Below are 288,358 nucleotides of genomic sequence, written 5' to 3' on the forward strand. Positions count from 1 at the left end.
CACCTCCTGGGATGCCAGCTCAGGCTGGCAGGTGGATGCCTCTAGCCCCCTTAGAAGGGAGTCACCGACCAACACCACCTTTTTTTTTTAATCTCTGTGGATGGTGGGCTGGGAGCAGGGGTTTTACCCTGTGAAGGAGCTATTTCCTCCTCCACTGGTGGTGCTGCTGCAGTCCTCTTCTGTAAGGGATCGGGTCATAGGCAGTCTAGCCTAGCAGTCACAGCTGGGCTGGGATCTATTCATCAAGGATGGTAGTCAGTGAGCAGGGGTTGGAGGAATTGTGAGAGCCGGGTTCAATAAGCGAGAGTCAGAATCATGCTAGGATCGGAGACTGGAGTCAGAAGACAAAGTCAGATCTGGAGTCACAGCAGGCCAGAGGTCTGTGTGGGTTAAATAGTGCGCTTAGCCAATCAGAGGACTGCAGGGTACTGACACTCTAGGATCTTTGGGTGGTACTTCTTGTGATGCCAAATCTACACAGTGCTCCCTGAAGGTGGCTCTGCATTCCTCCTAGTGGCACTGTGGGACCATCAACCCTCCCAGGCACTACAGACGAGGGTTCTAGTGATGGATCCTTATGTTTTCAGCTGGATTGCTTCTTCAACCTTGGAGGTCTCAATAAGCATATTTTCGATGAATTCTTCAGGGGCATGGTTGCTGTCAGCCTAGCCACCTCCTCCTGTAGTTCTCTCACCTCCTTCCTGAGAGATTCTACCAGTAGGCACCTTTCATACTGGATGGTCTCCCCAGCCTGGCTTCCTATGAAGGGAAAATGCAGACCAGTCTCCTCAAAGCCACATCAGGACCAGGGTAGAAGTATCCATGGTTTGGTTCTCTGTCTGGACACAGGTGGAGGAGCCAGGAGTAGTGTTGGCATTGGCAGTGCAGCATTTCTGAACCATGGCAATTTTATTCTTGCTCCGTCTCAAACTTCCTTCCTCGCTGATCAGACTGCAGCTGTACTGACTAAGTATTAGCCTTAACAACATACATTGAGGAGGGATTCCAATGAAAACTCAATACGGGATGACCTCCTTCTGAAAGACAACAAAATTCTCCCATGCAATGCAACAGTAAAATTCTTCCAAGACGTTATGACCAGTCATAATAACATATGGAGATATACCTATCTCATAGAACTGGAAGGGACCCTGAAAGGTCATCAAGTCCAGCCCCCAGCCTTCGCTAGCAGGACCAAGTACTGATTTTGCCACAGATCCCTAAGTGGCCTCCTCAAGCACTGAACTCACAACCCTGGGTTTAGTAGACCAATGCTCAAACCACTGAGCTTAAACCATTTTCCTTGATGACCACCTTAGAAGGCCACTCAATGATGGGCACAGGGATTAATCCTTACGCTGATCCTATTTAATATTTACACAAATTACCTTTCCCGAACATTATTATGAAAATTTGTCTATGCTGATGACGTTGCTCTGACTACACAGACACAGGATTTACCTACCATAGAACAAATACTAACCAAGGACCTTAACACCATGGAAGAATATTTCTTATATTGGCAGCTAAAACCAAGAACCACCAAGACTGTTGGGTCAGCATTCCAAACAAACAATCCAATGGCTATGGCAGAACTGCAGATAAGACATGATTCCACCCCAAAATATCTTGGTGTGACATTATATCGAAGCCTAACATACCACCAGCACCTGAAATATATCCATGATAAAGTAAAGATGCATGTCAATCTCACCCAGAATCTGGCAGGAATGACCTGAGGAGCCAATGCAAAAATTCTACAGACCTCTTCACTGGCCTTTGTCTGCTCTGCCGCAGAATACTGCTCATCCATCTGGACACACATAGCTCCCACAGATCACTTGTCAACTCTCCACTTTACACTGCCACATGGATAATTATGGGCAGAGTAAAATCAATGTCACAACTGCGGCTTCCTCTACTGGTGCACATCCACCCCTCCAAATCTGTCGTGACATGAGAATACTTCAGAAATCCCATTATATGAGGGAACAAGGATCTTCTAATACAAGAAGACCTAAATAACTTACTGAGATTCTGACTCAGATCGAGAAAACCTTTCTGGTTTGCAGTGGAAGAGCTCAAAGATTCAGGATTCTTCTTGACAATGGGAGCAAGGTGAAAGGTTGCCAATGTCCCAAACAAACACCTCATCAAGGATCCAACTGAAGAACCCAGTGGTTTTTCACTCCGCTGGAAAATATGGTCACTTTGAATCACATCTGCACATCACATGGCAGATGCACTTACTTTCTCCATAAATTCGGACTGAAACTCAATCCTCTTTGTGATCAATGTCCCAAAATAATCATATCCGTGGTATCTCTGCCTGCACTCTGCATCACCTGAAGCAATTAATTGGATTGCCAACCGACATTTGGATATCTAACATGGCAGTTTCTAAGTCACATGAAAAAAAGAATAATCAAGACTGCATTTTTTTTCTAAAAGATATATGCTAATTCAAACAAATTAACTCAGGGAAGTCCTATGGCCTGTGTTATGCAGGAGGGCAGGCCAGATGATCTAGCTTTATAATCTACAAATCCATGAACAATGAATGAAAAGCCTTGCTAGTGCTTCCGATTTCCCTTCAAAAATTTGTAAGATTTAGAGCACTCCTAGCAGCTGTTTTGGCTGAGAAGGGATTTGAACCTGATTCACTGACATCCCAGCTGAGTTAGGCTTTAAAAAAATACAAAGGCAAGCAACACCTTCAAATGGTGGGAGAGGCATGTCTTTAAAGAGCAGGGCTTTAGTCAGACTTTATTAAGCCAGTAAGAGCCCACAACATAATGAAATTCATATGCACATAGTTATGTTTTATAAACTTTCTGGCCCCATCTACAGCATTGCTGACATTCTCAAAACCAGATCAGCAGCTGCCTAAATCTGCGGGTGCCCAGCAGCTGTTTCAGCTAGAGAAAAGGAGTAAGAAACATGTGCTTTTACCTTGCAAACTCAGGCCTGTTTCCCGCCCCCCTTCTGCCATCTGTTGGCCATATGCATTCCTATGGCGTTCCACCAAGACATGCATCTTGTTTGAAGGAGGGCACTGATTTCTGTGCAGTTTAATGAGTCACAATCACCTCTGCTCCCGTTTTACAAAAGATATTTGAACATGTATTCTTCATTTTTTTTTTAAAAAGTCATTATTTCTTTCTGCCAAGCGAACTGGTTTCAAAACCTGTTTTGTAAACATTGTCAGTGACAATTTTTGTTTTAATCACGGCAGGCCCATGAAATCCCATCTTACTTTGAGTTGTCTGGGAACTTTCTTGTAACGACTAATGTTACGGTTTTGCAGCAGAGTTGGGTGTTAAACTGATTTCTTAAAACAAGTTTAACAAACTAGAAAATGTAGACTCAATCCAATGTGTCGTGCAGTTGGCATTTCAGTTTCATTGTGGCTGCCATCTGCCACTCTGTAGCAACTGCATTTTGATTTCTGCAGTATAAAACAAATTCTCAACGGCTGACCATATGGTTTTAATATAACAGATTGGGTAACCTTGCCTGCTGTGCCTTCAGCAGAAGCAGAAATCCATGTGCTGAAGTTAATGATTACTAAAAATACCTGCCATATAAAAGAGACACATTATATCCTTCACTGCACTCTGCTATATGAGTGTTCCTTAGCCCTCCATAGATTTCTTTAGTGTCATGGCAGAAGGTTATATTAAAACATGTTATCAGCCATGTATGTCACTGTTGAACGTACAAGTACAGTTGTATAAAAATACATAAAAGTGATGAGTATTACTGCAGAGGAAACAAGAAATCTGGCAGCCCCGGCATACTAGAAGCCAGGATTTAACACAAATATTATGGACAGCCACCCACACCCAGAACTTAGCTATTTAATGCCCGTATAAGGCATCACTGCTGTAGGATTTACTTGGTGTATCTGTTCAAATTGCCACTCACCTAGTGGAAAAAGCCTGATGATCACCTGGAATCAGCAACAATTACTGGCAATGAGCATCTGACAGCAGGGTAAGCTAGAATCCCAGCACCATTCTTGTGTTGCAGCACCATTATACCTGAGTTCACCTTACACTTGATGGCCTTATTTACTGTCTCAGTCAGGTTCTAAAGTTGCAGCAGTTCAGATTAGGGTGTTAAAATTCATGAGAACTGCCCCAGCACCCAAGGCAGAGAAAGAGAGGGAGGGAGATATTGTACTGCACTCCAGGATACTCCTGTGAAGGGGCAGAGCAGTGAAGGAGAGGAGATAGTGTAACTACTATTCAAGCTCAGAGATAGAGTACTGATGTCAAGATAAAAGCTTATTTTGTTTCTGTAAATTTTATTGCCGTGGATTAGTAAGGCATCTGAGTTTTCTTTACAGTGTGATTCCACTTGGAAAAGTTACCATGTAAAAACATCTTCTGACTCATCAGGTCTGTTCCCTGGGTGTAGCCGATTATAAACTGTGGTGCTGAGTTTGGAATAAAAACATATAGATTTGAATAGGAGAGAGATTAGCTGTTTACTTTAGTGGCTGAAGTGTTACTGTTTTTTACTCCAGTTAGCACGGCACAGCCAACACAGCGAGAGTGAACTTGATTCAGCAGAATTGTTTATTAAGATCAGTTACACCTGCACAAATCCAGGGATGGCAGTTGAGTTGTGCTATGTTGTGATATTCAAAAACACTGAACACAATTTTCAAAAGTGACTAAGGACTAGAGCCACAAAGGTACTTAGGTGCTGCTGACATTTCGTAGAACCAGATCAGCTGCTGCCTAACTCTGAGGGTGCCTAAGTTTCCATTGGTGGGCCTGTGTAAAACCACCTAAGTCCTGCTGTCACTCCATAGCTAGTGAGCTGCTCATGGGCTTTGCTCAAGCCAGAGCCCCAAAGCATTCCCCTGCCTATCTCTCAGCAGAGCCTGATCCCACATGTATGTTCAGAACATGCTTTGGGGATTGGGCCCTGCACAAAGGAATGAGATTTTAAAAAGGGATGTCCCTGGAATACCCACTATCCCAGTGGTTAGGGTATGTAGCTGGCATGTCAGTAAGTCAGGTTCAAATTCCTTCTCAGAGAGCTTTAGAGCAGGGATTTGAATGAAGGGCTACCGTATCCAGGGCCGGCTCCAGCATTTCTACCGCCCCAAGCACAAAAAAAAAAAAAAAAAAAAAATCCGTGATCGCGATCGGCAGTGGCAATTGGAAAAAAAAAAGCCGCAATCGGCTCCTCTCCCTTGGCTGCCCCAAGCACCTGCTTGTTATGCTGGTGCCTGGAGCCGGCCCTGACCATATCCCAGGAGGGTGTGCTAAACACCAAGTGACTAGGAATGCGTGTCTCAATCTCTCTTCCTGGAGCTATTCCACTTTGTGTTAATAATGAATGGACAAGGGACGTGAACCTGTCTCCGACATTGCAGGGGAGTGCTTCAACCACCAAACTATCGTCTCGCCCTCTCTATTGTGTAATGAATATTTTATGAGTTATATAAAGTGGAACTTCAATGGGAGAGATAGAGGGTCCCAGCCCAGAATAGCCTGGTGGGTAGGATGCTGCCCATAGATGTAAGAGATCTAGGATGAAGTCCCTACTCTAAATGACACAGAGCAGGAATTTGAATCTGGGTCTCCCATGTTCCAGGACAGCATCCTTAAAAATGGGTTATTGGCTCTAACAGGGTGGGTTTCTTTTTTGTGAAAAAGGTCCAGGTTTCATCTACTAGCCCATGGACTGACCTGGCTTAGGTGCCTAACTCCAGGGGGAGGGTTCAAGGCTGAGAGTTCAAAGCAGAGATAGGAGCCTCCCTTTGGTGGCCAGAAATTGTGCGGGAAAACAGGGAATTCTGTGAAATTCTGCATTGCGCAGAATTCCCCCAGGAGTAATTATATGAAATACATATTGCTATAAGAAAAATGATTAAATTAGGCTCTGCTTATACATCATTCTATTTCAAAAATAGATTGATGAGGCAATTAACATCCTTCCTGACTATGCATATTTGTTATATACGAAGCATAAGATAATGTGGTAGGGCAGAATAAGGTCCTGCACTCTAACTTTTAGCCTACATTGTAATCCATGACATCACTGCCTTTCAGTATGGTTTGTGCCACCTAGAGCATTAATATTAATAGTTAACAGGGATTTTCAAAGAGGCCTAAGGAAGACAGAGACCTTTGGCTGCTACCCCATGTCACACTTGTCCATGGCTGATGATGTGTTCTTAGGGTGACCAGATGAGGGAAAGAAAATATCAGGACACATGGGGTGCGGGGGTGCAAAAAATAAATAATAATAATAAAAAAAGCTGAGTCAGTCACACCTGCTGGCGGAGCAGATCAGGACGGTCCCGATTTTATCGAGACCTCTGGTCACCCTATGTGTTCTTGTTTTTATTTTGCTTATTTTGCTGTGTAGAAAGCACCCTCTGCTGGTTGACCCAGGTTGGCTGGTTCTCCTTCCTCTCATTGGCCCATGTCGCTGGTGCTGGTATGTCCTCTTTGGGCAGTCCCTGTACACCAGAGGTGAATGAAACTGCCCCATACTCCCGCCACCCCCCACAAAAAATTTTACTGTTCCAGTCAGAAGAATTTACATCCTGCCCAGTGTGACTGACTAAATGGAAGATATGAATGGCAAGATTAGCCTATGTAACGATGCACACTATTTTGCAGTGGCAAAGAATTGGTAACACAGTTTATCCCGGAGGAGTACTCAAACATTATTGGGACACAAGATTTGCTAACTAGCTAGGATACCCTTTTAATTGAAATAGGTAATGAAGTTCAAAATGCTAATGAAGTTTTAAATCAAATGTTTGATGGAAAAGCTGAAATGTTGGTATTTCCTAAGTGTAGAGGAGTAAGGGAAATTGAAGTTTCTAGTCTGAGAAAAATGGAAGATAAGTAGGAGACTGTTATGGGAAAGTAAGCGTTAACAAGGCCATGACCAAAGCTTATGCTACCATTATGTTTTGAGCCAGGTTTTTAATGACTGTTTCTGAGAATTGTAAATGTTTAGTAAAATGCTATCTATATTGAGAATATGGGAAAGCTATTGGTGCAGATATGAATTTAAAGTGTGTATTGTAAAGAGCCCATAAGGAGGTAGAAATATTATTGCAAAGGGCTGTTTAATGTTGATTAGTATTATAATAGAATATAAAAGGTGTAGATTTGTTAGGTTATGGAAAGAGCTCCAACTAACATCAAAACAGGACTGTTTGGGTCCAGGATCTGTCAGTGGACTGATCACCTATTGCTACATCATTTCATCTGAGAGTCTGAGTACAATAGTAGCATATGTGTAAGTAGTAATTGGATGCCTGTTTTGCTTAACTTTTTTTTTTTTTTTAAAGTATGGATGTATTATTGAAAGTATAGCCTATTGGGGCCTCTAAATTTTCTGTAATCGACCTAAAGGCTTGAACCTGAAAAGAAAGTTGGGTTTTACTGCGTCCTTGAGAACTGTAATATTAATTGAGAACATTTCAACATAAAATACAAGTAGTGATGGGATTTTAGTAGTACACCTGATCAGTACCCCTCGCTATCAATTGTTGGGGGAGAGGGTGCGGGGAGTGGAGGAAAAGGTGCGCGGTGGCTCGTAGAAACCTCCTGTGGAAGGCTGCTTTGCCCAGTTGAAGTCTATCAACCTATGCAGGGATACACAAGATTGATGCACCACAAAACTGTTCACTGGGTCATGAAGCTGCCATTGCCTTTGTGGAATGGGCTTTAATCTTGAATGGAGTTTTGCCCTTGTCTTGACATGCCCCCCCCCCAAAATCTCCTCCTCCCCCCAAATATATCTGGCTATGCAGGCCCTGGAAGCTTTCTGTTTCTTAACCCTGTGGTGTATTAGGATTAACAAAGCAGAGGTTTTGCTGAGAGCTTGTCCTCTAAATACAGATCTTAAGTGCAGTCTAGATAGCTTTCAGAGGGGTTGGATTTGGCCAAAAAAGGAGAAAAATCTCTTGGGATGAGTGGAAGAAAGAAATTTATCTTAGGTCTGAATGAAGAGTCTAAGTATTACCACCCTTTCATTATGGAAAAAAAGTGCAAGGCCAGAGTTCCTGCCCCGATACCTTTCATACACAAGTTACAGACACTGGGAAGCTGACCTTAATTGTCAGGAAATGTAGTTGTAGCCGTATCTATCCCAGGCTATTAGAGAGAAGATGAGGGAGGGAATTTTTTGTTTTTATTGGACCAACTTCTATTAATGAGAAAAGTTTTTGAGCCACACAAAGACCTGAAAAAGAGCTTTATATGACTCAAAAGCTTGTCTCTATCTCTCACCAACAGAAGTCGGTCTAATAAAAGGAAATATAGTGACACTTGAGAAAGAGGTTTGAAAAGGGAACCCAACAGCAGATTTAAAACTAGGAAAGGTCACATGTAGCTACTTTGCAAATAAGGAGTCTGATTAGGCTGGAGAATTTTTTGTTTTAATGGACAGGGGCAACTAGCTTGACCCTCTGCTACCAGAACTGAAGATAGAGCTGACGGGTGAGATCTGAGTGAAATGCACTGCAATTCCAAACACAAGCCCGTTCATAAGAATCTTAAGAGCAATTCAACTAAGGCCATGCCCACTGTGTATCCTCCTGACGTTAACCATGAATCCAATGAGCATTGGAGGAAAGCTTGCTGAACTTCAGCAGGATTGAGAACGTCTCTGGTACATCCTAGTGATTTTTTATTAATTAACATGCCCTCTCAATAACCAGGCACTCAGGTTTAGAGATCCTGGGTTGTGATAGAAAATTCCCTTTGATTGAAGATCCAGAGTGGATAGTAATAGTGGAGAGGCCAGATCTCCCACTCCATGAGGTCTGAAAACCAGGGATGGCCAGGGCAGTGCCATCAGAAACACTACAGCCTATTGTCTCTCTACGTGTTAGGTGGTGCATGCTGTCATGGGAAAAGGAGGGAATGTCTGCAGCAGAGCCCTTAGCCATACCTAGGAGAAAGCATCCAGTCCCCAGGCCCACCATTTTCTGCTCCTGACGTAGAAGTTGTTCCTCTTGGAATTGGAGCTAGAGAAGATCACACGTTGGTTTCCCAAAAGTCTGGGTTATGCCCTTAAGCTCCCTCTGCTGAAGACACCATTGTTAAAGTGGCTTTGTAGCAAAGCATGCTGCCGTGAATCAGCTTAGTGATTTTAAAGCCAGGACAGCCCTGTACTTCCATTTCTTTGGCACCAAAAACAGTATGGAGTGTAAGTCCAGATACCAATCCTTATCTAGGACAGGCTCCATCACCCCAAGATTTGCCAGACCATAGTCTTCCTCTTGGACAGGCTGATTTAGGGAAGGGGAGATCTTTTTCATTTTTGTGGCATAACCATTTCGGGGGGGAGGGAGAAGGGGGTCTTAATCATTTGTCCACATTGGTGGGAAAATAGGTGTGACTAAAAATGGGGGGCAGCATGCACTCCACCTCCCCCCAAAATAGGCTAGTACTCATTGATTTCACTTGGGAGCATTCCTGGAGACTGAATCACCTCTAGGATTAATGGTCCCAGCTTTCCCCAATCTAGGGAAGGAGAGAAGATAGATTCTCTGAGCATACATATTTGAAGCTCCAATACCCCACAATGGCTGCCTACAGAGGAAAAACAGTTTACAATCTCTTGACTAAGTTATCATTAAGAGGGGAAAACATTTTTTTGTCCTGTGCTTCAGATGCAGCTTTTTCTATTGGTTCCCCAACCCCCTCAAGTATAGGTTTACTACCAAAAACCTGTCTTCCAGAAGTATCTGCTTCCATAGCCATAGATGCCTTCTTGAGCATCGAATGAGGCATCTGAAACTAAAGCAGATGTTATGGAAATTCTTTGTTTGATCCCAACCCCAGACCTTCTTGGGAATGTGAGAGAGCAGGGACTCAGTAAAAGCAAATACTGCTCTAGTGGGGGCGGGGAGGGAGTGGCCACTGCAGAGGCTCTAATCACTTCATAGTCTCTGCAGAGAGCTCATTCTACCCATCTGTCAGTGAAAACTTGTGTAGGATTTTTTATTTTATTTTAAAGCGCAAACAGGTTTACCAAGCTGCTTTTGCACCCTTAAACAAGATAGCCAGGATGGGAACGTAAGGGTCAGTTTTACAGCTCACTGGAAAATATTGAAAATATTTTTGGGTGTTCTCTATCTTAGACCTCCTCCTGATCTGTGTCCCCTTTTTGGCTGACTGCTGTGGGAAGATACCCAAGAATAACAACAGCCATACTCAAGAGTAAAGGCAAAAAGCTGTGTAGGGAAGAATCATTCCTGATGATCCTCTAGGATTTCTTTGCTCTCTGTCTGTGACCCTTACACTGCTTAGAGAGGACTACCAGGAGAAGGGGCAAGGCCTTTGGAGTAATAAGAGTCTGGATAGGAAAGAACTTATGCTGTTCCACGATGGACTCCAAGATGGCTGCTGAGAAAGGACAGGAACCTGTTCTAAAATGGCTGCCTGTGGTACACAAGCTCCCTACTCAAAAATGGGCACCAAGCCCCCACTACAAAGCAAAGAGGGGGACAGAGGCAGGAAACTGATTTCACTGTGCTGCCAGTTTTCAAGAGGCCTACAGGATTGAGTGGGTGTCCTGACCACTGCATGTCCATTGGCAGGGAGAGAGAGGGGTCCAGGCAATTTGCTTAGCTCCCCCATCATGATGCTTTGGAAGGTGACTGGGGCCCCGGAGTTTTACCATGTTGACTGGAGCTGCTGAGGTGGGATACTTGCTGATAAGGGCCCAGTCTACATTATTGGCAGCAAAGTGGGCCTGTTTCCTGGGCACTTTCTTCAGTGCCTTGTCTTACTGGGCCCCTCACTTTCCTATGAGGGGACTGCACTGTCCTATGTCAGGGACGTATGCTGTTTACTTTCTAACTGCAGTAGCCCTCTGAGATTGGAGGATCAAAAGGAATGCTTTTCCCCTTAGAACACTATGCCAAGGGGGGGGGGGGGGGGGTGAGCAGAACAGAGATGCCCTTTTCTTTTTATGCTTTTTTCCAACATTACCAGGGCTAATTTGAAGGGAAAGCATGGTCAAAGTCCCCACAACTGCCTGGAGATCCATGAGGTAAATCTGAACAGCCCTTAAACAAAAACAAAAAGTAATGCTACACTAACAAAGTGGACAGCTAAGGGGAAATAAAAGAACCAGGAGGGAAAATAGATTGACAATCTACAAACACTCCACCTGCTTACCCTTTGGAGCCAGAGAAAATTCTGGAGGGGATTTTCTGTGGAAGGACTTATCTAGAGTTAGCCCAGCCAATCAAGAAAGCTGACTGCCTCCTTTAGGAGAGATTGAAGAACCCAGCACTACTGAATTTATAGAGCCATCCCCCACAGTGAGAATGCACCATATCCACACAAGTTATTTTTATACTTGAAAACTCTAAAAATGTGGTTTCTAGAATTTGCAAGAACATTAACAGTTAAACTACAGCTAAAAGATGCAAAATGAGTGACATGATTCTTAAAGATTAACTGTCCCAAACTCAAATTTTGAAATTCTAAAAGTTAGGATTCCCTCTGCTCCCAAAATGATTGCGAACATTTCCTTTTTCTCCTCAGGCCATTGGTGCTAGCCATAAGCAGCAATGTCTGCAGCTACACTTACTGAAGTATAAGGAGAGCGAGGAACAGAAAAGACAGTACTGGATGTCAATTCCTTAGCAGGGAGTGACACATCTTCATGTCAGATGACAGCATCTAAGACTAACACTTACATTATGCTGCTCTCAAATGTTTCCATATTTGAAAGGTTAATATACAAGTGTGAGAATGAAGAGAAAAAAGTAGGCAAGTATGGGAATGGAAAACAGTCAATTGCAAAATGGGAATGGGGGAAGGAGCTGGAGGAGAGGTGCAAGAGAATAAGTAGTCAGACAAGTAGACTACCCAGCCTTCAACATGCCTGGATCAGTTGTCTTGAGGCTTCCTCTGTAGATTGCTCCTCCGAGGAGCTTGCTAGAACTCAGGCCCTTCCATAACTAAATGGGTCTCTTCACCACTCCCTGCTATAAGAGATGCCAGCACAGGTTGACATTAGAGCTGAATACTATAGTAGAAAGCAGACTAGACCTTTGCCAGTTTGACAGGTCTGATCCTGACACAGATGGGACTACCGAACAAGACAAAGATAGTCACCCAGCAATTGCAGTGAGCAACTGGAGGCTGGCCTGATTTTCCCCTATGCCTGGTCTCCCTCTCAAAGCCAAACAGAAATGGGGACAGGATGAAGACATGGGTGTTAGGCATATGAGTACACAAAGATGACGGAGCATCAGGAAATATGGGCTGCAATAAGATGTAGTGCAATATCAGTTAAATTTTAACCCCACCCCCAACAATTAGACTGGCATTCAGACAAACCAAGATGAAGTGACTAGGTTCTCTATTGTTGATTGTGATCATGTAGTTCTTTTGTGAAAATCAGTGTGGTTTAATATTTGTGACTTGTTTTGTAGCAGTCTTAAAGTGAAAATATTTTCAAAAATATTGCCTAGCACTGCACTTCTAAATCAAGACAACTATTTTATGTCAGTGGCTCCCAAACCTTTCACGAAGGCAACCCTCATCAACTGTGTTGTGTTTTTGGGGACCCACCATTATACACACCCAATCTATAGAGATATAACTTTAAACTGCAATACTATATTAACTCAGCCCCCCATTTGCCCCCCCTCCTTCCTAACCAAACCCCAAAACTACCTGCTGGGCTCCCCCTAAGCCTCCCTGCTCTTTTTCTCCTAGCCCTGCCTGCCCCTTTCTCTCTCTACAGCCAGTCTGCAATTGCTAGTAGGCTGTTGACTGCACTCGCTGGCTCTGGCCACTTCTGGTGTACTCCTGCCACTGCCTGAATCCTGCTCCCCTGACCCAGTGGAAGTGAGAGTTTGGGGGCTGCGCTTCCAAGGCACATGTGGGGCAGGCTCAAGGCATAACATGAGCATCACTCTCCTATCCCAACACCCATTTTAAAAAATCCTAAATCATGGCAACACATCTGGAACCTTCCCCTGACCAACTGGTGAGTTGGGACCCACCCGACGGGAAACAAGATACTACTCCAACAGCACAGGCAGTAAAAAGATTCAGTACCATCTACAAGCTCTGTGTTTAAATATTTCAAATCTTATTTGAGGGATCAACAGTGGAGGTGATAATTCAGTCTAACAAAGCAGTTTGTTCCGAATTAGCTTTGGTAATAATTAGAACAATTTAATTCAACAGATCAGTAAAAAACAGCGCTATATTTTATTTCTTGTAAAAATCTTTATACACATGCAGACTAAAACCAGTGTAAGAAAGTATTCACCATTGTTTAGACAAATAACTATACTTAAATATAAGCGTCTGCAATTGGCCTGTATAAAAATAAGGTACCTTTTTTAAACAGAAATATGTTCTCCAGTTCTGATATTGATAAACAATACACAACTCTAATACGTACAATTTAACCTGATCATTATTTTCAATCGTTTGATACTGCTAAGGTATTTTATGTGCAAAAATTTAACATAGTTCTTCCAAAGAAAAATGTCCTACATGTTTTAGAAAATTAGACGTTGGACTTTAAATAAATCAATTCCTAATCAGTTTCTTCTCTCACAGTCCATACACTGTATTATATACAGGTTTAACTAAAATCAGGTACAGGCCCAAAACTTAACGTCTGTGTCTGCTATGTCCTGAACGACTGCTGCTATGGTGCTTGCCTTTATGAGATCTCTCAAAAGAGCGGGATCTTTCACGCCTGTCCCTGTGATGTCCCCGTTCATGCCTGTGTTTCTTGGCAGCCTCGGCATGATCCCTGGATTTACTCTGAGAACGCGAGCGAGATTTTTTCCTTTTGTGACCATGTCTATTTGCACTCTTCAACTCATCCCTGCTGTGCTTGGCTTTTAGGTGTGGAGATCCATGATTATGATGTCTGTGAGGACTGCCACTGTGACTGCGGGACCTGCTTCTTGACCTTGAGCTGTATGTTCCTGATAGACTCCTCCTATTATTGTAACTTACAAAAAAAGTTAAAATTAGGAAGTTTACATCTTTGTATGCTGTGAAAATAAAACTTATACAACTGCCTCAATTTTAAACAGAAGGTTTGAAAAAAGTCTAGAATGCAATAAGCATCATCAAGTACAGGGCACAAGGATCCTATTGTTAGACAAAGTACTTTAACAAGTGTGTTCCAAACTTTTGAAAGCTGAGCTTCCCCCCTCATCAAGAGCAAAGCAACTCCACCCTACCTTCAACCCACTCAGTGATATTGAAAGCTCAACATAAGCAACCACTCAAGCGTAGATTGTAGTTCTTTCTATGCTTACTCTTTTTTACATGCTGTGGGCAGTGAAGTGTTAATAGTGACATATCAAATAAGTTTGATCATAGATTTGAGATCGTTCACATCCCTGAGTTATCATTTAAGGCTCTTTACAAACTCCAGCAGACACTGCATTGGTTAAAAACACTGATACAGGGTTTTCTTTGCAACAATAGCTAAAGACTTGTACATGTGTTCAACTCCTAGCAGTTCAAATGATAAATAGGTATCCACAGAACAAGATCTGGTCTCCAAAGCTATACATTTAAATGGCTAAAACATTTCCACAGATGTTCCTTAATATGGATCTTATATACACTTCAGATATTTGGGGAGAAGGTTACAACATGCATTGAAAATTTCAAAATTTGGTTGCATAAGAGATTCAATTTCTTACAGCACTTTCAGACGTATAACTACTCCTACCGTTTTAAGGGAAGTGCTTAAGAAAATTCTCATATTTAAAATGGAAAACTTAGGTGCAAGTGATGATTTTCAAACAAAAACCGTAAGAGGACCTTACTCTCTGCCATAGTTGAGTTTTAGTATTATAGTTGATTTATCTTAAGAACGTATGGATATTCTTATACCACTGATTTTCATCCACTACCATGTGCATTTGAATATCTACTGGATACCAGTACAACTGTGTGATACTATAATAGTTTACTAACAGCAAATCCCTCAACTATTGTAAGACCATCTACTATATGGAATGCCATTTTGAATTATTCTCTTAAAACAAGTCAGTCATTTAGCAATCAAAAAGTACTATTTTACTTACTGTCTCCTAGGAGTATGAGATCTAGACCGTGACTTTGTTCTTGACCTTGATCTACTAGCACTTCTGCTGCTTCTACTTCTCTTGCTTTCTTTTCTCATGCTTAAATTAAAAAGAAAATTTACACTTAAAAGCAAATTTATTTTCACAAAACTAGATGGCAAAGACTCATTTGAAAGTGCCTGACTTAAGTTTGACTGGCTTAAAAAGCCAGATTTTTCCTACCCATTGTAAGGACTCTCTGAAGCTAGTTGCCTTTCTTCTGGTTCTTTTTTAATAGTTTTGGCATTCACAGATACTGGCGTTTTCTCCTCAGTTTTCATTTCTCTTGGGGAAGCTAAGAACGAGAGCAAATAATTCAAGGTTAAGATGTTATACACTAGTGGTAGAATTTGCCATGAAGGAACAGGATTTTTTGGTACATTTTATGCAAGTGTTAACTTTATATAAGCGCTAACTTAAAAACTTTTAATGCTGACTGCTGCTTTCCTCTTTCCATTTAGTAGCTGCTCCTGTAAGTGAAAATACTACATTAAAGACACCAGTAAAATCTTTTATTTAAGTAGCCTGTAAATCATACGATGGCAAGTACACTGTCTAATGCGTTTTTTCTTTAAAGATGTATTTATCCTTTCGTCCAACGTACATGTAATAGGCACAAATTATGAAACAAGATGAAGTATGTCTCTCCATCAAGAGTAATACCCTGCTCTAAGCCGCTCCCCTCACACATACTTTGTAGAACCCTGGAAAAACAGATAGCCCTTGCACCTTGTCCTGAAGTCAGAATTAGGCTGTTGGAACAAAATTCTGAGAACAGAAGCCAGTTCTAGTTGGCCTCATTGAGAGCTGCAGACAAGGTGTTCTTGCTTAGTTAAGATATGAAACTATCTTACTACAGTAAAAGCTTTGTTGTCTGGCATGGGTTTAGTCAAAAATTCTGGTTAACAAAGAGTTATACTTACCAATGGAGGGAGGGAGTCTGGGTGCGGGAGGGGGCTCAGGGCTGGGACATGGGAAGGAATGTGGGGCACAGGCTCTGGGAGGGAGTTTGGGTGTGGGAGGGGCTCAGGGCTGGGGAGGGGACACAGGAAGGATTGCAGGGTGCTGAATCCAGGCAGCACTCACCTTGGGTGGCCGCCCACAAGTGGCAATATGTCCCTGCTGCTCCTAGGTGGAGGTGCGGTCAGGTGGCTCTGCATGCTGCCGCTGCCTGCAGGTGTTCCCCTCCACCTCCCAGCTCCATTGGCCATGATTCATGGCCAATGGGAGCTGCAGAGCTAGCGCTCAGGGAGGGGGCAGTGCACAGAACCCCATGGCCATTCCTCCACCTAAGAGCAGCCAGCACACGTTACTGCTTCCGGGGAGCCCCACAGAGCCAGGCAGGGAGCCTGCCAGTCCTGCGCCAACCATACTTTTAATTTGTATTGGGAGATCTCAGAAATGTCAGTTTCTAGAACTTTCTGGTTGGTAAAGTGCTGGATAACACAGATTTTACTGTACTAGCTTGAGCACGTAAGCTCATGGAACCACGCAATCAGGTCATCTAACCACGAGCAAAACATTTAGGGTTTCATTTCAAAACCAATGCCATGAATTGTAACACGTACTGGATGTTATTTGAGAGGAATGTTTTATCTTATGCCTCGACTAACCAACGGCAGAATTACCATTACAAATTGAGTTGCTGGCTTGTTCTGAACGCCCTCAAATCCCATTTTCACTCAGCTTTGAAGGAGCTAGCCATACATAAAATTATCCCCTCACCCTCCCTTTAGGAGTCCATAAGGGACTTTTACATGCACTACTTCAAAGAACTTTCAAAGTTCAACCAAATTGCAAGTTCTCAAGGAATAGCTGTTACTTTGAAAGATACAAAACAAAGATTTAGTTTCTATACATTTGCTCTAGTCTTCAGATAATGTACTGTAATAATTTATTGTGTTTTCATACATTGCCTAGTATAATCATGCCCAATCTAGCTGTGGCCTTTAAGTGTTACTGGAATTTAAGTATTAACAAAAAGTCGAGACAATTGAAAGATGTATTGGCAAAAAGTCGAGACTTGTATGTTCTAAACTGACAGGATCCTTTTAAAGTTCTTTACAGCATAATTTTAATTATTGGCTGGTCTGTTAAATGTATAACTAAAGCTATGTTCTATGCACTGTCGCTATTCTATATTACTGCCAAGACAGCACTGCTACTGGAGCTTCCATTTCTAGATTTCTGAATTGTTCACATTCACAGCTTTGAATTGCAGTGGTCCTACTGTACCTTGATGAATAAACACATATTGAAAGGTGTTTTAAAACAATTTTTAGAAATACCTAGCACAAGGAAAATAATGAGCAGGCACATCTGTTAAAAGAGGAACTGAGTTGTGTCAAGTGACTAGATTTCAAGTTAACAGTGTCACTTTAAATAGTCTATTGCATTTCAGAAACACTGGCATATGAAAATCCCACTTACTCACACAAGCCATACTTACAAGCTTTCAATATTTATTATGTACTTCCACAGTAAAGATACTGTGATGCATATGCTGAATGTGTACCATTAAGTGGCATTAACCAAGTAGTATGACATAATGAGCATCTAATCGATACTGCAATTTTCCTTCAATATCACATTATTGCAGATTGCCAATAATGGGTCCCAATGAAAATCCAGTAACCAAAAGTAATTAAAATGTTATCCTCTAGCTTTAACCATATGAAAAGTTTTACATAACTTCACAACTCTCAATGGAGAATGAGAAATTTGACATCTCATTCCTTCTACTGCATCAAGGTATAGAATCAGAAGAGATTCGTTATATATAGACATCTTCCTACAGGACTGTTCCTTGCATTGTAACTTACATGGTTTGGAAGCAGGAGAAAAGCCACCCAGTGTTGAGAGAGCTGGAGTACCATCTGGGTTTAATCCTTTTGCTTTAAGTTTAGCTTCCTGTAATGCCATTTTTCTCTTTTCTACTTCTTTATCCAGCAACTCATAATTAGGCTGTTTAAGAAAGGAATAGGCACTGTCAAGATTTTAGGACCAAGATTACTCTAATCAATATATCACACCTATTATTGTATCTGACACCCATGCATTAAGCAACATATCTAACCTGGGTTATATGCGATTCACTTTCTCATGCTCTTCCCCAAGGAGGGAATGGTGAATACAGGGGAGCTTTTTTCTGGTAGATTTTTAATAGTACGTGTTTACATAGGTGTTCCAACTCCAACATATACACCCTAATTGGCAATGCTAACTTTATCTTCATTTAAGTTAGTCTATTCTAAAAACAAGCTACCTTTTTCCTAGTATAAAGCTTCAGAGTGGTTATACATATCTCCTGAATTTCATCTTCTGTGGTGCCAAAGAGTAGAAACCAATGAGGACGGGTAGGCAGTGGAATCTAAAAGACAGAATTAAGCCTTAATATCTAAAGATCAAAGAAATCTGACCTTTAGTATCATTACAGAGGTTTTCCGGGAACAAAAACAGTTACTAATAATGAATATGCCAATCCCAAGCAATTAAACACAAACACACTTACCTGAAGAGCTCTAGCAGCAAGATAAATACAAGCACATGCTATTGTCTCTGGTTGAAAACGAACGAACACATTAGTTCGAAGACTGTCATTCATGTAATTCCTAAAAAAAAAGTTAATTACAAGTTTGTCTCATGTTCACTTATCACTTTCAGTTTAAAGAAACAAAACTGGAGACTCAATCTACTTTATTATTTTTTCTTTAACTTACATATACTTATTGCCTTTTTTTAGACTGTCGTACTACCACCACTGTAGTTTTAAAGGGTTTAACATTTTGAATTTGTTGCTTCACTTTTGTAACATCAAAATATGCACCATTGTCACTGCTCTGAAGTCCCAATGCAAGAACTACTTCTCACTTAGAAACAGAACTCTCTGAATGTCACCAAATGAGGGATTTTTGCAAATTTTATGGTTAAAATTCATTTTTTCCCCAAATACTTTAGGATATTCTATGAAGTGTCCATCAAACTAAACTTTACAAATCTATAAAGTCTAACGAATAGTTTGTCCAGTTAGATGATCAGCCAAGCATGTTTTTCTGTAGGTGTTTACTGTCACTTAAGCAATGAAAGCCCTTTACCCAAGAGGTAAATCCTTTTTTGTCTGAAACTCAAGTGTTTAAGAACCGATATACTTTTATATCCACTACCATTATGAGGTAGCTAAACATATGACCAATAAAGTCTGTTAAATGTTCCACATAATGCACCAGCTCTGCTTCAACTTTATTTATTCTATTTTGGAAGCAGATAACCATCTTAGTTGCTTGCCCTGTGTCAACCATTTAACCTGGTGTTGGATAAAGTTAAAAATAACTGCATCTTTCAATAATCATTGGGACTGGTTACTAAAATTGCATAGTTAACTTCACACTTACTAAATTATAGCACTTTTCTTCTACCAAGCTAGTACTGCCAAGTATTGTTATGCCAATAATGACTTTTGAACTTCAGGGACAGCTCTAAAAATTTGTAACATGTGAATTACAGAACTTAACAGCACAACCAATCACCAGTGATTTATATAAAATGGTGCCCAACGTTCAGTTTCTAAATACTATGATAAGAAAGTATGAGCATGCTGTATTCACTTTAAGTAACTTCATAATCCAAGCTTAATTAAGTCAACTGAATCCATATTGGTTGAAAGTAGTCAATCCAAAATGTGTCCATGGGTCCTTTGGATACACTAAAGTAAGTAGGTAGGCAACAAATATACATTTAGAAACATGTTGAACAGTTACTTCTAGAAGCAAATATACAAATCCTTTTGACACCCGGACAGAACTAGAAGATGCTGCCAGATGGATATGGACCACTTCAGTGAATCTCGGATGAGAGCTTGCACTGGATTGACTGGAGAGAAGGGCAGCCAATCAGGCCATCCCCAGGTGAGCTGTGGTGCAGAGGGCAGAGTTCTATGACTTACCATCATGGACTACCCTTTAATTAAAGAGTAGAAAAAAGAACAAAGTTAAATTGAGTTCTCCATTAAAGTAAGTTAATCAAACCATGAAAATAGTAAGCAGAAACAAGCATTAAATGTATTGTGAAATGTGTATATTTTAATCTAGAACTTACAGCTCAATGCTTTGCATATGGGACATCAAGCTTGTTATTTCTGCTACTATTTTCCTGGCTAGGAAAAATGGAAAAGAATGAACTTACCAGGCTGTCTGAACGAGGGTTTGATTACGTTCACATTCTAAGACTTGTAAATACATAACAATGATCTGCGGGATAAGAGAAAAAACTCAACTTTAACACACAAAGAAAAGCGATAGATGCATGTTTTTAACACAAGAAACAATTGCCTTATATTTTTACGTGGTGGTGTTCTACTTCAATCCCACAGCAAAGGCTGTAAACCCATACACATCTAGTTCTTCTTGTCCATTGACACATATCCCCAATTTTACAACCTTTACGTGACTGTCACCTCTGCCATAGTGTAGGCAAGTGACTTCTACCAAGGCAACCACAAGCTACTAATCGGCCAAATGTTTCCGCTGTGTGGACAATTAACTCCAGTTACCTATAGAGGGATGTGGGAGAGAGACCCCGGGTCACTTCCAAACCTGCATTTCTTCTATTACAGCTCACAGAGATGCTGTCAAGGCAGCTCAATACTTGAAAGCATGTATTTCATTTGACCACTCACCTTATGTGGATGCTTGACATGAACACAAAATCCCAACTCCTTCAGTACCCTCCTTTCTGCTTTGATTACTTGATTTTTGGTGTTTATGTAGTTCTGATCAAGTATCAAGGGGCTTGGAGTCCTATAGTTTGTAAGAAATAAAATCAAAACTGTTTTGCACATCCAGAATAGTTGCATCTCTGTTTTCCCTTCCAACCAACTAATGGCAACAGAAACCTGTTTTAAACTCCTGCAAGCAAGTTTAAGCATTAATCTTGTGCTGTCCAAGTTTAAGCTAGTTTAGTTTCAACCTGTAATTCCTGTAGCGTAGCTCTGATTATAGCTAAACTAAGACTGCCATCTTGCTAACATTAGTCCTGTTACTGACTATGCAAGCTGCCTTCCAGTCTCAAAACTAAAATAATGTGATTTACAATGTATAATGCAAATTTCAGATACCTACAATGCCAACATTTGAAAGTGAGCAATGAAGATAATCTGAATACACTAACCATTACCTCTAGCAAAAGGCTTGTTTAACTATTTAAGTGCTGTATCAGCTATTACTAAGTTTAATTTAAGCAAGTTAATGTTTTATTGTACTGGAATTGCCTATGCATAGGACAAAAGGGAAGAGTCCATATCAAAGTTTGAAAGAAAGCAAGTGTACCAAGATCAGATTTAAAAAGAGTAAACAGAATTTCCAAGGGAGCTTCAAAAGAGACCACCAGTGACCTCTGAGCAAAGAGGACTCCGAAAATTACACACTGCGGTGCATCCTTTTACACAAAGCAGGACACCAAGAAAAGGAACAACCCCCTGGAATACTGAGCTATTAGAAAAAACTAATGGCTGCAGTTCAGTACATCAAACGTTTGCAAGGTAAGAACTCTCAAACAGAAAGATACACAAACCTGTATGTTATGCAATTTCCAATGTCTCCACCCACAGTCCTGCAATATATTGTATTCAGGTAATTAAAGAGGTAAAGTCTCCAAAAACAACCCACAACGGCACTAATTACTGCACAGTATAGCAATCAAGCAACATATCCTATTTTGTTTATTCCTCCCTTTTTCTAGGCTTTTGCTTCCTAACTCATTTTTGTCTACATTTTTTCTTTATACTGTTGATTTAGCTTACAAGGTCTTAGAGCAGGGACCTGTCTTATATGCCTGTAAAGTACACAGCATATTTTGGGTGTTATACAAGTCAAAGGATAACAGTTTATCCCCTCAGTAACTAATTATACTTCAAAAAAGTGAATCAAATTGCATTATTTAATTTATCTCCAGCATTCCCAGCAAAACTTTTCTACATTATGATTTGACTGTAAAGATGCAATATCCATCAGTACAGAAAGACTGCAGATGCAACTCAGCATAATAAATATAACATGTGGTACTTATAACACCTCTTTCAGAGACCACCACAGTCTGCAACTCACTTCTTCCAGCTGGACCACTGAGGGAAGTAATTAGTGGTCTAGTTCCCCCTGCTGGCAGAATGGGGTCCAATATATTGCAAGATGAACTTTGGAATGCCTTTGATGTTTGGATTAACTGTATGACCTGGGAGCACTCTAAATTACTAATTTAATGACAGCTCAAAATTTGTCATTAAACTACATTTTACTGATGTACATAACTACAAGAATCTCAAAGAATGTCTATTCAAAAACTTATATCCCTCAAACTGAGTCAACTTTGCTAATAAGACATTACATTGTTTAAAGGGGTAGTCTATTTTTTGTCTTGGTCAAGTTATAGTTAAGGTCCATATATATTAACAAAATAGTAAATTAATAATAAATAAATAGATTTCGGGATCCATTCAAAAGCCTGGATTTGGCCCGCAGTCCACCTATTGACCACCCCTGCTGCACTAAAGCATAGTCACCCACGTTTTAAGCAAGAATAACTAGTTTACGAATCATTGTTCAACTGAGGAAAAAAAGTCAACAAATGTTTGTTTTTTTAAAGTGAAGCTGAATCAGTAGTATCTCAATTCTGTACAGTTGTCACATGTTTAAGATCATCATCATGTACCTAAGGTAAAATGCAGCAAGTTACCAAGTCTGGAAACAAACTCATTCGAATCTTCTATAGGGAAAGAAATACCTGGGGACGGGTGATTATCCCATCAATCTTATTAAAATCTGTGACAATGACTTGTCTAATAAGTACAGACTATATACAGCTTATTTCACTTCACATACTGCAAAGATTACAACCCACTTATCAAAATATCTCCTCTTACTTTTAGGAGGGGATCATTGCTAAAGGAGGAATTTTTGAACAACTATTAGGTCAGCAGGGATTCAATACTTTTAGTGTCTCATGATGAGTTTTAAGATATGCTGAGACTTATCTTAAATGCTTAGGGTGGGATTTTAGATATATTGCTTAGATTAGAATACTAAAGGTAGGCTTATTCTGAAGCCTAGCTAAAGCATTTCAGAGACAGTATTAACTTGGATATTATATTTTATTTATAAGTCTAACAACCAAAATATTAGCAAAACCATTATGTTTCAAGGCAAAAAACTTGATAGTTTAGCTGTATCTATTCAACTCCTCTTCTTGTTAGTAGTATGCTACTTTGTGATAAGTGACAGAGAAACATCTCACTGAACACTTAAGTCCACAAGTCAGGACCCAGTCTGACCATTTTTATAGGCCTACTATAGACGTTTGTGACAGCAGTTCATATACAATGGTTATTTCCTACCTTCCATTAATATAGGCTTTTGCAAAGACGAATTCTCAAACTACATAAGAAACTCCAACATATTATGAAGACCTACAATGCTATCCAGACCTATAACCACCAGAAAGATTAGAAAATAGAATTATAAAGTACTCCATATTTGTAGTCTGATTTTCAGAGGGGCTGAGTACTTACAGCACCTACTTGAGCAGTAGGACCTCAGCACCAAAATGATAGGGAAGGGACGATAATCAAGCCATTAAAGGATGTCTGTTTTACTCAGTTACCCAGACATGCACCATGTTCATCAGGGACATCAGTTTTATGGTACTACAATCCTAACAAAGAGTCCAGAGAAAGAACTTACGTTCATAGCATCTAGATAGCATTAAAAGAAATTGAAAACGCATGATGTGCAATTTTGGATTTATCTACTTTATCACAAATATGATTCTGCATAAAAGGCAGTCAATTGTGCCCTACTGGTGACAGAAATTAAGTCTTAATTTTTTAAGCTAACAAAGAATAATTACACATGCGTCTGACGAAGTGGGTATTCACCCACGAAAGCTTTTGCTCCAATACATCTGTTAGTCTTAAAGGTGCCACAGGACTCTGTTGCTTTTTAAAGAATTAGGAATTTACACCTTTCTTAAGATGGCATGTTAGTTCTAGAACTTCTTAATTTGCACCTATCTCCTAGTAAGAGTAAAGAAAAAGTTGCCACTGCCTTCTTCCTGCAAATGTCCTCTGTCATAAGGATTTTCATTTTGCACGACACTCTGAATAGCCATTTTGCTGCTGGCCTGAAGGGGGGGGCGGGGGGGGAGAGGAGGGAAGATCAAGCGCTGCAAGGACTATTGAGATGTCTACTCTACCTACGCATCAGAAGTGCACCCCAAAGCAGCTTTCAGATTCTCTTCCTGAACACTGCACCCAACAATCTACCTTGCAATATCATCATTACAGTTAAAGTGACAAGTTTCACTAGAAAGGAAATATGTATGCAGAACATAGCCAAACTAACATTAAAGGTTAGTCACAAAATAATCTAAAACTATGACTAGTGAATCAGACCATAAAACGAGGATGGTTTGTAATACTAATAATTAAATGAACTGCCAAAAGTGCAGTCTTTTCTATCTTTTACCAATCCTAATTGGAATCACCACCTTTGATTCTGATACTAGAACATTTTTTCTGTTTCCATTAGAAAGCAGAAGAATAAGAGAAACAGAAGATGAAAGAAAAACCCTAACATTTGTAAACATTAAAAATACCTCACACCACAGATGTGATCCACTCAGATCGCTCATTGCCACTGAGAGAGCCTGAAATTTGTCACATTATTTAATGTGACAAAAGATGAAATAAGAGTTCTATTTTGTGTGATATTCTAACTGAAACACTGCAGGCGTCAAGATTTGCATATATTACAAGCCAACGTCATGAAGTTATTTCACTGATGATGTAAAAGTAAGAGTGGATTCCTAAAAGCTTCCCTTAAATCAGTTCATAAGACTATAAAACTGATGTCAGAGGAGGAGTGGGTGTTTATATATAATACAGTTAGCAAAAACCAAGGGCTATAACCCACATCAACTGCAACTTATGTTTCACATGCTAAACATGGCTCAACATATGCAGTCAAGTATGTTTTCAGATATTCCAAAAGAACAAGTTCTTAGTGTGCGGTTATGAAAAACAGGCTTTCAATTTAATACCACAGATACTTATTCATGCACACAAATTTTATGTATAATACTCCGTGGCATATTGTCACAGTGAGAATACAACAGAAGCATTTATTTGTCAAAAAAATATCTTTAGCCCTGTGCCTACTACCTAGAAGTGAGCTACTTAGTTGACCAAAAGCTTTGTATGAGCTTCCGACTTGAGAATTCAGGCATCTGAGCCCCAATCATGCGAACACATGCACAGGTGAGGTAGTTAAAGTTTTTTGTTTTTTTAAGCACAAGACTGTGCATATTCTAGGTCAGGGCCTTTTTTGTATTTTTGAACAACAAAGTTTATATATCAAATCTCAACCGTAAGAGGCAAAAGTTAGAACTAGGAACCAGTAAGTGTCTAAGGAAGGATATAAAGAAGGAGTATTTAATGCTTCAACAGAAATCAGAGTTTTAGTACTTTGCAGATTAACAGAAATTAAACTAAGGCAATATGAAAACTAAGTGTAAAATAACTAGACTGTTTCAATTCTTCTTGTGTCACGATGTCAGTGAAAATTCTAAATAGAGCCTAAGTGTTATCTTCAAATAAAAAAATATTAAATATACTAAAAACCTGGACAGCAAAGAAAAAAGCTTATAACAAGATACAGGAGTTTTCCAAATGGTTCACCAGCGGCCAACCTGTTAGTCCCCCGATTCCAGTGACCTATTCTCAGAGCACTGGCTTCTCCTTGGGGATTTTCGATACTTCACTCACTGTTGCCATGACGACAGCTTCATCTCTATGTACCACTCCACATCACCCAGGCTTTGGTAAATGTAGCTGGTCGCTGTATAGTCGGTTGCAAGGGAAAAAAGAGCTGAAGTTAATAACGTGTACAGTTTACGTATTAGTAAGCTTGTAAAAAGTACAGAAAAAATGTTTATATCCAGCTTGTTTTAGAAAAGCAAGCCTGAGTGTCACACTTCAACATTAAGATTAATTTCATGCAGATTCATTTCTCTGAATCTTAAGGCAATGATACCCATTTCGCTATAAGTGAATTAACAAATGGGTCAAGAAGTGATCTCTGTCTCTTTGGGCATGATGCATTGTAGACACCACTTAACATGCGTAAATGATATTCTGAATTGGAACAGGCTATCTGGAAAAAAACAAGTTTCTCTGATCCTTCCAACACCATATAAAAGTTAACTCATTCTTATTCTCATAGCACAAAAAAGCATTTTTATATCACCAATTAACCTTTAGTCTCTGGCTCAAAGGTGAGACATTAAGTGAACCAGTTTTAGTAATCAAGTAAGAAGATTCCTTTGTCGTAATTATGGTAAATGGTAATCTTCAAGAGATCCCATGGAATCCAAACTGTAAATTTACAGAATTCTCCCAGTGCCAACAAGTGCAAGAAACCATTAGCTCCTCGTTTTAAAAACTAGGTTCCATTCAAATCAGACACAGATAGTCAATTTTTCTATTACTAAAACTGACTTTAAAGAGGTGAGCAAGTGGCAATAAAAGAAAGTTTAACATAAACTGGCTAGATTGTGCATTGTAAGTACTGAATATGTAAAATAAATTCACCATAAATACAAAGTTCCCTAAACTTTTTCTATTCTGTTTCTTCAAAAAGTCAAGCTGTAGAATATATTTTTTTAAATTTCCCTTTCCGTCTGGCAAGACAGAATACAAAAAAATAGTTTTATTTTTAACTAGTAGAAAAGAAAGTCCTTCAGAGCTTTAATTTACTGTATTCTGTATCTTTCAACGTAGTCAATACAACTAGATAGGTTTACTAGAGACAACACAGGTGAGGTAATACGACTGAAATGGCTTCATGAATATCTGCAAAAAGTCTGAGTTACTGTTTAAAAGCCAGGTTTAAATATTGCCTTCTTGGGAAATATTTATTGAGCATTCCTCCCTTTCAAACACATTCCCTGCACCTTCTTTAATCTAATAATGTAACCTTGCTTTACACTTAAAAAAACAAAAATTAAGCACTCAACTGAAAACGGCTCTACAAACTAAAAGCGGAATCACCACAGAACCACACACAGATCAGATAAATGAATACAAGTTTCAATTTTACTGATTTGAAAGTTCTCACTGTACCATTAAAGTACCACTCATGTTCTGTAATCACAGGTGCACTCAGTTTCCAAGATTCAATCCTACATTCCTTGCTGATGATGTGTCATTAAAGCTCCATACACTGTAGATCAAATCATACTTTCCACTGTCACTTTATTATACTGCTTTCTCACCACAAGTGCTGTTATGCTTATATACTTCAGTCTATTTTACGGTCTACAGCAGCCAAGTATAGAGAATATTCTAACAAGATATGTCACTAAGATACTACAGAATTATTTAATTTTCACAAAGCACTTTTAGCAAAGTAGACCTACCCTAAAGATTAAAAAAAAAAAATACAAAACAATCCGCCAGCTAACCAAACTTATACCTAAGACTTCCTTTCAGAAACTCAAAGACCCCCCCAATTCAATTAGGGACAGACTTTACATTGGAACCAATACTCAGACCTGCAGCTATATGAATCATGCTTTCAAAGCAAAATATTTCTGCCTTTTCCAAATCATCGAAGTCACACTGATGGAGACCAGCTGCAAAAACGTTAATGTGTATGTAATAGCCAATTCTCAATTTTAGAGTGTTGGACTTAGCCTGGAAGATCAAACTGGTTTGATAAATCTGGCATATATTACGGTGATAGTGAGTGGATATACTGAAAATAGAGCTAATCTTACCTTTTTGCTCTTAACTGGCGCAAATGATGAAAGACATTTATCACATCTCTTATACGACGAGGTGCTTCTTCAATTTTGGAAGCGAGATTGATGCAGGCCATAGCAACAATCTGAAAAGAAGCCCATTTCCGTGAGACGGAGATTTGTAGGTCCCAATGGACACGTTACACAATCAGATGGCGAAACCACCCCCTAAAGGCTGGAAAACGCAGCTTTACCGACACTACTTCCCTAAGGAAGTGCCGGGAGGGCCCAGTGCAGAGCTAGTGCCCCCCATGCAGATCGGACCAAGGAGCCCCACGAAGCTGGGACTGGGCGAAAGCCTCAAGTAGCCCGCGCCCCACCCCGGGAGAAGCGGGTACGCCGGCCGGCCGCGCCGGGACTCACCTCGAAGTTGTGCTTGACGAAGGACTTGGAGTAGAAGAAGCGGTGGAACAACACCTGCCCCGTCGCCATCGCCACCTGCGAACACAAGCCCCCGGCCAGGGGGAGATGAGCCAGCTCAGTCGGCGGGAGCGGAGCCGGCTCAGCCATCTCCCCCGGAGAGCCGGCGCCGGCACTAGGCCGCCGCCATTTTGTGTCAAGCACCCGGCTGGCCCCCTCCCCCTCTCCGACCTCCACACACACACGCGCCCTCCCTGCAGCGCCTCCTCGCCACAATGGCGGCGCCACCCCTCGCCCTGCGGCCCAAGCCGCGCGGTGACCTTCCGAGGCCAAGGCCTCCTCACCCCCCGAGCCGCGGCCTAAGGCCAAGGGGGCGCGCAGGGCCCCTCCCGCCGCCCAGCCCCGGGGGAGCGGGAGCTCTAGGCCCAACGTTTACCTGCGGCAGGCGGAGGAGGATCCCGGCCGCCTGGATGAGCTCGCAGCCCAAGATGCGCAGGTCGGTCTCGCTGTGCAGGTCCAGGCCGTCCTGCATGGAAGGGGTGGGCGAGAGCCGCTCCTCGGGGATGAGCGAGTGGTCGATGGTGAGCGACACCTCCGAGTACAGCCGGTCCCCAATGAGGATGCCCGGGGCCGCTGGGGCCGGAGGAGGCGCGGCGGGAGCGGCAGCCGGAGAAGTGTGGGTCGCAGCAGAGGCCATGGTCGCTGAGCACAGAACCTACCGCACCCGAAGCCGGCCACGCAGAGAATAACCCGGCCTGCCCGGCTTCTAGTGACGCAGTACACCGCGGCGCCTCCGCGCGCTGCGCACTGGGAAAAAAAGAGTCCCGCCGCGCGTACAGCCTCAGCGCCGTGGTGACGCGCTCAGGAACGTAGTAGGGCTTTAATGCCCGCGGTGGGCGGGGCTATGGCACGGGGACATTTCGCTGCTGGCCTGGGAGAAGCGGGTTAAGAATGAGAACGCGGGGCGCATAACTAGAGCACAACGCTGGGAGCCCGGACGCCTGGGTTCCATACCCAGCTCTGCCACAGACCCAGTGCCTCAGTCTCCTCATTCTGAAAAATGGCTGTAATCACACACCCCTTTGTGAAGGGCTTTAGGGCCATCCCACGGAAGGTGCTTATACATAATAATACATTAAACGCGGTACCTTGTAACGTGGGATAAGCAGCAACCCGTGCATACCTGCTCAGTCATTGAGGGGCATAGGCAGAGTTGGGATGCTGTAGGAATGATGCTATGCACTTACTGGTAAAGTTTGGAGGAGGTTTCCAGTCCCAGCACCCTGGGTAAAAATAACGCATTAGGAATCGAGAAGGCCAGGACCAGACTCACACTTAATATGTGCCGTAATTTCCTACAGAATGCTGCTGCATAACTTGTGTGATCTCTGTTCCAAGCCTATTTATTTTTAATGGTTCTAGAAAAATCTTATTTGGCGAAACTGTTATTTTGAAATAATGGCCCTTCATTTACAGTCAGGAGGCCCCAAATTTTAAGATGAGACCAACCCTTGTCCAATGATAGGGCCATCATTATAGGCACAGTCCATGTATTAAAGTTGAGATTCTGTCAATATTTTAATTACTGCCTTTTTGTAGGGAGGGAGTAGGGGGGAAATAGAATTAGCTCATGTACAAATGAAAACAATCCCTTCTAACATCCACTGTTTGAAAAATATGTATAGCTATTTTTATTAATAAAAATACCAACTTAACCAAATTTGCTAAACACTGTATAAGTACTGAGCTCTGAACCATAGATCCAGAATTTAGTAAGATGCTCACCCTAGGGCTTGTGGATTTTTATGTCCTCAGTCCTCTTCTCATCTTTGTGGGGAAACTTCTCCTCTGTCTCTTCCCAGTAGTCCAGATCCTCAAAATAGGCATCACGAAATCCCCATAAATCATAAACACTTAGAAGAGTTCTGAGGAGTGGCCAGGGTGAACAACAGTACAGGTGATATTTATCCTGTTCCTCGGTGTCTAATACAGCGTTGATCTCAGAACTGGAGAAGAAATTATGGTCCTATTGGCAGTCTTCATTGGGTTATTTAAGCCTTATCTTATTCACTAATAATCAACCAACCAACAAATACTTAACTATAATCCACAGCAGTGTTTTATTGCAGACTTTCCTAGTCCAAATTCATTCCTTTTGTGTTATCATCATTTCTATATTTATTTTAACCTCTCTAATCTAGATTTATTGGACAAAACTCATCCTAGTGAAGTCTGTGGAGTTACAGCAGGGATGAATTCGACCTCACTGCACTACCATTTCCCTATTTTTCATTTTTGTGTAGGGGCTTTTGAGGGGCAGCTCATGTATTTGACAGCTCTTGCATCCTAGAAGAGGGGACTGAACCTCACTGAGTGTTGTGCCTGACAGAGGTGGCAGCAGTGTTAGCAGCTACCCACTCCTCTTGAATAGGTAATTAAACAACCTCCTCAAAAATGCTAACAGTCCTCTTGCCATCTGTGAGGCCCCACTGGCTGAAGTATTTTGTCATGCCTCTTTTTCCCATCAGCCTTCCCAACCTAGGGGCTGGGCTCCAGGAGCCCAATATAAACTCTGACAGCTGGATTCCAACTGCCAAACTCCACTTGAACCTGCTGCTTCCAACATTCCATGCTCCTGGTTGGGGCTTACCTCTGCCAGTCAAGTATAGTCATGAAGCAGGACTCCCACAAACCCCCCTTCACAGCCTACTCTTCTTTCAAGCTTCACTTGTCTAATGCAGTGGTATAACGAGTCACAATTTTGGTACTGCTGTCAGCTTGTGGGGCAGGATAGCTGTTGTTACTGTGCAATGAGACTGGGGCAGACCTGCCTCATGGGGAAGGAAAGTACTAAAATCCAGGTACAAACCAGCCTGATAACCTATGGGAACATTCACATCACATCCACATATAGTCTGGCCTGATCACTTTTAAGATGGGAAAGGAACACCCAGACCTTCCTGATTACTCTCTTGGGTTAGTAGGGAACACGTACACACACATAAAGACCTGCCAGCTCACTCTGCTAGAAAGGAAGGAAACTCACAACCATACACAGTTCTGCCTGTTCACTCTCATGATGGGGGAGAGGAAACTATCATGCCCACAGCTACATACAGGCCTGCCATAGCAGAGAGTGAGCTCATAATAATAACTTGAATTTATTACAGCAATTTTCATCCTAAAGTGATTTATAAACTATCATTTGTAAATTATTTGAAGTTGGGGGTTTTGGTGTAAATTCTTTGTTTTTAATAGCACAAGCTTGGAAAACTCAACACTTTCATGGAGAAGTATAAGATACATTTTATCCACAGAGACCCGATTGACTCTCATATAAACATTCATTTAATTCTGGTGAATAGGACTAGCTAAATACATATTTAAACATTTAAAACATTGTTATTCAACTAATTAAGTACGCATTTGTGGCATGGACTAGAACAGGGGTTGGCAACGTTTGGCACATGGCTCGCCAGGGTAAGCACCCTGGCGGGCCGGGCCAGTTTATTTAGCTGCTGATGTGGCAGGTTCGGCCGATCGCGGCCCCCACTGGCCGCGGTTCGCCGTGACGGGCCAATGGGGGCAGCAGGAAGCCACAGCCAGCACATTGCTCGCCCGCGCCGCTTCCCGCCACCCCCATTGGCCCAGGACGGAGAACCGCGGCCAGTGGGGGCTGCGATCGGCCGAACCTGCCGTGTCAGCAGGTAAATAAACTGGCCCGGCCCACCAGGGTGCTTACCCTGGCAAGCCGCGTGCCAAACGTTGTCGACCCCTGGACTAGAATATTCTTACAGGAAATAGTCTCCTGCTGCAACATACATGTAGCACTAAAGCAAAGAAATTTATTTTTAAAGCAAGAAAACATCAGTAATATAAAACTGTCATGTTATGACTTTATTTCTTTTGTACAAGGTGACTGATTTAGGTGTAAACCGTTTATTGATAGATGTTGGTCCAGTAGAGTGACAGTTGCTCAGTACACGAACATTCATCTGCTATATTCTAGCTGGCTTAGAAACCTATCAGGTGCTTCAGCCAATAAGATGCCAGCTTACTCATATACCCTTTAAAAACTACTGTATTGGTATGATTAAACTGGTCTTTGGCTAAATCTGATAAGGTCAGCTATCCAGTAATGTGACTGATCATCACAGATTCCATTTAGTATACTTAAGTGATTGACTGCAGCAATTTAAATGCAGAGGTCATTAGAACATCTTCAAGTTGATAAATGTACATCCATATTTTTCTCTGGTGAAAGCTCTTAATCATTCTAGTGGCTTATGGTAAAGGTCCCTCAGAGAGGGAAAACTTTTGGGATGTAACAACACAGAGGACATGCAGACTGTGGTCCTGGATAAACAGGGATGATAGAGCTTTGTTTGTACCTTAAGTGACACCTGAGAGCATAGGAAGGATTTGGATTCAGATGATAAAGGACTCTTTAAAAAAAAACAACACAAAACAAAACAAAAATAACCCTCCACACAACACTTGGTTTAATTACAGTACAAGATAATTTTACAGCTGAACTGTAGTTCTTTTCATCCCTCAACCAACCAACAATAGCCTTTAATGAAAATATTGACCATATTTACATTGGTCCACATATTGTAACTACAGTATAATTATTTATTTGTGCTGATCCTATTCTGTGTACCAACTTGGTTTTGTTTTAAAATTTGAGGCCTTCTGGATTTAAGTGTAGTTTCATCATTTTAAAAGAGTAACAATTCAACCAAAAATAAACTTCCAAGAATTATTAAAAAATAAGTAGTCTTGAAAAAGAGATCACATGCCACCAGTGAATATTCTGCTCCCCCCTTATAAGCATTGAGTAGTGCCTTCCTCTGCAAGTAGCCACATTGAAATAAATAAAAAGAACGAGGAGTACTTGTGACACCTTAGAGACTAACATATTTATTTGGGCATAAACTTTCATGGGCTAAAACCCACTTCATTGGATGCATGCAGTGAAAAATATAGTAGGAATATATATATACATACATATACACACACACACACACACACAGAGAACATGAAAAAATGGGTGTTGCCATACCAACTATAACAAGACTAATCAATTAAGGTGGGTATTATTAGCAGGAGAAAAAAAACTTTTGTAGTGATAATCAGGATGGCCCATTTCCAACAGTTGACAAGAAGGTGTGAGTAACAGTAGGGGAAAAATGAGCATGGGGAAATAGTTTTTACTTTATGTAATGACCCATCCATTCCCAGTCTTCATTCAAGCCTAATTTAATGGTTTCCAGTTTGCAAATTAATTCCAATTCTGCAGTTTCTTGTTGGAGTCTGTTTTTGAAGATTTTTTTGTTGGAGAATTGCGACTTTTAGATCTGTAATTGAGTGACCAGGGAGGTTGAAGTGTTCTCCAACTGGTTTTTGAATGTTATAATTCTTAATGTCTGATTTGTGTCCAATTATTCTTTTCTGTAGAGACTGTCCAGTTTGGCCAATGTACATGGCAGAGAGGGGCATTGCTGGCACATGATGGCATATATCACATTGGTAGATGTGCAGGTGAACGAGCCTCTGATGGTGTGGCTGATGTGATTAGGTCCTATGATGGTGTCCCTTGAATAGATATCTGGACAGAGTTGGCAACGGGCTTTGTTGCAAGGATAGGTTCCTGTGTTAGTGTTTTTGTTGTGTGGTTGCTGGTGAGTATTTGCTTCAGGTTGGGGGGCTGGCTGTAAGCGAGTACTGGCCTGTCTCCCAAGATCTGTGAGAGTGAGGGATCGTCCTTCAGGATAGGTTGTAGATCTCTGATGATGCGCTGGTGAGGTTTTAGTTGGGGGATGAAGGTGACGGCTAATGGTGTTCTGTTACTTTCTTTGTTAGGCCTGTCCTGTAGTAGGTGACTTCTGGGTATTCTTTTGGCTCTGTCAATTTGTTTCTTCACTTCAGCAGGTGGGTATTGTAGTTTTAAGAACGCTTGACAGAGATCTTGTAGGTGTTTGTCTCTGTCTGAGGGATTGGAGCAAATGCAGTTGTATCTTAGAGCTTGGCTGTAGATAATGGACGTGTGATGTGGTCTGGATGAAAGCTGGAGGCATGTAGGTAAGTATAGCAGTCAGTAGGTTTCCGGTATAGGGTGATGTTAATGTGACCATTGCTTATTAGCACTGTAGTGTCCAGGAAGTGGACTGGTCCAGGCTAAGGTTGATGGTGGGATGGAAATCGTTGAAATCATGGTGGAATTCCTCAAGGACTTCTTTTCCATGGGTCCAGATGATGAAGATGTCATCAATGTAGTGCAAGTAGAGTAGGGGAGTTAGGGGATGAGAGCTGAGGAAGTCTTGTTCTAAGTCAGCCATAAAAATGTTGGCATACTGTGGGGCCATGCGGGTACCCATAGCAGTCCTTCTGACTTGAAGGTATACATTATCCCCAAATGTGAAATAGTTGTGGGTGAGGATAAAGTCACAAAGTTCAGCCACCAGGTTTGCCGTGACATTATCGGAACTGCTCAAACAGTGAGGTACTACTCAGCATGGGAGAGGGTAACTGAATCTGGACCCACCTGTGCAAATAGTAGGAGACAGAACACAATTCTCTGTTTTTAACTGATATGAGAGGGAAACTATGAAGGAAAATGCAAAGGAAGGTAAATTCTTAAATTTGACCTACTTTTTTAACTTATCTATTTTGGGAAGGCTTTATCATTTTTTAAATGGCCAGAAAGCCAAGGAAAGAAGAGTTTTCTTAGATTTGTAATGTTATTTGGTGGTACCTGAACTCTTTTTTTAGGGCAGGATTTGTGATGACTTCCAGCTTGCTAGAAGGAAGCAATCCTAGGGCCATTTACATTCATTCCAAGAGCCAGATGGGATAAACCTGAGCTTTGCAATGTAAATCTTTTTAGGTATGACTATTGATCTCCCAAAGACTGCTGAGAGGGTTGTATTACTGTTTGATAAATCGCTTCAGAAGAGAGATTTTTTGAGACGAGTACTCATTACAGTGTGTCGAAAGTCATGTAGTTACATTTCTGTGTATTGGGCTGACTACTACAGCAGAACTTCAGTGGGGCAGAATTGGCATCCCGTAACGTGAGCAGAGGCTGGTGACAGCTTGTTCTCCTTTCCCTGGAAGCAATTTATTCAGTTTCCTCCACCACTCATTTACATTTATGGTGTTTATTGCTGAGATAAAGACTGCAAATGGAATACACACCATTCTATTCATGTATCAGAGGGGTAGCCATGTTAGTCTGAATCTGTAAAAAGCAACAGAGGGTCCTGTGGCACCTTTGAGACTAACAGAAGTACTGGGAGCATAAGCTTTCGTGGGTAAGAACCTCACTTCTTCAGATGCAAGTAATGGAAATATCTCCACACTGATATATATCTGCCTCTGGAGATTTCCATTACTTGCATCTGAAGAAGTGAGGTTCTTACCCACGAAAGCTTATGCTCCCAGTACTTCTGTTAGTCTCAAAGGTGCCACAGGACCCTCTGTTGCTTTTTACATTCTATTCATGACATATTTTCATTACCTTTCCTTCATCTCATGGGGCCCACCAAAGGGCATGGAACATACATTTATGAGCATGCAGGGACATGAACAAAATTATCCCATGTGCTCACACTGACATGCATGTAATGTAAAGCATGCTCGTGAGCATGCACTGATGTATTAAAACCATCCCCCCATGCACTTGTGCGGACACACGTGGTGGAAAGAATGCTCACAAGCACGTGCTGACACAGATATCAGCCTTCCAAGAGCTTGCACTGACACGTATGAGGGAACTACATGCACTGACACACGTGCTAGAAAACATGCTTACAAGCATGACGTGTGAATGAAATCATCCCCCATGCGCTCACACTGACACCTGTGCGATGAGATGCACTCACGAGCACACACTCACTGACACTTGTGAATGAAATCTTCTCCCATGTGCTTGCACTGACACGCACGCTCACGAGCGAGCACGCACAGGCCCGTGTGAACAGACGTACATCCACCCGTGACCCTGCCAACAGCCGCTGCCAGCGGCACTGGGCTGGCGCACGCGCACACTAACAGCTCCCCATGCGCCGGCGGAGGGCGGGGTCCGGCTCCGAGCGCCCGCTCCCGGCAGGCAAGCGAGCGGAAAGCCGCTAAGCCCCACCCTGCCTTCCCGTCACGCAGTGACGCAGACCTCGCAGCCCTTTCACATTTAACCTGGCCGTGCGGGAAATTCCCCTCCGACGAGTCACTTATCGGAATGATACCGTATCACTCAACCTATATGCCTCCGCTTCTCGCGCAACCGAGCCGGTACTAGCTTCCTCCTCCCTGTCTTGGCAGCCGCGGCAGCCGTTTGCGAAGGCGATAGCAGATCCCGCCCCTTGGGACGGATTTGAGTTCTGATTGGCTTACTCCATTTGATTGGCATTAGGCCTATTGCTCTGTGGCCCTTGGTAGGTTCCCTGCCCAGGCCGCACCGGCTAGGGTTCCCTGCTATGGCCTGGCCCTGGGTGTCAAACCGCCCCTCGCACCAGTCTGTCTGCACTGAGGGCAGCAGTCCCAGGGGCTGTGGCGGGCCACCCCAGGAGAGCACACCGGCTGTGTAGCCGGGCCTGCGGTCCCCTCATCCCCTAACCAGCAGCAGGGGCAGGGGGTGAAGGGGTGACCGTGTTGGACCCAGACATCCCCCCCACCCTCCATGCAGGGTCTCCCATTACCACAGTGCATTGGGGGGCGGGGGGGATTCCAGCAGCAGAGATCTCTCCCCTCAATGCAGGGCAAAGACTGGCCTGAGTGTGCAGAGCTTGCCTGGGGCATGGGGTCAGCAAAAATGCAGAGGATGGCTTGTGAGCAGATCTTGTCTGAACCTGGGTGGGGACCCACCACCAGAGTGAGGAATAAATGATGATAGGAGGCTGCCACCAAAGACTTCTTCCTCTCACTACCCAGAAGCAGGCAGAGGAGATTGGACTGGTGTAGGAGGTGCAGAGCTTGTCTGGATCATACAGGCCTTCACGAATATGGGGAGGTCCACATCTCTGGTCCGTTGCCTGAGGAGGAGAAGGCGGTGGTGAACAGGGCCGGATTAACCTTTTGTGGACCTGGTGCCAAACATTTATGGGCCTCCATGTAGTCATTATGGGCCCCTCCCAATGTGAGCCCAGCACGATGGTGCTGTTGGCACCATTATAAACCCAGTACTGATTGTGACTATGTCTACACTACCAACGGATCCACACTCCGGTGATCGATGCCCCAGGGGTCGATGTAGTGGGTCTAGTGAAGACCCGCCAAATCGACTGCAGTTCACTCTCCGGTAGATCCCAGTACTCCCCCCTGAACGAGAAGAGTAAGATAAGTCAAAGGAAGACACTGTCCCATTGATCCAGCATGGTGTAGACACCGCTGTAAGTCAACCTAAGCTACGTTGACTCCAGCTACATTATTCACATAGCTGAAATTGTGTAACTTAGGTTGACTTACCATGGAAGCATAGACATAGCCTATATCCTGGTAAGTCACATGTGGACATTGGGCGATGCCTAAAAAACTAAGCCTCTCCTTATGCTCTCAGTAAAAGGTCAGTCAGTCGCTGTTTCATTCTATTTTGCCTTAACAAACAGATCTGATCCAGCTTCCTTCAGACACTTTGCTTTGACCTTTCTCTGTAGCAAAAGGAAACAGTATGTTTCCAGGCTCCTCAGCGATGTTGATATCGGGCCCATCACAAGAAAACATTAGAAGTTCCAGCCTGACTCTGAAGGCAGAATGATGTGATAGGTCTATCTGTAGCTTTGATATGGACTGAGGCTCCATGTTACAGCAGCAGGTGCTCTGATACACCAGAATCACTTTCTGTTCTTGGGAACTATTATCTCATGTACCTCCTGCTATTCTGCAGCTGCAGAATCTGGAAATAGTGCGAGGAGAGATAATGAACACATTTACCAGCTGTTTCCCTTGCATACAAATAAGCAACTTCTACAGAAATACTTTATCTGCTGTGAGCAGCAAGCAAAGCTTTCAGTACTTAATCCATTTGTGAAGTAGTATTAATAGACCTAGCTGATCAGTACTGAAAGGGTAAGTGGTAAGTTCAGCAGTCACAGGACTGGCTATATCTCAAGCCATGTGTACATATAAAAGTTGCATTAGTTTAAATAGGCAAGGAATAGATGTAAGCTAAATTGATACAAGGTACTCTGGTCTTAAACTGATTGAAGAATGTTCATACAAGAGGGATTTACTGATGTAACTAAATTAGCATAGAGTAAATGCTCAAATGTGGTGGCTGCTGCTCCTGGCTTATTTTGTGTAGACATGGCCTCAGCCTTGCAAAATTTTACTTATCTACTAGCTCAGGAATAGTTTATTTTATATTACATTTCATTAAAGATAAACAGAATTGTTGATAGTACCAGCTATTTTCTTATGTAAGACAGGGTGACAGACATACAAGATAAGAATACAGCAGAGTGGAAGCAGTATACGTCAGGAGTCAAAGTACATGTTGATTCGGGGAGTAAATCATCGTTAAGTTTTTCATTGCAAGAATTATAATGATGGTGGGAAACTAGATTTTGTGCCTGGGCTGGCAAATTTTCATGAAGATTTTGCAAGTCTGGTCTATTTTAGAAATGCTGGGGGGGGAAAAATGGAGATTTATTTTATTAATTGCTTGTTTCATTCTCTGAAGGTGAAAGAGTCAGTCTGGAGGAAAGGAAAGGCATTCTTTACTTTTCATTACAAATACTCAAGAAATTCACCTACATGCATCTGCCAACATTTGAGGGGAAAACCTGGCCCTACTAGAATCAATGGCAAAATTCCCATTGCCTTCACTAGGGCCAGGATTTCACCTTTTGTACTGATCAATAGGGTTATCTGGGAATAATAAATGCTACAACTACTTGGTAATGTGCTATATAAATAATAATGTTAACTATTTGCTGAGGGCATCAGCTAGTTAGGAACACACTTTAATCCTAGTTGAAATATCCATCAGGAACAAAATGAGAAAATTTTGTGCTAATAATTGGGGCTGTTGATCCTAGCTAGGATGCAGTGTTGTAACTAGAGACAGTTGGCGCACATACGCTATACTTAGTGGCAACATGAAATAAACGTGATATTGTAACCATCATTATTATCCACAAATTAATAAAGTATAAACACAATCACCATCATTGAAAAACAGTTGTGTATGCACACGAAAGTTGTGTCTATTTTCTGAAAAACACTGTACTCCTGAACTTTGCTTTGTAAATGATTGCATGCCATCTAGTGGGATGATCTGGATTTGCACAGTAATCCTAACAAATGTAATTGATTAGTGATTGACATGTAACAAAAAAAAAAATCAAGATTCTGAGAACAAATTAGAGTGAGGAAAGTGACAGCTGTGGGTGCCTTGGTTTGCATATGTGGCCGAGTGATAAACTCTAGACATGCAGGAGATGTTGTCAATACACTCTCCTACACTATCATTTCCTTATACAAAACCTGTGTCTATTGCCATTTTATTATTCTATTTTTAATTATTAGTATGTAACAATTGTTTTGAAATGTTATTTTCAAGACTACAAATGAAAGGCATGTTATGTTGCTTTTCATCCAGCAGAAGGCAGCATTTTACTATAAAAATTATCAAGATATTTTTACCACTAACCGGTTTTTAAAAAGAAAAACATACAAAAAAAATCATTTAGGATACTTATGCATAATTTGTTACTCTCTATAGTAATATTGTTAGATAAATGCTCATGATATAGATAAATCCTTACAACTTAATCAACACATGTGAGGTATGGATGATGATTTAAGCCAGTCCACATCAACTAATTTCAGAAAAATTGATAACTAGCCAGAAAAACTTTAAATATAGGATTCTACATTTTCCTTGCATATAATTAGGTGCAAAATTTCAGTATACTGTAAAAATGGAAAAATTTAGTGTTCATTTACATTCTGTGACCTTCTTGGAGACCTCTTTCTTTGGGGGTCCTGACCCACATGTTGAGGAATCCTACTCTAAGGCGGCATCCCAAGATGACGACACTGCAATGCAAATATCAACACATCACTAGGTTACAAGCAAGAGGACATGAATACATCATAACTAAAATTATACGACTTGTCCCCATGAAATCAGAAATCATGAACAACTCAATTACATGCAGGTTCAAGCATCCAAGAGTAGCTGGCTGAGTTGTAAGTGAAGCTTTGTGACCCATGACACTTTACTGAAAGTGAGCAAACATATGTGCAGTCTAGATACTTAAACATTTTTCAAAACTGTTTCAGGATTTTGCTTTGGTTTTATAGTGAAAACTATGACAACTGTTGATATGGGTCAGACAAACTTTTCTAAGCCCATATGCAAAGAGCATAACAAAACTCACTAGCTTTGTTCTGAATTTTGCCTTCACCATATTGGGTTTTAGTGGCAAACTCAAACGATGTTAAGCCACATGAAAAGAAACAAAACAAAACCTTTGCTGAAATCCATCTGAACCCAAAACAGCATGGTTTGGGCAGTTCTAGTTTCAGTGTGACATCCCAACATTGAGACTGCTGATATTTGATTTTGGAGACTGCAGACTACTTCAGAGAAGTTCCAATTCTGTCACTGCCAAATAGTTTTGTCACTGAGCCGAACCAGTCTATTTGCAGGGCCTCTGCTACTGTCACACAACTCATAGTGCACACAGAAAACTACTAATCTAGTCTTAAAGAATTGCTAGAAGTGTGACTGACACATTCTCACTCACCAGACCTGTTCCCTTAGTAGATATGGCTCTGAATACACAAGCTTCAGTAACAAAAATAGTGGTTTTTTTAAAACTATATTTCATCCCTATTAGCATAGCAAAAGCTACATAGCTCTGAGAGAAGAAGGTGGAGTCAATTCTGGCTCATGCATTTTCCACAGAATTATTAACTAAGTTCCAGATGCAGAATCTTTACTACCAGTGCTGACGTATGAACCAGTAAGAACCCAGTTTGATGCTCAGATCTCAAGTGAGATGGCAGCACTGGCAGCTAGAACAACATCATTTTGCTTGAAAACCCCAAGCAGAATTGCCAAGGAGTCTTTGAGCAATGACAAACAGGGAACTGCAGAATGCCATTTGTACAGAGTCACTTTTCAGAGCATAACCACATTTCAAAGTGGGTTTGTAGACCTGCCAACTAAATAAAAGGAGAGATCTCTCAGATGGTTCATTTACTGGTGAAAGGCCATTAAATAGCTGTGTTTAAACAATCCGTTCAAGCACTAACATTTTGTAACAACCTGATGAAATTCCATTGATGGACAACAGTAGTTCTGGCTAGAACCAGTCAGGATTTTTTAATTGAAATGTTTTTTTTGTTGGAAAACACTAAATCACAACAAAAATCTCAGGAATCTATCTGTTTTGATAAAATTATCAGGAAGTTCTCTCAGGTCCAGGATGGAATTTCGGATCACAGCAAGAGCAAGCCCAGGCAATAGTTAGGGCACTTGTGGGAAACCTTGGTTCAAGTCCCTGCTCAGCCTAGTTTGTAGACTACTGGGTATTCTTGAGCGGGGTGCTCAATCTCTCCTACTGGAGCTTTGTGAACAAACAAACATTCATTGGAACCAGGACTTGTATCTGAGTCTCCCACATTCCAGCTAAATACCCTACCCACTACAGAGCCAATTTCCCTTTCTTTGGCCCAATAAATATTTATACGAAGTGGAACAGCTCCAACAGGAGAGATTGAGAGACAGACACTCACTCTTGACGCTGGCTTTTCTGGGTTTGCGTTTTCTCTCAGCTTTTTTGTGAAAAATCATCAAACGGTCTCATCCAATGCAGCATGTGGAAAATGTCTGAAATCTCAAATTTTCACAGGGTGGGAAGACAACTTCCCATGCAACTCTAGACCTGATGTCTTGGGAGCCTCTGCCAAGCCTGGCAGTTAATCCTAATATCAAAACAGTATCCAGTGAAGACCTTTCCTAAATTTAACACACATTTGGGACACAATGGGAAGTTTGGTGTGTTACATTCTCTGCAGGAGGCATCTTGTTACAATGAGAACCTCATGTGCATAGTAAATTTCAATTTCTATTGACTAAGCTTCCTCTGCTGATTTACAGCAAGTACCATCAATCCACCCACTTGGGCCCAAATGAGACTTTGCACAATATCAGTCTCTTATGCAGAACAATGGGAAAGTTCATTACAAATGAAAAGTGAGCTAAAAGAAGGAAGGAAATGGCAGCTGATGCATCTTGCTTCATCTTTCCCAGACAGGCGAGGGAAAAGACTTTCCAATGACTTGGCACTTGTACCCTGTGACAAGCAGAAATTTTATCAGATGTTGCTTGCTAAGATATGGTGCACCTGATCCCATGAACACTACTCACAATAGTTGCCCCAGTGGCGTCACATGAATTATTTGTTTGAGTAATAATTATGATTATTCATGTGAGTAAAAGATGCAGGATTGGGCTCATCACTGTTTGTGATCTGTGAATATTTGGATGACTGCAGGGTGTTTATGAAAATGGACATCAGATTTTTAATGAATTCACTCTCTGGTTACTCCCTATTCAGCAATGGCCATTAATTATTTTCCTGTTATGAAGTTTCAGCCATTCTTTTGGGGAGCAGAAACAATACCAAATCATTCAAAGGCAAGGTGAACAGTTTTCAAACAACTCATGGTCTAAAGGTGCTTTATGCTGTACCTTTTTATAATTTGCTCATTAACTCATCTTAATGGTGGCCAAAGAGGCGTCACGCCAGTATAAGAATGAACCTCTAGTGCCATAGAGCTGACACAGGGCTCCTATGTCATATCGGCTCACTGTTTGCACATAGCAGGAGAAAAGGATTTCTTAGGCCTATGCCTCAGTGTCATGCGTGCTTGTGACGTGGTCTTTAATTCAAACAATAATCTGGACATGATTAATAAATTTAAGCTACATGGCAATGGATTATGTTAATAAAACCTAAAGGACTCAACTGACCATACTCAGACAACACTGATGACGAAAGAAGTGAGGCTGAGTTTACAGGCTACAGATAATTATCTGTTAAAGAAGTCCTAAAATAGTTTCAGTGTAGGATTTTCATAATCACTCAGCTTTGGCCTAACTGCTCTCATTGAGGTCAATGTGAGTTTTATCATTTACTTCAATGGGTATGTCTACATGGCAAGCAGAAACCACAGCAATGAGTCTCAGAGTGCAAGTCTACAGGGCTTGAGCTATGGCGCTAATAATAGCTGTGTAGATATTCAGGATCAGGCTCTGAAGCCCAGGGAGTAGGAACGCTATATCACAAGCCCTATGAGTCAGAGTCTGTAGACCCAGCCTCCAAGACTCACTCCTGTAGGTTTCTGCTTGCCATGTAGACGTACCCAGTGTGAGCAGAGTTAACGTGGCACTTCAGACAGTCTTACCCTGAAAGTTTAAAAGTGTGAAGGAAGAGACTGTCTGCGTGGTGGCTGGAGAGTGTCACTAGAAGCAAGTCCCTACCCTTCTTTTGTGTGGAAGACATTAGCAAAACAGGCAAGAGACAAAAAGCAACCTTCTGGAGCCTGCCCAGTTTCTGCAAATCCACACGCTCACTGGAGGCATAACCAGTGCAGCATGCCATGTCATTGAGTGTAAGTTACAGGGCACTGGAGATGTGATGGTTCAGTGGCACAAGGATTTGGTATATCCAAATGAAAATTGACTACATTTTTATCACATGCACTGCTATGACTTCCAAGTGCTGTAATACAAAACATACAAGCAATACAGTGCAACTCAGAATAGGTGGTACAAAACTGACTGCCAAGGCTGTAAGATGCAATATAGTCCATTAAATTGCCAGAGACAAAACCAAGAGGTAAACAAAGGCTTAATCAAATTAATAAGCCTCATTCTCTAACGGATGCCAAACAAAGGCTCTGCTGGACTGTGCCAAGGGGAGGGAAATCCACAGGCAGAGCACTCTGCTGAGAGAACGCAGGCCATTTCTCCTGGCTAGTTCAATGCCAGGAACTGATCCCATCCCAGCAAAGTTTAACTGTCATGATGTGGTGACATAAGGTGGAAAGGAGTCTTCTTAAGTAGCCATGTCCTAGGCCTTACAGTCAGCGATATGGATTAAACTTGGCAGGCTCTGAGCTCTGCAGCCATGGAAGCTGGAAATTGGAATCCAGCACAACTCCCCTGAAGTCCTCTTTATCTCACTGAAAGAAGACTGGGCTCAGTGAATTAAAGTTTTGTATGAGGCTCTGATCAAGCGTGAAACAAATCTGGGCGACATATGGAGAAAATACACTAATGAAACTGATACCCTTGGAATTCTGCCTGAGAATGTATCAGACACAGTCTCATATGCATGGTGTGTTTAAAAGTTGCCTTTGATTCTTTATAGTTTAAGTTTGTCTCCATTTTAAAGCAATATCTCCAGGGTGTTAGGAGACAGTATACTTCTGCTGTCTATTTAACATAAAACCCAGAGCTGATCATTGTTACTAGAGACTTGCTGGAAGTTTTTGAAAGAAGAGGTGTATTAACCTTGGGATCTTGGCGAAACGTCCCCTCAAATAGTTGCCCTCAGCCTACCTGAATTTCCGCTTCAGTCTCAGCTGGATATGGTATTCTTCTTCACTTAATGTTTGAAATTATTGTGCGCTGTTGAACAGCAGATGTGGTCCATGCTAGAGACAGTTGTATTCCTTTGGTAGGTGTAGTGAACTTTATGATAGGTAAAAGACAATCTCACAAGTGTGTTGTGAATCTCAATTAATTAATGAGTTCTTCAGATGAAAAGCAATGTGAAAGTGCAGGGAATACAATTATAAATTCTACAGTATTTCAACAGTTCACTCCATATATAGCTTTTGATTAAATAGTATAGATCTTCCTAAAGTGTAGTATAGGATGTAATTGATGATCTAAAGCAATGATCTAAGGGCCATCTGAAAACATCTTCCAGTGAAATCATACCAGTTTGTCTGATTATAATAAGGATCATAAGCAAGTTATTAGGATCAATTTTGGTTACACTGGAAAGCATTCATAATTAGCCAAATCAAAAAGCATAGGTTGGTGGTAGGCACTACCATAGTACAAATAAATAAAATAGTAATTCAATTGAACTTGCATTTCTTGGGTTCATTCTCCCACTGACAAGTGTATTACCAATTAAAGTTCTTATAATTTAGAAAAGGAAATAAAATCAAAGAAGTTGGTTCTTACCTGGATTCACAAGGAGTTTACATGCATAATTCCCATTAGTGTGAATGGGGATTTTTTCCTATCATTGGGACAACAGCTGTCCTTGTGTTTACATCCTTTTAGTGGCTTATAACTTCTAGCTGAGAGGTGTTGAGCACCTAAAATTCTCACTGATGTCAGTGGGAGCTGCAGGTGCTCAGCATCTCCCAGGTAATGATTATGGAGCTACAGGCAGTCCTGGGGTAAGCAGGCACAATTGTGATGGACTTCAATTAGGGGTGTATCTGTCTAGGTCAGGAATTAATTTAGGTCTGGATCCACAAAGGTACGTTGGTGCCTAAATCTTGGTTTTATGTGGCACTGTGGTCCACAGCACTCACTCTTAGCTGCTGCCTCACCATGTAGGCACAAACTCACTTGGAACCTAAACTTTTTCAGTAAAGTTCCTTACACACCTACATTTCTGCCCCTGGGCATGCGCACTGCTGCCTCATTGTCGGCACCCAGACATCTATCTCCTGTCTAAGCCCCAGAGCAGTCCATGAACCAGGGAAAAGTAGGTGAGTTCCTTAACCACTGGGCTACAGAGTGATTCTCTCTTTCTCTGGCCTAACTTCAGTGGGATAGATTGAGGGTGAGCCCATCAGAATATCCCATTGCTCAGTGCTTAGAGCACTCTCCTAGGAGGTAGGAGATTCTTGTTCAAATCCCTTCTCACCAGGAATACTTAAACCAGTGGTCTTCCAGCTCCTGGGGGAGTGCTTTAATCAGTGAGCTAAAGGGTATAAGGGATGTCCTTCTCCCCCTGGCTACTTTGTGTGGAGTTATGTGGTCTCTGACCATACCTACCAGATTGGGCCCTGCCTATAAGTCAGGTAGAGAAGCATTTATCATCCCCTGGTTTGCAAATCAATAGCAGCAATAGGTGCCTCCCTGCAGTCTGGGCTTAGGTGCCTATTTTAGGACACACCCCTTTCTCCCACATCTGTCATGGGCTGTTTTACGTGGCTCCACGCCCAGTGTGCTAGGTTTTGTAAATTACATCCTAAGGTGCCTGTCTCTCTCCAGACATTGCAGAGGGGTCCTCCCTACCTTGTTCAGGCTTTGTGGTCACAGTGTTGTTCCTGTGATTTTCTAGGTGCCTAAAAGTTAGACAGCGTGACAGTGATTTTTTGTTTGTTTGTTTCATTTTGAAATAAAGGTAGAAACGGCTATTATTTGAGAATAAGTAGCAACCAATGTTATCATTGGATGTTAAAGGTCATCCATAACTGCTTTAACTTCCTGACAAATATCCTGAAAATGTGCAGAAATTGTACATCCCAGCTGATTAAGATTCAAGAGAAGCCGTACACATCAGTGTGCTGAACTTAGCTCATAGACCGTTTGTGTATATATATATATATGTATATATATATATATATATATATATATACACACATACACACACACACACACACACTTCAGTGTAAAGAGAGGTTAATTAAATGGCAGGATAACATTTGAATGTTAAAAATATTAGCAGATATTTACATTAGAGTATTCGCACTGAGGTGTTTACAGTAACAACATAGATTAACTATATTTACTTCTATCAAAGTCTTTTGATGTCCCTGGTGTAGCAATGTGGGACTCACCCCCACAGCACCTCCTGCTGGTCATCTCAGGAATTGTTCTCCAGCCTCCAGAGCACCCTCTGCAGGCCAGTGTCCCGCTGCCACTTGCCCCACCATGTCCCTCCCAGACCCCCGATGACCCTTTCTCTGGGTGCTGCCCCCAGGCAGTACCCCCACAGTTTCTGTGGGTCTCCCCACTCAGGGGAACCCCTATCCCCACCTCACCTCAGTTATAGGCTACTGCCAGTCACCAACTAGCCCCCGCTCCCTGGGGCAGACTGCAGTATAAGCCACTCATCACAGGCAAGGGGGGTTTGGATCTGTTGCCTCAGCCTACCCATGGGCTGCCCTCTGCAATCCCAATACCTGTTGGGCTTATACTGGGCTACAGCCTGGGGCTTTCCAGGCTGGAGCCTCCCCAGCTCCTCTACCTTTCCCCAGCACTGCTCCACTCAGGTACTCTGCTCAGGTCCCTGCAGCAGGTCCATCACACTCTACAGCTAGAGAGAGACTGATGAGCTCCTGGCTTTTATAAGGCCAGCTGATTCTGGTTGGGGCATGGCCACAGCTGAGGCTGCCTCCCAATCAGACCAGCCTAAGGCTCCCAGCCCTCTCCAAGGGCCAGCTTTTAACCCCTTTCAGGCCAGGAGCAGGTGACCACCCCATTACACCTGGGTTCTGAGAAGCCCAACATTAATAACATAAATTAAGAAAGTTCCAAGTTATCTTAATGAATGAGTTGTATGAATCAAGCCTGATTTGGCTTCTTTCTTCAGGTAATCCGACAATGGAGATCTATGCCATAGCTGAGTCGACTAAATGTTTCTGTAATTTGACATCTAATACAGTAATGTCCATTGTCTCTGCAGTTGTAATTTAAACATTCCTTAATTGATGCACTGAATGTTTTTTATCAAAGGAATCTGAAAATATATTTATTTCCTTTGTTCCACCTGCATTTTTAATTTCAAAATCAGTTTTACTATCATGATTGTTCTGAAACCTGAACAGCTGGGATGGGAAGACCATAGAAATTTGATGGATCTAATTCCCATATAGTCTTAATCCACTCCTGGCTACTAAAGGTTGCTGTTCAATATTAATTAGTGGAATGGGAGTCCCTTCCTAGCCCCCTGCCTAGAGATCACAGTGATGAATCCAATTACTGTGGTGTTCTTAGGGTGACGAGATGTCCTGATTTTATAGGGACAGTCCCGATTTTTGGGTCTTTTTCTTATATAGGCTCCTATTACCCCCCACCCCCGTCCCGATTTTTCACACTTGCTGTCTGGTCACCCTAGGTGTTCTCAGGTAGCTTTGTAAGCAAGATTCAAACAAGGACAAGATCAGGGTGACATCCTGGTCCTATTAAAGTCAATAGGAGTTTTACCATTGACCTGAATGGGGCCAGGATTTCATCCCAGGAGTTTTAGTCATCCATATCAAGATGTCAACAGTAGGAAGGTTGAGTTACTGCAATCCTGAGTTTAGTAGGCCGTGGGGAAGATTGGGAAATCTATGAGTGAAAAATAATGCTCTGTTTATTCCATTTAGGCACAAGCTACATGTTGTGCTCAAATGTAAAATCTTTGCATTTATGGTCTATTTTATTTTCTGTTTCTCAAATGTTTTCAGGAGGTCTGTTGTTTGGAGAGGTTGGGAAGGGAATCTGAGAGTGAAATTCCTTTGGGTAACTTCCCAGAACTATGTTCCGTTCCCATAAACAATCCCTGTGAAAGGATTTCACTGGGCAATCAATGGTTTCTGATTCTAGGAAATACTGTCGAGTGAGACTACTGAGAACTCAAAACTTGGATATCTTGCAACATACTCCTACCTATGCATGGTTGCAAACCTTGCGGGAAGAACAGAAACCTCATTTGAAATACTGCTTAATGGATTTTTAAAATGGAACCTAATCAGAGCTGGATGAATACTAAGAACAATGTATAACAAGTAGGGCAGTCGATTAATCGCAGCTAACTCATGTAGTTAAGTCAAAAAATTAATCATGATTAAAAAAATTAATAGTGACTAATCACAGTTTTAATCACATTGTTAAACAATAGAATACCAATTAAAATTTATTAAGTATTTTGGATGTTTTTCTACATTTTCATATATATTGTATTCTGTGTTGTAATTGAAATCAAAGCATATATTATTTTTTATTACAAATATTTGCACTGTAAAAATGATAAACAAAATAAATAGTATTTTTCAATTCACCTTATACAAATACTGTAGTGCAATCTTTGTCATGAAAATGCAATTTACATATGTAGATTTTTTTTGTTACATAACTGCACTCAAAACCAAAACAATGTGAAACTTCAGAGCCTACAAGTCCACTCAGTCCTACTTCTTGTTCAGCCAATTGCTAAGATGAACAAGTTGATTTACATTTACAGGAGATAATGCTACTCTCTTCTTGTTTACAATGTCACCTGAAAGTGAGAACAGGTGTTTTGATGGCAGTGTTGTAGCCGGCGTCTCAAGATATTTACGTGCCAGATGCGCTAAAGATTCATATGTCCCTTCATGCTTCAGCCACCATTCCAGAGGACATGCTTCCATGCTGATGACGTTTGGTAAAAAAATAATGCGTTAATTAAATTTGTGACTGAACTCCTTGGCGGAGAATTGTATGTCCCTTCATCTTTTTTACCTGCATTCTGCCATATAGTTCATGTTATAGCAGTCTCGGATGATGACTCAGCACATGTTGTTTGTTTTAAGAAAACTTTCACTGCAGATTTCACGGAAGGTACCAGTGTGAGATTTCTAAATATAGCTACAGCACTCGACTCCAGATTTAAGAATCTGAAGTGCCTTCCAAAATCTGAGAGGATGAGGTGTGGAGCATGCTTTCAGAAGTCTTAAAAGAGCAACACTCCAGTGCGGAAACTACAGAACTCAAGCCACCAAAAAAGAAAATCAACCTTCTGGTGGTGGCATCTGACTCAGATGATGAAAATGAACATATGTCGGTCTGCACTGCTTTGGATTGTTATAGAGGAGAACCCGTCATCAGCATGGACACATGTCCTCTGGAATGGTGGTTGAAGCATGAAGAGACATATGAATCTTTAGCGCATCTGGAACGTAAAAATCTTGACACGCTGGCTACAAGAGTGCCATGAAAACACCTATTCTCACTTTCAGGTGACATTGTAAACAAGAAGCTGGCAGCATTATCTCCTGCAAAAGTAAACAAACTTGTTTGTCTGAGCGATTGGCTGAACAAGAAGTGGGACTGAGTGGACTTGCAGACTCTAAAATGTTATATTGTTTTATTTTTGAAAGGAGTTTTTTTGTACATAATTCTATATTTGTAAGTTCAACTTCATGATAAAGAGATTACACTACTGTACTTGTATTATGTGAATTGAAAAATACTGTTTCTTTTGTTTTACAGTGAAAATATTTCTAATAAAAATAAATATAAGTGAGCACTGTACACTTTGTATTGTGTTGTAATTGAAATCAATATATTTGAAAATGTAAGAAGCATCGAAAAACATTTAAATAAATGGTATTCTATTATTGTTTAACAGTGCAATTAATTGAGATTAATTTTTTTTAATTGCTTGATTGCCCTAGTCACCAGTATTCATTTGAATTTTTAAGCAAATTCACTTTCAATGAGTGGAAACAGCAAATTTCAGTAAGAATATTTGTGGAAGGCAAACTGCAATTTTGCAACCTGATTCTAAACCTTATGCTCATCCAATCAGGGAACAGAAATATTTGTACATGTTCAGTCCAAACTAACAAGCATCGTGTAGATTTCAAATACTCACAATGAACAATTTGCAAACAATTTACTTTACAAGAAAGAATAGCAGAAATTTTTCAGTGAATGATTTTAAATAATGAATACATTCAAGACAAACATGATCTGCTCGGGAACAATTCATAGACAGAAAAAGAGGAGAAGTTTGTAAAGTAAATTATTCATGACAAATTATTTGTCCATTTGCGGTCCTAGTCAAATATAATTAACTTGTATATTAACTGTGTTTACCCCTCCCAGTATTCCAGAAAGCAATACTGAACACAGACTAAGCAGAGGTTGCAGTTACATTGCCTTGTCTACACTAGGCTTTGCTCTCCTCCTCCTCCTCCCCCCACCCAGTGTTGCTACCAGCAGTACAGCTCCATTGGTGATAGCAACAAGGGAAACTGTGGTGTTGGCACGGCATTTTAGCCTCTGTGTCATTTAGATGTGCCCTGAGCAACTGTCGATAACTCAGTGGTTAAAATACCAGTGGCTGGTCCATGCTAGTGTTATCACCATAGCTATCATCAGTGAACCTGTACTGGTGTTAGCCACAGTGGGACATTGGGGTAAAAACGTTTGGATATATACAACTCTACTGTAAAGAGCCTGAACCGCCAACCCAGACCAATTTTGGGGAAGCTCAAATCCCAATCTAGACTTTGCAGTTCAGCCCTGTTTCTAACTTCAGGGTTTTATATATTGTTTATAAAGAGTCGTATATACTTCTCTGGAGGCAGGAGCCTTTTTCACAGCAGCTTTATGCAGACCAGGACATATAGAGACCTTGTGAGGTGACATTAAAGAACAATAGGAGGCAGAGAGGAAAACTACAGGTCTTGTCTGTGTCCAACAGCCTGGAGAAGGAATCACCTTTATATTCATTACAAGTTAGATCCGTCTCTTCTCAACCATAATGGACTCTACCTAGGGCACTGTACAATAGGTTTCAATGTGACCAACAAATAAGTGAGTCTACTTATCTAGGTATTTATAAATCCTCAACCCTACTACAAGTTCAGGGGTGTGTGTGAATGTGCATGTATTGATTTTCAAACCCACTCATTGCTAGTAATTAGGGCTGTCGATTAATCGCAGTTAACTCATGCGATTAACTCAAAAAAATTAAACCCGATTTAAAAAATTGATTGCAGTTTTAATCACACTGTTAAACAATAATAGAATACCAATTGAAATTTATTAAATATTTTTGGATGCTTTTCTACATTTTCAAATACATTGATTTCAATTACAACACAGAATACGAAGTGCACAGTGCTCACTTTATATTATTTTTTATTACAAATATTTGCACTGTAAAAATGATAAACAAAAGAAATGGTATTTTTCAATTCACCTCATACAAGTACCGTAGAGCGCTCTTTTTATCGTGAAAGTGCAACTTACAAATGTAGAATTTTTTGTTACATAACTGCACTCAAAAACAAAACAAACGTAAAACTTTAGAGCCTACAAGTCCACTCAGTCCTACTTCTTGTTCAGCCAATTGCTAAGATGAACAAGTTGATTTACATTTACAGGAGATAATGCTACCCTCTTCTTGTTTACAATGTCACCTGAAAGTGAGAACAGGTGTTTTGATGGCAGTGTTGTAGCCGGCGTCTCAAGATATTTACGTGCCAGATGCGCTAAAGATTCATATGTCCCTTCATGCTTCAGCCACCATTCCAGAGGACATGCTTCCATGCTGATGACGTTTGGTAAAAAAATAATGCGTTAATTAAATTTGTGACTGAACTCCTTGGCGGAGAATTGTATGTCCCTTCATCTTTTTTACCTGCATTCTGCCATATAGTTCATGTTATAGCAGTCTCGGATGATGACTCAGCACATGTTGTTTGTTTTAAGAAAACTTTCACTGCAGATTTCACGGAAGGTACCAGTGTGAGATTTCTAGATATAGCTACAGCACTCGACCTGAGATTTAAGAATCTGAAGTGCCTTCCAAAATCTGAGAGGATGAGGTGTGGAGCATGCTTTCAGAAGTCTTAAAAGAGCAACACTCCAATGCGGAAACCACAGAACTCAAGCCACCAAAAAAGAAAATCAACCTTCTGCTGGTGGCATCTAACTCAAATGATGAAAATGAACGTGCGACGGTCCACACTGCTTTGGATTGTTATTGAGCAGAACCTGTCATCAGCATGGACACATATCCTCTGGAATGGTCAAAGCATGAAGGGACATATGAATCTTTAGTGCATCTGGCATATAAATACCTTGTGATGCCAGCTACAACCGTGCCATGCAAACGCCTTTCTCACTATCTCACTTCTGTAAACAAGAAGCCGGCAGCATTATCTCTTGCAAAAGTAAACAAACTTGTTTGTCTGAGATTGGCTGAACAAGAAATAGGACTGAGTGGAGTCCTGGAGGCTCTAAAGTTTTACACTGTTTCACTTCAGAGTGCAATTATTTTTTATACATAATTCTACAATTGTAAATTCAACTTTCATGATAAAGAGATTACACTGCAGTACTTGTATTAGTTGTATTGAAATACTATTTCTTTTGTTTGTTTTTTACAGTATAAATATTTGTAATAAAAAATAAATATAAAGTGAGCACTGTACACTTTGCATTCTGTGTTGTAATTGGATCAATATATTTGAAAATTGTAGAAAACCTCAAAAATATTTTTAAAAATGGTATTCTGTTATTAACAGCACAATTAATCCTGCGTGATTAATCGCGATTAATTTTGATTAATTTTTTTAATCGCTTGACAGCTCTACTAGCAACTCCTGGCTACATATAAATCTGAGTTGTTTACTCTTTACTTTGGAACATTCATGAGAGGGAGTTAAAATATATATAATGTCAGGCTGCTAGTGTGCTGAGACAACTGCCTATCTCATTGACCAATATTGTCTCATTGTTCTGTGTACTTCCCCGTCTGTCTCCATCCATCTGCCATCTCTTGTGTTATACTTAGATCAGTGGTCTCCAAACTTTTTCTGTCATTACCCCCTTACCCGTAATGGAATCTGTCCATGACCCCGCAGGAGCCATGGTTGGGAGCTGGGCTGGGAGTCAGGATGGGGCTGCAGTTGGAGGCGGGGCTACGGGTAGGAGCGGGACCACAGCCGGAAGCAGAGCCGGGGCTGGAAGCCAGAAGCTGGGGGCCAAAGCTGGGGCTGGAGCTGCAGCTGGGGCTGGAGGGCACTTCCTCCCCATGCCCCTGAGCACTGGTCTGGGCCCTGCCATGCACCCTTTCCACCCCCCACCCCAAATGTTCCTCTGTGCCTCCTGAAGGGGGCATGCCCGGCCCCACAGTTTGGGGACCACTGACTTAGATAATATACTCCTTGGAGCAGGGACTGTGTTTTTTGTTCTGTGTCTATACAGAGCCTAGTACAATGGAGTACTGATCCATGACTAAGGCTTGGAGACACTACAGTAAAATACTACTACTAATAAAATCATCAGATCCATAGTTTCTTAGACACTTTAGTTCATCTCAGACACTCTGTTTTTAAGCAAGAGGCAGTGATTTCACAGTGCTATCGTGGAAAGCAATGCTGGTCTGCTTCAAGGTATATTTTGTATATGTGTATGGGATAAGATACTGTCTTTTTGGCCAAGTTTTTCCACTGCTGTGGATCCACTATATCAGATATTCATTGAATCTCTAAACAACTGCAAATATTTGATGTAATGGGTACCATGACCAACTATAGGTCAGAATGTTTACTACAAGCAGCACACATGGCTTTATCTGCTCAGATAGTCTGATTTGTATTGATTCTGCTCCTGCACCAGCTCCTACTCTTCTTCTTCAAGAACCATTCCTGATATTTATCTTCTAGTAATTCTTGGAGGAAGGCGAGCACTCTATTCATTCCATACAGTGGTCGTTTGCCAATGTTAGTTTACACATTAAGAGGTTCAAGCCATCTTGGTTATGCCAAGATCATCATATTGTTCCACTTTGTCCTTACAGGAAGCCAAATAGATCAGAAATGACTTTTACCATCACTTGTTGTTAATATGATATTATGGTTCACAGCATCATAGATCCTGAGATCTTTGTGTGACATAGCAGAACAAACATGTGAGATGCCAGCTATACAATGAAAAGGCTGATTATTTTCCTTGTAAGGAATATTTCAAATATACTTTGTGCCTGTAGTAGGTTGGAGGCCATCCCTCCCCGTCTGGCTCAGAGGAAGGCCACTCTGCCTCACTGCATCACTGTGGGGTCAGCCCAGTCACAAGGTGGGAATTAGCGAAGCAAAGGGCACGATCTATGGGGCTCTGGCCCTCAAGCAGGGCAGAGCAACAAAAATGGTCTGTTCGGCCTATGGTAGGGAGGCTACCACCACCGGGGTGTGGTTGGCAGGAAGGGGAGTAGGAGGACCCAAGCCCACCCTACTCCACCAGGTCCCAGCCCAGAGCCGTGACAGTGTTGGGGGGTCCTGCCACGGGGTCAGTGGGAATCCTACTGAAACATGCCAACTTGAGCACTGACAGCAAAACCAGACTCTAGTCTGGTTTCCCTGGGCTACTTCCTACCATAGTCTGGGGAGGGAGCTCCGTCGTGCAGGGGTCCTCAGTTGGGGTATTCAACTGCCAGCAGTCTCAGCAGCTTCTCTCCAGACTTGGTCTCTTCTGGAGTCGGGGCGCTACCCAATTCAGTAGCAGGGCCGGAGTTCTGCAGCAAGTGAAAAGCATCTGTCTCCTTCCCTGGCTCTGGCCCAACTGAGCTGGAGACCCCACCTCTTATACTTACTTATACTTACTGTCCCTACTGTCTTCTCTCAAATGCTGGTGCAAGGGGTGGGCCCAGCCTGGCTCTGCCCACCCAGACCCAAAATGTGTCCCCTACCCCTCTGACTTGGAGGGAGGCTACTCCGCCTCAGTACAGTGCCATAGTTTTCTCTCTGCCTGTCAGTAAGATCGAGAAACTGGGAGGATTGGCAATCTGGGACGTAAAACCAGTTGTTAGCTAGTTGGACCCAATGCCCCACTCCTTTACTCCTATCCGTATAGCAGTGTGGGTTTAGGGCAAGAGCAATACTTGGTTTTGGTATCCCATAAAGTCTCAGCTGCAGGCCCCAGACAACAGTCCATATACTTCTCATCCCTGGTTTTTCAGGAGAAAAGCTCATTCAAACAAATAACTTGGGTTATAAAATACTTCAGCAAAAGTTAAATTGTGTGATGTTACACTCCCCAGAGAAAATGACATCTTTTGTATTGGGAGTTGTGCAAGACAGAAGACGAATTGTTTCCTGGAAGAGAGGAACATAGGTTCTGTAGACTCCAACCTCAGAAAGCAATGGGGCCATTTGAATCTGTTTTCTAGCACTGCTGCCACATACACATTTACATGCCAAAGTAACATGATGAGCCCAATCTTCCACCCCCTGAAGTCAATGGGAGTTTTGCCATTGTCTTCTTTGGGAGCAGGGATGGGCCCACTAAAGGAAAACAAATTAAACCAGAAAATATACTACAATATCTGACACCAATTAACTGTTTTAAGGACACCAGTGAACCCAGTTTAGCATGTATTAACCTGGGCATAAACATTACTTAAAATATTGAAATTGAAAATCAAAACCCTTATAAAACATTTTATATACCTGTTCAAGTAAGACATTTGCAGCAGTGAGGGGTTTGTTTTTTTGACATTTTTGTGTTCCCGTCATAACTTGATGATTTCTGTGTGTCCCCTTCTAGAAGGACAAATAGGACAAGATGCCAGCTGAATTTCCCTTTTATTTTATTCCAAGGTTTAATCTAATACAGGATAACTAAAGTTTGGCTTCTTATTTTATGTAATTATTTTTGGCACAGAAACAGGCGTCTCTACCTACATATTGTTTCAACCTACATATTGTTTCAATCTCATTGACGTTGAAGGGACGGATTTAAATGATTGATAGCTTTAGAAAAAAGTGGATTGCAAAACCACTGTAGAGTAGGTGCAGCAAAGACATAATTGCCATGTTGTACAATTTCACACAAAGTTTGCTGAAACCACCTGACAATAAAAACGGATTTTCCATCCTGGTTTGCACATTCACATGGTTTATTTAATATAAATAAATAAATCAGAAACACCAAATTAGGGATGAAGCAGACATGGATGGCAGATTGAAAAAATAGCATCAAAATGATACTTTATAAAGCTCTGAAAAAGCAAGAAAAATAGACTGTTTTCAGAAGTAGTTTCTGTAAAAATAGATTTTTTTTTTAAATGTGCAGCCCTGCCAAATTTCAATTGGGTTCCTTGGATGAATGAATGTAGTGTTCAATGTAAAACACAATTCAGAAACTAAAGCCCTAATTCTGCATTCACATATACATGTGCTTAACTTTACACACGTGGACTTGGAATCACATGGACTTAAAAGTCACTTGGCCTTAATGGAACTTTTCAGGTGAGTAAAGTTAAGCATACACTTGCAAGATTGGTATTTTAGTATGGTGGCACATAAATTCTTTAAAGATTTAGGCCTGTGACATTGAGTGACTAACTCACCTTGTCCCTTTCTTCTTCTCAGACAATTTAGGTTTTCCAGGTTGTCTTTGTTTTCCACCTGGAGGTTCTTTCTGAAGTTAACAGGATCTTCTCAGTCCAGTGACCCTGGTACATGTTCAGAGCTGATATAAGTTGTACTGTAAGTTCCATGTAAGTAAATGGGTGTAAGTTACGTGATAGGCAGGAAAAGTACAACCAACAGGACAACATGAAAGGTATAAGAAGATAAAGTCAGATGGCTTTATTTATCTCAACCCTTCTTACATTTTCCTCTTGGTTATTTTTTCCTGCTACTGTCGTTTTGCTTCTTCCAACATATAAATTGCATCAATTTACACACTGGGGCCAGATTCATCCCACCATTCCCCCCTGCACCATGACCAAATTCAGCCATAGCAATGGATAGAGTGTGGGGGAATTGAGTATAGCTTGTGTATACTGTATATTGAATTATAAATGGAAAAAGGCAATTGGCCTGTTCTTCAGCTCGTGTACATGGGCATAGCTACGTAGACTTCAAATTATTTGTATTCTAGTTGTGCCTAAAATGTGCTAGATGCTGAGATTAATGTAGCTATACACATGTACATCAGATGAGGACATGGCCCAATGTGTGTAACATACCCCTTATATGAAAATTGTATACATTTTATTGTATCCTTTTCCACCCTTGGTGTGTTGCTTGACTTCTTAGATTATGAGTATTCAGATCATAGACTGTGTCATCCTCTATGTATGGAACAGCGCCTAGCATCAGGGGTATAAATTCAGAAAAATTCAGAGTCGGGCAGGGGAAAGTTGTGTCAGCCTATAGAACATTGTATGTATTATAGTATATCCTGCATGATGTTGGGCAGAGGGAGGGCAACAAGTGGAAGACATAAAGGAGCATATAGACTATGGAAGTCATGGGGGGGAGGTGCATACCAAGATCTTGGAGGGACAATTGTCCCCCTTGTCCTAGCAAATGATGTCCCTGCTTAGCACATTGCAGGCATTACTGAAATACAATTAATAAATACTTAATAGTGAATCATAACATTCAAAAACCAGAAGGAGAACACTTCAATCTCTCTGGTCACTCAATAACGGACCTAAAAGTGGAAATTCTTCGACAAAAAAACTTCAAAAACAGACTCCAACGGGAAGCTGCAGAACTGAAATTAATTTGCAAACTGGATACCATCAGATTAGGCCTGAATAAAGACTGGGAGTGGTTGGGTCATTACAAACCTAAATTTAATTTCCCCAATCCTAATTTCTCTCTACTGTTACTCACACCTCTTGTCAACTGTCTGTAACGGGCCACTCTCTTACCACTTCAAAAGTTATTTTCCTCCCTTGGTATCCTGCTGTTAATTGATCTATCTCGTTAGACTGACCTCACACTTGGTAAAGCAACCCCCATCCTTTCATGTATTTATACCTGCTCCTGTATTTTTCACTTCATGCATCTGATGAAGTGGGTTCTAGCCCATGAAAGCTTATGCCCAAATATATTTGTTAGTCTCTAAGGTGCCACAAGGATTCCTCATTGTTTTTGCTGATATAGACTAACACGGCTACCACTCTGAAACAAATGGGTGTGTAACCTTTCTGCCAGAGTTGGCAGCAACAAGGGCCGGTTTCAGTATCTAGGGGTTCCTTTTCAACAATACAACACAAAACCGGCTCGAGCCCCCACCCAATGACCTGGGACAATTGCACACCACCCCCAAGGCATCTCTAAGAGGCAATACTTCCCCTTTCGCAAGCACAGAGTCTGAGTGTAGCAAAAACTTTTAATAAAAGGAGGGAAGTAATTTAGCATTAATTTGGGAAAATACCGCAACTGGGGTTCATAAACATAAACCATGAGCAAAAGGCCCACCCCCAAGTAAGTTGGGCAGTGTCCTTTTCCCCTCAGGTTCTTAAGTCCAGCAATCCAAAAGTCTCTTTAACATGCCTGTCCCTTCTCTGCACCCCACTCACAGTTGCTGTCCTTGGCCAGTGCAGCCCCAGAGTTCAGAAGTTCATCCACAGAGTTCACCTCCCACCCTGGGTGGAAGTGGGGGGTAAGGAGGCACCTCACATGCTCCACTGCTTGGGCACTCGCTCATTGCCCCAACAGCCAATAGCCACGCCTCTCTGTGGGGCTTTGCTCTATCCCTCTCTGGCAGCCGCCCTGCTGGCCACTTGCCACACCTCTCCACCAGCCGCCATTCTTGCCATTTGCTGCGCCTCTCCACCAGCCTCCCTGCTGGCAGGGCCGGCTCTAGGCACCAGCAAAACAAGCTGGTGCTTGGGGCGGCACATTTTTAGGGGCGGCATGGCTGGCACCAGAATGCCGCCCCTAAAAATGTGCCCCGGCCGCCCTAGCTCACCTCCACTGCTCCTGCCACGGCACGCGAAACAGCTGATTCGCATGCCGCTGCTCACCCTCCCGCCCAGGCTCTCAAACCTGGGAGGGAGGGGGAGATCCTGAGCCGCCGTTTCGCGCGCCGCTGCTCCCCCTCCCTCCCAGGCTTGGGAGCCTGGGAGGGAGGGGGAGAAGCGGCGCCCGCACCGCGGCCACTCGGCATCTCCCCCCCCCCCCCCAGGCTTTCAAACCTGGGAGTGGGGGGAGACTCCGAGTGGCCGCAGCGCAGGCGCCGCTTCTCCCCCTCCCTCCCAAGTTTGAGAGCCTGGGGGGAGGAGGCAGGGCTGGGGATTTGGGGAAGGGGCGGAGTTGAGGCAGGGCCGAGGGTGGGGTAATTAAAGAAGGCCGGGGTGGCCAAAATTGTTTTTGCTTTGGGCGGCAAAAATCCTAGAGCCGGCCCTGCCTGCTGGCCACTCACCGTGCCTCTCCACCAGCTGCCCTGACAGCCACTCGCTGTGACTCTCCGCCAACTGCCCTGCTGGCCACGCCTCTCCACCAGCCTCCTGGCTGCCACTCACCAAGATGTCTTCAGAGCCCCCTACTTAACTGCTGGCGATGTGAGTGGCAGAGATACAAATGTCAGGACTGCCCGGAAATGGAATGTGGGTTAGCCAAATTTTGTGGCTGGGCAAATGGTTGTGGGAAGAAGCTGGGGCGAGGACAAAAAGCAGCCTCCAGGGCAGGGGGAGAAGGGGCCAAACCAGCCCCCACTCATGGTGGTCACTTAAGGGGGGAGGTGTGTGGCAGGGTGCTGCTAGGCACACCCCTAGAGCAGCTCCTGCCACCCCAGCCCCCAATCAGGGAGAATGGATTGGAGCTGGGTAAATAGCCAGTGCTTGCCCGGGAAATGCCCCCACCTGACAGCCTCATTAGCAGGAGCTAAAAGGATGGGAGAGTGGGGGAGGGGCAGGCTCAGAGGGAGGAAGGCACCTACTAGTCTGTTGCTGGTCAGGTTTGTGTGAGGTCAAGCCATGTAAATAGCGGGAAACTGGTGGTGGGAAATGGATACAAAATAAAGAACATGGATGTTGCACCAGCTTGGAGTGTCCCTGAGTCTTTAAGGAGCAGGGCCAAAGGGCCAAATCCTACGGGGCATGGCGTGCACCCCATTACAGACCCTAAAAGTTCCTTTCTGCCCACTGGCAAGGGGCACACCCAACACACTGTTGCCAGGATATTTAGCCAAATAGTGTCTTGTAAAGTTTCATATAAAAACTGGTGACACACTGGTCATGAATATCATTGCTTGATGTACGTATAGTTAGCATATAAAGAGTTGTGTGTGCTGGAAATGTGTTCTTGCAACATGTTTTGGAGGTAGCTGATAAACAAGCCTGCCCTAGACAAAGGAATATGGATTTACCTGTCTGCGTGGATCAAGCTAACAGGTGGATGAGAAAACAGCATGGCTTGATTTCGATCAAAGGACAATAAAAGGACATTTGCATCTAAGGTAAACAAAGTGATCAAACCAATAAAAAAAAACAAATTGACCAGCTGATGAAGCAGAGGTTTTGCATCTGCACCTTGACGGGCAAACAGCAGGAGAGAGGAACTTTGCCTAGGCTTGCTTTTCAAATAATACATTTCAAAGGTTTTCTGGACTATAAAGGGAAGAAAAGGGACTCCTTTATTATCCATCACTTAAGGGACAAAAGGGGCTAGCGCTCTTGGAATCTGTGAAAGGTGGATTCCCCACTCATGTGGGTTGAGGATGCTGAAAACTGACTCCCCCCTCAGATGAGCCACCAGGCTGGTGTGTATTCTGACTCTTTGGAGACAGCAGACTTGATAGTTTCTGTGAGTGTCCTGTGATAGGAGCTGGATACTGCAGAGGAACACACTTCCAGAAGGTTTGGGAACTGGGATTCACTGAATGTAACCTGAAAGTGAAGGTTAAGACTGGCAGAGTTTCGAGGACTTCGATGATAAGGCTGACTGACTGGTGCGTGAGGGAGCTAACACAAAATTCAAGCTCCAGTAAAGCTCTCCCTTGCTGACACAGAGGGCTAACAAATTGGCTTTTGGTTCTGGCCTCCATGAGAAAGCGTCACACACACCCAACAATAAAAAGAAATACAGAGTGTTGGTAAATTTACAAATCAAAACACCACCAGTTAACACTTATATAGCACATTATAAATTCAAGTGTTGTACAAACATTTACTAATAGGTGATAATATCAAAGGAAATACTCATCAATGAAGAGCTACGTCTATTGCTCCTGTTATGGTCACTAGGCCTGCCTGAGCCAAAGTTCTTCCATGTTTAAACTCTGTCCTTCCATGTTTAACTCTAATCGACCTCAAAAACCAAGGACAGGAATTGGAATGTGTAAACAGCCAGTTAGCAATTACGACCTTGCTCATATCAGGTACCAAACGATAATGATGAGGTTTGCATGTTTCTAGCTGGGGAAGGAGTAATAAACTAAGGGTAAACAGAACCAAATAACTGTTTAGAGGAGTGTTACTAACAAGCTAGATTTATAGCCCTAGAATGATTTAATTGCTTAAATGTATAAACATGCCTTCGGTAGAGAGGGGAGGGGGAGTAGAGGGGGGGTGGTAGAAAGGGGGAGAGAGGGGTGGCTTAGTTGTAAAATGTATAAGAGGAGAGAAACTGTTTTTGCTGGTGTGCTTGATTTGAGACTTGCCTGTCTCCTTGCATCACTTTGAGATCTCAAATAAACTTTGATTGTTTCTCCACCCCGGTATGTTTATTGACGCGAAGCACACAAGGCAACGAACCCCACTGTTGCTGTCCTTGGGCCCCTGTGCCGGCAATACTCCCACTAAATGTTTGTGCACAAAAGAGAACTTGCGCATGCAAATAGGCAGCTGTCTGCACAATTACCTGTGTTGCATATGCAAATTGTAATTTGCATATTTGTATATGTAATATAGGCAGATTTTGCAAGGCAGTTTTAGAGGTTGCTTTGCAAATCTGGCCCAGAAACCCAGGTAAATAAATGCTGTGGCAATAACATTTAGGAAACAGATACGAAGAAAAATCTAATCAAAGTCCACATTAAGAAAAATAAAATCCTCTATGTGGCTAAAATCCCTGATGAATCTCTCATTTCCTTTGCTGAGATACAGACGGCCTTCTTATCCTCAAACACATTGCAACAAGATGATGGGAAGAAAAAAATAATCATCCTGGCCTCCATAGAGAGGTTTAAGGATAAAGCAGTTGGTGTTCCAGGTTCATACTTTTATCCTCACTCCAACAACTATCAAATCACATTTCTTCCAAGATGTCAGTGGACTTAAATCCAGACAGAATAAAATGTTAAGATCTAGCTAGTTCAGAGTTGCTGATTGCCTACAACTCCAACGGAAATCAAGAGAGCTGTGAGTACTTGGTATTGCTGAAAATCAGCCTCTAGGTTCAGATCTCTATGCTAATTTCAACTTTATCACCCATTGCAAGAAAAGTCAGTAATGCAAGTATTAGACTCAATGGTGACAGCTGAAAATAGGTTTATGAAACTCACATGTAATGGTGTGTTCAGTGCTAGTTTACAGCTGCAGGTAAAGAACATAGTATCTGACTCAGAACAGGTTATGTAAAGCCTATGTCACGGAACCTCCACTATTGGTCTTTAACATGGTTGTCGAACTGGGCTTTCTAGGGATGCCAAGCTCCATGGTACACTGAAGAAGGAATTATAGTAATCCATCTCCAACACCTTCATAACTACTGGAAAGAAAATATTTCAGCTTATCCTATCTCCATGCCTTTGGGGACTATCATGAACCCAGGCCATCCTGGGTGCAACTCCATTGGCTTCAGTGACAATGCGCCAGACATAAGTTAGGCCCAATATATTTTAATCTAAATTTATTTTCCAGGTCATTGGTTTGATCCTTCAGTGCCTTACAGTTCTTCATATTCTCAATTGACACAGCACTGTGTTCATAGACTGTTTTCACCTTATCTTCAATTTTTCTCTTAGCATATTGATCTCTGACATTGAAATCACTTAAGTCCTACTTTATCATAATGGCTTGAATTGCACCCTTAGCATTTACCCATTTCGCCTCAGGCCATGCCTATGATTTGAAACCTAAACAAACTGACCAAACATTGACCTATTAGAAGCCATATAAAATAGAGGATCTGTTGCAAAGCTGAATGTACTTCTGGCTTTGTAATACCTTTGCATTTGCAAGAAACATTTGAAAATATACTATGGACCCTTTCTCTCATCAAACCAAAGACACAAATCTTTTAAAAGAATAATGATTAAAGCAGTTCAAAATGTTTCATTTGAAACTTTTTTCCCCATGAAAATGGCATTTTTGGAAATGACTGGACTTTGAAATCTCTGCAAATGTTACTGCCTGAAAGAGATTTTCTTTTGCTGCTTTTAGCAGAGGGTAAAATGAGATACCACCACCACCATCACGATATAATCACATATATACACTTCAGCCTGTATCAAGTCACCTTAAAAGGATAGGCAAAAATAGCTTGGAATGCTGGATTTTATTACATAAACCACTTTACTTTGCAGGGGTTAACATTCTAGATTAGCTGCTTACGTAACAAAGTGAGAAAAATGTAAATATACACATACTGAAAAATAGTGCTACAGGGCAGCTTTTGTGTACCAGTGTCTGTCAGATTAGTTTCTCAATATCATTTGCTACCGATATCATCTAACAATAAAATATGCTGCAAAATATAGAATTTGCTATGTAAATTCCATGTATATTCAAAAGGAGCCTCTTTCACCACATCAGCTGTAAACTAAAGTCACCGTTGGAAAGATATTCACTTTATAGCAATTAGATGAGTTGCTTTGAGCTACTTTGTTGCCAATGGTAACTGTCTACGGGCCTGATCTTGCAGCCATTACTCACTTGAGCGTTCCCTGCAGTAGCCAAAACCACTGAATCCACAGGGACTACTCCCACAAATAAGGTTTGTTTCTTATCACTTTGTTTGGTTCTGTGATAAACAGGATGAAGTATCTTTGCATTTCAAAGGCAGATGCAAAAGCTCAGTGTTAGACAGGCTGACGGTTTTACAGATACGTGGTTGCCTCTCTGCTTTCCCTTTCTTTAGCTTGTGCTACGGCTACATTGATGCACTGAAGCCACTCTTCAGCATTCTTCTCGTCTTTGGCCTTGAAAACATAGGTCTTATTGTTGGTGAAGATTTCAAAGGCCCGAGGAAGGCTGCGGTCCCTGCGCTTCTTGGCCACAACTTTTACACTCTGTACCTTACTGAGTTCAATGGGGCAGTCGTCTGGATCATCTTTCTGAAACACAGAGGTGGGGGAGGGAGCACAACGGTCAGTTCAGAGGGAAAACTTTTGTTGATCCTACAAAGTAGCTTTAGACTGTGCAACCCTTACTCACTTTGGGGAGCACTGAGGCTGGGATTTGCAAAGGACCCTAAAGGAGTTCAGTACCTAACTCCCATTGAATTTCAACAGGATTTGGGTGCCACATTCCCTTAGATAATCCTGCCTCAGTCACATAACTAATCCAATTAGGGCTACTTGTGCAAGGATTGCACAGTAACCCATGAGCTTTCCTCCCTTAGCATTGGCATATGTTACTCCCACTCTTTTGCAAAGGATTGACATCCGCCCCCAATATAGGATTGTGATTATGCCCCTTTCCAATCCCCACCCCCCAATGTTAATGGTTGTGAAAGGTGCCTGAAGGACACACAGGGAGACTGAAGTGCTCCATGAATTCATAACCCAGACAGCAACAGTGCCCACTTCCCTACACTGCCCTGTGGATGTGCCTCGTTCTGCCCTGGAGGGACCAGGAGGAGCAAAGGCTCTATGAATATTCAGTTGCTGAGCTCTCTATCCAGCCATTCGCTCTGCGGAGACTGCCAATGGTTCTTTATACATTCAGTGCACTTTGCAAACATTAATTGGTTCATCTCTCAATCATATAACTGTGAGGTTGTGTGTTGTAAATATTTTGGCAAAATGTTGGAAATAAATATCCCTAATAAGTTTATTAAGGTTGACTGTTTCCACACACTGGGAGGGGGGCAGATTTATGTGAATATGTTTTGGATTGTACAGCGCACAAAGCCCTGAATATGTTCGTTGTATACATATGAATAGGTCAATGAAATAGTAGCACCATTTTATAAGTGGGGAAAATAAGGTAGGGAGAGGTAAGTTCTCCTAACTGATGGAAAACCTGCAGGAGGCATGGAGATTCCTAGCTAGCATCCTCTCAGGGATGAGGGATTTATGAGCTCAGGGAATAGGCAGGGATTGTGGCCTTCTAACAAGGAATCAGTCCCCAACTCAAGAGATGTTGTGGTATCAGCATGGAGTGCCTGTTCCTCATCCACCCAAGCATGGCTCGCTCGGGAGCTGTGTTGCCACTGCCTGAACTTCATCCCTTCTTCTAGCCAGGTAGAGGCTGATGCACAGGGGTTAATGTTGTGATGAGCACCATTAATTCTCACTGAATGGCCAGGGGGCAGTGGCAGGCAGAATAGCTGTACCCTCAATGTAGACCCTTAAAATCAGACCAGAGGGAATCCATGGAATTTACTCAGGCACCACATTGGGACCAAAGGCTGTGGAGATGAATCATCCATTTTTCCATGGTGTCCCAGGCGATGCAAACCAGTGATAGACCTGAAACAAAACCCTGGATCTAAACACAAATGAACCTTGTGGGAGTTCAAATCCAAACTTGGATGTTCGAGCCCATATCTACCCAAACTAGCATTTGTTCTTATTATAAGCTACACATTAACACTAGATGTGACCTCAGGCTGCTAAGGAGAGTTGGCGTTTAGTACCTCAGGCAGATTTGTGTGTATGGGACCCACTGTAGTTTTCATGGACGTGGAGAGCAATGCATCTGTCCTCGGATTCTGACTTTCCTTTGCCTCCCTTTCACCCACTGGCCATATAATTGCTTGCACAGAGCAAATATTGTTAGCATGGTTAATTTTAAAGGGGAAAGGGTAGTGACAGACCTACAGGAATATCCAGGCACAGCCAGCTGGCTATTTCACAATACGTCTTCTGTGTCTGGTTTATGTTTTCAAATCTGCAGTGAGGTAAAGGGAGAACATCCACATAATACTACTCCTTGTTTAACAATTCAGGAGAAAGGGGGATGGGGTAGGATTTTAGTACTAAACCAGATACAACTACCTTCCAGTTCCAATAACTAGAATAAACACCACATACAGCTGACGTGGATATGTAAAACTGACTTAACTAGCTATCACCTATGACTGCACTGTTTAATAGTATATACTCTATTGTAAACTGATGCATAGATCACCTTGATGATCTGATCTGGGAAGGCCCATTTACTCCCTGGACATACAGGTGCAGAGGGCATGCAGGACTGGAACCCTCACTGTGTGGGGTGGTGAAAAGCCCAGCAAAAATCTTTATTTTCTCCTATTTTAAAACTTTGATTTGGAATGATTTTGTATTCAAATCTAAAAGATTTCTAAAATAAAAAAAGACAGAATAAAGTAGGGTATTGGTAGCATGTCAAATCATGTAGTTAGGCCAGTCCTCACAACCGCAGCTGTGTCTATCAGCTCATTAGCTACTTCACCAGTGCTGATGTTCATTTCTGTTTTAAAAATCTCAGGCCCAGCACTACAGTTTGATGGGTGCTATGTAGCATGCATTCTCCATGAGCAGACCATCTATGCAAACATGCATTACTAAAACTGCACCCATATCTCCAAGCAGTGGGAACTAAACCGGTGTTTTCCACAAAATGCATAGTGCTAAGTAACAAGATAAAGCTGTTCCCATCTGTTCGTTGTTCCCATTGTGGGAATAACATACAAGACAGTGTCATACGCTGCCAGATCTAGCTTTGGGACATGAGATCTCCTACCTCTTAGGGTGGACACCAATAGCACAGCCAGACTGCCCCCTCCCCAACCCTTTGGTTCATGATGCATTTCACTGAGGTTGCACCAGCTGGATTTGAGAGTCTTAACTCAGACTCTCAAAGGGGAAAGCAGTGGATGACGTGTTATTCCTTGACTTTAGCAAAGCTTTTGATACAATCTCCCACAGTATTCTTGCCAGCAAGTTAAAGAAGTAGGCGCTGGATGAATGCACTATAAGGTGGATAGAAAGCTGGCTAGATCATCGGGCTCAACAGGTAGTGATCAATGGCTCCATGTCCAGTTGGCAGCTGGTATCTAGCAGACTGCCCCAAGGGTCGGTCCTGGGGCCAGTCTTGTTCAATATCTTCATTAATGATCTGGAGGATGGCGTGGACTGCACCCTCAGCAAGTTTGCAGATGACACTAAACTGGGAGGAGTGGTAGATATGCTGGAGGGTAGGGATAGGATACAGAGGGACCTAGACAAATTAGAGGATTGGGCCAAAAGAAATCTGATGAGGTTCAACAAGGACAAGTGCAGAATCCTGCACTTAGGACGGAAGAATCCCAGGCACTGCTTAAGACTAGGGACCGAGTGGCTAGGCAGCAGTTCTGCAGAAAAGGACCTAGAGGATACATTGGATGAGAAGCTGAATATGAGTCAACAGTGTGCCCTTGGTGCCAAGAAGGCTAACGGCATTTTGGGCTGTATAAGTAGGAGCATTGCCAGCAGATCGAGGGACATGATCATTCCCCTCTACTCGGCATTGGTGAGGCCTCATCTGTTTTGGGCCCCATACTATAAGAAGGAAATGGAAAAATTGAAGAGAGTCCGGCGGAGGGCAACAAAAATGATTAGGGGGCTGGAGCACATGACTTATGAGGAGAGGCTGAGGGAACTGGGATTGTTTAGTCTCCAGAAGAGAAGAATGAGGGGGGATTTGATAGCTGCTTTCAACTACCTGAAAGGGGGTTCAAAAGAGGATGGATCTAGACTGTTCTCAGTGGTAGCAGATGACAGAACATGGAGTAATGGTCTCAAGTTGCGTTGGGGGAGGTTTAGGTTGGATATTAGGAAAACCTTTTTCACTAGGAGGGTGGTGAAGCACTGGAATGGGTTACCCAGGGAGTGGTGGAATCTCCTTCCTTAGAGGTTTTTAAGGTCAGGCTTAACAAAGCCCTGGCTGGAATGATTTAGTTGGGGATTGGTCCTGCTTTGAGCAGGGGGTTGGAATAGATGACCTCCTGAGGTCCCTTCCAACACTGATATTCTATGATTCAGACATCAGTTACGTGACGCACTCTCATGAAATTTATATATTCGATTCCTTGTAACCTCTGTCTCCCGCTCCAGCCCCACTTTCAAGTGCATGCAGTCAAATACTTTGACATTCCAAAATATCCAACTTCCCAAATATGGCCAACACTCATGCTAGTCAGCCAATTATTCTATTTGCCCATCACTGTTATAGACACCCTTGCAATCAGGGGACAACTATAAAAATCTGCAATACCCATTCTCTCTCTACAGATAGCCCTTCCAGAACTGAGTTGAGCCACACTGGTGAGGCTGTGCAGGGAAGCTTTCAATGCCATTTCTCATGCTATACCCATGCTGAGGTTAAAGACAGGCCTCGAGTCTCTAGGGATATCAGTCCAGTACCTTTGGCTAGCTCTAATTTCAGCAACCATATAAAAGTAACAGGATATAACATAAATACTTGAAAAATATGCTTGCCTGAATAACAGCTACTGTACCTTAAACCTGCCTAGTACTGTGCATCACCATTACAAACAGTTAAAACAGCTCAAAATTCTTGATTTTACCAGTTAAAAAGAAGTAAATTAATCTGTATGAAATATACAGCTGAGAAGAAACTGCCATTCAACAACCTGATCTGCCACCTTCCTCTGCCTGCCAAACAATATACATTTCTTGCATTAACAAAAGAGAGCAGCAGTAAAACAATCTTAGGGGGTTGATTTTCATCCGATAATCACATCCCATGGGAATTAGAGGCATTCTGATGTGCCTGTTGCTTTATTAGTGTAGGACATCTAATTAACTTCCATTACATCAAATAATTTTTTATAGGCCAATCAACTTGTGAGGAAGTTGACAATTATTCTGGCAAATTTAAAAAAGTAAACATCAAGCAATAGTAAAATAGACTGGTCATAAAAGTACAGATTAATTTTTCTTTAAAACCCAACCAGCACATTAGGAAATCACTAGAAGTGCAGGGAGATGTTCTTTTATGAATTAGCCCCTTTCTGATGGACTGCATTTGCCCAAGAAAGGCACAAGTGCATCACAGACACAACTTTGTACTGCCTCCATGAAAGGAAGGGGCTCAAGCAGCCATTTTAGAGTTTAGAGCGCTTGATTTTGTTTATAGATGGTAATAAAAGCTCTTTAGAAGCAAAATTAAGCTTTAGGGTCAAAATTTCAGCCAGGTTCTGATAAGAGGCTTCCGTTATCTTGGAACCTCTCTGGAAACAAAAAAGACCATTTTGCAAAGTATTTGGTAATGCCAATTGCTAAGGGATGAAGAAAGTAATTTTCCACTCAGAGTGTCTAATAAATCAGAAGCACTGACATTAATTTTGCAGTATTAGATACACTGGGCCAAATTTGTCTCTCACTTCTTCTGGTATAAATCCACTGAAATTTCAGAATAGATACTCTGTATTTATACACTGGGACAAGTGAGAATTTAGCCCTTTATTGGGAGAAACAGAGAACTCTTGCATTAGTATCCCACTTTCAGCAATACTTTGTATTTCCTTTCTGGTGATGATTAGAATGCTATGATGTCAGTATGGATTATTCAGTTAAACAAGAGAAGTAGCTCAAGATTTTTTTTTTTTTTTTAAAGACAATAGTGATTTTGTTTTGAATACCCAGCTTGAAATATCTTGGAGGGCCCTGATTTTCAGAAAGCGCTGAGCACCTGTCCTCTGAAAATCAAACCCCTTTAAAGTCTGTCAAGTTTGGCACCCAAAATCACTGATCACTTTTGAGAATCTAAGATGGAATTAATACTTTCCTTGCGGTTGTACTCCAGGCTTTTTGCAAACGGTTGCTTTTTTACCTGTGCAGAATTCAGTTTCACTGTTGCTTATCCATACATTTACTTGAACAACAAAATTAAGAATTGCTAACCAGGACTGAAAGGCATTTAGGCATTTTTATTTTTCAACTCAGTGCAATTTCTTAGTGGATTAGTGACAGAATAGCCTGGTACTAAATTAAACCTTCACTTTGGAGGCTCTCTTAGTCATAGGTCACCAACTAAGGGAATCTGAAAAGATTTTAAGAGCTGGTGGGCACAATCTACCTGTGTTACAGGTAGCCAATGGAAGTTGTATCTTTTTATCTGAGAGCAGAACTGGACCCTAAGTATGCAGGGTGGGAGTTTCAAAAGTGCTCAGCCTTTGCCTAACTGTTGCCACTGACTTCAAAAAGAAGAGCATCAGGCAAAAGCCGAGGGCCTTTGAAAATCCCACCCTTTGTCTCCACAGGAAGAGGCATAAACCCTCCTACAGCATACACAAGCTTAGCCAACAAACTATTGGCCGAAATTAGCTATGTAGTGTGAGGGGAATATGGAATAATCATAGTCTTGAAAAGCCCAAGGGAGAGGGTAATGCTGGGGAGGGAAATGAGCAAACCAAAGTGATGTTCTAACTTACAGATTTTCCTTTGCGAAACAGAAGCTGATTGCCAGCGAGAGTGAAATAGCGAGTTTTCCATCTTTTGATAAACTTCCATCTAACTTGCTTTTCTTTCAGCTTGCCTTCAATCAGAGGTTGTCCATCTTGATTTACAACTAGTGAGGAAAAATATAATGAGGACGTTATTCATTTCCTCTCTCTTATCTCAGAAGGAAGCACAATTTTTCCTCCAAACCAAAAATCAGTTTTGCAATGTTGCTGTATAAACCACAAGACCACATTTCCCTTCTGCCTCAAAATATTCAGCCATGATTGAAGAAAGGTGTTGTAGTCCCCTACTCATGAAGGATCCATTTTGTATAGTAGGTCTCATAGAGTGGACGATCTATACAGTTCCCTCTCCCCTTCATTTTTTCTTCTCCTAACTCTTACTACTGCATAGTCATCCCCCCTACTTCCTATTTCTACCCAACTTATTATCCAACCTCACAATATATTCATAATCTTGTACAACGAAGCATACGTTTAACAGAATAACCAACAAATAATCCACCAAGACGCACCCAGAATGTCAAAAGCAAACTCATAACCCTGTATGATTGATCTTTGCCCTCTTCTCCCCCAAATGACACCTATGCTCTGTTTTCTCCTATTCAACGCTGTCATCGTATCACCAACAGTATTTAACTCCCCTACAAATTACATCTTCACATAACATGTATTTAAAAGATCAGTTTAAAAATGCTTGGAGTCTGAAGTGAGAAATGCTACCTGCACTGGCCCAATCACGCCTTATGAAAAGTCCCATGGAATCTGATAGAGGATAACAACTTTCTAGGTTTATATTCCCGCTATAGAATTCTATAGGATGAATTGAAAACCCACACAAAGGATAACATTCACTATTAAATTCAAATCATTTTTATTTTTTAGAGTCATTTCCACAGAGCCAATTAAAGGCCAGGACTAGGATTTTCAAAGGGACCTAAGGGAGTTAGCTTTGTAGTAGACTATGATTATTCCATATTCCCCTCTCACTACATAACTCCCCATTGGAAGTTAGCTCCTATCTTCCTTAGGTCCCTTAGAAAATCCCAATCCAAAAATAAGATATTAGGCACAATCCTGGTGAAAGGGTGGTACATGAGCTACACCTGGCAGGAGTGACTCAGACACACCCGAATCACAGTTACTTCCCTGCTGTCTTCTTGCTTTGCGGGGAAGAGTTTGGGGAAAGAGTTGTTTGCTACTCACTTCCTCTACTGCTTATGTAGTTCAAGTCACAGCCTAGCTCTACATTTTTAAGAGAACCCTATTGGTTTAATCATCATTAACTTCTTTAGGTCCTTCCATAAGGGAGGCCGCAAAGTTATTTAATATTAACATAAAATGCTGTGAAAAATAATCCTCACACTTCGGACAAACCAAGAATTACCTAGGTCCTGCTCCTACTTATGTGCAGCCAAATCTCACAGCACCAATGTTGGTAATGTGATATTTTTTATCACTTACATCTGCCTAAAATAATACAATTATTCCAATGCCTGGAACACAACTGCTGGAGCAATGCAACACAAGACAGACCCGGGACATCCAATGTTGACCTTTCTCCCTCAATAACCGTTTGGCACTTAACTACTTCCAACCCCACTGCTAAGTGTGGACTTATGATTTCATGACCAAGGATTTAGAGTTTCAGAAAGGTGGTTTGTATAGATTTTTTAAAAAAACCAGACACATTCTCACCTCTCAAATGGAACTCATTAAGGGGAAGTAAATAAAGCTGGATATTAAGGTAGAGCGTGTGAAGTCTTTTTAATAGATGCATAGATTTTAAGGCCAGAGAGGAGCAGTATAATCACCTGCCCAAGCTTATTTTTATATTCTATATAAATATAGCATTATATGAGTAAAGTGCCATAATGCTTCCAGGAATGATAGACAGAATGTATATTCAATAAAAAGAGGGGTGCCGTTGGCTGCTCCATCTTCAGCTCAGCTGTTTTCCAGACCAGTGCATCCTCTATATTGAACATGGTGTGCACAAAAGGCTACTTGTTATGGTTGTCAATCCAGATTACTTTTAAGGGAAACAACCAAAGAAAGAAAAAGAACATACTGTATATACTCGTTCATAAGCCAAACATTTTTGGTAAAAAAGTGATGCATCGAAGAGCGGGGCTTGGCTTATAAACGGGTCTACACCAAAATTTGATGATTTTAAATTCTATGGAATCATTGAATATCTAATCCATTGTCATTTTGTTTACCTGGAGCGTCTGAACGCATGGAGCCCCTCGGCTCCCTGTAGCCACGGTTCGCTGTTCCCAGCCAATGGGAGCTGTGGGAAGTGGCGCGCCACTTCCCGCAGCTTCTATTGGCTGGGAACGGCAAACCACAGACACTGGGAGCTGAGGGGCTCCATGCCTGCAGATGCTCCAAGTAAACAAAACGTCCCGACCTGCCAGCAGCTTACCTTGATGGGCCGGGAGCAAAAGTTTTCCAACCCCTGAAATATAGGGTCAGCTTATGAAAGTGTCATACAGTTTTTGCTATTTTTACCTAACCATCTTGGGGGGTTGGCTTATAAACGAACGGGCTAATGAACGAGTATATATGGTATATAAAGTTTCTAGTGAGGGAAATATATGTTTCCTCTCCATCACAATGGTTTCATTATCTATTTTTTAAAAATCACTTTGATGATTTAAAGCGCGGCATAGGTGTTAAAGATTATTATTTGCTTCAAAATGCCTCAGATTCTCATTTATAAATGTGCTTATATTTATAAGGCCATGTATATCCTTCACCCTCTGCCCACAATGTCCATAGAGGTTATATGTCCATTGACTGTAACAGGCTGAATATCAGTGGGAGATGTGCAGGATTTGACATGGCTTTCAGACAGTAGACACACAAAGAGGAACGTTCTAACACAAAAACCAAATGAATGAATGAACAATCCACCCCGACTTAAAAAACAGCTAGCCCGGGTTTTATAATGAGTTACTGCTTGCCATTCTAAAGCACACCTAGCTACATTATGACTCTAGGCACAGCCCTGAGCGAAGGGTGGTGTTTCAACAGCATCATCTCAGGAACAGCCCCAGTAGGGCCTGTGCATCACAGGCACACCTCAGAGTCACAGTTCCTTCCCTGATGCCACCCTTGCTCAGGGTAGAGGAGGGGGAAACGGCAATAATTTGCTGCTGTCTTATACCAGTGGCAAATTATGACTGCCGCTCTGCCACACTGGTTTCGCTGACCACTGGCCAGTGTTTATGGAGAAAAAGATAATGTTCAACCCATTCCTCACCCCTTCCTGCCCACCTACTCCAGGATGTGGGGGGCGAAGGGGGAAAGAGTCAGTGGGTGTAGGGTCCCTTTTTACTTGTGTGTATAAGGACCCATTGTCTAGGTAGCCCATGTTGGTGTGTCAGGGGAGTTCTTACTCCCCTACGCTCCCTTGCATGGATGCATAGTCAGAGTCACCATCTAGCCCACGGAAAATAGACATGGCAACTCTGAGGACATCCTTTGGAGTTTCTGAGAAGGCATAACTCTATATCTATACAACTCTATTTACTACTCACTGTCTGGTTCCTGAAAGACAAATAAAACGTTAAAAATGTTATTCTTTAGAATTAGCCCAAGAATGGATATTTTTCTCCAGCACTGCTAATGTTGTCTGAGGGGGTTCCCTCCCCTTGCACTCCAGCTGCTGTGCGGTGGGGTTTTCTTGTTGTATTATTGTAATTGCTTTATGAAAGGCTCTAAAGGAAGTGAATAGCAAACAACTATTTCCCCAAACTCTTCCTCCACAAAGCAAGATACAGCTGTGCTTTTAAGCTGTACATAGATATGGATTATATGCACACTCTATATAGTGTGTGAATGTATGAATAAAAACCTTCTACCTTCTTTTTAAACCTTGTACATTCTCAGTTTAAACTGACAAGATAAATGTTAGGCTTCCTTTCATCAGTGAAAAAAAAAAGATCCATTCCAGATTATCCTATTTAGTAAATAATGAGGCAAAGTATTTTAGGACACAAATAACAAAAATCTGGGTGCCAAATTTCTACTCACGCATGAAGAGCTAACTGTATGTCTCTGTGGTTAAAACTGTTTCTTTCTCATTGCTCACCCCAATGCTCCACATTCCTCAACTATACTTTGCATCTCTTTGTGTCAGGTCATGTTATGTTGAATTCTTTCATGTCATATTTGATGTGTTGTGAGACACGACCTGACACAAGACAAAGTGAAACAAAAAGCCTTTCCTCCCCGCTGCATAACCTTGTCATTGCAAATATATGTAAATGTTTATGCAGAAAAACTTTGTTTGCCTCTGCACTCAGGTCATCTGAAGTTCTCTAGATTAATGGTGTCACATTTTTTATTTTACACCTTTGTAATAGCCCTTAACTTTATTACAGATGCACACACGCACTCACTTTTGTACTACAGATCTCTTGAGAGATAATGAAAAAGTGAGCTATTACTCCTAATTTTTCATAGAACTAAATGCATTTTAGCAGCTGAGAGAAATAAATGCAGCCCAACCGTGACTTACATGAACTCAGCTGTCATTTGCTTGGGTACAGCTATAAAACTGCAGTACTTTCAGGAGATTGGCTTTTACCAGTGTGGGTAATTGTGGAAAGAATCTGCAGTTTGTGCGTGGAATCCAATACAAGGTGGGATGGGATCAAGGAGATGCATAATATTATCAAGAGTTGATGTGATTAAAGCCAGGGGTGGCGAGATCTTTACAATATGTAGGCATAGTGGGTTGTTGCAAATGGGCAGCTCTGAACGGTTTTTCCTATATATCTTCCCTGCTTTTCATCTCACTGATGCTAGCTGCTTTCAGCCTTCCCTCCGCTTTCATGTTCACTTTCCATCCACATGCAGTTCAGTTTTACTGGCCTGAACATTCACGAAAGCAATGTCAGATCTGCAGATGTAAATACTGGTGGAAACTGAATTTTAAATGCACAGGTCTGAGTTTTTGCTGTAAGAGAACATGCACACTCCTTCACCAAACATATTTGTAAAGACTGGTGTGGACACTGGCCACACATTTGATCCAGGCTCCAAATGTTTGTTTTTTACCCTGAGGATCACTAAATCCATATTCACCCTTACAAACTTGCTAAGTTTGATGAGTTAATTAGATATTAATTAACTCAAGGTAAAAACTTCTAGGGAAATGAAGGAACATCCATGCGACTCATCTGACCAATCACAACTAGCCACCCCTTAAATAGTGAGGCAAGAACTGCCCATGTTCACATTTTTCAAACTCTGTATACAAATATTGTCAAAGACTGCGGAGTAAATACATCGGCGTAAATCATGATCCACTCCTGGATGTTCCCGGAGCAGGGAAAGGTTGTATTTGTCACATAAATCATCCATTGCAAATGATTTGTTCACCTGGAACCCTTCAAATTCTGATGGCACTCTCTCTTTCTTCAGAGCCAGACAGTATGGGCATTTCAGCCTGAGTCTGTGGCTCAGATGAGAACTAGTTCATTGAAGCTGGATCTGGTGATACTGGTTGGGTGGGGGAAAACAACCAGAGGACACAGCAAAGACTACGGGCCTGACTCTGTAGTCCATGAAGTCTGCTTTATGCCCATGTCCCCTTGATGTGCCTGGCGGAAGATTTGTGTGACACGCGGGAATCTTCCCATGGCTTAGGGCAATGGTGCCTGCTCCTTCCCAACCCTTCCTCCTGGCTCCCAGCATAGGAGACGTGGCCAGAGGAAAGGGCCATGCACTCTCAGTTTCTCCTTGATACCCAGATAACAGCAATAGACATGAGTGCTTTTTCATCTTTGCTTGGCAAGGAGGTTATGACTTTTCTTCTTGAACCCACCATCATTATCTATATCCTGGTCATCCAGAATGGATTAATACAAGGCTACCCTTGGAAATGTCATCCAGTCCAGAACGTGACTGTCTACTACCTTACCAGTGGTTCCAGCTAGGCACATGCTGCACCCATGCTCCATTGACTGCACTGGGTTCCACCTGGTGTCTGGGTGACATTCAAAGTGCTAGTTTTGAGCTATAAATCTCTTTATGGCTTGAGCCCTACATATTTTAGAGCCCTGAATATCATCTCTCTCTTTATACTACAAACCAGCAGTTGAGATTAGCTGGGATGTTCAAGATGACAATCCTTAGATTTATTCCTCTTTAGGGGCTGACAGGAAAGATGGTTTTGTGGTAAAGGCACTGGATTGGAACCAGGAGAGCGAAGTTCAATCTTCCCTCGACCACAGACATCCTGTGTCTTCGGGAAAGTTACTTAATCTGTCAGTGCCTTATCTGTTATTTTCCCCAATTTTTGTCTGTTTTGTCTATTTTGGCTGTCTATGTTCAGTACCAAGCACAATGGGTCCCCGATCTTAGCTGAGGTCTCCCAGAACTACTATCCCTTGAATTTACTTCCCCTGGGATTCAAGAGGACATTAGTTTACCATTAGGCTATGTTGCAAAACCTGTCTATTCTTTCAGGCTTTTCCAGAGGAGACAGGTTGGGGTTGAGGAGGTACTGAGAGGAGATGGGGAGTTTTTAATTACTGTTAGTAGACATCAGTTCTTCTGGTTAATATGTTTTTGTGGTTTATCGGTTTTTGTACAACTAGGTGAACTTTTCTAAATTGCAGGGTCACCTTGCCCCATCTCGTTTCTGGCTAGCTGCTGCCTCAGTTTCCCCTCAGTTCCAGGGGCTGATAGCCTGCCCGCACATTCCACCACAGGTAGGCTGCTGGCCTGTGCCTCTCGAACCCAGGAAGGACTCAGTGCCGTGCTCAGAGTCTGCATCGGGCCCAGTTTTATTCTCCAAATGTAAAATCTAGCAAAACATCAAACACAAAAACAGCTCCTCTACCCACCTTGGGCTACAGCTCCCAGAGGCTTTTCCCCTTTGCCTCTCTGTCCCTCCCAATTCAGGGTTCACTGCAGGAGCCAGTCTCCCTCCTTCCAACTGAGCTTTCTCAGCTCTTTATAGAAAACACTTAATCCCTTCCCAGCTGATAAAAGTACAGGGCCGGCAGGCCTGCAAGCTCCCTGGCCCTTGAAAAGGTAGGGTAGCCAGCAACATGATAAAATAAAGGAATATGTCATTGCCATTGATGTCTCATCATAGGCATTTTGTTGTAGACAACTTTTGACCCCATATTTACATGTGTAGTTAACCTTCTAGATTGTGATTATATCATTTTGAGACACACAAACTGCTGTGTTATGTTTTGCTGGAGGATAGTGTGTCCCCATTAGAACGTGAAGTTTGGTGTCTAGAAAAGAATAATATCCATGGCATGCTTAATAATGGGGGAAGAGAGGATACCTGACAAGACAAGATGTCAGAAATGCTATGATGAAGTGTCCACATTGAAAAACACATGGCACAATGATATGGATCAGAAACTTAACTGCAGCATCAAGTAGCCAAGTTTAGTGGATGAGTATTAAATAAAAAGGGAAGAAAGGAAAACAAATTGTTTCTATAGTTATATAGTTAATAGAGTGTCATACAGCTACACAATGATTTACAGAGCACAATGAGCACAGTATAAATACCTAGCCACATTGATAGATTTTCAGAGGCTCTTACAAACCTGCCCACTCCTGATCCCATTCAGCTCAATGGTAGTTCTGATATTGATTTCAGTGGTAGCAGGGACAGGTCCTAACTCAAACTCAGGGTATGTCTACAGGAGAGCCGCTATTGTGCCACAGCTACAGTTTTACATCTGTGCCACTGTAGTGTTGACGCTTCCTGCATTGACAGAAGGGGTTTTCTTGTCAATGCAGTTAATCCACCTCTCTGAGAGGCAATAGCTAAGTCGACAGAAGAATTCTTCCATTGACCTAGCCATGTCTACACTGCAAGTTAGGTTGACCTAACTATGGTACTCTGGGTGCAAAGTTTTTCACAGCCCTGAGCAACATAGTTAGGTCAATCTAATTTTTAAGTGTAGACCAGTACTAAGAGGACACAAAGGGCAATAAATTCAGGCACAAGATGATGATGTTGGTGAGATCAACAGTAGATAGACAGGTTTCAAAGCAGCAGCCGTGTTAGTCTGTATCCGCAAAAAGAACAGGAGTACTTGTGGCTAACAAGTACTTAGAGACTAACAAATTTATTTACGCTGAAATAAATTTGTTATTCTCTAAGGTGCCACAAGTACTCCTTGTCTTTTTAGTAGGTAGACAGTTGATATGCAGTTTCAGACCAAAGTGGATATTTATGGGTAAATTATAAAGTCTCTCAATAGCAGGTTTACACTGGAAATGAAGATACATCTTCAAGAATGTGGTAGTTGGAACCAATCCTACAATCACAGTCCTCATATGCATCTAGAGACAAATCCATTGGCTACACAAATGCCAGTTTCAGCAGACACCATAATGAAGTAGATGCCAGTATGTCTGAGGCCCTGATTAAAAGAGGGGAATTCATAAAGGATAACAATGAAGCATTATTCCAAATATTTTTAAAGTCCTTTCTCTTATTTTCTTAGCAATTAAGTTTCCTAAATATCTATAGGACATAAGGACCTTTCTCATAACCCGCTTGTTGCTACAGTTTGTTCACTTAATGAACTAAATCTCCTTTTTATGATGTCACAGTCACTTTAGAGCCAAATCCTGAAGTCCTAATTTTGTTTTTACTCAGTGTTTACTCCAGCAGAATGCCCAATGAATGTCTAAATCTCCTTTTGTTTACACTGGTGCAAATCAGGACTGACTGTTGAAGTCCATGGAATGACACCAATGGTGCAAGGGAGCTCAGATTGAGTACATACTCTACAGTGTAAAAACTTCAGGACTTGACCCATCAGTAGCAGAATTTATTTAGTTGATCCAAGAGAAGGTTAATAAGCAACTTGATCACATTCTACGCACACCTATGTGAGGAAGTGATTTCTGATAGTAGATGACTTACTCTGGCAGAAGAAAGCATAACAAGATCCAGTGGTTGGAAGCTGAAGCTAGACAAATTCAGACTAGAAATAAGGCACAATGAGGGTAATTGACCATTGGAACAACTTGGTTAGACATGTGGTGGATTATCCATCACTTGAACCCTTTAAATCAGGACTGGTTTCTTTATAAAATATGCTATAGCTCAAACAGAAGTCAAGGGCTTGATGCAGAAATTATGGGGTGAGGGTGTATCGCCTGTGTTATGCAGGAGATTGGACCAGATGATCATTATTCTTCTGGCCCTTTTGGCCCTAAAATCTATATTTATGGTAATATCTAGGGCAGGGGTCGGCAACCTTTCAGTAGTGGTGTGCCGAGTCTTCATTTATTCACTCTAATTTAAGGTTTTGCGTGCCAGTAACATTTTAATGTTTTTAGAAGGTCTCTTTCTATAGGTCTATAATATATAACTAAACTATTGTTGTATGTAAAGTAAATAAGGTTTTTAAAATGTTTAAGAAGCTTCATTTAAAATTAAATTAAAATGCAGAGCCCCCCGGACTGGTGGCCAGGATCCGGGCAGTGTGAGTGCCAGTGAAAATCAGCTCGCGTGCCGTGTTTGGCACGCGTGCCATAGGTTGCCTACCCCTGATCTAGGGTGACCAGATGTCCCATTTTTATAGGGACAATCCTGTTTTTTTGGAACTTTTTCTTATATAGGCACCTATTACCCTACCCCCCCGTCCCGTTTTTTCACAGTTGCTATCTGGTCACCCTAGTAATATCATGATGTGAACGGTTTAATATATGTGACCTTTTGTTCTAAAACCTAGTGTTTACACACAATGGATTCAAGATACTTAAATATTTAAACATTTACTGAAAAAAATTTCACAGCCTCTGACTCTGGAAAGCCCACAACAATGCTGAAAATGTTTCCCAAACCCAGATGGAAAATTATTTTGCCTAGAACATCAGTTGCCTCCAAAGGACCTGAATATTATAGAGAACTTTTCCAAGTCAATTTAAGCCTGACTGCTATTCCTGAATGTACCTCCACCAGAATTCCTTCCCTTCCCCCATCCAGTAATTGCATTAAACATCTTTTGCGTTACAGAACTGCAGTTCATTGCGCTTTCAGTAGTTTTGGGGACTGAGTGAAAATAATGAATATCAAGATTAATATATAGAGAATATATATAGCAATCAAATGAGATAAAAACAAAATAATAAAACTCAAATTTTGTAACAGTAAAATATGAAGATGCTTACAAAATTCTACCCCATCATGACCAATAATAAACTCCACTAAACTTAAAAGAGTGCTCTGGAATGTGTTGGTGGTAAGTGGAAGAAGATAACTGCAGCTAACCCATGGGAATATGTATTCACATTCTATCATTGCTCATGCTTTTGTTGAAAACCTGGAAAAGACACATTTCTGAATGCCACTTTCTATAGCTTTCAGACAAGCATTATAGCTTGGCTATTTCAATGTTTAGATAATCTTCACTGCTAGCTAAAGATAAATGCATTCAAGAGAGTTAATAGGCTGAGTGAATTGCTTTTTTGAGAGAAATTGATAAAATGCCCCAGTTTTACCCGAATCATTGCCCATGGGCACTGTGTCTCTTTTGAAGCCCACAGGGATTACTACAATTTCTTTGTAAGCTTCCAGAATCTGGAATGTACTTCAATTCCCTCCTAGGCTATCAAGTGGTTTTTACTGAATGTTTTTTTGTGCAAGATCTTGAGAAGCCAACTGTTAATACAGAGGGTTATGTTGAAACTGGGCTGTTAAGAGCCAGCTTTTTGTAAGAACAGGCATATACTGTATTTACTCACACTTTAATGACTCATAATTGGGGCTGTACAAACACATTTCAAAGAATTTAACTTTGTTTTTTCAGTTATGAGACCAACTGGACACTGAACATTGAAACAAACACAGATTTTTGCTGTGAATTTCAGGACTGTGGGAATCCTCCTCCCCCTGGCAGAGGGGGAAATTGTAGGGACAGTTTATGATTATTTAATAGCACCCATGCAAAAGCTTGGTTGCCTAATGAAAGCTTTCCAGTGAAAAGAATGCATGTGAAATATACAAACTTACTCAGATATTCACCACTTGGGGCCATCCTCCATGTTGCCTAAGAACTGTTGTGCCTCTCCTCATAATCTTACTATCAAAGATTATAAGGCTTCTAAAAACCACGTTGGCTGCCTCTGAAGAGTGTCACTGATCTGGTGGCCTAAGACAGGATCCAGGCGTAAAGGCATAATCCTTTTTAAATCTTGAGGATAAGCAGCATCTTGCAAAATGGTATCCAATGTAGAACATAGAAAAATTGTAGCAAAACCCAATATTAATACTAAAAAAGGTATGTAAGTTACAATAAACTTGCCATTGAACTCAGAGAAGGCCAGTTCCAGACTAATATAATTACTTTTGGGAAGAAGGTAGGGTTGTGAATATTAGGAGACCATCCTACGGGGCCTCATCCAAAACAACAAGAAGTCCAGGGAAGACTCCCTTAACTTCCACAGACCTTGGACCAGGCCCACGGAAGCTCCAATAGCTCTTTGACTGTGTTTTTTTGGACAATGGCGTGGCATGGTATGAAAGCCTCAGTGACATAGATGACCATGTTATGCACATGGGACAAGTCACAGGTTGGGCAGCACATCCCAAATGAGTGCCCTTTACACCACACCACATCATTTCTTCTGTATAGGCTGCATATTTTACAGAAAATATATTTTAAAAACTTTAAAGAGGGTGAGGTTTTTTTTTTAAAATTGTTACTTCTTTATATCCTTCCTTGTAAAACCAAGCTCCTCTAGCACCATGAATTCAATGGTACAGGTCTCAGAGGCAGAGCAAAATTATAGTTACTACATTTTATAAGCCTCTAGAATTCTTAACGTAGCTTTTCCATAAAACATATCTCCATTTAAATTTCAATATCTTGTGATCTACCAGAGCTATAAACCAAGGGCTAAATTCTCAAGCCTTCCTGGAGCCGGGGTGGTGGGTGGTGGTGAGAAGGTATTCAAGTCAGTTATCGCTCCTGGATCTAGGGCTGGCTGGCCTGCATGGAAGTGAGCAGCCGAGGATGGCTCTAACTCATACAAGCGGCATAAGGTTCCTACGGAACCACAAACAAGTGGACCATAGACATAGCAGAGCTACCACATTGCCTCATCTGTTCTGCCATATCCCCTTCCTGACCACCTCATACGCCTAAGCCAGGCAGAGGTGGGTGTGGCATGGGGTATGCGGTGGTCGGGAAGGGGATATGGCAGAACAGATGAGGCAATGTGGCAGCAATGGAGCAAAACAAGGGGGTAAATCTAGACTTAATGATGCTGTTGACATTTAATCATAGTCTGTAAATCAAGGAAAGGAAAGGTTACGACGACTGGAAAAATACACAATGCTACTTCTCTCTGCCAGTACAACACAGTGTGATCTCAGAGCCCATGGAAATCAATGAGAGTCTTTCCATTGCTTGTATGTGCTTTGATCAAGTCTTTAGTGAAGGTAGATGCTGCTGAAATAAAGCCTGATAAGACCTGAGATGTGAAATGCCCTCTGGGAAATGCAGCCCTAAAGTATTTGGTATTTGAATGCATTTACAACTGGTTCCAATGGAGATGGCCAATAGAGTTGTTGGGTTTCTCAACGAGATCTTCAAAAAATAGAGGGGATAGTTGGAGAGGATATCAGAGGGTCAACTGGAGTCTCACAAGCAGAAAGGAGACATGGGAGGGATTGAGAGCTGGAAGACTTTTATATAGTCTTGAAAAGGTAGGGGAAGGAACCTCTGAAAGTTCAGGTAAAGAATCAAGCATTTGGAGGCTAATCAAAAGTGGGTGATCTTCCAAACCTTTGGATGTTCACATACTGCTACCTACAGAGCCAGAACCAGAACACAGCAAACAACAATGGAAAATATGACACTAAACAATTAATTAAAGCACAGATCAGCATGTAAAAGAGCTGCAACATATTTGCCTCTATGTGGAATAGAAAGATTAGAACCTCCATGGTAACATTCCATGTGAAGGGCCAGTTAGGCAGGCAGAACTGTTTGGTCTCAATGCATGGATGAGACAATGGTTTTCGGAGGAGGGATTTAGGTTTATTAAGAACTGGGGAACCTTTTGGGAAAGGAGGTGGCTATACAGGAAGGATGGGCTCCACCTAAACCAAAATGGAACCAGATTGCTGGCACATAAAATTAAAAAGGTTGTAGAGAGTTTTTAAACTAAGGGCTTGGGGTAAGCTGACAGATGTGGAGGAGCACACTGTTTGACAGAGACATGCCATGGCGGGGGCGGGGGGGGGGAATTTATTAAAGGAGATACTCTACATCCTACTAAAAAGGAGAGGATAGAAGTTGATAAAATATAGATAAGACCTGAAGAGAAACAGTCATACAAAAAAAGTCCCATCTATTACATCACATTAAGGCAGACAACTAAACATTGACAAATTTTATAAGTGCTTGTATACAAATGCAAGAAGTTTAAATACTAAGATGGGTGAACTTGAGTGCCTGGTATTAAATGACGATATTGATATAATAGGTATCACAGAAACTTGGTGGAATGATAATAATCAATGGCACATGGTAACACCAGGGTCCAAAATATAGAGGAATGACAGAGAAAGTTGTGCTGGTGGGAGAGTGGGAATATATGTGAAAGAAAGCATAAAGTCAAATATTGTATGAATCAAACCGTACCATAGAATTGCTAATGTAACACTGATTTTTTTTAAAAGGCTCCAGAGGCAATCCTGGCAATTACAGGTTCATAAGCCTAACTTCAGTACCAGACAAATTGGTTGAAATTATAGTAAAGAACAGAATTATCAGACACATAGATGAACATAATATGTTGGAGAAGAGTCAACATGGCTTTTATGAAGGGAAATCATGCCTCACCAATCTGTTAGAATTTTAAGAGGGTCAGCAAACACGTGGACAAGGGTGATGCACTTGACATAATGTATTTGGACTTTCAGAATGGCATTGACACAGTCCCTCACCAAAGGCTCTCAAACAAAGTAGGCAGTAATGGGATAAGAGGGAAGGTCCTCGCATAGATATGTAACTGGTTAAAAGACAGGAAACAAAGGGTAGGAATAAACAAACAGTTTTCAGAATGGAGAGAGGTAAATAGCAGTGTCCCCCAGGGATCTATAATGCAACTGGTGCTGTTCAGCATATTCATAAATGGAAAAGGGGGGAAACAGGTGGCAAAGTTTGCACACTATACTAAATTATTCAAGATAGTTAAGTCCAGAGCAGATTGTGAAGAGTTACAAAGGGATTTCACAGAACTGGGTGACTCGACAACAAAATAGATGAAATTCAGTTGATAAATGCAAAGCAATGCACACTGGAAAACATAATCCCAACTATACATACAAAACGATGAGGTCTAAATTAGCTGTTATCACTCAGGAAAGCTGTTATCACTTGGAGTCACTGTGGAGAGTTCTCTGAAAACATCTGCTCAATTTGCAGCAGCAGTCAAAAAAACGTAACAGAATGTTAGAAACCATTAGGAAAGTGATAGATAATAAAACAGAAAATATCATAATGCCACTACATAAACCCATGATATGCCAACATCTTAAATACTGCATGCAGTTTTGGTTGCCTCATCTCAAAAAAGATATATTAGAACTGGAAAAAAGTACAGAGAAGGGCAACAAAAAGGATCAGGGGTATAGAATGGCTCTCTCATGAGGAGGGACTAAGAAGACTGGCACTGTTCACCTTAGAGAAGAGATGACTAAAGGGGGAGATGATAGAGGTCAATAAAATCATGACTGGTGTGGAGAAAGTAACAAGGAAACGTTATTTACCCTTTCACATAACACACGAACCAGGGGTCACCCAATGAATTTAATAGCAATGCACAGTCAACCAGTGGAACCCATCAGGGGATGCTGTGAAGTCCAAAAGTGTATCTGGGTTAAAAAAAGAATTAGATAAATCCATGAAGGATAGATCCGTCAATGGCCATTAGCCAAGATGGTCAGGGACGCAACTCCATGCTCTGGATGTCCCTAAATCTTGGACTGCCAAAAGCTGGGACTGGACAACAGAGAATGGATCACTCAATAGTAGCCCTGTTAATTTCCTCTGAAGCATTTGGCACAGGCCACTGTTGAAAGACAGGATACTGGGCTACATGGACCATTGGTCTGATTCAGTATGGCCATTCTTATATTATAAGAAACAAGGGAAATTAAAGCAGGAACAAAAGTAAAGTCCTAGTCTTATGTTAGTACCGCCACTCTGAATCTGGGGATTCAGTCTCTGCCCCCTCTATCCTGTGCAGGTCCCAGGCCTGCCCTCTCCTCTGAGTCCCAGTCTTCCTGGGCTGGGCAGTCAAAGATTGTTTGCATATGTCTCTTGCTGCCTCCCACCTCTACCCCCTGCAGGTATCTTCTGTATGGCAACCTTCCCTGATCTTTCTGCCAGCAAAGTGCTCCCTCAAGGCAGCTTTCCTGCATCTGATACTGTAGTGCTTCTCCACTGTGGTGTTCGGCCTCTCTGACAGTCACCCTACTCTGTCTGTTTGCAGCTTTTTATTGCAGCCACCACTAACAAACCATTTAGCCACAGCTGAGAGAGTGAGTGCGCTCTTCATTAACTCTTGGGTGCCGTTGCCTTGTGGGATCTATACACCCCAGCAGAGATGCAGGCTGAGAGGGAGACCATCAGATAGAAACCTCCCATAGATCCTTTATAATCAGTAATTTGGCACGATCTAATTAAGGTTTTCCTGCTCTAGGGAACTTCTTTTCTACACAAGTAGAAACGGAGTCCTGATATTTGCCTGACAAGCGAAGAGTTAAATTTGTCCAAGGTACCCACAGTTCACATCTTTAGCTGGGAGAGAAAGATAGGGGTAATGATCCAGATAGTGTTTTTCAGAGGGATGGCTGACTAGCGTCTTAACAGAAAAAATGGCCGGATCCAATGGAGTCCTGTGATATCAATTATAGTGTCTTTGACCCTGGACTAGGAATGAAGGCTGGAAGTTAACAGGAGTTAAGAGAGGCATCTTAAAGGACAGGAGGTAGGGAGAGAAAGGAAGGGAATGAGTGGAAGAAAAAGAAAGTTAATGGAGGAAGAAGGAGTGAGGGAGGGAGAGAGTGAACAGACAAATGTGGGTGGCAAAAATGCGAGAGTGGAAAAGGAAATGGCAAAAAAAATGCAGACATTTGGGCCAAAATTTCCAGAAGTGGCCACTGATTTTAGCCAACTCGAAACACCCTAGACATAATTTGCAGAAATGCTGAGCATCTGTAACACCAACAGGCCTTAAGAGGAGGTGAGAGTGCTCAGCACCTCTGAAAAGTCATGCCCCAGGTGTCTACATTAGGTACCCCAAAACAGTGGGCACATTTTAAAGTTTGGAGGGACAAGGAGGTATGTGTGTAATGGCAGGAAAATGATATTCTTCCCTGTAGCCTCATCTCAAAGGCCAGTGTCCCTCCCTGTCTCTCATTGCGGGTGGCTGCATCCCACCCTGTGGAGCTGGGAGGTTATGCTGTTAATTCCAGTTTCCCAATCACTGTTTTTCTCTTTTCATAAAGTAAGAAAGTCTATAATAAGCAGTGTGAGGGCATGTTCCCTCAGGACATTTCAGTACTTTCACAGGCCCCCATCTATCCTGAGAAAAATCAGTTGTTCATTTGAATGTGGTTAATAAGGAAATGGAGTTGCTCTCTCAGGACTGGAAGTCTCCAAAGCAATCTCTCTCTCCACATGGCAAGAAGAGCTGCAATTTATAAGGCAAAGTGAACATTTGAGAATGAGGATTACACTGCTAGGCAGTATGGAATAGCTGCTCCTCCTTGAGAGTATAGAAGGGTTTGAGGAAAGGGTTTGGGTTTCCATGGTTGCCAGATGAGATGAGTGTATAGAATACGGAATGTCTTGAATCTTTTCTCAATCATTCCTTTAATTCCTAATCTCTTTCCCATCAACTCCAGTGTCCAGCTCCTGAATGTCCTTAGACTTCTCACTTATACCAGTGTAAATCTGAAGTAACTCCACTGATCTCAGTGGAGTTACACCAAGGGAAAACCAGTGCAAATGGGAACAATATCAGGCCTTGGCTTTATCAGCTTTTGAGAATACAAGGAAGAAGCCGCTAAATATATCAGGACACATCAAAATCAGGTATTCTCCACACACAAAGCAGCTGTAGGACAGGTAAATTTTCTGCATAATTTTATCATTAAAATATTTTAAAACCTTCTTAGAAAGAAATTTCTCTTTTGTAAAAAGTCAATTGCCTGGCTTGCCCCACTGGGCCAAACTAGAGAGTAGAGGTATGAAAGGAAGAAGAGGTAATGCTAAAAGCACTGACACGCTCCATCCAAAGAAGCATGTTTATTCTGAATGTGTGACAATCTATTTTTGTATTTTACAAAAGAAACAAGGAACTGAGATGCAAAGAGATGTGTTAATGCAATAAATCTCAGGACTTTTAATTCCCAACAGTCAGGGAATGCTTCCTACAGCAACCACAGCTTGGACACATGCATTCGTATGGGAGAATGCATGGTCTAGTGGTTGAGACATAAACCAGATGACAAAAAAATCTGAGTTCTGTTCCCCGTTCTGTGACTTGGAACAAGTCACTTCATCTCTCTGGGGCTTGGCTTCTCTTCTACCCACCCCCCTTCTGTAAAAAAGAGAAGAATACCTACCTTGGAAGGGTGTTGCAAGACTTAAATATCTAATGTCCATCAGTACTGTGAAATCCTGATATGAAAGATACCATAGAAGTGCAAATGATTGTCTTGATTATTGTTATAAACCATATTAAAGTTAATACCATCTATATACAGAATATTCATAAAAAAAACTACATATGTACTAGGGGGCTGTGCTATAACTGTTGTGGGTATCATTATTTTAAAATCCTTGAGTGTTGTGTATTTAAAGTCTCAAGATACATAGAATTTGAATTTCATGCATGTTGTGCATGTAAAGTTTTATTTAAATCATAATGTTGTATTAGCTGATTTGTATGTAATGTTGTATTAAGCATTTGGGGGTTAATAGTTTAGAACTGCTCCATTTCCAGGACTGAGATTCCAGCAATCTAGAAAATAATACTTTTGAGTTCTATAGCTAATGCCTTTGCATGTTGTATTTATGGCAGCAGGAAATGAGCAAAGAAAAACTTGAACACAGTGAGGATTCTAATGTCAAACATTTTGATTCACTATGTTCAAACCTACATCTGGTAGTGTTTGAATTTTTACCAGTCTATTTCCTCTGCCTGAGAATTATCTACTTTTAAACAACAACAAAAAGAGAAACCTAATATGCCAACCTATTTGCTTCAAAAGTTCTAAAGAAACACTTCATATCCTTACTTTCAGGCATTTCTTCCTAAAGACTCTCAGAGCCAGGCACAATGTAACATTTATGCACTCAAGATGTTAGTGATCTGTTCAAGTACTCTGAATTCAGACTCTTAAGTGCCTCTTATTGTTGCTAAAATATGGTCCTTATTTTGTCACACTCTCAATTTATTAATCTGAGTCAGGGTTACCATATTTGAACATTGAAAAAAGAGGACACTCTAGGGCCCACTGGCCCTGTCCCAACTCCGCCCCTTCCCCACCCCCATTCCAACCCCTTCCCCAAAGTCCCTGCCCCAACTCCGCCCCCTCCCTGCCCCATTGGACCCCTTCCCCAAATCCCCGCCCCAGCCCCGCTTCCTCCCCTTAGCACGCCACATTCCCCTTCCTTCCCCCTCCCTCCCAGCCACCTGAAACAACAGCCTCCTCCCCAGGCTCCAACTTTCCCGGCTCCCGCCGTTCTCCAGCCCGTGCGCCCCCAGCCGGGCGCTTCCCCTGCACAGCAGCAACTGGAGCAGGGGAGGGCGGGAAGTTGCTTCAGGCTCTGGGCCTGCTCCCGAGCTCCGGGGGGTCTCCACCCCGCTCCCAGTTGGACCCAGTGAGGCTGCAGCAGCTCAGGCCGGGCGGCTGTGGGAGGCGCTGCAGTGCGGGCCCTTCCCGGGGGGGTGGAGCTCGGGCTCCCGGGAGCTGCCGCTGCGCGCTGAGAAACTTTCCCCTGCACTGGGACCCTCCCCCTGGGAAGCGGCTCCGCTGGGACAGGAGGGAGAGGCAGCTCCGGCTGCACGGACCGCTGGCGGGGCGGCTCCTTGCACGGCCAGGGTGGAGGGGGGGGACTGAGGCTCTGCCAGAGCCGCGGGGGATGCTCGGAGCAGTAAGGGGATGGAGCAGGCTCTGTCACTTTGTGGTGATGGCACATACGCAGTTAGGTCAGCACTAGGATCTATGTGAGGCTCAAACTTGCTCAGTGAGGTGAGAAAGTTTGGATATTTTACCTGCTACAATTGAAGAAGTCTCTACTGAGCATGTGTGAACTGTGATTTTTCAAAGGCTTATAACTTGGCCAAATTTGGGCAGATGTTCACAATGATTGCAAAATGGTGTTAGAATGGGAAATGTCAGGCGACCTTAGTAACAGGCAGTGCTACCAGCTCTACTTATAATGATACCAAATATAGTAGGCAATTTGACACACCTATATTTTTTACCTGTACAAACATTTTCATCACTGAATTGTTAAACAGCCTGTTCCCAGAAAAAGTGTGCCAGGAATTTGATCACATTAAAACTAATAATTCTGAGTCAAATTTAAGCCACTTCTTCCAGGGATGTGTACTCATACAAAGAGACATCAATTAAAGGGCAACTGTTGCATCCCTTCTAGGCTCCCTAAACACCCGCAGCAAGGACATTCTCAGCTGGAACCTGTGGCCTGGGCCAGCATGGACTTTTACATTCATATTCCCGTATCTGGCCGCTCCATGTCTGCAGATTACTCCTGCTGCACAAGGTGACTGTAGGACAGGTCAGTATACATGTCCACATTCACTCTGGGTTTACAACCCCACTTCCAACACACAGCTAATAAAGTTCGAATTTAATCCTGTGTCTCTTCAGAAATATTGGAAAGAGAGATAAGGGAAGGGAAGAACTTTGCTGATGAGCTCCAATTAAAGGGAGAACTTGTCTGCCCTCTTCTTCAGAGTTTACTGCAGTATTTCCCTTCTAACAGCCTCCCTCTCATAGGCCATGTCTACACAGGGACATACAGAAAAGTTAAGGTGAATAATCAAAAGTGTGAAGTCAATGCACATAAATTAAATTATGTTATGCCCACTCCCCATAATTTCATTCAGGAGTAGGTGGTCTTTAGGTAACTGCAACTTCATCATCCAAGGATCTGACTGAACTTTCCTGAGTGTCCCTGTATAGAAAAGCCCAACAATGCCATGGCTAGATCTTCTCCTCTGTTGTTACTGCTACATAAGGTGTAGGAATCATGTTACTTTTGGAGACTTGAAGTCTACACTGCATTATCCAGCCAGGTAACGTAGTCTGCCAGAAACGGAACCCTACTACTTTTTGCATGGAATGAAGATCCCTTACCTGTTGCCTTTTCAGGATTATTGCACATGAAACACTGCCATGTTCCTGCTTCCTCACTGTATCCAAATAAATCAAAGAACCTCACTTCTTCCAGATGCATCTGAACATGGTCCAGATCCTAGGACAGTAATAAAAAATTCACAGTATGAATGATCCAATTGCCCCATAATTTATTACTTGTAAAATGAAATCATAAGGGTCAGTGCTTCCACCTGATAAAAACTAGAGCTGTGAGTTTATAAATAGCACCTGGTGAGCATTGAGCTTTGAACGGTTAAGATCTAGTAGAGTCCCTTCTTTCTTATGTTTTGTGGCAGCAAACACCCCGTCTGGGTGGATCTATTAAAAACAGGGTGTTTCTTTTCTCTCAACAAAAGCAGCTCAAGTTGCAACTCTTCAGAAGGTAGGATTTGGGGAGGTTTTGATACTCCTCCGTTCTTGCCAGCTGTGCTCTGGCCACTACCGCCTGCCATAGCTTCCCTCCAGCAGCAACTTCTTTACTACTTTCAGCCTCTCTCCAGTGCTTTTTTTTTTTTTCTTTTTTTTTTTTGGTGACCCACTAGGCTCCAATGATCTCTAGTGACACTACATCGCTGGGAATTTCCTCACTTTTAAATGGATATGAGGCCACAACAGAGGGTTAATCACTGAATGGTGGGTTGGGGCCCACTCTTCTTTAAAAGACAGATGAGAGGGTCTTTTTTGCCAGAACTCAAACCGCTGGTGAGCAGCACTGATATTATGAGGTTTAGTTCCAAAACTGTAGTAACAGGTTAAATGAAGCTCATACAAACTGTTTTCCTAACAAACCTTAAAAGGAGCCACTATCCCAGCTGTGGATTGCTGGACCACAGCAGCTTTCTAGACTTGCCTTATCTCCTGGCCATGTCTCTAGAGCCAAAGGGAAAAGAGGAGCCAGCTTAGGGTGATGTCCTGATTTTATAGGGACAGTCCCAATATTTGGGGCTTTTTCTTATATTGGCTCCTATTAACCCCCACCCCCATCTCGATTTTTCACACTTGCTGTCTGGTCACCCTAAGCCAGCTACATCAGCTCTATGTCATTCAGGGACTCCTCCAGTTGGGGGAATCCCCAGTTGGCTGAAGTCCCTGGCTCTAAACGTTCTTTGTGCTGGCAGACAGAGGAAAGGGGTTGTATTGCGGGGGGAAATTTGGCCCCTTGTTTTCACAACTAGGGACTCTCCTGTACTTCTAATATGGAGATAGAAATGTTTGAATATTCTCTCCCTCCATTAAAGACCTCATCTCAACCAACTGCTGAGTTTGAAACAGACACATGCACAAATACCAGCACAGGGACATCTGCCAAAACACACAGGGAGAGATGGCAGTCAAAGAAGCACATCAGAAAAATCTGCTAATTATAAACATTTAATTTCCATCAGCGGAAACAGGACAAAGAAAGATTTTTCTCTGTCCAAAAGGAGCTGGAACATAAATGTGTTTCCCAGCACACCAAGAACTGAAAAGCTGCATCTTAAAAAGTTTTTAAATCATTTTGTCTAATGGAGGAAATATCTATATAAGGCCTATAGAAGCAAGAGGGTCTTCCTGTCTTCTACTGATTTCTGGCCTGGCCTAACATGCCAGCTCCCACTGGACTACATGAGGGATACATTCCTCCTCCCCCAGTTTGGAACCCTTTTGGCTCTGAAATAGTTTCTTTGATATGGGGACTGTACTCAAGCATACCTGAGGTTTGGCGTAACCAGGCTGTCCATGTCTAAGGTGCTTTCTTTCCTGGTGCTTGAGCACTGATTCACTGAAAATGGCCAGTAAAACTTGACTACTTTGCTCACTGACTGCCCTTCCCATACCAGTGGGACTAACTCTCCTTCTACAGGGGAACCCTCTCCATTCACGGGATTCAGCAGGCTGCTTTGCTCTGAAATTGGAGAGCTTTCTCTACACTGACCATACTTATTCAGCTGACTTGTCAATGGCAGGATAGCTGGTAACTACTTAGGCAGGAGTAGCTACTTACCTCAGGTTTTTCAGAGGGAGGCTCAGGTACCATGACCTGAGGCAACAGAGCATAAGCAGGATGGTGTCAGAGAACCAAACAGAATAGGACGTGCCCAGCTAGCTTCTGGAAGTTTCCTTGGCCTTTGGTCCCTTGTATCAGTGAAGGAATAGCTTCCAAGAAGGGGACCTGAGCAAAGTACTGGGCAGTGAAGTGCCCTGGGATGTGTGGTTCTCTCTGCCCTGGTGTGGTGTGTATTCCCTGCCATAGTCTATCACTGGAAAGCTGGGCACAAGAGTGGTGATGCTGCCTCCAGTGTGTCCCCAGGATCTTCCATGAATGACACATTGTGAAGAGATGAGTTGATAATGTCAGGGTTGAAAGGAAAAACATCTAGAGAGCAGGTGCCTTCTCTATGCTTTTAAAAGCACCTCTTGGGTGGCTAGAGTACATTGGCTATGGTGCCAGGGGATGGGGAAAAGGCTCAAGAAAAGTCTGTGTGGCAATCCGCAGTTGCTTGAAATACACCATCTTGTGAGGTGGGAGGTAGTCAAACTTTTGGGGCAAGAGATTTCCCTGTCCCTCACCTGCATCATCTGGAAGGTGTAAGGCGACTACTCAGTTGTGAAAATGGGGCATTATTTCTTGATGGATAAAGTGATTTATCAAGTGCAGAAATCGAATAAATGGAAATGACAATTGCTTAAAAATTTTATTTATTTTCTTGCAAAACTACTCAGCAAATAAATCTGAAGGAATCGTGTAAGGTTCATAAAATAGCTGCTCCATCACTCTTCTGACAAATGATGGCATGAGTCAACACAATGGATTTTGCAATGAGTATAAAACTGGTTCTGTTTTTTATAATGTAGCCTATGTTCTCCGATAAAGAACTGTGAAGCAACTGACCGGAAATCTATGAGGATATACATCTGGAAATACTTTATTTCTGGCAAATTTTAAACTGCGTTGTATAAATATTTTTTGTGGCATGAACATACAGTATGTTGCTACATAAGATTCTTTGTGTGATGCTAGGTATTTATGATAGTGAGTTGACTGCACATATTGGCCCAAAATCTGCAGTCAATCACCATGATGCAAATCTGAAGCAATTCTACTGGAGTCAATATTCTGCTTTCAAGTATACCAGCTAGAAGAGGAATAATATTCCTAGCTACTAATATTTTTTCACATGTTTTATTTTTTCACATAATATTTTAATTATTCACATGTTTTTAATTTTTCAGTGACATTGTAAACAGGAAACTTACTGAGCATAAGTGTACATTTAAGACTGAGAAACAAATAGTTGTGAAATCTGAGCATCTCCTTCATTCCTAATGTCTTGATGTTGTATACTCTACATGCACAACAATTTAGGCATTGTCAAAAGTTAATCTGGTTATTTTAAAATGTTAATTTCAACAACTGTAAATCTCACAAAACAAAAGTAATTCAAACATAATAACAAAACAGAAAATAAAGAAATGAATACATTGGTATCACAGTGACATTTATTTATTTCATTTTATTTAGATTTAATAAAAAAGACCCCTACCTAGGCTTCAGGCTCCCTAAGACTTCATTAATATCACAATAAAATGCCAGTAACATTAACCATTTCAACAGGAATTTAAAGGCTTTTACTCCTAGAATGCCCTAAATTCACTTTTCAAGACAAAGTTTTAGTTCATCCATATCTGTGACTGACGCATCTCTATGTGCCACATTGTGTCTAGGTGGTGAACTGAGTGCATTGGAAGCATGGCATCTGGCTCTGCTTTCACTTACATCACTTTACCCCAGAGAACCTTCACTGGCTTCAGAGGAGTTATTGGTTTGCCCATTCAAAACACTGATCTAGAGACAGTGTTTTAAAGCGCTGAAAGCAGCAGCAGCCACATGATACAGAGTGTTCTCTGAATTGCTTCCAGCAAGTTGCTCCAAGATGATGCTTTCCTGGTTTTAGTGGGCGAATGGTGTTATTAACTTGCCGCCAAACCAAACAAGTGAGCAAGCCAGCTGGGCACCCCTGAAGAGCCCAGGGAAGAGAGTAGGCCAACTGGCTGTTCTTGAAGATGCAGATTGTGAAATAAAAGGCAAATGGATCTCTCATCCACCTCTAGAACACAATGCAAGATATTTGCCCTTCCTATGAATTGGTGGGTATTGTTATTTGTAGAGACTTGCTCACATTTCTGCAGGTGATATCATCTGTGATTATTATTTGTGCAACAGCCTAACATCATGCAAAGATCTTAGAGCACTTCACAAACATCAAGCCTTAATACCCTTTTTGCAGGTGGGGAAACTGAGGCACAGAGTGTTTCAGTCACTTGCCCCACATCACATAAATAAACCACTCTCAGAGCCAAGATTAGAAAAAACCCAGATCTTGTGGCTCCCCACCCTATACTTTATCCAACAGACAACACTACTGCTAAGGAATTATTTTTCCAAACAATATTTATTTTAGTGTGTTAAGAAAGGAGCATGTTATCAAAAACCTAAAATTGTTCACTGCACCCAGTTAACTGATCACAAAGGATTAGTGTGCCAATAAAGAGAAGAACTGGATCTCTCTTTGGCATTCTTGTATCACAATGAAAGAGTGCAATGCATGCACGTATACACAGCAAAACAGATACTTAGAGCATTAGTGTCTGTTGACTGCATTCCCAACTGATCCTACTATAAAGCAAACAGTTATTAAACACAGCTACTCTCCTAATCTCTCTTTCATAGCTAGACATATATTCTGAACGATTCTGCAGAGATTGCCATGTCTCAAGACTTCAGAAGTAATGGCAACTTACTGAGGAACAGGGTGAATAAGGTCTTATTTCACCTACCTACTGATTACTTGCAAAAATATTTCAAAATGCTACTGGAATTTGTTAGAGGACAGTGCAGCCTGCTTTCTCCCAGGAAGAGAGTGGTTTCTTTAACCATTTTCAGAAACCCAGAATTTCTGAATTTCCTAAGCTGATGTAGAACATGTGTCTGTTTGTGACGGAATGTACAGTATGGTGCTGGAATTGCCATGTTTGATTATATTTCGATAGACCCATAAACAGAAAAGAAAAAAAGGTAAGGAAACTTTTCCCCCTGAAATTTTTGATGAAATAAAACTGCAAGGGTGTCTGTATGTGTGGTGGGGGGGAAGCAGGATATTTTGTTTTTAAATTTACTTTTCCATGTTAGAAAGACACTTAAAAGAAATGCTATCTGCAGAAATTGGATGGGCCAGCTCCCCAACTATTATAAACCACCAGACCGCCATTCATTTACACCAGCTGAAAATCTGGCCTAATATGCTGATCTGTTACCAGAATATTCACAGGTAGTGCTAGAAAGCTTACATGACTAAGCATTTCATCCTGTCCCTTGGTAAACCCAAGTGCCTAAGAGTTTAGTTAGTTAAGAATTCTAACCCACAATTGCTTTTAAGAAAGTTATGGAATCCTTCTGCACAAGGTGCTTGAGCGTTCTCAGCTTCCACTATAGTCACGGAGGGTTGAGAGTATGTCGTGTCTTGGACCTATACACAGTATAAGGCAAATTTTCCAACTGAAGCAAACTTTTCTGAAAAAGCAAAAGCTTTCAGGAGAATATATATATGTGTGTGTGTGTGTGTGTGTGTGTGTGTGTGTGTGTGTGTGTGTGTGTGTGTGTGTGTGTGTGTAGTCACACATTTGCACTTCTTATAGCCACTCCTGGTCATGTTTGAGAGACATTGAAAAAACTGCATTGGGCCGACAGCATTACACCGGACTCTAGCTAGTCTTCTTGGTCTCTGAATTTCACAAGAAATAAAAAGAAATCTACTAAACAATAGGTCCAGATCCTGCTTTCAGAAAGGTCAGTGGGAATTTGCCAATGAAATCAATGAGTTTTTTGATAGGAGCAATAGCAGGCCCTATATTAGTAAGCAAACCAAAAACAAAGAAAGTGAAACCAGCCAAATGCTGCACAGCATTTTTAAAATCTCAAGAAAGTCTTTAATGTGTTGCATCTACTTGATTGCTATCCAGCATCCTGATAACAGTGTGTAATTCTACAACTTGTTGAGTTTCCAAAGTTCCACTTTCTAGTTGGTTGGGATCAGTGTTTTAATTTTAGTTTCTTGATGTACTGTCCCATTAATTTGGGAATACAGTTAACCAAGAAAGTACTCTTACAAGAAAGGAATGATGAAATAACCCCCAAAGGACTAAGAGTAACAGAATTATGCAACAAATACTCTGGAGACTAACAGTTTGCTGGATGTGATTGTTAGCGTCCTGGTGTGGCTCATTGGCCCACTGGCCCTATTTAAGCCAGCAGCAGGAACAGGAAGCTGTCTAAACAACTGGGCTCTGGCTCCAGCTCAGGCTCCTGGATTTCCTGGTATCCCACCCCAGCTTGACACTTGGCATTTGCCTTGCTGTTCCAGTCCTCCTATGTGTTTTCTGCTTCTTACCCCCTGGTATCCTGACCTGGCCTCACTCTGGTTCCTGACTCATGGTTCTGATCTCCAGTTTGTCTCTTGGTTCTGATCTCCAGATATCCTGTCTCGTGACTGTGAACGCTGGCTTTGACTACTAGGTCGGCTGCCATTAATCTTGGTGTGACACTCTCTGAGCATCGTGGGCTCATGGTATATAAGTGTGGACAGGAATTTGGGAGAGGGAACAATATGGAGCTAGTGGCCAGTCCCCATATAGAAAGGAGATGCACCAGCCATGGGGGCTACTGCAGCTGGCCATGAAGTGGTTCTACTGTAAACACTGCTAGACTCTATGAATCTGCCCAGTGCACAGCCCAGTTCTTCAGATTGCATGCTGAGGTTCAATTTGTTCCTATATATGCAATCATAAGTACCTTCGCATCACTTCAGTTGATAGATCTCCTAGTTCATAGTACTGTGCAGGTTACTCCATTCTCAGCAAATGAGCTATTACAAGCTTTATTCTAAGTTAAACAAAGAACAGCTTTATGATTTTGGAAGAAACAGCTTGGATCTAGTTTTATCTAATTTTGAATTTAAAAAATCTGTATGTGCATGTGTATGATATGCACGTACTTGTATATGTTGCATCTGGATAGGTCATGCAACACGATCACCTTATGTTTCAGAAGATGTTTCCATTAATAACTCCTATTTTCAACTGTCATCACTTTAGTAAAATAATACTTTCAGGCAGACATTTTCCATTCTTAGTCTCAGCCTGAGAAAGAATATTTTAAAACCACATCTGACAATTTAGTTCATCCAATTTTAGCTGAGATGTAAAAAAAAAAAAAAAATTGTACATGTTGAAGAATATTTCTGCACTTAGCTCAAATACGTCTTTGTTTTATAATCCTCTACTGGTCTTTTCCATGAAGTCTGATTAATAGCTTTGAAACAGTTTTCTCTACAATTTCTGAAACAGTAAATAGCTTTTAAACTTGACAGATGGTAAGAATGGAGTGTGTAAAAATCATCATTTTCATAGCATCCAAGGCATTGTGCAGAATTGTGTGAATTTCCACAGGGCAGCTAAACAGTCCATCATGGCAGCTATTCTGACTCTAGCCTTTAAAATTAGGTATGTAAATAGGAAAAAATACCTACATGTACCATCACCTGTTTTCATTCACTTCACTAGCAACTCCCATGAAGCATATGTGAGGGCTTAGGTAAACCTGGAGACATTTCAAAGTACAATAAAAAATGACACATTTATGGATCCACTACAGAGCTCAGAAATAAAATTCCTGCTGAGCACTGGTCAACGCCCTTACAAGCTGGGTGTGGTTTATGTAAGAGAGAGAGAGGACCCTACATCATGAATAAGCCATAGACTGCCATTTGAATAAACTGGCTGAAGAGGACTTGGAAAGGTAATGAGTGAAAATACCTAGAAGAAACCAGAGCTATACAGCACTGAAGGCAAAAGAAATTTAGTGACAAAAATTATTCAGTGCATAAAGAAGCTTCCTTTCGACACACACACACAAATATACACAGAGCAAAAGAGGGTGGAAACAGGTTGTAATTTACCAATGATGAAAGCAGTAGTTCTCAAACATTTTCCTAATTCAGATCACCTCTTAATAGAGAGATGGAAAGTGAATGGGACTTCTGTTCCTAAGGCACTCTTGAAAATCCCACCTGTGTCCACAAACCACTTCCCATCCTGTTCTCAGTGTCATGGGCCACCTCCTCTCCCAAGAGCAAATGCTTAGCATCTTTTTGGCAACACAGCAATTGCTCACATGGAAAAGTAATATAAAAAAAAATGGTATCCTTTTAGTTTATTTTAATGTGATTCAGTAGTTAGAAATAAGAAGCAGAGGCCACCTGGACTTGATCCTGCTTTGACTTAAGTCAGCCTCAAAATTTCTATTGACTTCTTTGAAAGCAGGATTGGGCCCCATGTTTAATTGCTAAGATATTTATGATTTGTTGATATATGTGCACACACATGTGCATGTGTGTAAGAGGTTTGCTTTCCAGTAGTTAACCACAGTATGGAGCCATCACATCTATTGCAAAGATCCATGTAGACCAGTTCTAAAGGTTGGTATAAAATCACTTCCCCATCCCGCCACCCCAAGGAATAAATGTTTACCTTCTGGTGTGGAAATGTAGATTGAATCATCGCAGTTTCAAAACCATGTGTTCCCTTCAGCTGTGTCTTCTCCCACAGGGTTTTAAGGACTTGCACAGAGTTACTTTGTATGGACAAGGGTTCTGGAAACAAGTTCTGGAGAAAATATTTGAAAAGAAAATTTCAATCTGAGTCTTCAAAAATCATATTGCTGTTATTTCAGAATGATACAACTACACAAAGTAATTGCTGTCCTTGTTGCATCTTATATCAAGAGCAGAATGTCTGACACTGACATTTAAAAAAAAATTCAGTGCAGTTAAGATTGATTCGTATCAATGCAAAGTATATAAATCTCTGAAACTAAATAATTCCTGTATACTCCATTAGTTCTTCTGAGACTATTTCTATGCACAACACCTGATTTCACAGGCACTTGATTCATTACATTTTACATATAAGCTAGTACTACTATATACCTACAACATACCACTACTACCCTGTGTGCGCACACACATAACACTAGTATATAGTAGTGCTGGTAGTGGAGAGAGCACTGGACTCAGAAGACCTGGGTTCTATTGCTGCCTCTACTACTAACCTATAGGTGACCATGGGCAAGTCACTTCACCTCCCTGTGCCTCAGTAAAGTCGTGTTAATGATGCTGACCAACTCTGTAAAGTGCTATGAGATCTAATGTTGAAAAGTGGTATATATGAACTAGCTATTAGTAGCAGTACCAGCACTCTTATATACTAGTATTATCTCTCTTTTGGTAAAAGACTGGGGATGCGTACATTGAAAGCCCAGTACAGAGAGAAAATTAATTTCTCATCTCAGTCTCCTTTCTCAGCAAGACCTAGTCTTACCCCTCCAGATTCCCCATCCCAATCTCACAGCCCGATCCCCGAATTGACGCTCTTACTCCACCAGCGGAGGTGGGAGTAAGCGCCGTCGATGAGAAGCCGCAGAGGTTGATTTTGCCGCCGTCCCTACAGCGGGGTAAGTCGGCTGCGATACGTCGAATTCAGCTATGCTATTTGCATAGCTGAATTTGCGTATCTTAAATCGACACCCCCCCCCCCCCCCCCCGTAGTGAAGATGTAGCCTTAGACATGGCTAAACCATTTTAGCTTACATTTTCCAAAACAATTTCTGCTTAAGGGACACCTTTGCATGGAAAATTTGAACCCAAACAGTTAGTATTTGGCAAAGTTACAAGCAACTGAAAACAGGGTCTTATAATACAAAGTATCGGACAACCTTAAAAATAGGGGGCACTACCAACACTGCCTATTATACAGTTTCACGCCTGAAGAGACCAATTAAGCCAGAGGTGATGTGGCTGTAGAGTTGACCTATATCATCTGATGCAAAATTTGCTGTAGGAAAAAACTTAATAAATAAATCAAACTTGAAAAATTGAACTAGATTTGTTCCTCTTCAGCTGGACATTACGATCTTGCATTTTCAGAAAATGTCAGTACTTCTTAAATACCAGGCTTTCTTCCCCCAAGACCATCATTATTCTACCTTCATTTCTGTTCTTAATTGGAAAAACAGTCTCCTCTCACATCTACAAAACAGATCTGAAGTCAAATATTCTGCTCCCTCTATGAGCATAAAATCCACCCAGTTTGAAATAACAAACATAATAATAATAATAATTTGCAGTTCCACAACTTTCAACCAAGGATTTCAAAGCATATTAAAATTATTAACCTAGACTTTCACAATTAGAGGGAGAGCAGAAGACAGAAGTCAAGATCTGTTATGGATATGAGAGCAAAACTATTCCTTTGCACTCGACAAAAAGAGTATAATAAATGGCAAAACATAGCATTTATTCACAAAAATAAGGTAACTCATGGAATTCCTTGGATCTGGGTCAAAAAGGACTTTTTATAGTTAATAATTAACTAAATTAGGTAAATTAGCTAACACATTATAAATATATTTTCTGCCAAATTCATGCCTTGTGCAATTCCACTGCCTTCAATGGAGTTACACCAGGGATGAATTTAGCAAGATATTTAATTTAAAAATGGTTATACACACAGTATGTAAAAGCATTTAGAGTTTCAAACAAATGAAAAAGTGTAAATTACGATACATCAAACTCCATGTTACTGTGCAATAGGTTTGAACAGAGAATACAACATAATAAGAATCATCATTTTTTCACAGAAGGGCATATAAACTGCTATGTGTACAATGTATTTGCAAGGACACAAAACCAAATGTTACTGACTTGATCCTGCACGTCTGAAGCCAATGGGAGTATTGCTGTGGACTCACTGGCACCAGAATCAGGCTCTAGATGTTCAGCAGTAATTTTTACTACAACTACTTCAAAAGCAATAAAAGAATAAAGCTTCAAGGACCCCAATATTAACCAGTAATTCAGAACAGAAACAAAGCCATAGACATAAAAGATGGTAAAAAAAAAAACCGAACAAATTCCTAGGGAAATAAGGACTAGATCATGGTGTTACCACAAGCCTCCAGGAAGGGGCAATGTGGAATTTCACTGCCCCAGGAGCACACCAGGGACAGAATGAGACTCTGAGGTGTTTACACAAGAGCTGGAAAGTGTAATTTCCATCACAAGGAGACATACTTGTACTAGTTCTAATTGCACTAGAATGCTAAAAATAGACTGTAGCCCTGGTAGTGCAAGCGGCAGAAGGGGCTAGCCACCCTGAGTATGATCTCATCTGAGATGATGGGTTTGTGCTCAGGGCGGCTAGCCCCTCCTCCTGTTCGTGCTGCCACAGCTACACTCCTTTTTAGCACATTAGCTCAATCACAGGTATGTCTCACTGAAATTACACCTCCAACTCCAGTGCAAAGTCACCATTCAGTCCCTGCTGCCCCCTTGCTCCAAGAGGGAAATATTCTGGTCCTAGCAGAGTTTACATCCCCTTCTAGCCCGGCTCAGCTCTGCCAGCCAGTGCCTTGGAGAGGCAGAGCCAAGACCCCACTTATTGTTGCAATCCTGCCTGTCTACTACCTGTATACCTGCATGGGAGTGTGAGCAGCTTTCCCTGCAGCAGCTGCTCTCACATACGCACACAGACCGGATGGAGATGGCCCATGCAGGGGAATGCTTTATGCCCCTTTCCCCCCAGAATGGGTGTGAAAGGTGACTCATGATGAGCTCTATACGTTCAGGGATCTATTCTCTTCTGGTTTCAGAGTAGCAGCCGTGTTAGTCTGTATCCGCAAAAAGAACAGGAGTACTTGTGGCACCTTAGAGACTAACAAATTTATTAGAGCATAAGCTTTCGTGGACTACAGCCCACTTCTTCGGATGTATATAGAGTGGAACATATATTGAGGAGATATATACACACACATACACATATATATACACACACGTGTATATATATATATCTCCTCAATATATGTTCCACTCTATATGCATCCGAAGAAGTGGGCAGTAGCCCCCAAAAGCTTATGCTCTAATAAATTTGTTAGTCTCTAAGGTGCCACAAGTACTCCTATTCTCTTCTGGATACATAAGGGGTTACACGTGGGACTTCCTGTGCATAGATGGAAGAATGTAGTCTTGTGAGTTTCTAGCATAGTATAGATGGAGTATATTCCAGAAGTTAACAAAAAATACTTGCACAGTACACAACAGCCCATAGAACAGGGGTGGGAAAACTACAGCTGGGGCGCAGGGTCATGGGCCTCACCACGTGGCTCCCAGAAGCTACGGCATGGCCATGCTCTGGCTCCTACATGCTCCAATGGGAGCTGCAGGGCGGTGCCTGCAGACAGGGCAGCGTGCAGAGCCGTGTGCAGAGCCGCCTGGCCGTGCCTCTGCATAGGAGCCAGAGAAGGGACATGCCACTGCTTCCGGGAGCTGTTTGAGGTAAGTGCTGCTCAGATCCTGCATCCCCTGAGCCTCTCCTCATGCCCCAAGCCCAGCCCTGATCCCCCTCCCTCTCTCCAAGCCCCTCGATCCCAACCCAGAGCACCTTCCTGCACCCCAAACCTCTCATCCCCAGCCCCACCCCAGAGCCCGCACCCCCAGCCGGAACCTGCACCCCTTCCCTCACCCCTTCCCCATCCCTGATCCCCTTCCTGCCCTCCAAATTCCTCAGTCTCAGCCCATAGCACCCTCCTACACCCCAAACTCCTCATCCCCTGCCCCACCCCAGAGCCCACACTCCCTCCCACACCCCAACTCCAATTTTGTTAACATTCATGGCCCTCCATACAATTTCTATTCCTCGATGTGGCCCTCAGGCCAAAAAGTTTGCCCACCCCGCCATAGAAGATTAATCATCAAAAATGTGGAGAGAATAAACAGATAAGGAACAGCATCAGTATATGAGCTGCTATGACTGAGATGAGCCAAAATTTAAGGGTGTCAGCTTGGCAACAGCATTTTTAATTTAACCAATGCAATTACCCAAGACAGGAAAGTGAAAAACACATTAAAGCCAAAGTGTAACTGGAGAGGTCATGGTCCAGGAGTTCTAAATGAGGTGAGGCTCCAAAGGGGGATGAGGAGGTATTTAAAAAAAAAAAAGAAAAAAAAAAAAAGGAGAGAGAAAGAGAGATGAGGAACAGAATGCAGTCAGAAGGGGTAGAGGAACAGGGATGGGAAATCTGTTGAGATGGGAAATATTGCAACGCTTATTGTCCTAGCTCAATAAAAGACTGAAAGGGTCAGGCCAAAGTGCAATGTAATCTTGGTGAAAGGGTTAAAGCAAGAAGTTTTAAAAAAGAAAAATTATGAGGAAAATGTTAAGCAAGAGGAAATAAAGGTGGAATCAAAGATGAAATCATCACTACAATTGATTCAAAATATACAACAGAGAGAAAGAGAGGACTGAAGTCATTTTGTTAATATCCAGCAAGATGGTGTGTTTTTGGCATCAGACTGTATATGTTAATAAAGAAATAGACTGTTTACTCTCCTAGTATGTGCTCTTCCTTCTCTGCTCATTCTCATGTATTTCAATACATCTTTTCTGATCTTTTTCATCAGCTATTTTCCTTGCTCTCATTTTTCTATCTTGCACCATTGTATTCAAGTTATTTCTCCCTGAGGTCACTCTTTCACTTTTTCTTTTTCCTTAAAAGACTTTTCAAATTCAGTCTCTTTCTTCAACTTCTTGTTTACCCCCCCTTTATTTTTTAACTTGTTTGGTCTTCTCTTTCCTATTTCTCTCTGTCCCCCTTCCTCTTCTCCCCTTTTACCTTCCCTCTTTCCCTTGAATTCTCTCTCTGCCCCTCAAATGGTAGTGTCTCTCCCTTTTCCTTCCCTACTTTCAAGAAAGAACCAGACCCTTAAAAGCCAGCAGATCACATTTCTTCTTTTCTCCTCCTGGGCTCTACATAGTCCAGCTGGGGCAGACAACAGTTTGCCCCTTGCTCAGTGGCTTAGTTGCTCCCAGATCTTTGCAGGGTGAGCACTTAAGCCCCAATCCAGCCAAGCTCCTAGGCATGTGCTTGACTTTAAACATGCTTAGCCCTGAACCTTCTCCCATAGGCTCAGAATATAAACAAACATCTCCACGACAAGCTCAGAACCCATCCCAAGGTTCAGAATTCTTCCCCCTCCTACCCAACAACCATCATCACCTGGCTCAGACCCTCCCCTCCCCACATCCCCACCAAATCAGAACACCCACCCATCCACACCCTCCCCCCAGCATCCTCTAGGTGTGGAAAAGCAGGAACAGAGGCAGCAGAGGGCATGTGATTGTGATTTGAAATAGCCTCACATAACAAACCCTCTATCCCCACTCTGTAGCTTCCACCCTGCTATTTGAACCCATGTGCTGAAGGAAGCATGTGCAAACAGTCATGTACTCTGCTGTGCAAAACCTAAGAAACCCGTGTTCCCTGCTCTGTGTCTCTCCCTCAGCCACCTGTGGTCTATGTCCTGCAGGGTGGTAATTCCTCAGTGGCACCCAGCTCTACCCCTTTAGGGGCTGAAGCAGCTCCAAATCCTAGTGGCAGTGGGTGGTATTGTACTTTGCCATACCCTGCTAAACTATACAGCTGTGACATTAGGCCCTCGTGACCTGCTGGCTGCCACAGCACAGATCACTTCTCAGTGCTGAATTTAGACTGGAGCTGGCAGGGAGGGCTCAGCTCACTGGTGGTACAGTAATCTGCTCGCTGGTATGACTACTTGAAATGAAAGAGTTAAATCAAAATGTTCTTACTTCTCATTTGCATTTTTCTGATCTTTTGGGTACTTATTTCTAGGACATCATACAACATGTAGGAGTATCTTGATCTGTTAAATCAACCAATTTACAGTACCATATGGGTTTGAATATTCCTGTGGTAAACATTTAGCCAAGATCAAGGGTAGCATTAGTTTAATATCTGATCTATCCTCTATGTCACTATGCCTTGCACTTGAGGAGAGATTTGACCCAATGATCTAATAGTAATTAGAGGTGGAAAAGACCTAACATCGCAATAACATTGGGCATGCTGCATCTTTAACTACTATATATAGTTTATGAGAAGCTGATTTTTTTTTTGATTACGAATACAAGAAAAACATCATGATTCATCTTGAACTGGGAATGCAGATTTGTTTTTCTTTTATAACTTTATATTATTCAAAATCTCTCATCTAGATATAGATCATTCCAGATAAGCATGAGATATATTCATTCCAGATAAGCATGATCAATTAATGGTCTTTATGTGGAAATATATTTAATATAATCATCAAAAGAATCATCTTAATCAATAGGTGAACAACACTGATCAAATCCTGATGATCTTACTTGCCCTCTGGGAGTTTTGATTAAGGGGTGCTGATCATCTCCAAGGCTTATTGAAGTCTATAGACTTGACTCTACTTCCACATAACTCAGCTGAAGTTTGCCTATTAATTTCCACGGAAGCAGAATCGGGTCTTGACTTTAATGGGAGTTTTGCCTGAATAAGGATGACATGTTTTGGTCCAATGTTGTTTGTTCTTCAGATTTCTTAATTTCATATGGACATCTTAAATTTGTTATATTTAACAGAAAGCACATACTCTGTCATACAACATTATGCCAGTCTACTGCAAAGCACTGGATAGTGGAGAGCTTATAAGTAACTCTGTCCACTTCTGAGAAATCAGAAGGGGGAATTCAAAGGACATACACACGTACACTAACAGTGATGGAGATGATAAACATATCTAAATGGGTTACCATTAAAACATTGTTTTTTCATGTACAGTTTATTGAGGTGCCACTACTTATATGTATTGCACACACCTGCTGAAAGAGAAACATGATATGGATCCATAGCTGAGGCTGTCGGCTGATGAGAGTAAAACTGGATTTACTGTATAGGCAGTAATGACCCTTCAGGGGGCAGCTGAAGAACAGCTTTGCTACACAACTTCTAACAGTATCTAGAAACAAATATACACAATATTAACATCAACTACTTAAAAGAGATTTATCTACCTGATATTACTTTACACTTAAACATGCAATGCTTCTGGCTATAGGAAACCATTATTTTCATATTTGAAATATACCAATTAGGTCTTCACATTTTAAATTATATTTTTCACTTTCTCACATTTCAATGGTTTTTATCCAGATAAGAGTAGATATTCATTTAGTCAGTATCATTAGTTGTCTCTAAAACTCAAAATGGGTGAAATTCAGCACTGCTCAGAGGGCCAGCACACAGGCAATGTACCAGTTAAATTGAATATAAGCCACAATAAGTGGTGCATAGGCCCTATACCGATCCTGTGCACAGGACTATATTTCACCCACTGCACATATATAACTCCACTGTTTTGCACCTTATATAGCCATTTATCGCTGACTCCACAGGGCAGAGTTGGGCCTTTAGTGTGTATCACTTCCTTTTTGTTAAATAATGCGCTGAAACTTGTATTTTACACTCACAGGCTTGCTTATTAAAACAGATGAATACATTAAAACTGTTCACAACTCATTCTTATTTAAAAGAGTTGGTTGAAAGAGCATCCCATGTTAGGTAGCAACCAAGTGAGACTTCACTTCTGGTCCAAGTTTATGCAGCTCTCACCCAGGCCTTACTCAGGCAAAAACTGATTTCAATAGGGGTTATGCCCAAAATAATGAATTCAGGACTTTCCCTTTCAAAAAGGAAAGCTGCACCATTAGTCATTGGCTAGAGCAGTGTTACTCAACTCACTCGGTCACTGAATAGATTGACTGAAAGCCACAAAAGAATTAAAAATATTTACAATACCAATATGCATGCCACATGTTTATTATACAGCAGTACTTAATACAGTCATCCTAAAAGTTACAATAAGAGCAGTATTATTCAGGGTTCACTGAGCAATTTGGCATTCGGAGTCTGTCATCAGTTTAAAAGGACTTCAGGCTCTATAAATGTCACTTCTCATCAAGTGTATATAAAATAATCTTCATAATAACACATTGCTCTTAAATATCACCTTCCAACTCAGGATCTCAAAGCACTTTGCAAATATTCACTAATTAAGAGTCACAGCACCCAAGTGAGATAGGGAATTATTGTACCATCATTTTACAGCGTGACTTGCTGTCAGACAGTGGCAGAGGCAGTCCTTTGCTCTAACCTCTAGACATCACTGACATTAGTGCAAATACAAATATTTTCATAGAAAAAAGAATGGAAAGTTTTAGTTTTGGGGGTGGTTTAGCATTTAAAGGTTGATAAATTAAATGACATGGAAAAGTTTGCAGAAACATCTATACATTCATAGGTGTAAAAACATCAAACCAACACTTGGAATGGAGATTAGATCTCCTCACTGGAACAGACAGACTCTCTCCAAAGGTCACAGCTTGATTGACTGGTTGAAAGATTATGTACAATCAAAATAGAGAGGGTGTTTTTATTTTTCACGGACTCTCATCGCTCACTCATGTTTTTCTATTGAAACCAGTATTGGCCTTGTATATTTTTCTCAACCACATTCATATTAGTTATCTATAAACAAACCATGGTGGTGACATGCAACTTGAAAACACCCTCAGTGTGACGTTCTTAATACAGAAGGCTGTATGCACTGCATAATATATTATAGCGTGATTCTGATCATATTTATGCTAGGTTTAACTGGAATGGCAGCACCCTTTAGATGTGTGTTTCCATTTTTGCAAAATGTTGACTTGGAGGCCTTGTTGAAGGTTGAATTATCTGTCCTGGCTGTGCTAAGCTCAATGCAAAAATGCAGGCCACAGCTGTGACTTTCCACCATCTTTGCACTTCACCCATTGATAGAATGGCTGGTGGGAACAGCCAGGCCCCCAGTGTAAACAAGAACAACTCTGATGGTGCTTTAACTTATGCCCAGTTGCGTATCACCCTGAGAGGCCATTTCAGCAGCTGGGAATAGCCAGATCAAACATGCTCATTCTACATCCTGATCCTCCCCATCTATAATCTCTTATGCCTCTGCTCTGGAGATGGCAAAGGGGAGATGACTCTACACCACCTGGAGATTTCCACTATGTTGGTGGAATTCCCAGAGGCCAGACCTAAAAGCCTTATGGTCCCTTCACACTGGAGTATCACAAAGGAGCCATAATGTAATGGGGAATCTGGCCCTGAGATTTCTTATTCAGTCAGTGGACCCATCCAGCAATCATTCTGTGCATGCAATGCCCATTGATGCTGATGAATAATTGAGTAAAGGTTGGCAAAATGAGGGATGATTTTGCACAATTTAAATCCCATCTGTATGAACCCTCTCTCCAAGATTAAGCACTATTCAAACAAAGACATTTTTAATAAGGTAGGTCTTAGAGAGTCTAATTCTCCATGGTGCTTCACCTTGGTTAGTTATGTCTGTGCCGACTGAGTGTAAAGTACAATCAAATCGGACTTCTCCACTCATTTACAATGATGGTAGAATTTGATATGCACCTTGCACAAGTGTAGATGACTTTACAGGGTGCAAGGCAGTGGAGAATCAGGCCTAGAGCATCAGTTTTCCTCCATGAGAAAGATAGCCGACATCCACTCTGTCTTCATTAGGTGTGTGTGTGTGTGTGTGTGTGTGTGTGTGTGTGTGTGTGTGCGTGTGTGTGTGTGAGAGAGAGAGAGAGAGAGAGAGAGAGAGAGACTGCTGTGCTACTTTCCTAACAGCTGCTATCCATAGGGTGGAATAGCAGACAGTCCTCCTTGCTGGTTGATGGAGCCACTGGCTCCATATATATGCAAACATGCCATTCCTGACATGCTATTCCTGACATGCTCAAGTGACCTTCTTGTGCCAGTTTAAGCAGGGCCAGTTCAGAAACCTTTTTGGGGGGTGAACAGGGGTGTGCAGATACCCCTGTATAACTGCTCACCCAGTGGGCTTCATGTGCAGCCCCTCTGAAATCATAGTCCTTTGCACCCAGGGGCATATCGTCCTTAGTGACTGACTAGGAAAAGACACAACTTTTCTAAACTCCCCAAGCTTCACTGCAACAGAAGGAAGAGCATACCGCCTTTCTATAGCTTTGTCCATTGGCGCATTTTACTGCCAGAACTATGCATTTAGGTCTTGACTTCTTTGTTTCGGTCTTCACCGAGAAGTCTGAAGGAATGCCTAAAATAGTGAATGCTAATAGGAAGGGGGGTAGGTTTAGCAGATAAAATAAAAAAAGAACAAGTTAAAAATCACTTAGAAAAGTTAGATGCCTGCAAGTCACCAGGGCCTGATGAAATGCATCCTACAATACTCAAGGAGCTAATAGAGGAGGTATCTGAGCCTCTAGCTATTATCTTTGGAAAATCACAGGAGATGGGAGAGATTCCAGAAGACTGGAAAAGGGCAAATATAGTGCCTATCTATAAAAAGGGAAATAAAAACAACCCAGGAAACTACAGACCAGTTAGTTTAACTTCTGTGCCAGGGAAGCTAATGGAGCAAGTAATTAAGGAAATCATCTGCAAACACTTGGAAGGTGATAGGGAACAGCCAGCATGGATTTGTAAAGAACAAATCATGTCAAACCAATCTGATAGCTTTCTTCGATAGGATAACGAGTCTTGTGGATAAGGGAGAAGCTGTGGATGTGGTATACCTAGACTTTAGTAAGCATTTGATACGGTCTTGCATGATATTCTTATTGATAAACTAGGCAAATACAATTTAGATGGGGCTACTATAAGGTGGGTGCATAACTGGCTGGATAACCATGCTCAGAGAGTTGTTATTAATGGTTCCCAATCCTGCTGGAAAGGCATAACAAGTGGGGTTCTGCAGGGGTCTGTTTTGGGACTGGCTCTGTTCAATATCTTCATTAACGACTTAAATATTGGCATAGAAAGTATGCTTATTAAGTTTGCGGATGATACCAAACTGGGAGGGATTGCAACTGCTTTGGAGGACAGGGTCATAATTCAAAATGATCTGGACAAATTGGAGAAATGATCTGAGGTAAACAGGATGAAGTTTAACAAAGACAAATGCAAAGTGCTCCACTTAGGAAGAAAAAAAAATCAGTTTCACACATACAGAATGGGAAGAGACTGTCTAGGAAGGAGTACGGCAGAAAGGGATCTAGGGGTTATAGTGGACCACAAGCTAAATATGAGTCAACAGTGTGATGTTGTTGCAAAAAAAGCAAACATGATTCTGGGATGTATTAATAGGTACGTTGTGAGCAAGACACGAGAAGTCATTCTTCCGCTGTACTCTGTTAGGCCTCAACTGGAGTATTGTGTCCACTTCTGGGCACCACATTTCAAGAAAGATGTGGAGAAATTGGAGAAGGTCCAGAGAAGAGCAACAAGAATGATTAAAGGTCTTGAGAACATGACCTATGAAGGAAGGCTGAAAGAATTGGGTTTGTTTAGTTTGGAAAAGAGAAGACTGAGAGTGGACATGATAGCAGTTTTCAGGTATCTAAAAGGGTGTCACAAGGAGGAGGGAGAAAACTTGTTCACCTTAGCCTCTAAGGATAGAGCAAGAAGCAATGGGCTTAAACTGCAGCAAGGGAGGTTTAGGTTGGACATTAGGAAAAAGTTCCTAGCTGTCAGGGTGGTTAAACACTGGAATAAATTGCCTAGGGAGGTTGTGGAATCTCCATCTCTGGAGATATTTAAGAGTAGGTTCGATAAATGTCTATCAGGGATGGTCTAGACAGTATTTGGTCCTGCCATGAGGGCAGGGGACTGGACTCGATGACCTCTCAAGGTCCCTTCCAGTCCTAGACTCTATGAATCTATGAAAGCGTGTAAGCATATGCATAATCCCGTTTAAGTCACTGGGACCACTCGCATGTGTGTAGTTATGCATGTTTAAGCACATGCTTTGGTAGATTAGAGCTTTAACCTATTTCCAATGGTGTTATTAGTATTATAGGTTTTAGATTCTGTATTAAAATGTAACTATTCACACTAATATGAGAGTCAGTGGAGAGAACTTGTGGCATATCACACTCAGTAGTACAGCATAATTCATTAATATTGTTTAGTACATTACCATTTTTGGCACAAAATATTCCTGAAAATTGCCAAGCTACCCATAGAAGGCATTTTTTCAAATACCCAGCTACTTCTATACTGATTCTTACCTGCTACATTTTCATATTTAAGAAGCTTATTGAAACAACACATTTTTAGGAGCTGTAATATTACCCCACACAAAGATTTTCCTTCTCATCTACTATCAGCAGTACTGCTTCAAATACATGTCATTAATTGCCATTTCCTATTGTAACACCTCATCATATAGCTGCATATTTTTAATATAATGCTGCATTTCTATAATCTCTTACCTGGTGCTCCCAAACATACATTACTTAAACCTCACAGTGTCCCTGTGAGGTCGATAACTGTTACTGTGCCCTTTTCACAAGTGGATGAAAGTTAAGGGATTTGTCCATACTCAGGCCTAGTCTACACTGGGATGGGGAAGGGAGAGGATTGATCTAAGTTACGCAACTTCAGCTACGTGAATAACGTAGCTCCCCCGTTGACTCTGCCTGCACCTCTCATGGCGCTGGAGTACAGGAGTGGACAGGAGAGCGCTCGGGGGTCAATTTATCATGTCTAGACTAGATGAGATAAATCGACCACCGCTGGATCGATCGCTGCCCACTGATCCGGTGTGTAGTATAGACATACCCTTAATAGCCTGGGACAGAACCTGTGTGCGTTCATACTCCTGCTCTAACCAATAGACGGCCCATTCCATCTCATAATGAGAGTTACTTTTTACCTTTATATTATAGATACATAGTTTATAAGTATTTGTGTGACATTCATGTTAGACAATTTATTACCAAAATACACTTTTGCTTGTAAAGCACCTGCACACAATGAATACAGATGAACAAATTTGGGTTAAAATTTCCAGATCCAGAGACTCAGACTTTCTCACTATCCAGATGTCTAATGTCCCACATAATTCATAAGGTTTCATCATCTCAGGATCTGGAGTTTGCCTTGCTGCAACTTCAGCTCTGTCCTCTATCAGTTTTAGACCTATGTAGCTATCAAATTGCTTATGACTTCCATATTTGGCTATACCTCTGAAAAAGATTAGTTGTTAAGGAATTCTGTGACTTCCCAACTGAGCTGTACATATACTAAATTGGACACTTACCCCAGTCCTATCACTGTGATGCTTTGAAAAGCACCATGAATCAAAGGTATCTAGGGTATAATTCCTACTGACGTCAGTGGCATTTACTACAGAGATATGTTTGACCCAACAGACCAAAATCTGCTCTCACTCACAGCTCTTCAATTTAAGTTTAGTCACGATCATCCAGATCAAGTCAGTGTATTTGCATCTGTGTACACGTAGCAACTGAGAGCAGGCTTTGGTTACTTAATAGGATATTTTACTCTAAATGTACTTATTAGGTTAGGCAGGAGGTGATGCTTACAAAATAATGTAAAAGGGTCTAAAATAAATCAATTGTAGATATGCATAACACAGTGACAAAGTTTTGCATTCCCATGTTAATAAGATACAAACACACCTGAGCAAAAAGCTTCTTTTATCACCAGTACAAAGTAGGTGAACTGAAGCATGGGGAGAAATGTGCTTGAGAATGATATTGTTCTGTATTCATTTACAGTAAGTACATCCAAGGATATCATGTCCACAAAACAGAGGAATCAGTGATTCTGCTGTGAGGGGCAGTGGGAGCAGGAAACAGGGATATTTCATATCCCAGGCTCATGGTAAAACTGGTCTTCATGGCAGAGTGGCATAGTCCAATATGTAGGCGGTAAGAGAGTGAGTCAGGGGAGGGATGGATGTCTATCACTAGGAGGTTCCTACAAACACACGTGCAGTGAGTGTGCAGAAGGCTCAGCCTTTATTCCAATGCCTGGACTGGAAAAGAATCTGTGGAGAAGATGAAGGGCTACCCCTGCCCTGCCCATGGAGGGGAGGTGAACACTGCTTGCTCAGTTCTTAGGTTGTTCCCCACATGAAGACTCCAAACAATTCACTCTGGCTTTGCACTGATGAAGATGACAAGTTTGTCCCTAAACTGCATATTATCAGTGAGATACAACAATACACATGTGATCCTTGTCAACAACAGGTAATAGTTTTGAAGCAATTCGCCCAACATTTAACAAATCAGAGTCACGCCAAATGCCAGGATTAACTTTCTTTTGATGTTATTTAAAGCAATGAAGTGCTAATACAGCAAAGATGTCTCTGCATCTCTTTAAAATAATTGGCCAAAAATGCGTAATGGAAAAAGGAAGGGGAAAAGTAACAAATTTCCTTGATGATATCATTATATCTTATATTTTAAAACCCCTGAAACTGATTTATACTAGAACTAGTTTAACACTATAAAACTAATTGTCACTTCTAAAAATAGAAAGGAAATTTTTAGCAATTTGAACCAACCTCCAGCTCTCTTAATAACCTGCCCCAGCTGACCTAAATCCAAGTTTATGGAAACATCAACTCAACCTTTAGATTAGTGACTCTACAGACACCTCTATACTAAATTGATTCTTAAAAGCTGTTACTGTGAAAAAACCCAGACGATTCACAGCAGAGACTGACTTATCATATGGCTATTTTAAGAACACTGGCTCAAGGAGTTGGAGGATAGATAAGTTAATATATACTTGAGACAAGATTGTTTAAGATTCCATGTATTTGTTGTTAGTCCAAAAGACACTGCATTGGAAGGGAGGGGAAAGGTCAGGGACAAGACAACATGACATGGGTACGTCCTCACTGCAGAATTAGTTTGGTGATCAGCACTTGGTTGTGAGTGCCCAGGTTGGTCTAACATGGCTATGAGCCACCACCCTGCAAAGTCACTCCACTGCAGTTACGGTGCTGCTGTGCTCACTGATGTAAGGACATCTGGGGTGATGTCTGGGGGACTTCTGGTGTTCTTAGTGCTACAGTAAGATGAGTAAGATGTGATTCTTTCCCAATGAATTGAGAACTTGTCTGCCTTTGGGACAGGAATTGTGGGAAGGCTTTAGAGGACAGCACTCAAGGGATTTAGCCTGCATCCACACTGCAAAGTGAGTGGGTTACCAGCCCAAGAGTAAGCAGCACTCTGGTGTTAACCTATATCCCAGTCTGGACACGTAGTTCTAGTGTAAGCAGCACCACACTTAGGTGAGAGGTTGTGTGTGTGGATGGAAGCTGGGTTAGGGGCAACACCCAAATAAAAGCCTGAGTGAACCCTGCAGTGAGGACAATCCCATAGTTTTGATTCATTTTACAAGAAGCTTATACATATAAAATTTTACTGGTGAGTATTTTATGTATTAGACTGAACAGCTGAATGGCTGTCAGTTATGTCACATTCATATTAATAATCCCCCCTCAAATTAAAGAGTATGGGACCCTTTTCTCTGGGTAGAGGCATGCTCATATATGTAAAGGATTTTGGTTCAAACAGCTAGACCAAGAGATGTAGGAATAATGGATTTAACACTATTTGAAACACATATACAGAGGCAATAGAAATATAAATAATTGATGAACCAAAACGACAACAATAAAGGATATCGAAGGGAAAAATTAAAGACCTAACCCAACTCCCACTGAAGCAAATGGGGAAACTCTCCATTGACTTCAACGGGGATCAGTCTGTAAATATATGTCATAACTCAGTGCAACAGCAAAGCTACATTAAGCCAGGCCCACTAACCGCAGTCAAAACATATTTCTCACCACATCTGTCTGAAGATCTCAAACTGTTAGCAAAGCAATAACCACCATTTTGTTTTTGCAAGACACAGGAGCAGAGATATTACAGTTTTTAACATAATTAATCATTCAGTGACTGGGCTAGGGAAAAAAAGCAAAAGAAGTTAGCAATGTAAGGTCATTAGAGTCACTGCTTGATATTTACCTCAGTTTAACTGGTCATTGGATTAGAGATAATACTAGACACTGATCTTGCAAACACCTATGTACATGCATAACTTTATGTGAATAGTCCCACTAGTTTAACTTTACTCTGATGAGTAAATTTCATTTATGTACACATGTGTTTGCAGGATCAAGTCTTTAGAAGGAAACAGAAGCAGCCATAAGCAGTGAAATTTTTCAAAACTTCAGTTTTAAACCATTTTCCCCTTCACTGCTTTCCTTTACCTATCTCATTTCTTTTGTTCTGAAGATGGAAACAATAGAATACATTTTTAGAAAAGAATAAGGGAAAAGGGAATTTTTAAATGTCATCCTCAAGAGAGGCCCTTTGTTCTTCATCTTGATTTTGAGCACTAGCAGTTTTTCAGTTTGGCAGATTATTGTGTGTTGTCACAACTGAGGCAGAGATATTTCACCTCCAGTATACTCACTTGAAATGTTCCTGGAGAAGATATGGTTATATGGACATCCAGAAGGGCAAACTCAGCTTTTAGTGTAGTAAACTTGATTCTCTGAATATGAATGGCAAAAGCCACATCTGGAAACATATGGATCTGTATAGCTTTATAATGCTTTTTCCTCCTCCCCCCCCCTCCTTCCCCACGCCCCATTATACTGAAAATCTAAGTCAATTGCATACCAAGTAGAAACAGGCAGTGAAAAGGCATCTTTGTTGCAGGGTCCCGTCTTCAAAGCTGAAGAATGTTTATCTGATTTCTATTTATAATGATGAGCCAGCTCAAAAGAGCATCTACCGAAAGCCAGTGGGGAACAGCAGGACTTATTGCTGCTGGAGATAGAGAGAGGACCCCGAGGCCTAGGGTTGGTTTGCATCCCAGACTGGGAGAGTCTGCTGTTTTGCTGTTGTTGCTGCTTACATTAGCTTGTTTGGACTCCCTTTGAGGAACATCTTTGCTGACTGTGTTTTCTTTCTCCTGATTACAGTCCGATTCCCTTCCTGTCCCTCTCCTAAAGGAAGCAAGAGCTCTCACAGTTCCATAGCCTCATCACACTCCCATCTTCTCTGCAACAGAAACCCTCCCCTTCTTCCAAAGGGCTGCTGGATCCACCTTCCTTCCTTTAAGCCCCAGGCCCTCTCCACTCTGGACTTGGTGCCAGTTCCTCCCTAACTCCTGCCTTACCTTTCAGTGAAACCTGCCTTACCCCATCTGGTCCATGAGCCAAGGGAGGGGTCAAGAACTAGTAGCAGGAGCAAGCAGGTTATCCCAGCCATGCTGGCTGGGGGAGAAGTATAGTTCCAGTCAGTGGGGAGGCTGGTTGCATCAGTACTTGCTCCTCCTAAGAGTCCAGATCTAACTCACCTCCCAGCAGCCAAAATTCCTGTTTCCTTCGCAGCACAGTGCCCAAGACCCCTCACAGGGAATTAGCCCATTGCCAGGCAAGATCCACCTAGAGATTAGTTCATTTCCTATGTTTAAATTAATGGTTCCAATTACTGTACTAGAATGAACATGCACTTGATTTGCTAGTTTTCACTATGATCACACATCTGTGCAGGCTGCAGGCAGGAGTGTGTTAGTGCTCCTATTACAATCCTTGCAGAGCTGGGATTCCACTGAAACCTGATGACCACAATCAATGCCCACAACAAAGCCATTCTGTATATTAACACTTCAGTTTTCACAGTGCATACATTTTTAGATTTTGGATGAGTCTGGGACTTAATACTAGTCCCAAATAATATGATGCCAACTAATACATTTTGGCATAGGCAAAAATGTCTAGAAACATTGGCCTGTGTCTCTGTAACTTTGTGGTCATAGTGAATTAGCAGAGGCCCATGTGTTCTAAATCAATGTTTGGCTTATGGCATGTTTAAATTTATCAAAAGAGTGCAGAGGCAAACACTGCAGGGGAGCTGTGATCTTTTCCATCTAGTCTGTCATATGGTACTAATTATCTCTCAATTCAGCATAAAACATAACAACCCCCAGATTTAGGTTCAGAGCACTGCAAACTAGATCCCCCCCCCACCTTAAGGAATTTCTGTCATAAATCCTATACAATTTTTGCTGTTTATATTTTATCCTGTAGAACTACCAAGAATCAGAAGTGACTTACAACTGGCACAGCATATGCAGAATGTTATAATATTTTCATAGAATGGCATTACATTTCCAATCTGATTTTGATGTTAATTCAATACCAAGCTTGCCTTTGAATGATACATTAGAAATCCTTAAGCTCTGTCCCTGGAAAAAAAAGTTTAATCTCTGGTCAGAGATGTGCAGATTCTAAAATATCCTCCATATATAGGCACTCTCAAATGTTTTCTTTCTGATGGGTCACCTGCCACACAAATTACCTGTAAGGATTTGGGATGTGGGTACTATAATGGTAGTATTATATCAATTATCTGAAAGGAAACATTGTCCTTCCTTCACCAATTGTAAACAGACAACTGCAATTGTTGTATGGGTATAGCGAGGAGTTGTTAGGCACAGCAGAGAGAGCATGAGAAAAAAAGAGAAAAAGATGTCTTGGAATGTGAAGCATCTGGTACTGGCCAGTTTCACAGACAGGGTATGCACTAGATGGATTGCTAGTCGGATCTGCTAGGGCAATTCCTATGACACAAATGTGTACAATAAGGGTGATGGTAATGGCATAAATAAGGGGACTAATATCACAGATGCAATCATCCTAAGTGGTAATTGAGAAGACTAAAAAGTAAGCCCAGTCGATGGCTGTGAGTCTTGCACAGGGACTGGAGGAATCAGTCAATGCTAAATTTTCTAAAAAGAAATAAAGGTAGTTTCAGCTCTAAGCTAATTTGCTGTAGTCCTCATTGAGTTTACTCTGAAAGTTCATGACACTGAATAGAATGATAATACTTCCCGCTGGCATAGCACCTTTAACCTAGGGATCTCAGAGTGCTTTACTACACTCATTATTACCCCTATTTTTCCAGACGAGTAAACAGAGACACAGAGTGGTAAAGTGGTTAAGTGACCTTTCAAAGGGCACACAGTAGGGTCAATGAACAGTCTGTGAACAGTACCCAGGAGTTAATGTTGAGTCTCCTGTTCTTAATCACTCAATTTACAGAGAAACTGAGGTGGCTGGAAATTCTAGCTAACATAAACTTAAACTTAATAAAAGGACTGGGGAGTACTCAGGAAATTATAGACCAGGGAATCTGGCCTTTGAGATAAGCAAGATCCTTGAACACTGATAATATATAAGATCACAAAGCATATGGAGAAGTATGAGCTGCTGAAAACTACTTTGCTTTGTTTAATAAAGGGTAAAATCATGTGATAAATACGGTGAAAATTTTCAAGGAAAAATTCAGAGGGTTAAATAAGGGTGAAGTGATGGACATAATATACAGGAATGTCTAAAAGGCATATAAGGTATGGAAAAGAAGCAAACATGGGTAAACTGGTTCAAAACAACTGAACCAAATATTCAACCCCAAATGGAAGCAAACCCAAATCAATTAATTTTGTAGGTTTCAGATGACTTCCTTCTGGCACTATACCAAAATGTAGAGCTTAGCTCCAAATATTCACTCATGCCAACACATTAACTTTGTTCTATTTTGACCTTAAGCACTTGCAACCATACCCTGAACTTGACCATGGTCTCAGGCCCGCTCCACAATCAAGCCAGCCATCCAGCTTCATTTCCAATCAAAGTTCCCCTGAATCAATTGCTCTTCAGGCTGATGTAGTTAAGGCACATCCATTTCATAGCCAACAATACACAAGTTTACTGAGGTGGCCTGCCTCATGTCCAGCCACCTTTGATTGCCCTAACCTGATGGATCAGGTACCCATTCTGCAGCTATGTGAATTGGAGGTGGCCTTTCAATGTGAGATCAAGCAAGATGCAAACCCATGACCTTCTGGAATGTAGTCAAGCACCTTAACCACTAGCCACCACACCTCCGATCTCTAGGGTGTAATAATTAGATCACTGATTCAGTTCAAAATCTGAACCTTCTTTGGGCCTAAACACCCCAGAATGCACTGCACCCTACAAAATGTGAGAACACAGCTGAGGAAAATGGTGATTGTTTTTGTTTGTTTGTTCAATATATAGGGGCAGCTCCTCAGCTAGTGTAAACTAACAATATATACCATCTGAGGATCTGAGCCCACAGTTTTCAACCTGAGTGTCCCTTTAAGATTGTAAAGTTCAATGTACAAATCAATATTACAGGGATTCTGAAATACCATATAAAGAAATATTACAATCCATAGAGATTGAGTAATACTACTGGCTGAGTGTATAAATCAATAAGGAGTCTGCAAAACACATGTTGTAAAGCACGAATACTGCTATGCAAAGATTATGAAATACACATGGAGTGTGCAAACCAATAGTAAAGAAACTTGGTCAAAACACAGTGTAACAGATCAGAGAAATACATATGTATGTATGTATGGTAGGTCAATCTATTTATTTATTCATGTCAGGATACAAAGAGAATGAATGAATGATCAGCCACTATCCATTATTCACATCCTTGCTAGGAAGAGTAACATAAAGTTAGAAACATGGGCCCGATTCTCTTCACACTAGTTTTAGACTGGTATAATGCCACTAACTTCAATGGAGTTATTCCCATTTGACTGGCTTGAATAGAGTTAGACCCACTGTCAAACTCACCAGAAGAAAGATGGTGGGGAGGGGTGTTGATTGGCATTTTCAAGGTGCTGAAAGGGGTGAGGAAGGTAGACGTTTCTACAAACCCTTTAAACTGCTAAATACTAGGAGATAAATTCTGCATTTGGATCCCTGTATGCAATTCCCACTGAAGTCAAGGTTGTCCCATGCCTATAACCAGGACAAGAATTTAGCCTTAGGACTCAGGGACACAGATTTTTTTTAAAAAATTAAGGAAAATGACAGACAAAATGAAAATTGTTGCAAAGCTTTTTCACACAGATGACAAACTTTACCTACAGCACCAGCAGAGGCAACTAGATTATATACAACAAATATGTGAGGTAGTGATGGCCAGCCAGGCCCTCACTTCTAGAATTCAAAACTACAGCTTAGATAAGGGAGTTTGCTAAGTGGTGATCTTCACCACTGCTTCTCTAAGACCTTCCCAAGAAGTTCCTTCTGGACCTACAGGAAGCTCTGCCCTCTACCAGGGAACTGATTTATTAGGGTTGGGCAGAAATCATGTTCAGCTTGTGTTTAATGTATTAAGGGATATGCAGGAATAAAGCAGTGTTGGAACAAATCCGTATGGGTTATGGGCACCTGCTGTCACTGCTTATGATACTTTTGAATGATGTGTTTCCAGCTTAAGTGAAAATTCAAGTGATCAGGTTTTGGAAGTACCAGACTGAGATTTTGTAAAGGAAGGGAGTACACACTGTATGTTCAAGAAAGTACTATACGGGATATATTTTGCCCTAAGAAGTTTACACATATTTTATGTTGTGGTCAACAAAAACATAATTTAAATTCTGTATAACTGCAGTACTGTAGGGCCAGATGTTTCCACCCTCACAAACATCAAATAGTACCTTACTCCAGAAACAGCCACACTGAAATCAATGGGACTTTTCACAGTATATGGTATTATTTACAGATTTTAAGACCAGAAGGGACCATTAAATCATCTGACCTCCTGTCTGACATAGACCATAGAATTTCATCCAGTTACTCTGTTGAACCCAATAACTTGTGTTTGGCTAAAGCTTATCTTCCATAAAGGCATCCTCTCTTGATTTGAGGACATCAAGGAATGGAGAATCCACCACCGCCCTTAGTAGTTTGTTTCAATAGTTAGTTACCTTCATTGTTAAAAATGTATGCCTTATTTCTAATTCACCTTGAGTAAGGGTGACAGAATCCAGCCCATAATCTACTGGGTGCTACTTACATCCAATACTGTTCTTTGTTAATTTGTGTGTATAATATACATTAACAGTTATATTTAAAAAGCCCAGGAAAGGACATGACCCAAATCAAGTGTTATTGTTTGGGAACTTGTTGTACTCTCCATTATTGATAAATTGTACTGATTTGTTGCAACATCCTCTTATCCTCCTCGTTGTTTCTTTCCTATTTTGCATATTTAACACACACACCCCCAAAAATTCAACAAATTCCTGCTTAACTGACACAAAATCAACCAAAGATATGTTTTTTAAAAAATCTGAATAATGCACAAATATCTTTATAGAGAATAAAACATGTATAAATTTGAATGATCTCCTGTTATGACATGCGGAAATAACATAGGTCAAATAATTGCCAGATTTTGGACTGAGCAGTTTATGGAATATCTGAAATATTAACAAGTTGTCCCCTGTGTAATGAGCATGAGTGAGTTTCTGTGAATGTATTTAGAATGAGTCACATAAGTCATCTATCTTACTCAACAAATATGTCCTTACTCATCACGTTTCTTCAAGAACTTTAGTTGATGATTTCCCAGGAAATTACAATAGTCTGAATGAATTGTGAAATAATGACTTGCTTAAAACATCACTATAATAGGGCTTTTAATTAGTATGTCACTAAGAGGAAACTGAACAAAATGTTTAAAAATATTCACTATATTAAAAGAAGATATAGACTCACATTTAATTCTTTAGGCAAACTCCCAAGCCAGATTGTTCACTCTCAAACTCCCATTGTCATTTACTGAAACAGTAAGACATACGAATAACTTTGACAATGAGAAGTGTTTCAAACAGCAAAGCTGGACTTTGGAGTATTTTTCCTCAAATTTCTGCAAAAAAACAAACTTGGCAAAAAGTGTCGCTTGCTGGTCAATACTGCTTTTCAACTCCTTGGCCACAAAATAAAGACAGACAGCTGGAAAGGCATTTGATGCACAAATGTCAACGATTGAGACCTGCTTTATGTCTTACTATGGAATGAGATTTTAAGTGATCGGAAATGAAAGCTTTCGTATCAGATTTATTGATTGAACTGAATCATTCAGCTATTTTCTACAATTATTTAGCCTGACTATTAACGCCTTACTCCCACTGGTGATCAATACACCTATTGAAGTAAGTGGGACTACTCACACGAGTAATTGCTCAGCAATGGGAGTAAGATGTTCACAATTAGAGCTGGGCGACATTTGTAAACTCATGCCAAAAAAAACCACCACACACACCAACCATCAATATTTTTTTAGGGCACTGAAACTATTCAGTGAATGTGAACTTAATTCAGCTAATAGTTTTGGCAAACAAAGAAAAACTGAATTTTTTTTGGAAGTCTTGAAAGATTTTCAAAATGAGTCCTGTTGATGTTTTGTTTAGATACAGTTGTTTCTACATGAAATTTCAATTCAAATTGACATTTGAAACATTTCATTCAGCCTGAATAAGAGGTTGGGTTTTATCCAGCATGAAAAAGCAAAGAAAAGAAATCAGTTTGGGTCTGAAATGAATTGTTTGTTAGGGTTTCCCCCCACCCAGCCCCCTCCGGTTTGGCCACTGAACCGAAAAAAAAAAAATCAATTGTTCACTCAGCTCTGTTCACAATCTGGCCTTTAAGAATTTTAATTTGAAAAGGAGTAATGCACTGAGATCAATCCTGCAAGGTAGTGAGCACCTCCACAGGGTGCTCACAGGATCAGGCCCCATTTCATTATTGGCTATCAAGTGCTTGAAAACAATTATCTGTAGACCTGGCTTGACATGAATAATTGGACATAAGGAAGGCCTCACTTCTTAGAAGACAGGCTTAGGGAGGTAAATGATGAGCAGGCTAAAAACACAATGTCCGTGCTAACTAAGATAGGCAAATGGGTCAGTAAGCTGAGTGACAGAATGTCTGAACTAGCTAAGATAAGGGGAGGGAACATCCAGGGAACCATTTACAAAGAACAAGTTAATAATGGACAAGTCCAGAATCCAAAGATAAGCTAAAGAGTAAGTCATGCATGGAAAGTGCGTGGACAGAACATGCAGTACAGGGATTGGTCCCTACAAAGTAACCAAGTCAATCCCAAAACGTGTGATGCAATGTATAGTAAATGCAATGATCTGTGTAAACATATATAAAGGAAGAGTATTGCAGTGTAACTTTGGTTGTGAGATGTATCCTACATTCACCTCTGCGTTTGAGTCATAAGAACGGCCATACTGAGTTACACCAAAGGTTCATCTAGCCCAGTATGATGTCTTCCAACAGTGGCCAATGCCAGGTGCTTCAGAAGTAATGAACAGAACAGGACAGGTAATCAAGTGATCCATCCTCTGTCGCCCATTCCCAGCTAGGGACACCATCCCTGCCCATCCTGACTAATAGTCATTGATGGACCTATCTTCCATGAATTTATCTAGTTCTCTGGTCCACTCACTGTTGCTTTGCTGTATGCCAAATAAAAATACCCAAATGATAAAATGTGGAGTTGAACTGAGTGTTTGGGAAGCCAAGTAGAAAGAGGTCTCAGGGGGGTAGGGAAGGCTCCCAACACTATCCACTGACTCTGCATGATGAAACTGAGAATCATTATAGAGTTCTGATGCAATGGTAAATAAGGGCCCAATTCAAATCCCACTGGGAATCTTTCGACTGACTTCTAGTGGGCTTTGAATCAGAGCGTAGCAGAACACAACACCTTTATTTGAGATTCTGGATCTGATTCTTTTCTGACCTACCCTGATGTAACTCTATTAGCTACACTGATTTATCCTGATGTAAGAAGAGAATCAAACACTGACCCTGAGTCCAATCCAGCATTCTTTGCATGATATTGCATAAACTTCAAAGGGAGTTTTGGGTGTGCAAGGACTGCCAGCATGGGGCCTCTGAAGGATGCACAATATTGCTGAAGGAAAGAACAAAACCTATGAAAGAGGGTTCAAAATGCTGTAGTTTATAACAACGTCATTGTGTAAAAACGTGTTTCATCCAACATAAGAGCTCATGCTTAGAGAATCTTACTTAAGAGTTTGCATGAGTATTGAAGGGTTTTGTTCTTGTTTTAAACTGTTGCTTTAAGTTTCCCATAATTTGAAAGGTTCAGAGCTCTTACCTTCAATAATACACTGATCTGGGCTAGGAATTTTCTTCCCAATCTCCATGACATATGCTTTCACTTTACTAAGATTTTCCTTTAAGTGCAAGTAAAGCTTATCCTGATATTCCACAAGATTTTTTATTGTCTCTGTACTTCCTTCATGGCAGTTTTCTTTAACAGATCCTGGCAAATTTTCTGATTCTGTACATTTGATACTTGGGTGTGAAACTGAAGAATTTTCCAGCTGTGATTCTTCAGTATCTGGACTAAGAGGCAATTTGTCATTTTCTTGGCTAAGATAAATTTCTGTGAAAGAGATGCCAGCTGCTATATCTCCATTGTCCATGTCTTGTCCATTGTCTGAATTCATCCCCTTTGTACGGATTGCATGTAAAGCTAGACTTTTGGACCTGCAATGTAAATAAAGAGAAAGACAAATGGTTTGTGATAGAGATAAGATGGACTACACCATGCTGAAGAATCAGATAACAAGATTTCTGGCCAAATTCTGCTCTCAATTACATATATGCAGCTGCTTTGGTGCAACTCAGAGCAGAATTTGGGCCTAAATATCCTGTTGGTTGGCAAATACAAATAGCTTTTAATAAACCTGTATTTCACAAACAGGTACTCAGAACCCAAATCAAACCGCAACTGTAGTAATAAAAGAAGTCAGACAACAATATCTATATCTCACAACATATTGTGACAAAGTTCCTCCTCTATCTTGGTGGGTCCTGTGCTTATTGGTGGATTTTCTTGCCTCAGAGATTCACTATGTGGGTTGGGGAACAGCCCAGAGACCTTCCCCTCTGGAAGAACCCACAGTCCAGGTCAATTGGGAGGTTTGGGGGGGAACCCAGGCCCGCCCTCTACTCCAGGTTCCAGCCCAGGGCCCTGTGGACTGCAGCTGTCTATAGTGCCTCCTGTAACAGCTGCATGACTTCTCCCAGGGCTACTTCCCCAAGGCCTCCTCCAAACATCTTCCTTATTCTCACCACAGGACCTTCCTCCTGGTGTCTGATAACGCTTGTGCTCCTCAGTCCTCCAGCAGCGCACCCTTTCACTCTCAGCTCCTTGCACCTCTTGCTCCCAGCTCCTCACACTCACACCACAAACTGAAGTGAGCTCCTTTTAAAACGCAGGTGCCCTGATTAGCCTGCCTTAATTGATTCTAGCAGCTTCTTCTTAATTGGCTCCAGGTGTCCTAATTAGCCTACCTGCCTTAACTGGTTCTAGCAGGTTCCTGATTACTCTAGTGCAGCCCCTGCTCTGGTCACCCAGGGAACAGAAAACTACTCATCCAGTGACCAGTATATTTGCCCTCTACCAGACTCCTGTACCCCACTGGTCTGGGTCTGTCACATAATGCATACTAGAGAATGCACCAGTATATCTATTACTCATCACTATAACATCTCAGTATCCAGTCTGTCAATCACATTTTAAAATAATACCATCCAGCAGTGGTTCAAGCAAATCCAGAGTTCTCTCCAAAGTCCTTCAGCTGGGCCACCTTCGCCACAAGCCCCAACATTCAGGAATTGGTTCTCCACTCTCTTGTGTAGTCATTTGCACCAGAGTAAATGAGGTATAAAATGCTACTACTGGTGTGAGTGAAGAATTCTGATTTGGCAGCATTTTACACTCACTTTGAACAGTTGTATATGAGTGCAAAGGTGGAAGGCAATGGAGAATCAAGCCCTCAATGAGCATCCTTCCCCACCACTCCTTTCACAATATGGGAAACTTTAATCCTCAAAGGGGAGCTGGGGAACAGGAAATGAGTACACAACTGGTGAATGTGTCTCTGGAAAGAATTAGGAGAAAAGTGGACATAGGTTCCCTGTTAAAGAGGAGGAGGGTGGAAGCTATGACAGCCCCAGCAGAGGAGATGTCCAAATTCCCAAAAGGCTCAAGTTATCGCCCACCGAACTCTAAGTCAGTATGAAACGGGTCATGCTCCACCCATGCAACATTGCAGCATGAGCAGTAAACATCCCACTAGAATTGGTGAGGCCTGCATGTCCTAGGTGTACATCCTAGTTGCAAGTTTCTTTGGGCTGGCCCTGGTCGCAACACACAACGGGTCTAGGCAGAATCAAATTTAACTTGACACAAAATATCAATCTAGAGTAATTGAGGGCATAATCTGACCCAAAATATTGATACAAATATATTACCTAAACTAACGTTAGAATTGCTATTATTAGTATCCAGGTGAGGTCTTTGAATCTTCATTTCTAGATCAGTAGTTCTCAACCTTTCCAGACTACTGTACCCCTTTCAAGAGGTGGATTTGTCTTGTGTACCCCAAATTTCACCTCACTTGCTTAAAAATCAGACATAAAAATACAAAAGTGTCACAGCACACTACTACTGAAAAATTGCTTTGCCCAAGATGACACTGAAAAATTACTGACTTTCTAATTTTTACCATATAATTATAAAATAAATTGCAACCCCCCAGATTGAGAAACACTGATATAGTATATATAGAGCAGTATAAACAAGTCATTGTCTGTATGAAATTTTAGTTTGTACTGACTTTGCTAGTGTTTTTCATGTAGCCTTTTGTAAAACTAGACAAATATCTAGATGAGTTGATGTACTCCCTGGAATACCTCTGCATACCCTCAGGGATATGCATCCTCCTGGTGGAGAACCACTGTTCTAGAGTGTTCTGTAAACAAACATGTTCCTCTTCCTTCTCTATGGTCATGTTAGGACAGGTTAAATACATAATTTAGAAATATCTTATCCAGCTCTGAGATGCCCTGACAAGCGATCTGGTTAGAATTAGACTCATGGTGCCCACAGGTATACTATAATTGAACTATTCCCTTAATGTTTGGATAAAGATTTATTGCAAGACTGATATGCATGAAAGTCAGTCATGCATTTTACAGAATCATACCTGTTAAATCTCATATCCTTCCTTTCTTCTTTAGAAACCTGGCCTAAACTATATCTACGCACAGAGCCAGGAGTACTGTTGTCAATATTTATTTTTTCTTCAAAAGCCTGTATTTTAACTTGAAGCTTTTCATCCTCTTCATTTTCATTCATAACTGATTTTAAATCATCCAACTGTACAGGAGATTCTGTTTCAGCATCATTTTCTGTCCTGAAGAAGAAAACATCAGGGGTTTAACACGGTCATGCTTTGCCCAAGATGACACTGACAGTGTCTCTCTTACTTTGAACCACATACTGTATCTGGTAAAATAATTGTGTGTCAGTAGTGAATTTCTTAGAACTTGATTAATCATTTTTGGAAACAGCTTTCAGCTCAATATCTATGTCAAAAGGATTAGAAACATTAAATATCTATGACAACACTGGATTAGAAATAGCATGCAATATATCTGCAAAGGTAAAAACCACACTTCCTCTTGATATGGCCTCAACCACATTCCCACCAGCAAACCTCTCAGGGAAATGTTTTTCAGTTGAATTTAGGCCAATCCTACAAAGCTACTAAACAACCATTTATTACAGCATACTTATAAACCAACAGCAGAGCTCACAGTGGAGCCTGTGAATATTTGTGGTTTTACAAAATTGCACATGCACTTTCTCCTGAATAATTGTACTCTGAGTAAGAAGAACATATTTCAAAACTCAGCACATGGGAAGAAACTGGTTTAGAGAAAGTTTTAAGTAATCTGACTCACGTTCAGCAAAAGAAATCCCAGAATACTTAAAATGGGTTTATTTAGAAGTCTGTGCAGCTCGAGTTTCTATTTAATAGAACAAAATGGTTAAAATGTACATCGTCATTAAAATTTTCAAGCACAGAGTTGAATAAACTCTGTGCAATAATCAATTTGGATTTAAAGCACCAGTTAGCATGAAGTTATCACTCTTAAAAACATAGGACCTAATTCTGCCCTCAAACATACCTGTGAACCTCATTGATTTCACAGCACTGATAAAAATGATTGTCCTAATGATGACGCTGTCATATCATTAGTGATGAATTCAGTCTGCAGTTGATTTCAGTGGAGTTACATGGGGGTAACTAACAGTAGAATAATTTGCACCTGCCAAACTACCCTGACATGGAGGGAGCCCATTGAAAGCAGGTAATGAGATCCAATCCTAAATGAATCCACTTTCTAACCCCCTACCAATGGGGGTCACAGAGGAGCTGCAGCTGTTATTCCAGCTCATAGGCTAGTGTAGCAGCAGTGGACAGGTGACATTGCAGCTCTGCAGCCCTTCCAGCAGCTCATAGACTCATAGACTTTAAGGTCAGAAGGGACCATTATGATCATCTGGTCTGACCTCCTGCATGCTGCAGGCCACAAAACCGTCCCTACCCTTTCCTTGACTCTGCTAATGAAGTCCCCAAATCCTGTGTTTTAGTGACTTCAATTGGCAGAGAACCCTCCTGCTAGAGATCCCTGCCCCATGCTGCGGAGGAAGGCGAAAAACCTCCAGGGCCTCAGCCAATCTACCCTGGAGGAAAATTCCTTCCCGACCCCAAATATGGCGATCAGTAGAACCCCGAGCATGTAGGCAAGAGTCTCCAGCCTGACCCTTGTTAGCCATTATACTATTTACCTGCCTTTGCTGTGGGGAAGCAGGGGCGGCCCTAGACTAGCTGCCAGCAACTGGCGCCCTAGGCGAAGCATGCAATCAGCGCCCCCACCCCCAAACCCCAAGGGCAGATCTAGCCTGAGGTTTTTGGTAAACTGGGAAACATTTTGCTTCTTTTTTCCTTTTAATGTTTTTTAAGCATTTTTTTTAAACAGAGGCTTAATTATGCGGTTTGTCAGTCTGTCCAACCAATGTTTCTGAGATCAGATAAAACAGAGACATGAAATTTTCAGAATAGATTTGTACATGACAGCTAGATGATATTTCAGTCCAATTTCAAATAAAAATGCATTAAAAATGTTAATTATAATTTTTATTATTACAAATCCAAAATCATCCATTACGCTATCCTGCTTTAACTGCCATTACCACCACATCCAATATAGAAAGAAATAAGAGAACTCTTCAGTGAACTTTAACCTGTATTTACAAAACACTCTGTGCTCTTAAAACATGACTTTTCTTCCTTTAAGTTTTGAAAATTCAGTCACTAGTTCTTTTAGATCTAGTTTTCCAGCTATTTCATGCTCTATGGACATTCTGGCAAGTCCAACAAGTCTCTCTTGCACCATTGTTGAATGCCGATATGTTTTTATCAATTTTAACTTTGAGAAGCAGCGTTCCCCACTAGCTACGGAAACTGGTAAAGTTAAAAGAATGCGTAGAGCTATAAAAATGTTTGGAAAACTATCTGAGAGTTTATTTTCACTAACAAACTTCAGTACTTCTTCAGGAGTGGAATGTTTCTTAAGTCGTCTTGAAAAAGCCTGAAGCTCACTACACAAATCTGTAGCATCAATGTCTTTTGAATTTTCATGAGTCAATGCCGACTCCAGTTTTAAACAAAATTCTCTTATCTGTTTTGTTGTTTTCTTTTGCAAGCTGTGGATATCATATAGAAAGCCAATACTGACTCTAGCTGCTGAATCTGTTGAAATCTTTTGTCAGCCGAGTGACTAGCAGTATCAAGGACTGTGAAGTAGAAATTCACTTTGAACCTTCGTTTTGGTTTCTGAAAGCGTGTGTCTCGTCCTTCATACGAAAACTGCTGTTTCTTTTGCCAAATGTGAACTGCCTCTGGTTCAAATTCTGTCGGAAAGTCTATTTCTTCAGCAAGCTCAAGAGAATCTACCAGTATTCTTTCAAACCCTTCATCACTTCTGAATTCCTCCAGAATATTTTTAGTTTGCTGCAGTTTTTGAATAGCAGAATGTATGTTCAAATTCTTTTCCTGAAGCTGCTTACTAGTGAGGTTAATCTCGAAAAGGATATTATTATACCACAAAATGAGTGAAGTCACAAATTTGAATTTGGAAAGGCCATTTGCAAGAGCTTCTGCATCTGAATGTGCCATATTGCCAGATGATCCAGTAAAGGTAGTATCATCAGAAATTTCAATTAGGGCATCATAAATGTTTCCAAGTTCATAGTAAAGAGGCTTCAAAACATCAGTGTGACTCTCCCATCTTGTCTAAGTGGTTTCACAGTTAGAGAATTCATACGGCGAGTCAGAATCTCCCAACGGCGTGTTGAGCCTGAGAAAAACACGTAAACACGTTGCACCAGGTCAAAGAAACTGCTTGCCTCCAAACAGCATCTAGCAGCATCATTGACAACCAAATTCAGAGAATGCACACTGCAAGGAACGAAAAAGGCCCTAGGATTGATTTCCAACATTCTCCTTTGCCCACCATTGTCTTTACCCTTCATATTACTCCAATTATCATAGCCTTGGCCATGTACGTTTTCAATAGATAATGACATTGTTTCAAGCTCTTGTATAATAGTTTCAGTCATAAATGCTCCAGTCATCTCCTTCAGTGGTACGAAACCCAAAAAATGTTCCTTTAAGAGCACTTCAACATTCTCTTCATATGCAGACTTTTCCATATCCACAAAATGAATGATCATCGTCATTTGTTCAACATGACTCACATCTGGTGTACAGTCCAGTATTATTGAAAAGTATTTTGCAGAATGGGCAGCTTCTACAATTTTCTTTTTAATGGCATTTGCTAGGATTTGAATCAGTTCATTCTGCATATTTTTTCCTAAGTAATGAACCTGGGTTTCATGATCAGTTATTTTACGTAGATGCTCCTTCATGACTGGATCAAACAAAGTGAAGTATTCAACAAATTTTAAAGAGATTCCATTACCCGGAGTATATAATTTTTCATTTTAAGAGAAGATATTTCAGGAAGGATCCCTGCTGTTTTGCTTGGTCCTTTTCCTTCTCAGCCTTTTGTTTATGATACTCAGCTCCTGAGGGTTTTCTTTTTCCTCTTTCTGCCATGGGACATTTGAATATTGTTATGTACTAACTGTGCTCCCGACTGCAAGCATTATAGCGTTATGGATGGCTGACACACCCACCACATGGTTGGCGATTTAAACCACATTGCAGCCATCCCAACGCATCTTTTCACTGCTTAAAGGCTCAATGATTAGTAACATACACTCACTTACCTATTAAAACAGTTAGTTACAGCATTTACATGGAAACAAAATGACCTTTTTCGATGTTATAACCTGACACCAGTTGTTTAGAAATAATCCCCTTCCTCACGGTTACCCGCTTGGAGTGTGACATCATCACTTTTGTAGTCTATTAAGCGTTAACACTGTTACTTTTCTTTTATGGACCTTATTTATTACATGTGAACCAGTTATAACAAAGAAAAGTTCATAATTATACAGCCCCGATAATAACGCTAAGGTTTAATAACGCTTAAAGATACTCACATTTTGGATTTATAATGCTGAAAGATGTTATTCTTTATTCTTTGGCACCAAGAAACACAATTTTCCACAATATTCGCTCGATTCTTAACCATCTACCTGCGACATGTGTTAAAATGACTGACATGTATCAACGCGTGATATCGCCACTCTACATGAATTTCCGGCTATGCAGCCTTGATGTATATTTGAGTTAGGCGTCACTAGCATTGCAGCTCTTGCCGCTGGTGGATGTGTTTCATTGTGGCTGAGTTATTGCTTATCAAAATGGCAGAGTGGGTCATCTTGACCCTATGTCGCAAATTGGAAAGAAAATTCGCTAAAATATTATTTATTTTTGCTGTAAATAAAAGAGCTGACATATTAATAAATTCTCAGAAATGTAGAGAAATGAATTATAATTCATATTGACATCTTCATTATTTTATTTGTATTTTTTTTTTCATCTTTTCCATTTTTTTTCATTGATTTTTTTCCTCGAATTTGGTGCATATGGAATTAGGTGCATCCCTTCAGCCACTGTAGTTTGAACATTTTGAGCTTTGTTTTTATGCAGCAGTGAGGGAACTGAATTTATTATTATTAATCATGTTTACTACAGCAGTGTCTAAGGGCCAACCAAGAATGGGGGCCCATTGTACAAACCCAGAGTAGTAGATGGTCCTTGCCCTGAAGAGGTTACAATCTGAATAGACCAGACAGACATAGGGTGGGGGAAGGGGTAGACCACACGAGCAAAGTGAACTGCGTGATGTCAGCAAGTGGTATGTTAGTTCCATTGTTCTGTGTGTGTGTGTGTGTGTGTGTGTTCATTCTTAGGTGGGGATAAGCTGAAAAAGGAAGAAAAGGGAGGTGAAGGGATCAGGGCAGGGAAGAAGAGGGTAAAACAGACAGGTGTGCAATGAAGCAGAGGTCAAAAGACAGTGAGGGAAGGAGGTGGGTTGGAGCAAACAGCCCATCAGCACAGGATGAAGAATGTTCAGTCAACACTATAGGAAGTTCTCTGAATGCCCAGTGCTCCTTTCCTTGACCACTCCTGTTCCTACCAGCTGGAGTCTGTGGCTGGCTCATCTCTGCAGTTTTTCTCCCCAAAGCCTGATGGTCGGGGGGAAGGGGAGGTCATAGCAGTCCTAGAGAGAGAGTGTATGAGGGGGAGTGTCTCCCCTGAACAGTTCTGGGTGCAGGAGGTGAATTTTACCCTTAATGAACAGAGTGGTACAGCTAAACCATTACTATGTCTTCCCTCTTCAAAGATATGGATATCACTACTATTCTGATGCATCCGATGAAGTGGGTATTTACTCACGAAAGCTTATGCTCCAATATGTCTGTTAGTCTATAAGGTGCCACAGGACTCTTTGTCGCTTACTACTATTCTGGAATACTATTAGGTGTATCATGTGAACAGTCGGTATGTGCCCTTGCTGTTATTTTGTTATAACCAAGTTTCCTGCCTTCTCTTTTGGTGCGAGGCTGCCAACAGGGCCACAAAATTATCAAGACAACAAAATCATGGGAGCAGTATGCACCGTAATTCAGAGGGATGAGTTACCACATTTTACAGGGTCAAAACACACCTATGCCATACTTTAGCCTCTTATGTGTAATATTTATAGATTTCTTAATAACAATCAGAACCCTCCCACAGGGTTAAAGAGGGGAGTGTCAGTATTTTTAACTCTATTCACACATTTAAACATTATATCGTAATTTGAATTTTTTTGATGACCTCTTTTTTCTTTTTTTATAAATGAGTGTCTAAGTGGATAAATTATTAAATGCAAAACAGCTAGGTTTATGGAATGTCACAGATGGGAGTTAAAATGCAGTGTTGCCAAATATAGCAGAATCTTGCTAATTCACATTCATGACTGGAAGGCCTATTGAGAATTTCCAAATATTGCAAATTATTGCTTATGAAAACAAACATATTTAACAGAATTAACCAAGGAAACTGCATCACAAAATGTAATTTTTCATTTGTTTCGATATAGGCAGTTTAGTTTTTTTATGTAGGCAATAGCTCCTGATATAGTAATAAATGTTCTGGAGACCATTTTGTAAAAGTAATGAAGTCTTAGCAATAAGGAACCTCACTAGAGATTTGGCTATCAAATCTTTGCAGAGATGTAGGAGAAGACTTAATCTCACCTACTGTTATCTCTCTAATATATGTATCAATGGTATGCCCATTACCATGTCAACTATGTGCTAATAAAATTATATATAGCAAACCCCCTGTACATTGGGATTTTGGAGTGGGGTATTTGATGGAGCGATCAGGTTTGTGGATTAGAGGAATGTGAGCTAACAAGGCTCTACAGAATTCTGAAATAAGAGCAGACTCTGAGTAAACTACATTTGGTTTGTTTTCACCCCTCCCCACTTGGGACATAATCCATAGCCCACTGAACTCAATGGGAGTCTTTCCATTGGCTTGAATAGACATTGGATCATGCTCTCAAAGGAAATGTTACCATAGTGTTTCTTTCAGGGAAACATTTGGTTCTATTTGTCAGATGTAAACCAACAGTGACTTTGTTAAAAACATGGTTCATTATAACTCAGAAGTCCACATATCAATAGCTTGGCTCAAACTCAACTAGCCTGCCAATACCAGGCTCCTGGGACTTTCAGGATAGCTGGTACTAGTCTTAATGGACAAAACAAAATACTCATCTCTTGGAATATCCTTGGGGGGGCAGGCTTCATTATCTCTCTTCTGTAAGCCCAGGCTCACTGCAGTAACAATGTGACCTTTTGACATGAAGCCATTCTTAACAAGCAGGAAAGATGTAACCAACATGAAATACTTCACTGAGCCTACATACTGTGCATGGCTGGAAGACAGGCGGGCTGTTCTTCTGGCTCCTCCAGTCAAACAACAATAACATTAACAATTGTGTAAAATCTTAGCAAAATTATTGAATACATTACTGACACTGCTGGAGTTGGCCCCACTTACCCCAGAGCTGAATTTGGCCCAGACTGTTTTCAGAAGAAAAGAGATGTAGAAATATCCAAGGAAGTATATAGAACATGTTTGCAGGAAGATTTTGGTGGCACCATATTCTTTATTACTGAATTACTTTTCAACTCTCTATGGTGAGGTATCAAAATATTATACAGGTCACCAGATGATCATAAGGATAATATATTTTTATTTCTATACACCCTCCTCAACCAGGTGCTGAGAATGTAATGCAGCACAATCCAAATACCTTTCAAAAAACACACAAAGGGTGGGATTTGCAAAAGCACGCCATGCTGGCCTACCTCTGCTCCCACTGCAGTTACATGGGAGGATCAGGTTCTACTACCAAGGCTCACCAAGCAAAGGCATAATCACCTCCTGCACTAAGATGCAATAGTAGAATCTCTAAAAGACAGGTCGTATGTAAGCATAGGTAAGTATCAGAGCAATGCTCAAGGATATTGAATAGAGTCAGGGTCTACAGCCTTAAAAGCTTCAAAAATACAGTGTCACCTTACTATCACTCCACCTTAGAGGTAGCTAATGTAAAGACATTCTGTAACTGGGCAGGCATAATCTGTTAATGATTTCTCAAATAATTCTGAACAAGCTATGAGCAATGGAGATGCCCTGCTGTAAGTGCTGCTGCATGTCTTGCTAAGGGAGAATTATTAGAATCAAACTTTATTGTCACTAGAACATGAGCTTTATCCAGTTAAACTTTGTGAACCATATTGTTTCCAAAGCTGATCGCAATGTCACCCTACAGTCCCATATCATCCTATGAATTTCTTAAATACGGCTACAATCCTTTACACCATAACAAACGTTGCTTTAAAGATGGATAAATGGAGGAGAAAATGAAAGGCATATGAATTGTAAATGACACCATATGCCAGACTTTGCTTCTCCTATAAAAAGAAGAAATAATTTCATCCAGCCACTATATAAAAATAAACAACAAAGAGCAGTCTGGCTTGCATGCTTACTTTGTTGTTCCCAGGAATGGTGGTTGGGAAGCTTCACTAGATCCTGTATTTTTTTTTAATTGACCACGACAGACTTCTAAGTTGGATCAGCAGACATTAACATTCTACATTCACTTTTAAAAGTTATCTCTGGGGTGAATGACTTGCCTCTTTGTGATAGTAGGTGGCAATGCTAATAGACCATCACATGATTTTAATGATACTCTCCATCAAATGTATGTAAAATTCCCCATGTCAAATGATTCCAAGCCCACAATTACTTAAAAGAAATCAGTTTTTCCCTATGGAAACATACAATTCCAAAAGGAATGGGTTATTGTTCATGCACACAGATGAAAAATCTATTTTTCTTTCACAGCACAAATACTCTGAATTGCTACTCTTGTTTAAGAAAAACTTTCTGCAATTAAGTAGTTACAGTAGCTCAGGAGCTACTGGGTATATTTCCATGTTCAGGGCCTGATTCTGATCTCACTTACACTAGTACAAATCAATGGTAAATCCAGTGAAGTCAATGGAGTTATACTGTGTACAGTACTTTAACTCCGTTCCTAATTTTTGGTCTACGTTTCGTCTTGCCCCTCATCTATCTGATGTTGTCCTTGGCTAAGCCTCTGAAATATAAAACCAGGGAATAACATAAGATTTTTAAAGTTCTGCATTTGATTAAGATCTTTGTTTTATTCTATGATCTCTTACAGCTATGTTTTTAAAGGGGTGTCAACTCAGCCTCTAATTTGACACCTACAATTGTGTAAGGCATAGCACAAAGAACTGCAGGTGCATATGGCAACGTTTACGGCCTGATCCACAGCCCAGTGAAGTCAAGGGGACTTCAATGGAAAGTGGACCAATCCCCGAGACAGCTAATTGTGATTGAGTGTGCATGCAGTGAAGGAGCTAGTTGTTTACATACTTTCAGAAATAGAAGTTCTTTTATTCTAAAATGAGGCCCTCGCTGAGCATTTACACAGTGCAGCCTGATTGTTTATTAGCCTTTTATTTCTTTATTATCCTATTCCTTTATTGTTATTTATTCTCTACATTGTGGACTGAAGGCCAAATTCTGCCCTAAATTGAAAAGGATTAAATCCTGAGCAACTCCACTGCAGCCCTATGGTAACTTCGTGATTTGCCCTGGATTTGCATTGGTGTAACATAGTATTTGTCCCTGAGTCCAAATGGACACTTTTGAAATGTTAAAACTTTGTTTTTTCAATTGTTTATATGCTCTGGTGAGGGTCAAACACACATACACAAGCAAATATTAGAAAAGCAATATATGTCTCTCTCACTCTCTCTCGCGTGCTCTCCCCAGGGGTTTCTTCCCCTCAGCAAAGTGAGTTCTTTCCATTTAGAATTTTGTGGGAAAAGATTGAAAAATATTTCATTGAAATTTTAATGAAAAATGTCTCCTGCTTTTCAACCAGTTGTACCAGACATGGGAGTAGAGTAGAGTAGAGTAGAGTAGGGATATCATAACATTTCAGTGGGTGGAATACCTTTGAGCCTTCCTGGTATTACTAACATATCAAGTGAACAAGCATGGTCTATATCAATAATTATTAAACTCTGCTATCAGACCGTTTGTGAAGCCTCCCCTCCTTCTACTGCTTCATCATAATACAAATGACAACTGGCATTATCATTCCCCTTTAGTTACTCTTGGACTAGTTTCCAACACGTGCATGTTATCTCACATGGATTTATTTTCTATTCCCAGTTATATTCTCCGGTGACTTTAATAAACTCTTTACAAGAGCGAGCACCAAGACTTTTAAAGGTGTTTAGGAGTTGCTAAACTCAGCACTGCAATGCCTGAGGATCCTAAAACTCATTTTCAAAAGCAATGTAGGCACTTAGGAGCCTATATCCCATCAATGTCAATGAGATTTAGACTCTTAAGTGCCTAAATCACTTTTGAAAATGAGTTTTAGGATCCTCAATCAGTTAGGCATTGCAACACTGAGCACAGCAGCAATCCCTAAATACCTTTACAAATCTGGGCCTCAGATCTATTTTTTGACCAAGCACTTTCTCACCAGGTGAGTTGTATAAATTTCTCACAGCTTTCCTTAAAAATGATTCAGTTCCACGGGGTTCCTCTCTTGTTTACTATTTAACTCTCTCCAGAATGTCAATTAATTGTTTCTTGAATGACCCCAACATTTTGGCGTCCACTCATTATCATGCCTCCAAGGCCATTCCTCACATTTATGAGCTTGATGACATCTGTGTTGAATTTTATCATAGAAGTAGTTTCCCTTTGTGTCCTCTTGACCTGTCACATACCACATAATGGTATTTATACCGCTCTTAGTAAAATAGCAACTAGTGTATCTTCGCTGTAAACTACACTAAATATCATTTGAATTCGCTGTGGGACAAATACTGGAACACTCAAAAATACTTTGTTACGAGGTGCATTAGAAAGAGGTTGGTGGTGCTGGTGGTGGAGGGTTAGAAAAACTTATTTAGACATTTGAAAATACTTTCTCCCTATTTATTTTGTCCATTTGGCAAATACTAACTTGCGGGGAAAGGGGCAATTTCAGTAACTGTTCCTGTAGGCTTTTCTGGTTAACTTTTGGACTAAACTCAGTTGATAAAACATACTACCTCACTTTTAACCTGAACTTCTGGTTAAATGAAGCTTGGTTACATTCCCTGGCAGGGCCAGATTAAGGCATAGGCACTTAAGATTTGCGCCTAGAGCCCCAGCTCCTGGAGTCATGTGATTACAGACACTCAGCTTTCTTTTTTTTTTTAAATGTAGTCTTCACGATTACTAAGGACAACTTGAAAATGTAACGCAAGTGTCACAAATACAGTGATGTCTGCCTCAGTCTAAAACAATTGCTCTAAGAGGTGTGAGCTGCCCCATGCATCTGAATGGGATATTTACTCTAAGACCCACTTCTCTGGGGTACCCTGACAACACCACGCAAGCAGAGGGCTCTGTGGGGCAGGAAGTCAAGGGGCCCCAAAACCCAAGCAGATATAGCTAAACTGCTGGGGTAAATACTAAAGGAACCCCTTGTTGCCACCACCATCTCTTTAGGGAAACGAATGAACTTCTGTTGCCACACCTGGTGTGTGTGTGGGGGGGGGATGAGGGCCCCCACACCATTCTCTCAGTCTGTTTGGAGAGAAGAGAGCTCCCCTGCCACCACCTCTTTGAATGAGGGCAGGGCTAAGACACAGAGCTCTGTGCCATGTCTGTGCCTCTGGCCCCAGGTTACCTGGGATTGCACTGTCCCTCTTCACAGTGTTCCGGGTTCCCCAACCCCCATGGATCAATAAGAAGCTATAAGCAACTTCTCCAAAGCTAACCAGCAGGCTTCACAGGCCCTGCTCCAGGTTCTCCAAAGTCAGTTGGCTTCAAAGTCAGTTGGCTTCAGTTGGCTTCTGAGCCAGAACCAGAGCATAGTGAAAATAAGGCCAACTGGCTTCGGAGACTGGCTGGAGGGATTTAAAGGGTCTGTGCCACATTCACCCTGCCCTGTCCCTGGAGGATTCCAGCCAGCAGGTCATGAAGAAACAGAGCACTAACAGTTATTCATTACTGTGTTCTAGGTTTGGGGACCCAAAGAACAGACTTAGGATCTAGGGGTGAAATCCTGGCTCCATTGAAGTCATTGGCAAAACCCTCATTGATTTCAGTGGAGGCAGGATTTCACCTCTAGATGTCAGGAGTGAGATCCCTTAAAATCAGAAGAGGTGATGAGCAGGTTTTGAGGATTGCACAAGAAGTTGAGGGGACCCAGAGCACAGACTTCAGAACCTGCTGGGGCAGCTCCCCGCCATGTTCTGGAGGCTTGAGACCTCCCAGTAGTCTGCCCCCTAGTGCTTTTTGTAGTTTTATTGTAGCTATGTTTGTCCCATTTAAACCCAAGAAGACAAAAAAATCCAGTTCTTTAACTTTGGGAGGGAACCTGACCGGAAGATTGGTTAGTAATGCTTTTGGAAGCATATGGTAAGAATTTTACCTTAAACCAAGCTTAGTTTGTAAAGTTTTAGAGTAGCAAGCATTTTATCTTTATTTTTCTTATAACCATTTCTGATTTTAATGCCTTAATACTTGTACTCACTTAAAACCTATTTCTTTGTAGTTAAATAAACCTTTTTTTGTTCCTTAATCAAAATTAATCCAGTGTTGTGAACTGCGTGAGTAACTCCATTTAAGATGGCAAGTTGTTGTAAATTATTCCCTTACAGGGACAATGGACCTTTGTTATCTGAATTGTCCAGGAGAGGGTTGGACAGCGTAATACAGAATACACATTTCTGGAGGGAAAATCTGTGTCTGGGAGTGTGTTGGGGTTATCCTGCATGTGGTAACCGAGGTTGGTAGAAGCCAGAGTGTGACTGGAGCATGCTGGCAGGCTACAGCTATACATAGACACTCACAGTGTAATGGAAGGCTGTTTGTGAGCAGCCCCGGTGGGAGCTACAGCAGCAAGGCATTGTAAGGCACCCAAGGTTCAGGGCAGGGGTGACACAGCCCCTCTCTGGTGTGGATTGCACCCAAAAGGTCATAGGGAGCTAATATCTTTTACTGGACCAACTTCTGTTGGTGAAAGAGATACACTTTTGAGCTAGATTGTGACTAGCCCTGCGAGGGCCTCATTTTGTCAACCAGTTGCGTGATAAGATGGGAGATGTTATGAGAGAACTTTATGTCTGTATAGAAGTGAAGAGTTAATAGCTGAGGTGCCAATAGAAGGCATTCGTGAATATGTAGCATAGTTTCTGTGTTTTGTACGACAGATCAAACTTGTTGGTGTCACTGCAAATATCTTCCTTTGTGGCGCTCTTTACATCAGCTCTTCATATGGTGCAGGGGTTGATCCCATCCCGTGCTCTCTGAAGCAAGGCTGTGAGGCAAGGGCTAACAGCAATAGAGATGTATTTATTAATCGGGTGATCTTGTTAGCTACTCTCCCTATGGCTACGTCCTCATTACAGGGGGCGGGGGTGTCGATTTAAGATACGCAAATTCAGCTACGCGAATAGCGTAGCTGAATTTGACGTATCGGAGCCAACTTACCCCGCTGTGAGGACGGCGGCAAATCGATCTCCGCGGCTCCCCCGTCAATGGCTCTTACTCCTACCTCTGCTGGTGGAGTAGAAGCGTCGATTCGGGGATCGATTGTCACGTCCCGACGAGACGCGATAATTCGATCCCCGAGAGATCGATTTCTACCCGCCAATTCAGGCAGGTAGTGTAGACCTGCCCTAAGAAAGGGTGAGGAGGAATGAGGGAAGGGTTATGGAGTAGTCCCACCCCCGCACCAGTGACTAGGGAAGCTAAGATGGCACACATCAGCCTCCCTGACTGATTTCAGCCGAGCTCTGGGAATGGAGTTACTGCTATTGCCTAGAAAAAACTAGCAGTAGTTGTTTCTGATTTGATTTCTCTGTGATGGAAAGGTGAGGGATGTAGGTCATGTTTTGTGCTTTAAATCCTTCCTTTCATCAAAGTATATGAAATGGGGAGCACGGCTCTCAGTCTGTGAGCAACAACCGAACAGAAGATGTTTAGCTGGTTTATTGTTTTTTGTTTTAAAAGCTGGACATATCTATGTAAAACAATCCAACAACTGTGCAGAGCTAGTCACTGGGCCATTTAAAAAAAATGCTGGATGCATCAAATTATGTAAAATATACTCTTAGTGAAAGCAAAAGAACATAAGAATGGCCACACTGGGTCAGCCCAATGGTCCATTTAGCCCAGTATCCTGTCTTCTGACAGTGGCAAATACCAGGTGCTTGAGAAGGAATGAACACAACAGGGCAACAATTGAGTGATGCATCTCGTATTGTCCACTTCCAGCTTCTGGCAGTCAGTGGTTAGGAACAACCAGAGCATGGGGTTGCATCCCTGAACCATCTTAGCGAATAGCCATTGATGGACCTATCCTCCATGAACTTATCTAATTCTTTTTTGAACCCTGCTATAGTTTTAGCCTTCACAAACATCCCTGGCCATGAGTTCCACAGATTGACTGTGTGTTGTGGGAAGAACTACTTCATTTGTTTGTTTTAAACCTGCTGCCTGTTAATTTCATTGAGTGAGCCCTGGGTCTTGTGTTATGTGAAGGAGTAAATAACACTTCCTTATTCACTTTCTCCATGCCAGTCATGATTTTATAGTCTTCTATCATATCCTGAGATGTTTCCTGAGATGACCATATTAGTATGAGATACTATGATCCGTGGCACTATATTCGGAGTGCAAACTTCAGTAGACAAGTCCAAGGTAGTTACACACCAAAAATCCAGCTACAGGTAATGTTAACTTAGTTCTCAGGAAGAAGACTTTAAAACTTTTGCATTATCAAATTACAGCACCCAATGAGTGTAACTCCATTGTCTAGGTCCTTCTCAACCTTCTACCTTAGTCTCTTCTCTCAGACTTGGATACCATACCATTTCCACATAGCTCCTGAAATCTAGAACAACCCTTCTCTTCTCTGATTCCAAGCAACCTCTTGCTATTCTATTCAGATTATTATACTGAGCCCAGCATGTTGTTATCCAGCAGTGCACTAAGTAATATGATTAGCTACAAATCTCCTACAAATCACACCTAAAACACACTTTCACCTTTCCAACATTGATCTCTGCTTTGGTGCTGTCCATCCCTATTTCTGCATTTAATCTTGTAAGCTGCGTATTGTATTTGCCTGAGTTATATTGTAAACTTCTATGGGTAGGGATATTGTCTATTATATTACATGTTTGTCAAACATTCTGTACACCTATAAGGCTCTTCAAATGAAATAATCCAGTGGCCAGTTCATGTGTGTTGATACAAACCTTATGCCTTTCTCTTATGTTTGATGTTCCTACATGAGGAGCTATTCACATACTTAGAAGCACAGTGACAAATTCAAGTCTGAGGTAATTCCACTGAAGTCAGGTCCATATTGTTTATTTTATTGCAAGCAAAGGCTTTTCAAGATTTCAAATGAAAATCACTGGGATTATTTTCGCTCCACATTAGAAAATCTGAGCAATGCCTTCCGTCAACTGAGCTAATACAAGAGTTATCTGGAGGAAGATATGGTGAAGCCTCCTCTTGAGATATGAAAAGTTAAAATAAATACTTGAAAATCTGTGTATTAAGTTACTTCTTAAGGAACAAATGTCTTAGGCTAGGTCTACACTACCCGCCTGAATTGGCGGGTAGAAATCGATCTCTCAGGGATCGAATTATCGCGTCTTGTCGGGACGCGACAATCGATCCCCGAATCGATGCTCTTACTCCACCAGCAGAGGTGGGAGTAAGCGCCATCGACGGGGAGCCACGGAGGTCGATTTTGCCGCCGTCCTCACAGCGGGGTAAGTCGGCTCCGATAAGTCAAATTCAGCTACGCTATTCACGTAGCTGAATTTGCGTATCTTAAATCGACCCCCCCCATTCCGTAGTGAAGACCTGCCCTTAGAAAACAGGAGTGCCCCAAACACTGAGCAACATATAAGTGTATGAGCAGAATCAATATTTGGTATTGCTGCAATGGTCCTAAAAAGAATTTTTGTTACCTCCTCCCTTAAATGCCACCACATTTCCCTTATCACTGCCAGCTATAACTCCTCCCAAAGTGGTAGGAGTGTGAAATTCTTTGTAGTAATTCCTCTGCCATTAGAGATAATGCCCTTGGCCAGGATTTTCAAAAATGGACTTCTAAAGTTAGACTCCTAAATCCACATGGCACCTTAATAAGTGACCTGATTTTAAAAAGTCCTAAGCAGACAGTACAACCACAGATTTCACTGGGAGCTGCAGGGTGCTCAGCACTTTTGAAAATAAGATAACTTATTTTGGTGCCTATATACGGAGTTAGAAGTCTATCTTTGGACTCCTGTTTTGAAAATCTTGACACTTGTCTTTAGGATTCCCTTAACCCTTCCAGATGCCTCCTTGACTCTCCTCTCTGATGTTTCCCAGCTCTCTCTGAGATTACCTCTGTACTTTCTGATGTTCCTCACTACTGCTGTATGGTTGCATGGTTCTTCGTGTTTGATTAGGGAATCACAAAGTAAAGTGGGGAAAGCCCTACTAAATCTACTCCAGACCTTTGCCAACTCCAGATTGTTCATATTCTTCAGTGTTTTGCTCAACCCAATATAAATGACTCAAATGACTAGGCGACCAGCACTTCCCTAGTGAAATTATTCCACCCTTTAAAAGGCCTTGATGTCTCCTACTCTGTAATTTGTTATTTAGTCCTTTAACCATTTAACTGCTTTTCAGCCCTTCTGACGGTGGCAATCCTCCTCTCACCATATTTGGTGTATTTTGGATGCTGCAAAATAGAATAGATACTGGTACCATCCCTCCTTCCTAGAGTCATAGGTTTTAAGGTTAGAAGGGACGGTTCTGATCATCTAGTCGGACCTCCTGCATAACACAGGCTATAGAATTTTGCCAAGTGCTTTCTGCATTAAGCCCTGTTTGAACTAGAGCAGGCCTTCTAGAATGGCATCCAATTTTGATATCAAATTGATTGAAAGTCAGTTTAGAGATGGCAGCCTACAGTGACGGTAGAAGACATCTGATATACTGATTTTACTGAAGTTCCCTGCAAGTACTTGTATGTTAGCTCATTATTTAGCATAATTGTATACTCCTGTCACTCATCACACCATGACAAACGTCTCCACTTATCCAGATATAAGATTAATACAGAAACTGGTTTTACCTGCTTCCTAATGTGGTGTCGTTTTCCAGTTGTCGGATAAGAAGCTTGGCTATGGCAGTGAAACTGTTACTCATACGGTAGATATCTCTGCTCTGGTTGCCCAGAATATTTGAGAAGGTGTCGGTGATGTTCTTAATCTCCAGCAGAAGAATATGGTGAAACGAGTGCTCCATGTTGGCCAGCTGATTTACCAAATAGATCAGACACATCCTGGCTCTCTCCTATCCATTAAGAGAAGATAAATTATTTTAAAATGAATGCCTTTAATATTTGTTTAAAACTAAAGCCGACTGTATGTATGCTACTGAGAAAAGCACAAAGGCAACGTGCAGTGGTTGTTTCCTGGATTACTGAGAAAAGAACAATTGCATCAATTGGTGACATTATTTTTACGTACAGTTCATTTTATTCTATATTATCTATGCTGGCGTGACACCAATATACCTGACCTACAATTTACAGCTGTAGAGAGACTTGAAGGACAAATTCCTGAAGGCATTGACTTCAGAGTGGCAGCCTGGCCCAGAGGGTAGGGCACCGGAATAGGAATCAGGAGACGTGGGCTCTATTGCTGACTTTGCCACTGGTCTGCTGTGTGAACTTGGGAAGATCTGTTTATGTTTCTCTCCTGTGTTTCCCCTCCCATCTGTTGTTCGTTATGCTGTAACATCTTCAGGGCAGGAATTATTTCTTATGATGGGCCTGGTTCTCATTTACACTAAAGCCCCTCTGGCAGCATAAAGGATTGATACCTACTTTAAGGCCCCTTTACACTACCAGAGCACTGTAAAGGGCTTTAGAGGATCAGGGCCAAAACAGACATTCACTTAGAAAATCTTCCCATAAATAACTTTATAAATAAATAAATGAATGAATGAATGAAGATATCTCCTAGAACTGGAAGGGACCTTGAAAGGTCATTGAGTCCAGCTCCCTGCTTTCACTAGCAGGACCAAGTACTGATTTTTGCCCCAGATCCCTAAGTGTCCCCCCCCAAGGATTGAGCTAACAACCCTGGGATTAGCAGGCCAATGCACAAACCACTAAGCTATCCCTCCCCCCCTTAAGGAAATGCACAATTTAGGTGAAAAAGCCCTATGTGCTGGTAGTTCATTTGCATAACTGTAGAACAACATTTAAAATGTTTGTATAAATGCAACCAGCAGCTGAAGAGCATAAAGAGCATTATCATTTTAGTTATGCATTTCCTTAAAGTTTTTCCATGTGAATGTCTGTTTTTTTAAAGGATTATTAAAGTATCTCCCATCTAATTTTACTGGGCTCAGAGCTGATCGGGGCTATTGCATTTGTACACTTTAGCGGTGTCTAAACTAACCAGTCTCACCCTTTATGTGTACCGTCAATGAGCAGACACTCTTCTATCAAACACAGCTATCATCTTGCGCCTGCTCTTGCTTCCAAGGAGCCAGTGTGAGTTTGGGCATTCAATTCAGTGGGAGCAGGATCATGATCCACATACATTAATACTATAGACACTGTCGCAGATCCTAATATAATTCCTCGGGTAATGAAGATATTATAGTTTTCTCTTGAAGATACGCTGGGATTTCCTCCTTGCAATTGGTAATATCTCCAAGTGTAATAAAAACTACATATATAAATGTTGTTCTTCTAGAAATATATTTTAGGATCTCCTATATATAGTGTGTATATATATAGTATATATATATAGTATATAGTATATATATAGTATATATATATAGTATCTGAAAGTGTGTGTGTGTATCTATTTATATCAGACTCTGAAGTATATCTCCATGAGATGTTCCAAGGTTTCTCTGTTTTGTTAGGCTAGCTCCATTGACTGTAATACATTCAAACTCCACATTCATCAAAACATTAGAGGAACAAGTATTGAGAAAAGTGCACAGGAACCACAAATTGCAGCAGTACTAGCCAGATCCAATGAAACAGACTCCAGGCAAGAAACTCAGTTGGTGTAAGTGGGTGTAGTTCCATTGAAACCACAGTCCTTTATAAGTTGTGATAAAACCAGGAAGAAATTTTGCTTTCAGGATCTATAGTAAATAAAAATAAAAACATTGTCGCAGAATCCAAAACTTCTTTCTTTGGTTCCCAAAAATTAGCAGAACAATACTCCAAGTGTACTTCAGTGTAATGACATTCTCATGTCTGTTCTTCTTGGGCTATTTAAAAAGGGAAGAAAATAATAATTTCCAATACAGTTAGGACATGAAAATACTGCAGAGACTTCAGCAAAACCATTGTCTAAATATAACCAGAAAAATATTTATAAAAGAAAAACTAGTGGGCTCATTTCAAATGGAGCAGTATCTCATATACTGAACAGTGACTACACATAGGATGAGTTGTTTCTTCTCTTCAACATATATTAAAAGATAACCATAGGTGAATCTATTTGTTGGAAAGCTATGGTCTGACTCAGTGCCTTTTTCTCTTTTCTTTATGGGTCTGAGAGATCTTAACTTTTTGGTATATATTCACTTATTTATTTAGAAGACATTCCTCCCTTCAGGAGATAAACAAGGGCTCAATTAACGTCTAACACACATTTTTTGTTTCCTAAAGAATATTTGCAGCAGACATAACTGGAATGGAAGTTTCCACCATTTTCTTGATATTGTGATCCAGCTGGAATGACTCCAGCAATGCTAAAATGCTGCTGTTTGCCCAGAAAGGGGTAGAACAATAAACTGTAGCTAGTAATATAATATGTAATTATTATACAAAGCAAAATTACAGGGAAAAAACTCAGCATGAAAGCAGCCATTATCTCTGCCACAATTTAGATTAAAAACTCCTCATAAAATGTATTTAGATGTAAATAACCATTGTTATTTTAAGCTTGATTATTTCATATATTTATGTGCTTTACCAAAAGCATCTCTTGCATTTTATGGTATTACATTACCTGTTATGGGGAAAGATTTAAAATAAAAAAATCAAGATCAGCAACATTTTAAAAATATTCGCTGTGTGGAATCAAGCAGGATCAGGAAACTAGAAAAGAAACCCAGAGTAACTCCAGATTTACATTGGTGAGCTGAAAACAGTATTGGCTCAAAACACTCAGCACTTGTAGGATTCCTAAAAATGTCCAATTGACTATCCAGCCCAAACTGGAGATGCCAATTAAGGGTCAAATTCTGCCTTCAGATTCATACATGAGGCTCCCACTAAAGTCAGTGGAATCTGTGTGTGTGAAAGGAGGGCAGACTTACATCTAAGGGATGTATTAGGCTTTTCTAGCAAGATCTCATCTCTTTAGGGGTTCTATCTAAACTATCTGGGTACCGAATACATTTTAGTACAGCACAAGAAGTTGCTTCCAGAAGTTAGAAGGCATTACATTACTTTCTATCTACCTTTACAGTCTATACCCAAAAAGGGCCAAATCGTGAAATCCTTGCCCACTCATTCAAATAAACCTCCCAAAGGAAGGAACTAGGAGTAAATAAATAACGACTTCAGGATTTGGATCAGGACAATTAATAGTAAAAATAACCTTAAGCAAGCTGCCTTAAACTCCCAATAAACGGTAAACAAATAGCAAAATGCTGACAATACCTTTGTTATTCCAATTTATCACCTATTTTCTTCATGTGGTATTTCTGGGGTTGACCCTCCTCTAAATTTAACTGGCCTATGCAAATGGCATATCTGTAACAAAGCTCCATTTCAAGCTATTTTATATAAAAAAGGTGAAAAATCACAAAAGAGACATATTTAGAATGACTCTCAAGACACACAATATTTGCACCACCAAGATGAGCTGCAAGATAAGAAGGGGTCATCAGTACATGTACGTGGGTATCATAGAATCAGAGAATATCAGGGTTGGAAGAGACCTCAGGAGGTCATCTAGTCCAACCCCCTGCTCAAAGCAGGACCTAATCCCAACTAAATCATCCCAGCCAGAGCTTTGTCAAGCCTGACCTTAAAAACCTCTAAGGAAGGAGATTCCACCACCTCCTTAAGTAACCCATTCCAGTGCTTCACCACCCTCCTAGTGAAAAAGTTTTTCCTAATATCCAATCTAAACCTCCCACACTGCAACTTGAGACCATTACTCCTTGTTCTGTCATCTGCTACCACTGAGAACAGTCTAGATCCATCCTCTTTGGAACCCCCTTTCAGGTAGTTGAAAGCAGCTATCAAATCGCCCCTCATTCTTCTCTTCTGCAGACTAAACAATCCCAGTACCCTCAGCCTCTCCTCAGAACTCATGTGCTCCAGCCCCCTAATCATTTTTGTTGCCCTCCGCTGTACTCTTTCCAATTTTTCCACATTCTTCTTGTAGTGTGGGGCCCAAAACTGGACACAGTACTCCAGGTGAGGCCTCACCAATGTCGAATAGAGGGGAACTCCGCTGTACTCTTTCCAATTTTTCCACATCCTTCTTATAGTCCTGATCACTTTCCTCTCCTCTAAGTGCATCAGAAATGATTCCTTGAGGACCTGCTCCATGATTTTTCCAGGGACTTAGGTGAGGCTGACTGCCTGTAGTTCCCCGGATCCTCCTTCTTCCCTTTTTTAAAGATGGGCACTATATTAGCCTTTTTCCAGTCATCCAGGACCTCCCCCAATTGACTTGAGTTTTCAAAGATAATGGCCAATGGATCTGCAGTCACATCCACTAACTCCTTTAGCACCCTCAGATGCAGAGCATCCAGCTCCATGGACTTGTGCTTGTCCAGCTTTTCAAAATAGTCCTGAACCACTTCTTTCTCCACAGAGGGCTGGTCACTTCCTCCCCATGCTGTGCTGCCCAGTGCAGTAGTCTGGGAGCTGACCTTGTTTGTGAAAGCAGAGGCAAAAAAAGCATTGAGTACATTAGCTCTTTCCACATCCTCTGTCACTAGGTTGCCTCCCTCATTCAGTAAGGGGCCCACACTTTCCTTGACTTTTTTCTTGTTGCTAACATACCTGAAGAAACCCTTCTTGTTACTCCTAACATCTCTTCCTAGCTGCAACTCCAAGTGTGATTTGGCCTTCCTGATTTCACTCCTGCATGCCTGAGCAATATTTTTATACTCCTCCCTAGTCATTTGTCCAATCTTCCACTTTTTGTAAGCTTCTTTTTTGTGTTTAAGATCAGCAAGGAGTTCACTGTTAAGCCAAGCTGGTCGCCTGCCATATATACTATTCTTTCTACACATCAGGATGGTTTGTTTCTGCAACCTCAATAAGGATTCTTTAAAATACAGCCAGCTCTCCTGGACTCCTTTCCCCCTCATGTTATTCTCCCAAGGGATCCTGCCCATCAGTTCCCTGAGGCAGTCAAAGTCTGCTTTTCTGAAATCCAGGGTCTGTATTTTGCTGCTCTCTTTTCTTCCTTGTGTCAGGATCCTGAACTCGACCATCTCATGGTCATTGCCTCCCAGGTTCCCATCCACTTTTGCTTCCCCTACTAATTCTTCCCTGTTTGTGAGCAGCAGGTCAAGAAGATCTCTGCCCCTAGTTGGTTTCTCAGCACATACACCAGGAAATTGTCCCCTACACATTCCAAAAACTTCCTGGATTGTCTGTGCACTGCTGTATTGCTCTCCCGGCAGATATCGGGGAAATTGAAGTTTCCCATGAGAACCAGGGCCTGTGATCTAGTAACTTCTGTTAGTTGCTGGAAGAAAGCCTCATCCACCTCATCCCCCTGGTCTGGTGGTGTATAGCAGACTCCCACCACGACAACACCCTTGTTGCTCACATTTCAAAACTTAATCCAGAGACTCTCAGGGTAGTACTCAAGGGAGTAGTTGTTCTATTGCTTATACATCTCTGCTGCAAACCCCATCAAAGTAAATTAGGCTATTTCCTTTGGTCAGTTGCTGCAATGTTTATGGCTATATAGCTATGCTTGCATGAGATTATTACTTTTATTATTTTTCCTGGGTGCACTAATTATTCATTTTCTAAATACTTGACATCTGTTCAGCTTTTATGATGCCAGCTGTGTGTCTGCTTATTTTATCTTTAGTTGATTTGCTGCACTGTCGTAAATAACATCCGAAGGTTATAAGTGAGTGAAATTTTTGAAGGATTCAAAGAAATGAATTTTTTTTTCAGAAGTCTACCTACAGCTGAAAAACGGGCAGCTTCGGGGGCTCTGCAGACACCAAAACAGCACCACCGCCTTTGCCTGCTCAATATGGGGCGGGGGCAGAACCTCTGAAGAGAGCTAATGCGCTATTTTAACAAAACCTTGGGAAGAAAACTGGAGCATGAGCTGAGGACCACCGTGTTATTATGGGAGACCAAAAAAAGTTCCCCTATGAACAGCACAAAATACCTCCCCAAAGCTTTCTAAACCTGCTTAACCCCCTAAGAGGGACCTTGTATACAGACCCCACCCCACCCTACATGGCAACATATTACACTGTTACTAAAATACCACTCTGGCCCACTTTTTTTCCTTTTTAAAAATCAGGGCTAAATGTCACATTTTAGGTTGCATGCACTAATTATACCAGGCAGAATGATACTACTGGGATGCTGTGACTAACAGAGCCCAGAACCAAAACTTTCAGGAACAACATTAGTAATTGTATATTTTACCCCCACGCCCAGAATTCAGGAACACTCAAACTTCCAATAACAACATGCAATGCACCGTTTGGGCAAAAACCAAGGGGTCGATTCTGTGCAGTACAGAACGCACAGGTCAGGAGGGGAAGGGTGAAGGTAGCTTTAAGTCACCCTTGCAGCCTCCTAAGTCTAAGCTACTCCCACCGCTGCAGGCCCCAGACATAATTTAGACAGACTTGAAGGCCTAAGTTAGAGTAACCTCCTGAGGCTGTGCCGCATCTCGATAGTGTTCATCTCCACCACCCCCCTGCTGCCCCCAACCCCATCCTGGACGTGCTGCTTCCAAGCCGGACACACCAGTGGTTGTAGGGGAGTCCTTGAAGGACAGCCTGTAGCTATCCTCCTTACTTCCTACACCAAGGAATTGTTCCCTGACCAGAAGCAGGGTGTGTAGGACCCCGTATGCCACTCTGGCCCTTCTTCCCAGCAAAAAGTAGCCAGAGCAGGAATGAGAGTCTGACTCTAAGCATGGACAATATCAGACCAAAGAACTGAAGCTGGCTGTTTCAGAAGGTTATAAGTGTGTGTAACCAGGCGGCAGATACTGGCAAATTGTTTGCGAGCCTTAACAATGCTCCATCTGGCCTGAGAACAATATGAAATACATGAGTGTCTCCTGAACCCATTGAACGATGTGGTTCAGAGAAGTGTCAGTAAGTAAAGCTAAATAAGTGGGGCACACAGACAGGTCCAAAGCACATTCCTCTTCCTGTCTGTACTGTTCCTAACCCAGTTAGTCATTTGGATCAGGGTTGACAACTTCCATTACCCAGGACAGCGGTTCTCAAACTTTACCAACCCAAGGACCCCCATTCTGATTTAATTTTTTCCCCAGACCCCCAAGGTCCACGCTCAGCCCCAGGCCCCACCCCCACTCCACCTCTTCCCCCAAGGCTCCACTCCCGCCCCACCTCTGCCCCGCTCCACCCCTACCCTGCCTCTTCCCTCCCACAGCTGTTCCCCAGTGTGCAGGAGGCACTGAGAGGGAAGGAGAGGAGTTGATCAGCGGGGTCCAGTTTGAGAAACGCTGACCCAGGACATTTTTAGAAAGCAAAAAAAGGGGAGAGGAGTTGCTTGACCATTTTGGAAAGTTCACCTTTGCTTGTTGCTTCTATAAATGTTTTTCAATATCTAGTGAAAGGTCTGCCAGATGTCACTGGAACAGGACAAACAAGTCAAATTTATGTTATCCCTTCAAATATTCAGTGTTCATCGCTACATAGCCAGACTGTAACTAAACACTACACTAAGTCAGCATGTTACAGCTAGTTAGAAAACAAGACATATGACACAGGAAATAACTTCACTTACTAAACACTTACAGAAGATAAGTTCAGAGGAAATACACCACAGGTATATGGCCCAGGTTGAGACAGAAGAGAGTTTGGTAGCTACGCCTCTACATATAACGTCAGATGAAATATATAGGAAAAATACTTAGCAAATTGTTTCTTTGTAAACTGATTTATTACTGTTTAATATTTCAGTCTCTGAATGAGATGCAAAATCCATCTAGACCATTACTCCCGTATACTTGGTATTGGTATAAATCAACTGAAGTGCCAATGTACTGATTAAGAGGCTGTAGCAGAATGCAGCAGAAAAGTGGTTAAAGCAATACACATCAATTGGGATCTGTGACTCTCTCAAATGGGAAAAAGATGGTCTAATGGTCTAAATATAGAACCTGACTCAAATGCCTCAGTTCTAATTACAGCTCTGCCACTATCAGGTTTAATTAGTTAGAAATTGTAAAGCTTTTGTGTGATGTGAGCTGCTAAGCATTGTTCGTAGAAATGACCAGATGCTGCACGGGATTGGTCAATAGCAATTGCTGGGGAAGGTTAATTTTACTAGGTTCCCTAACCATCCTGAAAGGCAGCAACAAGCTAATTTTGGCTCACTCTGCCCTGCTAGCCTGGGTTTTTGACACTAATGGCAGATAAACTTGCTGAGCTGAAACAGAGGTCTGATTTAATTCTCATAAGATGTATTTAATTAGATCTAAATGGCCCAAGCTCTAGTAGAAATAGTAAACATGATTTCTTCTTGTGCTCTTTCCACCACTGTGAGCAGACAGCAGCTATTGCCTGTCTGTTGTGGCATTATATACGGCATATCAAGAGCCAAAAGACGGAATTTGCCTTATTGCAACAAGTGAAATCAAACAAAAAAAAATGGCTTTTGCTTGTATATTTCACTCAGTTTATTATTAAACAAAAGTGACATCCTTAGACTAGAAATGCTCATGGGGATGGTATATACACCACTTGCTGCCCCTCCCCTCCCCACCAGTGCATTCTAAAAAAGTCATCAATTGATTTTCAAGTACAGCTAGTTATACTGACACTTAAGCAAGGTACAAACAATTACTTGGAGCCTAGACTTTTGGGGCCCCTGCAGTCTGCACTGATTTATCAGCCCTTGCATGCTTAATCTCCCCATCAACCAACTGGACTGTAGAGGAAGAATCACACTTCCAACCCCTGAACTCATCCCCTGAACCAGAATCCAAATGGTCACATCCCAATTTCCTCCTTCCTCTGCATCAGACTCTCACTTTAAATAAAAGCAACTACCTAACCTAAGTTTATGGGAATGACAATTCCCCATCCATCAAAACAGTTGCATGAAGGAGCATTTTCCCATAAATGTCACTACATTCCTGATGTGTTCTTATCTCATCAATTTATCCTTTGCAACACTAGTGATGGACACAACATAGCTAGATATAACTCGAGTCTGTCTGAAGTACACCAGGGCAGGCAATGTACAGTATAAGAGAGTCTTTGTGGGTTAGGCCAGCTGAACTGCGCCTTCATCTTGATGGCTGATCATTTATCAGAGCTTGCGGTCTTCCCTTCTAGTTCCCCCTATGGCTCCTTCCTCATCAAATATATTTATTACTTCTATGTGCTGATGTCTGTCAGTGAGCTGTGTGACAAGCTGCAGAACACAGAGGCACAGTGATGCCTCATGATACAAAATAAATATTTTGGGATGAAGGAAGATGGGTGCTAGGAGAAAGAGTATTTACTCCAGAGATTCTCTGTAGATCAATATCACTATTTAGGACGCTGGATATCATCTGTAGCTAAGCAAATGAAGATAATCATAACAATAATCAAATGTCATGTTTCCAGGCATAACCTAAGTACCTGTGTGGGGTCAGGAAGTTTGTTTGTGTTTGTGTTTGATTTGTTTGTTTGTTTGGGGAGTGGGGGAGCACATGGTTTCAGTACTTTAAGATATCTTTTTTCACCTTCCTTGGACATATTCACTATTAGTCTCTACTGGTTGCAGGGTAGAGGACAAGATGAACCAAAGGCCTGGAAGTTAGGACCCTAAATACTTTTGTGGATGTGGCCCAAGGTCTGATCCGGGAAGGCAAATCTAATGGTAAATTCCTAATTTAAGAATTTAGGAAGCACCTGTATGCAGGACATTTATATTCCGTCTACTACTGGCAAGTGGCTGAATAGTCTAACTGCATCTTTTATTTAGATCAGGTAGTCACTGAAGAACATGCTGGAAGCAGCAGTCACATTAGGAAACTCACTTGGTGCTCAAGTGTGACACAATAGCAAAAGTTCCGTTTGTGCAATCTGTTTCCATATGTTCCTTTTCCTGACTCATCTGCATTTATGCACCCAATATAGTCCGCATTAAGTTTCAGTTCCTGAGACAGAATTCTCTATAGTGGAGTTACTTTAGTGTCTTTCCATATATTTGACCTCAGGGAATCAATTCTATCACAGAAATTATTCAGAAATATGAGTTTCTGTTAATATAATTTATATATTTTACTTTTTTGACTCTGCAATTCACTTGCAGGCAAAACTTATGGGAGGAGCTGCAGGACTGGGCCTAAGCCCAAGATGAATCACTGAAATAAACAATGATCTTTTAGCTGAAGAAAGAAAACTAAATGTTGAGTTACATTTTTAGAAAAATGAATGCTGTTGTCTCAGGAGCAAAATACCATTATGCTGATACTTTAATAGACAATTTGAAAATAAACTTCAATAAAGGATTTTAAAACATTTAAGTTGTTCCTTGATATTCCAAAGTTATTCTACTTCTAATCTAGACAGGGAGGGTCAGTTCTGGTAGCTCTTACTCAGACAAAGTCCAGTTGACTTCAATGGGAGTTCTGCCTGAGTGATCTCTGCGCAGGATGTGAGAGGAGACTGTAGGATTTATCCCTTACTGGAATAAACTAATCAGGTTATTGTAACATAGGTACACTTTTATGTTTCTGAAAATGTTTACATTTACTATATTCCACGTATGTTCTATCTATAATCAAATTCTGTCACAAATCTAAAAATCTGAATCATTTATCATAAGCTGTTTGAATTCAGCACAACTTTAATTTTGATTTTACGGGCTATTGATTTGAAACAGAAGGAAAATGTCTATTAGTAATTGTGAATGACACATAAAGCATATTCACAGGAATGAATATAAAACCTCATTAGAATTTATGACATGCCATGTTTCTATCTAATGGGCTCAGTGTCCTCAGAACACACCATGTCTCTGACTAGAGAGTACTTTGTGGGTTTCCAGTGTTAATCTCAGCAAGGGTTATATTTCTTAGTACTTGCAGATATCAACAAAGTAGAAGAGCTTGTGCAGCATACGGAGTTGACAGTCACTCCACTATAAATCTAAAGATGGACTATGACACAGATATTACAGAGTGATTGAACATACTACAGTGCTCTCCTTGACAAAACCCTATATAGTTAGTGATTTAGGGCATTTAAAACAGAAGACAGAGTGTGTGAGAGTGATGTTACCCTCTATTGGTTGAACCACCAAGAAGATACAGGATCTACTACTACTGTTAATTAGATACCTATCATTTAGGAGTGGAAGGACAGGGGTTCAGCCTCCATCCTCAAAGAGAGTATGTGTGAAAGAGGTTTATGTACTATAGTTATGTCTGTAGTATATGGATTAGTTAAACATGCAGTAATTTATTCACTATTTGCTAATTGTGGTCTCCATTTAGAAAGACATCAAGATTTCACATTAGTGAGTAAAACACTAAAATGGGTAGTCTTACTGGTGCAAGTTATTAGCATGATATGCAAATTTATTATTCAGCCATGCACCTCCCAGTAGCATCGTGAGCCTAGATCCTTTTGCAGCATGCTGCAAGATTACTCAAAGGAGTGGGGCCCTGTAAAAAAAATTCAACCATGCTCACTCAGACAGGCTGCCAGGAGAGAGGTGATACGTACTGAATTAGAGTGGCCACCGCATTAAAAAGTCAACTCTTACCCTCCACCCCTACCCCGGCGGTATTAGAGATACTGACACTTTTGTCTGTACTTAAAAAAGCAAATGAGCTGGCAACAATAGCTAATGAATGACATTTGATGGCAGCCACTGTACCTTGTGCTATCACATGATGGTCACAAAGGAACTCCTTTAGATCTGCAAGCATACCATATAATACAATCCTCCCATCCAAACTTTTGTGAACTTTCCTATTATACAGAGTTAAAAGACAATATACAGAGTTGGAGTTTCCAGAATGTGTTCCCACTAATTGACTTTTTATATGTAATAATCCCATTGGTCCAGATTCTGATCCCAGTTACACCAGTGTAAATCTAGAGTAACTCCATAATGTCCATGTAGTCATTCCAGATTTACACTGGTGTTCCTGAGATGAGACTGTGGTCCATCGTCCTCAGGGAAGTTTCAGTTTAAGGATGTGTGCAAAGAATATCCAATTAACTATGGACCCAAAGCCAAATATTTGGATTATGTTATCCAAATAAGTTCATATTTCACTGCCTTATTAAAACAACATTGGGGACTGTTTATTTGTTTCTTAAATTTAACAACATACAAAGGCTGCAGATTTCCTCCTCCCCCCAAATGCTCTGCCTTTAATTTAAAAAGTAGATATTGTAGTCTCACATGGCTTTGTTATCTAAATGATGATCTTTTCGTGTTGTTATATACAAGTTTTAAAGAATGACTTAAGACGAGAACCCATAAACAGAAAAGGAGACATACTGCATCTGATGCATGATCCTAATTCTTCTTTAGATCTTTATCTTTCCCTACCTCCGTCCAGTAATCTTTTGTGGAAAATTGCCCACTTCCACACGAATTCATGTCTCCCTTCTTCAGGACCCAGTACTGCATCTATATTCCTTCAGATGGCACCCAGATTGAGCTCTTTTGCTATCGGCTTGCCTATCCACCCTAATGTTATACTTGTGACATACTGTCTTATATGTACTTGGCCGTAATATTGTGAGTGTGTACAAATTGGGAGCTTGGTTGCAAGTCCAGAAGGTACTGAATGGGGCCTCTCATCTTTTGCTTAGGGCCCAGCAAACAAAGGGAGGAAAACATGTTTTTAAAAAATTAGTCATTTACCTCATCAACGTGCCCAACAGCTCCATAGATCTTTGCGGTTTGTCCAATCAGGCTTGGAAAACTCTCACCAATCTCTTTCAGCATTGGAAGAAAACTTGTCATGGCTACCGGTTCATAGCCTGATATTTCTATCAGTATATTTAGGATAATGTCATTATGGTTAGGGTCTCGTAAGTGACCAATTAGGAAAGGGATACATTCTTTTAGCACCTATAAAATAAAAAGGAAAAATGAATCAGAAATATATTGGTAATGGAGCCAAGACAAGTACTGCATATGGCAGTGATAAAAGAGCAATTAGATTTTGATTTTGAACTATGCCAATCCATTTTTGTAATATTAAAGATTTTCCACTGGTGACAATCTTCGCATAGAGCTGCCACTGAGGTCAAGGGGAGTTCAGTTCCACACATGGAACAAGTGTGGACTTTGCCTTAAGTTCTACATGCATAAATGCAACATTTCATAATTAAGGAAATGCTTAACTGTTGAAAACCAAAACTTTCTCCTTTTGATTTGTACTTGACTAATGCTATGTTTTATTGATTAAAACAATTTGTGAATGAATCTCCCCAATGATGCAGTAAATTAAGGATTAGTAGAAATTCTTGCTTTCCCAAGAGACTGACTAAAACCCCAGGACTAGTGGCTGAAACAAAGACAGGAATAAGGGGCAAGATCCTCATCTGGCGTGAAATGATGTAGCTCCATTGACCTCAGTGTAGCTACAGCAATGTACAGCAGCTGAGGATCTGGTCCTTAAAACTGAATGATCCAGTAAGCAGTACACAATATGGTCAGCTACAGCAGCGTCAATACTCCGGTATGTGCATGTTACTGAGAGACTATTAAGTGTTTATCTATATATCCAAGTCAGAGTGACTGTTGTCATATAGTTTATGTGATCACACGCTACTATTGTAATACATGTATGTGATGAGAAGTAAATGTTGAATGTGACTGTGTCACTGTTCCATGAACTCTGGAGAGTTACTGCTCATAATAAGGAAAAACCAATACTCTGTCAGCATAATGAAGATGTGCTGACAGTATAAACTGTTAGTAATAATAAATAATACTTAGCACTTATGTAATGTGGCATAGCTTCAAAGCACTGTAGAAACATGCAGTAATTTAAAGATGGCCCTGGTCAAGCATAAAGATTTGTATGGATCCGGATTGGGTAATAAGGGCATGATCCTAAGTCCACTGAATTTACTGGGAGTCTTTCCACCGTCTTCAATGAACATTGGATCAGGTTTTTAAAGCATATTTGTATATTCCTTGGTTTAGGCATTCTCTTTTCACAATGGCTCATCCCATTTTTACTAGGAAGTGCATGACTCAAAAAGCAATATAGCACATAGCAATGACAGTATGAATCATGTGAGGAAAGTATTTTGACCCACAAGCAATGGTAAAATGGGGCCCATCTGACTGAAAAGTATCATGTTCTCAAAGGGAGTTACATTTCCTCTGTAACTGTATATTTATTATATGGTTTCCTTGGCTACTGTGGGGGGCGGTATTAAACTACTGTTGATTTTTAAGAAGATTTATTAAATGTGTGCTCTGTAAAGTAGCCAGCATTGTACCCACTTCTAATGTTCTGTGCCTTATAAGTGTCATGCTTGTGTAAGTAGGTGTATCATTTTCAAAGCACAACATCTTTCGCTCTAGTTACACTCTTGCTCACTCATATTCTGGCACCAGTTCATTTTAACTTGACTTCAAAGATTGTTTAAGCCTTTTTAGTACATCCTTATCTTCAAAAAGGAAATGTAATGATGAGAAACAATACATAACTGGCAAAGGAATAACCAAAAGTGGTAGGAAATTTTAAGCTAAAATGAGCTGAGTCAGGGTGGATAGTCTCCCATTTTAGATCCTTCATCCCTGGCCAGATAACAGTGCCAGCTTTAAATACCCCCAATAAATCTCATCTGACAGCCTCAGGCAGCCTGTACAGATTAGCTGAGTACATTAAACTTCCATGTATTAAATTACAGTAATTAAAGAACATTTGCGAAAATCTGGCTCTTCGAAGGTGTTTTGCAAGTATGTAGTGTATATAGCAGCACACCTTATGTAAAATAGTTACATTACATTCCCTAACTCAGTAAAAATGTCAGCACTCTGAACATTTTCCTGACGATCTGACCATCTCTTTAGCAGAGCTGAGCAAATAATTGGCAAGAAGTAATTTATTTGACAAATTCAGTGTCCTTTTCTTCTTGCAGAATATCCATGGGAAGATAGTAATTTCCTTGCATTTTTTCAACCAGCATCTTGTAAATTTACTACATGTATTGATCATAAATATTCAAAATTTGAGCTGTGTTGCTTAGTTGTAATTGGTTGAATAAGCTGCCTGGTGGGGTTCCTTGCCTGTCTGACTGAGTGAACAAACACGTCCAGCGCACAAATTTATCCATTTGAATGTAAAGTTCAATTTTCACAAATATTCACCCAGATCACTAATGTGTGCTTTCCAGCTGCATTTTTGTAGGTAAACCCTCTACTGCTCAAATGTTTGCAGAGAGCAAACACAAAAGAGAGTGTGGCTGAAGCAAATTCATTCACCAAATCCAACAAGTAGTTGGACAAAATGTTTGCAGTATTGTTTGCGCTTTAGTCCTGTCTAATAGATTTTCAGTGAGGGAGTCACAAACAGGTCTAGCAGGCTCAGGATCACCTTCTCTTTCTTTATGGCTACATGTAGGGAGTCCCGAAACCTTTTCTATTGTAACATGGGAGCCTTCTGGAATGTGAAAGATTGAGAACCACTGACCTGGTATGTGCAGTACATGGGACACGTTACTGTACTGTCAGGATGTTCTGAACAACATAAACTCTCCAAAGAGAATAACCTTATTCCACTGGCAATGTCTGGTATTATACATTTACCTCAGGTTGCTTTCTCCTTGCCACTATCTGAAATAGCCTTAGAAGGTGCTGTTGTTCTGCCTGCTCCAGCTGAGACATCAGTGTCACCAGCTCCATCAGATGGTTGTTAATTGGCTGTGGCTGCTTTTCATACACAGACGGCAACACGCGCAGCAACATGGAATTTCCTATTAACAGAGTGAAAATAGAGTAATCCCAAGAAATGTGTTTCAAAGCTTTATCTGCCATCTTGGCATTTCTGATACCAACATCCCTATAGCTAGATACCTCCATACAGGTGCAGCATGTTAACAGCTTTGAATTTCTGAGAATCATGGGGAATATAGAAAAACAAAAAGCCCACAGATGTACAACATGTATATTAGACCAAGAAACCAGAGAACAAATTACTGAAGGAGGAATTTCACTAAGTGAAGCAATATGGGGAAAATAGAAAACATTTCCTATTAATCATTATTTACAACCTTGAGTACAAGCCCATGTAAATGAAGGCTAGCTCATGAGATTTCAGATTTGAGTGATGTTTAACTGAGACTTAAAAGACAGAGTAAGTGTAGTTTTAAATGAATCTGAAAAGGACAACAGAATGCACAGTAACTATTTTTTCTTGTTTGCTGAGAATAAAAGGCTAAAATGAAACAACCAACATATGGAAACAGTATTTGGTTATTTAAAGAAGTAAACGAGCATGAAGGTGAATTTGAACAGAAGTGGCTAGGGTGCCATTTCCAAGAGTCAAAGGGAAGAGATGAGAGAGTCAATCAGAGAGAGACATGCAAAATACTCTGACACATTTCCTAGTGTTTGAAGATGTGCCTGCACAATTTAATTTGAAACCAAGTCTCATATAGAAATGTATAACATAACAAGTTATACATGCCTGTCTTGGAATGTTTAAGTTACATTTGCACAACATATGGAAAACATCTGCCTATCACTATGTAGTATGGATCCACTCTCTAAATCCTTTAAAGTACTTAAAGTCTCTGTGGATTTGGTTTCCAATAGGAACTGGCATATTGGCCTCCTGCTTTTTCTCCCATTTTAATTTGTGCTTTGTAGCTATGGAAGATAAACAGGCCACTCACTGGATAGTAGAAATGGTTCATATGTGTTAGCTGAAAAGCCAGCAGTTAATACATTTTTACAACATCAAACTCATGGAAGACACAGTAAAAGCATAATCAAAAACTGACTATGAACTAAAAAATTAAAACGCAACTTTGAACAGCCTAAGGGTTATTTTTCATTGTGCCAGCTTGTAACCACCCGCAGAGGCCATTACACCTACAGGAAAATGCAGCATTTCCAGCCATACCCCATCTGGCCCCCTACTCTGGAGAGAAGGTAGCATACAGCTAGTTACATCAGTCAGGAATTCTTGGTTCCCCATATAGGTCAGTTTTAAGAGAGCAGAACAAAGGGGACTTGGCAGGGTCTAGGATATTATCCTATAATTATTCATTTGTGGTTACTGAAGATTTCTCAACCATGATCAGAAGCTATGTGCTTTATATCCATCATATACACTAGGAAAGTGTAAATCCCAGCTTGGTATTTTCCCCTCTTCCACTCTTGTGCAGCTAGAGGGCCACCCAACTTTCACTTTCTGCACCAGAGTTTGTTTCATGTGGGCCATGCTGTAAATATAATGTTTGTTAAGCAATTTGGAACTCTTCAGGATGAAAGGTTATAAGGGACAGTCATAAAGGAAAAGTATTTGCTAATGAATTATCCCAAAGGAATTAGTAGACAGTGGGACTAGTTCAGTTTTGGGTCATATTCTATCCACATTCTTTGTGCAAAACTCCCACAGATATTACTGCATGAGATTTTAAAAGCACCTAATTCATTTCGGAGCACAAATCCCATTGTAAATTAATGGGAGTTGTGCTCCTAAAACAACTAGGTGTTTTGAAAATTCCACCCAGCTGGACTTGCACTGTAGATTAAGGGCCACATATGGCATCTTTATTCTGTAACAGTCACACAGCTCAATACCAGACAATAAGAGCTACATTGAAAGGTGATGTATAACATTGAGGAAATTGACTGGTATAGCTACAGCGGAATAGCTGGTATAACTAGGCTGTTTCCCTGTGTAGACAAGCCCTTACATGTTGGTAAGTGGGGCTAGCAGAGTTTCAATTTACATAATGATGGGCCAGAAGACGACAAATTATGTTGACTTAAACTTCCCTAGATTTACCCTTGAGTTTGAATATGAACCTACATTTTTAATGATTAGTGTAAAGGAGTGTGCCAGCCCTGTACACACTTTTGTGGCTAGGGTTGGCACTGCAGGTTACTTTCTCCCAGGTGAGCATCAAACATTCCCTGTAAAGGGAGCTGGGCAGTGAGAACCAAAAGTGACACACTAATCAAAAATAAGTGTGTTTCCTTTAATCAAGTCTCCTGGAAGGTGCGCATGTTTAATAGCAGTTCAAGTGGCCCTTAACTCTCAACTCCTGGTTTGCAAGCTCCTCAAGCAATGTCTCTGAGTCTGTTCAGGTTAGTCTTCTGGAGCCTGGGAGAGCAATCACCACCCTTGGCAAGCTGGATGACTTATGCTCCTGTTTAAACAGGTCATTACTAAAATTCATAGATTCATAGATTCTAGGACTGGAAGGGACCTCGCGAGGTCATCGAGTCCAGTCCCCTGCCCTCATGGCAGGACCAAATACTGTTTAGACCATCCCTGATAGACATTTATCTAACCTACTCTTAGGTGCTATATGAAACTTTTGGTAGCTAGGTTTCAGAGTAGCAGCCATGTTAGTCTGTATCCGCAAAAAGAACAGGAGTACTTGTGGCACCTTAGAGACTAACAACTCCCACCTTTTCATGTTCTCTGTATGTGTATATATATCTCCTCACTGTATGTTCCATTCTATGCAAAAGGAATTTGTAAATAGGTCATCTACAGAAATCCTTCCGTTCAAAAGGGATGTAAAATAGCACAAGATAGTAAAATGATTATCCTGCTTTTATCCATCAAATTCACAGTGAATTAGTTCCCCTTGTTCTCTTCAGTCAATGCTACCACTTCATGTTACAAAAGTCTGGTCTCACAGGAAAAGTCACAGTTGCAAGAGCAGCTTTCCCCATTCTTTCCCCTCCTCTAGTTAATCCACCCACACTGTAAACTTTTAAGGTTCAAGATTGTGCAACGTGCATGCCTCCCCCCTACTCCCATCCAAAAAAAATAAAAGTCAGAAGCACTCTTATTACAGCGGTGGCACTAGCGTTACTCATTCATTCAAGATCAGGAACTCCCAGAGTATTTATTAAGGGCTTTCTGTGTCAGACGCCGATAGTCTTGTCTCTGCTCAATTCTGAGAGACCTTTAACTTCAGAGGACTCAGAGACTTTTAGGAAACAGCTGGAGTATGCTGTCTCAAGAAATGCTTTCTTTGACAATTCTACTTTGTGCTTTCTGGTCTTCCTCCTCTGCTCTGAACAATGAGGACTATGATCTCATGTACCTGAATTTCGAGAATGAAATAGAAAGTATAGTTCCTGCTACTGAAGAAAGTAAGTGGATTTAAACTATTTTTGTGTTATTAAACACAAGATAGCAGTTTCTATAAAAACCAAAGAGAAGCTATTTAAATCACGCTCTTTGTTACTTAGTTCTTGTAACAGTTATTGCAAACATACCATTTTTCAGACAAAATGAAAGTGCTTTGTAAAAGCAGATTATTTAACATAGCCAAACGATGCAAATACTTTAGCATGTCCCTGCAAAATCTCTCTATACTCCTTATTTTCCAGTTCTCCCTTATAAAAGAAATGTTGGGAATGTTGCTGTGATTCTTAGAACAGCTAAATTACACATTGCCTTATTTTCTGTTTTAATTCAGAGGGAAAGCACTGGCGGTTTAGAGAGCATAGGCAATAAATGAAGAGAGATTTTATTAAATAACTCCTTTGTTTGAAAAAAATGAGTGAAGAGAAATAATAACATCTGTGTCTTGTACTTCAGCTATTTCATGTGACTGTCAGCGAGAGCACACGGAATGGGACAAACTCTTCATCATGCTTGAGAACTCGCAGATGAAAGAGAACATGTTGCTTCAGTCTATTGATGAAATCCTTAAGGTGGAACTGCAGACTCTACGAGCAGAAATGATCGAGTTTGTGGCTAACTTTGCTGGCACGTGCACCACTACCATTGAGAAAGTCACCTCCCGAGTCTTGTCACAGGTGGACCAAACACTGATGAGGAAGAGAGATCACGTTCAGGAGTCCAAGACGCTTCATGAATCTGAGCAAAGAAAGATTCTTGAAGAGCTTCTGCAGCTGACCCTCAATGTGTCTAACAGACTCACCCAGCTGGAGAGTGTTTGGCAGAGGGCAGCTAAAGTGGAGACAGGTTTTCAGCAGCAAGATAAATCGAGTTACATGGGCAGAGGGGACAATTTCACTTTGAAATCTCTGTGGGAAGAACTACAGCAAACAAGAGCTGAACTGAAAGGATCACAAAAGTGGGCAGCTCAGCACTTACTGCCAGCTGGTAAGTCTATGCCAGGTAGCATTTGTCAGAATTCTCTCTTTTAATACCCTGTCCAGAACAGCAATATTCAATACATCAGCTAAACATTCTTTTGTCAGGGCATGACAATAAAGGGACAGTTGGAAGTAAGATGTGTGTGCAGTGGGGAAACCCACCAAGCTCTCCGTAAAAATAGTTGGCCAGCTTTTCAAATTTGGGGACCAAAGAAGAATCTAGTCAAAGTTATTATTAGAGTAAGTCATCTCCAACTGTGATGCTGAGGCTAGGAGAGGCTTCCAGACTAAGGGTTGTGACCAACGAGCAGTGGACCCATTTTAAATAGACTAACGTATGAAATCTTGATGTTTTCTTGCCCTTCACCTTCCCAGCTCCAGATTTCCAGCTTAGTTCATAGAAAGCTTTCATTTGCTCCATATACTGCCAATCTTTACTTTTTCTAATCCAACTGCTGCATCCTTCTCACCAATTCTAGCTGTGAACTGGAGCAATTGTAGACCTGAGAGAACACGGACAATGTCAATGGGCAACATCTAATCAAATATCATGCTTCTGGGCAAACACTGATCACCTTTGGTGGGTCAGGAAGGAACAGCTTTCCCCATGTATCTTGTATATAGGGTTTTTTCCTTCTTTTGAAGTATGATATAGTGATGGCAGCTAAGGTCTGGATACCATGCTAGATGGATCATATGGACTGATCTAGTATTTCAAATCCTGTGTTCCAGGCTTTCTATACACCATTGTATGGCACCTGACTGAAATAATTAGAGAAATTTAGGGATGGAAGAATAAATGCCTATATATTAATAACTAAAGAGGTGTGTGAAAAATTACTACCAACATACCACATCTCTTTCAAATATAAAGCTCAAACTACTGAATATCTATAATTCCACCTGCAATAAATATTACCAATATAATGATTTTATGGGCCAAATTTTCCAACAAGGACAAAAGGAGCCTGGTACAAAAATGCATGCACATTGGAATCACAAAACCCCATATTCGTGTGTGCATGTGGGAAGTGTGGTGTGCAGTTACACAGTTTATGCTAATGAATATACAGTGATGCTGCAATGTGAGTTCTTACAAAAGTAAGTACCTTTTGTAGGCACACCTCTTACAGCTTTGAAAATGTTGCCATAAATGCAAAGAGTAATTCACACCTGAACCTATTAAAATAATATTAAGACATTTTATAACCTTGAACAAAATGTATCCTATGATGGTAGACCATGAATTCAGCTTTAATTTAGAATAGCTTTGTAACCAGAAGCAGGAAAAAATAGTATACAGTATCATACTAACACATGTGGGAGGAGGGGAGAGTGACAGAGGCAAGGATTACACTGAAAGAATGCAACCAGCAATATTCCTTTTGCTTGCACAAAAATGTTGTCTTTTTCAGATTCAACAAGATGGTTACATCATTATTCAAGTCTCTCCCACAATATGCCAAACTCATACTATGAAACAAAAGTGAAACCTCTCAGTCAGTTTTCATTTTTGCATATTTGTACCAACCAGAGAGCAATATGTATTCTGACTAGCATTTAACAATCACATTCCAAGCTCAGTTCCACTGGTGTAAATCCAGAATAACTCCAGTGACTTCATTGGAATTACTCCTGAATTACATCTGTATAATTGAGGCAGACTCTGCTCTATATGTTTTTACAGAAAATATCCTAATATGATATAAAATAGAAATAATTATATATATATACTCCATAAGTCTCTCTGGAGATCTTTTCCAAGAGAGTTTTCAGCAACTGGTTTTGATTTCTCACATCTTGAATTACTGCCAGACCTACTCTTAAGGGATTTTCTAAACACACTTTTGTTGTTCTTCCATGAAGCTGGTTTTAATTTTGTTTAGCCCTCGATAATAAAGCCAGAAAGTCTGCTAATTAAAAAGCAGTTTCAAGATAGTGTTCCTAACATTTTTAAGTAGTGTCTATCCACAGTTGCCTCCCCACCATATGCCCCCCGAAAAAAAGCCAATGAAAAAAAAATTATTGTGCTGAAAGTTCAAAGAAACCAGCATATGAAATAATGCAGCAGTCTAATCCTGGCAGGCAGAAAGAGTCCTTCATTCATTAAAGCAAAGATTTTAAGACATATTTGAGATATTTTAGCTTCTGTAGCTTCTTTAAACAGGAAATGAGTCAGCTTAATTGTAGAGGGGGGCCTCTTTTACCCTAAGTCAACTGGAATATTAATGTATCATATATTAACTAGACAGCAGTATTGAGAATGTCAAATATGTTTTTATTATCATTAGTTACTTTTCTTTCTTGAATGGATTTCTGTTACTGGCCATCACTAATCTAATTTTTGTTATCAACATACTGATTATCACTGATTGGAGATGGGAGAAGAGCTTCTTAAGAAATTGATCTTTTCAGTTCATTTTATATTAATTGGTTTTGGGGACCCAATTTAGTGCAGTTGAAAGTTTATGACTAAAAGAATTAAAGCAAAGTTCAGAGCAGGCGGGCAGTTTTGGAAGTTTCTCTACATGGCTCTTCCTTATGGTCCCTACACATGCCTGCCTTTCAACACCCATTGCTCCAGTCCACTCCAGCAGGGAACACCACATGTGACAAATTGCGTGAAAATATTATGGTGTGGATAGAAACTCACAAGGGACTAGGATGAGCACACTGAGCTCATTGTCACTTGGGAACTAATCAGGATTTGACTCTAGTCTGAGTAGGTGAAATGTTCCTGTAATGTACTGTATGCCAGATTCTGTTCACAATTACAGCAGAGTACGTCTAGAATAACTCCTCTGGTGTCAGTGGAGTTGCTCTGGATTTACACTGATATAACTGTGTTCAGAATCTGCACAGTGGGCCTCTTTTTTCCCACTCCTTTCAGTATGCACTTTTATGCAAAAATATTAAGTAATAAGCTATACTATTTTTTCACTTATAATTGTGTTTATCTGAGTCATAATTTCTTCATAGTATATCATATTCAGAACATGGGAAAATTTTCAAAAGCATCTAAGTGATATAGGAGTGCAGGTCCAATTTTCAGAAGTGACTTAGGCACTTATAAGCCTAGGTCTCTTGATATCAATGGGGCATAGGCTAGTATGTCACTTAGGCACTTTCCAAAATTGTAGCCATTATCTAATATGGTAATTAGGATGACCAGATGTCCCAATTTTATAGGGACAGTCCCGATTTTTGGAGCTTTTTCTTACATAGGCACCTATTACCCCCCACCCTCTGTCCCGATTTTTCACACTTGCTGTCTGGTCACCCTAATGGTAATAGACTGTATTGCTCTTTATAATACATATAGTATGTGATCATGACTATCCAATGCCTGGGTTTCACAAACTATGGAAGAAATTTCCAGCCATTCTAACTTTAAGTTTCAGAGTAACAGCCGTGTTAGTCTGTATCCGCAAAAAGAAGAACAGGAGTATATGCATCCGAAGAAGTGGGCTGTAGTCCACGAAAGCTTATGCTCTAATAAATTTGTTAGTCTCTAAGGTGCCACAAGTACTCCTGTTCTTCTAACTTTAAGATGAATCTGGAGAGGCCACTGAGTTCCTCCCATGCCAACAGCATGCTGTATTCCTAAGGAGAAAAGAACACTGAGGCACTGGAATAAACTGCCTAAGGAGGTTGTGGAATCATTGGAGATTTTTAAGAGCAGGTTAGACAAACACCTGTCAGGAATCGTCTAGATAATACTTAGTCCTGCCATGAGTGCAGGGGTCTGGACTAGAGGACCTCTCCATGTCCCTTCCAGTCCTATGATTCTAAGGAGAAAAGAATACTGAGACTAAAAAAGAAGGACACACACGAAACAAAACGTGTCATAAACAAAGCATGTCATGGTGCAGGCATGCTGTAAATTTTTTATAGCTACTTCTTTGGGAAGACCTGTCTAATCCAAGCAATGTGATTATTTCAACCCCATGGCAATAAAATGTTCAATGCATTCATTCTATCATGTATTCCTACGACATACTGTATGGTGTGGGGATTTTCAAAGGAGCCTGACTCCCTTTGGAAATCCCAGCCTAAAGAGGTAAGTTTATGTCAAGGATCCAAACTGTGAATGTACAAATACTTCACCTTTTACAAAAATTAGCTGGGGTAGAATAATATTTCTAATTCTGTTTTTTCCCCCCAGGGTGTGAAACTGCAATTTTATTCCCAATGCGTTCCAAAAAGATCTTTGGGAGTGTTCACCCAACTGCTGACATGACGCTCCAATCCTTTACTGCCTGCATTTGGGTCAAAGTGACTGAGGTGCTGGACAAAACTATCGTATTCTCCTACGGAACAAAGAGAAATCCATATGAAATTCAATTCTATCTCAGCCATGAGTCTGCAGTACTTGCTGTAGGTAGTGACCAGAACAAGTTAATTGCCCCAAACACAATTTCTCCTGGACATTGGGCTCACTTTTGTGGCACTTGGAGCTCAGACAACGGGACCATATCATTGTGGGCAAATGGGGAGCTTGTTGCTACCACCTCAGAAATAGCAGAGGCTCATATAATTCCAGATGGAGGAATTTTGCAGCTAGGCCAAGAAAAGAATGGTTGCTGTGTTGGAGGTGGTTTTGATGAAACTTTAGCCTTTTCGGGAAAACTGACTGGCTTTAATATCTGGGATAGAGTTCTCAGCAATGAAGAGATAACAGCGCGGCCTAGAGCAGAAGATTCATGTAATATCAGGGGCAATGTTGTTGGGTGGGGAGTTACAGAGATTCTGCCACATGGAGGAGCTCAATATGTTTCCTAAATACTGAGAAACTAGATCCTGAACCAAAGAATGAATTTTCATTAACAACAATATACCAATAGGTACAAACACACAGAGCCCTACAGCCCTGAGTGTCGATATTGTAGAGATTGGATTTGATCTCTGTCTGCTGTCTGGACCAAACACTGAAAAAACATGTCAGAGAATGGTATTGGAAAAGCTGTTCTTAAATATAGATAAACTGCTGTCATTCCAGCTGTGTTTTCAGATTCATAGCCAGTGAGAGCTACTTGTAGACACTTGAGAGCAGACTTTGGCTCTTACATTCATTGCTAAACTAAACATATGCAAACAAATGGCTGGAACTGCTTTTATAGAACTAATATAAGACGGTTGCATTTTCTGGGGTTCCCCATTTGTTGCTTTCATATTGCTAATGCCACTCTTACAGATGAGCCATCTGAGACTTATAAAGTAATGTTTGTTGTTTATTACTCTTTGTTACTGGTATGTATACTATCATAAAATAGTGCGTTGTTCGAAATATTATTTATGCTATGGATTGACCTAGCGTATGCCTAGACATAGTATTCCCCATAATAATCTAGTGTTACCTTTTGAGAAGATGCATCTGTATTATATTGTAAATGAATTTTGTAATAATTTTATTGAAAATATTTTTGTAAAGTTATCTTGTAAATAAAATACTTTATCAAACTGACACTGCCTACAATTTGTCACAAGGATGAACGCTGACAGTAATACAACAGTATTCTGTTTTTTTCATCAACAGATTTGTTTTTATTCACTATGTAAAAGAGCGTACAAATATCAGCATCTCACACAAAGGGCCTGATCCTGAGAGGCCTGAGAGGTGATGAGTACTCAGGGTCTCAATGCTAAACATTTGCCCAGGCTAGGTATCCCTTCCCTGAAGGTAACCAAGGGGATGGAGTCATGTTGGGGCATTTGCTCTTCCCAGGAGACCGAGGTGTCCTTAAAGGGGCAGATCCCCACTAAATCTGTGTCCAGATGTATACCTTCCCTTGGAGAAGGGGGGTGTCCAGTCTGGAGAAATCCCTAAAATAAATGAGCACCATATTCCCAATGCTGCCATTGTTAACACCCAACATTCACACTGAAGTCAAGGCGCCTATTCCTGAAGTTTCAGAGTAGCAGCCATGTTTGTCTGTATCCGCAAAAAGAACAGGAGTACTTGTGGCACGTTAGAGACTAACACATTTATTTGAGCATAAGTTAGTCTCTAAGGTGCCACAAGTACTCCTGTTCTTATTCCTGAAGTGTTTACACAAGGTCAAAATTCAGTTAGAAATCCAAAGAAACTGACTCCACTGATCCGAAGTAACTGACTCCACTGAAGCCAACAGAAGTTTTGCATTAGTGAGGATTGACTAATAGCTTCATAAGGACCTCAGGATTAGATCCAATGGGAACAGCAGGTGCTTGGCACATCCCAGGATCAAACCATAATTTATTACTCAATTTACTTATTACTGTGGGAAACAAGGCAATTTGGGTTCACAGGGAAACTTGTCTTTGTTTGTGATCCACCTGGGTTTTCTCCCCAAGTTTTGCTTTGAGAACCACATGTGAATGTACCCAAAACTCAAAGCAAAACTCAGTGTGAACAATGAAATTGCACCCAGTTTTTTGATGAAACAACAGGAAAGAGTAGGAGTTTCTCAAGGCTTTAAGGTAAATACAAACTGACCCAGGTCTATATGAAACTGGCTAGGTTTGTTCAAAAAATCACAAACTGAGAGTGTTACAAGTTTGTACCTGAACCCAGGAAACGTACATGAGAGTGACCATACTGGGCCAGACCAATGGTCCATAGACTCTGTAGAGGGGTTTGGCTGGGACTCGTCCCTCTCTGAGGCGGCGGGGAACCACACCACCTCGCTACTTCCTTTCAGTTGTGACGGGGAATTTGCCTGGCCATGGGAGTCTCTCGCCGCAGCAGTAGTAGAGGCAAAACATAACAGTTATTCACACCCAGTCAGCGGGCAGTAGTGTGTCACAGGCTCAGGCCCTCAGGCAGGGGCTGAGCAAACAGTTATATTTAGCAGGCCCAGGCCCTGGGTCAGGGTGGGGCAGCAAAGAGTCAATGGCTCAGGCCGGGGCTGAGCAAACAGGTAAACAGCAAGTCCAAACAGCAAGGGCCTGGGAGAGGGGGAGACTGCCACCCACAAGTTGGGTGGCAGGGGGGACCCAGGCCCACCCACTCCACTGCGTCCCAGGCCAGGGCCCTAGCAGCAGCAGAAGACCCGCTGCTGTGTCAGTGGGGATCCTGGCCGCAACACACTGACATAGGTTCTGGCAGCGCTGCAGCCAGACTAGGGTCAGCTGCCCCCAGGCTACTTCCTACTCCCCCTCTAGAGGTACCTGGGTCCAGATGGTGTCCTCCAAGGGGTCAAACATGATGGGCTCCTCAGGGTAACTGGCGAGAGGTAGGCTTGGCAGCTCCTCTGTGTAACTTGCGAGGGACAGGCTTGACCGCTCCTCCGGGCTCTGGTCGGCGTCAGGCATCGGCTGGTCCGGCCAGTCTTCGGGTCAGCTGCCGATTGCCAGGGTCTCCCAACCAGGAGGTAGGTCACAGGCATCTGGCCTCTCCGGTGACTGTTCTTCTAGTGAGCTCTGGGGTTGGGCCTTTATACTTCCTGTCCTGCGCCTTGATCTCTGGGGGGCAGGCGCAGGATTCACTGGCTCCGCCCACTTTGGTGTCCGGAGAGGCTCGTCCCTCTCCGGCATGATGGGGAAACACACTGCCTCGCTACAGACCCATATCCTGTCTTTCAACAGTGGCCAATGCCAGATGCTTCAAAGGGAATGAATAGAATGGGGCAATCATCAGGTGATCCATGCAGTCGTCCAGTCCCAATATCTGGCAATCTGAGGCTAGGGACACCGAGAGCATGGGGTTGCATCACTGACCATCTTGGCTAATAGCTATTCCTGGACCTATGAACTTGTCTAATTCTTTTTGTAATCCAGTTATAGTTTTGACTGTGCATTGTGTGATGAAGTACTTTCTTTTGCTTGTTTTAAACTTGCTGCCTATTAACTTCATTGGGTGACCCCTGGTTCTTATGTTATGTGAAGGGGTAGATAACACTTCCTTATTCACTTTCTCCACACCATTTATGATTTTATAGACATCTATCAAATTCCCCCTTGGTCGTCTCTTTTCCAACCTGAATCGTCCTAGTCATTTTAATCTCTTCTCAGATGGAAGCTGTTCCATACCTTTAAATCATTTTTATTGCCCTTCTCTTGTACCTTTTCCATTTCTAATATATCTTTTTAGATTTAGGTCGACCTGAACATGCACACAATATTCAAGGTGTATGCAATCCACAGATTTATATAGTGGCATTATGATATCTACTGTCTTATTATCTATCCCTTTCCTAATTGTTCCTAACATTCTGTTAGCTTTTTTGACTGATGCTATACATTGAGCAAATGTTTTCAGAGAACTCTCCACAGTGACTCCAAGATTTCTTTCTGGAGTGATAGCAGGTAATTTAGACCCCATCGTTTTGTATGTATAGTTGGGATTATGTCTTCCAATATGCATTACTTCGTATTTATCAACATTGAATTTCATCTGCCACTTTCTCACCCAGTTTTGTGACATCCCTTTGTTACTCTTCGCAGTCAACTTTGGACTTAACTATCTTGAGTAATTGAGTATAGTCTGCAAACTTTACCACCTCACTGTTTACCCCTTTTTCCAGATCATTTATGTATATGTTGAACAGCACCAGTCGCATTACAGATCCCTGGGGGACACAGCTATTTACCTCTCCATTTTGGAAATGGACTATTTATTCCTACCCCTTTTTCCCTGTCTTTTAACCAGTTACGGATCCATGAGAGGACCTTCCTTCTTATCCCATGACTGCTTACTTTGCTTAAGAGATTTTGGTGAGGGATCTTGTCACAGGCTTTCTGAAAGTCCAAGTACAGTACATCCACCGGATCACCCTTGTCCACACATTTGCTGATTCTCTCAAAGAATTCTAACAGATTGGTGAGGCATGATTTCCCTTTACAAAAGCCATGTTGACTCTTCCCCAGCATATTTTGTTCATCTATGTGTGCCTGATGATTCTCTTATTCACTATTGTTTCAGCCAATTTGTCTGGTACTGAAGTTAGGCTTTGCAGCCTGTAATTCCCAGGATTGCCTCAGGAGCCTTTTTTAAAAATGGGCATCACATTAGCTATCCTCCAGTCATCTGGTACAGAAGATTATTTAAGTGATAGGTTACATACCACAGTAAGTAGTTCTGCAATTTCATATTTAAGTTCCTTCAGAACTCTTATGTGAACACCATCTGGTCCTGGTGACTTATTACTGTTTAATTTATCAGTTTATTCCAAAAGCTCCTCTTTTGATACCTCAGTCTGGTACAATTCCTCAGTTTTGTCACCTAAAAACTAGAATGGTTCAGGTATGCCACTTGAATGGCACTTGATTTGCCAGAGTTTATGCTCCTTTTTATTTTCCTCAGTAGGATTTGATTTCCAAGTTTTAAAGGATGCCTTTTGGCCTCTAACCGCCTCTTTTACTCTGTTTAGCCACAGAGGCATTTTTAGTCCTCTCTCTATTCTTTTTAATTTGAGATATATATTTAATTTTATTTGAGCCTCTATTATGGTGTTTTCAAAAAATTCCATGTAGTCACTCTCGTGACTGTTTCTTTTAATTTCCATTAACTAGCTTCCTCATTTTTGTGTCATTCTCCTTTCTGAAGTTAAATGCTACTGTGGTAAGCTTCTTTGGTATTTGGTATTTCCCTTCTCCTCTGCCTCCAAGCATGTTAAATTCAATTATATTATGGTCACTATGACCTCCTGGTAAATTGCATTCCGTTTCAGATTTCTTAAGAAAAGGCTTGTATAGCTCTATTTATTACTGTGACCGTGAAATGTCGTATGTGAGGGATACTGTACTCCCAAACTTGCATTCTAAGGCCATAGTGGGGTGCCAATACCAGGTGCCCCAGAGGGAATGAAAAGAACAGGTAATCATCAAGTGATCCATCCCCTGTCGCCCATTCCCAGCTTCTGGCAAACAGGCTAGGGACATCATCCCTGTCCATCTTGGCTAATAGCCATTGATGGACCTATCCTCCATGAACTTATCTGGTTCTTTTTTGAACCCTGTTATAGTCTTGGACTTCACAACATCTTCTGGCAAGGAGTTCCACAGGTTGACTGTGCGTTGTGTGAAAAAATACTTCCTTTTGTTTGTTTTAAACCTGCTGCTTATTAATTTCATTTAGTGACCCATAGTTCTTGTGTTATGAGAAGGAGTAAATAACACTTCCTTATTTACTTTCTCCACCCAGTCATGATTTTATAGACCTCTATCATATATCCCCTTAGTTGTCTCTTTTCCGGGCTGAAAAGTCCCAGTTCCGTACCCCTAATCATTTTTGTTGCTCTTTTCTGAACCTTTTCCAATTCCAAATATATCTTTTTTGAGATGGGGCAACCACATCTGCATGCAATATTCAAGATGTGGGCATACCATGGATTTATATAGAGGCAACATGATATTTTCTGTCCTATTATCTATCCCTTTCTTAATTATTCCCAGCATTCTGTTCCCTTTTTTAACTGCTGCTGCACATTGAGTGGATGTTTTCAGAGAACTATCCACAATGACTCCAAGATAGCTTTCTTGAGTAGTAACAGCCAATTTAGACCCTATCATTTTATATGTATAATTGGGATTATGTTTTCCATTGTGCATTATTTTGCATTTATCAATATTGAATTTCATCTGCCATTTTGTTTCCCAGTCAACCAGTTTTGAGAGATCCGTTTGTAGCGCTTCGCAGTCTGCCTGGGACTTAACAATCTTGAGTAGTTTTGTATCATCTGCAAATTTTGCCACCTCACTGTTTACCCCTTTTTCCAGATCATTTATGAATATACAGACCCCTGGAAGACACCTCTCTCCATTCTGAAAACTGATAATTTATTCCTATCCTTTGTTTCCTATCTTTTAACCAGTTACTAATCCATGAGAGGACCTTCCCTCTTATCCCATGACAGTTTACTTTATTTAAGAGCCTTTGGTGAGGGACCTTGTCAAAGGCTTTCTGAAAATCTAAATACACTATATCCACTGGATCCCCCTTGTTCACGTGCTTGTTGACCCCCTCAAAGAATTCTAGTAGATTGGTGAGGCATGATTTCCCTTTACAAAAACCATGTTGACTCTTCCCCGACAAATTATGTTCATCTATGTGTCTGACAATTTTGTTCTTTACTATCGTTTCAACCAGTTTGCCTGGTACCGAAGTCAGGCTTACCGCCTGTAATTGCCGGGATCACCTCTGGAGCCCTTTCTAAAAAATGGCATCACATTAGCTATCCTCCAGTCATTTGGTACCGAAGCTGATTTAAATAGTAGGTTACAGACTACAGTTAGTAGTTCAGCAATTTCACATTTAAGTTCCTTCAGAACTCTTGGGTGAATACCATCTGGTCCTGGTGACTCATTACTCTTTAGTTTATCAATTTGTTCCAAAACCTCCTGTAATGACACCTCAATCTGGGACAGTTCCTCAGATCTGTCACCTAAAAAGAATGGCTCAGGTTTGGGAAATCTCCCTCACATTATCAGCCGTGAAGACCGATGCAAAGAATTCATTTAGTTTCTCTGCAACGGCTTTATCGTCCTCGAGTGCTCCTTTAGCATTTTGATTGTCCAGTGGCCCAATTGGTTGTTTAGCAGGCTTCCTGCTTCTGATGCACTTTAAAAAAATTTTGCTATTACTTTTTGAGTCTTTGGCTAACTGTTCTTCAAATTTTTTTTGGCCTTCATAATTATATTTTTACACTTCATTAGCCAGATTTTATGTTCCTTTCTATTTTCCTCATTAGGATTTAACTTCCACTTTTTAAGAGGATGCCTTTTTACATCTCACTGCTTCTTTTACTTTGTTGTTTAGCCACAGTGGCGCTTTTTTGGTTCTCTTACTATATTTTTTAATTTGGGGTATACATTTAAGTTGAGCCTCTATTATGGTATCTTCAAAAAGTTTCCATGCAGCTTGCAGGGATTTCACTTTTGGCACTGTACCTTTTAATTTCTGTTTAACTAACCTCCTCATTTTTGTGTAGTTCCCCTTTGTGAAATTAAATGTTACAGTGTTGGGCTGCTGTGGTGTTTCCCCCACCATAGGGATATTAAATTTAATTATATTATGGTCACAATTACCAAGCGGTCCAACTATATTCACCTCTTGGACCAGATCCTCTGCTCCACTTAGGACTAAATCAAGAATTGCCTCTCCTCTTGTGGGTTCCAGGATTAGTTGCTCGAAGAAGCAGTCATTTAAGGTTTCAAGAAATTTTATCTCTGCATCCCATCTTGAGGTGACATGTACGCAGTCTATATGGGAATAGTTGAAATCCCCCATTACTATAGAGTTTTTTATTTTAATAGCCTCTCTGATCTCTCTGAGCATTTCATAGTCACTATCACCATCCTGGTCAGGTAGTTGGTAATATATCACTACTGCTATATTCTTATGATTAGAGCATGGAATTACTATCCATAGAGATTCTATGGTACAGTTTGGTTCATTTAAGATTTTTATTTCATTTGATTCTATGCTTTCTTTCACATATAGTGCCACTCCCACACCAGCAAGACTTATTCTGTCCTTCCGATATATTTTGTAACCCTGGTATTACTGTGTTCCATTGATTATCCTCATTCCAGCAAGTTTCTGTGATGCCTATTATATCAATATCCCATCTTATTATTTAGACTTCTAGCAATGGTATATAAGCACTTTAAAAACATGTCACTTTTTAGCTGTCTGCCATTACATGATGTAATTGAATGGGACTTCTTTTTCATTTGACTGTTTCTCATCAGACCCTACCTGTATTTTATCATCTTCCATCCTCTCCTCCTTTAGAGAATCTCCATTAATTGATCCTCCCCTAAGGGATGTCTCTGTCCAAACCACGTGCTCCTCCGCACCTGTCAGCTTTCCCCCAGCCCTTAGTTTAAAAACTGCTTTACAACCTTTTCAATATTAAGTGCCAGCAATTTGGTCCCATTTTGGTTTAGGTGAAGCCCATCCTTCCTATATAGGCTCCCCCTTTCCAATGATTCTTAACCCTTGATAGTGTGACTAAGCATATAATTATTATTCACATACAGTTCAAAATCCTTTTTGAATCCAACTAAGCTCATTGTTGCAATAATATTTTGTGGCAATGTTTTTCACAAGTGGATTAGGCACAACCACTGAAGCCCATGAGCCCCATGAGAGGGGAATGAAAGTAGACGTTGGATACAGCGGGAGAGAAGCAGACTCATGACTCAGAGACGGGAGAGAGCTAAGAAACGCTTCTGACAGTGGCAGAGAAGCAGGTGAAGGACACAGAGCAGAAGTGGAGGGTGATGGAAGAGCGATGCTAGGTGATTAGCTGGATTTGTCAAGGAAGCTTCTATATTAAATGTTGGTATCAATGAAAAGTAAGATTAGAATTATGGTGAACCTTGGAGAAAGCCTCCTTCAAAGCAATTACTATTTGTCACTGGAGTCATGCACACCTTCTTTGCCCTGAACTGATTCCGTCTATTTCTCATACTCTTTAGATCACATGATGAAAAAAGGCTCTGGTATCTATTTCTGCATATTACTGCGATACTAATTCCTGAACACTATACAACTGCCAGATCCTTTCTCTTAGCAGTAACACAAAAGCAATAAGATGGATTTCAGACAAGGTAATTTTCCCTTTATCTTGAAGTTTTGTGCCTTCTAGTACACTCAGACATACACTGTGGTATCTAGTGCAGGGGTTCTCAACCTTTTTCTTTTGGAAGCCCACCCAACATGCTATAAAAACTCAGCTGCAGGGGGAGCACTGGGCTTCAGCTCGGGGGGAGAGAGGGGTTCTGCCCCATAGGGTGGGGCTCAGATGCCCCATTGGATGGGGAGCTCAAAAGGTTTTGCCCTGCAGGGCAGGGAACTCAGTGTTTCTGCCCCTTGGAGCAATGGGACGGCTTGGTGCTTTAGCCCTGTGGGGCTGGAGGTTTCAGCCCTGCAGGGAGGCTTCTGCCGGGGCTTGGGGCTCTACCCCACAGAGCGCTGGTGCTTGGGACTCCGAGCTTTGGGCACCAGGGCTCGGGGCTCCAAGCAGCCCGGCTTGGTGGACCCCCTGAAATGGCTCTCGGACCCCAAGTGGGCCGTGAACCCCTAGCTGAGAACTTCTGATCTAGTGAACAGGTTCTGCCCACATGGCTTATTCTATCTACAATCTAATTGCTTTGAGATCAACTTCTACCACCACATCAATGTATCTGCATTTAAAATGTTCAGTCAGTTGCACTACACACATTGATTAAATAAAATTCACAAATAATCTTTGCTGTGGAGCAAACTATGAGATTCCCGGGTCAAATGTCATCCCAAATAATCTGCTCTGGACCAGAGAATGCACCTCCACATTGAAGAGAACTCCTGACCTTCCAGTAAGCTGTGCAAAGCCAACAACTCTGTCAAATCCCATCTATATATACTTTGTTCCATTAAATACAGACAAATATACATTAATATAGTAGAACAATTAAAAATAATTTGCAAAAAAAATCTCTTCCTCAATGCCCTGTTCCTAAGTCCGACATGCCATGGTTCTGGAGTAGTCTTTCACCTGCTACCACACCAGATTTAATCTTGGAAATGCTCCATTGCTGAAGATAAATACTGTATACTCATTTTCCGAGCTTAGCTTCCCCCCACTTTCAGCTGGAAACTCATCTGCCTCCCAGCTGCTGCTCTCTTCCTCTCCCTCCCCTGAGTAAAATGGAACCTTCCTCACTGCCCCAACCGCCTCCTTTTGAGAGCCAGAAATCCCTCTGCCAAGCCTGAAGTAGAATGCTTCACAGTCCTGCATACACGGTGCAGCCCCATCTCATACACCATGCAATCTGTGCACTGAATGAGGCAGACTCCTGTAGAAAATATAGTATGTGATCACGTAACCGAAGGCTGTATTGTAATTCATCCCACAAGAGGCAGAGTTAAGGTTCTGTGGGTAACTGTTGTTTCCTAGCTTTGGGTGCTTCCCTTTGTAACTTTAACATTCTTTAATGTCTTCTTCGTATGGAACATGTAATATGATGCCGGCTAGTAAACACCAATATCTCATACAGCAAATACTCTATGGATGTTGAAAACTCTGGGTGTGGCAGATCCAGTGTGATTCTGCCATGTGCATGTGGGAGTATGGGATTTAGGGAGACTGTAGCACACTGATGAGCTGTGTCCTGTCAGGGCTTCATTCGCACTAGCATCCAAGAAGGTCTTGGGGCCGGGAGGGACAAGGTCAGGGCCCGTGGATCTGCAACAACATGGATCAACTGACCAACCTGCCCCATAAGAAGCACCAGTAATGGAGCTCCGCGGCTGCAGTAGTGACTGTGAGGCAGCTTTGCTGCTATTCCACGGAAGTGGGGAGGGTTCTGTCTCTCCAGTCCCCCCTCAAGGAACTCCTCCGCACACAGTCTATTTATCAGTGTTGAGTGAAGGTTGTGCACATTCATGTGTTGGAAATGGAGTTAATCTGTTAGAGTCATCTCTAAACATAATACTCTAGTTAAACATTCTTCCTAAATAGCTTTTCATGGCTAATAAGATATAAATAAATCATACAGCCCAACAGTTTCCCCACTGTCCATAAATCCATTAGCTCCCAAACTCTCCCAGGCATTGAGCCAAATTCTGTTCTCAGTTTCACAAGTGCAACTGCATTGATAGCTCTGGATTTGCCCCAGTCTACCTGAGAACAGAATAAGACCCTTTGTCTCCATTTATCTTTTCACATCCATACTTATTAGCCTTCTCCCCCCCACTCAATAAACTGTCTTAGTTTTAAATCATGGTTCTTAGCAGTATTTTGAAACCAAGACCTTCCCTGATTGAAATACTATTGATGAAAACACAAATAACTAAGAAAAGAGTGCTAAACACAAGAATTCAGAGTTCCCTTTTTTAATTTGGAATTTTAATCTCTGAAGTCCATAGCAACATCTACTGGTGGAATAATATAAATGCTAAACTAGAGCAGGTGTCAGCATATCTGTGATTATATCTTAAGGACCAAGTCTTGTTCCACTTTGGTTCTTACTATTAATAGCACTGTTTTCCCAAATGTTAGCATACAAGCTAAAATCCTAATATATGCTAATGACACTAGTCTTGGCTTTACTGATCCAGACAGACATTTCTTTTGTCAGTAATATTCTTCAGTCTGGATTTTATTTCCTCAGCAATGTTACATGTTTTAAATATATTCATCTCAAACTGGCCCATAAACAGAATAGCCATGCTTTCCTCCAGCAGCATGTTTAATTTTGGTAGTAACTTTAAAATTCATCGTGCTGATTTTTCCCTGGATCATGTTACAAGCACCTTGGAATCCTGCACTGGCAACACTTGCTAATGCGTGTGATAATCATGCCTGCTATGGCTTCTCAGAAATGCAACACATTACAAGAAATAGCCATTGACACAACAGTAAATTAATTTCTTTTACCACATTTTGTCCTATTGTGAAATAATGTCTATTAAAGTCTTACTCAAACCACAGCTATAATGCCACAATGGGTGAAGCTTTTACCGGACTGTTATGGGGAAGATGGCGGGGTTTGCCTCTTTGTAATATGAAATAGAGGGTTCACCCCACTAAACCCTTGGGTCTCCAGGATTTGTTAGAGGCCAGGACCATCCATATTGACTCTGGGGTCTCCTGCTCACCCACTTCAGCTCCCTGGCAGCCTGGTACGAATCCAATGGAGTAGTCCTGCTGACCTGAACTCCTTCACCAACCACTTCTCTAAAGAGAGGGGATTGGGAAACTTCCACTGCACAGATGGATTCCACAGAAGAGTTAAGACTCTGAAGCCATTTTAATTTGTAAGTGGATTCCATACCAGGCTAGAAAGGAAAAGCAATAAATATAGTGCACCTGTCTGCCCAACCTACCAGCTCCCACCCTTCCTAGGGTCCTGAGACAGAGGAGAGGGCACCCCCACTTCCACATGGAAAAGGGAAGACCTGTGCACAAAGACCCTTTCTGCTCACAGATTTCTGTGGGATGATTTGGCCCACTGTTGTTTCATGAACATCACTGTAAAATGGTTGAAAGGCAGTACTGGTTACCACCAGGGCCGGCTCCAGGCACCAGCTTCTCAAGCACGTGCTTGGGGCTGCCGCTCCAGAGAGGGGCGGCACGTCCAGGTATTCGGCAGCAATTCAGCGGACGGTCCCTCACTCAGCCTGGGAGTGAAGGACCTCCGGCCGAATTGCCGCCGCAGATCGCGATTGCGGATTTTTGTTTGTTTGTTTGTTTTGGCTGCTTGGGGCAGCCAAAGCCTGGAGCCGGCCCTGGTTACCACCTGCAGGCAGGAAAGAGCAAACTCTCACCACAGTTTATAAGTATCTTAATGATTTGGTATCAAACTGTTTAAGGAATAAATTAGAATCCATTTTAGCTCTCTCTCCATATAATACCATAAAATAAATGGATCCCAAAGATTTTTAAGTATACAGAATGTACATGCTTGGGTTAAGACCTATCATCTTTAGAACAACATCACCACAGTAATCCAACCAGCTATTATAACTCACTGGCAGCATCCTTATCTGGAAAATAAGGCCCTATTGTAAACAGAATGATTTCAGATAAATCACATTACCCTTTAAAAATATGTAATAATATTTTGCTTCTTTACCATAATAATTTAAACCCACAGAGTAAAATTTCAAAAATTTAGCCACAGAATTCTTACTAAAGACAATAGCGTATATGGGAATAAAACTCCATTGCAATACTTTAAAAATTTACCTCAGACTCTTTCACAGAACAGGTCTGATCTTGCTCCAGGGCCGCCTAGAGGATTCAGGGGGCCTGGGGTCTTCGGTGGCGGGGGGCCACTGCCGCCGAATTGCCACCGAAGACCCGGCACTTCAGCAGCAGGTCCCGGAGCGGAAGGACCCCCCGCCGCCAAATTGTTGCCAAAGACCCGGAGCGGAAGAAGCTCTGGGGGCCCAGGCCCCGCAAGAGTTTTCCGGGGCCCCCGGAGCGAGTGAAGGACCCTGCTCCAGGGGCCCCGAAAAACTCTCGTGGGGGCCCCTGCGGGGCCCAGGGCCTGGGGCAAATTGCCCCACTTGCCCCCCCTGCCCCCTCCCCCCCGGGCGGCCCTGTCTTGCTCCCACAGAAGTCAGTGGAATTTTGCCATTGGCATAAGTAAGAAGGATAAAGGCCTGATATGCACAATATTGTCTCATATTACTATTTATTATTTGCAGTCCATTTACATGTGAATGGCCTAGGCACTGTCTATACACATACATAGGATGACATAATCCCTGCCCCAAAGATCTTACAGTCTACCATAAAGCTTCCTAGTCAATAAGGCTTATCAAATACTGTAAGCCTTTATATACGTTACGTGAAATCTTTCTCTTTATACAATCTAATATTAGGGCCTGATCCTGATAAATCCATGTTTGGGGGTTTTGCAGGATTGGGCCCGAAGTCTCATAGCAGAATGAGCAAAATATTTGTACCTTGAAGGACACTTTTCACAATTGCGTCTGTGTGATCAGCCAGCAGATCTGCTTTGGTAATTGCAGCTAGGGATAGGTAACTTGACATGTTTCTGCACAGTTCCTTGTTACCCCTCTGGAGAAATTTCACTGCCACTGGGACAGCTAAAGCCATTATTGGAGGTCGATTGTAATTCTGTGAAAAAAGGAGGGGACACTGAAAAATAAGCAGCTGAAAAAATGATTAAAATCAAGTTTAATGCTGACAAAATTTGAAAACCAGAAATCAGGTGATCAAGAAAACAACTGTATAAAACACATAGCGAAAGGTTACACTAACGTCAGGCTTTAAAGAGGGAAAACAGTAAGACAGGAAATGTCAAACTACTGCAGCTTTAGATGCTAACGTACCTATTTCCTACTTCAACAATCAGGGCCGGCTCCAGGCACCAGCTTAACAAGCAGGTGCTTGGGGCAGCCAAGGGAGAGGGGCAGCATGTGCGGCAATTTGGGGAGCGAAGGACCTGCCGCCGAACTGCTGCCACCGATCATGGCTTTTTTTTTTCTCCCCAATTGCTGCCGCCGGTCGTGATTGCGATCGTTTGTTTTTTTTTTTTTTGCTTGGAGCGGCAGAAATGCTGGAGCCAGCCCTGTCAACAACTGGAGTAACAAACATACTATGTAACTGATAATAAGAATGATACTAGAATGTTGACAGCTGTAACATACAGTATTTTATCCATTCTGGAATGAGTAACTCCATCCTGCAGCAGAAGAAATGAATGGAGGGTAGAGTACAATATGCTGTTGACAGGTGAATTATTCACTGTACCAAAAGTGATATTGTCACTGGCATATCACCTCAATTCTTTCATTGTACACTGTAGCCTTGCCTATACTGGGAATTAGCCCCAATTTCATCAGTCACTAGCCAGTAATCAGTGCAGCTGTACTCATGCAAACAAGGAAAGCTGCAATTTGTGGGGATGCAGATTACCCTGATTTCAAGCAGGGATAAGTCTTCAACAGTGCAAATCGTGACTTTTCTTACCTGTACGAGGGGTTTGCTCTGGTGCAACTGCACTAAGTTCTGGACACCAACTGCTAAATTCAAGGCTAATCCTCCATGCAGACAAGGATGGCATGAAGTGACAAATCCTAAATTCCTCAAAATATAAGCATCCAATGCTATAATGTCCAGTTGGGAAACAATGTACATATTTGTAATCTGGGTCCAGTTCTGCTATCATTTATGCTGATATAAACCCAGAGTCACTTCACTGAGTCAAGTAGAGCTGATTTACACTGGAATGATTGAGCTAGCAGTCTGGATCTCTTGTTTTGGAAGCACTCAGAGGAGAATACTGCTTTAGAGAGGCCTCAGATTGTATTAAAAAAACCACAAATGAACTAAAGAACATTATTGACATTGCAGTGCATTCATCAATAAGAATATCATGGTTAATATTCTCACTAGTCAAAGAATAACAGAATTAGAGCGAAGACCTATTAGGTCCCTCTCCTCCAACCCTCTGCCAATGCAGGATTGTTACTTACAGTACATTATATTGTCTTGTTTTTTCCCCCCAAGCAATGGTGCTTCCAACTGTTCCTTTAGGTGCATGCTTGTCAACCTGGCAAGCCGGAAATGTGGGCTGCAAAATGCGGCAAAGCCCCAAAATCAGGGATATACAAAAATTATTCCTGCAGGAGACCCAAAATGCTGTGGGATTTATTCCTTTTGTGTAAATGACTCTTTCTGCAACCCCAGTTTCATGAGTCTTTATTTTTGAGGTAAGTAATTTTCAACAATAAAAGTAAAAGGGTACAAATTTGTGGGAGGGGGGGCATAGATAACTTTGGGTTTGGAATGACATCCCTTGAAATGAAGGACATTTGATAGGTATGCTTGAGAGATTGTTCCACAGATTTAATTTAATCAGTTTACCATCTGGAATTATTTTCTGATAATTTGACTGTTTTCCTTTTATAATTCCATACAATTTCTTTGTACCCTCCCCCGGTCCCTTCACAAATAACTCCTATCCATGATGTTAAAAACCATCTACAAATATTTCAAGTGTGCTATTTCTCCCTTAAGGCCAAACTCTGTCTTCCAAAAAGTGCACACAACTTCAAATGAAGTCACTGGGGGTTGCATGTGTACCTAGAACTTGATCCTAACAAGAGATATAGCAATCTTTAAATGTTTGGAAACACCAAGGACAGCCTATGGTAAATGTTTAGCCAACCTATACACAACTACTGTCAAATTATGTTTTCCATTAGAGTACACATACATAAACTCTCACTGAGGTCAATCGGACTTGTGTCCAAGTAGCTGAGGACTTAATTGAGTCATACTTTCCTTTACTCTTCCCTTGATTATTCCTTCATCCTCTAATTTTTGTGGCTTTCTCTAAACTCCCTTCACATTTGAACATCTTTCTGACACTGTAGTACATGACTGTCTTTTAAATTATTATTAATTATGTGTTGTTAGTTTTGCTAGCATCTACGAACCACAAGTGATCAGGGCCCCACCGTGCTAAACTCTTATACAAGCACATTAGCAAAACAAAAAGAAATACACTCCAAAGAAATTTGAATACGATTCAGTCTGGAGCAGCTTTGAATGAAAAAGTATACATGTGAACAGAAAAAAAAATATTGTGGTTCCATGTACATAATTCCATTTGGCCCATTTCTGCTTCCAGTGAAGTCAATTGGACCTTTGCTGATAGCACCAATGGGAACAGGATTGGGCCCAATGAATCGTATTCCCTAGTTTGTTAAGTCTTCTTTGTGTTGCTCAAGTGCTGCAAAACAGCCCCAACCTGGCTTAACTGGCCACATGGGGATTCCCTATGTTAGGGGAGTCTTCAGGCAGTATGGTGTGTCATAGCAATTCCTACACTGCCCCTTTCTTGTAAGAATTGTGGCCAAGGGGAAACGACTGTGGTCAGGGTATTCTATGTTGTTCCAGCATCCCCAGGTTCTGGGACAACCCTTTGGAGCCATCAGCATCTGGCCAAAACAGTGTGTATATTGAGAAAGGTCCTTAAAACTAATGGAGTTTTTACATAGCAACATGTTTAAATCCACATAATTCCTTATTACTTATGACCGGGACAGGCTTTTGTCAAATTCTGCCTTCAAGTTATATACCCATCACCACCCCCACAACACCATTCACTTCAGGCTCTTTGGTTGACATGTAGCTCTTTTATGAAAACAGAACAGAAGGGGAAGCTCTCTATAATAAGGATGATAAAATACTTAGCTGCCGAGAAAATGTATTAATTCAAATGGAAGCACAGAGTAAGGTTTCAGCTGCCCCTAATAAATATCTGTACATGACTGTTCACTTATGAAAATATGCAGGTGACAATGAAAAACAGATTTCAATAATATAATGTAACAAAGTTTGCAAACCTTGGGGACCTAACTGCTGCTAATATCAACAGAACACGTAACATTCAACCCAGGTGTGAGATATTCATTACTTTTCCAATTGTCCCTCATGGATTGTATAAAAACTCAAATTGTTCTTTCTTCTGTAAAGTAACACATGATGTAGCTGTGATTCTAAGAGCAGCAAATGTATTTGTAGAAGTTCTCAGCTTTGATTTCTTTTTAATTTATTCTGAATGATTTTTTTACATAAAAAAAAAGAATACAGCAAACACATGGAGGGTGGATTGCATAATGCCCCATGACAGGTGGGCTAACTATGGCCCGTGAGCCAGATCCAGCTCACCAGCCATTTTAATCCAGCCCTTCAGCTCCCACTGGGGAGCAGGTTCTGGGGCTTGCCCCACTCTGGCGCTCCAGCTGGGGAGCAGGGTTGGGGGCCTCTCCATGCAGCTCCCGGAAGCAGCGGCATGGCCCCCCTCCAGCTCCTATGCATAGGGGCAGCCAGGGGGCTCCACTCTGCACACTGCACCTGCCCCAAGCGCCACCCCCGCAGCTTCCATTGGCCGGAAACCTCAGCCAATGGGAGCTGCAGGGATGGTGCCTGTTGATGGGGCAGTGTGCAGAGTCACCTGGCCGTGCCTCTGCATAGGAGCCAGAAAAGGGACATGCCATTGCTTCCAGGAGCTGCTTGAGGTAAGCACCGCCTGGAGCCTGCAACCCTGAGCCTGCACACCAACCCCCTGCCCCTGCCCTGATCTCCCTCCTGCCCTGCAAACCCCTCAGTCCCAGCCCGGAGCACCCTCCTACACCCCAAACTCCTCAGCCCCACCCCAGAGCCCGCACCCCCAGCCCCACCCCAGAGCCCGCACCCCCAGCCAGAGCCCTCAACATCCCACCCCAGCCCAGAGCCCCCTCCCACATCCTGAACTCCTCATTTTTGGCCCGACCCTGGAGCCTACACCCCCAACCAGAGCCCTCATCCCCTCCCACACCCCAACCCCAATTTTGTGAGCATTCATTGCCCACCATACAATTTCTATTCCCAGATGTGGCCCTCGGGCCAAAAAGTTCGCTCACCCCTGCCCTATAACCATGGTGAACTTTGGCACATCACAGACTTTCAAACATGCATTGTCATCTATCATAAATGTCTGAATTATCTACAGAAAGAGAACAATTGGATTTGATCATCATTCATTAGTGGGGAAGTGTCCCAGTAAATATATTAACATTAACTAAAGGTCGAATCCAAAGCTCATTGAAGTCAATAGGTGTCTTCCCATTCACTTCAGTGGGTTTTTAGTCTGGCCCTTACGGTGTGTACTCTGAACTAATTGAATTTAATGCTAACAAATACAATTCATCTAGGAAATAAGCAATGCTTTATTTTGACAATGTTATAATAATAAGCAGAGTTAAGACAATGGAGACCTGTTCTGCTGATCTCAGGAATTATATTCCTGGACAAGATCAACACCAATCTGAGCTTCAGTAAGATTTTTTTTTCTTTCTTCATTGTGAATATTCATTTGGCACTGTTCCCAGAGTTTGGGAAGTGAAAAGAACAGACCTGGGCATATGGACGATTGTAAATTGCTATTTCATTGAAGTGAACTCAGATTTGGGGTTTTTTTTCTTTAACTTTTTTTGTTTCTTTTGGACTTTCAACACTTCCAACCAAGAGACAAACTAGATGATGACTCTCAAGAAGTTTTAAGGACAACATGTCATAATGAGGACCTTGTGGCAACTATTTGAGCAGTAGTCTGGAGTAGACAGTAACACACCGAGGCCTTTAGTACTGTTGCTTCAGCTACTACAGGGAAAGACTGAGTGACACACACCTGAAGATACCTCATTGCCAACAACGAGCATTTGCTGGGCAGATGTAGAGAAGTTCATTTAAAGAGCAAGTCTGAGTCAAACCTGGCACATTGCTGCCAGTTGGTCAATGCAGAAGGCAAATTGGAAATAATAAGGGAACTATACGAAGGGATCTTAGCAATGAAATGCAGTATGTAGAGCTGACACGTCAGTGCTAGGAGAATTGGGTGACTCAGACCAAATAGGGAAGACTGACTGGCCAAGGAAACAATGGTGTGCTGGGAAGATTCAGTATAGGCCAGCTGAGGAAAACTACGCAGATAGGAGGTATCCATAAAACAATAAACTTCTCAGACAACTCCACTTCCCTCTCCTGTAACAGGCTCTCAGTGAATTTTGGTTTCTTTCTTCCATTCCAGCCTGCTTCAGCTTCCTCATTTTTACTGCAATTTCTCTCCCCAGCGAGGAACATACCCAGGCTGTACAGATTACGGTCGTTGATGGGTCCCCATTAATAGTCTCCCATTTTGAATAAACCATTGAGGATTATTTTACCAGGGTTAGCACAAATAATGGCTGCAGTAGTTGGATGTCCAGGTCAGCCCAACAATTCATAATTCAGCCCAAGGGGTCACAGAGAGGTAAAAAGGCAGCTGTTCCATAGGGTTCGTCAGGGCTAATACCTAGGCTACTCCCTCCAGCCTATCCCTCCTAAGGGGCAATTAAACCCTGGCTGCAGATTCCACCATCTACCAGAGCTCACTCAGTTCTTCTGTCTTATTGGGGCCTCCTACACAGTGGCCTCTTGCCCTCATGTGCTGTACTCCTGCTGCAGGCAGGTGCTGCGCATGTATGTTCCCCCTGCTGCTGGCCTCCTTTGACGAATAGTCTGCTTCCTGCCTGGCTGTCAGCTTGTCAGTGCCAACTTTCAGGCTGCCTGCTGCTGGGCCTTCTCTCCGTAGCCTGCTCCCAGGATGCTGCACCCGACCTGCTGCTCCAGCTCATAGAAAGCCTTTGGTTCTGTCCTGAACCTGTACTCCAAACTCAGGGTATTACTTCCTTTACTGCTTCTCTAGACATTATGGTGCCCTCTACTGATCCTTTCTTTCCAGGTCAACCAGGGCTAGGGGTAGGTGTTGTAGCAGAGTTAGTATGGAGACTGGATGAGTGTGTTCCTTAGGATACACACTCACACAGCCCACAAAGGGTGTAACTTCTTCCACAAGTGAAGGCTATTCAGGGGTGTGTCTGCTCATCCCCCCCTCTGCACCTAGAGAGGAAAACATTCGGTAACAGCGGCACCAGCAGCAGGAGGGGAGGTTCCTCTGTACCCTTCTGTACTGGTAAAGAGACACGGCTGCTTTGCACACTGAACTCATGCCTGCCTCATTATTCTGTAGCTTGTGCCCGCTTATGCTAGCTCACCAAAAGGCAGACAGTGAGGTAACTTAACAGTACCTACTACTAAGCTTGCAGATTTATAACAATATATAACCTTGGTTTCCTGAGAGTGGTACCCCAGCGATATACATTTCACAAAGCAGAGGAGATGAGTAAATAACAACAGAAAAAATACTATCAGGATACATTAGCAAATATGGGCACAGTGCTCCAACTTTAACCCTATTTCTGCCCGGAGAAACATTTCACACCATTGAACATAGCTATGTGTTCTCACTGAAGCAGGCAACTGAACGTTGACAACCAGCCTGTTGCATGTAATTTTTCCCACCATTGATCCTGACCTTCCATACTGACCTTCCATTTACTGTACACAGAAACTATTATGTAAATGAGTCCCAGAGCCTTTTATATGCTCTACTGGAGAAACATTCAGGAGCCAGCTTCAATTAAAACATAAGACTGTTCAAAAACAACTACTTATAGGACAAAGATTCTCCAAGCAGACAAAGGATCAAAATCTGAGCTGTGTGTTCAAGGTCAGAATTTGGCCCATAGAGTAGTTTCCAATATTGCATCTGGACTCCGCATCACAACTGAGCCTTTAAATGGGATCCTCACTCTTGAAATGCAACATTTCTATCAGATAAAGGATCCTCTTCAACCTTTGCCCCAAATGATACTTTTCTTTCAAAGAGTCATAATTGCCTTGAAAATAATGGGTTTTGAATGAAATGTCTTTCCCATCTGCTGCTGCTACAATACTATCCTTCACACTTCAATTTTTATGTAAGATGCAAACATCTAGGGTTCATGCAACATTAAGACTGAGAAATTCACCACACAGGACATTTCAAAAGATAAGAATGCTGCCAAAACATTTACTTGGCCTCAATGTACATCATATATATTTAATAGTATAAATTAATATGAAGCTCCAATTCTTGGCTTTTTCAATAAATGTGAGCACTCCAATACATCGCAAGAGAGACTAAGTACAACTGCTATTAAACTATGACACTGTGAGTGATAGGGTATTTCTTGTGATCCAGGCTTACCTGCAAAATGCAACTCATGATATCAGATGCAATTTTTGCATGTGGTGTGTCCTCATCTTTTCCTGAAGGTTTTAGATTGTGCTCTAAACACGACTCCCAGAGAGCCACAAGTGCCTTTCCATGTTTTTCTATGGATGCAGTCTCCCTGATAGCAGTGGTGATTCGAGTGATACAGATTTCCACCACTGCCTGGTCATTGTCGTTAGTCTGGTAGTCCTAGTTTTAAAGAAAATACGGGTTTTAAAATTGTATTGTGCAAATGAAGTGTCATCCTTTAAAGAATGCCACAAAATGAACCAGAAGATGTTAAGTTAATTTAACTCTCAATATTCTTCATGTCATCTATACAATAAATAAGTACAATATTGAGAGCAAAACTCTAATCATGTCATAGGTCTTTAACTATTCCAAGTTGTAATTTAACACAAAGGAATAATTTGTGCTCCTACAAAAAAATATGGATTAAATTATTAAGACTGAATTTTTGTAGTCCCCCATTTTGAAGCTATGCCTTCCCTGTTCAGTAGATGTGAATGTATGTGCCTAGAAATCCCTGGTTTATATTTTTTCTATTTGTATAGTACTATAATATTAAAACATTTAAATGTCAACTCTAAAAAAATTACATCCAGGAGTCCAAATAACTTGTATTATGCAATTATTTCGACTCACAGACGTAAATGGAGATATTTCAGATTTACACTAGGAACAGAAATTGATTCAATAGGCCTGATTCTCTGTTTCCCTGCATGCTGTGTAGTTATTTACCTCTGTGCAAACTAGATCCAAAATGCTACCGAAACATCCATTTTGTACTAGTGTAAATGACTACATTGGAGGCTCAGACGCAGTATATACAACAACTAACCCTCATGCTAAACTATAATATTCTACCTCAAAGAGGCACAGAGGCCAGACACAAGCTAAAAGAACAGGAGTACTTGTGGCACCTTAGAGACTAACAAATTTATTAGAGCATAAGCTTTTGTGGGCTACAGCCCACTTCTTCGGATGCATGTTCCACTCTATATGCATCCGAAGAAGTGGGCTGTAGCCCACAAAAGCTTATGCTCTAATAAATTTGTTAGTCTCTAAGGTGCCACAAGTACTCCTGTTCTTTTTGTGGATACAGACTAACACGGCTGCTACTCTGAAACCAGACACAAGCTAAGTATTCATCAAAAAATATGTTACTTATACCTGCTAGCCATGGAAATATTTAAGAATTTGGGCTAAATTCAACATTCATTTACAAAAGGATAACTCTGGAGAACCTCTATTAAATCCAGTGGAGTAATTAAATCCACTGGTGTATATGAGCACATTGGATGTACGTTTTAAGCTTTTGGGGTGATTAGTTGACTTACCCTACCACATATATCTGATCCTGCAATTTGGCTTTTCCTCCTTGCAATTCCAGGAAATCTCTTCTCCTCTTGTTAAAAAGAGTTTGCTTTATTTTTGATAAAAGCAGAAGTAGAATAATATGGAGATAGCCAGTAAGGTGTTAGCCGGAAACAGAAACAAGCAAGAGATTCATACTTAAGTTTGCATTTGTATTCACTAGCTGCCTTTTGGCCATAGAAAGATGTACAGCAGAATACTCTGCAACTCTAGGAGTCTCCCCACATACCTGGGAAAAATAAATACACCTCGACAGCTCAAATTCTGAATTTAAAAATTGTGAGAAGCCTTGCTCCAGAGCAATAATGAAGTATATCACTGAGCACTGCTGCCCTCTAGTGGGAATTAGCCTTAGGGAATTTAGAAGCACAAGAAATCCTTTGTTCTTTAGGATGTAGCATGGTTTAGCAGTTTAGCACAAAGTATCAATGGCAAATTCAGTCCTTTTGTCTCAGAGGACTATGATGGGAGGGATATCTGGAAATGCTGATAATATGCCATTAGTGGAAATATACCAGGAATAAGTGGAGTCAAGAGCTAAACTAATTTTAATAATGTTCTGGAAAAATGTGCAACGGTAATTGCTGTCAAAGAAATGACCCAAGGAAAGAATTGTCTCTGCACAACGATTTCCATAATTGATGATTTAGAGCGTTTGTGGCCACAAGCAACAGTGTGTTCAAAAGTTCTGAAAGTTAGAGTTTGGTATGTTGCCAAAATCCATTTAAAATCACTATGATATCCAGAAAAGTGCATGTACATTGGCTAGTTCAATATATTAGGGTCTTGTTACAGCTGACAATTTCTCTTCTGCAAGCTGATGTATATTCCAATCAAAAGTGGTCACTATGGGGATTTAAGGGTTTGCAAAATGGCTCAGGCTCAAGGCCGCTCTGAAATATAATTGAGGAATGGATTGGGCTGACCCAAGCATTAACACAAGTTATGCTTTAGTCAAACACAAGATACTGGACTCAATGAAGGGGTAACTGGGTGAAATTCAGTCACCCATGACATACATGAGATCAGATTAGATGATCTAATGGTCCCTTCTCGCCTTAAACTATATGAATCCATGGTACAGAAGAGTTAGAGAGATCTAAACCGATAAACAAATAGTTTCTTAAAATGCTTTCAGAGTATCTTATCTCTGTCTGTCTCCTACCAACTCCTGCAGTACTTTAGCAGCTGAATTCAGCAACATCAAAATGTGGCAGGGAGGGAGGGAAGTTTAACTCTATAATAAGATAACCAAAGCAATAAGTAACCAAATAATTAAAAGAAGCTACTCATATGAGAGGAGGGGTGGGTGAGAGGAGGAGTGGGAGAAAACTTAGAAGAAAAGGGCAGGAGGAAGAGAGAGAGAAAGAAAGAGGTGAAATTGAGAAAAGGTGAAAAACTAAAAACAGAATGGATTGAGAGAAAAGAAAATCAAGACTGCCAGGGAGCGGGTGGGTGAAGAAAGTGTCCATGTCTTTGCGTGATAGCAACGTATAACCCTAGAATGACTGTGTCTGTGAGCACTTCCCATTCATTCTCAGGTCCTCCAATGAATATCCATCCTTCAGCCTTTGGATCCAACTCCCTTCAGTGTGCTAGTTTTCATACTCTGTTTTGGTCAGATTAACAAAAGATCAGTACTGGACCATGCTGATAGGTTATCTGTCAGCTGCTCTGGGAGTCCCACACAAGAGCAGAAGATAAGCTGGCAAAGAGAGCACACTTGAAGGCATGAACTGGTGGCTCAGAATACTGAGAATTTAAGCTCTCCTCACAAAGAGTGCTGAGTACCAGGTAAACCTATTATTTCTTATGCTGCTCTGTCTCCTTCAGAAGCTTATAGAATGCTGTAATGGAGCTGAGAAAACTACCAATGCAGGGACTCCTCCTGTTAGGGGCAATTCCATCAGAACAAAATGTCAGAAATGAAATGATGGCACATGCATTCTTTATTTCATTCATAGCCATAGCATGACTTTAACATCTATTAATCATGTATTAACCCTCAATACACTATAAATGGATGCTTAATATGAAGTGTGACTAAGATCAGTTTAAATTATTTTTCTTAAAATAAAATTCAGCAGAACGAGAACTGAATGCAAGAGCTGAAGTCTTTGAATCTGACATTTTGTTTAGGACTTTTGTGGTTTTTAAAGGGTTAGATTTATTATCTGGTTTTGGTGTTCTGCTTATTCTGTCATTGTTTTCTGACCTTTCTTTTCATGATACATTATCTCATGCAGAAGGATGGGGGAGCATGCCTTACTTACTGGAGATGAACTAATTGTTTTTATTTGCTCAAGAGCTTCTGACAGGCTTCCTTCTATCTCAGCATCATCTAAGGAGAATAGATCCCCTGCACGTGAAAGGTCCTTTTGTCCCAAAACCAGACCAAACAGATGATGCATGGCTTATGTGTTCTGCCAGTCAGACAAATCTCTGCTTGTACCATGTGCTTCAGTCAAATGAGGCTGGTGATGTAGCAACCCATAACCTAGTCAGCAGTTTATTAGGTACAGTAAACCTTTTGCACATTTTGAGGCCTCTTCTGCCACGATCTGGAAAAAAAAATGCACACATTAGCAAAAGTGTCACCCTGTGATTCACCAAAGATTTTTCAATGACTGCTTGTGAAAGGTACTTAGCCCCTCATTCAGCAAAGTACTTAATAAGCATGTGCCTAACTTCAGGAATGTGAATAGTCAAAAAAGTTAGACATCTGCTTAAGTTTATTACTGAACCAGAGTCTACACAGATAGCTATAAAGAAAGAAGCCTTCTCTATTTCATTCTATTCAGGTTGTTATACTATCCTCATCACCATGATATCCGAGCACTTTCCAAAAGGGTATTAAGTGCCACGACTAGCATCTGTCACAGATGACTCTTTTTTTACCCTCTCCCCAGAGAGAAACTGTGTGAGCAGGATATGTGTGTGTGTGTGTGTCTGTCTGTGTGTGTGTGTGTGTGTTATTACATGCACACTCTGCCTTCTCTTTAGGCACTGAACAGGTACAGCAGGCTAAGAACAGTGCCCCAAATCTGAACTGTGGGAGAGACTGGACCCAGAAAGCCAGGTTATGCAACTGTTACTTATGATGAACTGGGACTACGCATGCGAGTAATGTTTTCACAACTGAACCCTGATGTATGAAAAAACCCTGCAATTAGGATGAGCTAAGAATCCTTTTTCCACATACATCAGCTGTAGGCAAATCCTTATGTACAACAGCTGTCCAAAATTCCACAAGGAATATTTTAAATATTGCATGCTTTGTGTATTTCTTGCCTACTTAAAATTATGCTGTTCTTTACCATTGATGATGGGAAATTATCTGCTACCTGAATCTTGCAGGACATCAGTATTAGTGGGATAAACCAAGAGATATCTGTGGTGTTCAGATATTAAAAAGATATTAATGGTGCTGGTAACCTGCATAGTGCAGCAAGAACAATTCACTAAGAAACCACAACAGATTTCCCTTGATCTGAGTACAAGGACCAGGTTTTAATACCCCTAAGCATGATGAGCAATACCTGACTCCATGAGAAATCCTATTGATTTCAGTGTGGCCATTCAAGGGTTTGTAAATGGCTGATCTATCCCTTTAAGGGCAGTGGAGTCCTGAGGCCAGCCAACCCTGTTCCAAAGCATGGTATCTTTAAGAACAGGTCACTCTGGGAAGGATCATCATGTGACTACCTGCTGAGAATTGTAAGTGCTCTGAGCTAAAAGGAAGCCTACAGGCAAAAGGGAGTTGCATGGAGGCTGTCTTGTGGCAGAGCTAGGATGATCGTCTGGGGCAGGATTCAAGCACAGCCCAATGAAGTAGGGCTGTGGAGACCTTGCTCCAAGGGAAGGAGGAGTTTGAGCATGTTATGTTCATAGCATTCACACAGAGAATTCAATAAAAACATAAATAATAATAATGCACAAGAACCCAAAACCTGAGAGACAAAGCAAGCTGTTCCTTAAAACAGAGCGGCACAGCCCATCTTACTCCAAGCTAGCTAGTTGCAAACTGACAGCAGGTAGGCCCAGATCACACACATCCCTACAGTGCTCCTTAATTTGCAAGCAGGATCAAGAAAACACCCTCAAAGTTAAAGTTACAGCTGATCATTTAAAGAGTTTTCAATGCACTGCAGAGCACAGGGACTGGGGGTAGGATAAGACTTGGGGGAAGGTCTCCAAGGGCCAAAGTGGGACCAGCAGAGCTCCAAAGCTCAGAGGGAATTGAGGAGCAGAGAGAGAGAGACAGAGCCTGAACCCCTGAAACAAGGGTAAATTGGAAGGCCTGAGGAAGGGCTAAAGGAACTGTGTATTTGTTTTGTGAGGAATTAATAAATTACAGTCCAAAAGAGGGTACCTTATTTTAAACCTCTTGGGTGCATGGGAGTTGATTAGAGAACCAAGAGGGGAACTGAGGCAGGGTGACTGCAGTGACTTGTTCCAGGACTGTGCCCTGCAACAGGCCTGAATATCGAGAGGATCTAGAGCAAGTGGAGCCAAAGTTCGCTTTCTGAACACTCAGAAATGATAAAATCATAGTGAGCAGGAATACGGGCAAGGACCCTTCAAAGACTACAATATCTCAGATACAGTTGGAGTCAGGACCTGCAGCTCTGCAATGACAGAAATAGTCTGCTGACTGAGCGGATGCGCCAAACCTGCGGAAAAAACGCAGAAATTGGGCTTGTTTTTGTCTTAATTGGCATGTGAGTTGCTTGTTGGCTAGTTTTTGGCTTGTAGCTTGTTGCTTGATAGTAGCTTGTTGCTTCTTTTTTTTTATCGGCTCCCCGCAAGCTGGGGCAAGGGGGAAGAGAGTCAGGGATGCATAGTGGGCCCACCATAGTACCAGACTGCACGCCGGGGGAATCTAGTCACATAGAGTGTTGGGGTTCTCAGGGATTGTCTTGTTTTGAAATGGGATTAGCTTGATTTTGGGGTTATTGTGAAAGTCGGGGTGCTTATTTACCCCATGAAAGTTGGGAACTGTGTGACAGACCTTACAGAGAAAAGAATGAACCACATGAGGAGTACATTCGCAAATACTCACAAATATATGCAAACAGCAGCTAACCTTCAAATTTCATCATAATCACAAGAGGAAACTAAAATACACATCACATGACCCCAGTAAATTAAACACAGACATTAGAAGAAAGGTTACAGGCCCACTTAAAACAGTATGAAATCTTTTCTGAGAAGGCAAAGAATAAGAAAATATTTTCTCAGAATGCATCAACTCTGTTACATATAAAAATGATGGTCTGACAACCTAGCGGTATGTCTTAAGCCAACACAACCTAAAACACTCTCTTTTGTCCTTGAAACAGAGTCTTCATTTTGTAAGACCTCTGCAATGTGTCTATCTACCCTATCTTGTCAAGGCCTAACTTACTTGGTGACTCTTTAACATATAGATCTTTGACACAACAGAACGCATAAGTTAGGTATGGAAATGAGCTATTAGATTATCTGTCATAGCCCACAGCCAAAGAGAATTGATCCCTATTTTTTATGTCCAGTCCAGTTTTAAATGTCCCAAATGATAGGGCTGCCACCATTTCCCTTGGAGAACAATTGCACTATTGAATAGATGTAATTGTCAAGAAATTTGCCTGATATTTTGACTAAATATTCCCTTACTTTCATTGTATTAGTCCTTGTTATTCCCCACTGCATAAATAATTCTTCTCCCTTTTTCAAATATCTTAGATTTATATTTCACATTGCCAGCCACCACTTCCTGAAGCTATACAGACTTAGCTCTTGAAAGCATTTCACATGAGAAAATTCCTTCAGCCCCTTTATCAGTTCTATTGGTCTTCTCCAAAGTCCCTCCTGTTTGTCAATATCTTCCCATAATGGGGTGTCACGAAATGAACACAACATTCCAAGTCACTGCAGAGAAACTGTGAACTGGACTACTACCTCCTGTTTCATGCCAATAAGACTCCTCCAGAAGAGTAAATATGCCTAAATGTTGACAATAGGTGTATTTATAAATGGAACAAATTCATAAAATAATCAGAGCGAGGCAACTTCAGCCTAATCACTACTGGCTACCATTGTAGGAGATGTTTTCACCCCTCAGCCAAAAGGCCAAGAAGCTATATCACTAGATATATATATGAGTACATAGATGTTTGATATAAACAGCGCAATTTATTAATATAAGTATATGTAGCATTGTTCATGAGTTAGTAGGTTCAATAATGTTGTTATTGTTGCTATACACTGCAAATGTCTTCCTGAGTCTAGCTCTGAACAGCTCCAAGACTATTGGTGAATTTCTGCTCTCTTTTGCATTTGTATAAATTATTTCAGTGCCATACTCTAGATTTATACCAATGTAACTGAGCAGAATTTGTCATAAGTGTGCAAACAGGGAAGTGTGAATATTCTGAGTTTTGAAAGAAAATCATGTCTGAAAGTGTTTGGAGGTTTAAGGAGAAATGCATGTAGCGTAAACATGGTAAAGGCAGAATCTTGCAAAAAATGAATTATTTGTGGGGTGGTTGGTTGTATGGTGGGGCTGGATAAGAAAGGTGGTGTAAGAGTCAAAAGATGGGATCAAATGTAACCATATTTGCCTGGAATTTCTGCATTAAATCAAGCTGCTGCATTACTGCTAGCAATCTGCCATACAGAGCCTCTAGAAGTGACAGGGAGTGCGCCTTAAATGAAACCTATGCATACTATTGTTTATAAGGAGCATGGCTCAAAACAAGGCTGGACTTAGGTTTTGCAGCTCCTGATCCCATCCAGATTCCTCCTTTTAGATAAATCTCACTTATTCTGTGTACTTGCAATATTGAGGCTGTTTCCTACCTGCCCAAGACCTTCTCACCTCAATCTGTGGTGACCCCTCTCCATAATTTATTTGAGTGACTCCGTGTCCACTGGTGACCCTTTGTACATACACATTGACCAAAAAGCCAGGAGATGAAACCAAAGGGCAACTCTCTAAGGGATATGCAGGGAACTCAATCTCTGCAGCAGCCTGCAGGCAGTAGAACAGGTCAGGGATAGCATTTTGACTGGAGGGCTCAGTGCATGCATGCATGCAAGACCGAGAAGAGCAAGGTCTTAATGAAGGCATGTATACTGTATAGGTCTGAGGCATCCTTCGTATATAATTAGCATAGAGAATCCCATGCCTAAGCAATATGTATATTATATGGTCAAATATGAAACTTTTTACTGTATTTCTAATTCCCATGTATAGTTTCCACCAGCACACTGATTGGTCATACCTGTGTGATACTACCACGTAGAATTGCTGTCAATCCTGGGTAAGAAGGCTCTGAAAATGCCTACTCATTGCATACACATTTCATTTATTTTTGACACACCATTAAATGGCATTTTAAAAAATGTGGAGAGGTTACATTATGGAAGATGCTTCAAGTTGTATTGATTTAAAAATATATAAATGCAGTACCAGCGGGCTGTCTCCAAAGCAAAATTTTATTAGTACACATAATAATTCTTGTCATAAAGAATCCTCATTGATTCTAAAAGAATGAGGTTCAGTCAGGTGTCTCTCACAATGGATCAAACAGACTCAAGGCCACACAAACTCATCTCACCTGGGACCTTAATTTGAGCTCTACCTGCAGTGTTGTAAGTAATCAGTTCACATATAACCACCTATGATCTGTTCAGATCTCTTATATTTGTAATTCAATGTACCGGGCTAAATTTATAATCTCACTTACACTAGCTTTGTGGCTTTTTTTCAGAAACAATTGTAAAATGTTAAACAAAGGTCAAAACTGATGCAGAGCGCTGAGGACTTTATAGGAAATAATTCAGTGAAACAACAGTCTCTACTTAAATAACATGCCCAACACATAGGGTGACCAGACAGCAAATGTGAAAAACCAGGACAGGAGGTTGGGGGTAATAGGAGCCTATATAAGAAAAAGACCCCAAAATCGGGACTGTCCCTATAAAATCGGGACATCTGGTCACCCTACCAACACACTGAATTCATCCTGCAGTGAGCCTACTCTTTTAGATTTTAGATTTTAACTACAAAGATTTGTATCAATGCAGCAGATTTTACTTTTTCTGGACTATTCACAACAAAACGGAAAGAGAGCTAGTAAAACCTGTGCAAATTAAATCAACCAAAATGAAAGCACAATGGACTAGATTCTCCTGTCAACTACAGTGGGGTAATCAGGAGTAACTACATACAAGTCAATGAGAAGTCATTGATATAAATGAGAGAAGCAGGCCCACCATATTCATATTCAGTATTTCTTACATTTAAAGATGAAAATTCACAGAATAACAAATACAAACAGGTGACTTTTTACCTGTGCATGACTCCCCAATGACATTCTTTAGTGGCACTTACAGCTGCAGAGTTGAAACTCGGAGTTGATATTCAGCTTTGCCTTTGTGCTACAACAGGCAGCATCCAAGGGCATAACAAGTGGAAAGTTATGGAATTTACTGTTAACCAGTGAACCTGAAGCTGTTAATTACAGTGCCAGGAGTAAGGAATTCAAGGAATGCAGACTAAAGCGGCCTAAAAGTTACCAATGGCTTGATCAGGTGACTAGAATGAACCTAAATGCAGAGTGGCCTTATCTGAATGAAATGCTCTGTTCCTAGGACAAATTACAAAGCCTACTCAAAGTGAGTGCAGTGTGTTTCTAATAGAGAAAACAGAACTCTCTGTGTTAGTGAAAAGCTATCCTTCCCTGGGAAGAATGTAAAAAGACCCCAGTAAGCTTATGCTTTTTGAAAGAAAGAAGGCAAGTGAATAAAACAACCAGAAGAAGCTTTACTATCCCAAAGAATAAATGTGGCCATTCCATAAAACAGCTCATGAATACAAAGGAAGGCCTGAACTTTACTTGAGCTTTTATCATCAATTTAATAAACAGCATCACACAATCTCTGCACACATGACCTACAAAGATGCTTGAGTCACGACAAGCCTGCTGTCCATGTCCACTCTTTGAACACGCACTTTGATCTTACAAGTTGAAACGAAAGCATGCTCCCTTTGAGCTTTTGGAAAGGATATTTCACCTACAATGCTCCTGAATTTTAACTTCCCAAGACTGCCTTGTGGGGGGTGGGAGCAGAACCAAATCTAAGCCAGCAACAATGCATTAAATGGTGATCAGCTCTCCAGAGATATGTGGTGAAATAAATGGGTTATAAGTACCTTCAGGGGGAGAAAATACCAGGTATTAAAGGGCTGTTCAGTCCAGCAGAGAAAGACGTAAGAAGAGCCAGTGACTACAAGCTGAAGCCAGAAAAAATTCAAATTGGAAATTAGGCAGACATTTTTAACAGTGAGGGGGATTAACCATTGGAACAAACTACCAAGGGAAGTGGTTCATTCACCATCTCTTGATGTCTTTGAATCAAGAGTGGATGCCTTTCTGGAAAATCAAACACAAGTTATTGGGTTCAATACAGGGCTAACCGGGTTACATTTAAGGGCCTGTGATATACAGGAAGTCATGATTTAATGGTACCTTATGGTCTTAAACTATGAAATTCAGCACCCAATGAAATCAGTGGCAAAACTCCCATTGATTTCAGTTTAGCCAGGATTTCACCCACTATATCTCCTCAATGGATAATTAGTGAAGTGGGGCCCTTCCTTCCAGTCACTGAGTCTACCCTTCTTCAGAGGTACTTGAATTTTCAGAGGAGGAAGGTTACAAGCATTGTCTGTTTTAATTTAATTTAATAAAATAATTAATAATAATACCACGTGTGATTGGTAAATATCATTATATCCACGTTACAAATGGGTAAGTTGGTGCACAAAAATGTTAAGTGATTTACCTAAAGTCACACAATCAGTCTGTGGTAAGATCCGCAACAGACACAGGGAGTCTGATTCCTATTCCTCTTCACCAAATCACTAGACCACACTACTCCTCTAACTGGGAATATGGATAAAAAACATAGTTTAAGACAACTACTCTAGTGATATATAGGGCCAAATTCTCTGCTTGTGAAATTCTTTGACGTCAATGGGAATTATGCCAACAGACAATTTGGCCCATAGTGTTAGAAGCCAATACTATTGCAAACAATCTTTGGAAATCCTCCCACATTCACATCAGGTTGGTCTCAGTTTATATTATAACTAATTAGAGACCAAACTGATGTATGTGCATGTTTTAGTTACCAAAGCACAGGATATTATTCAGCTATGCTGTCACTGTTTCAAATGGAAGATTCTAAATCTCTTCCTCTCTCTGAGGAAAGTGATCTTTTGAGGCACACTCCAGAAACCTGTGAAGGTGTCTGCATCTGCTATGGGCCAGATTTTCAGCAGAGCTCAGCTCCCATTTAGGCACCCTCCTCATCGCCAGATTACAAAAAGGATTCCAGGCCTTATTCTCCTCTCATTTGTACCGATTTTACACCAGTGTAACAGCAATGACTGCAGTGGATTTACTCCTGATTTGTACCTCAGCAAAGGGAAAATCAGGCATCTCAATCTCTCATAATGGTTTAGCTCCCTGCCTCAAACAGATTCCATTTTGCAGTTTTTATAGAACATATTAAGGACAATGCCAGAAAACATTTCCTTACTGTATGCTCTCTGAAATTGAGGTTACCTCTTCAATAAGCTACCGTGTCTTAACTTCTAATTATGACAAATCTCCTTAAAAGTTTCATTATGTAACACTGCTGAAAAGATTTACACACGCAGAACATTTCAGCTCTTATAAGGAGAAGATTTTAAGCACTTCCTTGTTCATTACAAGCTTATGCGGTTTGCTTCTTATTATCAGATAATTTTTATTAATTTGAGCAAACCATGGCATATTCTTGTGATAAAATACAGCCTTTATTCTCTTTGCTTCTCTGTAGAAGGAAACTAGTTTCATAGGCCACTAAAGTAACATTTCCTGTAGGGTCAGGGTGGTTGGTAATACTTCCTCAAAGGATGGTTCCTCAACCCTCCTCATAAGCATCTTGATGCTATTTCACCTACCTCTGTTTTCCGCTATAAAACGAGTTAGCATCTAAGTGGCTCCACCTCCCTAAAATAAAATAAAAAATTGTGGAACAAGCATGCCATTTGCTACCATCACACTCTTCGCTCTGCTTGTGTGTGTTTTACCCCTCCCTCTACCCTGACTTGTCTAGTTCGATTGTAAGCTCTTCGGGGCAGGGACCATCTACTCCTCATTGTTTGAACAGTACTTGGCACAATGGGGCCCTATTCTTGGTTGGTCCTTCAGCTACCATAGTAAACATTAATAATAATTAAGCAGAAAAAATGTCAGACACATTACATTAGGTGCTCTGCTTCTTCCACTGGTACTCTATGCATTTCCAGATCTAAATCAAAGTCCAGCTCCTAATTTTAATGTCTATTTTAATGTATTTTAGGACCTGTTTCTCTTTCCATAACCCACTGAGACAGATGCACTCTCATTGGGGACCTTGAAGATATTAGTGTCCACGATGATCTCTTGGTAGCTGGAGGCACAGCATTCTTATCAGAACTCCTTATTAGGGGCTGTCAGAATGAAACCCTAGCCTGACAGGTTTCAGAGTTTGATGCAAAACACTCACCTCCATGCATAATAATTGCTCTCATAATTGAAGAGAAACAATAAAAATTCCAAGTATAAAGGCAACTGGACCTAACTGTGAGTCTTAATATTGCCTTAGGTGCTTAGATTCTAAATAGATAAATTAGAAATACAAGTGGTCTGGGCTGGAAATAACATTATACTTAAGCAAAGCAAATTTTGCAAGAATTGCAGCCACAGTCTTTATTTTTGAAGTATTTATAATGAAAGTATTGTTACTAATTTTTGTCCAGATAGTGCCATGTCACTGAAAACAGTATAAAAAGGGGGACATCTTAAATGTGTGGATTAAGTTGTTCCCCAAGCAACTGGAGCATGCACAACAACAACAAAATACAAAGAAAGAAAAAACATTCCTAAGTGGTTTCTGATTTGGGGCACCTAGTTTCAGACATTTGGGGCCTGATTTTCAAAGGTTCAGACCATCCTTTGTTGCCTTCAACTAAAGTTGTAAAAAATCAGAGCCAAGCTTTCTTCAGGTTGAACATCCAAAAATGGAGGCACTCAATGGTGGCTACTTCAGCAAGTGCTGGGCTAGACCGGTGAATATCTTGTGAGGGAAGTTACTTAGCAATGCACACCAATATGTGCCCAGCTACAAAAGTAGGTTGAGCACACAGCACAAAATCCTGAGTGATGTCATATCCATGATAGGCTCCAGACACTCAAACCCATTACAGATAGCTCCCGTCTGCTCCTAAATCATAGAATCATAGAATATCAGGGTTGGAAGGGACCTCAGGAGGTCATCTAGTCCAACCCCCTGCTCAAAGCAGGACCAATTCCCAACTAAATCATCCCAGCCAGGGCTTTGTCAAGCCTGACCTTAAAAACCTCTAAGGAAGGAGATTCCACCACCTCCCTAGGTAACCCATTCCAGTGCTTCACCACCCTCCTAGTGAAAAAGGTTTTCCTAATATCCAACCTAAACCTCCCCCACCACAACTTGAGACCATTACTCCTTGTTCTGTCATCTGCTACCACTGAGAACAGTCTAGACCCATCCTCTTTGGAACCTCCTTTCAGGTAGTTGAAAGCAGCTATCAAATCGCCCCTCATTCTTCTCTTCTGCAGACTAAACAATTCCAGTTCCCTCAGCCTCTCCTCATAAGTCATGTGTTCCAGACCCCTAATCATTTTTGTTGCCCTCCGCTGGACTCTTTCCAATTTTTCCACATCCTTTTTGTAGTATGGGGCCCAAAACTGGACACAGTACTTCAGATGAGGCCTCACCAGTGTTGAATAGAGGGGAATGATCACGTCCCTCGATCTGCTGGCAATGCCCCTACTTATACAGCCCAAAATGCCGTTAGCCTTCTTGGCAATAAGGGCACACTGTTGACTCATATCCAGCTTCTCGTCCACTGTAACCCCTGGGTCCTTTTCTGCAGAACTGCTTCCTAGCCATTTGGTCCCTAGTCTGTAACAGTGAATGGGATTCTTCCGTCCTAAGTGCAGGACTCTGCACTTGTCCTTGTTGAACCTCATCAGGTTTCTTTTGGCCCAATCCTCTAATTTGTCTAGGTCCCTCTCTATCTTATCCCTACCCTCCAGCGTATCTATCACTCCTCCCAATTTAGTGTCATCTGCAAACTTGCTGAGAGTGCAGTCCACGCCATCCTCCAGATCATTAATGAAGATATTGAACAAAAGTGGCCCCAGGACCGACCCTGGGGGCACTCCGCTTGAAACCGGCTGCCAACTAGACATGGAGCCGTTGATCACTAAAGCCTTGGACAAGGTTGTGATCTAACACATCAAGGTAAGACAGCTCCTGAGTGCCAATTATCACTGGGCTAGGACAGCCCTCATTTGAAAAAAAAAAAAGATCTATAGTAGTAGGCTGGTTTAAAAGTGTATCCAACAGGAAACTTGTGGAATTCCTCAACTCCTTCCACCTTTCTCCAAACTCCACTCTTGTTTGTTATGTGTCAATTTGTTGTGGACATTATGCATGGTTATGTTTTTAGGCTGTAGTGTGACATAATGGTAGACATGCTACAAAATCAGCCCATTTTGCTTAAGTTGGAGTATTTCCAGTAAATGTTAATGTTGTTCTTTACTCTGGCACCAACTAACAGTGGGAGCCAATAGCTCTTTGCTTTCTATTTTTAGCATGGACTAAAGGAAAAGGGGGGATTCCAAAATTTAAATAAACACAAAAAATCACAGAGGCTTTGTAATAGCCCAACACCACTGGATCCTTCCTCTCATAGGTACCTCTCGTGCATAGTAAAATCAGGCCTGGGTGCGTTTCCTAGTTACCTTTGGTCTGAAAGTCTCCTCAGAATGTTCATATGCACAATGAATACACAATACACAAAATATTTGGGACAAAATATCCCCAAATGTTACTCTAATAATTTGATTTTAAAATGTTATTATTACAGATCATTGGCTGATTAATCTAGAACACTTTGTCCTGCAATTTTTCAATAAAGTTCTCAGACTTTTCAGTGAAAGAAAAGGATTAAAGATTATTTTGAAAGAGCATCTTTTTCACAAAGTCTGAATGGACTACAGCAGTTCCCATGGGATTAGCTGCATATATTTAAATTCTTCCCACAAGACATCTATTGTTTTCTACATGCCTCTCACTTTCATTCTGTCACGACAGGTTTCCACACTTCATTTTGACTAAAAAACCCGTGGATTTTGTGCTCTGTCAGATGAAGCAACAAGCACTGACAAGTCGATTAATTTTAAGGTATTTTTTTTTAATTGATCAACTGTTTTATAAACACATTGCTCTGGTTATTGTGTGGTGGAACATTATTGACATCTGATTCTCACATACAGTTTGGAAATTTTATTTTCATTAGACACATCTGTAAGATATATTCTCAAGAGTTATACACTGAATCTTCAGATTCATCTCTCCGAAGGAAAGGAATTTCTACCAAAATCAAAGCAATATATATTCTCCCTTGTATACTTTGGAACAAAACTTAAGAATTCTTTCCACAAACAAAACTAGCATGTGAAGCATTTCTCATATGATAATCTGAATTTCATAAACTGTTATACCTTTATATTTTAGTGAATGTTTAGTTTTTAAGAGTCTGATTCTGCTTAATCAAACCCAAATTACCACTGATCTCTGTGGGCGTTTTGGCTGCACAACCAAAGCAGGATATAACTGCTATAGTAAATACAAAAATATACACTTCCACTTCCAAGGGCTGAATTCACAACCCTCTTATTTCTTGACAGAAAAATATCATATATAGCTAAGACTCTTAGTATATACTTGACATTTCACATACCATAGAGATGCAGTTTTCTTGCAATAAGACATAAAGAATAAAAAATCATGGGGTTTGATGTACTATGCAACATACAGCCAGCTTTAATTGTGTTTTATGTGACAACACTTTATGAATCCTATTATGACTTATATTTTGTTAAACGCCAACAAATTATATCTTTTGGGTAAATATTTCTGAATATCTCTAATATCTGAAAATATTATATTAAATATAAATTACATTATACTTACAAGCAAAAAAACTACACTGTTTCCTACCCTTAAAGGAAAATTATTAAGTACATCATAGAACGCATACCAGTATGCTCATTGTCACTATGATACTATATAATGCTGGTATTTTAAAATGTTTCTTGAATGAGATCTCAATCCCCGTGGTCATTTTTCTATAACACGGGGGTGGAATGGGGAGGGAACTCAATTTAAAACCTTACAAAAGTAAAAAAAAAAAAATCTTTTTGCCATTTATGAGAGAGTGAGAGTGGAGAGACTTACAGAATGAAGAAGCCAGAGGGAGACTGCGGGAATAGGCTTGTAAGAAGTCCACTAGCAAAGTGAAGGTTGAAATGTAGTAATAAAAATGAATTCAGAGTGGCTGTCCCATAGAGCCCTCTACAAGAATGACTATTGAACTAACCCTGAATTTCCTTCATGTGTCTGACAATCCAGTGGGCTTCTCTTTAGTAAATCTTTTAACAGGGCCAGTGCCTTCTCTAGTCCGAATTTTATTCAGAGTTGCCCTGAAACTAAGGCAGTAATAGTGCATTACCGTATATAAAGTGCCTGGGGGTGGGGTTGGGATAGGGAATAAAACAAAATGCAATGAACCCCAGGGGCAGAATTAAGAACATTGTAGGATTAGTGCATATGCTGCAACACACTATGCTGGGGAAACATTGCTTTACCTCTCTATGGCATTTGAAGCAAGTTTCCAACATGCACTGTATGTATATTATTGAAATACACTTACACAAGCATAATAACTGTAGCACTTGAATCCACACAAACTAATCAACAATAACTATACAACTTTTGCTCTCTCAGAAAAACTATTTCATTATTTAATATTTGGATGTGCTATTGTACATTTGTATTGCAGTAATTATTTATTCATTGTTGAAAAATCCTACACAAATGCATATTCATTTAAATTAGTTATTCATACCTCTCAGAAGGGAAACCTCTGAAAAACATTAACAACTGAAGACAAAATAGTTGGTCTTAGAGAAAGTCTGATAAAATCCATTACAATTGTCAGAGTCCCCATTTCAGCCCCTCTCTCTGGTATGTGAAGCTGCTGGCTCAGTGCATAGCCTTGTCAAACCAACCGTACAGTCTATTCAGTTACCCTGGAGTTGTCATGTGGAATCAAGCAAACAAATATCTTCTCTCCATTTCCCCCAACTCTAGCATTCAAAAACAAATCAGAATTAATTCTTTGCAAAGCTTAGCTTCAGCAGCAGCCCAAGTGAAACTTCTCTGAGCTTGATATGTAATTTGAATTAGTTAAAAGGATTTATCTAACAGCCAGTGGTTACATTCAGTTAATGAATAACCTGCTTAGAGTATGAGGAAGTTTTAGAAGTTAATATAAATTATGGGGCCTCTTGTCAGAAATCAGTAAGAGATTGAACCTGTTCATTAGTTTGAGGATAGGCAAGCCAAAAGGACGAAAAAGAAAAAGTGGAGCCCATTAAAGGAAAGATATTGTATCAACTGGCACTGGCTGTATCACACCAATTCATCGAACTGAGATAAGCCAGTCTCACTTGCCCAATTTAGTCCAAACGTCAGGGCAAGTCTAACTGATACAGCCAGTAACATGTATCCAAAGCGTGGCAGTTATACTGGAGAAATCCTTTCTAAATCCAGCCATGTTTTATACATACACTGTACATGCTTTCCTTGAATGTTAAGCATGACCGGCTACTTTTTCTTCTTCTGCTTTGCTTGGACAAGTATGTTACAGCTTCTCAGTGAATTGGCCACAACTACTGCCAAAGGCAGCTATGCACCACCATATTCTCTCTTCCATGGTCTGAAACTGAGCTCTCTTCTTAGTGTATGAAAGTCTATGGGTATAGCCCCAATCAATAGCAGATGATGATCCTGAGGCTGAAGTTTTTCCAGTGACAGCAGAGGTGGCATCAAATGGAGCATCATCAAGAGAAGCAGACTATATTGGGAAACCTCTCTTCCATGCAATCACAAAGCCAAACTTTCCCAGCCTGCCATGGGAGAATGAAGGATATGTCCCCACAGAGGGTGAAGGTGAAGTGTTTGTACCATCTTTGTTAGAATGTTTGTTTTTTCACAGCTACAAGAAGGACCTTTCACATGCTCTTTTTAAAAATTCATTTTATAGCACGTGCAGATGTATATGTCCTCCATTTTTGATGGTGAGTGCTGTACAGACTACATACATGCTGAGCCACCCAGAGAAGCCCATGCCAAAAAAAACCCCACTTTTAATTAGAAGTGGCCTTGAGATAAAAGGCATCTACTCACTGAAGGTGAACTGAAAAGGCTTTTGTTTTTTTCCTGTCAAGACCTGAGGTCAGGCATCTGTGGCCTGGTCTACACTACGACTTTAATTCGGATTTATCAGCTTTAATTCGAATTAACCCTGTAACCGTACACTGCCATACAGGATCACTAATACTAATAGTTCAGACTGCTACATGCTTCTTCTTACATCTTTGTGGGTTTGGCATGTGATACTAGGAAATACAAAATCCTTATAGAGGCTGACAACATCCAAAACTGAGTAGCTGTTAATAGCACTCAGACAGCTGCAGCCGAAGATCATAACTTATCAGCAGGTAAGTAAAGGAAGAGCTGGTTTTCAACTCCTTTGTTTTAACTGTATTTAATGATCATTTTAAAGGCCATACGTATGTTTTGATATTGGTTTGGGGACTTAATAAAATATTTAGATTTATTTTCTCTCAGTCTGTTGTTTTGCTTTTAAGAAGGCTTTTATACAAATCAACTCATGTTATTAGTACAATACCTAATGATTGTACACTGCTTTGACATTTTTAAATGAAAGGTGCTATGAAAGTGCCTATTACTATAAAACTGAGATACAAGTCAGCTTCATTAACCCACTTACATGAGTAGTCTTGTTGCAATATATGGCCCCAATCCTGCAAAATCTTAAGCATGTGCTTAACTTTACTTATTGTAAACAGTCTCATGGATATCACTGGGACTATGGGTAAAGGTAAATATATGTGGCAATCACTACAGGATTGGGACCCATAAGGCATGAAGGAAGATTATGCCGCCTGCACCACAAGCCATGGGGCAAGGACTCAAGGCCCCAGCTCCAGCCCCCAGCAGCAGCTACGGAGCCAGGGGCACAGGGCTCCAGCTCCAGCCCCCGGCTGAAGCCGCAGGACAGGGGTGCAGGATCCTGGTTGCAAAGTCAGACCCAGTTGCAGGGCAGGGGAGCAAAGGGTCACAGTTCTAGCCCTGGCTCCAGCCCCAGCCACGGTCATAGAGGGGAGGTCCACAGTCATGCCTTCAGCTGTCAGTGGCTGAAGCTGGGGCTGAAGCAAACTAAGTCACAGAGGTCTGGAATCAGTGAGTGTCATGGCCCCCCTGACTAAATTATAGACTTAGTTGTAATCCATATTTAAACATACAGATTTATTTGTACACTAAACAAACAACAGGGGTAAAGGGCCGGGTTTTTTATTCAATCAGTAAATCAACTTCCCAATTTGCATACCTCTCAAATATGCCAGAAGTCTAGTACTTCTTGGATGACTTTGTCATAGTCATGACTTGCTTCTGGCCAATCACAAAGCTGTAGAAGTCCTTGCAACTCATCCAGAAATTCATCTTGACAAGGGTTTTCACTCCACACCAAGTCTATGCTGCTTCGATTCCAGACATCAGTCCATGCATCTTTCATGATTGAAAATACACGCTCTGTGTATGCGTTGCGTACTGGTATACTGAGCATGTATGACACCAGCTTTGTCATGTTCAGGAATTCAGTGCTACTGTCCTTGTTTCTCAGCACTTGAGACCAGAGTTCCCCAACTGAGTAGTTTCCAGGCTCCATCTTGGAGTTGATGTCTTTGATATAGAACTCATCATAGAGCAGATCAAGATCCACTGTTTTCTGGAGGTTTACAGCTGTCACAGCTGCAGACAGATCCTTGTATTCAAATGCCCTATTAACTTTGATGTTCAAGCACTGGGTATTGAACAAGTAGCCAGTTGTTGAAAAATCAAACCATTTCTCCAAATATAGGATCGACACATCATAAAATTTCATGAAGTCTTTCTGGAGACATGCAGCAGTGACAGGCGGCATCTCAGTTAATGCATTTTCAACTCTGGCGCCAAAGAATTTGTCATTCTTCCATTGCTGAAGTTTAATTCTCAGAGTATTAATTATAGCATATACTTCACATGCTGTCATACTATCATTTTCCAAACAGAGCACAGTATCATTGAAGATTTTCAGGACATTCTGGAGGAAAAACAGATGAACCTCAACTTTGTTAGGCCCCTCACCACGTTCACCATTTTCCATATCCGAGAACAGCATCCATAGAGATTTTGGGCACTTCTGACTGCCCAGAGAAACAAAGTAGCACTTAACAGCCTGCCATGTATTTACAAGCCTGTTTACAGCTTGGAAAAGACTCAACTAGCGTGTCGGAACGTGGCGCAGTAAAGTGGAATACTCCATATCCACAAAGTCAAACATATCCTTCAATGCTGCTACTCTCTTAGCAGAACTGCTGAAATGATTGAACATCTTAATCACCAGAGTCTCAATGTGAACTTGTAGGGTATTGCTAGCATGTTTCATGGCATTGTGCACAACATGGGCAGGGCAGTTTGCAGGCAAGATGTTTTCATTTTGTTTTTTTTTAATTCTGGTACACTGATTGTCACTTTCCATAATTCACGTTTGCATTATCAGCACAGTAGGAAGACATTTTGTTTAGGTCTAGTTTGTGTGTCACAAGTTTTTCAAATAATGTGTTGCTTATTGCCTCTGCAGTCTCTTCGCTTTGCTCATAGAAGTCTAACAGTTTATCATGGACCCCATATTCGGGTGTCCAGTATTTCTGCGATAAGGGGAAAGTTTTCACATTGCCCTTGTTAGATGCATCTGTGGCAACTGAGAAATAGGGACTGTCTGGCTTGCTGAGGTCTTTTAAAAATTCTGTTGAAAGTGATGACAGCACATTTTTGATCAATGCCTCCACTTTAGTCCAGCCACAGCTGACGTGCTTCGCAATCATTGAATCTGGATACAAGGTAGGCGCCAGTTTAAGTTCACAGTCACACGAGCGATAGGAGTGTTGATGGACTACTGTGTGGTAAACTTGAGTTAGCTCAACAGCAATAACCTTGTTACTGAAGGATTCATTTGGCCTGCTGAAAAAATGTGAGACCAGGGTATTGCTCTTGTGAGTCTTGGTGTTTTGTTCATGATTTTTTGAATCAGCATGATGCTTAACATCAGACTCACCGCCATGGCAAATGCTAAATTCCTTCTCGCATGCTTTACAAAAGGCTTTTGAATCACACTCATAGGATTTCCGAATCCAGGTGTAAGTGGCTCCCCATTCTATCTTTTTTGTTTTTTGGTAGTTGGCTCCTCCCTTGCCATTGCCATTTCGGGTGGGGTTTTCGTTAGCTAGCTAGCCAGCCACTGAAAAGAACCGCGCAGTCTCTGTGCTTGTTATTACGTGCCCACTGTAGTTTGTCCACTGTGGTTCAGAACTGTAAACTACATATCCCTACTGTAAATTGTGTTACATCTCAAAACAACCTGAAAAACCAAAATTGTCAGTAGATAACAGATCACAATTGGGTTTAATGGGACATTCCCAATTGACTAATTTTCTGTTTCACTACCAAATTTTAAATTTTACCCGAACATCGGGACAAATGGCGTCCCGATTGTACATCAAGCAGATGTACGCCGCCAGGTGCAATCCCTGCTTGCCAATGTGGGTAAGTGACCTGGGCAGCAGCTTAGCTCCAGCCTCCCTGGGTGGAATCAGCATGTGCAGAGGCAGGTGCCTCCTTCCCTTGGCTCTGCCATGAGCTAGGTAGACCAGTCTGCACACACTTTGCTGGGGGAGCCCGAGTTACACTGCTGGTTCAGCCCAGCTGACACTCACCTCCGGGACCTGACGGCCACTTCCCAGGAGCCGCCCCAGGTAAGCACTGCCAGGACCTACCCCTGCACCTCCTACCCCCGCCTTCAGTTGAGGAGGTGAGCAGCGGGAAGGGCAGGGCTGGCCAGGGGCAATGGGGTACACTGGTCCACTTGGCCCTGTGCTACCAGCATGCCCCTTCCTGTTGGGGGTGGGCTCATGCTGCGCCACACAGCTCCTCTGCCCAGCGCCCCCTGGATCCACTATGCCCTGCACACCCTGAACCCACTATGCCCAGAGCCTCCCCACAACCCCCCCACATCGCCACCACAAATGCACAGTGCTGTGCACACTACCACCCCTGCCCAGCACCCCCCCAATTCACAGCCCCTCCACAGCTGCCCAGCACCCCCCACAGAACCACCCACTCGCTAGTTTCCCAATACACACAGATTTCTCCTCCCTCCCTCCCAGTGCCCTCCCCACAGCCCCACCACCACAACTAAACAGTGCCCCACACAGACCTCCACTGCCCAGTGCCCTGACACACACAGATCTCCCCCACTGCCCAGCACCCCCCAACAGGCTCCCACTGCCTAGCACCCCAAAACACAAAAACCTCCCCCACTGCCCAGTGCCCTCCACACCCTCACAGCCCAACGCCCTCTACATCCTCACAGCCCAGCATCCCACACACACCTCCGAGACACTCACTCCATCACACCCTGCCCCCTTCCCTGGCCGCACTCACCAGCCCTGCTGGGAGGTCACTGGCTCCTAGGGTCCGAGTGGCAGTGGGGGGGTCTCCAGACTCTCCACGTGCTGTGCCCGCCACAAGCACGAGCTGCATGGCTCCCATTGGCCGGGAAAAGCTCCAATGGGAGCTGCCGGAGCTGCGGAGCGGGGCTTGCAGGTGGGAGCAGTCAGCAGAGCCTCCTACCCCCCCGCCGACCCTAAGAGCCAGAGGGACCTGCCGGGGGTGGAGGGTCCTGGCGGTGCCTACCTGGGGCGGCTCCCAGGAAGCATCTGGCAGGTCCCTCTGGCTCCTAGGGTCAGGTCAGGTGGTTGTGTGGGTGGGGTGTGGTGTGGGGGCAGAGGGCTCTCTGCCTGCTGCCAGCACCTGCAAGCCCCGCCCCCGCAGCTCTGATTAGGCAGGAGGGAGCCGGTGCAGCACGCGGAGACCCCCTCCACCTCTGTGCCTAGGGGCTGCCAGCACTGCAGGCTCCTGCCAGCGGGTGGGCACGCCGCTGGGAGCTGCCCCAGGAAGCGCCACCTACTCCAGCCCTGGGACTTTGGCGGTGATGGTGAGCGGTCCCTGATATCGGGACAAAGGGCATCCCGACCGTTGTGTGGTCAGGACACGGGACAAATGTGTTAAAATCAGGACTGTCCCGATAATATCGGGACGTCTGGTCACCCTACCTTCTACACACCTAAGGTAGCGTTCCAGCCAACTGCAAGGACACATTTTCAAAGACTGTGCTCGCTATTGCCCACTGCTCAGAGTCCCCTTGCTCATTAATGCATATCCCCTCCAGTCTGTTCTCTCATTTGTACTACATTGTAAACAGTTCTGACAGCATGTTTTCCCTCTTCGTTCAAACAATGGCCTTTGTAACCAAACAGAAAATTAACAAGTGAACATTTATTTGTAATGATCCCGAGGAAAATTCCTATTTAATTTAAAAATAAAATATGATCATGTGTTCTCCAAGCCTCTCCTTCAATGCCTCACTATATAAATTACAACTTGTTATCTTAATACCCCGCAAAAGAGTTCAAGAATTAAAACCCAGAGGAAAAACACACAATTGTTTTCTAAATAAATTATGAAAAAATGTGAGGTCCCAGGAGATAGTGTGGTCTAGCTATTGAAATAGAAGAGTGAGAGTCAGGTCTCCTGGGGATCTATTCCATGCTTTGCTATTGATTCAATGGGTCACCTTGGGCAAGTAACTGAACCTCTGTGCATCTCGGCAGTATGTTTTTAAAATGGGAACAATCATACTTGCCTGCCACACAGGCTGTTGTAAGAATTAGATAACGGGCTAAGTTCCTTTCCCATTGTGAGTCTGCCTGACTGATATTATCAGCTTCAATCTGAGCGGCATTTCCCCCAATATTTGTGACATTCTTTCCCCTCATCATCTGAAAGGAACTGTAGAAATGCAAAGTAAGTTTATATTTATTTGTGTATTAGTCAAGCATAAAAGCTGTACAGTCAGAATGTAGCTAATCACAGTCCCAAAATATGTACACAGGTACGACCTTCTGCTTGACTGCTATGCTACAGAAGAAAAGACAAGCATTGACCACGTCCTTCCATCTATCTCCTTATGTTCTTGTCATGAGGTAGAGCGCAGTAGGTGGTCCCAGTGTGAAGTGTACCTTTCGCTGCAATTAACGCAGGTGTCATGTGCTACAGGAATGTCTGATAGACTAACAAGCAAAACATGAGCAATAGCAGGCAGGAGGGCACGCCAGGCAACAAAGAAAGAAACAGGACTGTGGGAAAAAAAGAGAAGTATTTATGGGTGGGAGAGACAGCCACTGGAAAGAAAACTGATGGGTACTACTGGGAAAAGTGATAGGAGTGGCCTTGGAAAAGTTCTGGCTAAGGGCTTCAATATCTAATCACTTTTCAGAAAACCTGTCAAAAAAGATTTGCAACCCTAGCTTTATACTTTATACCCTGGACACATTCAGATCTTAACCCTTTTGCTGCTGCTTTTCCATTGCACTTGATGCATTGATAGCTAACACAATCTGCAACGGAGCAGGTGCATTGTACCAGGCTGTATCTAGACAGAGATTCTAATTCTGTCCTTTGCAGATCATTGTTGGTCACACACACACAGATCAACTGATTACAGGGTTCTGCCTCTTCTTGTTTCCAGCTGAGAGGAACAAAACAGATAAGGGAGGTGAAAGTATAGAGTGAAAGGAGATCCGATGTTAACTTTGTTTCAAAACGTTCTCAGTGTGACCACAGATGTGAAGGGATGTGGCTCACAAAACAGTCTCTATTAAGATGTGAGAACCCCTGATCTAAGCTATTTAGCAGCAGCCAAACTGATAAAGTGATTATCAGGTCAGAAAGTGATCTCTTCTTTTTTATTTACTCAGTGATTATTAGGGGATAGAATAGAGAAATGGGAACGTCTCCATGCTCAGTCCAACTGAGATGCCAAAATGAGACTCCACGCACAGTAGATTGTGCAGATGCTCTAAATATTATATATGTGCACTGTGGGGCTCCTCAAACTTCGCTTCCCCTTTGGCATGATCCCCCATCTGTAGGCATCACAGCATTGGCTTAGTGTGGAATATTCTCAAGTGCCTTAGGCTTTGTCTACACTGTGTGCTTCTTTTGATGGCCAAGTAGCATACATATTCACGTAGCCCCCTTAGCATGGGTATAACTAGAGTGTAGACTCTCAGGCTTAGGTGTTTAAAGATGCCCTTGAAGGATGTGGGTATGTACTCGCATACATACCCTATACATCTCTCTATTTGTCCAAGCTGTGCCTCCCTATCTACACTGCTATTTTCAGCTGTGTAGTGTCCTGCTGTCTCCCTGCTGCTGGAGCCTTTCCCTGCGGCAGGAAAGACTCCAGCAGCGGGGAAAGGCACCAGCAGTGGGAAGGCAGCAGGAAAAGGCAGCCTTTCCCCACAGCCTCCCCTCTGCCAGAACCTTTCACTGACATGTACCTACACACTGCAGTATAGATGCAGCCTGCTTTTCACTGTAGCATTTAGCTACATGTACACTGTACGCCACCAACACTAGTATGTGGTGTAGACGTAGCATAAGTAGCTTAGGAACACAGGTGCCATTTAAAATCAACAGGACTTGTGCTCCTAAATTACTTAGGATCTTTTGAAAATCTCACCCTTTCCTTCCATTCACAGATTATCTTTGTGAACAAAGGAATTAGAGACTTACTTTTCTTAAAATAAAGAAATCAGATTCTGGAACACCATGTAATAGCATTTACTAGAAAGATCACTAGCTCATTGAACACCAAGACCCCATGTAAATATTATTCATCATAGTACATGCAACATAAAAATGAAGAGACCACAAACAGCCACTACGTCCTTCCTTTTATTAAGGGCACACTCTCCAATCAATATGCAGCAGGAGTGACATTCACTAAAGGGCAAGAAAGCTGTCAAATCTAATAGGATGCTTGTATCCTACTGGACTGCCATAGTCACTCACAAACTGGTAAGTTCCAGTCAAGCTCACCCTCTCTTCTTGTTAATGCTCAACTGGCTTCAACATTATTCAAAAATCGTTTTGTTTGTTTTCTGTGAACATTCATTTGAGTAATTTTTTGTTCTCATGAATGTTCATGTAAAACTAATCCTTGTAAAATATATTCACATGGCAGAAATATTTAGATAGAATCTCTTTGATTTTCCTCAGACTGTTTGTAAAAGTTTTAATCATCCAATCAGGGAGCAGAAGCAATACCATCTGATGTTGGGGACCAATCATATACCATGAATTACAAATAGAAACAAAGGCATAGTGAAGCAAAATGTTCTTGAGCAACTTGTAAGTTTAAATATGCTCATGCAAAGAGCCTGTTGACTGGTTTCAAAGAATGAAAAAATCAAAAGGCTTTTCACATACAACTCACAAGTAGAAAAAAAGGACTAAATTTATCAAATAAATTATTCACTGTAAATAATTTGCCCAATTTTAGAACATCCTCAGCTTTAACTTTTAATTAAAGAGCTTTGATCAGTTTGTCCTTTTTTTAAAAAAAAAAGTAAAACTATTTTTTTTGTTATGCATTTATTAGATTTCTTGGAGTAAACATCTTGTTGGGGAAAAAAGTACATGCTATTGTGCTGTGTCTGACTAACTGAACAATGATGGTGAAGAGAATAGAGTATTCAGCATTCATTTCATTTAGCCTAAATGAGTCATGTTATCTAGTACTCAGACAAAGCATTTTAATTTTAATAATGACAATGCTGACAGCTACAGTACTGCTTTAGCTCAGACTGGCTTGTAAATAATTAACCATTGTTATATAACAACTTGGGTTTTGATAGCTCTATTAATTTCACAGTCAGAGTGATGCCATTTAAAGCATGATATTTGTTAAAATTAAACAAATAGCAATGATAAAAACATCAAGATTGGGGTTGTCTCCCCACAACCTAACTGGGTCCCAGAAACCGCTTGTATCACAAGAGTTAGCAAGCAAAAACAAGCAGAATACTGTAGCTTCCATAATACAAAACACTGATGGAAATATTAAAGAAGTTGCAAATCCTGCCTAATAATAATTTACAAGTTTGACTAATGATTAGCGAATCTCAAACAATTTAGCTTTCAGTTCAGGTAAGTAGCCGGAACCTCAAGGGGTCAAATTCTGTTCTCAGCTACCATGATATAAGGGTTAAGCCCTGCAACCATTCCTTAAGCTACTCATCATTACTACTGGCCTGATTCTGCTTTCTGCCATCAAGGACTCTCATTCAAGTCAATGGAACTGAGGACTTTAAGAACCTTGCAGAATCAGGCACTTGGTGAATATTCCCACTGAATCCAAGTGGATTAATTAACCCAGAAAAAGGTCCACTGACTCCAGTGTACACCTGGAACAACTGTGCGAGCATTTCCTTTGTAAATAAAGTATTTTTTATGTGCCAAACTATTATGTAGCTCATTAAAGTACTCAATAAAGTACTCTGCACTGGTCGACTTGGTCCTTAATCAGGCATATAGCTAGTTAACCCGTTGGGGATTTTGCCTGAGTGAGGACTACAAGATTAGGCTCAATACCTGTACATTCTACCTGACATAACAAGAGATATCCAGCTTCTTTTAGGACTCGGCTCTGAGTCCTCCACATTTTTGGATGCTTCTTCCTGCTGCATTCAGTCTTGTGAGAGGAGAGAAGTCTGCACTCTGGGAGCCTATAGCCTAGTCCAAAGTGGGTTGAAACTAGTGGAAAGACTCCCATTGACTTCAGTGGACTTTAGAATAGTCTCCTGTTCTCCCAACAGACATTTCCTCAAGTAATGTTCTGGCCTAGATAAAGTAGGGCAAAATGGGGCACATAAGTATATTCAGTAATCCCTTGTTTCTATATGGGCCAATTTATCACTGGCATCTCTGGGCAAAATATTTGACTGTAAACCACCCCAATGATGAGTACACTTATATTATTTCATAGATTTAAATAGATTTTGTGCAGGGTGTGAAGTTGTCCTGACAGATAAAATGTTATATATTAGCCTAATATTTTAGCAAATTACATATTAACTAATAAACATACTTTCTAACCATTCTAACGATTATTTTTGCATAGTAAGTGTTGCTTACATTCCACTTAAATTACTGTCACGCCACACTAATATTCTTTGACAGTTTGAGAGTAGCTGCTTATTTCCAGGGGCCAAATCCTCCAGTCCAGACTCAGTCAAAACTTCTGATGAAGTCAATGGGAGATTTTCCCTGAGTAAAGACTAAAAAGCTAACGGATTGTGCCTGTAGCCTCCAGAAAACATACACTGTTTGAGAGCTGTAGCCATCCAATCATAGGGTGTGCATGTGGAGCTGTTTGGCAGCCTTGTTTAGCAGCAATAAACAAATCTCATTATTAGTCTGTAGTGCTTGAAACAGCTCATCTGCATCACAAAAGACAACATCTGCTATGTACCTAGGTCCAGTACAGTTAATAAAGTAAATCAGAAATAGAAAAAGTTTGCATACTCAATTTCTTTCTGACTGATTTCATTTCTGAGAGTGTTCTAGCATGCTCATCCTTAACTGAAACAAAAGCCATTGTCGGTACATACAATGTAGTCCTTTATGGGCTCAGCAAATTTTCCCTATCATTAATGCACAAATTGCAATTTTAACGAGTCAGTTTTGTATATATATTTTGGGGATCAGGTTACATATTTTAATTATCCAGCTGCATAGTTTGCTGATCGAGCTGCATATCTTATTAACTTGGAATAATAGATTTCAACCCATCTTGTTACCTATGTATAGTGCTTCACTAATTGAGCTGCATGCTTTATGAACTGTGCTAACTGAGCCGCATAACTCAGTTGCTGGGTTCTTATGTACTGTACTGAGCTGATCAAACTTCACTGAGTAGTTGGATTTGTGCCATTTCAGCTGCATGCTTTACAAATTGAGTACTTTACTCAGGAGCGCCGCCAGCTTTTTTGCCGCCCTAGGCGGCAGGAAGGTCCCGCCCCCGAAATGCCGCCCCCGATAGAGGTGGCGGAAGGTCCCGCCCCTGAAATGCCGCCGATGACTGGGCGGCCGAAGATCCGGCCGCCACGGTCGCCGCCCCCCCAAATGTTAGCACCCTAGGCGACCACCTAGGTCGCCTAATGGGTTGCGCCGGTCCTGGCTTTACTAGTTCAGCTGCATTCTTCACTTTTTGGATTGTTACATACTTTTCCATCCTTAATGTACTGACATGGGTTGAAACCTGTACCAAAGACCACTTGCCTTAAACAAAGACCTTTAGACTGGTGTCCAGTAAACATTTATTCAACCTTTGCTGGCTCCTTGTGTGGAAGCTTAAGAGCAATTCACTGTAATACATAGGGCAGTTGTTCCCAAATTGTGGTCCAGGGAGAACTATGTGCTCACATGGCGCTGATTCCATCTCCTTGTTTCCAGCTGCTTCAACAGGTGCTTAGGCTTTTCTCTGTGAAGAAGAGCAAGAAGTCTTGTACACCTGGAAACAAGGAGCTAGATACCAGCCTAGATAGGTAACTAAGAAATCCTGATGCTCTCAGCTACACGGATGTAAAGGCTCCATCTGTTGGGGGCTGTGGTTATTACAGAGGAGTTATTCAGCAAATGAGCTGTCTGGGCCAAAGACTGTCTCATCTGTTTTTGAACAGCACCCAGCACAATAGTCTCATTCTGATTAGGGCCTTTAAATCCTACCGTAATGTAAGTGATTAATGATGAGACTTGCCCTCCAGAACTGGTGGTGCCAACCATACAGGATATTAAGGTACATGTATCAATATCAATATTACAAATATTACAGTAATTTTGCTAACTTTTTCAAACGATAGGGAGGAGAGAGAAAAGCAGAAAGTGTCTATAACATGCTATGCAAGCATATGTGTCTTTCTCTCTGTCTTTCCACGGCCACCCTCTTCTGGATACAATGTCTAAAAGTGTGTGAAATAATTGCTCTCTGCTGATTAAACAATTAAATATTTAATTTAAATATACATGCTATAGTAGTGGTGTCTAAAACGTGAGTCCACATTGCCCTGGAGTGGCAGTCTATCCTGGATATAATGCCTAATTATTAAGCTGCAGGCACTAGAAAGCAAAATGATCTCACAATTTGGAGATGCCCCTGCAAGACAGTAGCTCTCTAACCTCTAGCGGGTGCAGTTACTAGTGTACTATGCAAGTATAAATGTTTCACATAGTACAGCTGGCAGATAGTAGTTTTCAAACAGACAGAACGATAATTTAGGGCAAAGTTCTTCTCAAAACTAGATATGTATCAGCATGCACTTGAGCCATGGAGTTCCACTGATCTCAGTAGGAATTGTGCATATGGAACAAACATGCATTACCAATTACTATTTATGTAGTTCTACATGGGAGCATGGTGTTTTAAAGACAAATAAGAAGAAAATTTCTTCCCTGAAGAATTATAATTTAAGTTAGAGCATCGAAAACAAATTATGGTAACATTTACTTAGTGGTTCAGGGAAGGCAGACATTAAAAAATAAAGGGAGAAGGAAAATATCTCGAGGGGAAATTATTTACATGAATTCAGATCAGATGCAATGTGGCTATGAAGCTTCCTTTCTGGTACAGATTTTTGCTTGCTAGTTTTGCAGTAGAAGACTTCAGTACAGATAAAAGATCGTCGGTGTTTAGAGGATTGTGTCATTAGTTATTCTTATTATTATTATTATTATGAAGGGACAGTCGTGACTTGCTAGCTAAGGGTGCATTGATATTCTATGGTAAGCCTTATTTTGACATCACCCCATCTAACTTTTGATCTGAGTAAAAAAATTGTGAATGTAACTGTGTGGAATATAGGTTAGGAGAACAGGTTTTACAGACAGTTCCATAATCCTAGGCTACCTAGTTTTCACACACAATTTAATCATAAACTGGCACTTTACAAAAGGTTATTTTAGTATTTCATTAATTTTTGTCTCTGTTTTCTCAGCCCAGAATACAGTTTTAAAACTTCTCTCCCCTCCCACTGGTATTTACATAGCTTGGTGTGCATACTCCAGCAATAAGTTGCTTAGCTTTAAAAAGAGAGAAATAACAAATTATCATAATTAAGCAGGTCTCTTTTACATGAACTGCCACTGACCTATAAAGAGATAAATGCCAGTTAATATTCTCTCCCACCTCCTCAATTCTATCCAGAATTGGCCCTAGCTTCGCCAAGCTTGCATGATCCTCAAACATCTCCAGTCTTTGTTATTCCCTCTTTCCATGCCCTTTTTGCTGCATCCTGGCTAATCCTATCACCTCCAGGCCCACCATCCCACCAAAATGTCACACAGCTACTAGTGAGTACTCCAATACAAATAAGACTCATTGAACTTTCACAATATATTGCAGAGAATCAATTTTTTTTCTTGTAAATTAAAAATGCAAACCAATAATCTCTATTATATAAGCCAACATCTGGTCCTTTGTGTTCACAATATGATCTGTAGTTCTTTCCCACAAGGTTTGAATTTATCAAGTACTGAAGCATACACATTGCATAAAAATCAAGAAATAGCAAATTGAATGTTCACCTTTCATGCTCAGCTCTGCAGGAAAAACTAGTCAATTTCGTTGTCAAATACATTAGGGAGAAAAAGTACAAAATAAAGATAAATCAGATTAACACTTTCAAAGATAAATGGTATTTCAGCCAAATTTAATCTTACTTTGGCAAAGTGTAAACTCATTTCAAAACATCTACTGTACGTGGGATACTCAGAGTACTAGTTATAATCATTTTGTAATTGCATTAGGCTGGGGGCATTTTCAGCTAGACTCATGGGGCAATGGAGCAATTTAGATCTGAGGTTCAGAGCTGGAATTCCAGTATTCAGTCCAATTGAGTTTAACCATAAAAGTTGTTTATTCCTTCTGCTCAAGCTGGTTTACCCCTCTGCTCTTCACTTAACAGAAAATGACTCTCCATGATTCTTGCTCTTCAAAAAGAACAAGAGTGAAGGAAGAGAGCTGGAAAGCAGATAAAAATTATACAAACTAGAAGGCCGATACTAATAGTTGTCAGATAAACTAGTTGGAGGTCCTGAATCCCAATCCAGCAAAGCACTTAAAAGTTTAACTATGTGAGTAATAATCCCACTGAATTCTATACTATGCACAAGCCTGATCCACTACCCATTGAAATGGACTGGAGTTTGCCCATAGGCTGCAGTGGGCTTTAGACGCACGTGCTTAAAGTTAAGCATGTGTTCACGTGCTTCACTAGATCTGGACCCTCATGCTCAACACCTGTCAGGATAAGGCCCCAGGACAGTATAAATAGGGATTATGGGTTAAATTCATTGCTGTCATAACTGCCTCACTGAAGTCAAAGACATGCGTTTAACCCATTGACTTTAGTAGGGTTGTACAAGAGAAGCTGGCTCAATATTTTTAGGGTTAAATCTGATGAAACACAGTTTGAACCCCATATTTAAATCTCTTCGGGTTAAATTTAGTTTTAAATCCAAATTCCACATTTTTATTAATACTTGCTAGTAGCTCTGTTTGGTCCAATGAGCTTTGCAAACTCTTGCAACTCTGGCAGCAGGTAGACTAGGTAGAGATGGCACCATCTTCTAAATAATTTCAAATATCAATTCCATTTTCTCCCACCACATAAATTCAAAACATTTTAATTATAAAAATATCTCTGCCTTTTTACCAGGATTGGAAAAAAGAAGATATCAAAATTTTGTTGGCATTACTTCACCTTTAAAAAGTGATAAACCCCATTGTGTCTATATAATGTCTCTTTGAGGCTGGTAACTACAACAGCTCTGCTCTGTGTTACCTATACAAAAGTTAACATGTTATGCAAACACAGACAATGAAGATATTTTATTTTTTAATACCAAGGCAACAAAGACATTCATAAATGTTAAATCCCTTGGACTAACGTATAATTCATTCCGTGATGTGACAGTTGAACAAAATTGTATCTATAAATATATAATGTTGTATGGTACTTTTTAAAAAATGTAGTTTACATTTATAAAATAATTGGCTTTCATTCACCAGATCATCTTCTCCTTCTACATTTTTTTTCAGTGGACATCAGGAATTGCAGTTCATGACTTGAGAGATACGTATATTTTCAAGCCTGAGTAAACTGGCCCTGATAATGTTTTACCACACCATACATGAAATGTTGTTTTGTTCCCTTTTCCTTATGGCCAATTTTATTTTTGCAAAATTGAGGAAGGGGATGTTGGACACAAACAATGGAATAGCAAAAGAACTGAAAATCTACAATTACCAGTACACTTACCTTTGATATGGGCTGTGAGACCTGGGCATTAGAGCTGTATGGATATTTCAACTAGTATCATCAAAATACTCTAAATATTCCTTGGACTGAGTGTGAACTTTTTCCAGAATCTGTCACTGGCTTGCTCAAATTGTTAGTATTATAATACAAACTTAAGAGATTCAAGGCATATGAACACAATGTCATATGCATGTCATTTTGATGGTGAAATGTAAAACTTCCAAGGGAACAGTTAACATGCAGATTTTGCATATTAGATCATTTTAGCTTGGAAAATGGTGTCCTATATCTTTAAAACTCCAATTGAAATAACGCCTCCCTTTTTAACTAACTATACTGACACTATCAGAGGGGTAGCCGTGTTAGTCTGAATCTGTAAAAAGCAACAGAGGGTCCTGTGGCACCTTTAAGACTAACAGAAGTATTGGAGCATAAGCTTTCGTGGGTGAATGCCCACTTCATCAGACACAAGTAATGGAAATTTCCAGAGGCAGGTATAAATCAGTATGGAGATAACGAGGTTAGTTCAGCCAGGGAGGGTGAGGTGCTCTGCTAGCAGTTGAGGTGTGAACACCAAGGGAGGAGAAACTGCTTCTGTAGTTGGATAGCCATTCACAGTCTTTGTTTAATCCTGATCTGATGGTGTCAAATTTGCAAATGAACTGGAGCTCAGCAGTTTCTCTTTGGAGTCTGGTCCTGACGTTTTTTTGCTGTAAGATGGCTACCTTTACATCTGCTATTGTGTGGCCAGGGAGGTTGAAGTGTTCTCCTACAGGTTTTTGTATATTGCCATTCCTGATATCTGACTTGTGTCCATTTATCCTCTTGCGTAGTGACTGTATAGTTTGGCCAATGTACATAGCAGAGGGGCATTGCTGGCACATGATGGCATATATACCATTGGTGGACGTGCAGGTGAATGAGCCAGTGATGTTATAGCTGATCTGGTTAGGTCCTGTGATGGTATAGATATGGTATAGATGGTATAGATATGTGGGCAGAGTTGGCATCGAGGTTTGTTGCATGGGTTGGTTCCTAAGTTAAAGTTGTTATGGTGCGGTGCATGGTTGCTGGTGAGAATATGCTTAAGGTAGATGGGTTGTCTGTGGGCGAGGAAAGGCCTGCCTCTGTGAAAGTGAGGGATCATTGTCCAGGATGGGTTGTGGATCACTGATGATGCGTTGGAGAGGTTTAAGCTGAGGACTGTAGGTGATGGCCAGTGGAGTTCTGTTGGTTTCTTTTTTGGGCCTGTCTTGTAGCAGGATGCTTCTGGGTACACGTCTGGCTCTGTTGATTTGTTTCTTTATTTCCTTGTGTGGATATCGTAGTTTTGAGAATGCTTGGTGAAGGTCTTGTAGGTGTTGGTCTCTGTCTGAGGGGTTGGAGCAGATGCGGTTGTACCTCAGCGCTTGGCTGTAGACGATGGATCGTGTGGTGTGTCCGGGGTGGAAGCTGGAGGCATGAAGGTAGGCGTAGCGGTTGGTGGGTTTTCGGTATAGAGTGGTGTTAACGTGTCCATCGCTTATTTGTACTGTGGTGTCTAGGAAGTGTGGATTGGTCCAGGCTGAGGTTGATGGTGGGCTGGAAGCTGTTGAAATCATGGTGGAATTCTTCCAGGGTCTCCTTCCCATGGGTCCAGATGATGAAGATGTCATCAATGTAGCGTAGGTAGAGAAGGGGCGTGAGTGGACAAGAGCTGAGGAAGCATTGTTCCAGGTCAGCCATAAAAATGTTGGCATATTGTGGGGCCATGCGGGTGCCCACGGCGGTGCCACTGGTCTGGAGGTATATATTGTCACCAAATTTGAAATAATTGTGCGTGAGGATAAAGTCACAGAGCTCAGCAACAAGTTGTGCTGTGTCATCATCAGGGATACTGTTCCTGACAGCTTGTATTCCATCTGTGTGTGGGATGTTTGTGTAGAGAGCCTCTACATCCATGGTGGCTAGGATGGTGTTTTCTGGGAGGTCACCAATGCATTGTAATTTTCTCAGGAAATCCGTGGTGTCACGGAGATAGCTGGGAGTGCTGGTGGCGTAGGGTCTGAGTAGGGAGTAGGGAGTCCACATATCCAGACAGTCCTTCAGTGAGAGTGCCAATGCCCGAGATGATGGGGCGTCCAGGATTTCCAGGTATACTGACACTAGAGATGACCAAAAAATTTTAATTTAAACTTTTTTTGATGGTATATGGCTTTTTGATTAAATGGAAATATTCCTCCAAAAAATCCATTTCATCAAAAAGAATTCAGGTTTTTATGAAAACTTGAGAATAGATTTTTTTCAGTTGTTGAACACTTTAAAAGAATCCAGGTTTTGGTTTTTATACCAAAATCCTGAATTTTTCAATAAAAATGTTGATGAAAACAAAAAAAGTGTTTTTGTAGGGGAAAAATGATTTCCTGGCCAGCTCTGACGTAAGTAATCATCATATAGGAACTTAGGACGGATGATACAGTGGCTAGGGTGCTAGCCTAGAATTTAAGAGACTCATGTTCAATAGTGCACCACACAGTCACCTAGTGTCTTGTGCCCCATTTCCCCATCTTTAAAATGGGGATAATAGCATTTCCCGATATCGGACGGATGTTGTGAAGAAAAAGACAATAGGGCATTCAGCTACTATGGTAATGGATGCTATATCAGTGCTTTAGGTAGATTGTTTTAAGGCCAATAAACTATTCCTTCTACAAGTCTAGCTCCTATTGTACATGTATAAGAAGCTGCCTGCTTTTGCCAGTCAGCAACAGATGAGTCTCATAAACATAAATAGGGAAAATTTACAGTGCCAAGCAAAGTCTGCTCAGCTGCCATAAACAACAGTGAATCATTGGTTGAGCAGCAATTAAACCAGAACAATAGACCCTAAAGCCTGTCTTTATGCATTCTCCCAACCGTATACCGATTATCCAGGCCATAAACAATATAGAAATAAAGACTCTCTATGAAAATAGAAAGTAAACATTTATTAAAAATTCAGTATCTTATATAACACTCTTCTCTATTAAAATATTTTTTTAAATATTCATCTTTACAGTACACCTCTTATGAAGCTCCCAGGATTGTACATTAGACTGTTTAGTATCTTGGCTCATAGTCTCTGCGCCATTATTAGAGAAATGCTAAGGTAGCATTTAAGGTAGCCAGTAACATGTAAAGTATATCACACACCACTAAGTGTCAGCAATATAAAGTACAGGCTCTAAAGACATCAGAAATGTCACCACAGTATTCAGAGGGCATAGCAACCATGAAAAATCCCAGGACATTTTTATTTCTCTCGTTTAGTGGATTCATTGCTTGTGAAAGGTGTTAGACTGATAGCCTTGGAAACTGTAGCCCTCTGTGTATCCTCAGGACAGAGAGAGTACAGCCCAGATCTGGAAAGACCACAGTCCAAGCTCATCCCTAGAGTAAATAGGTGCAACTTCCTCTTTATACCAAGCCTGATCATCCACCTCTAGGAATGAGAAAGTAGTTCAGTCCCCATTCCCATTCATTGCTTGGCCTTTCTACTGACACAGCCAGGAAGGGTGCCAATTAGTACCAATTGTGGTGACGGTGTTTGGCATAGACATCTGTTCTCTGGGAACTGAACTCAGTTCATCAAACTATCAGATGTTACAAATTTAATTTTAGCATCCATTGCTAGTCAGAAACATGCAATGAACTGTTATTTATGTCAAGTATCAGGGGGTAGCCGTGTTAGTCTGTATCTACAAAAACAACAAGCTATGCATCTGAAGAAGTGAAGTTTTTACCCACAAAAGCTTATGCCCAAATAAATCTGTTAGTCTTTAAGGTGCCACCAGACTCCTTGTTGTTTTTGTTATTTATGTGTGACACTACTATTTACCAGATTAGGATAGATGTATGGTATGAAACCAATCTCTCTCTACTAGTTGAGCTGTAACAACTACTCCTTCAGCTCACTTGTCTGGGGGAAAACAACCTAATTCAACTTCATTTGCCACATTTTGAGGCCATAGGTGTAAGGTTATTTTATGGTATTTTTATGCAGCTATTGCAATACAACCAGTAATTTGCATGAAGTATCCAGCATTCATGTCCTGATTTAATAAACCATCCCTATTCAGAAAAGCATGTGCTTCAGCACTTTTCTTAATCAGAGCCTCAAACATTTGTAAAAATCACAGAATAGTTTCCAGCTTCTCCAGTAAGGCAAAGCACTTGTTTCTAGACCTTTAGGTTCATGAGATGTTGGACCTTAAATCTGTCACTGGGCCAGGATTTCAAGTTATTTTTAAAAACTGGCAGCTGTTTGAACATGGCTTTGGAATAAGTCACAGTGGAGATGGATTAATGAGCAAAGTGCAAGTGAGGCAGTCAGTGGTGCATGATAAATGTGATTTATCACACGGCTTTGTAGTTTATCACGTTGATATCACCACCATAAACAGTATGTGGTAAAATATATATATATTCCATCCAGCAGAGGGCAGTACTAGAAACCAAATCATTACAAGTTCATTTATGACTAGGTGATAGTTTAAAGTAGGGTGATCAGATGACCCGATTTTATAGGGACAGTCCCAATATTTGGGGCTTTTTTAAATATATAGGCACCTATTACCCCCCGCCCCCTGTCCCGATTTTTCACACTTGCTATCTGGTCTCCCTAGTTTAAAGTTATTTGCACTCAGAAGTCAGGGAGTGACCTACTCTTAGAAATTGTTCAGAATACGCTAAGCACCAAAAAAGTTAAAAATAATAATAAAAAGTTATATATTCCAGACCTTGGCAGTTGAAAGTGTCAATCATAAGCCACTGAGTGGAAACCGTTAAGCACAAATCAGCTGGAGATGAAAATTCTTTCTCTTGTCCTCCACAACGAACCAGTAAAAGGCTTAACTCCTATATCCTAATGGTGTCCTGTATGGAGATGAAATTACATAGTGTTCCACGTTACTGGTACAATTCTGTGTGCGGGTATGTTGACTCAGGGTGTGTACGGATACCTCTCTTGTGCGTGTATGCCACGTGTTTATGGAATGTGTGTTTGCGGCAATTGGTATCTGTGTATTAGAGCCGCCCGAGGACTCTAGTAGTGTATGTGTATGTTGTGGCTACATGTGTATTATGAGTCCGTGCATGTATGTTTTCTATAGGTCTGTTTATGTTGGGTTACAGTGTATGATGTCAGTCACAGTGGGTTGGTGTGTGTGTGACAGAGTTCATGGCTATGTGCTGTGGGTGCATGCCAGTGCCTGAGTACAGCTGTGTGTGTGTGTATATTGTCTGTATGCCGATTGTGTGTGGTGTGTGGTTCCCTCTGGGTGGGCATTGCGTCATTGAGTGTCTGTGTCGTGTGCCGAGTCGGTGGTGCGATGCGCTTGGCGTGTGACGAGCAGACACCCCCCAGCTGCCTGCAGAGGGCGCCCTGGCTCCGCTCCGGCTGCCGAGCTCTCCGTTCCCCCCGCGCGGGGCTGGGCGGGGCCGGGGGAGCGGCCTGCGGGCCGGGCCGGGCCAGGCCGGCTGGCAGGACTCTGGGGAAGGCCCTGGAGCTGTAGCCGCGATGGGGCGACAGAGGCAGGTTAGCGCTCCCCTGCTGCGTGCGGAGGCGAGGGGCTGGAGGGAGGCCGGGGACAGGGACCCCGTTCTTCTGGGGCTCGGCTGCAAGGAGCCGCGCAGGGCTTGCGCTGGGGGTTCAACGGCAGGGGGAGGGGACCATCCCCGCCCGCGCTGGGCTGTGAGGTTACGGGGCCGGAGTCCCCGTGTAGGCGGTGGGGTCAGTTGGGGACAACCCCAGGGATCCTCGTGTAGGCGATGGAGTCAGTTGGGGGCAGCCCCAGGGATCCCTGTCTGCAGGGGGGGCAGCCCTAGGGATCCCTGCTCTTTATTATGCTTTTTGGGGTTCACTTCCTCCCCTCCCTCTTCACAGGGACTTTGTGCCCCCGGAAGGGACCTTCTGGTGAGCTAGGTAACAGGCAAAGGCCCGTGAGCTTCAGCCTGGGACTGGGGCTTCTCCCTCCCTTTGCCTGATGATTTCCTACTTGGAAGCTGGGTAGCTACTGCCAGGTTGGTGCTTTGCTTTGCCCTCCTCTTGGATTTGTTTTCCCTCCCTCAAACAGCTCCACTTTGATCTCCCTTTGGCCCTGGCCATACATGACTGCCTATTACCTTTCTGTGGTGTAAATTCAGCTGATCACATTTACAGAGGGCACAGAATAAATATTGCAGGGAGGAGTAGCAAATGCACATGGGGGCAGAGCAAATTGAAGGAGAGTTCATAACTAAATGTAGTTCTGGCCCTCCTCAGAGACAGGAAATAGAGAGAGCTCTGGTATGAAGTGTGTGTAACAAAATAACATCAGCATCCAGATTAAAGTTAAATTATTTTCATTTGCTGGCTTTTAATACATCCTCATTACTTTTTCTTCTTCTGACCCAGTACTATATTTGCCTCGGGGAAGATATGGGCTCAGGATTATGAGAATGATATTGCCAAGATTGTTTCTGATTGGATCACAATACAAAAAAGTTTAATAACCACTTCTATACATTATTATGCCAGCTCCCCCAGTGGCACCTTTGAAGGATTCCTGTTCTTGGAAAGACTGTGAGAATCAGGGCAAAGGCCTCTGGGATGGATTTGGGCAGCTTGTGTTTGACCAGTGTTCAGTCTTTCAATGTACCTGTGAGATGGCCATTTAGCCCACATGCTGCTACTACTCACCTTGCTCTTGGATGGCTTGTCCCCTTTCAAAAATTGACTTTATTTCTCCAGCTGAATTTTACCAGGATAAACTGGGAGCTCCATACTGAAAAAAAATATTATTATTATATTTTTCCAAATGTGATACATACATATTTGATTGGTGAGCCTAAAGAGAAAATCATCCATGCTGAGAGCATGCAACCAGTAAAAGGATTATTTAAAGAAAATAGGAACATGAAAGAGTTGTAGGAATAAAATAGGAGGATCAAGTGAATGAAATAAGTCGTAAGTCTTATCATGTAGACTAGTTCCACTGATTTTGTTGTCCAATATGTGTATTTATGTATTCCTAACTGATTTTTACCTTCCAAAGTCTCAAGCTGTCTTTAGTCAATATCATTATTTGAAACTGAGGGGGGACCACTTTCAAACCCATACATTCATAGTCAGGCACCTGTAAGGGAATCTCATTGCTTGGCATCCAAGAAGAGAGGCAATCAAAACTCAGTGGCCACTTGTGAAAATTTGCCTTCCTACAACTTTCCCAAGGAGACACAGGAGGTTTATGGCAGATCTCCTGAGTCCTAATACAGCCACTTTACTAGAAGGCCAGCCTTCCTCTCCTCAATATAATCTTAGGGCTTGTCTATCTAGGGAAGTTTTCTGGGTTAAGGTAGGGTGGGAATTTAAAGCACAATAGCTCTTCTGATCAATTTCCTCATGTAGACAAGCCCTTATTACAAGTCTTTCTGAGATCTGAGTACTGTGGTCTAAGTCATTCATTATGGCAGAAACAGAATGTAATTTAGAATATTTTTCCAAGGACTGAATGGCAGTAACTACAGTAATGTACAGTAATCTTAAAAGAAAAGCCAGTAAAATCTCTAGAGGAAAAAAAATTTTTACCCTCTTACAGAAATACAGTGTTGTGCACATAAAGAGTTGTGGTGAAAGCAAAAGATTGATGCTTCCATACATTTTCTTTTATTATCACTGGTGACTCAGACAACACATTTTTCTCTTTCTGTTGTACCTATCTCCTTATCCTCTTGTCTCTCCTCAGGGAACGTAGTCAGTTTTGAGGAAGCTAATGAAAAAAAGTAAACTCATGAGCTTTAAGAAGTTGTTGGAAAAAGTTTAAAATTTCTGTCCAGAAGGGAAGAAAAGGTGTATTAGCGTCCTCAAGTGGACTAAACTGGTCTGAGCCCAGGAAATCCTGCAATATTCCACCATCATAATAGATATGGGCGTTTGTTCATTTCAGTTCATTTCCCAGTGCAACACTGAACTGAGTTAAAACAACCCCCGAAAGGAACAAAAGGACACTGACCCTGGCCTAGGAATAGCATGATCCCAGCAGCAACAGAAGAATGTGGGTTTTAAGCCTTCCCCAGATCTTTGTCATAGTGAGTAGGGCTGGGTGGATAACATACAAGGGTCCCCGCATCTAACAGAGCTGATGATTTTGTCATCATGACTTTTAGAGTTGCAAAACACTGTGCAAAATTACTCCAATAGCTGGAGCTTTAAGAGAAATAAGCAATTATTCCAAGATTTACAACAAATTCACAGGAGTTGCCAGCACTGAAGTTAGGGTACCACGTAAATGTTAAGTAAAAATAATCCCTGAATAACCACATGCCTTAAATGTGTTGTGTGGCAAGAGGCTAAAGACAAAGATTTCATTCACCTGGGAAGAGTCTGTGGCCCATGTAGTCTCCACCACCTTTTGAAGTGTTTGGTTTTCTGTAATGGCTGCAGTTTTGTTTGTTTGTTGGGGGTGGGGTGGGGGGCACCATGATGGAAGAGGACAGGTTAACGTACAGTGAAGTCAGGTGACTGTATCCTTATTAGCCTGCTTATACTCAATACCCACATAGGTATACAACATTGGAACCATAGTTTTGAACAGTGTTTAATCAAATTGCTCATTTATCTAGCCCATTCTACAGATCTGTGAAATAGGCATTGTGAGAAATGGAATCTGACAGCTAAATATTCAGATTATATGGGTGCCGTAGATGCACAGATCATTACTTGTTAACCAACCCTTACAAAATGTAAGAATCTATCACAACAATAATACTTGCTGGGTGATTGAAGATGCTTGCCCTTTGGCGTCATGCCTAACAATTAGCGTGGTCCATGACTTCAGTGGTGCAGGATCAGGCAAGTGTATCTAAAACATGCCTGTCTCCCCTGTAACCATCCACGCACAGTTGTTAAACTTTAAAAGTGACTTGCAGAAATGGCTACAAAGATCAGTAACTTCAGCAATAAGTGCTGAACCATTCACTAGCCAGGCTAAATGGGGGATTCAGTACAATGTCAAAAAAAAATTTTATAGGCCCTGTGACATCAATTCCCCTACAAGGCTATCCAGCTCCATCTGCAATGTGATACCCCAGCCTGCACCACATTATGATGACACAGCTACCAGAGGTCTCATGGAAATATAGAACAGGCCCTGGAAGGGTAAAGCTAATCCCAATTTTATAATGTACAGCATTTACTCTATGCCCTCAACCTGTAAGATTTCAAAAGACATTGAAAATAGCTTCTTGTATTATAAAAACAGCTTCAACCCAATCCCTTACAGACTGGCTACATAATCTAACATGGTTCTGTTACCTACAGTAGAAGAGTGTGCTCTCACACAGATATTAATCATTCCTGTTATGTACTTGGAAGTGTGTGTATAAAATCTCTAGAAACCTGAAATGACTTTCATGAAATTCTGTCATTAACCTAAGAGTAAGATTTATCAGTGTGGTGCTGATGCATGTAATTCCCCTCCCGGCCCCACTTACAGGGTATGAAATCCATATATCATACATGTGGATCTGTGGTATCTTCATGCAGGCTTCACTCTGGAGTTGCTACTGACACCTCCACAACACTCTTGGAAAGCTTGTTTTCTAGTTCATTCCATGATACTTGGTCAGTGGCATATTGAAAATAAACTTGTACTTCCTGAAAGCTCTTTGTTTTAATTTTACTCAGTGCTGAGGCATGCCTTATTTGTGTTTAGAAAAACTGAGATTTCTTGAGCCTTTCAAGTAATAAATGTAACTTACCAGCTGAAGCAAACAACAACAAAAAAGTTTAAAATATTGGGTATTTTACTTGAAATACAGAAATATAAAACTTGCCAAACTTATAATAAAGGGAAAGCAATTTTTAGAAATCCATTGAGAGTATGATGTTTTGTGGAGGACTTATTTGGAAAGTTACAAGAAATCAATAGTTTGTTATTTAGACTCCAGACCAAGTTTAAACAGAATCCTATTCTGTGGTAACAGATTTTTTTCTTTTATTTTTTTTTAATGCATACACATATCAGAGAACCAGAATATGAAGTCCTTATTTGCACTGATAAGCAATACTTACGTGAGCAGTTACATTGAAGTCAATGCGGGTATTCATGTGAATGAGGGGTTCACAATCTGACCCATTATCATTAAAAAGAGTATTTGGTAGCCCATTATTTCATTGGGCTAATCTTACCCTAAGAGGCCTCAATTCAAAACCTGGCTTTGGTCTGAAGGGGAAGTGAGTTGCTTGATTAGTGTATAGTTTTTTCACATTACGGATATATTAAAGTTTGGTACCACTGCACAACTGTCAGTCTCTACCAAAGGTACTAGAATGCCACAGGTGACGTAAATTAGGATTATGCATTTGTACATTGTGTGGAGTAACCTGTACAGTATCTGCTTGTGTAATACCTGGTTCTGGACAGTGCCATTTGTCCTTTTTAATAAGCAGTAAATATAAGCAAGTACATTATGGATTAGAGTCTGTATTTGCAGTTTTATTCTGTTTGACTTTATGTTCCCAAACAATGTTTCTTGTGGCTAAATTACTGAAAACTTTGATTTGGTCTTTTAAATTGATATAGTCACACTGGCTGTATTTTGTGTCATTGAATTTGGCAGGTCCATTTATAAGATTGGAAATATCTGCTATATCAAGTCATCCGTCTGGATGTGGAGGTCTTTTGAGAGAGAGGATATTCAGCATTGATAAACGGATTTGCGGATTTGCATGGGGTAAAAACAGAGGCAAAAATAAACTTCTGAAATTGAATCTCAGCAGTTGAATGATGGCTCCTCAGCTGTATACACATGCTTTCAATATCTCTCCAGTAGAGAATAGGAGATTGTGTATAAATGGAACACCATGGATTTGGCATCTCTTGGAAGAATGTGTAGAAAATGCGTGGGAGTACTGGAGTGTTGTCATAGGACTGATTTCCATTGTCTGTTTTCTGTTTGCTGCACTACCGTAAGTTTAAAATCTTAAGCAGTCTTCAGATTCACACGAGTAATCTTGCCTGAAGCCTTTTTCAAAAGCTGCCTTTTTAAAGTTGATCTTGGATACATTTCTGTTTCCATCTGCATAATAGCATACGCCAAAGTAGTATGATGTTCATGTTTAGAACAGTATTTGGTGGTTGGCAAAAGAGCTTGATGTACTTATTCTATTGTGCCAATCTGACACAAATCTCTGCCCCTGAGAGCAAATGAGAATAAGGCCCCATGACTACGTTAGCGAGCTTACAGCAGCACCGAGGCAGCTGCGCCACTGTAAGATCGTTCGTATAGCCATTCTGTGCCAATAGGGGAGAGAGCTCCCATCGATAAAATAGCTAACGCCGCTCTTGGAGGTGGTTTTATGTCAGCAGGAGAAGCTCTCCTACCAACATAGCACTGTGCACACTACCACTTATGCCAGCCAAACATACGTCATTCAGGGGGGTGGGTTTTTTCCCCACACTGCTGAGGGACATAAGTTTGGCCGACAGAAGTGGTAATGTACATGGCCTATGTCACCCTCACCTCATCTCCCCTACACTTGAATGTGTGCACACACCCGCAGTCTTTAGTGGAGAGTGGACTAATATTTATTTAAACCACATGTTATGTCACACATACTATCCTGCTGCTCCTGGTCAATGGACACTGGGACCGAGAAAAGGTCAGAAACAGAGTGTCAGTCAGCATTTCTGCAGTGTTGTGTGAGGTGCTTATGCAGGCAGGGGATGGCAGGAGTTGAGTAGATGAAAATGTCTCAACTAAATGGAATCGAGTCCAAATAAAAAAAATCTGTCCACATAGGGAGAATACTAGTTACTGAACTAGTAAAGGGTGTCTGGAAATCATGAAGAATAAAACCATTTTTGAGCCTCTGAAATATTATTTGAAAGGCATCTTTACATTAAAACTGTGATGTTGGTGAGAATTGCATTAATCTGCCTAATAGACTCTCATACCCTCTGTCATAGAAGCTTTGTGTATCCCTAGCAATTTTATTGCTAAATGTGAATGATTTTCTAGTTTCAGCATTACTAAAGATGGTTACTACACCACTGTACATCAAACACTAATAGCTCGGTTCTGCTGTCCAACAAATGGTGTGTTTCACTCCATGCCATGGAAAAATAGAACATGCAAGCAAACAGTGTTGGGGACAGGGTTGAGCATTTTGTTTCTAGGCTTAAGAGAACCAGAAATAGTGAGCCGGACTTATTTTTTTCAAAATACTAGTTTAGTCGCTTAGTCCTTCTACAGGAAATTCCTCATGACTGGGCTTTTTTAAAGTAAAATGTATTTAAAGAATTCAAACAGTTCATGTTTGCATCTCTTGTGATTTTTTTTTTCATAGTCAAATTTATGTTGCTTATCAGAATGGAAAAGTGGACCAAGCACTCTCTCTGGGCTTTTTGCTGTGTTGGATTGGTGGGGACCTTACAAATTTCATAGGCTGTTATTTAACAAATCAACTGCCAATTCAGGTAATAAGCTTTTCTACATGATGATTTATCATTTTGAAAATTTATCTTTTTCGCTGTTGCAGAGAGAGACAGATACTAGAAAAGGAAATTATCACCCTTTTATAAGTTTGTATTGTGTGGCTTTGTTAGCACAGTAGGAGTGATTTTGTATCACCAGCTAGTTCCTTTTATACTGTTACTTGTATTGCATAAACCATTTCACACAATTAAGCATTTAAGTAGACTAAATGGGCTTTATTTGATAAAAGTTCAGTGGGAATTTTTCAGTTTACTTTCAAAGTAAGTTTCCCTAATAAGTCGGGTTGGGAGTGAGTGGAGTCAATTAACTTTTTGTAGTCTAACAACAAAATCAAATTGTTCTAGAATAATGGAAATGTAGGACTGGAAGGGACCTTAAGAGGTTATCTAGTCCATCCCCCAACCCAGGCAGGACCAACTATACCTAGATCTTCCCTGACAGATCTTTGTCTAACTGGTACTTAAAAACCTCGATGAGAATTTCACAACCTTCCTTGGTTACCTATTCCAGTCCCTACAGTTAGAAAACATTTCCTAATATCTAACCTAAATCTCCCTTGCTGCAGATTAAGCCAATTATTTCTTTTCGTACCTTCGGAGGACATGGAGAATAATTGATCACAGTCCTCTTTATAACAGCTCTTAACATATTTGAAGACTTACCAGGTCCCCCACAGACTTCTTTTCTCAAGATTAAACATATCCAGTGTTTTTTAACCTTTCCTTATAGGTCAGAGACTTTGAACATTTTTGTTGCTCTCTTCTGAATTGTCTTCAGTTTGTCCACATCTTTCCTAAAGTGTGGACCCCAAAACTGGACACAGTACTCCAGCTGAGACTTCAGCAGTGTGGAGAAGAGCAGAAAATTTACCTCCTATGTCATACATACAACACTTCTGTTAATACACCCCAGAATATTAGGTTTTTCACAACTGCCTCACACTGTTGGCTCACATTCAGTTGTGATCCACTATAACCCAAGATCCTTTTCTGCAATACTACTGCCTAACCAATTGATCCCCATTTTGTATTTGTGCTTTGAATTTTCTGTCCTAAGTGAAGTACTTTGCGCTTGGCTTTGTTAAATTGCATCTTGTTGATTTCAGACCAGTTCTCCAAGTTAGAATCATAGAACTGGAAGGGTCCTCGAGAGGTCATCTAGTCCAGTCCCCTGCACTCAAGGCAGGACTAAGTATTATCTAGACCATCCCTGAGAGGTTTGTGTCCAACCTGCTCTTAAACATACCCAATAATGGAGATTCCACTGATAGCCTTTTAAATTGAAGCTCTTACCCCTTTTCCTTGGCTGGTTGTCTACTAGTAAAGGAAAGGAACTAGGTCAAATAATGGGTTTATCCGTGAATAACTTGAAACGGGTACTTATTGCAAGAATAGGAAGATTTCTCTGTGAAAAATACCAATGATACTTTAGCTGGATCTGCAACCCTTTCTGCCTTTACCGATTTACCTTCCCTTCTTGCTTTAAAAAAAGTATGCTTCATAACCTGGAAGGCTGTCACAGGCCATAAGGGAGACCAGGACTGGGTGGAGACTAATTCCAGTTTATAACACAGTTCTGCAGCTGTCAGCCAGAAGATCCCTGTTCAGGCAGCATTATTCATTCTATCTCCCCAGCTGGGAAATAGCAGGAAAGAAAGCCACACCCTTTTAGTATGGGGAGGCAGTGAGCGTACACACTGCCTTCCTAAGTGAACTTCTGGTTTCCCGGGTGGCGCAGAGACACATCTCTGGGCAAGGGAAGGGATTCAATACCTAGCCCAGATAGGGATTGTGCCACATTCCTTTAAAATTTGTTTAAACCTTTGCAGTTGAAGCAGTAGTTGGACTGCATAGCTCAAGCTCTATGCTGCCTCAGGTCTAAAGACCAGGAATTTGTCTTACTGCAAATATATACTACAGTACACTGCAGCAATCTAACTTGGTTTGTATCCTAAACAGCTTTTTTGCAAAATTTTGGCGCTTATCATTTCTGTGTTCTCTACATCATGTAAATCTTTTCCAAAAATACAGTCCTGTTTTGTTGAATGTATAAGAAGGTGCATCTTATGATTTCTTTTAGCTCGTCACTGCCATCTTTTATGTTAACATGGACATCATTGTGATCTCACAGTTTGCCTACTATAAGCTCAAGAATCAGAAGACAACAAAATGTAAGATTTTCAACAGTTAATTCATTTACCACAATATGAAGTGGAATACTTTGGTCCTTGATATACTTTTCTTGAACTTTTAGGTATGAGTTTTCAGAGGGGTCTAAATGGAGGTGAGCATCCAAATCCCAGTTAAAGTGTTCTTAGGCCCCTATGAAAATCCCATTCTTCCTGCTTAGGGCATGACTTACAATATTTGCAGGGTAATTTATATTTGTCCCTAAATTCAACTAGTCTATTCAGAATTTGTTACATATTCCTAGTTGGCAAAATACTGTAATAGCTGTGAGTATTTTCTATGTAAGACTGTCACTTTATATAGGTGTTTAAAAAAATGCAATAAATATTGTGGAATCTAGTTGCTTGCTTTAACTTATTTCTTGGTTTTACTATTTACTTTCAGCTATCTAAGCATATGTAAAAAGAAGATTGAAAGCTTGTATTTCTTTCCATTAGGCTCTGTTCAATTAGTTTCCCTGATTTTGATCAAAGTTGGACTTTTTATTTTGTATTTGCTAACGGTATAAAATATCTTGACATTTTCATGTGTTCTGTATCTGTAACTATACATAGTGAAAAAGACCTAATGGAAAAGGAATGAAATTACTTGAATTGCTTCATAAAATCCTGCCAATAATTATAGTGTTTAATCTTGGAAAATTTTCAGTCGTCCATTTATATTGCAATAGCAGTCAAAGTTCTGTTCGAATTGTAAAAGTTCAGGAAGAACAGCATACCTGACCATATCAGTAGTAACATTTTAAAGTCAAAATATAAATATTAAAACTAAAGGTCTAAGAAAGGTAATAAAAACAGAGTTACAACTTAGATGTGTCCAGCTGAATAAAGAACCCAGGGCAGCAGATATGGAACTGCTCTTAAATCCATGCAATATCTAACCACATCAAGATTAAGATTACATGGTGTGTCCCTAGCTCTGATTTTTCTTGTTTTTATTTCATAACCTTAAAAAAAAAAAAAAAAAAAAGGAAATTCACAGTTCCGGCTGCTGTGCCCCTTTTCACTCATAAGTGCCCCTTAGACACTCATGCCTAACTAGAAGGTGAAGGATAGTTTGGAGGTTAAGGTGGTGGTGTGCGACTCCAGAGATCTGGATTCAGTTCCCAGCTCTACCTCAGACTCTTGTGTGACCTTGGCAAGTTGTTTAGGGCCAGATATTTAAAGGTATTTAGCTGGTGCTGCGCTCAATATTGCAAAGTCTAATTGATTTATGAGACTGGATTCATTTTCAAAAGGGATTTAAGATCTTAGATCCCATTGACAATCAGTCAATGGGAGTGCAGCACCAGCTAAATATCTTTAAATATCTGGGCCTTAGTCTTTATGCTTCAGATCCCGATCTGTTAAATGGCAATAGTAATATGTCTTTTGTCTTGGCTGTTTAGACTGCAAACTCATAGGGCAGGGACTTTCTCTTACTTTATACCAGTACAGCTTCTAGCATAGTGGAGTGCTGATTTCATCTGGAGCCTGTAGGCACTACTGTATTATAATACAGGAGGTACCTTATCTACTGAATTATTTATAATATTTTCTGCTGTTTTGAAATCCTTTGTAGGTGACTATAGCCCCAATCCAGCAAGTCACATAAGCGCATGCTTAACTTTAAGCATGAGTAGTCCCATTGACGTAAGTGGGACCACTCATATGCTTAGTTAATCATGTACTTAAGTGCTTTGCTGGATGGTCCTGTATTAACAGCAAAGCCTTTGGGACAAATGGAATGAAATTTACATTCCAAATGTCTTTGTATTTGGGGTGTTTAGTCAATATTTGTGGAAAGAGAGTGTTCTGTTCTGTTGTATTTAGCAGCTTTTTGATTATTGTACTAGCTAAACCTGAACGTATTAGTAGGAGCTAGTTTAAAAAGTGGACTGAATATGAAACTTTGTCTTCACGTGTAGATGTTGCAAATAGCAGTGTTTCTAGCCAACAAGTCATTTGTCAGCTGACTTATTGTATTTTATTGTAGGCAGCATAAACCTGAAGAATTTCTGTGTAACCTGGGTCTTGATGTGTATAACATTGTGTGTAATTTTACCCAGTCAGCTACTGCTACGAAACCAAGACCAGAGTACTGTGCTGGAAGCTAGCAAGGTAGTTTGTTTTTTAGTTAACCTCCCCCCTACACAAAAAGACTATAAAATTTTGGTAAGGATTGTGGATATGCTTCTTAAGAATTTGTATGATGATCCTAATTGCTTTAGAAATTGTGTGCGCGGTATTATGGGTATTTGTTTGAAGGATACATGCCAAACTCCCACCCCAAAAATATAGAAGTTGCCTAAAAACAGCTGTGGAGATGTCTTGCAGTTCAGTCTTCCTGTCTTGATATTTGACATCAGGCTGTATTTCCAGCTGGTATTATTAAAATGCAGCCAATTAAGCATTACACAGCTTTCCAGTTTGTATGAGTGGAAATTCTGAAATGATTATAATTTGTAATTAATATGTTTAACTACATATACTAATTAACTGGGTTTTTTTGGTAGTCATTTAAGGCAGTAGTAAAAATCACTATTGTTTTCTTTTAAACTTGTGGCCTGAAAATATTAATTGAGACATTAAAATCTGTCACAGTGAATTGAGTTCTTTTTTCTCCTAAAGAAATCTTGAGTGCACTCATGCAAGCTTTCAGTTCGCATTGTACTGGGATTTCATAGTTTGTACCTAAATAAATCTTTCTCCATCTTCTGAACGAAGGCAGGCTCTTTTTCTTGCCCTGAATCTCCCCTCTCCCCAACCTGTTTAGATTTTCCTTCAAAAGAGTGAGGACCATAATCTCACAGTTCTCCCAATCTGAGAATATTTGTTAATGCCATTCCTAGATCTAGACTACTGCTGCATTATTTCAATTATTGTACCTGCCTACTGAGGAAAAAGATGTACATGAAGTAATGACTTAGTGCAAACAAATGGAGCATAGTTCATGTAATGCAATATACCTTCTCCTGAGTAGGGGCAGGAGTTTGAGAAGATATTGTCCCTCTTTTGAATTTTGCAAGCTATGAATTTATGCTTTTTAAGATGCACTTTATCTTGCTAATGGAGATATATTAGGATGCACAACTCTGTAGTAAATTAGAGTGACAGATGAATGCACCTTCTCATCATTGATACTAGCTAACATAGGCACTCATTTGGAGACTGGAAACCCAGGTTTACCCTCTGATGTGGGAAGGGATAGCTCAGTGCTTTGAGCATTGGCCTGCTAAACCCAGGGTTGTGAGTTCAGTCCTTGAGGGGGCCATTTAGGGATTTGGGGCAAAAATCTGTCAGGCACAGGTACTTGGTCCTGCTGTGAAGGGCAGGGACTGGACTCGATGACCTTTCAAGGTCCCTTCCAGTTCTATGAGATAGGTATATCTCCATATAATAATAAAAAAATGTATCTGCTGTTGCCTAATACGAGAGTTGAGGAGTACATAGATGCTGGAACTAGGGGTGCTGCCTGTGGCTTGATGTGGTTTCCATTATATACATGGTTTACAGTTTGGTTAAATGTCTCTCAGCACACACACACACACACACACACCTGCACTATAAAAATTGTTCCAGCACCCCTAGAGGGGTATATTCCATCATTTTGCTGATCTTCATAATAGTGCTGGTTTATTACCTATACAGTAATACAAACTACATTGCTCAGCAGGGAAGCCTCTTATTTTCAAAATGTAGTAGAGTGGGGAAATTAACATGATTCCTGTTGAACACAGTAGAAAATTCATTAAGTTTCCCACTGTCTTGCCACAGTGTGCTTAACTTTTCGCTGGCCATTGCTGTAGTTCTTAATTTTGACTTTAATCACCAAATCTAGCTATTTCACTGTTGAGAATAGATGCATTTTGCATTAATATTTAGCATTTAAATCCCAACTGTTGCATGTCACTAGCTTTGATTCTGATGTGCACCACTCTGAGATAAAGATCAAACTCTTTCTAGCAGTCACCTCTTTGGCCATTTACAGCAGCATTGAACTGCTTTGAAGGGAGTTCTGGTCCCAGAAAACCAGTGGCCATAATGCAGGCCTTGAGAGGAAGTTAAACTAAGTTAAAACCTCTTGAAATGCTAAAAGGCATTTTTAACCAAAATCTTTTTGTGCTTTTGTTGGTTTTTCAGAACACTCTTGGTATGATCGAAATGTCAGGCTTCATTTGTGGCTATGTATCTTGCATGTTTTACTTGGGATCTAGATTTCCCCAGCTGTATAAAAACGTAAGTATATTTTTGAGAGAGTTCACTTAAATTGCATAGTGCTTCCTGTTGCTTGATGCACTGGAATCTTCCTCTCACTGAACACAAACTTCCATTTCCATTTGAAATCTGAACTTTGCATTTGGGACTATCTGAAATGGGAAGAGGCAAGGAAGGAAAACTGTTTTCCCCCAAAAAGAGAGAGGTGCAGATTCCAGAAAGATGCACAGCTTTCAGAGAGGACAAGAGAAGTAGATCTGAATTTATAAGGGTGGGGCAGAGGCATGCATTGCACATGAAAAACAAACATGCAGTTTACAGCTCTAGATTGCCAAGTGTTCTACTAAATAAGTAAGTAAACAATGTAGAGAGTTTATAGAGTATAATGAGTTTAAAACATAATCCACTGTGACTTCAAAGATCTCATTATTGATTTCATAATCTTCCTACTGTCAATGAACAAGGCTGCAGTTCTTTCACAGAGGTCGCAGAAGTCACGGATTCCGTGACTTTCCATGACCGCCGTGACTTCCGCAGGGGCTGGTGCGTCTGACTTCAGGGCCACCCGAACAGCTGGCCCCAGGGCCAGCTGCTCAGGCAGCCCACAGCCAGCAGCACCGGCCACTGCTGGAGTGACCCATGCCCAGCTGCTCCGGCGGTCCCCAGGGCCAGCCGCACCAGCCGCTGCTCGGGAGGCCATGGGCCAGCTCTGGGAACTGCCTGAGCAGTGGCTGGTCCCGCAGACCGCCTGAGCAGCGGTCCTGGGGGCGGCCCCCGGGGAGCACCTGAGCAGCAGTCCTGGGCACCAACCCGGAGCCAGCTGAACCAGCCACTGCTCAGGCAGTCCCAGCCAGATGGCTCCAGGGACTACAGAAGCAGCGGCTGGTCCCGGGGACTGCCCAAGCAGAGGTTCTGGGGGCAGCCCCATGGAGCATCTGAGCAGCTGTCCCGGGGGCTGGCCTGGGGCCAGCTGCACCGGCCACTGCTGCGGCCCCGGGCAGCAGAATAGCGGCCAGTGTGGCTGGCTCAGGGGAGCACCTGAGCAGCAGTCCTGGGGGTGCCCTGGGAACTGCCCGAGCAGCAGCAGTCCCCAGGCGGCCGGAGCAGCGGTCCCAGGGTGGCATCCAGAGAGCAGTCCCTGGCAGCAGCGGCTGGGCGGCAGTCAACCCCCACCACTATAGCAGGTCCCACTCTCCCCAGCAGGGCTCCCCCGGAGCAATGGGGCCCCGGAAGTAGAGATTTAGTCAGGGGTATTTTTGGTAAAAGTCATGGACAGGTCACAGGCCGTGGATTTTTATTTATTGCCCATGACCTGTCCATGACTTTTTACCAAAAATACCCCTGACTTAATCTTAGCCTTATCAATGAGAGAAAGATTTTATATATGCAGAGAGCGACAGGCATTGGAATGCATTTTGATCTTACATTGAAAAAGACTTGGCACAGTGAACTGCAGTTTATTTCCAGTCCAGCAGGCCTCTCTGAACTAAGCTATTATAGCATTTTCAAAATGCTCCACTGGAGAAAGTGAAGGAGTAACAGATTTCTGAAGAAATAAACAGTAACATTTTATAATGCGCTAGAGTCCCATTCTGCTCTGCAGCTGCAGGAGTTAACGTGCATTATTCCCCAGAACTATGCACATTACTACTGATTTAGATTATTCTGGTGCAGAAAGTAATAGATCTAATGGAGGCAGAAGCATTAGAAACATAGATAAATGTTTTCTAGCTGAAAAAGAATATGTGTTTGAATTTTGGGGGGCATGTTAAAAAGTAAAATAACTGGAAAATATGCAACAGAGGGTCCTGTGGCACCTTTAGGACTAACAGAAGTATTGGGAGCATCAGCTTTCATGGGTAAGAACCTCACTTCTTCAGATGCAAGGTTCTTACCCACGAAAGCTTATGCTCCCAATATTTCTGTTAGTCTTAAAGGTGCCACAGGACCCTCTGTTGCTTTTTACAGATTCAGACTAACACAGCTACCCCTCTGATACTGGAAAATATGCATAACCGGTCACTGTAATATATGTGACAACTTTTATTTTCCTTTTTTTTTTTTTTTAATATTTATTTGTAGTTCCAAAGAAGATCCACGGAAGGCACATCTTACCTGCTGTTTGCATTAGCCATGATGGGAAACTGTACTTATGGACTGAGCATTGTTTTAAAGATGCCTGCAGCTGAATCTCTCAGAAACCTCTACTTTTTACACCATCTTCCATGGCTCATTGGGAGCTTTGGAGTGCTATTTCTAGATATTTTTGTATCCTTTTCCAGTTAAAGCAAGAGTTTCTCAAATGTGTGTTTGTAAATATTGGATAATTTCAGATTTAATTGGTATTTTATATGGTTTTTATTCTGCATCTAAACTGATTGTGAAACAACATCTTTTTAAAAATGATTTGCCCAGTTTTATAAGATGGCCAGTAAATTTGAATAAGGTATCCAAATTAAAGCTGCATTGGATAGCTTTACTTTTTGTAATCAATACACAATGGACCAAATTTTCAGTTTTAGGCGTGCGCAACGGCCCGCCCATTTGTGCATGGCTAATGTGTGTTTAATACGTGAGAAATGCACAAAAATTATTTCCAAGTGCAGATTATAACTGAAACTGGCCCATTTTTAAATATATCTTAAATCAGCTTATTGCCAGACTCATCTAGAGGTAAAGGGCAAACATGAAGCATATTAAGATATTTTTGAAAACATAATATGTAGTGAACATACACTGCAGTTGCCCATAAAACTAAGTGCATCGCCAGGGGCACAAACATATGCACCCATGCATTTAAGTGTATCTTAAAGTCAGTTACTATGCTTGAAGAATCATGCACAATAGCACATATTACAACATGGGTTAGCATGCCAGGCTGCTGTAACAGACAGAAAGAGCTTGGTCTTAAATGAACTCTCTTAATTGGGATTTGTATTGTTTGTGTTTCCAGCATGCTAGTTATTGCTATATATGTGCACTCATTCTAGGAAGATAATTGTTCTTACTGATTGCAAATTGTTGAACAATATTGAGCCTTTGTTTCATAAGTCTAGTGAATGGTAACATATTTGTTGGTCTTATCACTCATCATCTGTATAACTATCTACCCCATTATCCTTGCCAGTTAAAATTCCATGTTTTGTCTATAAAGCCAGTCAAAGAACCAGCAGTGCCTTGATGTAGATAAGGAGGGAGAATACAGCAAGTTGTAGGAAAACCAGCCCATTTTATATTGAATTTGGGCTCCTATTTAGTAGCCTTATGAATTTAAGTGCAACACATCCAAGGAGGAGCCTTGGGGCAGGTCTGCACTACAGCCCTGATCGATGCTCTGAGATCGATCCACCAGTGGTCGATTTAGCGGGTCTAGTGAAGACCCGCCAAATCAACAGCAGATCGCTCTCCTGTCGATCCCTGTAATCTACCCCCGACAAGAAGAATAAGATAAGTCGACGGGAGAAAATCTCCCATCGACCCCCCACGATGTAGACCCCGCGGTAACTCAGCCTAAGGTATGTTGACTCCAGCTACGTTATTCACAAAACGCACAGTCAACCTGTGGAACTCCTTGCCAGAGGATGTTGTGAAGGCCAAGACCATAACAGGGTTAAAAAAAGAACTAGATAAATTCATGGAGGATAGATCCATCAATGGCTATTAGCCAGGATGGGCAGGAATGGTGTCCCTAGCCTCTGTTTGCCAGAAGCTGGGATTGAGCGACAGGGAATGGATCACTTGATGATTACCTGTTCTGTTCATTCCCTCTGGGGCACCTGGTACTGGCCACTGTCGGAAGACAGGATACTGGGCTAGATGGACCTTTGGTCTGACCCAATAGGGCCATTCTTATGTTCTTATGTAGGTCGACTTACCACAGTAGTATAGACGTAACCTTGGTTTTGTCACAGCAGAATAGTTTCATGTGAACTAACTTCTTCCATTACTGTACTGCTTTAATCAACTGCACACAGTAGAACTGTAGTATGAGTTTTGGTACACCAAGGCCCTCCCTGCTTAATATTAGATGAAAGGTTCTGTGGATTATTGGCTACTACTGAGATCCCAACAATTGAGTCAATAAATACAGAATTCCAAACCATCTAATTGTATGGAACTCAGAACCTGGATTTTCCAGTTTTCATTTTGCTAAGCATTAGCATTTAAAGGAGGTTTTCTTGACCTGTCTGGATTGAGAACTTCAAGTCAGTAGCTCAAACTAACAAGAGGAAGAGGGATACAATATTTAAAGTGTGAAGTTGGGATAGAGTGAAAAGAAGTCTGAGAATCCGCTTAAAGCATGTAAACAGTTCAACTGTTAAAACTTCAGATTGACTAACTCACTTCTTCACTCAGGATAGCCAACCCTGCTCTGTGCATCCGAAGACATGAAGTTCTAGTAAAAGGTCCTTCACTACATGAACACAGAACTTCACTACAGTGGTAATACACTACTGAGGATAATTTCCTGTTTTGAAATTAAAAGGTGTAGTTTTATTACTGATGACATATTTCTCTAGCATGAGCAGACTGTTACATTTCATGGCTCTTTGCCCTGGTTTGGACATACAAAGCTTTCGTTCCCTAAACAAAGCCCTGAAATATTTGGTCTTAGCTGGAAACATAAAATTGCCTATACTTACAAAAAGGAAAATCAGAATTTGATGCTGATTACCATGACAGTACACTACTTGCATATTTGTACATGCCCTTCCATCATGTATTCCTAAGAGGAACTCTGATATTGGCCACAAACTGCCCAGAATCGCAATGCTTGTGTGCACATGACATTCATTTCTCAGTTTTGACTTGATTAGAGTCTGAATCCAATCCTACTAGTAGTCCTCCAGTTCAAATTATATTGAAAACAGATGCTTCCAACCTGGCTTGGGGAATTTGAAGAAACTTTGTAATCAAGAGAAAAGGAGAAACAAAAGCAGACCTCCTGCCTTGAGACGTCCTCAAGATATGGAAATAAGTGCTTTCCAAAGAGAGCTTCATTACTGTTTGTTGCAGAAAATCCTAGCAAACTCACACACCACATTAGACAGTCATGAGTAAATCAGAAAGAGGTAAGCAGGATCTTTCTTGATCATTGGGAACAGAGGGAGTTGGAATAGAAAGCTCCCAATCTTCAGAGGAGAAGAGATGTCTCAGTTGTGTAAAATCACTGCCTTTGAGTGATTAACTTCCTTTTCTGGTTGTTAATTTCTGAGAACATCCACAGTTATATTAGATGGGATACAAAGCAGCATGCAGCTAGGACAAAACCAACCTTTAACTGACTGAGTTAGGATTATGCTTCCCCTGTCAGCCAGTTACTCCATAACTTTCTGCTATTGAATTTTTGCACATATGTCTGTTGCAGTGGCAGCTGAAGTTAGCCAAGAGACTAGTCCCTAGACTGAAATGGCTGGGGGAGGGCATTCTCAGTAGGTCAGTTGGGATTCTGGAACTTTCTTCCCAGTTGTCCAGGTTTGTTTCCTATTTAGTGACATTGGAAGAGTCATGACTCTTCACTGGCTTTTGGTTGAGGTACAGGGTTGGGTTGGCATAAGAGTTTGGTTGAGTGTGCAGTTACTTTAGCTTCATCATAAAGTACTATAAAATGCAAAATATTAGAGTAGTTAATGCCCAGTTCTGCCCTCAAACACATGGATGCTGCTTTAACTGATTTCCCTGGAGATTTAGTTCAGTGGGAGATCTATCCATGTAGCTGATGGACAGAATTGGGCCATTAGGTTTCCACCTTGAAACCTCCCAACCAGCCCCATTTGAACCTTTTTATGTCTTTATCTGTAAATTGAATCCCTAAAACAATGCCTTGTGCCTAGATTAGACAGACCCTAGTACAGAGATTTTCCCCCCATCTCTGCTTTATTTGCCAGGCAGTACTTTAGGTCCGGCCTTTGTCAGCAAACTACATTGAAATGCTGCATAGTTATTTGCAGATTACATTGTTACTAGAGGGCCAAAAATAAGTATAGTCAGCCAGAGCTAAGCAACAATAGCCAGAGTCTTATCAGTCCTGCCTCTTGTGATTTGCAAGGCAACTGTTTGGAATTCATTATATACTTTTACAAAACCTCATTGTGTTGTAATTCAGTTACATCATGCAGAGAATCTAAGCCTGACCTGGCAATTCAGCAAGGGCAGTTTCCCAACTGAGCATACAACTTTCTCCTCTCTCAGCATCTGTTTTTCTCAGGATGGTTTCATATATCACGTATTGCACATTAATATCTTTATATACTTAGAAAACAAATTTTTGACCCATTAGTTCACAGTGACTGTCCAAGACTTGGTTCTGTCAATTTAGTATGGCTATGAGCCAGCCAAGCTGTCTGCATGCTCAGGCCTTCATTTTCATTGAGAAAGTTATGGACATGAACAGTAAGCATGCTTCCATATGCAAGAGCTTTAGCGGTCTTTAATTTTATTCCTTAAATCCCCAAATAAGTGTATCTAGTAATAAAAATGTGCTGGAAATATTGATCTGAAATTATACATTGCAAGTTATTTGGAGGTGGTTCCTTCCCATACTCTTCATCTCATTAAATAAAACAGGCCACTAGGCAGTTAATGGTCATGGGCTAAGTATGATAGTGCTGGCATGCAGGAGATCCACACTTGTCCCATCTCCCAGATCTATGGCCTGATTTCAGTGGAGTAACTCCTTATTCACACTGGTGGAAGGTCTCAGTCCCACAAGAGCTCTTAATGCTTCATCAGGAGATGAAAGCACTCAGCACCCTCAGAAGGTGCTCAGTCTCTTGCAGGATGAGGTCCTATCAAAATCCAGGTCTCTTGGTTTCCTGATCTACAGAAGCTGGAAGTGCTATGCAGCTAACTTGCTCAGCTCTAATCAGGGAGAGAGTCCCATGTTAATACAGCAGTGAATAAGAGTGCTTATCTACTGTCTCTGAAGGAAATCCTGCCTAGGTTTTAGCTGGAAGGGACTTCAGAGGTGGGGTATTGTAAAGCTTTGGGAAAGCAGGGTGATTCGCCTAGGATGTAGAGAATTGCCTCCCTACCCACCTGCACCTTCCAGCAAGCTTCTATGGCAATAACATTTTTTGAAATAGCAGCATGCCTTAGCGTCAAATGTCTCACTGCTATGGTCTACTAGCCAAGTTATTTTAACATGTTTAAAGTGTTCCCAGGAGAGATCTGATGTGCCAGGTTTCCTCCCAAAGCAACTCTATTTCATTTGTAAAATGGGATTTGAAGTATAGTGGTAAGCTGTGTGAATAAGGGCATGCATTGTACTGTGTGCGTGAAGATACCTGGTAAACAGATGCCCCCTTGTATCCATTTCCTAGACCTTTAAGCCTTTCATGCAGGTCCCTATGACTGAAATTTCCTTCCTGACCCCATCCACTTCACCACCACCTCCTCCAAAACCCCTTCAAGGTTGGATATAAACACTAATGGTAGTTTGGTCTAATACAGTGATTTTCAACTTGTGGTTCGCAGACCCCTAGGGTGTGTCCACAGACTAAGATTTCCAAAGGGGTCCACACCTCCATTTGAAATTTTTTAGAGGTCCTCAAATGAAAAAAGGTTGAAAACCACTGGTCTAGTAGATGAGACACTTGTCTGGGAGTTGGCCTTGGATTCTATTCCTAGCTCTGCCCTGACCTGCCATGTCACCTACAGCAAGTCACCTCTCAGTGCCTGTGTGGGTTTCTCCTCCCACCTTCTGACTTGTTTATTTGGCCTAGAAACTATTTTGGGGCAGGGGCCATCTGTTACTGAGCATGTGTTTAGTGCCTAGCACAGTGGGACCCTGATCTCCCAGTTGGAGCCTTGATGCACTGCTGTTATACAAATAAATGAAACTAAATATGCATTGTTTAATTGAACCTCTAGCACAAAGTGACTGGAAAACCGGGTTCTCTCCTCGTGGTTCTGCCCCTTTACCATGCTAAGAAAGGAGTGTTTTAAAGTGAGCAAATTTGTATATACGGGGTTAGTCTGTGCTGCACCTCCAGGAGGCACAGCACAGAACGTGCGGCTTAGAGGGAGGGGGACAAAGGTATCTTTAAGCTGTCTCTGTGCCTCCAGATTCTGGGTGTGGCTGGAGATCAGAGTAGCCCCTACAGGCCCCCAAGGGCTGCTCTCATTTATGGTAGGCTCCCTTCATCTGCTTATGGGCTGCTTTGTAGCCCAAAACAGGCCAACTGCAAAGCACTGTGGCCACTCTCCGTCATGCCTCTGAAATGCTCTCTATGGTTCCATCCCCAGCATAGCCCTCTGCCTGGGGTTACGGGAGAAGGGAGTACAGTGTAGGGCAATGTCAGTCATACACTGCTCCTGTGTTGGAGCTTTCACCTGGGGGTCATTGTGGCTTCTTTACACTCCTGCAAGTCACCGGTGACATATATAGGGGCCAGAATGAGCGCCAGGATCCAGCCCAATATGTATTAATTTGATCATCATAACTGAGGAGATCTGAATTTAATGTATTCTGTCACTTGGAGTTTAAAAAAAAATTCTGAATACAGCCAACAAGATAGTAATCTTAAATTCCCAGAACACCACACTGGTAAAACTGACTAACTCATTGCTGTAAGATATAATTGAGAACAAGTGAAGCAGAATTTGAAGAAGGATTACACACACATGGTTTAGAAATGTCCATAGTTCAGATTAAAAATAGGGATATTAACCCTCGTGCATCAGAGTATAAACTAGCCGTTAACTAGCTAGGAAGAAACATTATAGGCATAGTAATCTTCTGCAGAGAGTTATTCCTTCATCTGAAGAATGAAAGTGATCACTGTCCGAGACTGGTTGGTGGACTAGATGGATGGCTGGTTTTCATCCTGTCTGGCAATTTTTTTGTTCCTAAAAGAGCAGAAAATGCCATCTTTATATCTCAGGTTGTTCATTTCCTTACCCAAAATATCCAGATGACGGCACAATTTATTATGTATCGCAAGCAGAACAAGAGAAGACCCAGTTTAGTGGCATTAGAAGTGGAACCCTTACTTGTGAACGAAGAGGATTCATAACATTTCTGTCTCTATATACTGTTATTTTTTTTTCAATAAAGTTTACATTTGGAGAACTTGAAGTTTTTTCACAGAGTAAAGATTAAAATTGCATAGGGACCAAGCTAATTGTCAGTGGCTTGTTCTTTGTAATATTGTGAAGATACTACAAAAGAAAATATTATTTAATGTCTACTGTACTGTAAGTGCTAAGATGGCACATGTAATCAACACACTTTCTTCTGAATTACCCCATTTTAGTCCTTTGTCTCCTGCAATGTGTTGTGTTCTACAGTGAGGAATGCTCTAGAAATACCTAGAATATATGATCTCATGGCATATTCCATATTGTAAAGTAACTCAGAAGAGTGCTGGATAATACTATTGTAATTCAACGCAGATATTTCTCAACCTAGCAAGCTGTTGCGGCAAAATGTAGTATAACTAAACTGTAAATGCTAAGGCTGTGTGAACATTTTTAATCCTGCCACCATATGTAAACAGCAGGTCTATATTTTGTAGATACACATATATAGCTCATTAATGATAACATGGAAATATAAAGTCACCAGCTGAAATTCACCCATGTGCCACAAGTCCTCGCAAGGCATACATATCATTTAAGGTTTTTTAAGCCTTCAGAATAGGGTAGTGCGAAGGCCTTGTGTGGGCTTTCCATACAGGGCTGGATTTCATTCACCTCAAGAGAAAAATGAAGCCTTTAATTGAGTGATTTTAATCCAAAGGCCAAATTCTGAATGCATAAGCACATGCAATGGGTCTGTTCATGTAATTCCCATTAAAATAATTGGGAATCTCACACACAGTCCAGTACAGAATTTTACTCTGTGCATTTGTTCTCTTCTTGGTGTGTGAACATTATTTTCATTAAGATAATACCTGTTTAGTGCATGTTGTGTGGAATGTACTTATAAATTACTGTATATCTACGTTTTGCACAACCTTCCTCTCTTTTCAGCCTTCTGCATACATATGGTCTAATCATTAGAAATTAGAGATAAAAGACTGACTGCATTTTTTTGCAAATGCAGGATTACTGGGAGGTACATTTTTCATTTTATATACTTTGAGCAATATAGACAAGGATAAATAAATCATTTTGTCCAAAATGTGTATTGAAGAGTAACTAAACTTTTTGCTGACAAAAACTGCCATAAGATTGTCAACAAAAGAATTCTCACCATTTGAAAAGTCTAAATCTTGTCTCTCTTCATATGGATTATTCAGCATTTTCCTTTTGTATAAATTCTGATAACTATATTAAAAGGGACACTCAATTTGAAACATATCCAATTTACAAAATAATAGTTTGTTATCACATCTGCCCCCGAGTTCCCCTGCTAAATTTTGTGGTTTTACATTTTCTAAATTTTAAATCCTTTACTGTCTTGCCTTGTGACACCTGTATAAAACAAGAAAAACATTTAACTGTAGGGAAACGGTCTATACGGTAAGTGCTGTCAAATGTACAGACTAAAAATCAAAAATTAATTGTTCACCTCTGTAACCTTTCACTAGAGTTTAAATATTACTTCTAAAAACAAATTAAAGATCAAATAATTTTTAAATTAAAACAAAAAATAATCGCTGATTGAAGTTGGAAAGATCTAATCACTGCAGCAATATGCTGTGAACATTAACTAAATTCTGTGACCTTGTTAGAGCAAGTTAAAATCAGTCATTAGTCCACAAGACCTAAGACTTTGAGGATAGTATGATAATATTACATATTGTAGGTAGCACAAAATAACATTGTATGTACTGTAAATAGTTGCAACAGTTCGATATTGTGCAATACTGTATGTGATACAGTAAATATTGACTGGTCAATGTGATTAACATATTTTTCTTACTCAGCAATAATTTAGAGGTTTGGTTTGTGGTTTTAAAGTTGCCACAACAGCTAAGAAGTGCTGAAGTAGTGTGCCAGTGGAATTATCCCAATGAGTATCTTGTAAGTATTCCTCCAAGTGCTTTTAAGATACATACCCTAGTTAGGCAAGACACTTCACTTGACTTTAGTGGGGCTTTGTGTGGGCACCTGGGATCAGTCTGCTTGGAGAAGTTTGCAGCATCAGGCCTTAGTGCATATTTGAGATGAGTATGTATACTTCCTGATTTCTTAAACTGTTGGGAGAGTGGGTTAGAATTTGACCTTTCCAGTGCATAAATTCAGAAACAATTTGCCTTACTTGTAAATTTATATGCTGTATTTAAGAGATTACCCAAAATCTTCCCTTGCTGGTGATTTAAACCGGATCTTGTTACCTTTTAATGCAGTTAAGATTTGTTCTTGCATCATTGCTTCAAGGATTATCTTCCCTTTTGATTACTATATGTAATCCTGTTTTGTGTTGTGTATCCTGAGTTTATACTGCTGTGGTTTATTGAAACAACCAAATATAGGTGATACAAAATTTACTGTGATTTAGTTTAAGAATATTGAAAGATAATTTAACAATAAATTTATTTATTGTGTGTGTGTGCACATGTGTATATATTTAGGACAGTATTGAATACTTTTCCTTTAATAAAAATAGGTGTCAAGGTAAATCTTTTGCTGTAACTGTTAACCAAATAAATAGTTATTTATCATGTATTTCTAACAGTGTTTTTTATTCTATATTAATATATAGTGATTCAGTTTGATCAGTGCACTGATCATCTCTTTTGCCAATCCCATGGTTATTCTGTTCTTTGAGACAGATCCTTCACTGATGTAAATCAGCATAGCTCTGTTGAAATCAGTGGAATGTACTCCAGCTGAGGATATGTCCAGGACTTTTTCTTGTTTGTTAATTTGAAAGAGAGTGTGAAATAACGCATGTAACATCCAGCATAGCTACTTGGGTAAGAGAAGAAAACTGACTTAATCTCCTTGCTCTGTCCCACTAATTCTTCCCCTACGCTTCTTGTAATCCAAGATTAATAGCATTGTTTTCTTGTTTACTGTCATGAAAACCTGATTAACTAAAGGAGGCATCTAAAATGTCTCTAGGGCTCCCTGTACAGTTAAATTCGCAGCATGAATCTTGTCATAGGACATGCCTACCTAAACTAACTCTCTTCAGCCCAAAGAAAACTATTCTAAATCTGAGTGACCCCAAGGTCATTGCACAGTGTTTCCAATTACTTGTGTCAATAAAGCAGGCAGCTACTGAACTGCTTCTGACCGTCTCCTGAAGTTTATGTATGTTGGCAAATTTTCTAAAATTGTTTTTATGCCCCCTCCCAAACTGTCAAAATAGCCTAGAATAAGTGGTTTAGCTACAGCCATAGGAAACATCAGGCGCAAACTGCTGCAGCTGCTTGACTCCTTTATGATCTCATATTCCTCCCTATTCCTATTAACCAATGTTTACTGTATACAACCACTTATGGAAGCACTGAAGAAAGGTAACGAGCTCCATGGCAGTCCAAAATCCTCCAGAGGGTAATTTTTTTTGCTTCTGCAGCCCTCTTTTCTTTACAGATGCCATAAGACAGACAAAACACAAATGTTTGAGATTATCTTCAGTTTAAATGTCAGAGATTGAAATTTTGTGTCTCCATTTGTCCACCTTACCATGACTAACATGACTAATTGTCCAACAGATCCTTGCTCACCTGTACCAATTCCAAAGGGACTCTCAAAAACTTCAAAAGGCAATAGGTTCCTAATGTCCAATTCTGCCCTCACATCCACAATTACAGTTCCTATTAAAATGAATATGAGGAAAAATTGTGCCCTTGTATAAATAAATAACAATTGTTAGTGTCTGACAGCCTTGGAAGCTTAGAAGTTTCTCAGTTCAGCAAACCTCTCTTGCTATCATACTGAAAGAAGACCAGGGCTCTTCCTCATCCCTTTGTTCAATAGCCATAATATTAAAAGATTAAGAAGAGTTTGAAAGAATGGCATGCTCTCTTACCTATCAGATGCTTTGTTGGAGCAGTTCTCTTTCTCTAATAACCAGACAACTCAGTGGTTACATGGTAATTACTCCCCGTTTACAGAATTGTGTGTAGAATTTACAGTTTTTTCCTGTTCTAAGGTGGTTATATACTTACCAATAGATTATTTTCTTCTGTACTTAACGGTTAGGGCTTTTTTCCCCAGATGAAGGCAGTAATTTGTCCAACTTTTATTGTAGTAATTGCCTCTAGGGTAAAACGTGAGATTTAGTAGAGCTTCCATTAGTATATAGGAAGCCTAAAGATAGAAATGCTAACATTAGAGAAATCATTGTTGTATTTATTCATAAACAATGACCTTCACTGATTACCTTATAGATAGGTATGAAACATGCAGCAAATCCACCTGGCTACCCTTCCTACTTCTTCTTAAGTAATTACTTAATTGCTATTTCCATTCCTCACTGCAAAGTTGCCTTGTTATAGGGGTGTTTCCCATCATGCTTTTCCGGAGGGCTGGCCTTTTAAATAGAGTAGAGTCAAGCTGCTGTAATGCTGAAATAGCTATTTTGCAGCTATCTATTATATCTCCTCTTCCTGCTGGTGAGTAACAGAATTCTCTCTAATTTGCCCTTCCTTATTTCTAACTAGCTGGTGTGTGCTACCAGGTTGGGGGCGGGACAAGATGAGGCAGAACCCTCAAATTCCTCTTCTTCCTGCTTAAAATGAAAGATTGCTCCTTTTAATAAATTTAAGAGATAATACTCATGCTAATTCCTGTAATGACTACTACAGACAGCTGAGGTAACAACACCCTCCTGCCAACACTGAGAAGGAAAAGGAAGGTAAAGTATTTGGGTATCATCAATTCCTTTTTCTACTTGAGAAGTCTGGGCTCTAGAGGGAGAAATGCCATCGCTTTTCTGGTTGTCCTGAGTTTCTACCATATTAGCAAAGTATGTAGGCTAGAGTCTACTATTTTGTCTCCCAAGTACCCCCTGCCCCCTTTACGGAAGCTCTAGACTATTTGGAGGACAGGGTTGGAAAACATGTCTTAGCTATTGTATAGCTATAAAGGAACTAGCATTCATACTGAAAAGGGGGGAGGGGAGTCCATTTAACTGAAGTAGCATATAACCTTTATAGAAGGCAAATTTGTCAATAACAATAATATTGGAGGGCTCTGTCTCGCTTCCTCTGTTCCCGGTCTATAGTTGATATTCCCCCCTTATCGTTGGTTATTTCAAGCTAAATTCATTTTATCCCTGTACTGGGGCTTTCTTGAGGCCATATGTGATACTAGCTTTGCATGATGCTGGCCTGAAGATCTGAATTGTACCCTGGTCTTGATTGGATACATATAGAGCAGGGTTCATGCTGGAAAAAGATATAAATTGCACTTTAGGTTACTTGGTTTCACTTACAAATGTACCCTCACATCATTCCAAGATGCAGATATCTGTGCTGTGACTTTCTTAAGGGGCTGCAGTCTATTAATCAAGGCCTTGTGGTTTGCACATTTAAAAAAAAAAAAAAACACTTGAGCCCAGGATTTTGATGTTTCCAAACTGCAGTTTATTAATAAGCAGTTAAAAAGCAAAAGACAACAATACAATCTAGTAGGTGACAACAAGGAAAAGACACATAAGATGCTTAGGTCAACAGCAGCGGTTAGTCATTTTATCCCCCCATTTCTCCCAGTTAGTTACTCCATGCAGCAGACTTCCTGAGGAACTTCACCCTCAGTCTGGTTAGTACCTGCATTTCATCAGTCACTATATAATCTAGCCCTATAGTAGTAGCTGCCAAAGTAACCAGACTAAAGTCCTTCCTCTAGTAAAAATATTTCTCCTGCTGGTTTCTTATGTAAGGGATTTTGGAAATTATTAATCTTCACATAAAAGAATTCAGTTGTGTGTATGGGTGCCAGGTTTGTATAATTTTTGGTGGTGCCCAGAATGGGTCCAAGCAGAAATGTCCCATCCATAGGACGGACCGGGGCAACCGCCCAGGCCCTGTGCTTCAAGGGGATGTGGGATCCTGGGGGCCAGCAGGGGGCCTGGCGCCGGCAGCAGCGAGTGACTCGGCACCAGGCCATCCTGGACACCACATTCCCCTGAAGCACGGGGGGCCCCCAAAGCATGGTAAACTCAAACATTGGTGGAGCTGGGCCCATGTTCTTAAATATTGGTGGAGCACGGCACCACAGGCCCATATAACTTGCTGCCTATGGTTTTGTGTGGTTAAGGAGTTTAGTTAACGCTCCCAAGCTCTATATTCCTTTTAAAGGGCACAGGTCAGTTTCCTTTGTTAGGAAAGCAGCATTTGGTTCAGAAGCTTCTGCTGCAGCTCAGAATCTTGTCCAGGGAGAAATGATTGTGGAGCCCTACCTACAAAGAAAGGAGAGAGAAGGCTTTTGTTTCGCCAGCTGGGAAGCAGTGGTTATGTAACTGTTCCATTCATATCCTAGTCCTACTAATGCAGACAAAATGACAAGATCCTGAGTTTGTATTCTAAGTAGCGCTTGAGGAAGGCTCTTCCTATGCTGATGCTCTTTCTGACTGATGATTCCCAGTGGGCAAACATAGCTTCCTTGAGAGACTAATGAGGGTTCCAGGTGCCTATTCACAGCCTGCCAGAGCTGTAGCTTTGCATAAGAAATATCTTGTGCATTGTGTTATTTCTGGTGGTGTCCATGTTTATCACTTCCTAGTGAAACTAGGGCCTTCAATAACTTGTTTAAATGTTAACCAATTTTGGAAATTGCAGCCTATTTTAGAGCCTTAACACTAAGAAATATGGAATGTGATTGGTTTTCAGATTGCTGATAGCCTAGCAAATGTGATCCAGAGTGAGGCTGGAATGCTTTGGTTTTTTTCAAGATATTTTTATACAGACTGCTTAATGTTGCAGGGGGTGAGGGGAAGTTTTCCTGACTCAGATGTTGACTTCTGTTCATAATGTTTGGGCTGCATTCTATGGGCCAGAGCACTTCCCTCAACCCTACCCAGCTCTGCACCTGGAGGGGGACCCTCTGAACGTTTCTCCAACTTCAATAGAGAAAGGGGATTCCTCCATTTGTATGCATCATCTCATACTGCCCGCCTCCTTTCTTCCTTCTCTGCCCCTCTCCCCCCACCCCCATCCCCTATAGAGGCTTCTCCATGCAATCTGGCCTCTCTGTAGGGTGACCAGATGTCCCGATTTTATAGGGACAGTCCCGATTTTTGGGTCTTTTTCTTATATAGGCGCCTATTACCGCCCCCCCCCCATCCCTGTCCTGATTTTTCACACTTGCTGTCCGGTCACCCTACCTCTCTGTGGGTAAAGGGTTCTGGGGAGGAGCTATGGATGAGGGGGATACACATAGTCCTTCCTCTGGAAATCCAACGTCCGATTGTATTTATCTCCCTCTGGAGATCTTGGTGGGGCTTTTCACAAAAGTTTGGAGGAAATGGCCCAAGCTCTCTGAGTGAATTTATATGGTCCACACATAATATAATCACTTGAAAAAAGAGGGTTTACACTGAAAACTCAGGCAGACTCTTAGCGATAACACTGTGAATGGGGATGCTATAATAATTGGTAAGTACTATGTCTGATGCACTGTAATGATTCAGTAGATCACATTGTCAGGTCCTGTGTTTAATTTTCCTGGTCCACCAAATGTCATAGTAAATTGGGGCTCCCTGCAGATTTAATTCTCTTTTGTATTTCTGTACAAGTGTAAAAATAACTGTCACTAAATTTGGTAGCTGGGCCCCGGGAATTTTTTTTAAGGATACATTTGTGGACAGAATTCCTGGAACTGATCATATTCTATTATTTGAAATGACTCTAAGCTGTGAGGCCTCATTACTGTGAAAATGACTGTTGAATTTTTCCTTTGAATTCTGGTTCATGAGTATTTCCAGCCAATTCTTTTGACATTCAAAGTATTAATGGGTCCCTGTTTTACTAGGAAAGGTAAATCCAACTGTTTGTGTTTATGCTTTTTTTACAGAACAGGGATTTTTCAATATTCATTTCTTGTAGTATTTGAGTACCAGTCCAAATAGTTACTTTCTAGATGTCAATATATGGTATGCACTTCTGAGGCATTTATCCCCCTACTGTTGAGGTGGGCAGCATGCTAGGTCCCAAACTGCTTAAAAATTACCATGATAGTTGGAAGAAGGCCATTTTAATCCAGCTAGGTATTTCCCCTAATGATAAACAATTAAAATCAAGCTGTCTGATTTTTAGATCCTAACAATTGCCTTGGACAAAGTGATTAAATCAGTATTAATAATCAGTAAAATAGATTAAATTATTTACTGAGCAATCTGCAACTAGCTAGAGATCGAACTGGAGTCTCTATTCCTGAAGGGACAGAAGCTATTTCAACTTCATTGTTGTTCACCTCCCACTCTCTGAGGCGTATAATTCCAGTGCTGGCAGGGCATTTAGCCATGTACCACCCACTGACCTTAATGAAACCATATGACTAATAATTAGCACCTACTGTATCTAGCACTTCAAAAGCAGAGTCATAGATTAAAGCCAGAAAGAACCATTAAATCATTTAGCCTGACCTCCTCTCTGTCGTGGCCATAGAATGTCACCAGAATATCCCTGCTTTGAGTCTAATGACTTCTGTTTGGTTAAAGCATATCTTGCAGAAAGGCATTCAGTCTTGATCTGAATACATCCAGAGATGGACAATCTGCCACTTCCTGAGGTAGCTTGTTCCACTGGTTCACCACGGTTACTGGGAAAAATCTGTGCTTTATTTTGAATTTGTCTTGCTATAACTTCCAGTTATTGGGTTTTTTGGTTCTGCTTTTCTCCATTAGGTTAGAGCTCTTTAGAATCTGGTATTTTCTCCCCATGAAGGTGCTTAGACATTATAATCAAATCTTCTTTTTGGTAAACTAAAGAGATTGGGCTGGCGCACTCACTCGCGCTCTCTCTCTAAAGCATTTTTGTAGCCCCCAAATCATTTTCGTGGCTCTTCTCTGCAACCTCTCCAATTTTTCAACATTTTCTTAAGAACATGGACACCAGAACTCAATGCAGTGTTCCAGTATCAATCACACCCCTACTACTCCCCTGTTTATACATTCAAGGCTCACATGAGCTCTTTTTTCCCCATAGCATCTCAACCAGAGCACAAAGTTGGTTTCTCCACTATGATCCCTAAATCATAGTCAGAATAAATACTTTCCAAGATACAGTCTCCCATTTTGTGGGTATGGCCTGTACTCTTGGCTCCTAGATGAATGACCTTGTGTTTGGCTGTATCAGAGTGCATTTTGTTTGAATGGGGCCAGTTTACCAAAAATTCTTTAACTCTTTAGGACTGTCCTACAGTCTCATTATTTACTACTCTGCTAGGCTTTGTCATCCACAAATTTTCTTGGCAGTGACTTTATGGACTTCTACAACATTGACAGAGCTGTTTTGAAAAATTAATTTCACCAATTAAAAGGACATTTTGAAGTTTTTGTTTGCAAGTGTTCAAAATGGACCATAATGCAGAATATTTTTATCAAAATTTCAATGTCTAAAAAAGGCCACTTTTCTAGGAGAACTCTTCACTCAATACAGCTGGTTAAAACCTCTTTTTTTTTTTTTTTTTTTGGCACGATCAGCCATGTAGGGATGTTGTGAGGATTAGCTAAATATTTTATAAATGAAGAAACTGAGGTACAGAATTGAAGGGATTATTGTCCATATCAAAGCCAGGATTAAAATTTAGGCAGGGTCAGTTTCAACTTTTAAGCATTATAGCAAATGGCTGATTCAGGCCCCGTACTCCTGTTGGCTCTTCAACTATGTATCAGCTGTTCTTACTTCATCTCTAACTCAGGCAGTCATAGTGGGAGGTTTCAGAGTAACAGCCGTGTTAGTCTGTATCCGCAAAAAGAAGAACAGGAGTACTTGTGGCACCTTAGAGACTAACAAATTTATTAGAGCATAAGCTTTCGTGGACTACAGCCCACTTCTTCGGATGCATATAGAATGGAACATATAATGAGGAGATATATATACACACATACAGAGAGCATAAACAGGTGGGAGTTGTCTTACCAACTCTGAGAGGCCAATTAATTAAGAGAAAAAAAGCTTTTGAAGTGATAATCAAGCTAGCCGAGTACAGACAGTTTGATAAGAAGTGTGAGAATACTTACAAGGGGAGATAGAGTCAACGTTTGTAATGGCTCAGCCATTCCCAGTCCTTATTCAAACCGGAGTTGATTGTGTCTAGTTTGCATATCAATTCTAGCTCTGCAGTCTCTCTTTGGAGTCTGTTTTTGAAGTTTTTCTGTTGTAATATAGCCACCCGCAGGTCTGTCACTGAATGACCAGACAGGTTAAAGTGTTCTCCCACTGGTTTTTGAGTATTTTGATTCCTGATGTCAGATTTGTGTCCATTAATTCTTTTGCGTAGAGACTGTCCGGTTTGGCCAATGTACATGGCAGAGGGGCATTGCTGGCACATGATGGCATATATCACATTGGTACTCTATCAAACACCCCCCACTGCCCTGTCCTAGGCAGCAAGGCTGGAAAAAAGTTTGCAGCCAGTTTCCTAGCACTACAACATCCCACTACAGGAATGGAGAGAATTCCTCTCTAGCTGTGGTACTGGAGGTAGAGCAATAGGTTCAGACCACTGTGCTATTCAGGATCAAAGAGGATTCTCTTCTGGCCTCTTTGTATGGTGGTAGGGAGAGGAAAAGCTGATATTTGCCATTTTGTTGGGAACAGGTCTGATCTGAGGGAGAGGTGCTGCTCTTCCCTGCTCCAGTGTGCGGAGGACTGCTGACCGTGGGAAGAGAGAGCACTGCCCTGTAGACTATTGATGCCAGCTGCTGGCATCATGTCGTGTGAAGGCAGAGGAAGATGAAGATACAGTGTTCACAGTAATCTGAAAAAAGTGTTTGGTGCGGGGGGGAGGGGGGGAAGGGGAGGGCTGCTATCCTAATCTGGGAGCAGCAGCTATAAGACTGGGCTTAAAGTGCCCCACTCAGTGACCTGGCTTGATTAAAAGAAAATTCCGTTTTTTGGCAGGGTTTGTGACCCTTCCCATGTTAAGCACCATGTACGCAATGGGGAGAGGGTTTGAGCAGCAGAAAGAGAAGAAAAGTGACTAAATAATATACAGTGTTGATGCTTAAGCCTCTCTTCTCTTCTCTCCACCCCACCCCCACCCCCCAGTTTTGTTACCTCAGTATTGGAGAGTAGCATTACAAATACTGAGGTAATGGCACATGTAGCAAAACCGTAAAGATTTTAAGAGGAGTCAGCTTTGGTGAGGGACACTGGAAGGAAATAGAATGGAAAGAGACGAGAGGGATCAACACTCTCCAAAGAGGAGAGATGGGAGCAGAAATGGAGGATATATCTTGTATGGGAGAGGGAAGAAGCCACACTGCCAGAAGCAACACCCCTTGTCTGTGACTGATAGATTTTTCTGATGGCATCATTGCCTAACTGGGGTGACTGTGCACATCAGGCCAGTCAAACATGTTGAATATATATTTCTAAATGGAGGAAAGTAAATGCAGCTTTTCTGTGGTCTTTGCCAAAAAGCAGAATGGATGGGGCAGCAACATTGTGGGGATATTTAGTCATTAGGGTGACCAGATGTCCCAATTTTATAGGGACAGTCCCAATGTTCATGGCTTTGTCTTCTATAGGCACCTATTAGCCCCATCCTGATTTTTCCCACTTGCTATCTGGTCACCCTATGCTCCATGTTCAAAAGGCTTCTTGAAAATGCAAAGTAGAGTTTAATAACCACCCATGCAAACAAAGAAACATGCAATGCATTTTCAAAGCTGCCTCCTACCTGCCACTTATGAAGCACTCTTTTGATGCTATAATGCAGTTTGCTTATGTTTACGTTGCTGTGGTGAAGTTTGGAAAGTATTTTGAATACTTTTCTCCCTGCAGTAGCTTAAAGTGCAAGGAGTGAATTTTAAAGAAAAATGTTTAATTATTTGGCTGCTTCTAAGTTAGTGTGTCAACATACAAATATAGAGAAGCTGAACATTTTAAGATGCTTGTTTGATTTCCTATAATGTATAATTGCAGCAAATGGTAATGGAAATAAACAATGGGTTTTCATCTCCTACTTGCTCTTTTCAACAGTTGTCAGTAAATCAATATTCTAAGGTTTTATACATCCCATTAAAGTTGCAACAGGCAAACTCCTCATTTGCAATGCCAAAAAAAAAAGATAATGACACTATTATGGTCCTTTACTATTTGAAGGCATTTTCTAGCTTTCCAAATATTCAGCAGATTTTGGTACTAGTGTACTGAAAAGTCTATCCACCGATCATTGCTCCTGATGCAGGACAGTGGAGACAGTGTTGAAAATTTTAGAGGATTACATTTCCAGTGGTGAAATGTCCATATTTTAACATTTTTATTTAAAAAAAAAAAAAAAAAACTGCCTGCACTGGGGCTTGTAGTAGAGCCAATTTCCTAAGATTCAAAATATGACAAGCTAGAAAAGAGAGCATGTATTTCTTCACCATGCTTCCCACATCTGCATTTGTTTGCTTGTTTCTATAAATAACTCCTGATATATTGTTTAAGTGCAGAAATGTGTTTGGATGTAAGCATGTAACAGTGATAGAAACTTTCATTCTTGAACTTTGGCGGCCTAGCTGGCTTTGGTTTCTGGCCATTTCCCTCATAAGTTCATGCTTCCTTGTCATCTTTTGCTATTCCAGCCAATGCAGAGCAGATTTGGTGACTATGCACAGCTAGGCTCTACTCCGGTAAACACTTATACACATGAAAACTTACTGTCCTTGCTTGCTGCCTGGATTGGGGCTCTAATTAGTATTCACTTACAAAATGTAATGATTTAGAGTGGGGTGGGGGGGTTCTAAAACTTTCCTAATGTGGACATCTTGTTAAGATACAAATCTTCTCATAAAAATGTTGCTGCCGTGAGAATTGACTCAGTGAAGCAGAGCACAATATTCTTGTATTTCCCTGGGTTATACATGAGGGGATTGTATGAGGTGATACAGTATTTGCTGGATTTAATTTTCACTTATTTTTATTTGAGTCAGACCTGGACATAGATTTATAGACAGCGCTATAATGGGCCAGTTAGAGAGTGCACCAGTGCTGAGAGCTATGCCCCTCGTGGAGGTATGTGGTTTTAGCGCTGGGAGAGCTCTCTCCCAACACTCTGCCGTGACTATACAAGCCACATTAACGTTGCCAATGTAGACTAGTTGTCGTCCCCCCATCCCCACCCCCCGGTGGTGTGGAGGTGTGTAAGAGAGAGAAAATAGCATGTCCATCCCCCTCCTGGCCAGTAGGGGGCAGGGGTTTAAAAATAGCATGTCTCGCCCAGCTGGGGAAGGGGATAAAAATAGCACGCAGCACACGCCCGCTCCTAGCCCGGGGAGGGGTGAAAGCTGCGCAGACCCCAGCACTGCTCCTGCTCTGCTGGCTCACGCTGAGTTGTGCCTAACTTTAAGATGCAATACAGGCACTGGACAGTACTTGCTGGGTTTTGTGTTTTTTCTCTGCTTCCTGATTTGATTACTTCCAGTCTCACCTGGTGTATGGTTGACCGGTTAGTCTGGAACTCTGGTGTTCATATCTTTGAGGTTCTACTGTAATTCTATCTGTGAAGAACCAAGAAATGATTGATGAATTGGACCGATCAGATGTGGCATTCAAAAGTTAGCATGTTACAAGCAAACGGAAATGCTGCTGAGTATATAAGAGCTCTCTTCACTTGGCTGATTATGCTACCAATATAAGCCTACCTTGTCAAAAATGAAGTAATAAAAAACAATTTTTTTTCTTTGCAGTTCACTTCTTTAAAAAATTAAGTTGTACTTCATATCAGGAATTGAGCTGAGATTCAGGGCAGATGACTTTAAACCTAATGGCACCTTAGAGACTAACAAATTTATTAGAGCATAAGCTTTCGTGGACTACAGCCCACTTCTTCGGATGCATATAGAATGGAACATATATTGAGGAGATATATATACACACATACAGAGAGCATCCCACCATCAACCTCAGCCTAGATCAATCCACACAAGCGGTCCATTTCCTGGACACTACTGTGCTAATAAGCAATGGTCACATAAATACTACCCTATACCGGAAACCTACTGACCGCTACACTTACCTACATGCCTCCAGCTTCCATCCAGGACACACCACACGATCCATTGTCTACAGCCAAGCTCTAAGATATAACCGCATTTGCTCCAATCCCTCGGATAGAGACAAGCACCTACAAGATCTCTATCAAGCATTCTTAAAACTACAATACCCACCTGCTGAAGTGAAAAAACAGATTGACAGAGCCAGACGAGTACCCAGAAGTCACCTCCTACAAGACAGGCCCAACAAAGAAAATAACAGAACACCACTAGCTGTCACCTTCAGCCCCCAACTAAAACCTCTCCAGCGCATCATCAGAGATCTACAACCTATCCTGAAAGATGATCCTTTACTCTCACAGATCTTGGGAGACAGACCTGTCCTTGCTTACAGACAACCCCCCAACCTAAAGCAAATACTCACCAGCAACCACACATCACTGAACAAAACCACTAACCCAGGAACCTATCTTTGTAACAAACCCCGATGCCAACTCTGTCCACATATCTATTCAAGTGACATCATCATAGGACCTAATCACATCAGCCATACCATCAGGGGCTCGTTCACCTGCACATCTACCAATGTGATATATGCCATCATGTGCCAGCAATGCCCCTCTGCCATGTACATTGGCCAAACCGGACAGTCTCTACGCAAAAGAATTAATGGACACAAATCTGACATCAGGAATCAAAATACTCAAAAACCAGTGGGAGAACACTTTAACCTGTCTGGTCATTCAGTGACAGACCTGCGGGTGGCTATCTTACAACAGAAAAACTTCAAAAACAGACTCCAACGAGAGACTGCTGAGCTGGAATTGATATGCAAACTAGACACAATCAACTCCGGTTTGAATAAGGACTGGGAATGGCTGAGCCATTACAAACATTGAATCTATCTCCCCTTGTAAGTATTCTCACACTTCTTATCAAACTGTCTGTACTGGGCTATCTTGATTATCACTTCAAAAGTTTTTTTTTCTCTTAATTAATTGGCCTCTCAGAGTTGGTAAGACAACTCCCACCTGTTTATGCTCTTTGTATGTGTGTGTGTGTATATATATCTCCTCAATATATGTTCCATTCTATATGCATCCGAAGAAGTGGGCTGTAGTCCACGAAAGCTTATGCTCTAATAAATTTGTTAGTCTCTAAGGTGCCACAAGTACTCCTGTTCTTCTTTTTGCGGATACAGACTAACCCGGCTGCTACTCTGAAACCTTTAAACCTAATATAACTAATCTGTAGTTTCAAAATATTTAACTATTTTTAGGTGTTTACAGTGATTGGCATTGCTATGAACCCACAATAAAGACTGTTTGACCTTTCTTAAAAATTCGTATATTGACTTTTTTGCAACCAAACCAGAAATGAAATATATACATTTCTACACACACACACACACACACACACACACACACACACACACACACACACACACACACACACACACACACACACAAACTTTTCTGCATGTTAGTGACAGTTCTAACCTGACTGGCCCTACCTCCAGAAAACAAACACACACACAAGCTAGGAACTTTATTTAATCTTTAAAAATGTCTACATTTAGACCAATATTGCTTGATCCTTTTTTGTGTGTGTTTTGATCATAATTGTGGATGTATTGTAGTGCTTTTACACTTTCTCTCATAGTTATCGCTGTTGCAGTAGTGGACGAGGCTTAGGAAGGCGTAGTGGCTGCCCCAAAGCGCTTACAATATAAATCAAAACATTTTCATTGGAGCAAGCATTATTTGGTCAGACTTCAGCTTTTTGCTACTTTAAGGTCTGGCAGAGATCCCAATGGCAAAGCCTCCATGACAGAACAAGCTGCAACACAATGAAAAGGCTACAACCACATTTATGCAAGGGTCCCTTAAAGAACCAGCCTTTATAGAGATTATCCAGAGGGCTGCATTTATTCAGTACCTCTTCTTAGGAGTCCTCCTGACTGAGCAACTACAGAGTCTTGTTGGTAACTTAAGCTCTGTACCCTGTCCATCCAGTGGAAATGCAATAGAAGACAGCAGCAAAACACCACCCACCCTCTGAGCAGAATCTCCCTGGAGTACAAGGGACTTAGCTGGTTCAGGAAGGTGATAGCACAACCGGGCCAGGCAGCCTCAGTTGGGCCCGTCTAGTTCTACTCAATGTTCAGTTACGTATTTTCAACTGCTTTGTTTAGTTCCTTCTTGCGTACTGGATAAAAGCAATTTAATATTGGTGATTCTTATGGAATTTTAATTTATTGAGCTGTTGGTTTTTTTTAATATACCTCTGCTTCTGCCTCCTCTTCATAATGTATATGAAGAACAACCACACTGTAAATATTTCCCCATTATCCTTTGTAGATGCTTTGCAGTCTCCTTCTCCTTGGCTCCCTTCATGCCCTAGTGATCTAGAAGACTCTCTCCTATCTAGGATACAGCTGTCATAATTTCAGGATAACAGCACCTGTATTCCCCTTCCATGGTCCCTTGAGGGCGCCCACTTAGTTTTCTGCTCCCTGTCATCACCTCTTTTGGGTGGAAACATGTGTCTCTCCTCCTCCTGACTGGGGTTTTAAGGCTGCAAAGCTCCCTGCCTTACACTGAAATATCTCCAGCAAGCCAGTTGACCTAAAGGCCAGCCCCTGTGCTTTGCTTTCCCTCCAAGGGCTATGAACAGTGTATTGCCAGCAGTTACAAGCTACCACACTGCTCTTTCTAAAAGAGCACGTTTATTATTATGGCAAAAGTATTACAGAGAAAACACACACAAACAAGAGATGTTCCTATACACATGCTAAAAGCTTCAGCGGTCACCCATCAGTCTTATAGGGCTCTAATAGGCCAACGTTTTTCCAACCCTTTCACAAGGGTTGGGGCCTTGAACAGAAGGTCCTATCCATTTGCTGGATCAGAAAGATGGCCCTGACTAATATATATATATATATAATATATTTTTTTTTTTTTTTTTTTTAAACACAGCCTTTTTAAGACAAATGCTCTTTTTGTTTTCCTAGTCTCTGGTAGGGTTGCCAACTTTCCACTCACACAAAATCAAACATCCTTGCCCTGCCCTCTCTAAAGCCCTACCCCTCGGAGACCCTGCCCCTCACTCACTTGCTCATTTTCAAGGGCTGGCTCTGGGGGCTGGGGTGCAGGAGGGGGGTGAGTGCTGCAGATGGGTTGCAGGTGTAACACGAACACACCCCAGTCATCAGCAGGCTGTATTGAACTGGGGACTTCTGGAGCTTAGTGCATGAACCTCTACCACATGAGTTAAAAGCCAACTGGCTGGCTCTTAGCTAAGGCTGTAGAGCAGACTCCTTTATCTCTCTCTGGGGTCTTGGTGCTACTAAATGGGACAGAGCACCACATCCAGAAGGTGTGTGGGTTACACAGGCTCTGGGGACTGGGAATGAGGGGTTTGGTATGTAGGAGGGTGCTCTGGGGGGGGGGGGAGCCGAGGGGTTCAGTGTATGGGAGGGGGCTCCAGGCTGAGACAGGGAGTTAAGGTGTGGGGGGGATATGGGCTTTGGGCTGGGGTTGTGGGTTCCAGGGTGGGGCCAGAAATGAGGGATTCAGGGTGTGGGAGGGGGATCAGGGTTTGGGCAGGGGGTGGAGGCTCTGAGCAGTGCTTACCTCAGGCAGCTCCTGGAAGCAGCAGCATGTCCCCCTTCTGGCTTGGCCAAGCAGCTATGCCCTGTCCTCAGCCAATGGGAGCTGCAGAACCGGTGCTTGGCGCAGGGGCAGTGTGCAGAGCCCTGTGACTGCCTCTCGGCATAGGAGCCGGGCGGGGGAGTGGGGTACACACTGCTGCTTCCAGGAGAGGCGTAGAGCCACAGCAGGCAGGGAGCGTGCCTTGGCCCCACTGTGCTGCCGACTGAACTTTTAACAGCTGCTGCCAGGGTCCCTTTTCAACTGGGCATTCTGGTAGTAACCTGGACACCTGGCAACCTTAGTCTCTGGAAACCCAGTCTGAACCAGTATCTCTGAATTTCTCCAGGGGGTGGTACCTGTATAGATGTGTTTACAATGTGAGCAATTCACCTTAATCACACACACACTCTCTCTCTCTCTCTCTTCTAGTTCCTGAAGGAAATATGATAATCCTCCCCCCATGGAGTAGAACACAATTGTATATACAGCCCATGGCCCACAGTGGTACATAAATTAAACTCTCATATCAGAGGGGTAGCCGTGTTAGTCTGAATCTGTACTGAATCTAAACTCTCATAGTATCTTATGAACATGCTAGTGAGGTACCAGCTGTTGTCATAGACACTGCAACCACATGCAGTATCTGTATTAAGTTTATCAAAAATTATATATATTCTAAAACTGCAATTCAGCAAATCACTTAAGTGCATACTTAGTGGGACTACTCATAAAACTGAAGTACATGAGACCGACTACTCATACATTCAGTTAAGCATACATTTAAGGGGGATTGAGACATAACACTTTTCTTAAAAACAGAATGAATTTGTAAACTTACTTTAACTATCTTTATTAAAAAAAAAAAAAAATCAACTAGCCCACATGATAAACACACATCCTTCTAATTCTATACAGAATACTAACAATGGTAGTATAATTACTTTAAGTGGAAGTTATCAAAGCAGGTACCACCACAGCTGTAACCTAAATTACAAATAAATTGTTCATGGTAAATACAGAAGTAAGACCACAGTTAAATGTAAACAAAAATAAGTATTTCAATAATCACTGTGCTAACTTTATATCCAGAAATACTGACCAATGGCTGATTTGGAGAAGATTTTAATCATTGACCACTAGATGGAGTAATTGCAATTCCAAAATGAAATAACTTCTAAAAATCTGTTTATACAGTCTCCATGTAGACTGACAAGAGGGACTCTGCATCCCCTGAAGACAGTATTCCTCTTCTCCTCCTCTGCTTTGATATATTTCTCCAGCTCTTCTCAGGACAGAGCAACTCTCCCATGGCAAAATACATTTGTATGACTGTATCTAAACAAGATCTTTTTAACATGCCATCTATCACTGTTCTGTGTGTACCCTTTTGAACTTGGGGCTGGTGCTGTGCTTTACAAGATGCCTATCTGGGCCATCTGCTGATATTATTTGCCTGATTAACAGGCCTCTCCTCATTTTGTGTTGCTGATCACTACATCACAAGGTGTTCTGTTAACCTGCAGTGCATGAGCTAGGGAAACACCACCAGGTTGGTCTGAAGAGCATTCATTCCATCCCCTGAATCTGTTTACTTGGTACTTTCTCTTTCCATTTTAAACAGCTGCTTGGCACAGAGTAGCCATCTCTGACAGCTATAGTAACCTCTCCAAGCCATGCAAAGTCTCTTATCTATGGTTTTCAAGTTCTCAATTCTTACTGGGGATTAGGACGTAATCACACAAATGGGAAACAGAGTTTAACAGAGTGCCCATTTTCATCTACTGTGGACAAAATACATAGATCAGATGCTTAATTTTTACTTTCATGTTTTTTTATCTTGCCATCCTCAGGGATAGGTTTTGGGACCAGTCTTATTTATTCTTTTTATTACTGATCTCCACACAAAAAGTGGGAATGTGCTAATAAAGTTTGTGGATGACACAAAGCTGGGAGGTATTGCCAATACAGAGAGAGACCGGGATATCATACAGGAAGATTTGGATGATCTTGTAAACTGAAGTAATAGTAATAGGATGAAATTTAATAGTAAAAAGTGCAAAGTCCTGCATTTAGGGATTAATAACAAGAAGGTTTGATAAGCTGGGGATGCATCAGTTGGAAGAAACAGAGGAGGAGAAGGACCTCGGAGTATTGGTTGATCACAGGATGACCATGAGCCGCCAATTGATATGGCTGTGAAAAAAGGTAATGCAGTCTTGGGATGCATCAGGCGAGGTATTTCCAGTAGAGATAAGGAGGTATTAGTACCGTTATACAAGGCACTGGTAAGAACTCATCTGGAATACTGTGTGCAGTTCTGGTCTCCCAGTTTGAATTCATCTTTCTTAAACATTGAACAGGTACAGAGAAGGGCTACTAGGATGATCTGAGGAATGGAAAACCTGCCTTATGAAAGGAGAATCAAAGAGCTTGGCTTGTTTTAGCCTAACCAAAAAAGTTGAGGGGAGCAGAGGCGTAGCGAGCGCCCTCCGACCGGAGGGGGCCCCGCAAGGAAGGGGGCTCCTAAAAGTGGCAAAATAAATACTGCATTCCAGTTTCTGCATTTCTGCCCGGACATATGTTCGGAGGGGGCCACCGTTCAGAGGGGGCCACGTTCTTTGTTGCTACGGCCCTGGAGGGGAGATATGATTGCTCTCTATAAATATATCAGAGGGATAAATACCAGGGAGGGAGAGGAATATTTAAGCTCAGTACTAATGTGGACACAAGAACAAATGGATATAAACTGGCCATCAGGAAGTTTAGACTTGAAATTAGACGAAGGTTTCTAACCATCAGGGGAGTGAAGTTCTGGAACAGCCTTCCTAGGGGAGAAGTGGGGGCAAAAGACACATCTGGCTTCAAGACTAAGCTTGATACGTTTATGGAGGGGGTGGTATGATGGAATAGCCTAATTTTGGCAATTAGTTGATCTTTGATTATTAGGGGTAAATATGCCCAATGGCCTGTGATGGGATGTTAGATGGGGTGGGATCTGAGTTACTACAGAGAATTCTTTCCTGGGCGTCTGGCTGGTGAGTCTTGCCCACATGCTCAGGGTTTAGCTGATCACCATATTTGGAGTCGGGAAGGAATTTTCCTCCAGGGCAGATTGGCAGAGGCCCTGGGGGGTTTTCTCCTTCCTTTGTAGCATGGGGCATGGGTCACTTGCTGGAGGATTCTCTGCACCTTGAAGTCTTTAAACCATGATTTGAGGACTTCAATAGCTCAGACGTAGGTTAGGGGTTTATTACAGGAGTGGGTAGGTGAGATTCTGTGGCTTGCGTTGTGCAGGAGGTCAGACTAGACTATCATGATGGTCCCTTCTGACCTTTGTCTATGACTCTATACAATCCAGCCATTCCCTGCATGGTCCTTTGTTCAGTGAGACTACATTTTAACTTGCGTACGGCAAAAGTAATTATACCTTGTCAATTATACTCCAGCAGGTCAGTGATTGAGTGTCTAATTGACATTGATAATTAGCTTTTCACACGGTAAGGTGAAATGTGACTTAATTTTGTGGTACCCATGTTGCAGTCACTTGGTCCAAAATAAATAGAAGGATCAGCTTGTATCTAATCTACTGTACGAATTTCATTTACCTACAGCAAATGGATGAGAAGAAATACTGAACTATTTTTTTTTTTTTAAGTCATGGGCAAGTGAGAGGAAGAAGAAAAATCTCTGGTTGCTGTGAACTCAGACAGATTTTTCCAAAGCATGTCCTTGTTAATAGAGAAATTGAAAGTCTTACAAAAATATGGCATATTTTTATTAATTAGCAAACACTGATCACTCAAATTGTCCATAAGGGCCAGTCTCTCTGCAGTGATGCTTGTTTTGAGGGGGTGAAGGTACCAGCAAGAAAAAGATCCTAACTATACTGTAATACTTTGAAGGGTAATTAAACAAATGGCTTACAGCTCTCTCCTGATCCCACAGAAATCCTTGTGAGTTTTACCATAGAGTTCAGTGGAAACAGGACTTGATCCATACAGTGCTAGAGACCAGAAAAATGTCAGAATTCATTTTACTTATGGAATCTGCACTGTGCCCTAAATCGCATCCAGCACAGTTCTTGCTCTTCGGCTTTTGATATCTTTGTTGTGTTTGTGGAATGTAATCTTGTCAAGAGCTCTTGTTTTACCACAGCATTTGGTGCTTTACCAGAGCACTGGTTGCTCTCATACACCGGTCTCAAAGCAGCTCCCTTTGAGTTAGGAAACCTGTCTCAAATATCTTTTGACCAAAGTAGTGAGTGACTAAACCGAGATGCTTTTGACATGTTTGTACAGCACCTAGCACAGTAGGGCTCTGGCACTGATTGGTGTCTCTGTATGTTGGTGTGATGTAAATAGTAGTAATCTCTTCAAAGTACCTACTTACTGATCTGATGGTAGGCTCCTCTACTCAGTCTGTCCTGCCTTTTTTTGAAAACCACTGGTTCACAATGCACTCTAGGATCCCTCTCCTACAGGAACAAAATTCTGACTTGTACCCTTCATGGCTCTTTTAGTGTTTTGTTATGTAGGTAGTTTTATATGAATTGGGCTCAAAATATTTTTCTGTCAGCTCTATTAAGATGAAGCCTATACCAAACACCTGGATTCAGAAATTTCCAAATGTTGGGGACCCCCAATCCAGATGTTGCAGTTCAGAACCATCCCTATATCTTTATAATGAAAATAGTCAAGTATTCTAGCTCTATTATATTGTGTGTAGTATTGTATAATATAGATCCACACTTGTTTCTGTTTACAAAATTGCCTCTGTTCAGAGAGTGAATAGATAGTGCTTTTTCTTTGGTTGTGTGAATGATTCCTTTAGTATTCTGATGGGTAAAATGCGTTAAAGTGCTTTGCAAGGCAAATCTAAATCTATGACTTCTCACTCTTTTCATGTATCTGGAACACTTCTATGAATGAGATTCCTCATGACCTTTGGTAGAATGACCCTCGTTGATGAAGACCAGAAGTCCTATTGCATGTTTGGGATGCACCAGAAAGCACCGCATCACACTCCATATGGTACAATTCTGTACCATTGTCACTTGAGACCAGCCTTGTGTTGCTACTAGAATAGGATGTATATCCACCAAATAGTAAACTAAATAGATTTTTGTGCTACCCAGAGCACATTTTACACTAATAGTGATAGAATGCTTTAATAACAGTTCTGAACACAAGAGCACTATAACTATGTACAGGGTTGAAGATTAAAATTATTGTCCTGCAACAACTGGTGCTGTTTAAGACCCAGACTGTCGGTGATGTCTCTTCATGATGAGAATCCTGGGTATTAAATCAGTTTGCACTATACATTACAATAATCTCTGCTTTACTCTGTGCATTGTCCATTAAGTTTTTGGATGGAGAACTTTCCATCGTATTGCTCCTCACAGTGAACTTAATTTGTCCATTGATGCTGTGGCCAAAGAGGGAGTGAAGTCTTTTATGAGCACACCTGTATGGTTCCATATTGTTTGGTTTCTCTTGCACCTCTGAAGTTGCATTTTTTTCCACAAAAAATGTTAATTTTGCTGCAAAACCATACACAATTTTGCTTACTTTGTTCAAAACAGGCCCATTGTTTTTGCTTGAAAATGCTAATTCAGTATGAAGTTTGCAAAAATGGGGGGGCCAATTTCTGTGCTTGCTGTAAAATGCTTGGAAGTTAAGCTATTTGAATGTTGTAAAGATTTCACACCCCTTACTGACAATGCACAATCTGTGGCTCTCGTCCTCCGTGCCTTTTCTTATCTTCCTTCCAGCTCCACAATAATATCCTTCTGTGCTATTGCTGCTCTTCTTCTGGGTAATTCCCAATAAACAACTTAATGTGTGGCCCTTTGGGCTGTGGCAGCAGCAGTCAGTAACTACAGAACATAACCAAGAGTTGTTAGCCCATTGCATCATAAAGCTAATTACTCTAGATTCTCAAGAGCCTATGTGTGTCCTCAATCTTTCATGCATGTATCCTCCCCAAACCCCATTCACTGACTACTCACATGGATTTGGTATCATGGGAGTGGTACAGAAGGCAATGAATGAAGGCTCAGTCTATTTAGAGAGTGCTAATTGCTGTATTATTGAGGTGCCACACTGCTGGATTGAAGGTCCCATAAAAACCAAGCCCTTGTTCAGTTTAGCTGCTTATACTCCTGAGATTTTTTTTTTATTTAAAAAATCATTCTTTATTCTTTCTAATCCCTTCCCCCTCTCCCCCACACTCCATAGGAAACTATAATTCTTTGGATTATGGTTGCTTGCCCCTGTCTGGGAACTGTGCAATCTCTTAACCAGCCAGAGGTGGAGGAAGCTGTTCCTTATTACTGTCTCTGCCCGGTTCCAAAGAAGCAGTGATGAATCCTATGATCCTATTTTGACAGCCAAAGGGCTGATGCCTTCAGTGATGGGCCTAGTCAGGGTGGCCATTAGGTCCAACAGGGCTGACAGGGGAGGGAAGCCGGTACAAATTACCAGGGCCCACCGGTGCAGAAGGTGGCCCGGTTTCCCCAGCTGTTTAGCCTGTCCGCGCTTGCCAGGGGGCCTGAAATTTTTTTCACCGGGGCCCAAACCCGCTCTCAGTGGCCCTGAGCTCCTTTCCATTTTTTCATCCAGGAGCTCCTCTCCCAGGTATTATGACATTCCACAGATGCACAATCTGCTTTACATCTCCTCAGCTAATGCAAGTATGTTAGTAGCACTAGAGTCTAACCTCTCCTGGAGGCTTCTTCTAGCAGAAAGGAGGGGACCAGATTGATAATAAATACTGGACTCCTGTTTTGCAACCAAGGTCAGCAATAACATTTTAAAGAAGGATTAGTAACAAAGTATATCAGCATAGCTCAAAATACCTTTTGGGGGAATCTGACAGGAAATATAGCCTGCTGTTTCCCTGCACAGAGTCTAGCAGCTCTGAGTTAGTCTCTTGTGTTCCCTAACCCTTTGGTGGTGGTAACTTTCTGCCTCTCTCGTCCACTGTATTCTCTGCCTTAGCCACAAAATGTCTTTCAGTACCCATGGTCTCCTCTCTTTTTTTGAGGGTTTCCATCATAACATTTACACCCCTGTTAGCACTCATCGAGCTCCAATACTCCACTGTCCTCCATGGACAAAAAAGAGGAGATAAGGTGTTAGTGGATATGACTCTCTCAAACAGAAGTCAAAGGAAGCATCTGCTGTGCTCAACTATTGCACCACCACTGCTGTAAGGCTCTTACTTTCCTCATATAAATTGGTAGCACTTTTACCACTAAACCATAAGGTCAACTGTGGGTTTGAGTCCCACGCCAAGATTTGGGCATATGCCCAATACTAACATTTGTCACATTCTTAAGCAAATATTTCCACTTGAGAAAAACTGAGTTTCTAGGATCTATTTTCAATTAAACAATATATTATAACATTATTACTTTCATATGCTTTCCATTCCAAATACTCCCGAGGCACTTTACAAATTGTGTGTGTATATATACAGAAATGCCTTCACCCAAAACTGAAATGCAGCCAACAGAGGTTGCTGAAAGCAGAGAGGTGAACATGACGTATGCACACAGTCAACTTTCAGCAGTGGGTAAAAATCCTCATACTGTGCCTGACTCAACAGACAGAGGTGAAGCCAGAGGAGGCTCCACTGAATGCAGACACCACTGGACTAGCAGTTGGCAGCACAGGAACACAACAGGTTCAGATGAGACATTTGAAGATTTGCCATGTTGAAGAGAAGCGTAACAGGGTTCATGACCCCTCCCCCCTTTGGGTCCACTTGCTCTCCCCAAGAAGTTTCAGAGAGGCTTCAGGGTTGTGCGACACCCCTGTCTTTATTTACTTAAGGTTGTCTCACCACTAGTGTCCATCTATATACAAGCTTTACAGGTTTAATCACCTCCTTTACAGGCAGAGTCAGCCTTCAGCTAGGAGGCCTCCAGCTCCCTCCATGATTTCTCCCTTGCTGCCCCCTGCCTTCTGGCTCCTTCCCAGTCTTTATAGCCTTTGGCTTGTCAGGCCAGCAGGTATTACCAATCCTCAGTCCAGCATCTGGCCTCTTCCATCAGTCTCAATTTGATTCTCTTGACTGGAGCTGACTGGGCAGGGGCTAATTAGGTGCTTTTACATCAGTGCCTTGCTACAAGAAGCCATAGGTAGAATTTAAGTAGGCAGATTGTAATTTCTTGAAATTTAACCAGAACATTGGCCCTATCCTGGCACAAAGTGCCATGGGATCTCTTACCCAAGTGGGCAAGACCTTGGTCTACACCAGGTATTGAAGATGCAGCACTGTGATCTAGCACCATGCGGGGGGGGGGGCAATGGTTCCGTATTGAGTCCAAAGGAAAACATTACCTACTGCTGCAGCCACCTATCTTCCTCACCCAATGAATATCAAGTTCATCCGTGCAAGTTACAGTACTCTACCACCTATGCACTTTTTGACCTGTTTACACCACTGCTAAATTTGGACCACAGTGTCTGGTTGAAATTAGACATAGGCCTGAGCTGTAGGGCATTTAGGTAGGGATCTGAACTACTCTAAAGTCTGTGGGCTTTCAGTCCCATCTCTAGTTCAAATACATATTCAAAATAAAGAGGCATGTTCTATATTATGATATTTCCTAAGATGTATTCACTTTATAGCATACTTTTTTTCACTCTTCTTTATATCCACCTATATCAGTTCAATCTGTCTACTCCTAAGACGCACATTATTTTACATCTGAATCAGATCACAATGTGACTGACAACAAATATAATTCCTACTATTACTAATACTGTTTCATGAAGATGTTCCCAGGACAGATTTAAAGATGTATTTTATTTTAAGCACATTTTCTTCAATGTACCATTTGATGGTTAAAAAGCAAGTGTAGGATATAGACATATATTAAATGCTGTTTCACTAGCTGCTAATGTGATTTTTTTTTTTTTTTTTTTGTACCATATAATGAGGGAAAATGAATTCTTTTATCTTTATGTAAAGAAATTGTCACAAATCCAAGCAAGTTTTCAGTGTGATGAATACTGTAGTCAAAGATTTTGTGTGTGCTGCTGATGCTTTCAGAAAAGGATATCCTTAAGTTATAGAAATAGTATCTGAAGTAACCTGCCAGTTTTCTGAATTGCTTATGATGGTTATACTGTAAAGAAACTCTTGACAATGACAGATAAGCTCTGAAAAGTGGGTTTTGTTTATCTTGTCTTTGTATTTATGTCAGGTTTTTCACTTGGGGCTACACTTACTCTTTGAATCCTGAGCTGATTCTCTCATTTAACATTCTTCCCCCACCCACCCACTCTCCTTTCTTATCTTGGGCATTAGATGCAAATGATTGTTAAAGATGCTGTAACTTCCAATTTTGACTCTCTTGATTATCTGCTGCTTTAAACAATCGGATAGAATGTCCACTTCAGGGCTTTTCTCCAAATTGTTTGGAGTTGAAGGTGCTGTTCTACACGGTATGCATGTGTGTGCAGGATAGAGGAGGTGATTTTTATGTAATGTTGCAAGTAGAGAAGGCAAATAAAGAGCTGTGCAATATATACCATAGAAAGGAATACCAAGGAATCAAGAGAATGTCCAGTTACATAAATTAGCAAATCTTAATTGACCTCAGTGACTGAAAAGGATTGCGTACAGGACAATTTTAAAAAAAAAACAAAGTTCTTGTACCTACAGCAAAGAGTCCTGTGGCACCTTATAGACTAATAGACGTAATGGAGCATGAGCTTTCATGGGTGAATACCCACTTCTTCGTCTGTTAGTCTATAAGGTGCCACTGGATTCTTTGCTGCTTTTACAGATCCAAACTAACACGGCTACCCCTTTGATTCTTGTACCTAGTTCACCTTGTTGTGTCCAACATTGGCAACAATCTATTCACTTGACACGGTAGGCAGGGTAGAGAGCAATGCTCTGAGATTTTGAAGTGCATATCCTGGACCCTGAGCAATCTGAGAGACCTGCTAACTGGGTTGGTAGGAGCTCCCTGTTCAGTAATGTCACTTTGCAATGGAGTGAGGCCTTTCAGGCTCCCATCCCATTCAGATCTATGTCCTGCCTCTCTGCTGTAAGATGCAGCTGTGCACAGACTATGTAGAACCTAGGATCTGGGTAGTCTCTCAAACCCTTGGAAAGGAATGAGACGTTCTGGTGTTTCAGAGAAGTACTCTACAGAGAAGGATTCTTAGTGGATTATTGCTTAAACCTCAAGGAGCCTGATGCATAAGTGTTTTGCATGCTTAATTCACATGTTTCATCACTTGAGTTGTCACAGTGGGGATACCATGACACGAACTTCAAAATGGTTGCTGAACTCTGTTGCTTACAGGGCTGCCGGGGGGGGAGGGGGGGTGGCGGCAAGTGGGGCAATTTGCCCTGGGCCCCACAGGGGCCCCCACGAGAATGTCAGCACCTCCCACCCCCCCTGCCTCCGCCTTCCCCTATCCCCCAACACCTTAGCGTGCCGCATCCAGGAGCGGCCCTGGACAGCACTGCAGCCGCATGGCCTGAGCTCCTCCCGCTCAGAGCCGCGTGGTAAGGGGGCAGGGCTCTGAGCTCCGGGCCGTGCGGTGGGAACTCAGGTCCTGTGGAGCCACGCCACTGCAGCACTGTCCAGGGACGCTCCTGGATGCAGCGCGCTGAGGCTCTGGGAGAGGGGGGAGGTGGAAGTAAGCAGCATGGTAAGCCCCTCTGAGCCAGACACCCCCCGACCCCATCCCTCCACAGCCCTGACCCCCAGCTCACAGCACAGCCCCTGTGATCTTGGCACCCCCTGATCCAGAGCCCAGATCCCCACCCAGCCCTGGGCAACAGCAGCGACAACCCATTGGCACCAATCATCACCCAGCGACAGTCCATTATGTAATTGCAAATGTATACATACCATTAAAGCATTTAATGTTTTTAAATAATGTATTTTGTGTATTTTCAAATTATTAAAAATTTTTGAATGTATTTCACTGGTTATTTTTTACATTTCTAAATACATTACTATAGCATTGCAACTTTTTTTTTTTTTTTTTTTTATGGCAGGACCCCCTGAAGTTGCTTTGCCCCAGGCCCGCTGAATCCTCTGGGCAGCCCTGGTTGCTTACAATTTAGGGCCAGGTGTGTTACCCCTGTCTATGGGCAATTCGTTTTGCTTAGTAGAATTTCCACTTGATCATTCACTTTGGGATAGAGTCTGGGTCCCACCACCATGGAAAGGGGATGGGATTTGACCTTGGGTGTTATGTTGCAAGGTCTCAAAGACTGCCCCTCACAGATAATCCATGTTTCCTGCATAAGCAGTGTTCCTGAGGTACCCCTGACTGCCACTGCTCTCGGCCTTCCTAACCCATTCAGGGGTCACCTTCCAGTGTGGGGAATTGCTGAAAGTCTGTCTATGGGGTCAGTAGTCACTTATGCCTGGAATCCCCACAGGGCTGAGGATGGAATGATGCCTTGTAAAGAAGGGGTCTCAACCTTTTTCTCTGAGCCCTCCCCCTCTCCCAACATACCAGTACTCTAAAAACTCCACAGTCCACCTCTGCCACAACCGGTTTTCTGCATATAAAAGCCAGGGCCAGCATTAGGAGGTAACAAGCAGGGCAACTGCCCATGTCCCATGGGGCCCCACAAAGCTAAATTGCTCGGGCTTCAGCTTCAGCCTTGGGTTGCAGGGCTCAGGGCTTCAGCCATGCAGTGGGCCTTCAGCTTTCTGCCCTGGTCACCAGCAGATATAATACTGGCCCTGCTTGGCAGCCCCCCTGAAGCCTGCTCGAAGCCCCATTGAGAACCACTGGCTGAGGGGGAATGGATGCTTTACAACAATCTCTGATAGGCAGGGCTGTGGAGGAGGAAACATGAGATAAAGCCCTCTTCCGAGTCCTCTCTCATCCACCCAGACTAGTCATTCATAGAAGAAGAGGCAAGAATTTGTCCTTTACAATGTTAAAGAATAAACGAAAGGCCCACCTACGATTTTAATGAGGCTTTAGTTAAGGCCTTCTAAAAAGGCCATTTCATAGCTCGTAAATTAGCAAAAGAGGAAAACAAACACTACAGTGCAAAGAATTAAAGATACAGATTGAGCAGCTGGATTAAACATGCTGAAACCCAAGACAGTCAGGGCTTTAAATCACTATTGGCTCTGAGGCAAGAACTTTCACTCATCCATGCAGAACAAACAGAACACATGATGATAAGCTCTAGAGCCAAATTGTATGACCATGGGAATAAACCCAGAAGGCTAATGGCAGGCAACTTAACCATGAGAAGAAAAAGATAATATTTGAGGTTCAGACTAAAAAGGTAAGAGCTGCTTCTGATACAAGTGTGATAATTAATACCTTTGTGGTTTATTATAATGACCTCTACTCTTGCTCTGCACAATTAAAGGGTGCAAACAGTAACCCTCAGAGGTTTTTTTGAAGCAATTTTTATTTGGGATGCCTGAGGGAGGGATGATCCCAGAACTATGGGAAAACAGACATTTCTGCTGAAGGTAAATTGGACAATTGCCTTCACACAAGGAGATAAAGTCCCCAGCTAGGATGAGTGCCTAATGGAGTTTAGCTTTGGAAAAAACATTCTTCCTGATATATCTCAGGACATAATTATATCTGTCTTCAATTACACCTCTACCCTGATATAATGCTGTCCTCAGGAGCCAAAAAAATCTTACTGTGTTATAGGCAAAACCGCGCTATATTGAACTTGCTTTGATCCGCCAGCGCTCGCAGCCCAGCCCCCCCAGAGCGCTGCTTTACCGCGTTATATCCGAATTCGTGTTATATCGGGTCGCGTTATATCGGGGTAGAGGTGTATTGCCAAACATTATGCAACATAAGATTCAAAGAAGAATAGGACACTTGTATGGATGAGATCAGAATCTCCCATAATCTTAGCTAATATAGAATAAGGGCTATCAATCCAGATGCTGTGGGACACAAACTAATCACATGCTGTGATTAGGAAGATCTTTTCCTTTATGTAATCACATTGAACAACTGGGCATATTAGTGCTTTTTGCCTTCCACAACCAGATGGACCACTGACTATTCAGCTATGTAATTCTCTTTCAATAATTTCATAGCCCTAACCCTAAAGGAATGGACAGGACTTGTGCTCTTCCTGGCATAAAATCTCATTATTTAACATTTACTTAAACATTATTTTACTGTACATTTTCCTGTCTCGCAGCAAGAACTTATCAGGAAATAAATTTACAAATCTAATGGGATCTTCCAAAAAGCAGTGGAAAAGTTTTTATATTCTATAATTTTTATGGATAAAATGTTAAGTTACAGCAATTCTTGTCATCTGTGTTTTTAGAAATAGCCAAAGCTTCCAACAACATGGAACTGAATAGCCAGCAAAAGTGTGACTGCTCCAAAATTTGTTGGTATGACATAGCTATCATTTTAGAAAAAGTAATTTCCCCATGTAGTCTGGGTTGGGTTTTTTAATCCACTTATTTAAGAGTGTTTATTTTTACTGTGGAAAGAATTATTGTCTTGCAAATTGTTAGGACTTATTATAATGAAGAATTTATTATTTTTATATAGTGCCATAGATGCAGATGATGCATTAGCAGCCAAAAGACAGTGTCATTAGTGGCAAGCACAACCCATTATCACTCTTGTACTTGTCAATAATTTATGTGGAGCTGCCATCACACAAGAAAAGGTAACAAAATTAGAATAGATTTCAATAAATAAAGCATATGACACTGAGTTCAGAGACTTGGGTCCTATTCCTAGCTCTGCTACTGCGCTGCTGTATCCTGCTATATGACCTTGTGTAAATCACTTAACTGCTCTGCTCCTCTCCTTTTCTGATCTGTAAAATGCAAGTAATACTTTCCCTCCCCTGTAAAGCACTCTTGAATATTGGGATGGAAAGCGCTATCCTAAGGGAAAAGGGTTTTTATTGTTTGGGAACCGGATGAAAAAGTCAACATTTAGTGCAGCATTTGGTCCAGACTTGAACACCATCCAACCCCATTAATGTTCAAAACACAATTTACATACAGTGAGCTATTTAGTCAGCCTAAATGGAATTGACTTTTCTGCCACTATCCCAATTAAATATGCAAATAATTGCCAGAGTGGAGTGTCTCTAATAAAGCCATATTGCAAACTCTACAGCTGAAACTGGAAACCTCTCAACCAAATCAAAGTAGGTAGGCCTCCACTGCCTCCGCAGTTACTGTAATACTTTCATGAGTGTTTGTGCCAAACTGCCCCGTCACACATGTCTCCAACTTAACTTCCTTTGAGACAGCGACCCCTGCCCACAGAAAATTTTCTGTGCTATATTCCCTGTTCCTACAGTCAATCCATTCCCCCTGAAGAAATGCGCAGGGAAGTCCTGACGTCCTAGGAAGAGACTCTTAGAGCTGTGAGGGTATATGCTTAGAACTGCTCCCAATCTAGGCAATTGCATTTAACTGTTTTCTCCCATAAATTGGGGTTACTATCCAGATAAAATATAACTTCCTCATAGCCCTTGCAATATATGGTCTGTAGTGACTGGAAAACTTGCTGGTGCACTAGCCATACCAGAAGATATGATGTGTAGGAATAATCGTTTTAATGCCTTATTGGCAAGGAACTGCTTAGATTTGTATCCACACTCATTTCCTAATAAAATTTAAATCTAATCTGGTGAATTTTTTTTCCTCTTAAAACTGTAAATGAATTAGGAAGTTTTTGGAATGGGCTCTTGTGACTTCTTTGTGAAGATTGACTGTAACTCTAATAATTCTCAACTCCCTATCTTTATATTCATGCAAGGTGTGACCCACTTAATTTGAGCAGCAGGAGACAGACTATCCCTTCATTTTCTAATTCCTGGAATTTCTGGTTCACTGTATCCTTTAATGTGTACGGCAACTTTTTGGAATGGCTTTTCTCTGAAATAAACAGTTTTGCCTCAGTAACGCTAACGGAAGCCATGTCTGGTAGGAGTACAAAGCTATACGGAATACAGAATTCCTGTGCTAGATCACTGACTCTCTTGATCACTTTGTATTTCATTTCTGGATCCAATTTCTGCCCGAAAGAGCAGAAACTTTTAACACCCGAACAGTGATAGTTACCACCTGATCCAGACACCTCACTCTTTACTGACCAGTTCCTTTGCAGTACATGTTTTCAAAACTGCATTGTTTGGTTGCAATTTAAATATTTTATTTTCACTCTTCAGCTCTTCTTCAAGTAGCTTTATTTACTCTTTAGGGCAGCACAATGTTTCCGTATACTCATAACTTGCATAATAGCATTTTCCGTCTCTAAAAATTCTTATTTGGGAGAATGGAAATCACCAGAAAGTGGTCCATTTTCTGGTGATGCTGCCATTTAGATATTTCCTCTTAGTAGTTTACTGGATGTAGTGCTTGAATATCTAGATGCAGAGTTGCTAGTGACTCTACCAGCTTCCCAATTGTGATCATAATTGCATGTTCTTATTCGACTTCAGGATGTATAATCACGAACACAGCCTCCACTGGAATGTCTTACACCTGCGCCTCTGAGGTGTTATGTCTAGTATCCAAACCATGAAAGCAAACATGGGCCATGTTTTCGACTGGTCATGATGCAGTTTTATTCTGAAGCTTTGAATGTAGCTGCGCAGTGTTCCTGTAAATAAAAGGCTCTATCTGCCCAGTTGGTGTGGAGAGGCTGAGGACGGTTAAATGTTTCTGTGCGGTGCTGTCAAAATTATTGACAATGTCCAGAGTTCTTGCCAAGATTTTAATAACATGTTTGGAAACTCCCAGGTGCAAATTTCACACCACTTCTTCTTTGGCTGTTCTTCATAAGCACCAGACTTGCATGTAGAAGCCAGACTTTTAAACTTGCTATAGAGTGAGACAACCTTTCACCTGGGCACTACCTACGGCTTCAGAAATTACTTTCTTGGTGGATGCAAATCTAACACATCAATGAGGTTCCTTGAGTTCCCCTAAACAGAAGGGAGGTTTTTGACCCAAGCATGGACAGGAAAACAGGAAAATATCTGATATGAGAAGTAGGGAAGAGTTCATTACACACACTTTCCCCCATCTTGGCCTGCCTCAGAAGTATGACTTCTGACTGCAGCTGTAGTGCAGCTCCTTCTGACCTAATTCATCACTTATGATAACTTCTCCTTCTGAAAATCCTGGAACTTCATGTACTGCTGCCTGGCCTCAGTGGGTTGTCTAAGAAACAGTGAGAGCCTGAAACATCACATTCAAAAAAGAACTCGCTAAAACTTGGATCAGTTAGAGCAAACTCTTACACGTTTCCTGTCTCCTGATTGGTGAATTTCACATTAGTGTATTTTTCTGTCTCCATCTGCTGGTAGGAGGCCATATTACCCCATGTCCAGAATAACCTAACACATGTACACGAAAAATGCTTTCCTTCTCTCTATCTTCTTTTAGGTACTAGCTATTCCCTACCTCCTCACTATCCTCTATCTCTGTCTTCTGATCTTTTTGTAGGAAGAAGGAAGCTTCTTTCATATCAAGGTATATGCTGAATACTTTTAAAGCAATACTTGTTCTTGCAAGTAAAAGTTTCTTTTAAGCTAGTTTCTTTGGTACAAAATCACTTATTCCACCTCCTTTTAGTCTTTTTTCAATAGTCT

At 41.3% G+C, this 288,358-nt stretch overlaps 4 protein-coding genes across 8 annotated transcripts; 2 read left to right on the top strand and 2 right to left on the bottom strand.

The window, feature by feature from the left end:
- Positions 1–13,206: 13,206 nt before the first annotated feature.
- CCNL1 (cyclin L1) lies at positions 13,207–29,905 on the bottom strand. The gene is made up of 11 exons (XM_054039415.1): positions 28,764–29,905; positions 28,331–28,405; positions 27,944–28,053; positions 20,796–20,916; positions 20,303–20,367; positions 18,633–18,732; positions 18,387–18,491; positions 17,944–18,085; positions 15,305–15,416; positions 15,083–15,181; positions 13,207–13,989 (listed from the first exon to the last, which is right to left on the bottom strand). The coding sequence occupies exons 1-11, from the start codon at positions 29,022–29,024 to the stop codon at positions 13,641–13,643; spliced, it is 1,539 nt and encodes a 512-aa protein (XP_053895390.1). The 5' UTR covers positions 29,025–29,905; the 3' UTR covers positions 13,207–13,640.
- A 34,397-nt stretch (positions 29,906–64,302) lies between these two features.
- On the bottom strand, positions 64,303–209,941 carry VEPH1 (ventricular zone expressed PH domain containing 1). Of its 2 annotated transcripts, none has more exons than XM_054039306.1 (14): positions 209,652–209,941; positions 195,889–196,176; positions 192,212–192,427; positions 184,533–184,707; positions 161,642–161,808; positions 158,735–158,944; positions 145,742–145,962; positions 128,641–128,850; positions 125,739–126,133; positions 107,655–107,794; positions 100,422–100,556; positions 91,836–91,953; positions 71,390–71,526; positions 64,303–65,099 (listed from the first exon to the last, which is right to left on the bottom strand). In XM_054039306.1, exons 2-14 carry the CDS (start codon positions 196,024–196,026, stop codon positions 64,863–64,865), a joined length of 2,499 nt encoding a protein of 832 aa, XP_053895281.1. In that variant the 5' UTR covers positions 196,027–196,176; positions 209,652–209,941; the 3' UTR covers positions 64,303–64,862. The 2 variants fall into 2 exon arrangements, with proteins under 2 accessions (XP_053895281.1, XP_053895283.1); XM_054039308.1 differs by lacking the exon at positions 209,652–209,941 and adding an exon at positions 201,952–202,013.
- On the top strand, positions 164,889–171,614 carry PTX3 (pentraxin 3). The gene is made up of 3 exons (XM_054039309.1): positions 164,889–165,175; positions 165,627–166,157; positions 170,316–171,614. The coding sequence occupies exons 1-3, from the start codon at positions 165,031–165,033 to the stop codon at positions 170,930–170,932; spliced, it is 1,293 nt and encodes a 430-aa protein (XP_053895284.1). The 5' UTR covers positions 164,889–165,030; the 3' UTR covers positions 170,933–171,614.
- A 21,682-nt stretch (positions 209,942–231,623) lies between the features above and the next one.
- On the top strand, positions 231,624–256,651 carry LOC128842949 (lysosomal amino acid transporter 1 homolog). 4 transcript variants are annotated; one of them, XM_054039310.1, is made up of 10 exons: positions 231,624–231,709; positions 232,058–232,194; positions 236,773–237,121; positions 238,502–238,631; positions 240,730–240,820; positions 240,904–240,933; positions 242,814–242,938; positions 244,961–245,056; positions 247,118–247,303; positions 253,951–256,651. In XM_054039310.1, exons 3-10 carry the CDS (start codon positions 236,937–236,939, stop codon positions 254,050–254,052), a joined length of 945 nt encoding a protein of 314 aa, XP_053895285.1. In that variant the 5' UTR covers positions 231,624–231,709; positions 232,058–232,194; positions 236,773–236,936; the 3' UTR covers positions 254,053–256,651. The 4 variants fall into 4 exon arrangements, with proteins under 4 accessions (XP_053895285.1, XP_053895288.1, XP_053895287.1 ...); XM_054039313.1 differs by having other exon boundaries at positions 236,773–236,886; XM_054039312.1 differs by lacking the exon at positions 240,904–240,933.
- Positions 256,652–288,358: the final 31,707 nt, after the last annotated feature.

Source organism: Malaclemys terrapin, chromosome 9 (assembly GCF_027887155.1).
Source record: "Malaclemys terrapin pileata isolate rMalTer1 chromosome 9, rMalTer1.hap1, whole genome shotgun sequence".
NCBI classification, from domain to species: domain Eukaryota; kingdom Metazoa; phylum Chordata; order Testudines; family Emydidae; genus Malaclemys; species Malaclemys terrapin.

Excerpts from the sequence above, each read along its gene's own strand:
- CCNL1 (XM_054039415.1), bottom strand. The coding sequence starts at position 29,024 with ATGGCCTCTGCTGCGACCCACACTTCTCCGGCTGCCGCTCCCGCCGCG. Across the intron at positions 18,492-18,632 it reads TTGCTGCTAGAGCTCTTCAG|ATTCCACTGCCTACCCGTCC; the intron begins GTAAGTGTGTTT and ends TCTGTCTTTTAG. Across the intron at positions 13,990-15,082 it reads TCTCATACTCCTAGGAGACA|TTACAATAATAGGAGGAGTC; the intron begins GTAAGTAAAATA and ends TTTTTTTGTAAG.
- PTX3 (XM_054039309.1), top strand. The coding sequence starts at position 165,031 with ATGCTGTCTCAAGAAATGCTTTCTTTGACAATTCTACTTTGTGCTTTC. Across the intron at positions 165,176-165,626 it reads AGTTCCTGCTACTGAAGAAA|CTATTTCATGTGACTGTCAG; the intron begins GTAAGTGGATTT and ends CTTGTACTTCAG. Across the intron at positions 166,158-170,315 it reads TCAGCACTTACTGCCAGCTG|GGTGTGAAACTGCAATTTTA; the intron begins GTAAGTCTATGC and ends TTTTCCCCCCAG.
- VEPH1 (XM_054039306.1), bottom strand. The coding sequence starts at position 196,026 with ATGCATCATCTGTTTGGTCTGGTTTTGGGACAAAAGGACCTTTCACGT. Across the intron at positions 161,809-184,532 it reads TGTGAAAAGTGTCCTTCAAG|GAAATTCCATGTTGCTGCGC; the intron begins GTACAAATATTT and ends CTCTGTTAATAG. Across the intron at positions 65,100-71,389 it reads TGTTTCGCAAAGGAAAATCT|AAAGATGATCCAGACGACTG; the intron begins GTAAGTTAGAAC and ends TCTGTGTTTCAG.
- LOC128842949 (XM_054039310.1), top strand. The coding sequence starts at position 236,937 with ATGATGGCTCCTCAGCTGTATACACATGCTTTCAATATCTCTCCAGTA. Across the intron at positions 237,122-238,501 it reads TTTCTGTTTGCTGCACTACC|TCAAATTTATGTTGCTTATC; the intron begins GTAAGTTTAAAA and ends TTTTTTTCATAG. Across the intron at positions 242,939-244,960 it reads CTGTGCTGGAAGCTAGCAAG|AACACTCTTGGTATGATCGA; the intron begins GTAGTTTGTTTT and ends TTGGTTTTTCAG.